Consider the following 288,358-nt stretch of genomic DNA (forward strand, 5'->3'; position numbering starts at 1 on the left):
GTATTCCTCCGCGTCGGCTCGCACACGTCTGTGTTATTGTATATACAAGACGTTTCCTTCGTGGTCCCTACCGGCTATGTATTGTATATAGGGAACCTTCACTCCAGTCACTGAGCGGACTACTTACATCGGTTTACTTACAGCCAGCTGGTAACACGTGGGAAATTTCCCAATTTCGTGGGAAAAATTGGCCAAAATTGGTCCATATGGGAAATTTCTTGGCGTTTGTGGGAAATTTTGAGAGGTCATCAAACAAAAGAATTTTTGTTGAAAAAAATATATAAATGCAAAACAATGCTTTTCTAGTGTAAAATAATTGACTACATGTTTCCACCGATAGATGGCAGCACAAATTTAGGAATGTGTGGGGAAAATTTAGTCAAAAGGGAAGTTTTGTTTGACGAGTTACCATCACTGCTTACAGTTCAGGGAACAGCTTCGGTCTAGGGGACAGGTTGGCGATTTTCGGCGACTTTTTTTTTCGGCGCCAAATATGTCCGACGACTCCATCAGAAGTCGCCAAGGCCGTTAGACACATTACGAGCGCCGAAAAAAAAAATCGCCAGCATAGAAAACAATATGAAAAATATCATGAAACACAAGAGAAATGGAAACGTAAATAACAGCTGAATTGAGCGAGCATAAAAATGCTATAACCAACAAGCATAATTATAATAAAAAAATAATTATAAATGAAAACCCGGACTCTCTTTCCGGGAATCCGGGTTCTTATAAATAAACAACGGTAAAATAAATAAATAAAATAATAATGATGCAGGGGCATCCTGCATGTGGAAAAGAATAAATATTGGAAAATATTAAAGGTGATAAAAGGATAAAAACCTGAGGGAAAATATATCCAAAATAATTCGGAATTCCAATAATTCCAATTAATCCGACACACACGTGTGTGTCGGATGTATGATGTAGTGTACGGAAGGAAGAGAAAATATGAAGAACTATCCCAACGGTTTTTCAAAACGCCGCGGCTTTTAATTGACGTCATTTGGAAGAAAAAAAAGAGAGAGAATAGAATGGAAAAAAGAGAAAACCAGTTTGAAAATGGCAGTAAAACCCGTTTGAAAGACGCGCTAGGAACACGGAAAAACAACCACCAGCGCCACTGCCTCGCAGAATTCTTCGAATATTCTGGAACAACGACAACCCAGCAGAACAACAAGAAACCAGAGCGCGCCAACGATGGCAACTTATCGCCGGAAAAAAGTCGCCAATTTGGCGTGTCCCCTATATCGAAGCTGTACCGAAATTTCTTGGTGTTTGTGGGAAATTTTGAGAGGTCATATCAAACAAAAGAATTTTGGTTGAAAAAAATATATAAATGCAAAACAGTGCTTTTCTAGTGTAAAATAATTGACTACATATCTCCACCAATAGATGGCAGCACACATTTCGGAATGTGTGGGAAAACTTTGTCAAAACGGAAATTTTCGAGGGAAATTTTGCTTGGCGAGGTTACCATCACCTAAAGTGACCATACGTCCCGTCTTCCCCGGGACAGTCCCGGTATTTTCTGTTTTTTTGGTCGTCCCGACTTTTTGGCAAAAGTGTCCCAGTTTTCCCCGTATTTTACACGAAGCCTACTTGAATTTTTATTCTTCATTGAAGTCAAAGATTGACATTATTTTTCAACTCACAAATTATTTTATGATAATTACAACTATAAAAGAGAATATTAATCTCCCACATTCGTCTTTGGTGAACGTTTTCTTCGTGGAATTCATTTTTATCCACTTCAATTTGCAGTAATGGTTCATATACCGCCATTGTGATTTTCCTTAATTTCAACAATATTTGGCAGCTTTGTTTGGTTTTGGCGTCGTTTTTAGCGATAGTTGGCGATGTCCCGTATTTATCTCGAGAAAATATGGTCAGCCTACCATCACTGGGTCTGTGTACGAGATCCATCTTCTATAAGGGAAAACGTTTATTATTATTATTATTTTTGGAATGAAAAGCTTGATTTTTGCATATTTCTCTAGTTGAGTTTTAATTGAAACGTAACGTGTGTCCATCAACTAAATCGTAAACGCAGTGCTGTAATTTGGAAAAAAAATCTAGATTTCGTTTGTGGGAGTGGGAGGGAAAGTAAACCCCAAGAGTTTACAAAACCCTCGCTAGATAGCGCTTTTGATCAACCCTTCAAAAGAGCGGAAGAGCCGTGAAAGAGCTGCGGCTCATTTTGGTGAGCGAGCGGCTCAGAGCACCCCCCCCCCCCTCTACTTGCAGTTGCAGCCGCGTCAACCAGCTTCGCTCTTTATGCAGCTTTGGTGAAGGCTGTGTCTAGACCAATGTTGAAAGCTGTGATTCTCATAGGGGGCCCTCAGAAAGGTACATTTCAATATTTTTCTCCCTTTCAACTGATTGTCGATAATCTCATCCCGTAAAATTGGTAATCGTAATAATGCAAACGTTGGGATGAGAATCGCTCGGAACATAGGCGGAATTGACTTGGAAGTCTGGGGGACATGGTCATTATTGCTGGGTGGGGGGGGGGGGCACGATGATGATGTCAATTCATATATACATTAGATCAGTCGACTCCAATTTTGACGGTGGGGGGGGGGGGCAATGCTCCCACTCCGCCGCCCTCGTATCTTCGCCCATGGCTCGAAAATTATTTGGAATTTATCCTAGTTAAATTTAAAGAGGTAGCTCAGGGGTTATCACTCTTTTTACCCGCATCCTCCCCTTTCACTAAGGCCGTCTTAAGAGTATCATGGGCCAATTGATTTTTCTGAGGCCCTACCAAACAAATTCTCAAATTTCAACCAGATCTCATTTTTGTGAGGCCCCCTGTTCGCTTGAGGGCCCTGCCTTTCACTAATCAACGCTTCTCCAGTAGCACACTATATCGTTAAGTGTCCGATCCGATATACAAACGATATATTGTGCTACTGGAGTTATCTACGGCTCCCAGGGCCGCAACTAGTGGGGAAGCAGGCGGGTTTTGTGCCCCGGGCGCTGGACCAGTGGGGGTGCAAATTTTATTCTCAAACCTCTCTTTCAACATTACAAGGGGGAGGGGGCGGCAAAATGTGCACTTGCGCCGGGTGACCAAACTAGTTGTGGCCCTTGCGGCTCCCTTTGAAGGGCGCAACATCGAAATATGTAGAGAGATGCCGCTGTACTCCAATTTACCTGGGTCCCGGGACCCATGTTATTTGGAAAATCTGGGTCTTTTTTTTGAGTGAAAGTGGGTCCCTCTCTCGAAAAAAGTATGGTTCCCCCATAATTCACTGCTTTCTCTGAATTTTTTGCATCATGCTCCAGGTCTTTGATCACCTGCTTTGCCACCTGGGTAGAAAGAAGAGGTACCTGTGAATTTCAAATAATTTATTTCTAAAAACATGTTCTATCCAAAGGTTCATCTACTTCCATTGCCTACCAGTAGGAAAAGCTTGCAAAGAAGTCCATTTATATTCTTGAAATTTGACATAGAATTTAGCACATGTAATAAATCTAAAATACTGTAAATATGGGTCATTCCCAAAAAAAGTGTACAAACTGTTTCCGAGACTTTGTAATTTTTTTACAAAATTTCAGAGCACTCTGGTGGTAATTTTAATTTTTTTTCTAGTTCTTCATTTAATTCTGTCATGCAGTGTTTCTTAATTTGTTTCAGATGGTACATAATTTAAAAAAAAAAATCATTGTTTGTAGCAAAACGTCAAAATCTGGCTGTCCCAGCTTCAAAAAAGTGTTAAAGAGACTTAGTACAAACCTGGAATTTTTTTTCAGAAAACTTGGAATCACATTTTATATATGTGCCATAGATTAATAAAACTGACAATAAAATTTTGAGAAAATTTTTTTTTTCTTATGAAAAACTATTTTTTTGTTTATGTCCTGAAGTTTTTCCCATTTTAAAATGTCCACTCTGTTAGTGTTATTTGGGAAATATATTTTTATACCAGATTAAATCTGATAACACTTTTGAGCTCATTGAAAGGTTTACTTTAAATGCGTGATCAACAATTTTGGATTTGACTTTTGCAAAATGACTTAATATTCACGTTATATCTTTAGTACCCGATTTTTCTCTGTCAGATGTCCACTCTGTTACGTCATTATCATAAATAATTAAGATTTTTTTTTTTCATCTATATCAGCATCTAGTGATAGCACATGGAGATATGCTACAAAATATAATAAAAGTTTTCACAAATCATTTAAATTTATAATGGAAAAAAATAGTTTAGGCCAATTTGTCCACTCTGTTATGTCTTCCAAAAACTCAACCAACGCAACAGAATGAAAACTATGATTTAAAGTAAAGTATTCTTAGTTGAGAGGTTTTGAAGTTTTAAGTTAAATTTAATAAGTTATCTATTCATTTTTTTAAACCCTTTACCACATTCTCCCCCATATTATTTTTTCAGTTAAATACGAAAATAAAATAGTACAGATTGTCAAAATCACTGCCAGGCACAGATCCAGGGAGATTTGGCGTAAGGGACATTTTAGTATGAATAAAGGTTAGGTTATATTATATGACAATACATTCTGTATTTTAAAGGGACAGAACAATTATTTCCCTATGAAATTATTTTTGTTACCTGGCTCTATCCCCCACCTCCCCCTCCAAAGTCTCACTGGATATACTCTATCACTAATGTGAGAGGCATGAATGCGAGATTTATACAAACATAAAATTACCATTCAATTTCAACAAAAAATTTTAAAGTAAAAGAAAGTTGGAAATAGGGAAACACACATGCTTATATGTTGGCAGCACAGTAATTTGAAATATAAATTGATTGTACTATATAAACTGAGATTAATCCAAACATAATCTTTCCTGAAACCATAGTTGATATTACGTGTAGCAGAGAGTCTAAATCCTGTACGTATGGCAAATGTTTGAATTGTCATGACGAGATGGTATCTATGAATGAAATTTCTAAATTGCTGGATGAGAATACCACTGTACAGTGTGAATGGAAGTGCAAACAAGGAAAAGTTTAAAAGAATGGCAAAATGATTTAAGTTACAAAAATAACAAAAGAGTAGAGATTGTGGAACCTAACAGACTTTAATGTTTTTAAAAAAGAAATTAAATTGTTCAAGAAACACATTTTTAACATCCATATGTTTCTTATGAAACTTAACTGGAGGCCAATTAATTTTTTCCCCTTCGATTTTTCAAGCCCTGACATAAACACGAATTATATTTTTGCAGATAATAGCATCGGTGCCTAGACTTCTGTTTCATGGCAAAATATATGTCCTGCATACAATGTTTCAAGTGATTTTGTGTTATAAAGTATTTATAACATTCATAATTATTATATTTGATCCTTTTCATTCAGGAACTCGATTCCGACCATTGTCTTTTGATATACCAAAGCCACTTTTTCCTGTTGCTGGTGTTCCAACAATACAACATTTAGTAGAATCATGTTGTTCAGTTCCAGGCTTAAGAGAAATATTATTGATTGGTTTCTATCAAGTTGATGAATCTATAACACAGTTTGCCTCATCAATGGGTAAAGCTCATTCTATCAACATAAGGTGAATTTTTTATATAAATTCAAGCAAAAATGTTACAGTATACAGAGATGCTGTTCCTCTCTAATTTACCTTGTCTTAGTCCCACTTTCACTCAAAAAGAACTATCGAAAAAAAATTGCCCCCCATCACATATAGGTACCCCGTAAATCAAGCAAATACTTGATTTTTAAAAAATGTAAACATCTAATTATTTACTAACAAAGAAAGTTTAATTTACTAGCATGACTAGATTTAGTTATATTCATTTCTAAGTATTCTACTGGTAGAGAAAGGTTGCAAAAAACTCATCAAGATTGAGGAATTAACATGTATAAGAAATTTAAAACAAATGTACAGCAGGGGTGGGAACTCTGCGGCGCACTGCGCCAAAACTAATATTTTGTGCCATCCTGCTCCAATAGCGTATTTTTGCATTTTTCTGCGCCAAATAGCGAATTTTGCTTCAGTATGCCCGGAATTTTGGAAAGGACGCCAAAAACATTTTGTTCAACTATCGGCCCCTGATCGGGCTTTCCATCGTGAAACCCCGATATTGTCCGTGATCGTGGAACTGAAGATGGCTTGCAATGCCTTTCAGCTTTAAAGTGCAAATTTGAGTGTTTCCGTTAAAAAAAAAAGTCGTCACTGGAAGCAGCAGAAATTACTGTAGTCGATTGTCATTGTGTTAAATCCCGATGTTTCGTGAAAAAAATGTACATTCCGGGAGTAAAAAGCGTATGTCCGCCGAATTACGAATGTTAGTTTAGAAACTTTGTCGAATAACAAGCGTTAAATCGTCAATCTCACCAAATAGCGAGTGTCAGATTGCCAATCTCGCCAGATAATGAGTGCTGAATCGCCAAACATTGAGTTGATTGTTCCGAAATTCCCTCCCATTTTGCAACAATTTCTTTCCAAGTATAAAAAAATTAAAAACTTATAAAATTTTTTTAGCTCACTTGAAGTGCTGCTGTTCAAGGCAGCAAATAGTGCCCACAGTAAGCAAAAATCATCTTAAATAGACGGGTGCAAAAAATTTTATGATAGCTGCTCTTTCAAACAAGGTGTCAAAAGCCTAAAACACAAAAATCAAGCTGATGAAAAGATGTTTGATAACAAAAGACAGTGCAGTTTTATTTTGAAAAGGGTTGAGGGTTAACGAAAATATTCTTGTTAATTTCACTGTTCCAATTTACAAATATCTGCTCCGAATCCCATATTTTGCTTCTCCAAATCCCGAATTTGCTGTTCCAAATCCTGAATTTGCTGCTCCAAAACTGCTCCGAAATGGACTTAGTCACTTCCCACCCCTGGTACAGTGAAACCCCTCATTACAATTAGGCTTTCTAAATTCCCAACATTTTGAAGTCATTGGGAATGGGAAATTGAATTTCCAGAGAATTCTTGAGATCACTTACTTACACTGGAACCCCATTTATAAGATTTCTTCTATTTATATTTTTTTTCAGCCTCGCTTACTCTATACATTTTAAACTTGAAAAATTTCATTTATGCACCACACAACGCCAATTCCACAATGTTTTCACGACACGAATCCCAAATTTTATAATTGATTAATAATATATTACATTATATTTATATTATTAAGGGCCTGGAAGTTCAGGCAAAATGCCATAAATGAAAACTACGACTGAGGTGAGTTAATGAACGGATGTCTTGTTTTTTGCTCTTCGTGATTGGATTCATTTTGTTTTGTGAATTTGTATTTTGGTTCTAACAATTATTAAGTTAAGTGATATAGATTGAAAGACAGGCCTATTGTGACTAACATTAGTGGTACCTGCGTTAGGTGAGTTCTCATCGAGCAACATCGGAAGGTGTTTCCCGAGGTCACAGTTTTCTAACATTATACCCGTATTGTATATTTAATTCCAAGTCTTCTTTATTTACCGACATGGCAGCATTAATTGAAACCACCATATCTCTGTTGATAATGGTGGCAAGTTTAATAGATACTCAAGAAAATAATTGTAATGCAAAGGTTATAAACAGGATCAGCTGTATATTTGTTTTAGATTTATTATATGTGCAGAATTCCATACATTAAATTCTTAGTGATAATGAGCCTTTTTGTGAGCTTTTCTTACTTGTAGACAATGAAATTAAAGCAACCTTTATATAGAACATGTTTTTAGAAATGAATTATACTTGATTTACAGATACTTTCTTCTCCAACCCAGAACATGACCCACCGCTTAGTCTCAATGAAGAAATATAAGCAGGTGATCAAAGACCTGGGGCATGCTGGAAGAAAATTCATAGAAATACCAGTGAATTATAGGGGCATAATTTTTTTTAAGATAAATTTTTTTTGAGAGGACCCACTTTCTCTCAAAGACCAGGAGGTCCTTTTCTCTCAAAGAACAGATTTTCAAATAACATGGGACCCAGGTAAATCAGAGTACAGCGGCATCTCTGAGTAGACAATGAAAGTAAATAAACCTTTGGATATAACATGTTTTTAGAAATGAATTATTTATTTGATTCACAGATACCTTCTAACCAGGACGTGGCTCACCACTCTGTCTCAAAGAAGAGGTATAGGCAGGTGATCAACGACCCAGGTCATGCTGAAAAAAATTCAAAGAGATACCAGTGAATTATGGGGGCATACATTTTTTTTCAAGAGGGACTCACTTTCACTCCAAAAGGACCCAAATTTTTTGAATAACCAGTATCCCGGGACCCATGTAAATTAGAGTACAGCGGCATCTCTGATACAATAAAAGAATGAAAAAGTTTATTGTTTCCTCATCCAAGCTCACTGGCTCCCTGAAATCCTTTGAAAGAATGAAAATAAAGAATGTCCGAGCTCACATCATTTCCAAACTTAAAAATATTTCAATAAGTGGAACCATGGCCCCAGAAGCATTTGCAGGAAGGAACACAGAGAGAGGGGGGGGGGCGTCTCAAGGTGATCAAAAAATACATAATGGAAAAAAATTCTGAATATTCAAGGGAATTTAATTAAAATATCATATTAGTATATACAGAAAATACCTATACAGGGTTCGCACATCCTTACAAACTCCTAACTTTTCATTTCCCTCTGGAAGGGCCCTTATAACTCCTTACTTTTTGCAGCCAAGCCTGAAAAAGTCCTTTTTTTTCTCTGAAGGGATGATCTTTCTTAGAATAGGCATTCCCCATGGTGATGAATAGCATTGCCTAGAAAAATAAGAGGAAGCTTCCCCCCGAATATAAAGAGGGAGAAAAGAGAAAAAAAAAAACGCTCTCTCCCTTTGTAATAGGAAATGTGAAAGCAGGGGATGGGATTGGAACCAAGGTTTCTAGAATATTGGATTGGAATTAAGGATTGGAACATCCAATGGTTGTGCATACCTGCCAACCGTTACGATTTTGTCGTATTTAGTAAATTAATACGATTATACGCTTTTGCTTCTAAAAATACGATTTTTTACCGAATCGCTAGTTTTGACGTGTTCTCCTGCCTATGTCGCAAACTGGTCAGCGTTAGAAATCGATGATCCGTAGAACGACATCACTCCGCTGAACCAGTAGCCGAAGATTTCCCCATGCCCAGTGGTGAGAAAGTTTTTACTTATGCGGCGAAACGATGTCTCGAACCTCCTATATTTGATCATTTTTTTTTATCATTTTTTGTCGCACCACGGTCATTTTCTGCACACGAGGGCCAATTAGACCGGGACCTACAATTTATTGCCGATTCCGAACGGCAGGCTTGTTTTTTATACTCATCGAGAGGTTGGTACCTCCTATATTACGCAGTATACTGAGTGCAGACCTCGCAGCTTTCCTGTTTTTCCTATTTTCTCCGCAATCGTCTTTTTTTTTTTTTACTGCAATTCTCTCCTACTATTCCTATTTCATCCCTCCTTCCCATTTGCTTACAGCCAATATCTCACTACGAAAATTCCGAGAAACCGCCAAATGTCACTGCTTTCCGCAGTTTTTTTGACGTGTTTTATTCACATTACAACTCCCTACTGAAAAAGAAGAAAGGAAAAAAAATTTCAGTTCCACTGGAGTAAGGGATGACGACAAGCGTATCTTTTCGCCGCCGCGCCTTAAAGTGCTAAAAACTGAAGTAGAGTGGGGAAAGCGAATCTGTTTCGCAGATTGGTTTCCGTAAATAAAAAGGCAAAAAAAAAGAGGAACAGGCTCTATCCACACACAAGAGATTCTATGAGAGACAATGGGTTTATCTCTCCTGGGATCCCGTAACGAGCGTTCATCCCTGAAGCCAGGTTTTCCTAGGAGTAGGCTTTTTGCGCTGCGTGAACCTAACTGGATCATTTCGTGTCGGCAGAAATGAGTTACATAATGACGTTACGCATTTGCGTTTTCCGAGCGTGGCGCATCGGCTCAGGACGGCTATATAGTATATGACCCTGGCGTTATATCCTCTATCGGCTGCATGCTCCGGTTTAAAGGGAAGATTGCTGAAACGCGCGGCACACGACGCTCAACTCCTCCAGAAGCAGTCTGCCAATCACGCCCGATGTAAAGCGCTGTCGTGAGCCGTATTGCGCTCTGTAGGAAAACAGTCGTACTGCTTTTCATATTGATGAATAGACGGCGTGTCGCGCTGGGTGACTCACATTGCGCGCGGCATAGAAAACCTGGCTTTTAAAAGTGACAGCCCGAGCCACGTCTGGTTTTACAGGAGGGGTGGGGGGAGGACGAGCCGATCAGCCGCTATAGCTGAACCCACTTTTTTTAACCTTCAGAAAATAACTTTCGGGTATCTTTGTGTTAGGGGGGTCATTCAAGTATTACGTCAGCATGGATGGGGGATTTTCGATTTGCTGACTTGATGACGTGGAGGGGGGGGGATGATTCTTACGTCATCAACCACCCTTTATAAAAAATATGAAATATTCTTAATGGCGTCTTACTCGGTACGCGAAAAACGAGTAAAACTTTTCACTAGTTTGTGGACACCTGAACTAACATTCTCCCTATTGAGTCCCCTACAGAGCCACTCTAGTGATCTTCAAATACTGAGCGGATCCAAATGCTCTGGAGCTGTGCCGTGCGTCATATAAGTGATCCGTGACTATGCCGCAGATCACTTAAGTAATCTGGGAATGTGCTGCGGATAACTTGAGTGATGTAGAACCGCACTGGTGGCGGGACTAGTGCTCTAAAACTTTGTCACATGTCACTCAAGGGATCGCTTAATGTGCCACAGATCGCTTAAATGGTCTGGAATTGTGCCACGAGTCACTTAAGCGATCTGTAAATGTGTCACTTGGTTCATTGTTACAAAAATAGTTTTAGGGACAGGCCACATCATAACGCCAGGGCCACATTTGGTCCGCACAGGCCGAATGTTTACCGCGTGTCAAGGGTTACCAAGGGCTTAGAGAGGTAGGGTCACAATGAATTTCTTGAGCAATTTTGGGTTCTTGGCCTTCAAATAGCATTGAAATTAACAAAAATTGATTATAATAACATATAAAGATATTTTGTTTCTAAATTGTAAAAAATATTTTTACAATTCTTTTAAAAAATATTTTGTGGATTAAAAAAATAGAGTTGCTGCAAATACAAGGGCGTAGCGAGGGGGGGACGGACTTGGGGGTCTGGTCCCCCCCCCCCCCCCGAAATGGGAGAAAATGACCTAAAAAAGGAAAAAAGATGGCCAAATCCATTGTTCTGTCACTTTGGCCCCCCTCCCAAAATGAAAGTGGTCCCCCCCCCCCCGAACGAAATTTCTGGCTACGCCCCTGTGCAAATATAAATAAGTTTGTAAGAAAAATCTTTGTCGTCTGGTGGTTTTTATTTTGAATAATTGGAGGAGGAATGAATATCACTTTTATAATTTTTATAATTTATGTGATGCTGTTACGAGTTATATTTTTGACTAATACTTGAAGGTTTTAGACCACTTTGGTGACGACAGAAAGCATGTCTGTGGATTGATTATTTTATGAATTCTTATGATGCTGGGTAACAAATCAAAACATGTAATTTTTGAACCACTTCTACGTCTATATTTTTGAGAAGAGGAAAAGTTTGTTTGCAAATTAAAAATAAATTTGCATATGTGCCCCGCCCCTTTTTTTTGCTGTAAAACTTGTAAATTATGAAGTTTGCCATGACTCCTTAAAAACTGCTTGAAACTCCTTAAAAAGTCCTTAAAAACTCCTTACTTTTCATTTTGAAAATTTTGTATGAACCCTGCTATATGATGTTTTAATTATAATTATTTCATTTCAAAATACTAATTTTACTAGTTTTCACTTTCTATTCACTTTCATCAGAGAAGAAGTGATCCAGTGATTTGGCTGTAGTTTTTATTATGTTCTTATTTGTTTGAAGCCTCAGCTCTTGTTTTATTCTGCAGAAGCATAAGAATAAATAGTTTTTGTTTATATTCACTATACAGGGGTGCAAGAGCTGAGCCGAAATGGTTATCTTGCTACATGGTGTGCCGAATCCCTGCACATTTGTGCCTTGTTTGTGGTTCCGGAGGTACAGCTAATGCACTGTCAAATACCCAGAATTTAGGAAAAAGCATGAAAATTTTGTTCACAGGACGTGTTCTTTCCGAGACAAGGAAAAAGATATGGAGAGGGAAACTTCCATTTTTTTTCACTACCCGCCATCTACCACAATCGCGTTATCTTGTCACCTTGGAAAGTAGTTCTACTACCTTGAAGTACAAAATCCTGTACTGATATTGGTATAATCCACGAGCAATCAAGGTCCCTGAATAAATATGCCCAATTTTCCGATTTCGGAGAGTATCTTTTCTCCTGCGGGTTATATACTCTCTGAAAATAACCAATTTCTCCGCTACCAACCTGCATTCAAATACAGCGTATTTACGGCGTAAATTCGCTTTATTTCCCACAAGATTGCACACACGTCTTTGCGAAGAATCTGAAAGGGGATTGAGGTTTACTCATTTAAGTTACCAAAACTTTTCAGAGAATGTTGGGGAAAAAATGAGATCTGTAAAAACTACAGCTAAAATATTCAGTTTTGTCGTCTAGATACTATGCGGTCGTGTGGTTATTGTCTGCAGTTGCTGATCGTGAGAAAATATTTTTTCAGCATTTTGTGTAGTTCATTCCAAATAGCGGAAGATTAAGAGTAGAAAAAGCATCAAAAATGTTTCTAATGAAGCAAATAAACAATTATTGAAGGTAAAATTATTCAGTATGATCTACGTAAGATGAAATCTATTCTAGAAATGTGTTTTATAAATTAAAATCTTTAATTGTATATTCTAAGAGAAAATATGGATTAATGACTAGTGTGTAAGTAATATATATATTTAAATACATACAGGGTGGGCAAAAAGTCAATAGAAACTTTTAAAATTCATAAACACCGGAAAAATAACCGAAATAAAAAACTATTTGCAGGGTTATCATCGCTAGGTCACAGGAATTTTTTTAAGACAGGAAAAAAGAAATAAATAAAAAAGCTGATAGGTAGTGCTGATGTACATGAGTCAAAGAAAAGCAAATAACGAACAGAATGCTTCCAAATTGTTTATTACAGCAGTATGTGTTCCACATGACCTCCACCACAGGGGATGCTACTCTGTCGTTGCTGGATTTGTGACTTGCGTGCCCTGTCATGGTGGTCATGTGGAACACATACTGCTTTAATAAAAGATTTGGAGGCATTCTGTTTGTTATTTGCGTATATTTCCTTTGACTTGTGTATGTCAGCGCCGCCTATCGGCTGTTTTTTTAGTTTTTTTCTGTCCTTTGACTTAGTAATACTAACCCTACAAATAATTTTTTTATTTCGGTTATTTTTCCAGTTTTTATATATTTTTAAAGATTTTACGCACTTTTTTGGCCACCCTGTATATATTTTGTTTAAAAAATCACTGAAATAAAAAAAATTGTGATTTTAAATCCAAAAAATCAACAAACCTTACTGTGATCATAAAAAGGTCAAAGTGGATGTAGCATTGCCAATGAAACCACAGACCCCAACATCGCTCAGACATTCCAACGACAGTCTCTCTCTAGAAAAAGTGTGATAATGATACATAGTTCTGCTCTCTCTAACATATACAAATTATATTATATTTAACTGGAATAAATTAAGTATGTGGAAGTAACCCATGCTCTTTTCAATTCATATATAATAAGTGCAACCTACCTACATCATCAACATGATATTGGCATTAAAATGAACTAGGTGGGTAGTAAGAGCTATTGATACAATATAGATTCTATGGATTACCTTTGAGGGAAGGAGAGGGGCGATAGAGATTTTTTCTAAGAGATGGGGGCAATATAAATAAGTTTGAGGGATTAGTCTACATCATAGTCTTCCAAACTTTTTGTTCTATTGCCCCCTTCAAAATTTTTTTTCTCTCATTGCCCCCCCCCCCCCCAACTCAAATAAACCCATAGGATCGTATGTTAAATCAGTTGGTTCTATCGCCCCCTTGGTCCATTCCATTGCCCACTTTGGGAAACACTGGTCTACATTAATAAAATGAGAAGGTGAATGCTGGATGGGCTTAGGGCTGAAGCTCCAAACTACTTTTCTTTCCTTTTTTAATTTAAGCTCTGAAGCTGATATTCCGAGAAAAAAAGTAATTTTTTTATGGAATACTCAAATTTATCGTTCAATGATATATGAATAATTTTTTTACTCATTCAATTTATTGAATAACATATCTTTATATATTGACGAAATATTTTGGTCATTTTAGATATCTACAAGAGTATACAGCAATGGGGACTGCTGGAGGAATATACCATTTCCGCGACCAAATTCGTAGTGGAAATCCGAAAGCTTTTTTTCTCATAAATGGTGATGTTTGTGGTGATTTTCCATTGATCAAAATGGTGGAATTTCATAAGACGTATGGAAAAATTGGCTTAATGACAGTTCTAGCTACTGAGGTTGGCATTACATTTTGTTTTTGCTTTATATGAAAATGATATTGTTTTGAACAGCCTAAAACTACTACAGTGAAACTTCCATGGATGTCCCCTTCTATTCTGCTACCAGTTTTTCCTCGAAGTGGACCATAGACATAATTCAAAAACCATCCCCAATCTGTGACCAATTTGTCTATGGCCGCTTCCTTATAAGTAAGAGTTGAAAAAAAAATTAAGCATCTTTTTTTAATGTATTAACATTTTAAGGTTGTCTTTGTCTAACCTTTTAATTTTTCTTCTTCAGTATAAACACCTTTTCAGATCAATTGGATTTTATTTTCATGTTTGACACTATCAAGTGGGAAACATGTAAATAGGACGACACAAGCCAATGTTATATGGTTGATTCTACTGATAAGATAATGTAAAAATTTGCCTTTTAGGGACAACACGAACAAGTCGAATAACCTAGCAAAATGAGAGAGAGGGAATTTTTTTTATAACAAATCAGTCAAATGATCAAGCAAGCTATTCTGGTGATAACAAATTTGAAGAATTCAGAAAATTTTCCAATGGAGAAGGAATGAAAACTATGGGAAAACTAAAAAAATCTGCTTTGAAAATCAGGGCGTGACTCTTTCTTCATGGATATGTTGGAAAACTTAGATTGAAAATTGAATATAAAGTTGTGAAAGAAAAATAAAAAAAAATCACACAATAAAAAATTCTTGAAATGGAAATTTGTATTTTTATATACAGTCAAACTTGATTAATTTGAAGCACAAGGAAACAAAAAAGAATTACCCAAAACTTGAATTATCCAATTCCTTAATTTAAACATTGCACAAAATCTTCAAGTTGGTTTGAAGAATAGAAGACATGATTTTTTGGCTTCAGCAGCCATTTTTTTTTTTAATACATGTCTGTAGCCTCTAAAAGTTTGGAAAAGAGATATCTTCTGCTTTCTTAGAGTTTGTTTTGTCCATTTCATCAGAATATTCAATGTTACTTTATTCTCTGCTTATTCACCAATATGGCATGCATCCGCAAGTAAACCACTTTTTTTTTTCTTGTTAGAGTTGAACAAGCATATAAATCTTTTTTGGGCAATGTGAAAAATGTTGATAGGCTATATTGATATTCCAAAATAAATTATCAGTAATGCTATAGAGACACAAATCTTTAATACATTTTAAGTGACTGGGATTTCAGTATTCCAGCTTTTAACACTAGACCGGCCCGAGCAGTCATAGTGACTATATGTAAATTGTACATGTTTTCTCTTTGCGGCGGAGGTTCTATTCTTTCACTTTTAGGTTTATTTTCTGTCATTTACTGATGGTACATACAACACAATACAAATTCATGAGAAACACAGATAAAAATAATGAAATAATATTTGTTGTAACATGCTAATCGTCTAGCTAAAAAAAATCTATTCACTGGGACAGCAAAAGCTCATGTAATTCACAATCAAAACACTATTTCTTATTTATCTAAAGTCTTTGATACAAAAAAGATAGTTGAACATTTTTCTTTCTCTGATGGTTTACCTGGCAAGGTCAGTTTTCATGACTTTGCTTCAGACTTTTCAAAACTCTTTATGCCACCATCTGCTTTGAAAGCATTCTAGGAAACAGGTCCATTGACAGTGTGTAGAAATGGCTCTTAGAAAATGAACACGTTTGTATCATAATGATACGCACTATATAAATAACTAGCTATTTCCTTCGACTTCGCTCACTTGGATTTGGTAATCTGAAAATTTCTCTGCGATGATTCCCCATAAACAGCGACGGTCTTAAGACTGCCAAAACAAGTTGAAAAGTTACATGAGTAAACAAAATAACCTTTTTTGGTATTTTGAAAAAATTACCCTACAAAATACTGTATACATGTAAAATGAACAAGAGATGGGAAAAAAGTTGAAAGTGTTAATATATGCAGTTGATTTTTTAGAAAAAGAATCTGAGCGGTACACCTATATACATACGGTACTTTAAAATGGTATAACTTTGTGCCACTTTTTGAGGTTTTTAAAGAGTATCTCCTTAATTGTGCACTTATTTGTCAATGTTTTAGTCATTTTACCTATATATCTCATATATTGAATAATGTGTCGGAAAATATCTTTCATAGGAGGGAAGGAGAATTTTTTTCATGTACCACAATCTCTTATACCCCTGTGGGTTACAACTTTAAACCACCCTTTTTTCTGTTTTTAAAATGCAATATAAACTCGATCTGGCACATTCTTGTCACTCCTTTTATTGTTTCTACATGTGCTTTAATAAAAACCCTCCTCAAAACATTATTTCCCTTATTTTTTTCTTACTTTTTATTTGTTACATTTTTTATAAATTGAAAAATAGAAAACAATGAAAACAAGTTTGATTAAAATTCTATTACTAAGGAACTGTTGGTAGGTTTGATATTCATCTACCTTTAAAAATTTCATAACACTTCATGATGAACACTCATGCCAACTCTCATGAACACTCAGAACACTCATGGCTTCATGCCAACTATGTACATGCTATTGCCCTCATGTTTTGGTGGATTTATTTTCCTTACAATTTGATTTTCTCAATACCAGACAATGTCAACAGGGTCTGGCCATGTCCAATACTTTCCTTTCTTCACCATAGCGGAAACTAGTACATCTCCGTCATCTGGATTGGAAACCTTCAGTCCTAGATAAAATTTACCACAATATTTCACAATAATGTAAATATTTTCATCCTTGTTGTGCATCACCTTACACTCTCCTGTACATCATCAAATAAGTGGACACTCTCAACTTCATCTCGGCTTTCAACCCAATTAGCGAAAAAAAAAAAATTTAATTTTAGCGAATATAAAAATATGAAAATTGGGAAAAAATTGGTGGCACAAAGTTCTGATTATTGATAACAAGTGATACTATGGGTAAAGAAAAAAAACATTTAGAAACACCCAATGCACCAATTTGTAGTAGATAGCATAGAAATAAATATATATATACTTACCAGATCTCTCAGGAAACCCTAAATAGTCTAACCAAAGGAGACTCTCTCGCTCTATTTTAAATTTTTCATGAACACCAAAAAACTAGAAAATCCCCAATAATTTTCTGATAAACACAAGGAATAACTGGGAAGGCTATTCTAACTCAACATTACCTCTACATACGTGTACTTTCTTATCAGTTTTTTCCTAACTTCTACTTTTGCAACCATTCATCACTAGAACGCTTTGATGTTTGGAAATCGTGTGTGAAACAATGTTATAACCTTAGGGGTTGAATTTTGAAAAACTCCTTAACGTGTCTTTACAGTGCAAAATAAAAATACTGATCAAATTTCATGTTTATACCATCAGTGGTTTTGGCACTGCATGATTTCTCTGAAAAACCTTTGAACCCCATTACAATCCCTTTAGGGGTCAAATTTCAAAAAACCCCTTCTTAGTAAGTCTATCATGAAATGAAACTACTGACCAAATTTCATATTTTTAGCGGTTTTTCATCTCGGCAATGATGAATCAGTCAGGATATGTTACTTTATGCAGGGTTTGTACGTCCTTTCAAATTCCTTATAAAAAGTCCTAACTTCTATTTCCCCTCTGGAAGGTCTTTACTTTTATAGCATTTTATCTATATTATCTCTCTACTATCATCATCTACTACATCAGCTATAACGAAGGACCATCTAAACAGTCTGCGTAACCCTAAATCCACTGATAAAGATTTGCAACCAACCATACGTAGAAATTTTAGTATCATTAGCTGCGTATAGCGAAAAGTTTGTATCTGCTGCTTTATGTACCTGTGTATCTCGTGGGAAAACCGAAATGCTAATGCCTGTGTCCACTAAAAAACCAGTACCGGATTTTCGATCATGAACAAAAAGGCGAACTAAACGTCGGCCATCACCTGCTGTCGCCAAAACAGATGGGCCAGTTAGTTTTCCGACCAATCACAGGGTTTAATGCATTTTGATGCTTTTTTACCGAATTTGAAATGATATTAACAATAAGGTTTACAGAGATATAGATGGCTTCTTTCTCAGCCGGAGATATCAAGGAAACAATTATGTTCCGGATATTATGCTGAGGTGAGCTCGGAAAGAAAAGTCATCACGTCTCCGCCAGGTACACGGTAATAAGGTTTACGTTTGGGTGTACCATCACCACTAGACCTCTCTCTAGACCGAGAATTTACTATGGTGTGAAGTACTATGGTGATGCTAGTGCTGGTGGATGTGTCTGGTTGTTATTTCGGAAACATACAGTCATGACTCCTTTCTTTTTTAGTTATTTAATAGAAGAGAGATTTTTACGACATGTTCGGTCGACAGTTGGAGCCAGACTGAACTCCAATACAAGAACACACTAGATAATGCCTAGCTAGTGAATGGCATAAAAAACATAATAAAAAAATAAAAATTGTACAAGACAAGTAGTGCCACACTTCTATATCTTACAACATCTGACAGAAAGAAAAAACATTTTTCATAGTTAGTTTTGTAGAACTTAAGAAATTCTGCCATTGTTTGTAACTGGGCATTTAAATCAAAGTATTTTAATCTGTAGTAGTTATAAGATCAATGGTGAAGGAAGATGTGTTCCCAAGTTTCCAGAGCATTTTCATTACAAAGCATACATAGCATTGATGGAAAAATAGCATCTGCCGATATAGATTCTGTTCAATCCCAGCCATAACTAAGCGTAAATTCTCTTAAATTTTAAATTTTTGTGGCATAATAAGTATTTATAAACTCCAAAAGCTTGTTTAAGTGTTTTATACGGAAGAAAGTCAGTTTGTGGTTCAAAATGTATAAATAATCGTATTGTATACTTTTGTCACAAGAGATCTGGAGTATTTGTGGGATGTATTTGCCCAGTATAGAGGTCCTGGATGCATTAATCAAAAACATTCCAGATTGATATTGCCCAATTATGTTTGTTATCGTTGGATATTTTTGCCTGTTTAAACAAATCTACTAGACATGTTATCAGTTGTCCGCCATATGGCATTTTCAAAATTTGTGTTAGGAAATGAAGTAAAAGTTTTTTAAATAGGACTGACATTCTTGGTAAACCAAGCTCTGATCTTAGAATGTACCCCGTTGTTTCCCTCGGGAGGTGTAATAGTTTTCTTGCAAAAATATTTAAAATTATATCACAGTCGTTTACATATTCAGTGACCCAGATAGGAGTGCCATATGAAAGAGCAGAAGTCACAAGAGATGAAAATAACTTGAGAGCTACATTAATTGTTGCACATTTAGTTTGAGTAAGAACTGGCCAAATCGCAGAAATAGCATTTTTAGCCTTTGAAATTTTTTGTTTGGCCAATGTAAATTTCCCAAAGGAAGAAAACTGTATTCCCAGATACGTATAGGATGACACTACTTGGATAGGTGTTCTCTGTAAGTTCCATTTTTTGGTTTCATTTAAGCTTCCCACCCCTTCGAAACACCATAACGTGTTCCATTAATATTTACTTCAGGGGTGCAAGAGCTGCGGCAAACTGTGCCAAAACGGTTCTCTTCTTGCTACATGGCGCGCCAAGATGCCGAATCTCTTCAAAATTTTGCCAGTTTTGGTGAAGCCTTTTTAATCTTTAGCACATGGTAACGCAGACAGTGAAAGAGAGTTCATTGTTAACAAATAAATAAAAGTCTGTTTGAACATTGAAAAATCTGTCCATCCAATGTTTTAATGGAATAAGACATGTAAAATCTTATGTTCAAGGGCATGAAAAATTTGAAAAAAATTGTCATTGAGATGCTGAACTTCTGAAAGCGACTTGTGATTCGTAATCTATTAACATGCTATTAGGTTGAGAAACTGTTTAAGTAAATAAGGTATTTTTTTTTTCTCGTTTTTTTTGCATTTTGCTTTTAAATTTAATAATTCCTTTAAATTCTGTGAGAAGCTAATTTTTTTTTTCACGGAAACCCTTATTATATTCTGCACGCCATTTTTTTTGATATATCAGGATGAATAAGATTTTGGTGTTCAAGCAGCAGAGATTCTTGCTGCCTAGGTTTTTAGTACGCATGTTGCTTAATTTGAAAAAAAGTCTAATAATTTTTATTTGTCATTTCAGTAATGCATGTTTTAGTAGTGACAGATAAAGATAATTCAGAGAACATTTCAATGGATTTTAATTTGTGAAGGAAATTTATTTAGAATTATTTGTTTCAACCATTTTTGGCAAAACTTTTAGCATTTCACAGAAAAATTACTCCTTATATTGCGGATATAGTTAGTTTTTAGTTCTGCTCCATTTTCAAAATTTCTGCTCCAAATATGAAATTTGCTGCTCCGAAATAGATGAGGAGCGCTTGCACCCCTGTTACTTCTAACCTATATTTTCAGCAAAATTGTTCAAGGATTTTAATTTTCTTTTGTAAGTCTTTCACACTTTTGGATGCAACGACAGTATCATCTGCATAGAAGAGACAGTGACCTGCTGTTTCTTGTCCGATCCATAGGGGTCAGGTATTCAAGGATTCAATTAAGTCATTCAAATATAGACTGAATAAGTTAGGAGAAAGAATTTCACCCTGTAGAATTCCACGTGTTACTGGCATTTTATGTGAGATTTTAATCATAAACGATAATTATTATTTATCATATACAGTTACAGACATCATTCCTGGACATCTTCCGTCCACCGTGTCGTCAATCCTTCTCCTCGTCCACGCCCTGCACACGTGCACCCACACACAGTCGTAAACTCGATCCCGGCATGTGGCGCCATCTTTCCCACAATCGACCATCCTGCAAATCTTCCTCCCCGGAAGATCTGTTTTTCCGGAACATCCACTTCATCATGCACTCAGCAGAGCTGACGATTCTCAATGGTACGTCATAATCACCGATCTTGTCGTATGTGTCTTTCATCTTGACTTTCACCAGTCTGTCGAGGTTTCGACACTCCGACTGCGTCTTCAAGTCCTCAACCTGATATGCCTTGATCATGATCAAAACAGCAGCACGACACTTATCTGCAGTCTTGAGTTGAATGTCTTCCTCTCTTCGTCTGTCACTTCATCCATCTGTTTCTTAGATGCCTTCCGATGTTCCTTTATTTCCGCATTCTGAGGTATCAAAGTCTCATTCAAGAGTGTTTCAACTCTCATTTGCATTTCACCCATGCACCATGAAACAGTTCTGTCAATGGCTTGATGTAACGAATCTTTTAATGCCTTCATCTCTTTCTCCCGTTGTAGGAGATTCTTCTGCGCCGTCAACAAAGCCTCTTTTTCTCGTTCGAATTCCGCTTTCAGTTCCATCTCTTTCATTCAGTCTCAATATCAGCTCCATTTGGTGTCTTTTCGTCATCTCAGATAGTTGTTGTTTCAGGTGTTCAATGACACACTTGTCTTCCAGCTCAATCTGCTTACTTCTCTTTTCTAACTTTTCCTTAACGTTCTTGTTTATGATATGTCCCACGTCAACTTCGTTTTCACTCACCACAGCTGTCAACGAAACACAATTTGTCGATGCTGATGATTCCGCTTTAGTCTTATCACCGTCTGTTAATCAAGCGTTTTTCTCTCACTCACTGCCGTTGGTTGGTCGTCTTGTAAACACGATTTGAGCATAGTTTACAGAAGTCTCAGGGTCATCACGTAAACCACCAACTTCGATGCCCCTCTCAGTGAAAGAGATGTTTATTTTACATATAACATGGGCACCCATGACCATCTGATTGCAGAGCTTCTTTATGACGTACACTTTCGTGGAAACAGCGTGCCTATCAATGAATATGTCAGTGTAAAAAAACCTAAGGGAGAAACATTTTCTCCGGCTATACCCATCAATGTTACATCATCAAAACAAATACTGGGTGATCCTAATTCACAGTGACAAGTTTCATTGATCATGGTTATGTCACTTCCGGAATCAAGTAATGCATCTACTTTATCCATGATCTCTATGATTTTTGGCAATTATTTCTTTTACATTTATCTGGGACACTGACTGTTTTATTCACATCTTTTTTGCGTGCAATCAGCTGATTTGTGGCCGGACTTATTACACCGGAAGCATTTAACGCCACGCGACTTATTTCTACAGTCTTTTGAGAGATTTCTTTCTCCACAGTTGTAACATCTGATGCTAGCTTTTTGAAACACATCTGGTCTTGACATCAGGTTGTAAGAAGGTCTTGACTTGTTTTCGCCCTCACGTTGACACTCGGTCGAAGGTGTTGGATAGCGATAGCCTCGACTATTGCTAGTTTTCATGTCATCATACACCACCAACTTCACCTTGAACTCTCTCACCGATGTCGCACCGTATCGCAAGATTTTGTGGTTGTTCTCTGGAATGACGTCTAGGACATACTTGATAATTGCAGCTTCCTCGATATTGCCTCTGTTAGCAATTTCCTTCATATGTAAGAAATATTCACGTGCTGTCTCGTTTTTTAGTTTCCTCTCAGATAACATCTTATGTATTTGAGCACTGCTGAATTTTGAACCAAACTCATCCAGGAGCGCATCTTTCAAGATCACCCATGAGCTGATACCTCTCTCACCTTGGATGAATAACTTTGGGAGACCTTTGAGTCGTTTCTTCGCGAACACAAACAAATGCAACTCCGGCCACCTGAAAATCGGAGCCATGTTTTCCAGCTCCTCGATGAATTTCTCGACTGGATAGGTGCTCGTGCCATCAAATGGCTGTATCGAGTCCTCGACATCTTTCAGATTCATGGCAAAGTTCATCGTGAAGCACTGGGAATCAGCAGAACCAGGTCTTGGAACTATCGATTTGTTGTCATTTACCGGAAGCGGAGTCTCTGACATCTGTTGTAACGCTGAGGTCGGTTCATGAGTCCGAGTTGTCATACATCGTTGGTCATCTAGCTTTTCTTCGTAATTGGAAATGGAAACACTACGATGGTCGTCGTCTTCATCGTCGGATTCTTCGTCGTCAGATGCCTGAAGTTTCTGATTCAAGCCATTCAAGTCCATAAGAGTTGATAAAATGTTTTTTGGCAGTTGATCCCGTCTTACATCACAGTCTAGGCACAGGAAATTTGCAACCAGCAACTGATCTGTATCACTCCATTGCTCAACAATTAGAGCCAGTCGATTTTCGTATTCCTCGGAGCCATGCTCGCACCGAAGACCATTGAAATTTCTGAGTGTCTTTCGATTTCCCCTATCACCCTCAGACCCGAATATGAGTTCATGTAACTTCTTAACAATCTTCGTGGACGCGCTCTTTATGTTAGCGTTAATTTGAGGGATTTCACCCAAACAAATCAACATTCTGTTCGGCGGAAACTGATTAAAACGCACTCACCGTGAATTAAAAATCGTTGTCGTTGATTAGTGTGTTTCGTTGAAATGCTTTTGCTGTCGTAGATCAGTGAGATTCGTCGTCGTCAAAAGGAATCTGCCGTTGCCATCGTAGATCAGTGAGAATCGTCATCATCGAATGGAAACCGTCTTCCTTCAAAAGGAGTTGAAATCGTCGTCTTGAAATAGCGTCATCACTAGAAAGAAACCGGCGTCGTCTTGGAATGGCATCATCACTGGAAAGAAACTGTCGTCTTGAAAATCTCAGGAACGATCGTCGTCGTCTTGAAAATCAATCCATCCATCATCCCGACAAGATCCCCCATATTTGTGAGATTTTAATCATAAACAATAATTATTATTTATCATATACAGTTACAGACATCATTCCTGGACATCTTCCGTCCACCGCGTCGTCAATCCTTCTCCTCATCCACTCCCTGCGCACGCGCGCCCACACACAGTCGCCAACTCGATCTCGGCATGTGGCGCCATCTTTCCCACATTTATTAGTTAGGAAAAAAATTGTCCTTGCTCTGTAGCTTTAGAATAAATATTCTTAGTAATCCTGATGAAGTGTTCACTGATGCTTATTCTTCTGAGAACATTCCAAAGAATTGTGTAGTCGATTGAGTCAAAGGGCATCCTGAAGTCAACGAAAAGTATGTATAAACGGCCCTTGTAGTTTTGGGTAATTTTCTCTGAATTAAATAATTGAGAGTAAAAATATGTTGGTCACAACTCACCCACTCGAAATCCTGCCTGTTCCTCAGGAATTGCAGTCCAGTCAATCAGCCAAGTATTTAATCTAGTATTTAGAATGCATGTAAAAAGTTTAAGAACTGTGGCAGTCAATGAGACAGGATGAAAAATTCTCTGGCCTTGTGGGATCACCCTTCTTGTATATAGGGCATACAAATACTTCCTTCCATTTTTTGGGAACATTGCCACAATGAAAAAATATAATTAAAGATTTTCAGCAAGACCTCCCTTGGTTTTCGTGTTAGCTGCTGCAAGAATTCATTCGATACCAGGTCATTTCCATGAGCTTCTATTTTTTGTTTTATCTATTGTATTTAGGTAGTTCAGTATAAGAGAGATCGTTATCTAGGATGTTAACGAATTTAAAATTTAATTGAGATTAAATGTCAAGGTTTAAATCCTCTTCAAACAGAAGCCGAAACCAAACACTAAAAAGTTATTGTTTGTGATTATTGTATGTCAAAATGGCCTTTAAAAAATTTGAAAAAAAACAATCTTACATAGCTAAAGTCTTAACTGGAAAAAAAGAATCATTAAAAGCCGTTTAAAACATTAAAAACTAGGTAAGCTTATGTGTGCCTGTAGAGTGAAGAGTTTAAAAATTATATTTAATTATAAAATTTATTTGTGAAATGAGTTATATTCTATTGCTCACCTACACTCGTATCTGCATTGGTCTGGGCAGTCAGCGGTCATGTCTGTCTGTCCTAGTGTTATATAAGACAGCCATAATTTTTTTTTAGTGTATTTATATAGTGTAGTGTATTATATTTTATTATAATTATTAGTTTTTTTTGTGATAATTTGTCTTTCTTGGGTTGCTGTATTTTAGTTATATTTGACATCCACATTTTTTACGCTTATCTTTTTCCAGTGACTTCATTAGTTCGCCTGCTTTGGCCTTTGTATTACTTCTTCACACCTGAGCTGACACTGACTATTGAAAATTTTTTTTCTATTGATTTGTGCTCATATTGTATGTCAAAATGCCCTTTAAAAATAATTTTTTTTAATCAATAAATTAATTTAGATCTATATCTTTGTTAGGACCATTTGAGTTAGGTACACACATGTGTACCCCATGTTTTGCAAAAAGAATAATTAAAAGCCATTTAAATTCATGAAAAATGAGGTACATATACTCTAGAGTGGAGAGGATAAGAAATTGATATCACATTTATTTATCTTAGAATGAAGGTGATTATTAGAATTGCTATCCTATAATCACCATTAGGTATAAGCAGGAGCCTTGTCCATAACTAGAGAGTGTTATTTTCTTGTAAAAAATGGTAATGAGTTCTGAATGTGTGAGGAGTGCAGAGAGATTCAATTCTCATTTAAATATAAATTTAGGGAGTTACAGAACCATGAAGTATCGTAATGTGACTGTATAATCATTTATATTATTCTCAGACCTGCCAACTCTCCAGAATTAGGCGGGAGACTCAGGATGAAAAATCCATTCTCCTGTTCTCCGGATTTGTTAAAATTTCTTCGGATTTTGGCAGAAAATTAGATTTTATGTGAGCTTTCATGTTGTCGTGACGTCAATAATTGCCGTTATCGTTAGGAAAATCACCCATAGAGGACAGCTGTGGTCATCTCCATCGAGCAACCATTTTTAACCACATTTAAGCAACTGGCAAAGACGTGACTTTGTTTACTTAGCATTTATCTGCAATCACTTATCAGGGGTAAGCCCTTGGTTACGAAAATTCCTGTATAATTGTTAGTGTATTCCATTGACAGCCCTGCGGTAAACACAAGCTTTTTAATCAGCAGCTTTGTATTTTGAAGTTTTTCAATTGTTTCCTCTTATTAAATGTCTTCAGTGCCGGGGGAGAGGGGGGTACCCCCATCGGGAGAATATCTGGATTTCTGGATTCCAAAAGTTGGCACGTCTGTATTCTGATACTAGTATTGTCATAATGATTATAATATGTGATATTAGCATTCATGATTTTTTTATAGTGTTGCAGTTGCAGAAACTTGTAGTTTTCATTGATGTTTTATTGAATTTTCTAGGCAACAAGGCAACAGTCACAGCAATACGGTTGCATTGTGGAAAATAAAGTGTCTCATGAGGTAATAAAATTGTTTCTTTTATACAAAGAATCTTCCATCAGTGGAGGAAAAATAAATAACACATTCTCATGCCCATTATCTGCTATAAATTGTCTGTAGTTCTACAAATCATCACGTGTAACTATGTATATACAGGAAAAGTATCTTTTATATGCTCCAGAAACTTTGTTTTTCTTTGATATAAACTTATAGTTGATATAAAATTTTTTGACATAATTCTGAAATTTGTCATTTTTTGGCATTTTTTTCCCATTTCGATTAAAATTTGCCAAAATTTCAATTTTGAAGTAAAGTGAAAATTATTTTGCGTGTTTTTACCATTTAATATATCAATCAATTTTAAAAATCGAATTGAATTCTCAGTTTTTGAAATATTGAGTTGGCTTAGTGATAAGCCCAGAAACTTATATATAAAATAATTTGCCGGACCTACTTTTGAGTTGGATATCTATGCAATAACATTGATTTCAACTTTTTATTTATATCTTCTCAAGCACGAAAATGAAAAGTAATGCCTCCGTATCGTCTTTTAATATCCAAGTGCATCAATCCATTTAGTTTAGGATATTTTGAAATTAATTATGGGTCCATAAATTACATTGAAGAAATTCCGCAGTTTGATTCAGGAACTTTTGTAGCAAAAACGGGCAGATCAATAATTTGAACTTCAAGAAAATTTTCGAAATATCTATCAACAGTATATACAGTATATATTTTGAAATATCCTGCCAACTCTCCGGATTTTTTGCCCTTTCTCCAGATTTGTGAAAAATTTCTATAGATTTTAGCAGAAAATTAGATTTGGAAGACAATTTTTTAAAATTTGTTTTAGATATTCCCTGAGCTTTCATGATGTCGTGACATCAGTGACTGTGGTTGCCGTAGGGGGAAAACATCTATTCAGGATAGCTGTAGTTTGCTGAACCTACCTATATTCAGTTGAAGTTGTCGCTTTTGTCGAGTAGCCATAAAAAAATACCTTGATGACCGCATTGAAGCAAAAACGGGCAATAATGTTACTTAGTTTGCTTGGCATTTATCGGGGGATGGTCTTGGTTACCGATATCCCTGAGTAATTATTATTGTAATCTATTAACAACCATGTGGCAAACACAATAACAGAGATAGTACATCACGCAAAATGTGATACCTCTGGAACTTTTTTCATTAGCAGCCTTATATTTTGAAGTGTATTTTTTGTTTTCTCTGATCAAATGTCTTCAAAAAAGAAATATACAACTGCTTTTGAGAGTTCTTATACCCAAGATAATCCATCACTGATAGCATCCACGATGATTTTATTCTGCTCAGGGGCTACCCAGGATTTGCCTAGGATGGGGGAAAGACACTTTTTCTCAATTGATGAAATTTTTTTCAAAATTTTTTTTTTTGAACATGTCATTGTTGGTACCCCCGTGCTTTCGTGAGAATGTCTGTGGTGTAAGTACTTATCATGGCATTAAAATGACAAGTATATGATGCATTAATATGTTTGCCGGAATTTCAAGTAAATTGCTGGATCTTTTTGAGAAAATTTACAAGATTTTTTTTTTACCTTTGAAAGGTTGGCAGGCGACCATCAAAAAGAAAAAAAAAAAAGAGTTATTTATAGATTTTTTCAATTTAGATTTATGTCTTTCATAAGTTGCGTAGAAAGTTGCCATATTGGTCACCTTGTCTACAGTTTGTATGTCCCTCAAGAAAGAAGGAAATATCACTTGATCCAAAAAGCCTCAATAGTTGCTTTCCTAAATGAACGCCATGTTCATAATTTCCAAATTTTTATTCCTCAGATTTTCTACCCCCTCTGGTTACATACCCGAAATTATGGTACTTTTGTGGCTATACTGTGTAAATTTGCCTTGTTACTACAAGATTTCAAATGGGCATTTTTAAAAAAAAAAATCATAGAGGATTTGGAATGCCTGTTAAAATTGTAAAACATATTCTGAGATCGTTCAAAAAAAAAAAAAAACAAATCTGTAAAAACTTTACCTTGAATAACCAGTTTTGCCATTTAGCTGCTAGTCACCATTTTGCATCATAATATCATGGCCATGCACGCAAAATCTTCTTTTGGAGGGGCACAGAGATTGAGTCACTAACACTCAGTTTAAATTAATATACAGTCGAATCCCATTATAACGAACTCCAAGAGACCGGAGAAATCACTTCGTTATAATGAAATTTCGTTACAAAGGAATTCCAGTTGTTCACATTTTTCCTATGTAAACTTATTTGGAGGATTAGAAGAAGTGTTCGTTATATAAAGCAAGATTTTCACTATAACGGTATTCGACTGTAGCATAAGAATGTAATTTTTCTTCAAAAATATTTTTCATTTTTTATCTTCTTTGTTAGGGCACAGACCCCGCATCCCCCTTCCATCCTAGATTTTGTCTTTGGTGAAAATCCGGGTTTAAAACCCCTCGATTGCGCAGTGGTAATCGTCTAAAAATATAATTTTCTAAGGTTTTCCAATTTTGAGTTGGCTATTTCTCTGAAGAAAAGATCTGATTGCCACAACGATCACAAAGACCTACAACACAAATATGTATAGATTAAATTTCAAATCCTTGCATTACCAATTTGGAGGATAGATGCAGTGCCGCAACCTGGGGCAGGTCTAGTGCCCTGATCTCTGGACTAGAGTGGGCACTTAATTCACCCTTTATAACTGCTTTTTCTATATTACACAGTGTGCCGAAATGTGTTTGTCCTGTTTGAGAAAGTATCTAGTTGCACCTTAGATAAATGGTACTATATATTTGCTGAACACAAAACACGCTAAATGCTGGGCACACACACATAAGCACATTGTTAAATTTTACCAGCACAAATCTGACATACATATCTCCCATATTCAGGTGTGAAAATATGTGGCAATTAAATGGTGATAGATTAGAGTGGTGGACTATCAGGAAGGGGGAAATAAAATCATTCTACCAGGAAATCCCTTCGCAAGGATTTAAATGAATAGGGAATCCAAAGATAAGTGTCTGAGAGAGAGGGGGGAGAATATATATCATTTGCCTTAAATTCAATCAAAAGATGTTGAGAGCAAAGATTTTTTTAACGTAATGGAAAATCAATCACAAGGGAATTTATAGATTTATTTATTAGTAAATATATAAATGTGTGCGTCTAACTGTTAATTACAGGGGATCCTGCTTATAATGTTTTCAAAAAAACTGTGAGCAGGAAAACACTTTAAATGGGAAATCTTGATGAGAATCAACTAGACTTGGGACCATATGAAAATTAGTCGTACTAAGTGCAAAAACATTATAAATGGGAACGTTATAAGCAAGATAGACTATATTTCTTTCATATTTATTACATGCTTAATTCCATGTGTTAAATTCTCTGAGTTAATGGGCTTCTTTGCAAGCTTTTTCTACTAATAAGCAATGAAAATAAATGAACCTTTGGATAGAAAATGTTTTTAGAAATGAATTATTTATTTGATTCACAGAGATACCTCCTTCTCCTACCCAGAACATGGCCCACCGCTCTGTCTCAAGGAAGAGATATAAGCAGGTGATCAAAGACCTGGAGCTCCTGAAAAAAATTCACAGAGATACCAGTCAATTATGGGGGGAACCATACCTTTTTTTGAGAGGGAAAAAATAGATTTCACAAGCTGGAATCGAACCCGTAATCTCCAGATTGTCAAGTTGACGTTCTACTGACTGCAAGTTAAGAATCTCATTATGTAGAATGCTATTGAGAAGATTTTCAGGGCTTCCACTCGTCCTCCTTTTTCTATTTTTCGTACTTTTTGGTAAAATGTCCTACTTTCTAGTTTTTGTCCTACTTTTCCTACTTTTTTTACCAAATCCTATCGACAAAATTTGTGTAATTGATTTTAATTGGGCAGAAAATCATTTATATATTGCCAAATATTACAAATGTTGAAGAATGCAATTAATGATTCTGCCAAAGCAGAAATTTTATCATTTTTAAGGTTATTTTGGGGGGGGGGGGTGTATGTGGACCAGTTGGTTGATTAATTTTTCATTTGCTTAGTTTGAGGGTTCAACAAGTATAGTAGTCATTAAAAACTTCTGTCTGGATGGGAAAAATAATTTTGTATTTATTACTTTGTGGTCTTGGACAGTAACTTTCATCATTCAAAATTATGGTGCAAATAGGTGAAACAACAGTTTGCATTTCAAAGCAGTTGGATACATAGGCCTATTCTAGGTTTGGTGATCCTGGTGCTACCCAATAGCATTCAGTTGTCTTCTGTATTTTTAAGGCATGAAGAGGCATAAACAATATTTACAATGCTCAGCAAAGAGCTAGAAATGGAAGTGCTTCATTTGTCTAAAATGATTACACTGGCATTGAACAGTAAAATGTGAACAAATCCCTTTAAAAAATGATGGACGACGCAGTAAAACAGGTTCACCTTGCCTTATTTACATCGGATCTTGCAATCTACACATTTTGCACTGTGCTTTTGAAAGTGGTCTCGAATGTGCGTCATTCTTAAAAAACGTAAGTCTTCAAAATTTGCTTGCCTTGTCGAAGAGAGTTGACAAGCTCTGCACTTTGGAAGACTCCAAAAAAAGAATGTAATATATATGAGGAAAGACAGCAAAGAATTATCTGTGGTTGCTAGTACACTGTTTTGGCCAAAAATTGGTTTTGTAACCAAGTCATTTATCATTGCTTTGGCTTGAGTCACTCTTATAGGAAACTGAAATAGTGCTATGAAAAAAAAAAGTTGATTCAAAATTAAAATGGTTTTTTTTTGGCAAAATTTTTTTTTTTTTTTTAGGGTTTTTTTCCCATTACGCTATGATTATGTTGTCTAAGGGGGTTACCCTCCCCATCTTACTTTTTATTCCTGCGTTTTCCTACTTTTTTTTCATTTTTTGAGTGGGAGCCCTGGATTTTCAAAATCAAATGTCTCAATAGATTTAATTTTATCTGTTTTGAGAAGTTCCAAAACTTTGACATTGTTGATGATACAACAGCAAATCCGGCATTATCATCAATAATGTCAAAGTTTCGGAACTTCTCACAACAGATAAAATTAAATCCATTGAGATATTCGATTTTGAAAATCTTTTCACTAGCATTCCACATAATGAGATTCTTAATATCTGTGAATTTTTCCACAACTAGTATGTATTAAAATGGAAAAACACAAATGGATTGAATATTGCAAAATTTTGTATTTTTGAGAAAATACAAAATTTAACAAATACCATCTATTTAATGGTATTTGTTGATATAAACAAACCACAGGGATTCCTATGGGGACTTGTTTTTCAAGTGCTTTGCAAATATTTTCTTGCATTACTTTGAAAACAAAAATTTAATTTCTCTTGTGATATTACTGGTTTCAGATACATTGATGATTTAATAATCTTCAACTACAACAACTTCCACGAAGTCAGCCAGCAAGTCTATCCTAGCACATTAAATCTTAAAAAAACTAATCACAACAATAATCAAGCTGATTTCCTTGATTTAAAAATAAACATTACTAACAATACGGTCTTAACTGGTATCCATAACAAAAGAAAAGGCTTTAATTCAAAGTGAATTTTCTAACTAATCACAATTCAAATATCAGCAAAAAGGTTTAAAAAAATATTGTTTTTTCTCAATTTTCTCTCATCAAACATATCTGTAATAATGCCAACGATTTTCAAAATGCATTAAATCTCAAAAAAATCTTAACATGAAACAGGTTTCCTACTTAAACGTTGGACTTACTTCCTCCTCAAACCAATAACTATAACTGTTCACTTCGAACACAATCTGCCATAACCAGGACTAGCATATGGTATGTACTTGTACCTTCTGCATCTATTGACTGCTTTTTTCCCTCAACTTGAAAAAAAAGGAATTTGCATTTTTGAATTCAATGGTACTACAGCAGAACATCTGGGGATTGAGCATCTATTCAGGATATGGAGGCCAAGAAATGCTTTCAGAAACATTCTGTGTTAAGCGAATGTTAGGGTGTCCTCCTGATGAGAGCCCTAAACATTGGCTATAACATTTTCATTTTTGAATTCCTTTTTGAATTTTTCATTCCTATTTGAATTTTCATATTTTTTCTATCTCTTTCCAGTTCATAATTAATTTGCAGTTTTTCATTTAAAATCGAACTTTAACAATGTTTTTTCACTACACTGCATGTCACAGCTGCCTATCCAGGATAACCATTTATTATACACTATCTACCAATAAGTATTTGGACACCTGTGATAGAAAAGAAAAACTAACTTTATTCAAAATCAATAGTTGGTAGAGCCTCCACGAGAGGCAATTACAGCGTGAACCCTCCGGGGCATACTTTCCACAAGTCCTTGTGTGACGGCTAGTGGTATTTTCTTCCACTCGGCTTGGAGAAGACATGTCAGTTTCTTCACCGATTTTGGACGGGTAGGGCACCCCTTAATTCGGCGATCCAACTCGTCCCAGAGGTTCTCGATAGGGTTCAGGTCTGGGCTCTGGGCAGGCCAGTCCATTCGATGAACCCCATTGGCACCATACCAAGTCTTGGTTAACCTCGCAGTATGACAGCTGGCATTGTCGTCCTGGAAGTAACAGGGTTCCACCCGTAAAACTGCCAAAACGTAGGAAGCACATTGTCATCCAATATAGTGCAGTAGGCATCGGCGTTGAGCTTGCCATGAATGGGGACCAAGGGTCCCAGTCCATACCAGGAGAAACACCCCCAGACCATAATTCCACCTCCGCCGAACTTGACTGTTGGCACAATGCATTCTGGCAGGAGACGTTCTCCAGGCAGACGCCAGACCCAGACCCTGCCATCCGAACGGTAGAGGGTGAACCTTGATTCGTTGCTCGAAAGAACCCGTTTCCACTGATCTACGGTCCAATTTCGATGTGCTTTGCACCACATTAACCGAGCAACGCGGTTGGACTTTGTGATCAAAGGCTTATGGGCAGCAGCACGACCATGAAAACCAATCAGATGTGCTTCCTTACGGATGGTATTCTTTAAAACAATACTCCCGGATGCCTGTTGAAACTCCTCGCGGATGAGGGCCATCGGTTGGGTGCGGTTCTTTTTTTTTTTTTTTTCTTTGCATCATCAATCGTCTCTGCCTAACTTCACCTCAGCATTCCCTTGTATAGGCCTAGGCCAACCAATATTGCATATATAATAATAAATAATTTGTTGTATGATTTTAACCAAGTAATAAATGTTAAGTTTGCATGAATTTTGAATAGGCCTTCTATTTTTTAAAGCAGTCCAGTTCATGTTTTAACTAACTCAGTTATAGTACCAGTTGTGCAAATAAAAAATACCTTCTGATTTTTACAAAAATTATATGGGAACAATATACCATCACAGATGATAAGTTGGATCTAGGCGGCCCATAGGCATAATTAAAAATGAAGTTAGTTATTTATTAAATATAAAAAACAAGATAGAGTACCAGACTACACATGTTGCATTAACGATTGAAGACAAGATAAGAAAAGCTGAAGAAAGGCACTGCACCACTTTGTGTAGTTTTCATGACAATATTGCTTGGAATAAAAGAATATTCTATTAGGAAATTGTGTTCCCATAAGTGTGGTCAATGCACCTGTTATGGTGGGCAAATATAATGGTGTGGCAGCTTATTGACTTATTAGCTGTTATAGGTTGCCCATGTCATCTCATTCATTTGCATGCTGAAAAGGGAGTTGAATGTCTCCCAGGAAACATAGAATATCTTATTGATATTTTTTATTTTCAAAGGAACCCCAAGAGAATAGGAGTTTCAAAATTTGTGTAACAAAGAAACTAGGAAAATACTTAAACACGTATCAACAAGATGGCTCTCCTTAAACAAATGTTTGGCAAGGTTGTTGTAGCAATAGGAAGAATTACTGTCATATTTCAAGGAAGAACTAAAACAGAATAAGGCAGATACCCCTAATTATTCTACCATCCCAAAAGTCAGTGGGAATATAACAGATTGCTGTAAGAAAAGAACAAATGAAAAACTATTGGAAATGTTGCTAAAAACTTAGTGTCTGAATGAAACCAAAAGAGTCCCAGAACAAAATGCCTTCTGTACTGACTGACATGGGAGGAAAGAATTTTCATGTTTTTGTCAAATGTTGTAAACAGAGCAATCTGTTCATTTCTGACATTTATTTCGCCATCTTTCGATAAAACAAATTTACTCTTGCAATTGAATAAGCCCATTATTCACAAGACCAGATCAATTCTCCTGCATCTCTTGTAAGATAAATTGTCAAAATTTGTTTTGCCATCTGTCGTGAAAAGTGTATCTTCAATTAAGAGTATATTAAATATGATTCAGTTGAAAACCAAAAATCTGATGCAGATTTAATGATTGGTAGGTCTTCAGAAAAAATTGTTTTGCTTTAAAAAGTTTCACAAAAAGTAAAGTTTTATTCTTATGTAAGATAATTTTACACTGCTACTTTTAATTAACATACTTGAAAGTTCCCTATTGATCATGAAGTTTTTGTTAATGCTGAAGTGGCTGACATCGATTTAGTAGAGAAATCTTCATTTTCTAAAGCATGCTTTTTTTATGAAAAATATTCATCAGTCATTTTAAGAGCAATTGAAATTTCATATGAAGATGAGGCCTACAATATTATCCAGTCTGAATTTTGCCATCTACAGTGTGAAAAAATTCCAGATGAAATTCTCAAAGAAGAACGAGCTGACATTCAAGGGAAATTGATAGGTGAACTCAAAAGTAATGATGGTACAAGCTTGATGCTGTGCTTCGTAACAATTCCTCACAGCAATGTCCAATGTGAGAGAACTTTTAGTTATGTAACAAAGACAAACACTCAGTTTAGGTCAACCATGGCAAAAGAAACATTGGAAAATCTATTGATAGTCAAATCTAACCTACAAGCACCATGTTTTGAACAAAAGGTTGACAACAATTTTTTTGAGGAGGGCTAGATCTTCCACAACAAATGCATTGCATAAAACTTAATCCCATTTGTAAATAGCTTGTATATAGTTTTGTTTTTGCATTAGTTATTAAAGTTTAGATTTTTAATGGTAATACTTTTCAAATATGATTGTGAGGCAGCATCAAAACTAACACGAAAGGTAAAACAATCCAATCATCATATTTAATGCAATAGAGTTCTAGAATAAATGTTTTATACCCATGAATATTTCAAACATGCAAAAAACAGTTTACTTCAATAAGTTGCACGTTGGCATTTTGTTACTTGGAGAACAAAAAATGTCCTGTAATTTACATGCGTAAATTTTTATTCCCCCTTAATGAAATCTTGATAAATTCCAGGAAAGTATTTGATTTTCAGATGAATTAATTGAACTAAATGTTACATCCATGCACAGTCTATTATCTTAAAAAATAAATAACCATATTTTACATTTGATTCTTCATTTTGACTTTTACTTCTCGGATTATGCATAGGAAGTTATCGTATGCTTGCAGGATTTTGCATGATTTTTGTGTGGAAAATAGCAGGACTTTTGCGTTTTTAAGGTTGCCAGGTCTGTTATTATGAAAAAAGTAGAGTCCAACATTAGTTTAGTGTAGGTAACCAAGTATTTGTTCGTTCCCATTTATAAGTCTAGTGCCCAGGAAAACGGTATGGGTAAACTTTAACCAAAACAAAATAGGCCCTTTTCTATACAAAAAAATAATAATTTCTGTAGTCTGAGATAGCAGAGATGTCTGAGGTGACAGGTGGAGTTTTTGAGGTTACGACGAAGAAAAAGAGTTTTTGGAGACACTTATGAAAGAGGTAATCAAACGGAGGTCGGGAGAAATAATTACACCCAGATATTTATAATTAGAAACTTCTGTGATCACAAGAGTTATTGATAATGTAAGAAGAAACAAGGGGGAAGTCTTTTGCGAGTAATTCTCATGAAAACTGTTTTTGAAGAGTTAAGGGGTAGTTGCCAGGACGAGCACCAATCAGAGACAATGTTGAGGTTATTTTGGAGAAATGCTTGGTCAGATTCTTTGTGTACTGTGTGGTAGATGACGCAATCATCTGCAAAGAGTCTAATATGACAATTGATGGAAATTGGGAGATTAATATAAATCAAGAACAATAAAGGTGCGTGTTAAATAAAACCATGAATCCACTGACAGATTTTCTGTCATCACGGTCAGATGACCAACTAGCATCTACATAAGCTGTAACATCAAAATTTTTAGCAAGAGACAAATTTATAGCATAGTCTTTCATATTAACAACATATTGAAAAACTTCATATAACAATTTTAAATGTTTTTCAGATGGAGAATTACAATACTTAGATAAAAGTGATACTGCAAACATTATATCGGGCCTAGTTCTTGTTGCTAAAAATAAAAGGCTCCCGATTAGTGATCTATATAATGCATTATCAATAATTTCATTTTTATCACATTTTTCAACAACAATACCAATTTTTATCGGGGTCATAATTTTAACATTGACTGGAATACCATTAAACACTTCACACAATTTCTCTATATGACCTTTGTGATGCATTAATACTTCATTATATATATTTCTCTTTTCAAACTCTACGCCTAGAAATTTTTCGATCGGACCCAAAACTTTAATATCAAACTTGGATCTTATTTATCCGATCGCTAAATTTATTAAATCACGATCAGGTGCAAAAATCGCAAGATCGCCTACATATACCAATACGATTACATTCCAGTTTAAATGGTACACGCAATTGCAGCTTGAGAGTTTTTCAAATTTTAGTTCTAAAAGAACTGTGTAAAAAAAAGCCTATGAAACCATTCACGACCCGCTTGATGCAGCCCGTATAAAGCTGTTTTCAATTTCATTACAAAATGTTCTTTACCCTGTTCCACAAAACCTTGTGGTTGCTCTACGTAAATGTTTTCAGATAGGTTTCCATAAAGATAAGCACATTTAATATTGGCATGCGCATGTCCCCAATTTTTCAATATCACTAAATATATGTAATATATATTATCACTAAATTGATGTAAAATAATCTCACTAAAGTAAAACACACATCTGGCGAAAATGTGTCAAAATAGTTTATACCTTCAATCTGCTTGAAACCTTTGGCGACAAGTCGTGCTTTGTATCTTTTTATTTTCCCTTGACAGTCAGTTTTTACGCTATAAACCCATTTACTGTCCAAGATTTTCTTCGCTTGATCTCTAGGAATTAGATCATACACATCACGGGATTTAAGGGTTTCTAGTTCTTCACTCATTGCTTCAAACCATTTCGCATTATCGGGTCCATTTTTCGCTTCGTCAAATGATAGTGGAATTTTCACATTTGCACAATGAGCTTCAGTTTCATCCCCATTTACTATTTTGGTTTCAGATTCTAGATCTCTAACCACATTCTCACTTCGATCGTCAGGCACTGCGGTCGGCAACGCCTATATAACACAACAAGTGTCTGGCATAGTTGTTAGATCGGTTACTTCTGCTACAATGGCAGGTTATCGAGATTTAAGTGAGTTTGAACGTGGTGTTATAGTCGGCGCACGAGAGATGGGACATAGCATCTCCGAGGTAGCGATGAAATTTGGATTTTCACGTATGACCATTTCACGAGTGTACCGTGAATATCGGGAATCCGGTAAAAATTAAATCTACGACATCGCTGTGGCCGGAAAAAGATCATGCAAGAATGGGACCAACGACGACTGGCGAGAATCATTAAACGTGACAGACATGCAACCCTTCCGCAAATTGCTGCAGATTTCAATGCTGGGCCATCAACAAGTGTCAGCGTGTGAACCATTCAACGAAACATCATCGATATGGGATTTCGGAGCAGAAGGCCCACTCGTGTACCCTTGATGACTGCACGACACAAAGCTTTACGCCTCGCCTGGGCCAGACAACACCGACATTGGACTGTTGAGGACTGGAAACACGTTGCCTGGGCTGACGAGTCTCGGTTCCAATTGCTTCGAGCTGATGGACATGTACGGGTATGGAGACAACCTCATGAATCCGTGGACCCTACATGTCAACAGGGGACTGTTCAAGCTGGTGGAGGCTCTGTGATGGTATGGGGCGTGTGCAGTTGGCGTGATATGGGACCCCTGATACGTCTAGATACGACTGACAGGTGACAAGTACGTAAGCATCCTGTCTGATCACCTGCACCCATTTATGTCCATTGTGCATTCCAACAGACTTGGACAATTTCAGCAGGACAATGCCACACCCCACACGTCCAGAATTGCTACAAAGTGGCTCCAGGAACACTCTTCTGACTTTAGACACTTCCGCTGGCCACCTAAATCCCCAGACATGAACATTATTGAACATATCTGGGATGCCTTGCAACGTGCTGTTCAGGAGATCTCCACCCCCTCTTACTCCTACAGATTTATGGACAGCCCTGCAGGATTCATGGTGTCGGTTGATGTATACTTTTGCTTTTAGGTTTATTCCCAATCATTTGCTGATGGTACACATTACACAACATATATTCAGGAGTAACATACTGATAAGAAAAAGGAAATAATATTATGCAATTTGTTTTGTGTTACTGAAACAAACTCTGTTCCCTGAGACATGCAGAAGTTCATGTATCCACAATCAAAACATTATTATTATTATAGTCTGTTATCAAAGTTGAGAAAACTTTTTTTCTGATCATTCACCTTGCAAGCTTAGTTTTTTTAGTCTGACATTTCATAACTTTTCATGCCACCATCTGCTTTGAAAGTTTCCTAGCAAACATAGGTTCATTCATAGTGTGTAGAAATGGCTCTTAGAAAAAGGATGTCTTAGAACAGGGACACAGGAAGTCAAAAATGATTGGTGTTGCTCAAAATATGAGAGTAATTTCTCAGTACAGGCCATAATATTTACATATATCCACTGACCATACGTCCTTTTCTGAAGTAGAATGTCCTGTTTTTTTTTAATTTATTTGATTTCAGCAATGATTAATTTTTCAACCTACTTCTGCAGTAGTGGTAAGATTTTTACCACAGTAAAATGTAACAAACCGATGCAGGAGGGGGTATTGGAGTCCAGTGTCTTCCCCAAGACCAGTGCCGTCTTAGACCAGTGCCGTCTTAACGCATGGGCCCACCCGGGCACCTCAAGAGAATGGGGGCTTCACAAAATTGAGAGCCAGTTAAAATTTTCGAGAATTTGCCTGGTGCGGTCTCAGAAAAATCACTTGGCCCAGGGGACCATGATGCTCTAAAGACGGTCCTGCCCAAGACAATCAAAAATTAAAATTACTTTTTTGAATAAATTAAAATAGTGAAAGAAAATACCTTTATGTGCTATGTTTTTCAATTTCGGTTAATTTAAAATGTTTTTTTTTTAAGGTAATGAATTCAATGTCTCTGAGACAAATGCCCTTTGCTCCCCATAATATTCACATAAAACTGTTAAATTATATTATAAACTGATAAAGTAGTGGAAAATGGGTTTAATCATCAATCAGTGATGGTTCTGATCATCAATTCTCTCTTTAAAACCATGCTAATGCATATTCTGAAATCAAATATATCTATTGTATGTATTGGATTGTTGATTTAGTTGGATTCGCATTTCAAGTTCTCCGGTAATATAAATTGATAACCATCACCACAGAGTGCAGTTGTGGGACATTTGAGTATAGTGCTTCAGGATATTGGGGAAGCTTACATTGAAAACAGAAAGTGATACAAATACAAAATGCAGGGGTTCTCAAACTGTGGGCCGCGGCACCCTGTAAAGGTTTTTCGAAGAGAGACTGTTAAACTGCACCTTTTTTTAACAGGGGTATAAATTAATGGAATACCTTATCTTCTAATGCTGTGACTTCCACGATAGACACCTTCCACTGGAAATATGCTAAGATAGGTAGGAGTAATCAAGAAGCTATATATCTATACTTAACCCTCTGACTGCTCAATTTGTGGACCAAAATTGCTTAAAAATTGTCTAATTTTTTTTCACTCAAAAAGTGAAGTTTGATTGGTAATACCACGTGCCTTCAAATGCCGCAATTTAGTGGACAACTAATGACATCTGTTGGCCAAAACATAAATGAAATGTCTAATACTGTATTATAATTTATTTCAGTGGTTAAACGGGGAAAAAACGGGATGCGCTCCTCAATAAAGGAAGAAAAACACATGCCCGCGGAAATCGCGGGATGAGCAGATTTTGCTACATTTGAGTTGCCCGGGGGGTTAAGGAATGACAAGTATTTTTCTATTGGCAGTTATTTTAGTTGTGTAGTTACTTTTTCTGTCATATTAATTTTGCATAGCTAGGCTATGACAACCACATTTTTATCGGCTTTTCTCGAATATTATTTTTTTTGTAGTCATTTTAGTGGGCAATTCGCCTGTTGTGGTTTCTGATTTTGTATTTTTATTTTTAAAAATGAGTCGTATAGTTAGTTACCTTATACATCTCATATTTATGCTTATTCTTGTTATTGCCCATAAAAAATTATAAATATTCAAAAGTATGTTCTCCAGATTTTTAAGGAAATTGTAGGATTTTCACAAGGAAGTTAAAAGACCATCTGAAGCTTGGTAGGTCTGGAGTTTTTGATGATGTGGACAAAGATACTGTAGTGAAAATAAATATAATATTGTGTTATTAATTTTCTCATTTTGATGCTTGAGCCTTGTGTTTTTCTCTGATTTTCAGATAATGCATTATGTAGAGAAGCCATCCACTTTTGTTAGCACAACCATAAACTGTGGTGTTTATATCTGTTCGTTGGATATCTTTTCACATTTGGCATCTGTGTTCAGGCAGAAGCAGGATGATTACTATTGTGGGTAATGAGTGATTAGTATTTTTATTCTAATTTTCTGAATTTCATCTGAGAAGTACTTTTAATTTGATGCGCAGTTGTGCTTTTTGTGAAAAAATCATGTCCAAAACCCCTAAAAAAGATTTTGGCTTTCATCCCCGATTTCTTCATTGATGATGCGTGAATAAACCCCTGGCTTCTCGATGCATGTTTTTTTCATTCATCACCTGGTAGTTTTTGTCCAGTAGGAGCTCCAATGTGGTGATTCGTGTAGCAGTATACTGCATATCCATCTAAACCTTTTATGAAATTTCTGAACAAGAATGGTTTTGTAAATCTCCAGAGAATTTTAAGCAGTTATTTATTTTCCTTCATGTTTGTTAGCAATTTAGAAATTCATTTTGAATTCATTAATTAATGAATTAATTAACCATTAATAATGGTTTTACACTTCGTACAGTCAAGGCTATTCCATTGTGCAACATCACGATCAAGGTTGTCTGAGTGTGCTACAAACAAAGTGATGTTAAGTAAGGCAAGGCAGGAAGTAACAATTTGTTACAAATAGTTTCTTACATTTGCCTGCAATGTATGCAAATATGGTTTCAGTTCTAAATAAGCTTTTTGTTCTTACTTTCTGCCACAGTGACAAATTTTCAGTTTGTTGCTTGACTTTTGAAAGCACAGTATAGACAAAACAAAAATGTATATACAGTCAAACCTGCTTATAACAAACATGGATATTACAAATTTTCACATGTAACAGTTTTTCCATGTCCCGTGAATTTTGTATAACTTAGGTCTGTGTTATTTTGATTGCTTATAACGAACACCGATTTTAGCACAGTATGCCTATAACAAATTTTCACGTGCTTTTGACACAGGAATAGTCAAGAATTTCTTTCTAATCTTATTTAAATCTTATCTAAAAATTCACCTTTTGTCAAAGTTCTGTAAATTAAATTTTTTTTTTTATTCTGGGAATTGCAGAAAAGACATTTTTACTTGAACACAAAATAAATTTTAAACAGTAAATCAAGAATAGCTGCATTATCACAAATGCCCTTGACACTAAAATTAATTCTGAAGAGGAAAAAAAATAATGTAAATAAATAATTTTTTTATTGATTCATTATTTATGTCATTAATCAGTGTGTGTGTGGAAGATGATTTTATCATATATTCTATGATGTCAGATTTGATCCAGATTACACCATGTGCGTATATGTTGTACACATAAATGCAGCATTGTCATCAACAAAACTCTCTGTCTGTTTTGTTCTTTCTGTGGAGGTTTTAGTTGAAGCAATGCTTTCAGCTTAGAAGGAAGCAACCATTTTGTTTGTAAAGAACCATATTGTGTAATTCAAGTTCCTTTGTTCACCATCCTTCGTGTCAAAAAATGACTGCATTTGTGGCTCGGGTAGAGATAGACAATTGACAAAATCCGAACGAACCTTGATTCATAACAATTTATAAACATTTCATGGTTTATAAATTGTTACATGCATGAATGTTATTATTGAATATTTCCTGAGGTATTTTTTTAAATGTATGTTTCAATTTCCTTACTCACATTAATATATATATATATATTTTTTCATATGATATTAATCTGAATGTGTACTTTAGTATTAGTTAAAGAATATTTTGTTAGTGTCAATTTTTCTTTCTGCATTCATCAAGTAATCTTCCAATCGGGCAAGGCTTTGGTTGCATATTATCTTGATTGCTTTGAATCAGTTGAAATTCTCTTGTAATATAGAAGGTTGATCCTTCCTCCAATCTACAAGCACAAAGGATGTTGACAGTGTTGTTTCATCTTAATTATTTTTCAATTGTATCTGGTTTTTTTAGGCGATTCGGTTGTAAAACATACCAATCAATTTGCAAAACAAACTAACTTGCATAATTGAAATAAAACTGACAAAAATTTTTCTAGTTTAGATCTTGATTTTAGTTGTTTTTTATACGAGTTTCAGAAATTCTACTAGTTTAATTTTTGTACTGTTAGCAATACTGGATGTCAGGTTTTGAATTGATGTAAATCTGACACAAAAAGTTAATGTACTGTTCTAAGGCTGTAACCTCCCACTAGGGTAGGGCTAACAGAACACCAGCATGGATATCAATATTATTTTTTTTTACACTATAAATGAAGTAAAGAACTTTCTGATTGTATAAAAGTTGGGTTATTAGGTGCAGGACCATCTTAATAGCATCATCAGCACGTCCTGCGCCAAGCGATTTTTTTTTTTTTTTTTTTTTTTTTTTTTTTGAGGCCCTAACTGGTGAATTTTAAAAAATTTCAACCAGATCTAATTTTCGTTGGAGCCTCTTCTCTCTTGAGGCCCCCAGGCCATGCCCATGCATTAAGACGGTGCTGATCAGATGTCCTCCTTTTTGATGTCATTCCAAGCATCCTCCTATGTTTTAGAAATTTTTTTGTCCTCTTTTTTCAGGTTTTCGGAATTATTTTTCTTTTTTTCACTCTTGAAATATACAGGGTGCACATAGGTAGCAGGGTGTGTGGTATTTTACTGCCAAACTGTTGATCCTAGAGTCATGCGTCCAATTAGAAAAAGCATCCAAATAACATGTAATGCTCAGATATGTCATACATGTTGCATAGTTATTAAATTGTAGTTGGGTTGTATAGTTATTAAATTGTAGTTGGGTTGTATAGTTATTAAATTGTAGTTGGGTGGTATAGTTAATAAAATAAAAATCTTACTTTTTATGCAGATACCCTTTCCTCAAGAGCCCAACACACATAGTTGATGCCCTGTCTCTCCTGATACCCAAAAAAATTCCATGTTTCCAAGTGCAATATTCACTAATATAATTGAATTCGAAAAACAGAGGAGTGTGTGTTAAAAAAAAGTGTTCAATGCGAGTAAAATGGTTTATCCGTATTTAAAATTGTTTTTCCCCCAACATTCTTCCATTTTTCGAATTTGAATATCTCGCAGAATATTGCACTTGGAAACATGGAATTTTTTTTGTTGGCATCAGGAGAGACGGCAACAACTTCGTGTGATTGGGTTCTCGAGCACAGGGTATATAAAAAGTTATTTTCATTTTAATAACTACAATAATAACTCCTTGCTTAACATATCTGAGTACTACCGTTATTTGGATATATTTCCCAATTGGAAGTACCCCACTACAATCAACGGTTTACCAGTAAAATACCATATGCCCTGTCAGGGCTGGTCCCAAAAATTTTGCCACCCGTAAGATAAGAAAATTTAAAAAGTTTTCTTTCTTCACCTCTCTTAGTTTGATACAGTGGTTCCCAAAGTGGTTAGGTTGGGGGGGGGGGTGATGTTGATGATTTAAGATGTCACTAGAGAATTTCTTAAATAAGAATGTTCTGATGAGAGTGAATGTATAAAATGAATATAATAACTCTTCTTTGAAGGGAGAGAGTGATCCCACAGTGGAGACACCTGTTTCCATTTTATCCTTATAGGATTTGGAAAAATGTCTGACCTTCTAAGAATTAACTGAGCCATTTAGTGTATATACACATATATCATATAACGCATTAAAATCCTACATAAAATTTACTTTGAATAAAATTTTTCTTCAAATTATTTTATCAAGTATCACAAATGTGCTTTTGCTCACTTTTATATGAGAGAACATTACAATTAATAAATTAATATTTATTCTGTATCTAAAGACATTTTATTTATTGAAAATCCAAAAATCGCTGTTCTCTCTCTCTCATTTCCTACTTTTTAAAATCATGATTCTCTGCATTATGTTGCCTATACATGTGTAGCATAAAGATGAGTTTTTCCTACCTTTTTATTTATACATTGCTGTGAAATTTTCTAGCAAAGTAACACTCCAGAGTTCACGTTTGTGACCAGAGGCATAGTACACAGGAGAGAACATAGAAGCCTGTGCCCTTCCCAAGACAATCAAAAATTATAAATGTTGTGAAAACTACAAAAACTACGAACTAAAAACTGTGGTCAATGCCGTCCGTCTTCTGTTTACCTTTTCTGCTTCCCAGGCCACGATGTTTATCCGCTCTGTATAACCACATTTAATCATATTATATAATAGTTTTTTTTGTCACATTAAAGTATGCTATTTTCCTACAATATACTGATCAATATTCCGTTTTCAGCTCCACCATTTCTTAAAAATACAATAAATATTTTCAAATATTTTAGTAAAAAATTAAAATATGAAAGGAAAATATATTTATCATCTATTTTCTATCCACTGCTGGATGTAGGTCTCCTCTAAATTTTTTAATTTTACTCTGTCTGATGCTTTTGCCATCCTAGTTGACTCCAGCCACTTTTTGGATCTTGTTGATCCATCTTACTTTTGGACACCTTTTTGGTAGTTTAATATTACAGGTTGCCAATTCAGAATACTTGTGGTCCATCTGTTGTCCAGTCTTCTGGCCAGCCCATTTTCATTTTAAACGTTTAATTCTTTCCATTTTATCATATACCTTTGTGTGTCTTCTTATCCAAGTGATTCGTTTTCAGTCTCTTGTGATGCCTAACATACATCTTTTTATGCTCCTTTGTGATACCTTTGTATCGTTTTGCTTGTGAGTGCCCATGTTTCAGTTCCATAAGTCAGTGCTGGGAGCACACACTGTTTAAACACTTTTTTTTCATTCATAATGGCATGTGACTCTTCAGAACTACAGTCAGGGATGCTGGAAGTCAAAAATGTTTGGTATAGCATGAGTAATAAACATAATTTTCACTTGGATATGTATGAAGACCATACATCTCACATTCAACAAAAATGTCCCTCGTTTGGTAAATCTCCCATCGCCAAAACTGAGTGGGAGAATGAGCTATATTTGAATGATTGATGTTGCTTTAGCAATATGAGCATATATGTTCCGGCATCCCTGTACACAGTTTTGCCAAAAGTGCTCCATTTAATACTAATCCTTTTTATTTCATTAATGATTCCCTTGTCCATGGTAGTTTTTTGTCCCAGGTATACATATCTTTCTACTCCTTCTATCTCTCTGTTGTTGAGCAAGATCGTCGTCTTCAATGCAAAAGAATTGAACATAACTTTAGTCTTTTGCATTTTCATTTTCAAACCCACCTGAGCACTTGCCTTCACCAGTTCTTGTATTATTTCTTCTAGTTCATCTGAAGTACTGCTGATAACAATAATGTCGTCTGCAAAACGACTTCGTAACCTTAGACTTTCTGTAATTGTAATCAAAAACAATGTGAAAGTCAGATTGTTACACTTTGCAAGTTTTACTAAAAAAATTTTATCACACGCAAACAACAACTGTTAAAATTTCAATTCAAACTTGATAATTCAACTAATACAGGGTGTTTCATAAAGAATCGCCCAATTTGAAATGCGTATATTGCAAAAAAATATTGAACATAGACACTTAAGATTAATTTTATATTACATGTGACTAAATATGCCCACCCTGAGATGCACGACATATGTCTATACGGTAGTCAAATCTGCACACATGCTCGCAAAAACTTTTGTGAGCATGTGTGCTTACACTGCGACAACCCAGCATAACTACCCAGGATTCTGGTCTGGTGCAATCGATACACAAAGGAGAGAGACAAATGATTTCAAAGAAATTTCTAGTTTTAACAAAAGTAAATTTATTAATTCTTTAACAATTAAATAGGTTAGGAATAACAGAATTATTTCTCAATTTTCATACCGTACACCAATGCAAGTCCGTTGTCTCATCAATCTAATCCGACTGCAGGAGTTAGGCGATCTTTATCGGATCACACGTGCTGTGACGTCATCGACCTTGGAGGAAGGTCACGATCCGAGATCCGAGATGAAACCTCACGTGGCGGGAAGAGCTGCAAACAACGGCAGAAATGAGATCGGAAGCGATGCGGAACCATAAGACGGACGGATGAACGATGACAGGAACCGGGAACGACAACGATTGACTAGAGATGTGGCATGATGGGTCCGGAACCAGCCGGCGCTGTAATAGCAACAGAAAGACTAACTATTTCATACTTCAGATGACTCACCCAAAGGCGACCACCTTCACCTAAAGTGATGTATCTCGAGTTGAAAGGCGAGAACGAATGCGGGTTAATGCGAAGTGGCGGCGGGAATTTATACCTATAAAAGGAAATACGGAACGATCCAACTCCTGGGACGGACCATCTCAGAAAAATACACAGAGCACAGCCAATAGGAAAATACAACATCTAATTTACATAAATAAATGACAATAGATTTTTTATAGGAACTTTTGCAAAAATAAGAATGGCAACAACAAATTAAAATGGCGATGTGATCAAGATCGCACATTTTACCGGACTATGAACAATGAAAATATCACAGACTAATTGAATCGACCGTACACGGTTATAAAAGGTAAGATAACATAAATTCTATTAAAGATTATACAATTACAACTATATAAACATGTTTCAAAAATAAGAGATAGAGGCAGATTTGGCAAATTCCCCAAAGGTTCCCAACTATTGTTACAACACGGCTACTGTTATGCATATCTTAAGTTCAGCTAACATGTAGCTAAAATGGAGGGCACATAAATGTGGTCTTATTAACCCCCACAAGAAGAAATCGCACACTGTGAGGCCCGACGATCTTGGAAGCCAGTGATGTTTAATTGAATCGTCAGGTCCCATACTGCCGATCCATCATTTAAGAATGTGATTGTTCAAAAATTCTTGAACGTCCAAGCTTCATTATGGTGGTGCCCCATCCTGCTGGAAAATGAAGTCACTTGAATTGGTTTTAACTGTGGGAAAAGCAGCCTTGACAAACACTGAAGTGGTGGCCGAAGAAAGAGCGTTAACGCTACCGGTCGGCAACTGTGTTAAACTCGAGATTTCCCTCTTTCTACCTATATATTATTTGATCAAAACGGATTAAAAGCTGAATAATTATGATTTTTTTTTTAAATCTGATTTTTTTTTGATGCACCCTGTATTATTGCTTATAAAATATTAACTAATAAATCATATTGCTTCTTTCATACGGCATATGAATAAAAATCTGGTCACTGATTTAAATCGAAACATTATAAATTTATTGGATAGGTGGCAAAAGGGATTCTAAATTCATTGATGTCTTTCAACATTTAAATACAATACTGTACTATATAAATATTTTCAATATTTTCTAGAAGGCGTATTTTTGCTTATGAAATTTTATTTTTGTCCATTTATTCGTTATTGACAAAAGTAAATTAGAAAGGCACCATTTCTTCATGGTCAAAAAGTTTACAAAATATGGACGTTTAGAGTCTGAGAATGCTTCCATGTACAGTTTTTTTGCTGTGCGGAAAAAATCTCTATATTGTATGAGGCAGCATGCTTTTTTGTCATTCCGCACAGATAGCAAAAATCTGTAAGCAAAGAAACAGGTATGTGCAGGTGAAATAAAGGGAAATGTGCTTGCTGCCTAAAAAAAAAGTTAAAGGTCATGTAAAAATACAAAATTATTCCTCTTTACCGCAAGCATCTTGGTGCTCATTATGCCCCTTCCCGAAGCTAGGCGAATTACCTCCTAGAGATACAAGGCCAGTCAATGGGTTGCCATACACAGCTGTGACATAGTGAATTTAGGTGGAAGTGATGTTGGTTCAGGGTCTCCACGAACACGTGAAAGACCTTTCTCTCTCTCTCTCTTTCACACACACACAGTTTAACAATTAATGAAATATGCTTTTTGGCATAGAGACCGTATTGGCTTGGCGATATTATTTTAAGTGGCAGCAAAATTTCTTTCCTCATGGCCATTGCACAAAAGTTGTTGCTCATGTTCTTTTAATAAAATTAGTAATAATTCATCCATTTTTGAAATTTTGAATGCAACAAAAAGTTTATTTCATCAAGTACCAACAGATAACCATTAAGTAAACCAATCCTTGGTTGAGTTTGTGACGTTAGTTTCTCATGAAAAATGATCAAGACTTCAGAATGAATATCGGCAAGTATTACTGTGATTCACAGTTGGAAAAACAAATGAACGTGAGTATTATGATCATTTATAAGTTAATAGTTTTATTTTTTCAGTTGCATAAGTTGGAAATATTTTATAAGGACCAATTCTTTTATGTGATTTTAGGTGTGAGTATATTTCACAGTTGGGATATCATAAAATGAGTTCACATAAAGAAATCAACTATGTTGTATGCATGAATGATTCCAGAATGCAGAGGCAATTATCTAGATGGCCTAAAAGCGTAAACTTTTGGCTTCCCAAGAAACAAGGAACTTTGTAAAAAATGGATTTCAGTGATACCCAGAGATTAGAGTAAGTTTAAATAAATGTCATTGCATTCTTATAAGCAGTTATAATCTTATATGGGTCATTCACAAAAAAAGTGTAAAAACCATTTCTTTCTCCGAGACTATCCTTTTTTTTTAACAAAAGTTCAGAGCATAGTAAGAGTAGTTTTAATTTTTTTCTAGTTTTTCATTTAATTCTATCATGATTTGTTTCAGATAGTATCGGTTGGTTTTAACCAAGTGGTTTTTTTAAAAAAATCAAATAAAAGTGGCCTAAATATCATTTTTTTCCTTGGAAAAATATCATATTGGTTCATTATTAGCCAAAATGTTTCATTTTGACCACATTTTATATCCTTGGGGTACATTCTGATGGTATATCTTTAAATGACATAAGATTTTATAAGTGTTTTTTTTCAAAAAGTCTCATAAAAGTGGCCAGTATATATATATATTTTTCATATGAAGTATCTTAGTTATTTAAAGTTATATACAAAAGCCAAAATTTCTCATTCTTGCAACATTTTCTAACTTTTGGCTACATTCTGATGATCTATATATCTTTAGCAAATTCATGAATAAGGATTGCATCACACATCTAAATGTAGTGGTGTATTATCTGACAAGGTTTCTTTTTCCCTTCACAAAGAAGCAGCAACAGTAGTGACACCATCATGCTAGGGGCAGGTGGTCCTATAATCCAATAGACACCAGCTGTCCTTAAAGGACAAAGACTAGTGTACTAATAGTTGCATTACCTCGCATACATTTTCATTTTTTTCCCCATAAGAAGTAGCACATCTCCTCTCCCAGTCTTAATATTCAATAGTAATTTTTTTTTTACTTTCACTGTTAAGCCCAGTTAATCAAGGTTCTACTGTATAGTAGTAACAGATTTATGAAAAATAATCAGCTATATACAGGGTGATTATAATTTAAGTTTTCATTCCAAAACTATACAATAAGTACTGATCAGAATGACTTGAAAATTTGCATAGATACTCCTGAAGCAATGGAAATTTCTTTCACAAAAGGGAAAAAGTGCAAGTAGTGAAAAATGTGCAAGTAGATGATGCTGTACTTGGCCAGCAGTATAATCTATTTTGTGCAACCACATCATTTCGGCACTTCCACAGCATCAGTGTGTGGATAGAACTTCTATCAAGATGCACATTGCAATACCAGTAAAGCAGCTGCTGAAGACCCATTTTGACAGGATGCACCTTAATCCTTGAAACTTCTGGCTGTGGGGTACCTCAAAATGTTATAAACAGTGGTCAGATTGCAAACTTTTGTGAATTGCAATCTCCAGCACATCCCCTATATGTTAAAAGTTCCTCAGGAATATTAATGTGGGGGCGCGTTAGTAGTATATACTTAAAAGGTATATTTTTAAAAGAGATAATAATGAACAAATGAAGGTCCAGATATGATAATGAAGCGAGAGCATAAATATGATCATTTTCATATCTGGAGCCCTCTATTACATGATCATATCTGGGCCCCGGGGCCCAGATTATGATCATGTATATACTACTCGCGTTTGATTTAATAAAGCTGAATTGCAAGCACATCCACATCATGACTATGGCATACTCCGATCTGTTGTTGAACGAGAATTTTTGTGCTTCCAACCTCATAGCCAGAACACAGTGGACAACATATTTAACATTTCTTAAGTAAGTTGTAGTTATTTTTCAATTACTTCTTTTTTTGTGATGTTTCCATGAATTATGAAATAGTTCTGTGAATTATGAAAGTTATCGTGCCATGACTGGCTATTGTTTCCATTCTGCGAACAAATTTCCCACATGTTGGATGATATCATTAATTTTACATTTTTAAGTATTTTTTCCCATTTATTAAATAAAATTGCATTTTTTCAGGAATATTCATGTCAATTTTCAAGTCATTCTGGCAATCGTTCTTTTTTTAGTGTTTTGAAATCAGAATCTTAGTTATAATCACCCTGTATATCGTAAATCATTGCTAATTAATCTGCATTATTTATGCCTCATTATATTCACCTAATTCTTATTACTTTTTGCGAAATATCTTCCTAATTAAGTATACTGAAAGTAACTGGAAAAAAACCTTTATATATTATATGGTTAATAACATTAAAAGAATTTTCAAATACACAGTAATCCATTGAGTTAAGCAAAAAATAATTAAATTGGAAAAGGTTGGTTTTTGGTAAAATGCAAGAAATATTTGTTGATTAATTAGTATGGGAATAGTGCTAATTACATTAACCGACTGACGGTCCTGCACGTATATGTACGTGTGAAGTTGATGCCTTCCAAACGGTCCAGGCCGTATTTTTACGTGTGAACTTTTCGACTTCCAAATGGTCCTGGCCGTAAATATACTGCCTTGCTTTCCCCCCATAAAGAATCACTAAGCTGGCTTAGCATACGCCCCTCTCCTTTCTCCACAAAATGACCATTGTACTCGCAACAGCTCTGGGCGTTGAAAACGACAAAATGGCTTCTGCCTCTTCGGCGGGAGGGGACAGTTTTCAATTAACTTAGCAGATAGACGTTTGACAAGCAGCTCTCGAATAGTCAGTTCAAAGAAGTCTTAATCCTTTTGTAAACGAAGAGGAGTTTTCAGAAAATATAAAAAAGGGTTGTTCTTCAGCAAGAAATGCCCTACCTAAAAGGCACGTCTTTATCTTATTATAGAAATTCCTATCGCTTGATTGTAGGATATGTACTGGCATTCACTTTTATTTTGGCATGAAAATTACATCGTATTAAAACTCATTGACTGCGAAACACTGAATGCAAGATAGAGATAAACAGGATTCCTCCCCCCCCCCCCCCCCGAATTGTGACATCCTGGTTTTCCAGTGATTTTAATTTTTTACAGTATAGGCAAAATTTTTTAATTTTATTTTTCATTCGTTTATCTTTACCTCTTTATCACTACTCAAGTACGATACGGCAGAACCTCAATTATCCGATGTGATTGGAAAGCCCTACATCAGAAAACCAAAAAAATACAGTATCATGTTTATTTACGCAGAGCATTATTTATACCAGTGTTTAACTCCTTTACCCTACCCCCATAACCCTCTTTGGACCATGTTTTCTTCTCACTTCTTGCTTTCTTGGTTTCCGCCTTTGCCTGGGCCCCTAACCTCACCCAACAGACTAAACCATTTCTAAGTATACAAACTATTTTCTTTTTGAAAAAATTTATAATGAAAGCGAAAATTTTATAAACAAAGACTGTCATAGTGTCTGTCAAGACTGTCATGTCTCTAGAGCCCAGCGAGCTTCCCTCTTCTGAAGGTTATACGCTGGGCAGTGATGCCAAGATCGCGCCAACCCACCCCCTCCCGTGTGCAAAGTGATATTCGGGAAGGGGGGGGGGGTTCAGTATTTCGATGGAAGTAACAGCTTACATATTTACATACTTTCGAAAATTATTGTGTGCCAGAATTTTATCATGTAGGCCCCATGAAGACATTATACCCCCCACCCCCGGACTATTCCTGGATCAGCCCATACTTGTGAACCAGAGTCGAGCGAACGTACACAGAGAAAGCATATGGGAACGTATGCGCATCACATTTGTGGTAAGGCGTACATAACATGTATGTAATTCTATTAGCTTTGCAAACTATGCCATGCTAATGTTCAGTGAAATCGAGAATGCGGCTCATTTGCAATACCTAAATCCACACATGTATTCAATCTCTGCAACATTTCATTGCTTAGTTGATCATTTTCAGCTAGTACCATTACTTATACAAATATATACATTTTTATATCATTGTTCATCGCTTCGTTGAGCAATGCTATAAAAAATAAATAAGGCAAGGGCACTCGTGTGTGGCTTTTTTTTTTTTTAATTCTATCGGTTATAGTAAGAATTTAAAAAAACCAGTTGGAAGTAGAAATAAATATAAGCATGCTATCACATTGTTGACCGGTCATGATTAAATTCGAGCTTTCAAGCAGAATAAACCTGTAACCCAGCGATTCACAACCGGTGCTCCGTGTACACTTTCCGAGGGGCTTTGCGGTGACTCGAGGAAAATAAAACAAATCAGTAACTTTGATAGATAAATAAAAAATAAGAGGCCTACAAGGTTCTACAATAAAAATTATATGCAAAAAGTGCTCCTCGAGTGAAACAGGGCTCCGCCATAGAAATTATATACTGAAAAGGGCTCTGCGAACCCAAAAAGGATGAGAACCGCTGCTGTAACCGTTCATTAAGTTGAAAAACCACAGAAAGTGAACTTCGGTAGACCACCACTCTGCCGCCAGTGAGGTACAAACCTGGATGCTCATGATGAGATCCCAGAAGGATGTTCACACTACCACACAGTAGCTCTAGAATATACTAAGTGGCCACGGGGGAGAATCCAGTAAAAAAGTATTGTGCTGTAAAAGCTGAGCCACAGCTTATGATTAAGCATTCCGTACAAAAAAAAAATGTGCAGCTCATCTATCAATTCCTCACACTTATGTGGAAGGACATGAATAAGCTTGTATGTGCTCATCAAGCACAATGCCTCAACATTGAATGAAAAAAAAGTACATTTAAATTTTAAAATAAAATTTTTTTATTATATCTTTTGGTCATTTATCACACTTCTTATAAAATGTATGCTCGTTGTACAAACGAAACTTCCAAATGGTTGACTGAATTCTTTTTTTTCCATCTAAGATAGTGATCTGGTGGCCCAGCCATTAGATACGTTGGAAGAGTTACGAAACCGTGGGTGCTTGACTTGAGCTTTACATGGAAACTATTGATCCCTGAATGAATTTTGGGGGGGCTCAGATCAGTGGTACAGAATACTGTAGGTACTCGAGCACTCACTGCACCCTCTGGCTCCACCCCCACTGCCAGTCATCCCCCTAAATGCCAGAATTTTACTTATATATTGTGGAATCTTGACTAAGTACTGCACTGTCAGTTCACTTTCCCCAACCCACAAGAAATTTCTGGCTACGGCTCTTCCAATAGCACCATTGTCCACATAATAGAAAGGTCTTACAGGTCTTGAGGTCAAACAACCTAACATAACATTTATTTGCACAATGTTTTTAGGAAGAAATTTAACGATCAAAAACAGTTCAGCTCCTGGATGTAAAACGGGCCACAGCAATTGAATTCGGTTAGTGAGAAAAACTAATTTCGTAGGGGCCGTTCAAGTATTACGTAAGCAAATTTTTAGCCATTTTTGACCCCCTCCCCGTCAGCAAAAGTCAGCAAAACGCTGACCCCCCCCCCCCTTGTCAGCAAAATTTCGTCATCAACTCTGCCCCTCTGAATCCTAACTCATATTTTCATAAAGGGTGGTTGATGACGTAAGCATTATCCAAAATCTCCCCCCTTGTCATCAAAAGTCAGGAAATCGGAAACCCCCTCCCCCCCACATTGATGATGACGTAATACTTGAATGGCCCCTTAGTAAAAGAATTACCGTACTCCCCCACATTAGCTGGCATGCTGAAAATATCCGTATTTTCCGGAATGCCGATAAATTCGATTCACGGATTCTGGAAAATTCTTGAATATCTTTATTTTTTATGAATTTTTTATCAGGAAAATAGATTATACATATCCATGGAGCCAACAAGGATGGCTCTTACTGGATGTTAGTGAAAACACAGTTGAATATTTAATATTAAAATGAATAACTGAATGGGAGGAAGAACGAAATGAAACACTTCAGAGAGAATCAGAAATATTGTTCAATGCTGGTACTGTAATTGAAAGAAGGTAAAATTTCATTAATCTTCTATACATGTGTATGAACAGGACCGCAACTAGATGTTTGGTCACCCGGAGCAAGCGCACATTTTTACGCCCCCCTGTAATGGTAAAGGAGAGGTTTCAGAATGAAATTGCACCCCCTCGGGTTCAGCGCCCGGGGTACGAGACCCGTCTGCTCCACCTAGTTGCGGCCCTGTGTATGAATGAAGGCTGACAGTCGAATTCATATCAGATAGCATAGAGTTATAAAATTCAGGAACTATGTAAGTAAAATACTTTCTTTTCAAAGTTTTATGAACACAAGATAATGCATAGATTCAATTTATTCCTGAGGAAGAACGAGACAAATTAATATTTAAAGAAAACTGATTTTTTTGAAAATGAGGAAGTGTGATTTAGAAAAATATATACATATATATCAACTTTATTCGGAAAAATCCACTGATTCAGCTGAATGCATGCTGTGATCCTATTATAACCTCACTTTTTTCCGGCATGCTGAAAGTGGCCAAGACCACAACATACAAAAAGCTGGTGCCCCTCATGTTTTACGGCATGCCGGCCAATGCGTGGGAATACGGTAAGTTTATTGAAATTTTTGAGTAAAATAATTTGATAGTTGTTCAAATCAGCGCTCGTGTAATCACTTCCATTTTGCCCAAATCTTTACTAGAAAAGTAAGAAATACGCTCACAGAGGAATGGGAAAAAAGACGAGCCCACAAAAAGCCAAGTATTGTACTTAGTTTGAATTCTTTTACGAGAGAACACACTTTTTCTTTTCCTCTCCTACAAAGAAGCATTCAACAGTGGGCAGAACAAAAATTTTAAACCACACAACACTAAATTCGATATCTCGCTGTTTGTACGGGGGGAAAGGAAAATTTGTTGGATTTTTTTCGAAGCAGTTTTGTGACAATTACCTGAACCTTCTTCAAGTAGATTTTCTCAACACCCTCAAACCGTCAGTCGGTTAATAAACATTTTATTTTAATTAATTATTAGAAGTTTGAATGATTTTTCAGAAATTTTGTTTTTAATGTTAATACTATTTAAAACAAAAAAACTGGTTTAAACCAAAAAAACCCTGGTTTAAACCAACAAAACCCGGTTTTTGGTTTTTTTACCAACCCTGGATAGTATCTAGTTTTTTAAAAAAATCATTGTTTGTAGCAAAACCTCAAAATCTTGCTGTTTCAGCTTAAAAAAGTGTTAAACAAAGTCAGAGGTGTAGATCTCAATTTTTATTTTTTTCAGAGAACTTGGAATCACGTTTTATATATGTGCCATAGATGATAATATTTATTTATTTATAATATTTATTTCTTACAGCGATACTTGTTTTCATAACAGTGTGGACAAAATCCATGACTTTGTCATAAAACCCAAAAAAAATTTTACAAAATGAAAGTAAAAACTATTTATGAAATATTGAACTTCCAGTCATTGGCTATAATCTGATCTTTGTTTATTTATGCCCTATTGTTAGCATATACAAGAGAATACGGTTGACTGAGACATAGATATTGAACAAAAAACTAGTGATAGTGGGAGAGTTTGTTCCATTCACCAATGGTATGAGGAAAAAAGCTGTATTTAAAGCAGTCAGTGGGAGCAAAAACATGTTTTATTTTGAGGGAATGGTTGAGTCTTCTGGAGATTTGGGATGGTTTGGCTAGAATACTAGAGGTATCAAAGTTAAGATGACCATGATAGATGTTATAAAACAGGGTTAGTCAAGAAATAAGACGAAGAGTAGCAAGGGGCAGGAGATTAAGTTCGTTTTTAAGTTCAGACACGGAAATAAAAGGTGACCAGCAGTCGTGGATGAAATGAATGAATTAATTTTGGATTTTTTTTTTATACAAAAAAATCATAAATTAAATATCATAATTAAATCAAATATCATAAATTAAAACCAGGCAAAGTTTCTCATTTTTGGGATAATTTTGGATTTATTTGAGTTTGTCTATATTAGTGTAGGTGTCCCAGATTTCAGCGGTGTAGGTGAGTACAGGAGAGATACAAGTTTGGTAGCAGAGCAGTCTGATATCCCGAGGGGAAATGTTAGAGGCTGTTGCAGAGGAAGAAAAGTTGGTTGAGACATTTCTTGAAGTTATTGATAGAATAAAAGTATTCAAGAGAAAGTAATTGGTGGGTAACTCTCATGAAAACTGGTTTTGAAATATTGATAGTCATGTGCCATAGTGAACATCAGTCAGAATCCAAATTATTTTGGAGTAGTTCTTGATCAGACTATTGGTGAATGACGCTGTAAACCATGCAGTCATCTGCAAAGAGTCTAGTGGTGCAGTTGGGGGAATTCAGAGAGGTCATTAATGTAAATTAATAATAACGGGGAGAGGACCGATCCCTGAGGGATACCAGACTTTACATAGGCTGATGGGAAGTTAAGATCTTTAAAATGGACGAACTGTTTACGATATTTTAGGAAAGCCAAGATTTAAGCAATTGTACGTTGAGGCCGAGATTAGAGAGTTTGTCTCACACAAGGAACTTTATAGTAAACTTAAGAGAAATCAAAGGAAAATAACATCAGTTTGAAGTTTTTAACGATGGTTCCGGAGAGGTCATGGATGAAGGCCAGTTCAGAGGTAGTAGAAAGGGCTTCCCTAAAGCCATTTTGATTGGAGGGAAAAAAGTAGAGGGATTCGAATCGGGTATGGATTTATTTTGCTACAATGCGTTCAAAAATTTTCCAACAGGTAGAGGTGATTGCTATTGGGCTAAAGTTAAAGGGAATTGGTAAGTGAACCCGATGTGTGTGATTTGTGGATTGGAATAATTTTATTGTTAAGAAGTCATCAATGAATAAGGCAAATACATGAAAAATACAAAATTCCTAATGCATTTTGACATACAAAGAGTGTCGTCTTCAGAGGAAAAAAAAATATTTAACCACTAATATCTGTAGTGTTCTGTAGCGCGTCTCTCAGTTGAGAACCTGGACGTAACAATATGGTATAAAGCTCGAGAGCACAAGAAGAAAAAAAGCCTCAGGAGATGGAAGATTGCAAAAACAAAATTGGACATTCAAAAATAAACAGAGAGGGAGAAGTGTGTGGGAAAGCGATCGAGTAGGATCGTCGTCGCATATTTACATTCTTTTTTTAATTTTTTTATTAATAAATTTCTGTTTATGCTTGTCATGATGAGTGCTCACTATTCAAAGAACACTACATTGGCGCAGTCGACAGGATAGTGAGCAATAGATCGGACAATATTTAACGGAGAAACTTTCGACGTGAAAAGTGGAGGACTTTTGTCGTGAGAAGGCGACGCGAAGAGAACTTTTGTCGTGAGGAGATGATACGAAGAGCACTTGAAGAGTGTTGGAAGAACGAAGGAAAAGTGCGGTGAGTGTTTTTTTCATAAGAAAATTCGCTGGTTTTCTTTTCTTTGAGAAAATCGTGGCTTTCTTAGCCAGAGGCAAAAAAGAGGACTTACAGCAAGTCGCTGCGGAAATGGGGCTTGAAAATGTTATGCAGATGAAAGTATTTCAACTCAAATCTGCAATAATGGAGGCAAAATGCTATGACAAAGAGTTTATCGAACAGTTTTTGAACACTGTAATTAAGGAGAGAAAACGGACAGAGATGGAAGCAAGCGAGGAGAGAAAACGGAAAGAGATGGAAGCAAGTGAGGAGAAAAAACGGATGGAAGCTAGTGAGGAGAGAAAACGGATGGAAGCTAGTGAGGAGAGACGAATGGAGTTCGAACTCAGAAAAATGCAACTAGAAAATGAAAGGATTCGCATCAGCGCAGCAGGTGAATCCCAGATTAACTCAATGGCAAGGCCAAGACTAGAGCTACAGAACATTTTGCAAAAGTTCGATCCGAAGAGCAACGAGATCAGCCTCTACCTGGTGCTGTTTGAAAGACAAGCAAAAAGAGCCGAAATAAAAAAAGAACTTTGGGTTTCATATCTGATTGGACTATTACCTTATGATGTGACGCAAGTCATTGCTAGAGAAAATGAAGAGACAACAGATGACTATGACCAAGTCAAATCCATTTTGCTTAAGAGATATAAGCTTACTCCCGAGAGGTTTCGGCAGATGTTCACAAATCACAGTAAACGATCGGAAGCAACATGGTGTGATTTTGCTTATGAACTCAGAAACTTCTTCACTGAATGGATCCGAGGCCTGGAGATTACCACGGTTGAAGAACTGTCTGATTTGATTATTACGGATCAGATAAAATGCAAAGTACCGTCAGAGATTCGAGATCATTTTATTGACGAGTGGTCTCAATTCAAGCGACCCGACATCCTTGCTAATAAGTTGGATGACTATGAGAATGCCAGGACAGACATCGGCGAGGATAAGAAAGCTTTCTACGGAGAAGAAAAGTCATTGTTACAGCAACAACACTTCAGTTATAGAGAGGGACGAGGAACATCGACAAGAATAGCATATCAACCACCAACTCGGAAATATCATAGCAATAAGGACTGGAACATGACTGAAAACACGATTATCAGAAAAACTCCAAAGGAGTGTTACATCTGTGGACTGAACCATTTCGCTCGAGATTGTGACTGAAGATATAAGGCTAACACAAAAGAGAAATCGGAAGATAATGTGTTGATCGCAGAAATTCGATCGGAATTATTTAATTCCAGTGAATCGAGTCTGGATTTGAACCCTTTACGTTATGCTGACATTTGCGTAGATGATAGAAAAATCAGAAGCTTAGTGGATTCTGGTTGTCAAATCCCAGTGATTCATTCTGACTGTATACAGGGACCAATAACTAAGAAAGGGAAAATCATCTTAGCGAGTGCATTTGGAGAAAGAATTGAAGTACCCCTTGTGAATATCAGTGCTTCGCTGGAAATAGGAAATAACGAAGATTTTTGTAAACCTGTTGAAATTCTCGCTGCAGTAACAGATAAAATTTGAGAACAATGCATTATTCCACCAAACGTACATGGACTACTTTGCGAGGCCGCAGACACCGAAGAAGGGCGATTGTCCTTCCCTACTAAAAGGGAATATCACAAGCCTCCTGCGACAGGGGGAAGGGTGTGAGTGTGAATATTGAAGAGGACAAGATGTCATCTCTACCCGAGGACAAATACAAAAGACAGATTGAGCTGGTGGATGACCTGACTGAGCATTTCGACACCACCAAAATCTGCGAAATCAAACGCGAGAAGGTTGGAGAAACTCACCATCTCAATACAACCAAGAGCCGAAGCAAATCTGAGTGCACCCTACAAATGGAATTGGATCCAAGAAGGATCATATGCGGAAGCTCGTGATTATGACGAAATGGCATACTTGTGGACATCTTGGAGAGACGTCACTGATAAACCCGTCAGGAAATATTTCTGGGAATTCGAGAAGCTCAGCAATGAAACCGCGAAGCTTAATGACTTTGAAGACACCATATCCATGTAGGGAGATAGCTACGAGTGTGACATACTCGAAGACGTCATATCTAAGCTGTGGAATCAGGTGAAACCGCCGTACAAGCAACTCCACGCTTATGTCCAGTGCATGCCCAGGAACTGTTATGGTAGCGACAAGATTCAAGAATGCGGACCCGTTCCGGCACATATTTTAGAGGACATGTGGGCCCATCAATGGGGTAGCATTATGGACCACATGAAGCTATTTACCGAGAAGCCATCGGTGGATGTCGCCGTGGCACTAAAAGTGAAGAATATGACGGTGCTGAAAGTGAAGACGGCTGAAGAGTTTTTCACTTCGTTGAGATTGAAGCCGATGATGAAGGTCTTCTGGAACATGTTTATATTCAACAGATCCAAAGGCAAAAAGATGGTTTGCCACGCGTTTGTCCACGAATTGTCCAATGGATTGGACTTCTGGATCAAAATGTTCGCAGACAGAACCGATGATGATTTCATCACTATTCATCATGAGATGGGACACATTCAGTTTTTGATGCAGTACGTGCATCGGCCACACGTTTTCCGGGGCGGAACGAATCCTGGTTTCCACGAGGCCACCGGGGACATCCTCGTCCTGCTGTGGATAAAGGGCTTCAACATGAAACACGAGGGTTTAATCACGTTGATGTCCGACGTGTTGTGGTCGTTTCTGAACATAGACGTGAACGTGCTGATTCATATCAATCGGTCCGACGAGTTGGCGTCCGACAAGTTCTGCGAGTCTACCGTAGGTTGCAGGGAAGCGGCAACCGGCAAGATGCTCGAGAAACTCCTCCAAACGGATTACTTCCGAATCTTTGTGATAGACGACGTGGAGATCATCGAGGTGATAATGATCAGGGCATCTAGAGAGTTGATGCTGGATCGTTGCTGAGATACTTCAAGCCGCGCTGTTGGAATTCGTCAAAGAACAGAACAAACAAGAGAGTTCAGTTTGTGTTTATAGGTAAACCCAATCTTGCGTGGGGGGTGTAGTGTTCTGTAGCACGTCTCTCAGTTGAGAACCTGGACGTAACAATATGGTATAAAGCTCGAGAGCGCAAGAAGAAGAAAAGCCTCAGGAGATGGAAGATTGCAAAAACAAAATTGGACATTCGAAAATAAACAGAGAGGGAGAAGTGTGTGGGAAAGCGATCTAGTAGGATCGTCGCCGCATATTTACGTTCTTTTTTTAATTTTTTTATTAATAAATTTCTGTTTATGTTTGTCATGATGAGTGCTCATTATTCAAAGAACACTACAATATCTCTCTCACATTGACTGAGTATCCCACTTGGGTTGAATATCAAATCTCAACTCTCAGTTGCTCAGCGGAAAAAGTATGTCTGTTTCTTTCAAGCGTGGTGGTAAGAATGAAACTGAGAGCCTGCGTGGGATAGTCATGCTGCATCCTGATTGGTCTATTCGAATTCTCTTAGAATTCCTGCTCGTAATGAATTTAAGCCATGGCGTTGCGATCAGTGGTGTAGATTTATTATAGTTTACTATTTACTAGATTATTTTTGATGGCCTTCAATATATGGGCCTTCATAGAAATCTAAATCAGCTGTAGACTTCAACTTTGTAGAAAACTCTCCCTTCCTAAAATTTAAATCTATGGCCCGCTTGTCAACAGTTAGTGGTGATGGTCGATTTATCACATTCATGATTCTCAACACAGTGAGCGTGATCATTTAATCTTGCTTTTATGGGTCTCCTTGTTTGTCCTATATAACCAAGAGAGCAATCACCACATGGAATGTAATAAATGCCCCATTGTTTATTCTGTGAGAAATTTCGAAGAAATTGAGAGTTTCCCACAAAGTCAAAAACAACCACAGTTGATTTAGATTTCAACAAAGACACATATATTCAGGCCTTCAAAAATATATTAGCAAATGATAATAAATCTACACCGACCACAAGATCAGGGCTTAAATTCATTACGAGCTGGAATTCTAGGAAAATTTGAATAGACCATTCATGTAGCTCCATTCTGCAAGCATCTAATCAGGATGCTGCATTTCTATCACACACAGGCTCTCACCTTCATTCTGACCACAACGTTTGAAGTGAAGAGACATACTTTTTTCCATTGAGCAACTGAGAGTTAAGATTTAGTATTCAACCCAAGTGGTATACTCGGTCAGCGTGATAAGTGATTTAATATTTTTTCCTCTGAAGTCGACACCCATTGTATGTGAAATGCATTAGGAATTTGGTATTTTTTGTGTATTTGCATTATTCGTTAATGGCTTCTTAATATTCTCGGGCAAAGTCGATCTACTCTTCCATAAGTGTATTGGTTTTCCAATCATTGGGGGGGGGGGTGGAGTGGAGTGGAGGAATAGCAGTATTTAGGGAAATAGTGAACAAAATTAATAGTCTGAGACTTCATCAGCACAAAATTTAAAAATGGAATTTGGGATGTCGTCTGGGCCTACAGAATAAGATATCTAAGATAAGATATCTTGGAATACCCTCTTTGGAGAAAAATATTGGGGATAAGTTGTGAATATAGTCAATATATGAGTATTGAGGAAGGGAGGTGTCTATTGAGAAAACCGAGTAGAACACTAAATTGAATTTGACAGCTATCTCTGAAGGAGAGGATATATCTTTATTTGAAATTTTGAGGGAAGTGGGGCCAACAGATTTCGGTTCAAGGTAGCTCCAAAACTTTGTTGGAGTTGTTTTTAAATAATGGGGTAGTAAATGAGAAAGGTAATTGGTCTTTTTTGGGCAGAAATTAAGTCTTGGGTGGAGGCTGAAATTATAGATTTTTAATTCTGTAACTGAAAGTGGGGATTATGGATAAGCCTTAATGATTCGAGAAAGTCTTTTTTTTTAAGCTGCGAGTGTTAATAGTTCCCATTTTACAGATTTTATTTTTTGATTTGGGAGTTCGGTGGACGGTGGGATTGGCCTAAAAGGGAGACTGTAGGGATTTGGGAAAAAGGGGAAGGCAAAGAAGAGTTAGTAACTAGCATGTGAGGGAGTGATAATTTCACTAATATTGGGGTCCCAAACATACTTATAAGTGCATAATTGTGAGGAAGCTTTACTTTAATACCTTAATCTTGAAATTTTTCACAAGCTCTCCAAATTTGTCCCCAAAGTTTCAGAGTTTCATATGTGAAATCCTCAGAGATTGATATATTGCTGTTTTTTAATTTTAAGGCATTTTTTAATTTAAGGTGTATCTCACTTTTAAGTTTAAAACTTAATGATTTTTACAATTGAAAGTCTACATCCATGGATTATTTTAGAGCTTATTCTATGACAGCACTCAATGTTAGAGGGTAAAATGTTAATATCTAGGTAGTCGGAGCAGCATTCGATAATTTTGGATTCAAGAATGTTGGTGTCATCAACAAAATCAACTTCCTCTTGGATATCATGAAAGATTATGTTGTTGCTGCGGGGATGGTGGTCTTCTAAATCAGTAATTTTAAAGGCAAGGGAGATTCCGAGATCATTTAACGCTGTAATCACCATTGGGGACCTTTTTCCCAATTTTCCCTGCATTATCTCAACACACAATAGAACGTTGAAGCTGATATTTTATGACTTTTCTTAGAATGCTTCAGGGAATATTGTGACGTTTATATTTCTATGTTAATTATTGAAATAAATAATCATAGAAATACCTAAAACAACCATTAGGAGTCATTTTAACCACCATAAGAAAAATGATAGATTTTAAAGAAAATATCTCTCTGTAAATTATTTGTGGAAAAAGTACTAGGGAACACCTGTGCTTTCAAAAAAAAACAATTAAAATCATGCAGTATTTTAGACTTGACGTCTGAAGTATCAGACTTCGACGCCTGACTACTAACAGATTTACTCTCGCTTCAGACATTCTGAACACAAACCTGTTGTTTGAGCTGGACCAAAAATAACCGTTGATGAGCAATTGTTTTTATGTAAATAATGGAGCACATTTATCCAATACATGGAAAATAAGGCAGACAAGTTTGGCATCAAGTTTTGGTTAGCAACTGTTGATATCCACAAATAGGTCTTGAATGGCTATCCGTATTTGGGGAAAGATAAATAGAAAACAATCGGTGCACAATCTAAAGTCTGGACGTAACCAGAGGTGCCAAAGTAAAGAAAACATTGGAGGGGCTGAAAGTTGCCAGTCATCCTGTATACACGGAACTCAAATGCATACGAACAATCAGTGCACAATCTAAAGTCTGGACGTAACCAGAGGTGCCAAAGTAAAGAAAACATTGGAGGGGCTGAAAGTTGCCAGTCATCCTGTATACACGGAACTCAAATGCATACGCAGGAGGGGGAAGGTGCATTGCATTGTTTTTTCAGAAATTAATTGGAGGGACTCTGCCCCTTTGCAAAATTTATTGGGGGCGACTGAAATATCCTCGGCCCCTAGGTTCCGGCACCTATGGATGCGCCATCACAACTGACAACTATTTTACTTCTGTGAAACATTTCAACTCCACAATATTGTCCTGTTGCACTGAGAAATATAAACAACACACCGCAAAGTATAGGAAGTTTCTGTGCATTGTTATTAATGATATATAGGTGCTAGAAAGGTGCAGAAAGAATGTCGTAATTCCTAGCACCTTGCACACGAATGTGTCTGTAGATGATAGTGCAAAATAAAAGCAGACCACTGCAACTTATTACAATAGCATTAAATGTGGCATAGATGTAGCAGACGAGATGCTGAGGAAATACATTACAATATGCAGAACTTGTAGGTGGTCTGTTCATGTACTTTTTTTTTACCATGTCCTTGGCATTGTCACATTCAATGCTTGCATACTTTTTGAGGAATCCTCAGGCTTCAGTTTCACGCAGAGGATTTCTTTTTGTGCTGTTGCTTTGCGCAAATGCCCTCCAATTCTCCTATACACCAAAAAAAAACAAAAGAAACACTCTTTTCAACTGTGCAAGAAGCAGAATAAGGCTTCTGACAGATGTGAAGAATGCTAGAAACCATTTTCTGCAAAATGTGTTGCTTTCATTGTCAAGTGTGCATATTGTTCAACTTGTGCTGATGTCTTACGAACTTCAGAGCATATTGTGGGTTTATTCATAGTTCATGACTATAATTTCGCTTTGAGACGTACTAATTTATAATATGTGTTAGACATATATCACTCTTTTTTGTTCTATTATAATTTGTACTCATGCAAAAGTGCATCGTGAAATAGGTTAAACCTTATACAAACTTTGGTATAACATCATCTCTACACACAAAATAAAAATGACTTCATTAGAGGAGTGATTTTAATAACAAGTAGAACTTTTTGCCAATTATGCCAGCAAAACTTTTAAAAAAGTGACGTTAAAAATGGTCAAGGTTATAATGAGGTCTTGCTGTCATTTCACCGCCATTCATCAATCAAACAACAGTTAGTTTTACTAGGGCTTGAATTTCTTATGGGGGTTAAGTTGACCCCTAACGGCAGTTTTAGGCTGGGCCTCATTTCAACTTTTTCCAGGGAGGGGAAAAAAACATTTACTCAATATATGTGTGTGTATATATATATATATATATATATATATTTGTGTATATATGTCATTTCTTGTGTATTTTCTAAAGCCGGGGGCAATGTCCCCCGACCCTCCTCCCAAATGACAGGCCTGGTTTTAGGTTAGACGAAAATCCGACTGTTCTAGTGTTAAATTAGAGGAAAGAACGGAGACCCTATCCTAGAGTTCTTTGACAAGAAAAAGCTCTCCTCAACTGCACTCAGACGTTCAAATAATCTATTTAATTGGAGGCTAAAGGCAGGGCCAACGCCAGGCATCAGTTGAGGAGTCTGCCACATAGGGCGGCATTTTTTGTGATAAATTTGTTATGACGATGTTTTCACTATCTGAAATTATTACGCATTGAAATAATTTTGTAGAAAAAGTGTGAGTGGATAAATAAGACCAGGTTGACAGTGTTGAAATGCTATTCAATGTTTTATTCATCTCGACGCACCTCCTTTTTTGCAATTCCAAAAAGTTTCACCTATCTCTAGTGAAGCTTGTTTGTGAAAAAAGTTAGGTTTCCTCTTTTTTGTTAGAGGTTTTTTCACTCTTTATGAACATTTTTCTGAATGACTTTCCTTTCGTTAATCTTCCCCCAGCACAGATTTAGATTCCTTGTTTATTTCCTGACAGATGCCCTTTTCAGCCAACACCATAATAGAAGAATCTCTAGTGTCATGCTGTTCGGCTTCGGAATGTTATGACTGCCTAATTCTGTATACCTATATCTGTTCTCTATATACCAGGGTAAAGTTTCTCATGGAACCCTTGATGATAATGAGGCTGTTCTATAGAACTCAAACAAATTTTTGTGTATTTAATTCTAAAAAATGTGCATCCCTACTGTTGCCCTAGCAAAATCATAGCCCCAGAGCAAAATGGAATAGGGCCTCGGCAGTGCCTCTTAATTTATGTATTTATTGTCATAAATCATTGGCCAGATCTTATCTTGGAAGTTTATTTCTGTGAAGGACTGAGGACTCTATAAATTCACTGTAGAGGAGGCCCCCTCCAAAGAGATCTGTCTTGGAGGCAGGAGGGGGGGGGGATATGATGAGCACCAAGATGCTCCCAGTAAAAAGAAAAAATGTTATTCTCTTGAAAAATGTGCCCTTCAATTTTTTTTCCCAGATAGGGGCACATGCCATTTTATTACACCTGCACAGACCTGCTTCTTTTCTCACAGAATTTTGATATCTGTGTGGAATGATATAATAACATGCTGCCTTATACAATATAGGGAATTTTTCTCTGTGCATCGAAAAATCTGTGTACACTGAAACACGCAGATTCTAAACGGCCATATTTTGTAAACTTATTCACCATGGAAAAAATGGTGCCTTTCTTAGGCACTTTTGTCCATAAGCAATAAACATGTAAAAGTAAAATTTCATCAGCAAAAGCATGCCTTAAAGGAAATATTTAACTCAATTATACAGTACACAGAGTTGCCAAATGCTATGGATTGTCTATAGCTTCTACGGATGGCAGCAATAAACTATGAAGCTACAGGATACACTCTCAGTACTACAGAAATATAGATTTAAAAAAATCGGGTCTGAGTTTCTTGTAATATTTTACTTATTTTGATTACTTTTTTTTTAAATTACATCTATTTTTACCATAACAATGAATTTGTATACTCATGTGAGAGAATTCTGGAAAAGACAAATTCGGAGCTGATCTGTTTTGTCTGTGTGTGGAAGGCAATCTGTAATGACGCTTCTAAACCTTCTCTACTCAATGCCCAAACGTGGCAAAACCTTTTTTCCGTGAAAGCCAACCCACGCTGTGGGCTAAAAACAGGTTTTTGAGTGGTTCAGTGGGGAGGGTCTAGACTTGGCTGCATTTGCAGTGCATGGTAGAGCTTGGGGAACTTGTGTCAGAAAGAATGTTTCGAAGAAGAATTGTCCTCTGATACGAAGAAAACGGGGAAGGGGATCTAGGGTAGCTATATATGTATATAGTTGTATGTATATATATACAGCCCTCAAGAAGTATGCAGGTTGAAATTGCATTGAATATTCATGAATTAAGGGACTCTGCGGCCTCAGAAAGTTGCTTCGGGATGGGGGAGGACTCAGGTTCCAGTGCCACTGAGGTACTGTATTTAATGAACTTTCAAGTAAAATTTTTGAGAGTTTTTTTTTTATTGTACTATAATTATGTGTACTATAATTATGTGGTCCTTAACCCCCCCCCCCCCCCCCCCGTGGCAAAGCTGAACATTCATCAGTAGTACTGACAAGGTTTAAGCTAATGTTGGAATGTCTGCTGTACAGTATTATATTTACATGTGAGAAACGCATTAATGAACTAAAACCACTTACGCCACTTATCAAATAAAACTTTTACAATTCTTCGATTGAAATTAGTAACTAGATTTTGATTAATGTGCCTCGTGAAAAAAGCAATGTGTCATATTAGTTTATATTTTTTTTGATAATAATATTAGTTAAGTTATCAAGTTTGCCTCGAAATTTTAAGTTATTTGTTAGCGGCAAAACAACGTTAATAAAATTTGCAAACTGTAGCCATTCTTAGCTTTCAAATTTATGATTGTAATCACAGAGAGCCTACAATAGCTACACTTTGCAAGTTTTATTAACATTGTTTTATCACAAATAACAATTTTAAATTTCAAGATAAACTTGATAATTTAACTAATATTATTGCTTATAAAGTATTAAGTAATATCATCATATATTGCTTTTTTTATATGGCACAATCAAAATCCGGTTAATTTTGATTGAAGAATTGCAATAGTTTTATTTAATAGGTGGCGTAAGTGGCTTTAGTTCACTGATGTCTTTCTCACATGTAGAATACAGGATGATTCGAAATTCATGGGACAAACTTTAAGAGGTGATATAAAACCTAATCCAACATTTTTGATCATAGAATGTACTGTTGCATTGCAATAGCAAAGGCGGCAGAGTGTTTTTGGAGAAAGATTTGAATATTTTTTTCCATCTGATTTGCTGCATGGCAGTCCAGTGGTTAGGGAGCTAGCTTCTGACTGTGCAGGTCTGTGGTCGAATCCCGATTCGGGCATGAATGCCTACTAACACACTAACAAATTCCCTGGACAGATTGTAAAGATCTCTTGAGAATATGTGGTGATCACATTATTATATATGCTATCATTCATTCGAGGGTACATATGCACATTCGGATTGGAGCTTGTTTTTTTATAAATGCAAGGACCATCAAAGTTATGCTACGCTGAACAATGATCAAGCGGTACAATGACTTGTGGTAAAAATAGCTTTACCAAGTTGCACCATGAGAAGACCTACCACATTACAATACCCTGTGCTCTGGTCACGAGCACATTGCCGTACGCAAGATCGACCTTTCGGGAGGGGGGGGGGGGCACATTGGGTTCGGGGGAGCACAAGGAATCTCTCCCAGAGAAATTTTGAGCTACTAACCTTCAAAAAGCATCTTAAATTAACAAATTGATATAGATAAAACATACGGTATAAAAATATTTTCTTTCAACATTTTAATTTTTTACTGAAATACACTGCTGGCCACCGTAAATGCAACACCCTGAAGGAAGCATGCAAATAATATGAAATTTACAACATGCATTAGCGGAGGTGAAATATGCAAATGATTAGAATTTCAGCGCAGACGCACATCACGCGCGCCTGTGGTGCCACTTCAAAGCGCTATTTAAGGCTTGGAGATTTCGACGATTTGAAGTACGGCAATTGTGTTTTTCTTGTGGTTTTTTCAAAAAAACGATCAATTATGCCTCGTAGAAAACAGCGATCATCTTTTGATCAAGTATCCGAGTTCGACAGAGGAAGGATAGTGGCCTACCGAGATTGTGGATTATCTTTCAGGGAAATCGGTAGTCGTGTTGGACGAAACCAAACAACTGTAATGCGGATATGTGATCGTTGGACGCAGGAGGGTACGACGGACCGACGCGTTCGATCGCATCCACCTCAGTGCACCACTTCACGTGATGACAGGCGTATTATGCGTATGGCAGTGATGGATCGCTCAGCCACATCACGAACCACAGCACAGCACATTCAGTCTGTACCGCATCATCCAGTGTCTGCGCGTACCATTCGACGCCGTTTACAGCAGAGTGGTCTGTCCGCAAGACGTCCATTGCTTCGTCTACCCTTGACGCAGAACCACAGACGTCTCCGCCGCCAATGGTGCGATGAAAGAAGGATGTGGACGGCACAATGGAATGAAATTGTCTTTACTGACGAGTCACGCTTCTGCCTGCAACACCACGATGGTCGGATTCGAGTCTGAAGACACCGTGGAGAGAGGATGCTGAACAGCTGCGTTATGCACCGCCACACTGGTCCTGCACCGGGTATTATGGTATGGGGTGGTATTGGATATCACTCTCGCACTCCTCTAGTACGCATTGCCGGTACTTTAAAAAGCCAGTGCTACATCTCCGAGGTGTTGGAGCCAGTTGTCCTTCCTTACCTTCAGGGCTTGCCCATAGCCATATTTCAACAGGATAATGCGCGACCACACGTGACACGCATTGTCCAAATGTTCTTCGTCAATCGCCAGATTGAATTGCTTCCCTGGCCAGCTCGCTCTCCGGATCTTTCGCCGATAGAAAACATGTGGTCCATGGTTGCTCAACGATTGACCCAGATTACATCCCCGGCTGCCACACCAGATCAACTTTGGCAACGCGTGGAAGCTGCTTGGTCTGCTGTACCCCAAGAACACATCCAAAGTCTCTTTGAATCAATGCCGAGGCGTGTGGCAGCGGTGATCTCCAACAATGGCGGCTACTCTGGCTACTGATTTTGGCAGGAACCACACTTCACAGAAGTCTATAAATTTAATCATTTGATGCTTGGTCAACATGTTATCTACAAAATAAATATTGTTGCGATATCTCTTGTCTTTCTTGGTGTTGCAATTTGGGTGGCCAGCAGTGTATTTAAAATTTGTCATTTTTGATCATCATGTGGAGGGCACGAGCCCAGTGTGTTCTCTCCTCTGGTCCCAAACATATGAACTCAGAGCTTTTACTTCACTTGGATATTTTGCTGCAACATATAAATAAAAAGGTAGGAAAAACTTATATTTTTGCTACGCAACCTAACAACATTTAAGCAACATACCGCATAGAATCATGATTTTAAAGTAGGAAATTAGAAAAGCAATTATTGGGTTTTTTCAATAAATGAATTTTGTCTTTGAATTCAGAATAAATATATTAATTTATCAATTTTCATTTCCCCCAGAAATGTGCAAAAACACATTTGTGATGCTTCATTGAATAAAAATTATTTTTAGTAAATTTTACATAGAATTTTAATACGTTATATGATATATGTGCTAAACGCACAGATGTTGGCTATAATATATTCACCAACAATGACATGGTTAATTTTCATTGCTCTCTGATGAAAATATCTGTAACGCAATGAAGGTTTTTTTTTCTTCATATGGATAGGAATGAATTGAAAGGATGACAAAATCATTATATTTTTTTTTTTTTTTTGCGAAATTGGGGATCCGGAAATTTCGCCTCCGACATTTCGTCCCTGACTTTTCGCCCCTGGCATTTTGCCCCGGTGAGCAGAAAAGATGTTACTATTATATAATACAATGAAACATTATTGTAAGATAGGTCTCTCATTTCATAATCATTCTTCTCAGAGAAGTTCCACTTTGTAAATACATTTCATAAAATGTTTTCATTCAACCAAGACATGATCAAATAGATTTATTAATGTATATTATGATTTCATTTTTAGGTAATTAAGATACATTTTCCACACAAACTGATATAAGAAAATCAGTGGAGTTTTTTTGTGAGAAGACAGCAAAAAGACTGTGGTTCCATTGGAAAAGCCCAGATTGAGAGATGGAGCTGTGCCCTCTATTTTCCAGGGTCGTCCAAAACATCTCACCGGAAATAACTTTACACGAGAAGAACCAGAATTTTAAAAAAAAGGCTAGTGTCCACAACTGGAATACACAATTGAAGAAAGCATTGATAATTATTTGAAATATATAAAATTGAAGCTTATGATGAGCTTCTTCAAAAACTGCATTTGATAAATCTACCTGAAGGATTTGCATCATTAATTTGTCATGATAATTATTTATTTATATATGTAAATAATTTTTCCCTTTATAAGTGACGAGAATTATTGATCACAATATTGAGTTTAATGTCTACAAAGACCATATGATATTGAGCGAAATTGGTATCATTCATTTCCCTGTACATATTGGAAGTGTGAATGAAATTTTGCAGAGTACAGTTAAAATATATTGTGAATGCCCTTTGGAGGAAAAACAAATTTCAATGAATAACATTGTTAAATAACTGGAAAAGTTGGAAAGTGTTTTGTCATACAATAAGAAATCTTGTATCAGTTTTATTCGGGAACAAATAATTCTAATTTATATGTTATTGGAAAAGTATGAAATCTGTCATTCTCTCTATAAAATTTGTTTCAGGTTAAGTATGGAATACCAGTTTTATTCTATACTTAGCCATTATGAAATTCTTCATCTATTAAACAAGCATTGACAAAATTTTCATTAGATAAGCCGCAGGATGCCGAATGCACTAAATAAAATGATAGATTTTTGTTAAATTATATATACACTGCTCAAAACAATTAGAGTGGTTTTAACAAAATTACGCAAAGATGTATACCGATAAGTAACATAAAATGAATCATCCATAATTTAAAGCCTAGCAGGAAACGGAAGAAGAAAACTTCATATGCAAATCAAAGTTCATGACGTCAAAAACCAGAAAAAGGAGATAAGGGCAGAAATCGGGATGTTGCAGAAACGTCTGTTTTACTGCAGTAACTGTGAAATTCGATTGCGCAGTATTTTTTTTTGAGACAAGGTGACTTGAGGATGTCTCAACAACGTGATTTACCGGAATCCATGGCATGGCGTGTTATAGGCAGACTGGAATCCGGGCAAACACAACGTAGTGTCGCGGACGCTGTTGGAGTCGCCAGAAATGTTGTTGCAAGGCTGTGGAATCGATTCCAAGAAACAGGAAATGTTAGACGTCGACCAGGGCAAGGTTGGCCACGCGCCACTACAGCAACTGATGACCGGTATATATGGTTAACAGCCCGTCGAAACAGAACAGAGAATGCTACGCAGCTGCAAAGACGGTTGCTCTTGGCAACAGGAGGAAGGGTGTCCAGCCAAACAGTACGTAATTGGCTTCATGAGGGAGGGCTCTATGCACGTAGGCCAATGGTCTGCATTCCGTTGACCCCACGCCACCGTGCGGCCTGAAGAAGATGGGCTGCTGAACATCGAGATTGGGAGCAACATGATTGGAGCCAAGTGCTGTTTACAGACGAGTCCCGATTCAGTCTGGAGTGTGACACCCGACGTGTTCTGGTATGGAGGGACAGGGGCACTCGAAATAACCCCGCATTCGTTCGTGAAAGGTCACAATACAGACGAGCTGGTTGGATGGTATGGGGTGGAATCAGCATAGGTGGACGTACAGACCTGCATATCATTCGGAATGGCACTTTGACGGCCCGAAGGTATGCAGACGAGATACTGCGACCTCATGTCATCTCTTACGCTGGAGCCATTGGAGATTCCTTTGTTTTCCAGGATGATAATGCCGACCGCATAGAGCTTGTCTGGTGAAGAACATGCTTGAAGCTGAAAGAATACAGCGTATGGAATGGCCAGCGTGCTCTCCTGACCTGAATCAGGACGACGCATTGCTGCGCAACCAAGGCCGCCTGTTACTGTCCGAGACTTGCAGATTGCACTTCTTGAGGAGTGGAACAGTATTCCCCAAAGTCTGATCGATGACCTCATCGCATCCATGGCAAACAGGTGTGCAGCAGTTTTAGCTGTTTGAGGAGACCACACGCCCTATTAAAACTCATGCATCCTGTCTAAACAGTACTTTTTTTTATCGTTTACATGTAACCAAATTGTTGCCCTAAATCATCTTTTCATGTTTTTTCCATATTTTCAAAGAATTAAAGCTTAATTCCAAATTTTTTTACGTCTTTTTTCTGTATTGCGCATTGATACGCGTGTACTATCCATTGTATGCCAATACGTGACTATCTCGCATGGTTTTCTTCACTTTTTTGCTTGCTCCCCTAATTGTTTTGAGCAGTGTATATAGAAATTTAAATAGATTTTTGATGAATGATACATTTTTTTCTCTCTAGAAAAGTTTCCTTTTTGCTCTTGTGAGTCTGGATTTGTTAGGGAGCGAAATAAAATATCAGATTTTCTTGTGAAATTCTTATTTCACACAGTTATCCTCAATTTCTCCTGGAAACTTTTTCCTTTTGCTCTTGCGAGAAGGGATTTGTTGAGGGGCGATATGAAATATCAGATTTGCATCAAATTGAAATTAATTCAAAAAAATTTAATCACAACAATTTAAGCTGGCAATTTCCTTTTTGAACTTCAAATTTGAAATAAACCACAGAATTTCATAACTTTTTGGTGTTTTTTGTAGAATGCCTTGTTATAGTAAATAAAACAGCTATTACCATAATCTCTGAATTTATATTGGTTATTATGTATAATCACTGATCAAAATGGATGAAATTATTGTGCGTAACAACCGACAATTATGCATAATCACCAGATTCGTCACAATTACTGTATTTTATATATAGCACCAACATTTAGGTGTTGTCAAAGTTAGTGACTTGTCCTTGACTTGTCCTTTGTGATGAAGTTTTCTTTTGAAAAAAAAAGTGCAACGTATAAGATTTCGTTCTTTTTTGTTTTTTTCCCTCTAAGAGCAAGTGGTAACTTTCCAAATGAAATTTCTGTCTACAAGCCTGATGCGACACATAACTTATATTATTTCAACACTGAGGGAAACACCAAAGCTTCAGAAAATGATTTTATTGCTGTCCAACGAATTCACATAGTTTTGGTAGATTGTAAAAACACATTGCTAGGTTTTATTGCACATTTAGGCTGACAAAATTTATTCGAGAAAAATACAAAAAATTGGGATTTCAAATACGGCATTGCTTACATTTGGTGTAATTTATGTCAAAGTTGCCAACTTTTGCAGAAATCACTAAAATGGTACTCTGCCTCGTCCAACAGCACCCCCGGCTCCAATGCCACTGCATATATTTCTTTATTGATATAAGTGTTTGTGTGTACGTTGGTTCTTTTTTTCACATTTTCACATGCTTTGACCAATCAGTGTCAAAATTCTTCAAGAATACAGGAACTAAAGTTGCCTCCAAGCAGGGCAGATGCTTTTCTAACCATGGGCCAGCTTGTCACAGGATAATATGAGAACGATAGTCCAAAAAAAAAAATATATAAAGCTCTGGAAGAAGAAAACCGCAACATCCGTTTTGGGAATACTATTTGGTGCCATGTACTGAAAGGAGGGGAGGTGTGTGTTACCTCTTTTATTCAGTAACAGAAAACAGGAGTCAAATTTTACAGCCATTCATAACAAGTTATGGTGAACCGGGAATTCTCTGTTTGGACAGGCGCCACAAGTGGAGTTCCTGAAGGAAGTGTCCTTGGCCCCATACTTTTTTCACTTTTTGTCAATGAACTCGATCAGGTTATCAATGGGATTGCTAGCAAATTTGCAGATGATGTGAAGCTAATGGGGGTAATCAGGAATCAAAGCGATAGGGTGTTGATGCAGACCAACTTAAACAGGATTGAAGCATGGACAAATGAATGGAGCATGACGTTTAGTGTTGACAAGTGCATGGTCGCTCATTTTGGATCAAACAACTTACGGTTCTCTTACCAGTTGAGTGGTGTCACTATCCCGGATGCAACTAGGGTCACTGATTTGGCAATTCCTATTGACGAGCGGCTTAGGGTTTCTGAACATTGTTCAGCGGTGGTCAAAAAAGGGAATAGAATGCTTGGTTTCGTTTTTAAAAAGGTCTCTTAGCGTTCTCATAAAGTCATTCTTCCACTTTTCCGGGGCTTAGTTCGTCCTGGACTGGAGTATGCTGTAAAGTTTTGGAGACCATACATACAGAGGGACATAGACTTGGTTGAAGGGGTGCAGACAAGAGCTACAATTGTCCTTATTGGTACATGGGCTTGAGTCATGAAGAGAGACTTCATTTTTTGAATATGTTTACATTGGATGAATGCAGGTGTCGTGGAGATATGATCGAAATGTTCAAAATTTTCAACGGGATGGATAGAATGGACTATGAATTATTAGTAAACTGTGAATTGACTGCTTTTATACAAGGGGACACCAGTATCGATTGGTGAGGGACAATTCTAGGTTATGGTGTCGCAGGGAATTTTTCTCTAATAGGGTCGTTAATAAATGGAATAGCTTACCCCCGGAGGTAGTAAATTCTAACACAATTGACACGTTTAAAAAAAAATACGATAAACGTGTTGGGGTAAATCGAGAAGCTATCCATTCTTAGAATAAGACAACCATAATATTCTTTATGGGCATTGTATAATATTTTATCACGTGTATATATATATTGTTCATAATTTTTGTGATTGTATTTTTATTGGGTTGCTGTATTTTTGAAATATGGGACATCCATATTTGTTATGGGCATCTTTTTCTCAGCCGTGTCATTGGGCATTTTGCCTGTTGCGGCATTGTATTTATATTTATGTCCCCTCTTCTGTGCTCGAAGAAAATCTGCCTAAAAACACTGGATTATTGTATATCTCTATATAAAGTAGTATGTATGCATTGGCGTATGCACACACACACACAAAAGGGGGGGGGGGGTTTGGGATCTAACCCCCCAGCCAAGATTATAGTTATTTTGCACTAAAAGCGTAACACCCCCTATTCAGAAGAAAAAAAATTTCAAGTTCCCCCCTCACCCGCCCCCCCTCAAAAAAATTCTGCTCCTATGGTAGTATGGGTTACTTTATTTCAAGACAAAGAATATGGGTTTCCAATGCAAAAATTTTCATAAATCAGGTGTACAAAGCTGGAAATTTTTTATGAATTTTCTTGATTTTATAGTCTTGTTTGAAAATGATAAAGTCTGTATCCTGTGCTGTACTGAAACCTTCACCATGGACCCTATATGTGAGAGGAAATTTGAGCAGTCACATGCATTTTTCACAAGTGCAGTGTGACCCGTTACAAATAAGGGTGGTGTCTTCAAATATTCAAGGATCGTCTCTACTAAAGGAGGTTTCTGGTATCGAGGTAGCTCTAAATTGATTTCACGAGTTGATCCAGATCCTTATTTTATTCATATTTTTTACCTAATTGTCGTAGCGAGAAAGGTTTAATACTTTCAGCGGGATAAAAAAAATTACATTAATATAGAAAGTATCTACCTTCTTGGACATGAAAAGCTGGAAAAAGATATTCATTGAATACATACAGATGTATTTTTATTTGTGTACATTATTTTGTCCGGTTAACTATGAGCCTTAATTTTTATCAAGGAGAAGGAAGTAGGATTCTAGGAACATTTTTAAAATAATAATTCTTCGTATGCTTTTGATATTCTGCTCTCTTTTGATTTGCAGAATTTTCAATTATTTATATAATTGCACTTTTGATATGGTTAACATTAATTTTTTTAACTGGTAATATGCATCAGAATTCGTTACAATGCTTTTAAATATAACAGATAATTCAGTCTGCCCCTCAAAATTTTTTTTACAAGGGTAGCCGGAACAAATGCCCAAATTTATTGTCAAAACAGCTAATTCATCAATTATAACATTGTTGTTGCGTAGCAATTTTTTTAATAAGTATGTTGCTTATTGAAAAAATGATTTTTATTTAAATAAATTGTAATTTTTTTTAATTTTTAACTACTTTCAATTTTAAATTAATTTTAATTTTAAATTAATTTTAATTTTAAATTAATTCTAATTTTAAATTAATTCTAATTTTAAATTAATTTTAATTTTTAACTATTTTAATTTTTAACTATTTTAATTTTTAACTATTTTAATTTTTAATCATTTAAATTTTTAATTATTTAAATTTTTAATTAATTTAAATGTTTAATTAATTTTTATATTAAGTATGTTTGCCATCTGCCGACACTAGGTTGGGCCTCACTGATCAAAATTTTCTCTGAAAAAAATTGCCCCCCCTAACACAGCACCCTGGATCTGCGCCTGGCAGGAACATTGAGATCACTCATATTTACCGAGTGAAATCTGGTCAGAGAGAGAGAGATAAGAATGCACCTGCAGTGGCCAATTGTATTCTACATCAAATGTCACATCATCTGCCTAATCATAAAACAAGCACAAATAGTCTACCAAAAGACACTCATTAGATACTTGGATGTGGCGAAACGCTGTTCACCTCTCTGTATTTCAAACGTGTTATTTTATTGTTAATTACATCTAGAGATATAAAATTCTCAAGAATAATCTTTTGGAAAATATGCTCATTGAGGAGAATATTCTCTGGTAGGACTACCATTATAAATAACTTGAGAATATTCTTATCAATTCTCCTGTAATATTCTCCTGTTTATAATGTAGTTACATATAATATCCTTGAGAATATTTTCTGGAAGGACTACTTGTAATTAATAAATTACTGGGGAATATTCTTATAGAAAATAATAAAAAATATTCTGAAGTTAATAATAGTCCTTCCAGAGAATATTCTTGAATATTCTGAATTCAAGAATATTCTCAATGAGAATATTCTTGAAACTGAAGAATAACTGAGAATAACTGATAGAAAAGAGAGTAACTGAAGAATATTCTCATTGAGAATATTCTTCAGTTACCGAAATCTTTCCAGAGAGTATTATCAAGAATATATGTAATAACATGTATTATAATAAATAATCTCAATAAATAACTTGAGAATAATTATTATTTTTGATAAGAATATTCTCTTGTAGTTTATAATAGTAGTTTTTTGAGAGAATATTCTCAAGAATATTCTTTGTAGACCACAATATTAAAGTTTGAAAGCAAGAAAAATGAACAGGACACAACTTTTAAATTCTGTATATCACACATTTCTTTAAGTGTATGTGCATTGAAGAAAACAACAGTTCTGTATCTTGAAGGTGATTATATAAGAATAGCTTCCTTTATCAATCAACTTTGATTTAATTTCTTTTGTTGTGAACATATTTCTGAAAATTTATCTAATTTTAAAGTAATTTTTTAAGGTTTTAATCTCAAGGTTTCTAAAATCTCCATAACCAAACTTTTAAAACCTCTCATCATGGCCTGGAGAATATTCTGAGAATATTTTTGAACTAAAAGTTGTCATTGGGGGAGGGGGGGGGGTGATTATACCAAAAATTGTTTTATTGTAAATGTTTCAGGCAATGAAAACTGACTTATATTTCACAATATAAACAAAATTAGTGCACCAACCCCCTATAAGTATAAAAAACAAGCCTGCTGTTCAAAATCAGCGATAAATCTTAGGTCCCGGTCTAATTGCAGAAACTGGTGTGCAGAAAATGATCATATAAACAAAATTAATAAAAAATGTAAATTATTTAAAAGAAAAATATTCTCGATTATTCTCCAATTTTTACATCCAGGAGAATATTCTCAGAATATTCTCTTTTTCCTCACATCTTTAATGATATCTAATCAAACTGTTTCACAAATGTTTATCCACACACATCTGGACTTGGTTGGTCCTTTTCCTCTATCAAATCAGTTCACCTGTGGCCTGTTTCACAAGATGGCACGAGGCAAGTCCCATGGAAGACATCTCAGTCAAAACCATTGCTATATTTGCTGCATCGATTATAACCACCAACCAGTGCTGTGTTAACTCATGGGCCCACCTGGGCACCTCAAGGGAAGAGGGCCTCACAAAAATGAGATCTAGTTGAAATTTTATAGAATTTACCACGTAGGATCTCGGAAAAACCACTTGGCCGTGATGGTGTTGATGCTATGAGCCATGATGCTCTTAAGACAGCCCTGCCACCAACCAATGATGAAAGTTCCAGTCCTCACTCTCTTCTTGGGTGTTCAGCAAATTGACACGATGCCATATGAGACTGTCAAGTCATACACACCCATTGACATGAAATAAAAGACATTAATAAAGACATTAGACTGAATTTTTCAAAATTTGTGAATGTATTTAGTTCAAATTATAAAATTGGGATTTTCATTGCTTTGACCCTAGCAGGTGGCGCTCCACAGATAAGGGACCCAGTTTCAGGAGGAGGGGGGACCAGCATGAAATAAAATAATTCCTTTCATGTAATTATTTGAAATTCCATCGAAGTATTGGATGAAATTCCCATGTATTCCCATGAAAAGTATTGGAGCGAGATCCACCAAAAATTTTATAATAGAAGCCCGACTCCAGGATGTGGGGGGGGGGGGGCAGCCATGACATTTTTTTTTTTGTAATTCTAAATTCTCTCCAACTGTTTATTTGTTAAACATTTCTTACGTTGAAGGATAATATTAAAAAATGATTCAAATATTATCAATTAACATAATAAAGCCCTACTCCTATGTATAGCACTGAGTTTATGAAAATTGGAATTATGAAATTAATGTTTGCAATAATATTACAGAATATTCATCAATGCATTTCATGTAGTAGTAAAAAATGAACTCGCCTGATTTTATATACAGCTGTACAGATATAGGCCTATACTTTCTTCACCCAAAACAAAGCTCCCTGGCGGCTGGATTAAGCTGTTTTTTTTTTCAACTATTCTTTAAAAGGACTTGGGCAACAATATTGTTTATTTCCTTGCCAAGAAATGAATAAGATAAACATTTAAACTAGAAGCTTATCATTAAAAATCTGCACACGTGCGTGCTAATGGCTGTCAATATGGCGATTATTAGGGACAAGCAGCTGCTGTCAGGGAAGAAACAGGTCGGAACATGATGACATCATGGCATTGAAAATATTGCGAGCGAAGGCTTTCTGCTCTAGAAGGTGTTGGCTTTTTTATTAGTATAATGGCGCCATCTGTTGTGGAAATTGGGAAAATATGTTTCCGAGGGTGCACATGCAGCAGGCATCCTCCTTTCTCTGTTTCCAAATCTGGTATCCCTATGTAAAAAATACTTGCTGAGACAGCTACATGTTATCGACCTCCATTTTACTGGTGAAAAATTTATGATTCATACCACTATTTAACCATACATGCACCTCGTACAGGTTTCTCTACGGAATTTCTAATGAATTGGCTCATGCCGGAATGTGTGTTTTGAGTGTATGTGTGGCCCTAAGCAGGGCCCTCTTATCATTAAATAACTGCACGCATGTGCAGTCATGGGCCCCGGGCCAAGTGATTTTTCTGAGGCCCTACCTGGTCAATTCTTGAAAAATTCACCTACTTCTCGTATTTCTGAGGCCCCTCTTCTCTTGAGTGCCTCGGGTGAGCCCATGTGTTAAGATGACACTGGCCCTAAGGTATTCATGTTGTTGAAGTTACGCTTGTTTCATGTTCATGCTGCCATCTGCCTTCCATTTTCTGAACCTAAAGATGGAAATGCTTGAATTTATTTTATTTACTTTATTTTCATGTTGTGTCAATATCGTGTTGTAGGTCTGCCTGCTCTCTGCGGAGAGCCTTTTTATGATTCATACTTATTTTTATTTGCTGATTGAAAATTGTCATAAGAAAAAAAAATCGCATTAACCCTTTACCTGGCATAGCAGAAATCACTTCAAAATTTATTTTTTTTTATGAAGTAAAATTTCAAATTTTAACAGGTGCAAAATTAAAGGGAATGAGAAAATGTGTTCCATTGAGAAAAATCAGCTTTAACAAAATCTGGGCTTGTCATGGCTTAAATAAGACTTTTAAGAAAGATACCGTGAGAGAGCATTAATGTGTATTTGCTAATTACTTTTCATTTCAATCTCTTCCCTTCAGTTTTTTTACCACGTGATTTATGTTTTCATATCAAAATTATAACATTCCCTAAATGATTTAAACAGTGCTTTTTAATAATTTGATGAGTAACAGGTTTATGGAATTAGGTTTCACACAGACTTTTTTTGTTGTTGTATATTCACTTCTTTACCGTTTAATATGACTTGATTCGAATGAAATTTTACGTTAACTTTCATTACAGAAGTGGAAACAGCTGTGATTGCATTCGTCTCGAGCAAGATATTCTAATGCCATTAGCTGGTACTGGCAAGACGTTTGTTTTCAACAGTTCAACTTGGTGGAGTCAGATCAAAACGGCTGGGTTAGAAATGACACTTTTTATTGATATTATGAACAGAAACATAATTATAGGTTTCTTATAAGGATCCAAAATATGTACAGTAGATTTTCGATAATCCGGCCATGCACCAATCTAGCATGTCCAGTAATCCACGGTTTTCTTCGAACATAGAAAAGGAAAACATGTCACTGCATATCTGTCAGAAGTTTATGTCGCTGAATGTGAACATATTGGAACTCGGGGTTTCTGAATTAACTGTATCTGAATATCCTATATATCCTTCAATTGATAGCTATACCGGAAAGAAATGCAAATACAATGACCATACCACCAGTTTAATCCAACAGGATGTTTGAAAACAGGATGATTCTGTTATTTTTCACATAACGGGTTTCAGAATGTTTGTTTTTTCTTTTTCCACATTGTCCTAAAACATATTTTTGCTTTAAAATAAAATCCTGCTTCCTCAGCCACTATACTGTACGGTACGTTCCACAGATCCTCTGAGAAAGTCCTTCAGCCAAGGAACTGTTAGTCTAGTCTACCAAAAGTAACTGACCGAGAACTCAAGGAAGGGGCTTTGGTTTTTGCATTACATGTGTCTTCACTATAGGTGGGCCATTGCTAAAATAATTTCATGGGTTATAGCCGCTACTATTGCCATGAGCCCCACATGCTAGTGCCGGTCCCCTCACCCCCCCAAAATTTTGGGTTTATCCTGAGCTGAGATTATGGTTTATTTTTGCAGTAAAAAAAAACGAAACCTCTTTCGGGAAGGGAAAAAAATGCTGAGTGAATGTTCCCCTCCCCCATGGGTAGAGATACAGGGACATCCACCCCACCTGCGTCAAAGGTGGAGTCGACTGATCTAATGTATATATGAATTGACATCATCGTGCCCCCCGAACTTCCAAGTCTATTTCCACCCCTATGCCCCCCCCCCCGATGAGAAAATCCTACGTACGCTATAGAGTTTGTATATACAGTAAAACCTCGCTACAATGGCACTCAATAATAAAAATGCCTCTACAATGATATTTTTTAAATCTTGTTTGGAATTGCCTAGTATGTTCAACTATCGATACAGCGATATCCTCCACTACAATAAATATATTCTCTATAACGATATTGTTTTATAGGATTTGAAACCAATATATATAAGGTATTTTTTTTATATTTCGCTTGAAATTTCCCTGCTATATATTTTTAAATTCTTCAACAGTTTTTGTTCTTTCGAGCATGTTTGATAAACATTGGTATTTTGCGCTATCTACCTTTCGAAAGTGTTTATGATGTTCCTGCGAAGCTACTTTCTTTTTGGTACACAAAAGGGCTGTGCAGTAAATACATAAAGCTTATATTACTGGAGGGAGCATCGCGCCGCCGCTACGGCATCTACGTCTAATGCAAGGAAACCATGTGACTCTGTGAAAACAAAGTTTGTTTGCCCGTAGAAATGTACAGTTCGGTTTCTAAATATTGCATTTTAAAGATTAAAAAAAGGATAAAGAACTCATCTAAAGATGGAAAAAGATTAAATTATTTCATTGATACTGGAATCATTTCTTTCATTAATGTGGAATAATTTCTTTCGTTAATGCTGAAAAATTTCTTTCGTTAATGCTGAAAAATTTCTTTCATCAATTCTTGAATTTTCCTCCATTAATTCTGGAATTTCCATTTATTCTGGAGTTATTTCCTTTATTAATTATTATTTCTTTCATTAATGCTGAAATTATTTCTTTCATTAATGCTGAAATTATTTCTTTCTTTAATGCTGGAATTATTTCTTTCATTAATGCTGAAAATATTTTTCATTGATTCTGAAATTGTATCTCATTAATTCTGGAATTCTCTCAATTATTTTGGAATTATCACTTCATTAATGCTGAAATTACCTCTTTTATTGATTTTGGGATTATCTCTTCCATTAATTCTATAATGTTTTTTATGGGAGCTAGATATTTCAAAATTTTTTTAACTTCAAGTTATTGATCTGCCAGTTTTTCTTAAAAAATGCTTGATTAAAGCGGCAGAGCTTCTTCAATGTAATTTATATAAGGCCCATAATTAATTTCGAAACATCCTTAACTATATGGATTGATGCAATTCGATAATATAATACAATACGGCGGCATTAATTCTCATTTTCGTGCTTAAGAACGTATAAATAAAAAGCTGAAATTAATGTTATTGCATGGATATCCACCTCAAAAGTGGGTCTGGCTCATATTTTATATTTAATTTTCTGGGCTTCCTATCTCTAAGCGAGCTCAATATTTCGAAAACTAAAGATTAAATTCAATTTTTAAAATTATTGATGTGGCCGAAAACCCCACTGAATTTCTGCATTTCTATGCTGAAATCTGCAATTTTAACATTGATCTCTATGGGGGATCATGTTTGTTTGCACCGAGTCACGTGATCTTCCGATGGAGACGTTGGGGGGGGGACACCGTTCGCAGCACTGCCAAGGCGGTGACAGCTGACGTCATACTCCCTCCAGTAACATAAGCTTGATGAGTAAACCATTTTGTAGTATGGAAGTTTCCGGTCGTCCGTGGTCACAGGGCCGTAAGTGGGATGAGGGGAATAAGTGGGTCTCTTGCCCCGGACTAAGAAGGGGGGGGGGGGGGGCAAATTTCACCTTTTAACATCTCGTTGAACATTAAATGGGGGTGATAAAATGTGTGCTTGCCCAACACCTTCTAGAGCAGAATGTGCTCTAGAACAGTGGTTCTCAACCGAGGGCCCCAGAATATTCCAGGAGGCCATGGAGGAATATATCGCAAAAGAGGAGCCATGACTGCTGATAATAGGGCCACGAAGAAATTCATTAAAAGAGTGACCAATAAATTTAATTTCAAACAAAATGCATAGAATATTTTTTTCACAATTTTTCCCTTATTTAAGTAGCATTAACAAAGATTTGATTTTTCAACACCGCAGGATGTTTCAACACCGAGCATAAGGATCTGAGTAGTTGAAAGATGAAATTTAGTACTTGAAGTATGAAATATTTTAAGAGTCACGAAAACATACACAATGACATCTTTGTGTGTGTTCATCCAATTTCTTATAAGTAGGGCTCTGATTTTTATGACCTAAAGATGAAACGTCGTTGCTGATAAGTCATTAGCAACTACGTTTCTTCTTTAGGTCATAAAAATCAGAGTCGTAGTCATAAGCTTGTGTTATCAGTAATTATAAGGTTTCGAGATGAATGTATTTATATATACAGGGTCACTTTAATGACAGTGATTGACAGTAACATTTATTTGAAGACAACCAACCAAAAAACTGCATTAAATGCGGATAAAACGGTTTTGTTGGCATCAGGGGAGACGGCTACACTTTGTAATTGGGTGTTTGAGCACACAGTGTCCGTATAAAAAGTTAACATTTTTATTTTAATAACTATACAATCCTTTGCAACATCAATGACATCTGAGTACTACATGTTCTTTGGATAATTTTTCTTATTGAAAGTATTCCTGTAGGGTGAACGGTCTGCCAGTAAAATAACATAAGTCTTATTACCTATATACCCTGTACATTACATATAGTAGTGTCTGCTATGTGAAATATTTTGTTGTGTGTAAGCCAACTAACACGTTGCTTCGTTTGCCTGCAAGGGAGAGCCCACATTATGAACCAAAAAAGCCACGTGGAGATAGCTTGTCGTTCAACGAGACATCAGATTTTCGCAATGAATGTAAATCTCACCGTATCAAAATTATAATCAATAAACCCATAATTTTTAAACTTGAAATCTGATTATTTATAATTTCTGATTAGTTTGAAATTCTGATTTATCCAAATTCAAATTTATTCAAGAAAAACTAATTTGTAAATAATTCAATCTTCATCCTGTACAGTAACTTGATGACACTATGACGTCTTCGAGCAAAAAGGGGTCGTTAAAGTATTATCTCGGCAAATTTTTAGCAATTTTTTACCCCGTTGTCAGCAAAATTTCGTCAGCAGCTTAGAATATTTCAAATCTTCAAACAAAAAAGGTGGTTGATGACGTAAGCAACCTTCAAACCCCTCCCCCCTGTCATTAAAAGTCAGTAAATCAGAACCCCCTGATGCTGACGAATACTTGAATGACCCAAAGTTTACATTGATTGGAAATAATTCATAATATTTTTTTACTGTGTTGTATTATGTTTATTTTGCTTTTCGCTATTTTTATAAATTAAAATGGGGGGGGGGGTGTAGGAAATTAATCATGGTCGCAAGGGGGGACCACAGGAATGAGAGATGGTTGAAAGGGGGCCATGGGCAAAAATAGGTTGAGAACCATTGCTCTAGAAGGTGTTGGTTTGCCTCAGCTGATGAAGCATCTAGTTGCGGCCCTTGTGGTAGATATTTAACGTCAGTCAATTTAACAATAACAGCTGTACTATGGTATTTTTCTTTGTCCACAGAATATCGTTATATCAAGATTTCATTTAGTTTTATTTTGGTTAGTTTTAGTTTTATTTACTTAGTGTCAAATTTATCCTTGGTTTCTCTCATAACATTTCCACTGCATCTCATCAGTTTCTTTCCTCATCAAGCAAGTATACTCATACTATTCTGCAATATTGTTGGAAATAATGTAATTTCATAAAAAAAATTGTTCAGGAAAATTTACTTAACTACAGAAAAATCAATTTTTTTCCTTTCAGAGTAATTTCAATATTTATAGAACAACCCTTCAAACAATTTGAGCTAGATACAGTGATCTCTCACCCATACACCCTCTCGCTTATACGTTACTCTCAGTTATAAGAGGATTTTCTGCACTCCCGGTCAAAGATATGCTATTCCCATGGCCCCCACATCCTGATGCGGGGCCCCTAGAATGGGCCTTTGGCAGACCCCCAGACCAGACTTTTCACGGTCCAATTTATAGCATAGCTGCCAAGTCTCCCGAATTTTAGCTTCATCACTCGACCTCCCGAAAAGTTCTTAAATCTCCCGAATTTTTAAGAAAATCACAAAAAATCCCTAATTGTCCGTAAAAATTCCCTACCTCATTAAAAAAAATCTCCGCTTATGAAAACAATCCTTAAGGAATTTCTTGTGAGGCATGAATGAGGCCTCTTTTTTTCCCCCCCCCCTTTCGAAATGATGTCACACGTCGGAAAAAGGGAAACTCCCGTTTTAAGAAAGTTTTACAAAACCCTCTGATGTGTGGTAACAAGAAAGTTGTTTGTCTTATCGAGCAGGAAAATGGCTTAGCAGCCAATAGTCCTGGATAATAATTGAAGATTATAGTGATGCGCATATGGTCAAAATTTCTTTTGTTGAAGTTACGTACGTGCGATATAACAAAGCATGAATACTGATAAGCGAAAACATATTTAATCAATTTTAAAGATACTTAATCGATGAATTTCCTTTCATCAAACGTTCCAGAAGAGGGCAGACTTTTACTTTTTGTACAAGTTTTGTTACGGACATAAACATCGGTCATGGAAAGACTGCCATCATCACTCATGTGAAATGAAAAAAAAGAAAAAAAATCAAGCAAATGTCACAAAAAGTCAGTGCTCTTCAAAAATTGACGCTTTTTTGCTTCATCTTCCAATAATTTTGGGGTCATTCGCGCAGAATGTTTGTTCACAGCGTTTCTGATTGAACACAATATTTATTTTTACATCATTGAAATTTTGGCCTGCAATTTCACTTGTTTTTCGCATTCGTCCCGGGCCCCAGGGCTGGAGCCATGTCAGCCTCCCCCTTGTGGGGGCCATGGCTATTCCATTATACGCTTCTCTCACTTATGTGTCTTTTTTTTTTGTTCACTTTTGCCGACAATTAAGTGAGAGATCAGATCACTGCACATTTTAATATTTCAAAATTAAAAAACAAAAAAAACATTTTATTCACTTAGTTTTGAAACAGATTTGCTGTTGCAAAAAGAAAAAGGTTTCACATCCTGAACTTACGGTCACCAACTAGTTAATGAATGAATTCAAATGAAGGTGAAATAAAGACCTAATTCAAGTTACTTATTTATTCCAGATTCTTACTGCCCGTCAAATTAATGGAAATTTTTCAACATTTCAAAATGTCTGGGCTTGTCAATGCTAAAATAAGGGGAAAGAGATTCAGCCGCAGAAAGAGTTAAATACACTGTGCCGGTATGCAAGAGGGCCTGGGTTTGAATCCCGGTGGAGACAAGATGACTTTTCTTTTTGAGTTCACCTCAGCATAATATCCAGAAAATATGTTTCCTTGATAACTTGGGCCGAGAAAAGCTGTCTATCTCTTTTTACCGTCCCACCTGAGGGAGCAGGGGCATTTGCTGAAGTTAAGAGAGGCTGCTGATATTTCTACTTTAGTGCCTCATGCCACAGTGCGTGAAATAAAGAAGGCAGGGTCGTGTCTTCAGTGGTGTAGATGGTAGAATACTTTACCTGTATGCAAGAGGCCCTGGGTTTGCGTCCTGGTGGAGACAAGATGAATTTTTTTTTCAGAGTTCATCTCATCATATTATCCAGAAAATGTTTCCCTGACACTGTGTGCAATTTAGTAATTTATCTAATAAGATCAATTTTATTCAAAATTTAATGAGTGCAGCTTCTAAAATGCATGCTTCTGGTGATAAAAATTACTTAGATATGTCTAGTTCAGTATAGAAATGTAATATAGTTCAACCATATTCTTTTTTCAGGGATCCAGTAAATGAGTTCAGATTCCCGGGAATTTTCCGGTTGCATTTTATTTGTGGAATAACAGGAGAGAAACCCTCTAACACAGCGGTTCTCAACCGGTGCTCCTTGTGCACTCTCTAGGGGTTCCGTGGCCACTCAAGGAAAATTAAAAAACCAGTAAAATTTAAAAAAATAAGTATTAATATTTTTAAATAGTAAAAATGAATCAGTAACTTTGATGAATAATTAAAAAATTATCCTACGGGGCTCCGCCATAGAATGTTTTTACTTGAAAGGGCTCCGCGAGTCAAAAAGGTTGAGAACTGCTGCTCTAACACATGTATGAAACTGCAGAGTCTCTACATAATGAACCACTTTAAACCGTCTTTTACACAAAAAAAAATTTCCATCCAAACTTTCAATTTTCCTATAATTTAGAAAAAAAAATCAAAGATTATTCCTCTTACATACATGTATTTTCTATACGACATTTTTTTGGATAAAACAAAGCGATTCCGTTATGCCAGGCGATTCATTATACGTACAAAAAAAAAAAAAAAAAATGAATCTATTGAATTAAAGAGTAAATGGCAGGGCCGTAAATAGGCTGGGGTATAGTCACTATATAAGGGCCCTTATACAGTCGCCTTAGGCTGGGGCACTGGACCCAGACCCGAATAAAAATAATTCATATGCTTACATTTGAAATTTACATGCAAACAATTATGTAAACTTCGTTTTTGTCGCTTGGTTTTGTATTATTAAAAATACAATTTTTCCAACATATTTTTAGACCAGAGGCACAGCAGTTACAAAACAACTTTTATTTTAAATTTTTCCTAAATATATGAAGTAAAATACTGGAGAAAAAAAATAATGTTTTTTTGACCGTTAATATATATATTCTGGCTCGCAACACAAAATTTATCGAAATAACACTGGATCGCTCCGATTTCAAATCAACTAGATACTGAAATGCAACCCATCATGCCAGATTCCAATTATTATTTTTTGTTTATTACTTCTACCATCTTTGTTGACCATGCAAAATTTCATGTACATATCTCAAACTTTTTGAGATAAAAAATGTTTTCTAGTTTCACAAATGACACGTCTCTTAGGCTAACTCCATTCAAGCAATATTATTAGTGAAAATATATCATAACTTTACAGATTTTCAATACATGCAAATGAAATTTCCATTAAAAAATGCTCAAAAAAAATGTAGATAATGACTAGAAAAGAAAATTTAAACTTTTGCATTAAAAAAATCATTGAAATTTAATTTTTGATTCTTTTTATAATAAAAACACATTGGCTCACCATTGCTTTGTCATTTACCAAAGCTCTCCTGCTTTTTGCACAGCATATTCATTGACATTGAACTCTTCACAGATTTTTTCCTTATTCCATGAAGCAGAGGCCAGAGTTGAAATTTGAAAGTTTTTGTTTGTTGTGATAGTTAAATAGAGTCCTTTCTCGAATTAACTCTATCAAAATAATATCATTTGCTTTCTGTTTAATATCTTCATTAAGTGTGCTTTGAGATTCATTTTCTGGTAATTCTTCAAAAACTTTACAAACCTTTGAAGTGTTATAGGCATTCAACTTTTCTTTTGGCATAGTTTGACCTGTACTGTGGAGCTACCCTATGAAGTTTAAAATTGGTGACTCTTCTACGTTCAGTACAGATGAATTCATTTCTTCAAGTGTTTTTTGTTTAGAAATTGATATTTCCGAGTTACTTATCTCTACATTACTATCACTGTTCATCTCTTCACAATATTCAGTTTCTTCACCTAATTTATTGATGTGTTTGTCCCTACAAGCATGGCATATTTTTTGCCTTAGAATTGATTTTGTAAAACCATCTATTTCATTTATTTTCTGTGAAAAATACGCAAGTTTAATATCTTCAAACCTTTTATTTTTTTCTCATGACATTTAAAAGGATTAAAGCGTGCTTTCGGGTATATTTCATTATTCTTTGAGAAAAAAGATGTATGATGCTTACACACAGTAAATTAATGTTCAGAACTTGCTCCATTCCTCAAGATCAAAAGATTGTTGTCCGATGGGTCCAATGATGTAATGGGTAACAGATTTTTCACTTTTGCATAACACTTTTTATGACAGTGAGATCCAGTTTCTTTTCCCACACTATAAATTTCAAGTGTCTTTTCTGACATTTTACTTTGAATTCCAAAACGATGATATAAAATATTTAGCTCAAATGGAAATTGTGTTATAAGAAAATTTTGCTAACCCTGGAGTAGGCTACTTTATGGAGCACATTCTCTGTCTTCAGCAAGATCATAATTGAGACTTGCATCATTTGATGGGGGGGGGGGCAGTTTAGTTCTAACACTTTTGTTTTAGTTTTCTCAATAAAGCAGCAGCAGTGACTTTATCATCACCTGCTGGGATGATAGTCTTATAATTAAACAAGACACCACCTGCCCTTACAAGGACAAAGACCAGTGTGCCATAGTTTATATCTTTACAGAAGCTATTATTATTTTTTTACAATCATCACAACAAGAAACATCACATCTCTAATATATCACCATCAGACATTATATACATTAGGTTTTAATTCTACTCTCTTCCATCTGCCTCAGCTACAACAATCAAGTTGTATCTGATAATTATTTCATTCTTTGTGATTTGATGCCTCATATTCTGGCTTTTTATCTGTAATTTTAAATTATTTCTTGGGGAAAATCTATAGGCTTGCATTAAGTATTATAATGTAAAACTTTTTGCCACACAAGTATTATCATTTCATATTTATCATATATATTAAACATATGTTTATTAAAATATATGCTGTAAAAATCAAATTTAAAAAAAATTTAACACTGTTTTATTAAAATAACCTTATAATTAAGCCTATTAACCAGTCAAGTGGTTACGACGGCATTTGCCGACGCGCAGACTTTTTTCGGTCTTTTTCACCAGTCAAGTGGTTAAGACGGCATTTGCCGTCGCTGATATACGTAATGGTGTTGCCTACGACGGCATTTGCCGACACACAGACTTTTCTGTCTTTTTCACATAGATATGACGAAATAATTTGTCGTACATGTGCTGCCACCTCTGTACAGCCATCCTTCTACTTTATTATCTCATCACTAGATGGAGTTGACAATTATATTTCAAGGTCTGAGATTATTATTACTATTATCTTTGTCATGCTTTGCAAAGCTGCATCCCCATCGTTTTTGTTTCAATTTCCAATTGCCTTGCGAAGATGCATCTTTTTTATTACTCATATGTTTTAGCAAAGGTTCAACTACTATGGTTCCACATAAATCCATCAACAGCATTTCTTTTAGTCACAGGACATTATAACTGCCCCTCCCCACTTTTAGGGTGTCATTATGTCTCGACACATTCGAGCTATAAAAAAACATGCTATAAAAAAATATTTTAATATTTCAAACTTCCAAGAAAAGGAAAAAAAAGGGGAAAAGCGTGCACATTTTCAAAAAAAAGTTGGCACTGCGGGTAACGCTCGGAGAAATTAATTGGACAGTTGACTGGTTAAAAAAAACTTCAAAATAGATCTATATATGATTAATAATATCTGGATTTATCAAATACAAAATAATTCTTTATGCAAAAATATATCAGATTGTTAGTATGAATTTAAACCAAAACCTTTTTTTTCATTAACCCTGATTTGACACATTACATTAACATTTCTAATTATTTCATGAATTCATTTAATCCTAGAATTTTAAAATTTATTGTTTTGAATTATTTGCGTTAACTACTCATGAAACTTAATTTAGTAAATACTGTAATGAACATATAAGCATACATGAAAAATAAAATGTAAATTTCTTTTTATTAAGTATGAATCATAATATTAAGTCAATGTACAAATTAATTAGTCATATAAGTACGATTTTGTTTTGTTACTCAACTGTCAAAATAATGTTTACTCTTCTAAAGTCTTCTTTCTTAATATATTAATAGGACTAAATTTAAAAAAAATGGAAAATTCATGCTGTGCATCCAAAAAAAGTTTAAAAAATTGTATAAATTTAAATGACTTTTTTCCTCTAAGGTTTACATTTTCTTTTCTATTCATAATCTGCATTTTTTTGTGAGCATTTTAGTGAAAATTTCTTGAAAGTTATGATATATATTTTCATAAATAATATTGCTTGAATGGAGTTAGCCTAAGAGACGTGTCATTTGTGAAACTAGAAAACATTTTTTATCTCAAAAAGTTTGAGATATGTGCATGAAATTTTGCATGGTCAACAAGGATGGTAGAAGTAATAAACAAAAAATAATAATTGGAATCTGGGATGATGGGTTGCATTTCAGTATCTAGTTGATTTGAAATCGGAGTGATCCAGTGTTATTTTGATAAATTTTGTGTTGCGATCCAGAATATATATATATCAACGGTCGAAAATGTTGTAAATAAGAAATCTATACTTAATCTTAACCATGAACCGTATCATATATATTTTTCCTTGTTTTTACTTTTACTGTGAGTGGCAACTCTCGCGGGTATATGTTATCATCGGCCGTATAAGCGGTTATATCTAAACTTTACTTATGAAATAAATGTTCTCTTAAACTTCAAGATCTTTATTAAGTTTCTGTTTAGACAGCAAATATAAGTGGTTATGTGCCCAGTGACTATTCTACTGCGCGGATGTGTAATATTTGATTGATATGACCATAACGTAACCGGCAGTACTAAGCCTAACGAGGCAATTTGCACGTGTCTATCTTCTTCCCTGTTCTTTGAGAGATTTCGATGATCCGGTATGGATAAATTTGGTTCCATAGAGAAATCGGAGGGAGAGAGCAACTGGGTGAGCTGGAAGTTTGACATTGAACTCCAGCTTATGGTGCAAAAGGTCATGCCTATTGTGTTAGGCAGGTTGATTAAGCCGGAACTGCCTGCCGCTGCCACGACAGAAGAAGAAATGAAAGCTTACTCGACGGCCCTAAAGGTATATGAGGATGCGGAAGCGATAGCCCGATATATCATAGGCTCGAGTGTTCGGGCTGAGCCTAAACAACACATCCTTACATGCAAAACAGCAAGAGCAATGTGGAATGCCCTTCACAGTGTGTATGAGCAGAAAAATGAAAGACGACGTGATCTGTTGTACAGTCAGTTATTCTCATACTCAAAAGATGCCACTGACAGCATTGCCACGCATGTGTCGAAACTACAGAGGATTTGGCAGGACCTGCTGGAGGAACTAAAAGGTGAGGGTGTTCAACTTCCAAAATCTATGCTGTTGAACAGAATTTTGAACACCTTGCCTAATGAATATCTGGAGTTCAAAAATGCATGGGAGTCCATTCCTCACACTGAAAGAACTGTTTCTGGCCTCACAGAAAGGCTACGTTTGCATGAACAACGGTTGGAAGAGGCAAAGCCTGCTGAAAACAGGAATGTTGCATTTGTTGCAAAGCCTGGCAAATATGAAAAAACTGCTGCTGCTGGTTGTGCTCAGAAAGAGACTAAAAACAAGAAATTCAAGTGTTATGCCTGCGGTCGTTCTGGGCATTTGAAAAAGAACTGTTTCACCTTAAAGGCGGGAAATGCTGAGAACGATGAAGCTTGCAAGTCAGGACAAGCATTTTTGTCTGTTGCTGGTATGTAGAGCGAAGACTATTGGCTTGTCGATTCTGGTGCCTCACACCACATTTCATCCAAGCTGCATTGGTTCTACTCATATGAACAGTTTGATACTCCAAGGCCATTGAGACTGGGTGATGGGCGATCCATGTTTGCCAGAGGAATTGGTGAAATAAGAATTGAAATGCTTGTCAATGGGACTTGGGAGGCAGGCAGAGTCTCACCTAGGTTTGGTACGTTCCAGATTGTAACCAAAATCTTTTCTCTTCTGGTGCTGCATTAGATAATGGCCTACATGAGTATGCTAACAGTAAAGCACGTGAATTCAAGAAACCTGAGGGTGAAACTGTGGCTGTTAATGAGAGTTTTGAGTCCAGACTCAGCTTGTGTGAGTGTGGACGATGATAGTTTACAGCTATGGCATGAACGTTTGGGACACCAAAATAAGCGCTATATGCAGAAGTTTTTGAGGCAACGTGGCATTGAAGTGAAGTTGGATGATGAATACTGTGATGCCTGTGTATATGGAAAAATGCATAGGCTTAGTTTTGGCTCTCGTCAAGATCGTCCTACTTCACCTGGTCAACTTGTTCACGATGTATGTGGACCTATGCCAGAGAAATCACTTGGTGGAAACAGGCATTTTGTAGCATTTAAAGATGATTACTCTAAGTGTAGAAGTGTATATTTGATAAAAGAAAAGTCTCAAGTGAAAGATATGTTGTCTAGGTTCTTGGCTGAGGTCAAGACAGCTGGTTATACCCTGAAAGAACTACTAACTGATGGAGGTGGGGAATTTAATAACACATATGTCCATGAAATTGTGCAGAAAGAGGGTCTTGCTCATCGGAAATCGATGCCTTACGCTCCTGAACAGAATGCGGCCATCGAAAGGGAAAACAGAATTCTGGTCGAAGCTGCAAGGTCGATGTTACATGCTAAAGAACTCCCAGAGAAATTATGGGGTGAGGCAGTAAATACTGCTGCATATGTTTTGAATCATACAGGACCTACTCCTGAAGAAGGCAAGTCCCCCTTCGAATTGTGGTTCAAGAAAGCGCCGGTAATTGACCATTTGAGAGTCTTTCGTTCTGAATGCTTTGTACATATTCCGAAGCAAAAGCGAAGAAAGTTTGACAAGAAGGCTGGGAAGGGTTACCTAGTAGGATACTGTGGTAACAAAGATGGTTATTGGGTGTGGTTACCAGATAAAAATGAAGTCATCTTGACTAGGGACATTGTTTTTAAGTGTGAATTGTCAAAAAGGATATATATGAACCAGTCGCCAAAATTTTCTTCAGAAAATGCTTGTGAAGAAACTGAAGAAACCAGTAATGATACAGGGGAAGCTATTCCAAGTCAGAAGAGCACTGGGGCTGAGGAAAGTCGGGTTAATTTGAGAGATCGGTCTCAGTTGCATAAACCATCAAGATTTGAAGGTTTTGTTATGCTTACGTAGGATGATGAACCAACCAAACTCAAAGAAGCACTGAATTCGAATGATGTTGATAATTGGAAAATTGCAATGCAAGAAGAACTGGATTCACTTGCTGAAAGTGATACCTGGAAGTTGGTAAAATTGCCAGAAGGTAGAAAAGCGATAGAGAATCGCTGGGTCTACAAAATTAAGAGAAACACAGAGAGTACAATAGAGTGTTTCAAAGCAAGGTTGGTAGTGAAAGATTTCTCCCAACAACCAGGAATAGACTTTCATGAAACATTTAGTCCCGTAGTTCGTTGGGACACAATCAGAACTGTTTTAAGTATAGCAGCCAGCGAACAGATAAAACTAGCTCAATTCGATGTAAGAATTGCTTTTCTTTATGGGGAGCTAAACGAAGAAATTTATATGAAGCAGCCCCAAGGATTTAAGGATGGATCCGGACGAGTTTGCAAGTTGCAGAAAAGTATATACGGACTGAAACAGGCCCCTAGATGTTGGAATTATAGATTTAATGATTTCCTTCGGGGTTGTGACCTGGAACAGATGGATAGCGATCCATGTTTATTTGTCAATGAGAATAAGTCATTATTTTTTGTACTATATGTTGATGATGGAATCATTGCTGCAAAGGAGAAAAAACAACTGGAAATGTTTCTGATGAAACTAAAAGAAGAATTTAGTGTGAGGGTTGAACCCGCAAAATACTTCCTGGGAATGCAGATCCAGTGTTTGGGTGATGGTTCTATTTTTATTCACCACGAAAATTACTGCAATGAAGTTTTGAACTGCTTCAATATGTTAACTGCTAATCCTGTATGTATCCCTATAGATAAGAGTGTATCTTTGCAGGAACATTCTGATGCATTAGATGAAGACGTGCCATATAGAAAAGCAGTAGGAAGCCTGAAGTACCTGTGTATAGTGACTCGTCCCGATATTGCCTATGTAATAAGTGTGTTGTCTCAAGTCTTAGACAAGTCATCGAAAGTGCATTGGGGTCTGATCAAGAGAGTGTTAAGGTGCTTGAAAGGAACATCAAAATTGGGTATTTTATACAAATCAAGTGTTCGAAATAAATGGGAAGCCTTCAGTGATGCTGATTATGCTGGCGATACAATTACCAGAAAATCTACTTCTGGCATGTTCTTCAAATACAGTGGAGGAGCCATCACCTGGGCAAGTAAGCGCCAGAATTGTGTTTCGCTCTTTACCACAGAAGCTGAATTTGTCGCTGCAAGTCAGGCAGCTAAAGAAGCCGTTTGGCTGCACAGACTTTTTTCAGACCTGTGTAAGACAATTACTGTGGCAGTCTTACAAGTTGACAATGAAAGTGCCATAAGATTGATTAAGAATCCAGAATTTCACAATAGAACAAAGCATATAGATGTGCGAGTATAGATTTAGGGGAAGTGTTGTAAATGTGAAATCTATACTTAATCTTTCTTAACCGTAAACCGTATCATATATATTTTTCCTTGTTTTTACTTTTACTGTGATTGGCAACTCTCGCGGGTATATGTTGTTATCATTGGCCATGTAAGCGGTTATATCTAAACTTATGAAATAAATGTTCTCTTAAACTTCAAGATCTTTATCAAGTTTCTGTTTAGGCAGTAAATATAAATAAAAAACCATTATTTTTTTTTCTCCAGTATTTTACTTCATATATTTAGGAGAAATTTAAAATAAAAGTTGTTTTGGTAACTGCTGTGCCTCTGGTCTAAAAATACGTTAGAAAAATTGTATTTTTTATAACGAAAAATTCCACAGAAACTAAGTTTACATAATTTTTTTGCATGTAAATTTCAAATGTAAGCATATGAATTATTTTTATTCATATTCTGTATGTTTTTGTGAACACTTTAGTGAAAATTGAAAAAGTTATGATTAATTTTCTCAAACAATGCCACTTGAAAATTGAACCTTGGAAAAGTCATCTGCATCATTTTTTGATAAATTTCAACATTTTTTTTCTCAAAAAGTTTGAGATATGCAAATAATATTTCACACGGTTAATAAGGATGGTAAAAGCAACAAAAAATTGAAAAAAAACTATTGAAATCTGATACTATGGGTGTCATGGCCAGGTGATTTGACATGGAATGTCCCGACCCCCAATGAAAAGTCGCTGGGGACCGTATCACCACATTTCAAGAGCCACTGTCTAGAACTGCCGCAACATCGGAACCAAGAAGGGAATCTGGCTGAGCAGGTGACGTAAGTCAGTTGGTGAAACAATCATCAGATGTCAGCCCAGAGAGTGCCAAAGGGCTAGGATTGCAGGAGGTTGGGAATCAGGCTGCAATGAGGCAGACGTTGAGAACAGCCACAGTCAACCCATCCATTGTACATGGTTGGCGATACCAACTAGACCAGGACCAGAAACTCTAGGTGTAGAGACCTTTCCTTCGTCACCTAGCTAGCGTTAGAAGAGCTAAGTCACCGCTCATATGTGAAGTTACTATTAAAAAGAAATTCAGACCTGCCGAGACACAAATGCAAATTTAGAAAAACATCACATGATACGTTTCCAAGCCTAAGGTTAGATGAAGTTTCGTTACATTTAATCTGATTAGTCCGAGCAACCCCCCTCCCCCTAACTGATTCAGAATTCAAAATTTCCTCTATAAGAACAAAACATGAATCCACAAGTTCAAAATTCTCCAGACGTCCCTGGTGTTAAGGATACAGCCTTGGTTGGGATTCAGATGCTGCTAATTTGCATCAATTCACTATAGAGGGGCCCATGAAAAGTCTAGTCTACGGCCCGTCTAAGATCCCAGCTTAGGTGCCCTGCTTGAAGGTGGTGGTTCCAAAAAATGTGTAATTGGAATTTGATGAAAAACCCAAAAAGGGGACGTTTTTGTTGAAAGCGGGATGCATTGTCATGCCATATATCAAAACTATGTTAGGTGGACGCAGCGAGCAATACCAATCATTTTTGACTTCTGGCGTCCCTGATCATTTTCATTTTGTTTGATATACACCCATTTGCTTTTCATTAATTTCACACCTACTGGTCTATCAATGATATCCCAGACATCATGCTTATGCAAGGATTCTGGTTCAGATTCCATCGCTTGATTCCGTTCCTTCGACTTATCACTTGTAATAGCATCATTGACATTTTTCAACAATATTCATTTTCTTTTGGATATTCTGGCTCCCATCTCAATATCTGCAATGCATTGTTTGCTCATCAATTTTAGCGTTTTTCATCCCAATCTGTCTACCGGGCTTGAGTTGTTCAAGTGCTGGTTTGTCAAGCATCAGTTCTGACAGGTAAATCACAGCCCATTTTACCTGGATCATTCACTTCGTTTGTCAAATCAGTTAGATTCCAAGAAACCTTACTGGATATAAAATTTTTATTCAAAAACTTTGATCCTTTCATTAAATTTCACAGCTGTTTCTTAGATAATTTTATTGCTTTTCATGACACAGATATGATAGGCTATGCAATCTCTGGAGTAACCAATCATTATTCAAATTTGTCCTCTAGCTGCATTTATGTCATTATGGTCTCAGAACATAATATGCAACACAGCCAAAAACTTTAAGGTAGTCAATATTTGGTTTGCGACCAAAAATCAGTTCATTGGGAATTCAGACCTGTCAATTCTCCGGATTTAGGCGGGAGACTCCAGATTTTTCATCTTCTTTCCCGCTCTCCGGATTTGCTAAAATTTCTCTGGATTGTGGCAGAAAATTAGATTTTATGCGAGGTTTCACGTAGTTGTGATGTTAATGACTGGCATCGTCGTTAGGGAAAACACCCGGAGAGGACAGCCATAAAAAAAGTCTTGGTGACCGCATTTTAAGCAACTGGCAAAGATGTGACTTTGTTTACGTAGCGTTTATCGGCAATCATTTATCAGGGGGCATAACCTTGGTTGCCGAAATTGCTGTATAATCGTTATTGTATTCCATTAACAGCTGTGCGGTAAACACTAGTTTTTTCATCAGCAGCTTTGTATTTTGAAGTTTTTAATTGTTTCCTCCAATTAAAGCCCGTAGCCAGAAATTTTGTTCTGAGGGAACCACTTTGATTTCGAGAGGGGGACGAAAGTTATAGAGCAATAGATTTGGCCATCTTTTTTCCTTTTTCTGTCATTTTTTTATATTTTGGGGGGACCCTCTGCTACGGCCTCGACCACTACTGGCCAGTCTTGAGTTTAGGGTTCGGCCACTCACTGAGGTTTTTTTATGGCATATCTTCCCGTCAGTGCAAGGGATATAGCAAAAATGACCTTGCACGATCCCGTTCTTTCGAGGGTTCTAAATTTTGTTGTAAATGGATGCTTAGCTCAGTACCTTCTACAGCAACACATTGCGCCATCCTCAGTTACAGGCCTAAGTCCAGACGAACTCTTAATGGGGAGAAGGCTAAGAAGCTGTCTGGACAGGCTGCATCTGGACTTTGTTAGACATCAACAGGAGAAACAGGAATTTCTGGTCGAACTAGGATCTGTTCGAAAATTCGACAATAAGGTATACGCTAGGAAATATCCCAGTGGTCCGAAGTGGGCTCCAGCAACAATTGCCAAAGAAACGAGTCTGGTGCCCTCCCAGGCTACTACTGAATCGAGAGAAGTGATTAGACGTCACGTGGATCAACTAATCAAGCATGACCCACCACAGAACCTACCAACAGTGCAACTTGATGAGGACCTTGTGCCGGCTCAACCAGAGTCATTGCCATCCCGTGAATCATCGGAGCAGTCCAAGTTTGTCGATATGCCATCCTATCTTCAGGAGAAATCGCAGATTTCTGAACCAGTGCTATGACCAATGAACTATCAGAAAACCATCCATGTTCATGGACGTACTGCTGTAGCTGGAGGAGAGGGGTGTTGTGCAGGGCCATCTTAAAAGTATCATGGGTTCCCGGGCCAAGTGGTTTTTTGGAGGCCCTACCTGGTAAATCCTAGAAAATTTCAACCGGATCTCATTTTTGTGAAGCCCCTCTTCTCATGAGGTGCCCGGGTGAGCCCATGCGTTAAGATGGCACTGGTGTTGTGATAAAATATGTAAATCAGATGCTGGTGATATCAATCTGCCATGACATCAATCATGAGCGATCTGCCTATATAGGGGAAGATCTCCATACACACTCTTAGTTCTACCTTCAGTTTGATATCATGGTGCTGTGAGCTCATGAGTGATGTTTTAATCTTAACTGTTTTATGTTTCATTATGTTAATTCTTGAATAAATGAATCTTAAAACCAACAAATTTCCCTTTCTTAGAAGCGATTAAACTGGAGCTTTTATCAGTATTTAAGAGAACTTTTCTAGCTATGAAATTTCTGATTGAACTAGAGTTTTTAGGATTTGGATGCTCTGGCCCATAACCTTGTTAAGAAAAAATTAAATTCAAATAAGACACAATTTTTTTCATGTTTGAGTAACACAGATGCTTTATTCCAAATTCTTAAATTCTAAGGAAAAAAATAACATTTTCAATAGTAACTGAAACTTAGGAAAAAATACCTTATCAATCGGCATATCCATCTCCATCGGATCTGACACCACATAATCCTTTTTTATAGTCTCTTTGTGTCACTGGACATAATACTCACATTTACATATCTGCTGAATATGAGATTTGATCGAGCAAAAACATGAAAACCAACATTTTTTTTTTCAAAATCAATAAAAATTTTGATTTCACTTGCACAAGGCAGGAAGTGCAGCACCAGGTTGATCCTCTTTCAAATATGATGATAAACCCTTGATATTCAATGCCATTTTTAGTTTTAGAGCCTAAATATGATAGTTACTTCCATGCAAGGTAGGAATTGGTGAAGTCCTATTTAAATTTATTTCTGACGACTGACAAAATTTTCAAATTCATCAAATTCAATTCTGCTACCCGCACAAAGTCTCATTTTAATTAAATAAACCACATTCTTGTAGGAAACAATTGTAGGAAATTGAGACTCAAAAGCAGCAAAAATGTAATCATAAAATGAATGATATTTATTCAATAAGTTCACCTCAAAAAAGATTACACAACAATCATCACAATCACAAGATAAAGCACATGGCACATCTATATATGCACTCGTACACTTGTAGCAAAAAGGAAAAGAAAAAAGCATACACTCCACAAAGATTGCAATGTACGATAATTTCAATGCATTATGTGTGTGGAGTGCAAAAGAACCTCTAAGAAGTAAGCTTGTTTTGATTGACATCTAGTCAGTCATAAACAGCAATGTAGTTCTAGAAAAGAAGAAAATACTTTCTTTTCGTCACAAATAGATGCATAACAAATGAAGATACTTATTTTAGCTCATCGATAATCTTTTTACTCTTTAGAGGCTTTTTGGCAGAAAAGTATAAAATTTCTGCAGTTCTAATAACTGAGAAGGATGTTACAAAATAAGTCAAATAAAGAAAAAGGAAATAGTATTATTTTTAGTATTTTTAGCTGGGAGTGTAGAAAATTACCTCATAACTGAAAAAAATGTATAAATGAGAGGGTGTATACAGGGCCGTAACTAGAGGGGGGGGGGCCAACTGCCCTGTGTGGCAATTTTAGGTGGGAACAAAGAACACTGTTGTAAAATTAAGGAATTTTAATGTTGGAGGGGGCGGCAAAAATCTCCTAGTTACAGCCCTGCAGGGGCGTAGCCAGAAATTTTGTTCGGTGGGACCAAAGTGATAGAACAAAGATTTGGCCATCTTTTTCCATTTTTTTTGGCCATTTTCTCACATTTCGGGGGGGGGGGGAGCAGACCCTCAAGTCCCCGCCCCCCCAGCTATGCCCTTGCAGCCCTGGGTATACAAGTAAAAAATTAGGTTTGTCTGTTACGTTAGAAGCAGTGTTATTATTACGAGTTTGAAAAATAGATGACAGCACTAAAAATTCATGCACAACACGACACCTACTCGGACTGTTAGGTACACATGTACACTTGCGGCACAACTCATTAGGTAGTAAATGGCCTGGAGCTGTGCTTAGTTTGAAAGAAAGTAAATCTTATTAACAAAATTTCATTTCAATTCCATAGTTTCTTTTTTTTGAGAAAATATTGATTATTCATTCTGAATTGTCACATTAAAAAAAAAACATGGGAGTATTTGTGAGAGATTTTTTCTATTTTCTCAACCTGACTAACCTTTAATTTTCTTAATTTTACCAGATCTGCTATATATGCTAATCGGCATTACCTGGAACTATACTGCACCACACATTCTGAAAGACTAGCAAAAAATTCTGAAGGATTTCCTATAATAATTGGTGATGTTTTTATTCATCCAACTGCAAAGGTCCATTCATCTGCTGTTGTGAGTATCTAATATCAATTCAATTACTTTAGTTTTTATCACTTAAACTAGAGGTTGTTCTCTGCTATAGTATAATATTTATGTATGTTGTACGCAAGTATACCTGAGTTGTGCGGACATTTCACCTTAACATGCTTGCCATCGATAGCCCCAAGGTAATTTGGGAAATTACAATTCTTCTAGTATTCTCTGCTGATTCGCTCAAACATGCTTTCTGTCAGAATTTTCATCTACTGTGGTTGCAAGTGTTTCCCCAAATTGCTTCCGGGTGTAATGTGATAGGCCTCCTTGTGGTGCACTCTGGGTAACGCCAAATCTAGCACACGTCATTGTCATCTCATTTTTGTACTCATATCATTCACTTTCAATAGCCCAGATTACATTTTTATTTCTACACATTCACAGTACTTGTCTTGCGTCTAGTTTTGTCCTGTTCTTATCTTTTATGTGCAACCCCTCGTTGTGGGCCCAGGCGGGGAGGGGTCCTCCCAGATGGGGCATTGCTTCTAGTGTATGCCCTATCTGGGACGCTGTCTACCTGCATGTTTGCCATGCGTGGAGACTCGTAAGGCTGGAGATGGGGATCCTGGTTAGCCTGATGCGCTAGCTTTGGCCTCGGATTCAGCCAAAACGGGAGGATTAGCCCCGTTCAGGTCAATCGGCTTTGGTCGCCTCGGTGGCTGAAGGGGTTGCACTACTGGGCAGGTAGAGGGGCCGGGCCTGTCAGACTTCCTTGAGGTTTGTTGGTGTTGCTTCACGAAGATCTTGGATCTTGAAACGCGTCTGCTCGCCTGCTTTGGTGGTGTATAGCTCTCACCTAACCTGGCGTTGCTGCTAACCTTCATCGGTTATGTGTGCGCGTCCCCTCGTAGGGCTCCATGGTGGGTGAGAGTGGAACAATACCCATTTAAAATGGGGAAAAAAATCAAAATGCACCAAAACGTCAAAGAACTGCTTCAAACCAAACACACGTCACTGTAACTGCTACAAATTCATCAACTGTCTCATTTTACTTTCTGCACTCTTTGGAAACCGAGAAACAGCTGGCCAAAGTATCACCATTTTTAATAGTTAAAGCTCTCTATGGCACAGTAGGTACCTTAAAATCAGTGAAGGCCCTTTGTTCAGGAGACCTTCTCATCGAAACTAATACATCCAAACAAACCGAACTCATTCAAAAGCTCACATCCCTCGGAGACATTCCAATAACAGTCAAAATTCATCCCATGTTGAATTATTCACGTGGCGTCATTCCAGATAGTGACTTAATTAACATGGATGAAGAAGAACCAACACAAGAGCTGGCGTCTCAAGGCGTAACATCTGCCAAACATATTATGAGCCGCAAAGATGACAATCCAGCTCCAACACTTAATATAATTCTCACATTCTTATCACCAACGTTGCCGAAAGATATCAAAATAGGTTATTATAACCTCAAAATCCGACCATACATTCCTAACCCTGTTCAATGCTTCAACTGCCAAAAATACGGTCACTCACGAACGGCGTGCCGTAGTGAACCCACCTGCGCAAAGTGCGGTCAGAAGGACCACATTTCGGACAACTGCACTAATTCACCATTCAAGTGTGTCAATTGCGGTGGTGACCACACCCCGCATTTGACAGGAAATGTCTGAAATGGAATGAAGAAAAAGAGATTCAGAAGATCAAGGTGCTTAATAACATCTCATATATCGAAGCACGCCGTCGTATAACCTCTAACCAAACTACAATAGGTACTAGATCATACTCTAATATGGTAACAAATCCATCGTCAGCTAATAAGACTAACACTGTCACCAAAGCATCTGTAACAACTCAGACTGAACCAATAGCTGACACATCAACTCAAACATCATCTAACCAACCGTGCAATAGTTGTGGCTGCTGTTGCTCTGCTGGATTCCGGAGGGTGTCCACTACCTCCGAAGAAGAGGCAGGAAAGGTGACAGCACACACATTCAAAAAATCTACTGGTACTAAACCCAAGATCAATTCTGGAAACAAATCTAAAAAGAAACAAAGACTGGATATTCAAAAAAAGCGATACAGAGAGCAATAAAATGTGTCACTAATTGATGACAAGTCAATTGGTGACATGGATCTCAATAATCCGTCAGAATCTGGTGGTACTCGCCAGAAACTAGACCGGAATAAATTTAAAGACCGTGAACCGTCTACTGCTACTTAATTTATAGCCAACATAATTCAATGGAACATTCGTGTTCTTAGATCCAATTACGAAGATCTCAAGGATTTGATCAATCGATATCATCCTGTTTGCGTGGCACTCCAGGAAACTTTTATGAAGTCCTCAGAGACATGGAACATCAGGCGACATTCCCTGTTCTGTATTGATTACAATGATGGGAGTAGGGCTTGCCGCGGTGTTGCTCTGCTGGTTCCACATCATGTGTCGTCGCGCGTTCTAAAGGTTGCGCACGAACCTGCAAGCCATCGCTGTAGAAATCCCTACAGGCCTAAGAATTACCATCTGTTCTATTTATTTGCCACCAAATGACACCATCTTACAGAGAGATCTAGAAGATCTGATCGATCAATTACCACCACCATTTTTTCTTCTTGGAGATTTTAATGCTCATAATATGATATGGGGTTCTAACAGCAACACCCCTCATGGGGAAATGGTTGAACGACTGTTAGATGACATGGACCTCGCCATCATGAATGATGGCAGTTTCACTGATTTCCATGCCCCAAACAATAGTTTCACTGCAATAGATTTATCGTTTTGTTCATCTACACTCTTGGCCAACTGGTCCTGGTCGGTTGATCCGGACCTCCACGGGAGCAATCATTTCCCTCTAGTGGTTAAATGCCTTGATCAACGCCATAGCATACCTGAGGGTCCTCCTTGGTGGAAGCTTGTGGCTGCCCGATGGGCAGACTTCACGATCAAGGCAGAAATCACGGAGGATATGGTCTCGCAACCCGACGTCGACCACTGCGTCGACCTTGTGACCAGTTGCATGATCTCTGCAGCAAATGAAACAATTCCGAAAATCTCCTCGAAACTTCCGAAATTTCATAAAACTTGGTTGAACCACGAATGTAGTCTTACAATTAAAGCGCAAAAGAAAGCATGGAGTAGGTTCCAGCGGTACCCTAACCATGATAATAAGTTGGCATTTTTAAAAGCGAAGGGGATAGCCAGGCTTAACGCGAGTCCTGGCAAAAGTTTACCACGGGAATCAATTCATCAACTTCATCCAAAATTATTTGGGACCGGATCCGAAAAATTAATGGTCATTATCAGTCTCATCCTCTCACCATTTTAAATACCAATGGCACTATCATTAGCGATGTGAGGGATATTGCGGACACCATCACCGCCCATTTCGCCATTGTTTCCAGTGATGCGAACTATCCCCCCATCATTTCATTCCATTAAATCATCAGCCGAACGTACATTGTACACCTTTCGACCTTTTACAGCGGAGGGGTACAATTCATTGTTCACCCTTCATGAACTGACAACGGCCTTGCAGCGAAGTCCTGACTCAGCTGTAGGGCCCGATGCTATTCATTATTCCATGATTCGGCATCTCTCACCGGAATCACGGTCACATTTACTCATATTATTTAATCGGATCTGGGTCAGTCATTCATTTCCTGACACCTGGCGAGCAGCCATTGTTCTTGCATTCCCGAAGCCTGGCAAAAATCCTCAGCAACCTAATAGTTACCGACCTATTGCTTTGACCAGTTGTCTATGTAAGCTCATGGAACGCATGGTCAACTATTGCCTTATGCACTACCTTGAGGTTAACAATATTTTATCTAAACATCAAAGCGGCTGTAGATGGTTCAGGTCCACAACATGCAATATGTTATGCCTTGAGACATCAATAAGACAAGCATTCGTAAAGAGGGAGCATATGATAGCCATATTTTTTGACATAGAAAAGGCCTACGACCGTACTTGGAGGCACGGAATTCTTTCCGACCTCTATAATTGTGGCTTGCGGGGCAACTTTCCCATTTTCATTAAGAACTTTCTTGCTCGCCACCATCTTCCAGGTATGGATCGGAAGCACATTATCAGCTCCCCAAATTCAAGAACAAGGTGTACCTCAAGGTAGCATTTCAAGTGTAACACTTTTCATTTTAAGACTCAACAGGGTGTTGAACGAACTCCCATTGTCTGTCACTGGCGCACTCTACGTGGATGATCTGTTGATATCGTATTAATCAGTGAATATGAGGTCAGCCGAGAGACAATTACAAACCACACTCAACAAGATCAGCAGGTGGGCTCATGATAATGGCTTCTCTTTCTCCGCCGACAAGACTGTCGCTGTGCACTTTTGTCGGCATGATGTCCCACAATTGTTCCTAAACAATAATCAAATACCAATAGTAAAAAATACTAAATTCCTCGCCATCACATTTGACAATAAACTCACTTTCAAACCTCAAATTGCGCAATCAAGAGCTCGTTGCATGAAGACGTTGAAGCTCTTGAAGGTCATCTCTTCTACATCGTGGGGAGCTGACCATAAGTCGCTCCTTCACTTATATAAAGCTTTAATAAGATCGAAGCTAGACTACGGCTCCATTGTATACGGGTCGGTACCTCGGAGCTATCTGAGTGTGCTCGACCCAGTCCACCATCTCGCCCTGCGGATTTGTTCTGGAGCTTTCCGGACGTCTCCAATAGAGAGCCTGTATGCCGAATGCAACGAGCCATCACTGACATCAAGGCGCTAGCAACTTTCCTTAAAATATTATATAGAGATGAAGTCTCTTCCAGATCATCCACTTCATTGTGTCATTTTTAATCCCTCATTTCATAGACTTTTTGCTGCTCGCCCTTCATGTGTTCCATCTTACGGTCTTCGTATCAGGGCACTTGTGGAAGAACTACAATTAGACATCAGTCGTGTGGCCCAGTTGCTTTTCAACTGGCACCATGGGAGCAGTCTCTGCCTGATGTGTCTCTTTCATTATCATTATAGCGTAGAGCCACCACAGCAGATGTCATATATCGAGAGATATTCTCTAGGCACAGGGGTAGGTAAAATAGGTACTTCCCCATATATACCGATGGCTCTAAGAGCCCTGGGCATGTCGGTTGTGCCTACATCTGCTGTGAGGAGACATCTTTCAAACTTCACGACACATTCTCTATTTATTTGTCAGAACTGTATTCAGTCCTTCAGGCTCTACGTCATATACGACACAAACGCCACCGACGATGCATCATTTATTGTGACTCTCTCAGCGCATTACAAGCACTGTGTTCTTTTACTTTTCACACTCATCCATTTATTCATGCCATTTTCCATGAACTGCATCACCTCATTCATCACGCTACCACAGTGAAATTTTACTGGGTACCAGGTCATGTTGGAATACCGGGCAACGAAAAAGCAGACACCGTAGCTCGAACAACAACCAACATTGATAATAGGCTTTTGGTACCTTCCAGTGACCACTTCTCAATCCTCAGAGAAGTGATGCATCACCGCTGGCAGGATCATCGGAACAATCAAATTAATAACAAACTACATACTATCAAGCCCACTATCGGCCATTGGCGTTCGAGCTGCAGGACTAACCGAAAGGAGGAAGTTCTGCTTGCCCGGTTACGCATAGGACACAGTCGCCTCACACAATGATATTTGTTATTACGAGAGATGCAACCAGAGTGCCCTCATTGTCAAAGTCCATTGACCATTGCTCATGCTTTTACTTGTTCACATCATCGTCATCATTTTACGACTGCTTTTGGTCAAAGTCATCTTTCACTTCATGACATTTTAAATGACAATAGCGATGCATCTCACATTTTTAAATTCTTCAAAGCCATTGGTTTGTATGGCAAATTATAGTGTTACAATTCATGTCATTGTTTTACGTTTCATGTTGATTTTTATCGTGCGCTTTTTTAATTTTTTGATATGACAAAAGGACAATCTTCTTTTTTATAATCATTTGTTTTGGCGTAGTTTGACCAAATTGGTCCTTGTGCCATTAAACTTAAAATCCAATCCAACCCAAATTACTTCAACTATTTCTCTTACAATTTGCGACACAGTCGTCACACCCATCCTAAAAGTGAAGCTGAGACTTTTGAAAGATGCTCCTGTTGCTAAGTACCTAATAATGATGGGGTAAAAATATGTTATCCAATAGAGTCAAACCTACGCAAAGCATTATACGTGATAGAAATGTAATTTATGCCTTACTTGATTTTGTTAGGGGGTCATTCAAATATAAAGTAAGCACCAGTGGAAGCAGGGTTGTAAAAAACCTGGGTTTTTTGGGGGGAAATTGAAATGGGGAAAATTGAATTTCCTTTTTCCACAACCTCATAATATCTAATTTAAACATGTATGTACATTCTTTATGTGTACATCTTACATTATGCCTAAATATATATTTTTAATGCATGTTAAACTATGTATTTGATCAATAAAATTGACCATACAATAAGGGAATAATTGTTCACTTACAGCCAGTGCGGGGTTTTTTTTTGGCAAAATGGGAGGAAAATTGAATTTCCTTTTTCCACAACCTCAAAATATGTAACTTAAACATGTATGTACATTAGGGTGGGTCGAAAAAAATGAAGTTTTTATTTTCAAATTGCTATATTGTGGAAAGTTGCCTCCTTTAATAAGAAGAAAAACGACGTAAGAAAAATTTAAAATCGGTTGACATCTTCCGGGTGCAAATAGTACTTGAAGTTCATGGAAACTGATGGAATTGAACATTTTTATTAATTTTTCTAATATTACTTAAATTGGACAAACGACACGCAAAAGTTTGTTATGCTTATTTTATGGTTCAATAAAGTAAAATAAATTGAAACATCATTAATATTTCAATGTTTATCAGCCGCGCAATGTGTTCAAAAAACTGGAATTGACCAAATTTTTGGTCAAGTATCATTGTGCAGCTCTTCACATGCTTTGTCAGAACAAAATGACCCAAAATTTACCATGTTGAGGTGACTGAACATTGAGTTTCACCTACACCCTATCCAATTAAACATCCAAAGTAGGAGAGTGTGTGTAATTGACATTACATTTAAAAACTATTTACCAGAATTGACTTGTTCATAGTCTGATGATTAGGAGAAATCAGGCGTAACTGATCTTGATAATAGTGTATATCTGATGTAGCCATCTCTAGCTTCATGTCTACATTCTGTAGTTTAGTTGAGGCATCTCTAACAAGTTCGACATCTCGACTGAATCTCTGCACTGTCTGAGTGTGGCAGGGAAACTTTTTGATGGCTCTGGTATTAATGTCGGAATTGATGAATATATTATCATTACATACTTCCCTTAGCATTGGGGAAGATACAATGGGCCAGTATTCCAGTAAATAATCTGAAGGTAATCGGTAGTTTTAAAGTTAATCTTATGTAGCATAAAGTGTCTGAACTGAACCGAAAAAACTGACCACAACCAGGCTCTGTCACATTAACCATGTAAGCTCAGTGGCCAGAAGGGCACGGTCGTGCAGTCAGTAGTCCGGCTGGTTAATCAAGGGATCAGGAGAAAAGAAAAGAAAATTAAAAATGTAACAGAAAATGATTGTTTATCTAGGCTAATGCAGTTAAGCTTAGCATGAAGTGTTCAATAGTTTTTAATTCAGAGGCGGATTATCTTGCTCTTCTATACCCAATATCTTAAATGTTTTTTTTGCCATCAATTATCATAGCCAATAGTAAATTTTCAGGGTGTGAAAAAACTCATTGTGTTCAATTACTGGATTAACAACTTCAAGTGAGTCATCAAATAAATACAGCAATGTTTGAACTGCAAGAAAAACATGATTAGCGTGTCACTAAAATACTTTTTATTTTTTATGTGGAACCGTGAGAGAGGACCAGAATCTCGAATTGGCAAATCCTCTGGACAATGTCTCGACTTCATTGCTTTGGATATGTCTAATAAATACAGTACTGCTGGTCTTTGCTCAGCATCTTTCTGGCTACTTCTAGAATCATTCATTCATTCAAACTGAGCACAACTCAGGTCTATCGCCATCTATGGGTGATTTACTACCTAGTCAGTTGTTGCCGGAAGTGTAACTGTGTGTGTACCTAACAGAGTGAGTGCATATGTAGTGTTGTGTTTTGATTTTTCAGTGCTGCCATCTATATTTCAGAAGTGAAGTGAGTTATGTGCTATGATTGAATTACATTTGTACTGTTTGTAGGTCTGTTGCTCTCGGTGGCGAGACTTTTTAAAGGGGAGATTGTCTCGCATTTGCGCCTTAGAGTTGGGAACCACAGAAAACCAACTTCAGCCAACCACCACTATGCTGACTGTGGGGTTCGAACCTGGGTCCTCGCGATGCGAGTCTGTCATTATAACCACTAGCACCCACCATAGCGGCTACTTCTAGAATCAAATAATCTCAATCATACTTCACCACAGTGAGCTTGTCAAACCCAGTAAGCTGTTATCCAATGGGCCCAGAAAAAGATTTTGGCCCTGTGGGTGCACCATCCATATGCTGAAAAATTGACAGAAAGGAAGTTCGGTGAAATGGAGTAGACTCACGATCCACTGTAGTGGTCTTCCCACGTGCAAATCACATGTGCTCCAGTCTCACTCAAGCAGTCAAGAGATGTGCCTGGCTTGTTACCGAATCCTCAATTAAAGTATCTGGAGATGCAGCTATAGAGATCAGGGTTATAAAAAACCCAGCCCGTGTGGATTTTTCTAAAAAACCTGTGTTTTTTGGCAAAAAAAACCGGGTTGTTTTGGGGCAAAATGGGGAAAATTGAATTTTCTATTTCCATAACCTCAAAATATCTAATTTAAACATGTATGTACATCCTTTATGTGTGCATCTTACATTATGTCTAAATATACATTTTTGGTGCACAACCAATTTGATTAATAAAATTTACCATAAAACAAGGGAATGATTACGAAGTACGAAAGCCTGGCCAGGCTTTCATAATGGGGGCTAACGTGGTAAGAGCTATTAGCTGAGCTAAGAGACTGTCCATGCACAGTCCTGTTGAGCATTCATACATATGGTCTAAGTAAGAAAAATGCCTGTCCTCCGTAGTTCAATGGTTAGAACACTTGCTCAGACAGTGAAAGATTGGTGGTTCGATTTCCCACAGAGGAATGTGAATTTTCTTCCAACACACCTACTGCTGCATAATTGTATCTGGACCTCGAGTTGTATGCAGAACTGCATAAAGAAAATTGTTTGTGATAAAATAAATGAATTTGGATAATGAAAATTCTGAGAAATCAAGATGGTGCCTGAATTTTTTTTCTTCAAATTTGTCAAACCCTGCAGAAAATATATTCAAAAGTGTTCTGATCCATCAAAAATAAAACCTTTAGCTGTGTAACCAGAACCATAGTTTTTTTTAATCGAACCCAAACTTTCAGGATCTAGTCACATGCTTCTTTCTTCCTTGAATTCTTCACTGTTGAAGAATATCCCTGCTTCATTAAATTAAACTCTGAAATATTTTTAAAAGAACAGTAATAATTAAAAAATGATCTGGCTAAGAGGAGGAGATAAGTCATTCTGAGGATTCATTACTCTGCAGGTGCTTTCCACTTGTCCAAATTTTGGGAACTTACCACTACAGAATAACTTGAATTATCATTACATACAAATGTCAATAACATTATTGTATATTAATATCACTTTATACAAGAAAACCTGTCGTGTATAGCAACAGACCTGCAGAATGCCTTCATCTGGCTGACAATTTTAAAAGGCCAATTTTCGTGGTCGAGCTTATATTATGAGCATCTTGAAAAATCAAGTTAAGGCTTATTTTCTGGTTAGGTCTTATTTTAATAACTATAGGTCTTATAGAAAAACTATACTTTTTGTTCTGTTTCACTGGAAGATGTTCGTTACTAGCGTTCAATTCAAGAATCCCCCAAAGTTATTTTCTTTTCATTATGAGATAATGTTATTTTTGTCTCTTGATATTTCAGTTATGAAAGTCTGATGTACCTGTATAAAACTTATAAAAGTAATGCAAACATGTAAATATTTTTTAATGAAAATTCAGTTTACATACATTGGTTTACTTCACAGAGGTTTCAATTTATTTATACTAGGATGTGTGTGTGAAAAATTATTGTATTATAAATAAGCAATAATTTCTGTGGATATGTTTATCACATATTAGGTATAATACATATATTACATATTTAAGTTCATGGTTACATTTTGTTTGCACTTTCTTGTAAGATTTTAATATGTGAATCTCGTACCTAAATGCTTACATAAAAAAAGTTGGAAGAATTGTAAAAAAGTGTTTGTTATTCCAAGAAATTATTTATCACATTTTTGTTCCCAAAAACCTTTTTAACAATAATTTAAAATACACATATTCTAAACACTGCCCTATGCAGCAATTTTTGGAATACATAAACTAACCTTAAAATAAAATTTTAACCTGAAAGCAACACATTTTCATTGAAAACAAACAATTTTCCCCCAAAAAAAACCATTTTCCCCATAAAACCTAGCCCGGGGGGGGGGGGGGGGGAGAATTGGTATCTACCCGGGGAGCAAATTTGACAACCCTGATAGAGATTGCTACACCATATCTACGCTGTTATCAAAATTAGTCATGTCTGATTTCTCCTAAAAGTTAAACTTTAAATGTGAACACTTGGAAAAGAAACAATAGAAGAAACTGTAAACTACTAAATCCTAGTCAATTCTGGTAAGTATAATGTAAATTGCACACACTCTGTTACTTTGGATGTTTAATTGGATAGGGTGTAGGTGAAACTCAATGTTCAGTCACCTCAACATGGTAAATTTTGGGTCATTTTGTTCTGACAAAGCATGTGAAGAGCTGCACAATGATACTTGACCAAAAATTTGGTCAATTCCAGTTTTTTGAACACATTGCGCGGCTGATAAACATTGAAATATTAATGATGTTTCAATTTATTTTACTTTATTGAACCATAAAATAAGCATAACAAACTTTTGCGTGTCGTTTGTCCAATTTAAGTAATATTAGAAAAATTAATAAAAATGTTCAATTCCATCAGTTTCCATGAACTTCAAGTACTATTTGCACCCGGAAGATGTCAACCGATTTTAAATTTTTCTTACGTCGTTTTTCTTCTTATTAAAGGAGGCAACTTTCCACAATATAGCAATTTGAAAATAAAAACTTCATTTTTTTTGACCCACAATAATGTACATACATGTTTAAGTTACATATTTTGAGGTTGTGGAAACGTCAAGTGTTCAATTTTAAGTAATATTTAAAAAATTACGAAAAATGTTACATTTTTTTTCAATTTTCATAAACTGGAAGTACGATGCATGACCGGAAGATGTCAACCAATTTAAAATTTTTTTGTCATTTTTCTTTTTATTAAAAGAGGCAACTTTTCTTCAATATAACGATTTGAGAATACGATTTTTTTTTCGATCCACCCTAATGTACATCCTTTATGTGTACATCTTATATTATGTCTAAATATACATTTTTGGTGCATGTTAAACTATTAATTTGATCAGTAAAATTGACCATGCTATAAGGGAATAACAACAAAGGGTTCACACACAAACACACCCACTTCTGTGTAATTGTATCTGAACCTTGAATTGTATACAGAATTGTAGCAAGAAGATTGTTTGTGGTAAAATAAATGAATTTGGATAATGAAAATTCTGAGATATCAGAATGGTGCCTGGTTTTTTTTTTCCAAATTTTTCAAACCCTGCAGGAAATGTATCCAAAAGTGTTCTGATCCATGAAAAATAAAACCTTCAGCTATGTAACCAGAACCATAATGGTTTTTTTCAATCGAACCCAAACTTATAGGAGCCAAAGTCATGTGCTTCTCTTTTTCTTGAATTCCTCAATGGTTAAAGAATATACCTCCTTCATTAAATTAAATGCTGAAATATTTTTAAAGGAGCAGTAATAATTGAAAAATGATCTGGTTAAGAAGAGATAGCAGTCATTCTGAGGATTCATTACTCAGGAGGTATTTTCCACTTGTCTAAATTAGCCATTTTTAGGAACTACAGAATAACTTGAATTATCATTAAACACAAATGTCAATAACATTATTGCATATTAATATCACTTTATACAAGAAAACCTGCCATGTATAGCAACAGACCTACAGAATGCCTTTATCTGGCTGACGATTTTAACAGGCCAGTTTTCGTTATCGGGCTTATATTATGAGCATCTTGAAAAATCAAGCTAAGGCTTATTTTCTGGTTAGGTCTTGTTTTTGGAGAGAAACTATACTTTGTGTTATGTTTCACTTGAAGATGTTCATTACCAGCGTTCAATTCAAGAATCCCACAAAGGTATTTTCTTGTCAGTATCTTTCATTATGAGATAATTTTATTTTTGTCTCTTGATATTTCAGTTATGAAAGTCTGATGTACCTGTATAAAACTTTAAAAAAATATTTACATGTTTGCATTACTTTTTTTATATGAAAATTCAGTTTACATAAATTGGTTTACTTCACAAAGGCTTCAATTTATTTATATAAGGATGTGTGTGTGAAAATTATTGTATTATAAATAAGCAATAATTTGTTGATATGCTTATATTTGTTAAATAAATTGTCCATGTTTACATTTTCTGTTTGCAGTTTCTTGTAACATTTTGATATATGAATCTCGTATCAAAATGCGAATCTCGTATCAAAATGCGAATCTCGTATCAAAATGTGAATCTCGTATCAAAATGTGAATCTCGTATCAAAATGCTTACTTAAAAAAAAGGTAGAAGAATTATAAAAAAGTGTGAGATTCCAAGAAATTATTTATCAAATTTTTTTCTTTAAAAAATCATTTAAAAATATTTCAAAATATACATATTCTAAACACTGCGCTATGCAGCAATTTTTGGAATACATAAACTAACCTCACCCCAAACTAAAATTTTAACCTGAAAACAACACGTTTTCTTCGAAAATAAACAATATTCCGCAAAATAAACAATTTTCCCAAAATAACCCACCCCGGGGGAAAAATGGGTATCTACCCGGGGAGCAAATTTGACAACCCTGAGTGTAAGGGATTTTCGCATATCATTGCTTTTGACGATAAGGCTGGTATAGGGGTTAGAAGGAATATTTTGTGCATACAGGGGAGTGAAAATATGGAAATGGGAAATTATTTTATTTCACTCAGAATTTTGAAAAATTCTAACACCAGTCGACATTTATTTTCATTTTTTTCAAGAAGCTTTAATACCTCATAGCAGGGCCACAACTATGGGGGGAACAGGCGGCCCAGGCGCGGGACTAAATAGGGTGCCAAATTCACTCATAATAACTGCTTTTTCCCCATTACACGGGGTGTTGATATGTGTACTTGCCCTGGGTGAAAAGTATATAATTGTTGAGAACTGAGTCATCAGCTGCTTCTGCTTGTTTCAGTAGCATTAGGAGGATTCATTCACTCACCGTTTAACTGAGCAATGACGAGATTTAAAAACCTCAGCTAAGGCAGTGGTATATTTATCAAGTTGCAATGTGAGAATGTAGTTAATAACTTGCACCTACATGCACAGAGATGGTTGCCTCAGCATTGTAGAGAGGCGGACTTGCCAGGCCTATCATCCTCAAGTGCTTGTAATTAGCGGGCAAATAAATTGTTTTGGGCACATTGCTGAATTGAAAAATTGGGGAGCACAGGATAAATCTCCCAGAGAAGTGGCGAGTAACAGGTTATTGAAGAAACATTTGAAAGTTATAGAAATTCATTAGAACAGCGTCTTTTTTTTTCCCCCATATAACAATTTTTTTCCACAAACATTTTTGAATTACTCTTTTGTCTACAACAGCGAGTAACTCCTGCTATAAGGAGTATTTTTCGATATTTTTCTTTGTTTCTGATACTGATGAAGGAACTTCCTATAGTTCCAAAACACATATAGCCGTGGTTCTTTTGAAATTTTGGGTTCAAATAACGTTGGTTGTTCAATTGTCGTAGTATTTATTTTGTCAACAGTGCTTACTTTAAAACTAGCAATTGAATTAGGATTGAATTTACAGTAGAAGTATGAGTTATTGCTTACTTGTTTATGTGACTGTTAGTGGGAATCAAAGCAAAAATGGGAAGATGATCACTGATATGGTAATCAATCACACCATATTTATCTATATTTATAATAGTAAAGCACAAATAAAAACATAGTGAACAAGTTGTTGCACTATGTTCAGTTACATGCATGGGTTGTAAAATAAAATTTTTGAAACCCTAAGAAATTATAGTATCGAGAAGGGATTCGTGTGGCGGCATTTAGACCAGAGTTGGCAAGTTTTTTCTATAGTGGGAAAAAAAATATTTTTTTGCCAGTGGCAAAAATGAAAAGTATTTAAAATCTTACTTTTACTTTCATGAAGCAATTTCTGAGAATCTCCTAACTTATGCTTCGCAAAGGTGAAATATTTAAAACTACAGTAAGACCTCTGTATTCACGGTTTCAATATTCACTGTTTTTTTTCCTTTATTGGAATTTTTTTTGGCAACACTCAGCAATCGTCATTCACGTGTTTTGTTTACAAAATTAGAGTTTTGCATGTTTAGGAGGCTCATTTTTGGAGTGCTGCTGATAATGATTCGGGAAGGCAAAAAAATGAAAACTTTACTAGAAAAATTGGATATTGACTATGCTTGGTGAAAGTAAGTCAATTGCTGTCGTGGCCTGCCATTATGGAATCAACAAATCTACGGTGAGATATATCAAGAAAAAGGAATCCGATATTCAATCGGCTGTAGCTGCACCTATGGCAGCAAAAACTTTGCATCACCTATGAGGTCCATGTGTTTCTCATACAGAAAATTCTGGTTTTTTTGTTTATTTTTGTGTGTGGGTAGAAGACTGCTACAAAAAAGAAAGGAGAAAAATTCTACTCTTCCATAAAGGGCTATTTCATCAGAATTTTCTGCAAGTATAGGTTGGTTTCATAGATTTAAGGAACGATTCAGATTACTCAATGTAAAAATTGCTGACGATCAAGCCTTTGCTAATCATGAGGCAGCTAGAAAATTATGAGAAGGGTTATGCACCTCAGCAGGTGTTTAACACTGACGAAACTGCACTATTTTGGAAGAAAATGCTGCAAAGAACATTTATCACCCAAGAAGAAAAGCTATTCCCTCGTTTTAAGGCAAATAAAGATACTATGTTTTATGCAAATGCATATGGGTTTGGATAAAGCTTAGTCATTTTCAAATCTACGAATCCACAAACATGGAAGGGAAAGGATAAGTCTGAGTTCCCACAGTATTTTGGATGAACAATTAAAAGGCTTGGACAACGAAAACACTTTTCTTCGATTGATTTAAACGGTGTTTCGTTCCAGAATTCAAAAGGTACCTTGAGAGTGAAGACATGCCATTCGAAGTTTTTTATGGATACTGTATAATGCTCCTGGATACCCAGATGTCAATGAGTTCAAAGCTGATAGTGTAGAAGTCCTTTATATGCCTCCTAATACAAAATCTATCATTCATCCCCTTAGTAATGCGAGCATTCAAGGCTCACTATACACATCATTCAATGTAGATGATTGTGCACACAATAGAAGAAGATGCAAATGTTGAAAATTTCTTGAAGGTATGGAAGAACTACACTATCGCTAATTCCGTTACTGTCATCACTAGAGCTGTGGCTGCTCTTAAGAGAGAAAAATGGTCAACTTTGGATTAATCTTTGGCCATAATGTGCACTCCAAAACACAATTATTTCTACAGAGCCAACTGAAGAGATTATAAAAGACATTGTCATGTTGACAAAACAGGTGGATGAAGAAGAGTTGGATGATATGAATATAGAAGAAATCAAACAGCTAATTAATAGCAATTCAGAGGTATTGACTGAGGAGGAATTTATGTAACTGACTGCTCCTGAAACTGCAGTAGTACCAGGTGAAGAATTTCAAGATAAAGAAGTGGAAGACAAGTTCACCATGAGTAACATAGCGGAAGGACTTCGCAAGTTCACATCAGCAATAGATTATTTTCATGACATAGATCCCTGTATGGTATGTTCTTCACATGTAGAACAATTGGTAGAGGAGGTCTTGTCAACTTAATCCAACATACTTTGTGATTTCTATTTGCTGTTTCTTCTTCATATCATAATGTTCTTTCAGAAAACATTGCCAACAATCACTTCGCATTTTCTTTTATATTAAATTCTACCTCTTCGCTCTCTTCTCACGATGTTCAATGAACAAGATCTACAAAAAACTATGGTTTCGGTTATTCATGAATTTCCCATATTCGCTGTCACCCCCAGAACATAAATCAGGGAATACGGGGGCAGACTGTATTTTTTACCTCTAGAATCATCTATGTTTTCCTTTTAATCAGACAAAAGGGTTGAAGATAAATAAAACCATTTTTGCCAAGCAAATTGCTTGTAAAGCAGTTCTTAATAAAGCAAGTCTTTTCTTAATGAAACCCAACAACATGAATTGATATGAGCTGTATCACAGAAGTGAGTGTGTAGAAAATTCCTTCCGATTTCATTAGTTTTGATAAGGGTCAGTGAAGTTGGTGCCACAAAGTTACATTCCAAAGTATTAAATAGGTGATATGTGAATAGATCACCATTATTGACTGAGCTTGCAGTATTTCAACCTTCATGTCATTTTTTTCATTTTTTTTGTTTGGCATCTCTTAAATTAAAAGAAAACATTACAGTAGCTTACTATTTTAACATTAGGTGATATAAAGACTATTGCCAAGAATTATAAAAAGAGGTGGCAAAATATGAGAAATTCGCAATGTGAAATTTGGCCATATACAAGGCAACTAAAGCTATTACAGCTCGGATGAAAGCGTGTGAAAGAGTAACATAATTATAGACCTTGTATTCTGGTTTTTTTTTTGTAGTAGTATAATCGTTTCTGTACCACTCAAGTTGATAATCACAACCACCAAAATTTGAATTTGCCACTTCATATAAGAACTGTTCAACACAAACTTTAAATATTTTTACCCACTAAAGGACAACTGAGAATGAAAAGCAAAGGGATATGGATTGTTAGGAAAAATTAGGGCCTTAGAAAAATTCTTGGGAATTTTTCTTTCTGGTGGCAGGGGGAATGTAATGTGCCGATGGTCCCCCGGCGTAAAAGTCTGTAGTCACCGTTACGTAAATCTGTTGTTTACACTAATATTGTTACTATTCATCGGCAGCGGTGATCATATGGCGACGATCAAGACCAATCGTGATGTCCGCCTACGATTGCATGCAAATGAGGTGACCTTGAAGCCGATTGGCTTGATTAGACACGTGCGGTCGGAAGTTTTTCCTTTAAATACCGGCCGTACGTTGTAACAGGTCTGATTCCGCGTTCATCTTTTGTTTGTTCTATTCAACTGAAGCCCTCAAGTAGGACGGTTCACCGTCTTGCTACCGTATCCATTGGCCTTAAGCTGAAAATTAGTTAAAATGCAATAATTTATAGTGTTTGAATCCGTTTTCCGGCAGGTCCGGAATTGAAAACATTAACTAATCTTCACAGTCAAAGTTCTTCATTGTTGATCAAGGTGGTCCGGCCCTCAACCGAGAGGCCCCCTGGAGCTGAACAAGGTGGTCCGGCCCTAACCGAGAGGCCCCCTGGAGCTGATCAAGGTGTTCCGGCTCTCAACCGAGAAACCTTCTCTGATACTTGCGGGGAAAAGCTACGTCGAAGTGACTAACAACATTGGATATCCGATCAGCATAAAAGTTTGACTGTTGATGATCATCAATTGGTGAGCCAGTATCTTTCTGTTAACGTCAAATAGAGGGCTCCACGTTATACTAATCTATTGTTAAAATTGACTAACTTTATAATTAAATTGAATAAATAATATTTCATGCGAAAGTTTATTTGCAATCATTTTCGACTTGTCGTTTGCCACTTTATTACTGGATATTTCGAACCGGGCAGGCAACTCCCATAAGGGACATTGCATCATGAAGTCTTTTGGAAACAGTCACCCTTGATACACGGGTTCCTGTGGCTGCATACAAGTCACGAGAGAGCTGAGAAGCTGTAGCACTCCTGTTACGCCTCGCTATAATTGACAAATGGCAATCTTCTCTGGCCGTCGTGGCTCTTGGACGACCTTGTCCAGGCTTTCTCTGGATGGATCCGGTATCCTGGAACTGTTTCCATAAGTTACACACGATACTGGGCGTTAAATTGAACTCTATACAAATCTGGACTTGAGATTGGCCTGCTTCTAGCCTCCCCACAATTCGCCACCTCATTCCATCGTCTAAACGTTGGTGGTTACTCATTTCTACTGTTACAATTTGAAATTAACCGATTTGCTGCAAAATAACACCAAGAAATTCGCTGAGGTGTGCTAGCGAACTAAATGCGTCTTAACTTATGCGTGCTTATAAAGCCTGTTTCTCTACTGGCTCCGCCTACACACATGTGTACGCTTACGTATTTGACGTACAAGATTTGCATTTTTGTCTAGAAGCAGTGGTTTTACATTCAATTCAGTTCTTTTCATGAAATTCGATAAAATATGCAAATTCTCTTAATTTATTTCACCAGTGTATAAGTGACCTTGTTCGTAGTTTCAGCCTTTAAACAGCTAAGGGAAATCAGTTTGTTAAATACCATGCTTAAATAGTTTTGCTCGAAATACACACCACCTTACATGAAAAGCTCCCACAGGTCATGCTATTAATATTATCGATTGACAATATTAATAGAAATATGGAAGAAAATATAGTGGAAAACTGTATTCATCAAAAATGTAGTTATAATGATTGATAATTACATAACATCCATAATGTAATATTGTTTTCAGTTTTTTTCATTTTTGCTGTTTTTCTATTTTTACCAGTTTTTGCTGTTTTTCTATTTGTACCAGTTTTTGCTGTTTTTTCAATTTTGATTAATTTTTACTTTTTTTTTTCAATTTTTGCCTTGTTTTTACCACTTTTTGCCAGTAGACAAAACCAAACCCTGGTACAGTCGACACATCAACATTGAAATCACCTGTTATAATTTTTATTTTATCACTATTATTATGATTTGAAATGTATTCAAGGGACTCCAAAAATTAATTTGCATTTCTAGAGGGAAGGGAATGCCAGACAGCTAAGGTTAATTCAGTATTTTTAGTTATGAGAATACAGATATCTGGAGTTTTCACATATCAGAAATTATGGTGAAGTCAGAAATTGAATATAAATATAAATTGCAATGCCAGTGTGTGCGATTATAATTTATTATACAGTAATAACCATTTATGTTACATTGAGTGTGACCTTAATCCCACGTCTCAGTGATGCAAAAAAGATCAATATGATATTTTGTATTAAGTACAAAACAATCAACAATTTCATGCTTACTCTAAGTACTTCTGGCATTGACATGAATTAAATAATAAGAATTTTTTTCGGAAAACAGATGTGAAATGAAATAATTAATTTATGTACTAACAGTTGGTATTTGTACTATTCATGGTGTAGTTGCAAGTAGATTGACTGGCCATCTCCATGTTACAATGACTGAAATATAAAAATTTTATATGTGTATATGTATATAAAATCAGTAGCTTTCAGAAGGCAATGTTCAAGAAATCATCAGGTGACTGAATTCTCAGAGCCAAAGAGTTTTCACATTTTTTAAGTTTACCATTCCAAGTTTACACCTGACAATATCCCGTTTCCATGGCCATATGCTGTAACAAGGTGATTTTATTGATGTAAGATTATCTGATCACTCCCACCAGATCGAATGTCCCAATTCAAAATTATTTTTTTTCTTAAAAACAGTTTGTCCCACACTGTCCTAGATTTGGACTGAACAATAAGTTTTCCAGTTTTCCCCTAAATGATCCCTCACTTCTACTCCAGGTTAGTTTACATACAATACCAACCAATGTCATTCACCTCCATACACACTCATTGCCATAAAAATTTGCGCACGAAGAAGTCGTCAAAATGAAACGAAATTTTACACATGTAAGTACTACGTTGATATAAGTAAGTGATTAGAAAATCCAAGAAAAAGGATCATTTATTGCAGAAAAAAGTACAGATGAACAGAAGTTTTAGTACTCTGTTGGACCCCCTCTAGCGCGAATGCACGATGCGATACGAGCGGGCATTGAGGCATACAAGTTCCGTATGATGTCCTGAAACATCTCGTTCCACAGTTGCTGTAAATGCGCCTCTAGTTCAACCAACCTCGTAGGGTGTCCAACTTGCCGTCCCAAATGATCCCAGATATGCTCGATTGGTGACAAATCTGGGGATAGAGCAGGCCAGGGAAGGGTGGTAATGTGGCGGAGGCAGTCTTATGACATCCTTGCTGTGTGTGGCCTAGCATTGTCTTGTTGAAAAATGGCTGCTGGGAGCCCTGCCATGGGTGGCAACACATGTGGCTGAAGGATGTTATGGACGTACCGCTGGGCTGTCATTGCGCCATGGATCAATATTAGGGGTGACCGTGTATCGTAAGCAATGGCACCCCATACCATGACACCAGCTGTGGGAGCGGTGTGTCGCTGTAAAGCGAAGGCAGGATTGAAGCGTTCACCACGGGGCCTCCACACACGAACACGATTGTCATCACTGCTCAAGTTGAATCTCGATTCGTTGCTGAAGACGACCTGGGTCTATTCCGTTGCAGTCCAATCCCGTCGTGCTCGACACCACTCCAAACGGAGGCGTTGGTGGATGGGTGTCATTGGCAGCACACGTAATGGGCGCCGCGATACCAGATGTCCTTCAGCCAGGCACCTTGCGATGGTTCGGAAAGACACAGGGGCCCGTAGTGAAGCTGCTGCCTGTGTCTGGATAGCGGCCAATGAGGCAGTTGGCTCTACGCGTGTGTTTCGGATGATGTGGATGACTGGTCTATTGAGGGCATCCTGAACCTGGTCGCCGTGTAAATGACGTCTCTTCTGTCCACTGGTCCCAACACCACCTCACAGTAAAATCAGAACGGCCTAGTTGACGAGCTACTCGCCAAGCTGACCACCCAGCTTCCATCGTCCCGATGATTCTTCCCCTATCAAACTCTGACAACTGCTCATATGGTCTTCGACGGCGGCGTAACGGCATGTCTACCTCAGCATTTCCTTTGCAAACGATTAAATACACTCCAGCAAGCTCTGCTTACCAGTTTTATACTCCAAGGAGAACGAAGTTCAACGCCCTCTAGTGGCATTACACAATGCGCAATCATGCTGCATTTCTAATCATTTGCATATCTGTCCGACATGTACCTTCAGGCCAACTTTCGTTTCGATCCCACAATTATTTCTTGGTGCACAAATTTTTATGGCAATGAGTGTACTTACAAATATCACAAAACAGGTTTTTAAGTTTAAGTTCTGGTAATTTAGCTAAATTTGAGTCAACCCCATGTATTTAAAGATTTGTTTCTGTTATATTGTTGCAGATCCTTTAGCTCACTTGAGATATCGACTATTTCACATTTTCTATCATTCTCTATTGATTCCAACTTCGACAGTTGATCTCTCAGATCTTTGTTTTTGAACTGCAAATTTTCCACTAACTTTAATAAGGCATCATACTTTGATGACATGAGTCATTTCGCTTTTTAATCTGGCTGAAAATGTCAATTTTTTTTATTCATTTGAATTTTACAAATTCAGAAATCGTTTTATGAAATACATGCAATAATTAATTTTACTATATTTGTTTTCTTCATTGTTGAGGCCAGATTTTTTTGTTGTAGTTAATGTCATCTTTCACTATTTTTTTCAAGACTTAACTCACAAGGTCAGCAAAATAATTCTCCAATGCAGCCGTTTTACCTATCGAACTGTCATTAGCTATGGGGGAGATCAGTGTTTTCTGGATTTAATGAAATCTATCTCATTTGCAAGGTATTCTCTCCATTGAATGTTTGATTTTGTGTTAGTTTCTCAGGGTTCTTCATTGTGGCCCCAGTTTTCTTTGTCCAATCAACTAGAACTATTTCCATTTTAGAATATTTTTCAATATTTTTTGCATGCTAAATTACACTTCTCAATCAATTTTGAACACTTGATCAAAGAATAAAAAATACAAAAATATTTTGTAGCTCTATATGTATCTCCAATTTAACCTATCAAATTGTGTTAGAGTTTCTAAACTGAAGAGCCAAAAAAACTGCTACAGGCATGGGTATGCAAATAAAGAGATATGGAACCAATCAGAGTACGGCGCTGCGGTCGGCAACGCCTATATAACACAAGTGTCTGGCATAGTTGTCAGATCGGTTACTGCTGCTGTTACAATGGCCGGTTATCGAGATTTAAGTGAGTTTGAACGTGGTGTTATAGTCGGCGCACGAGAGATGGGACATAGCATCTCCGAGGTAGCGATGAAATTTGAATTTTCATGTACGACCATTTCATGAGTGTACCGTGAATATCGGGAATCCGGTAAAAAATTAAATCTACGACATCGCTGCGGCCGAAAAAAGATCATGCAAGAACGGGACCAACGACGACTGACGAGAATCATTAAACGTGACAGACGTGCAACCTTTCCGCAAATTGCTGCAGATTTCAATGCTGGGCCATCAACAAGTGTCAGCATGTGAACCATTCAACGAAACATAATCGATATGGGCTTTCGGAGCCGAAGGTCCACTCGTGTACCCTTGATGACTGCACGACACAAAGCTTTACGCCTCGCCTGGGCCAGACAACACCGACATTGGACTGTTGAGGACTGGAAACACGTTGCCTGGGCTGACGAGTCTCGGTTCCAATTGCTTCGAGCTGATGGACGTGTACGGGTACGGAGACAACCTCATGAATCCATGGACCCTACATGTCAACAGGGGACTGTTCAAGCTGGTGGAGGCTCTGTGATGGTATGGGGCGTGTGCAGTTGGTGTGATATGGGACCCCTGATACGTCTAGATACGACTCTGACAGGTGACAGGTACGTAAGCATCCTGTCTAATCACCTGCACCCATTCATGTCCATTGTGCATTCCGACAGACTTGGACAATTTCAGCAGGACGATGCGACACCCCACACGTCCAGAATTGCTACAAAGTGGCTCCAGGAACACTCTTCTGACTTTAGGCACTTCCGCTGGCGACCTAAATCCCCAGACATGAACATTATTGAACATATCTAGGATGCCTTGCAATGTGCTGTTCAGAAGAGATCTCCACCCCCTCTTACTCCTATGGATTTATGGACAGCCCTGCAGGGATTCGTGGTGTCAATTACCTCCAGCACTACTTCAGACATTAGTCGAGTCCATGCCACGTTGTGTTGCGGCACTTCTGCGGGCTCGTGGGGGCCCTACACGATATTAGGCAGGTGTACCAGTTTTTTTGGCTCTTCAGTGTAATTTAGAAGCTATAGTAAAGCTATGAGAATGAATGTGAAAAATCAAGATTGCGATAGATCGAGCTTCACATTTTTTTCCCCTATCTGAATGAAGTTAATAAAACAGATAGGACCATAAGATACAGAAAAACAAATAAGGTTCAAGCTGCCTACTTCCATCAATTCTTAGAGTCCAGATATTTTCAGAATTGCTCAGAATCTGTAACTCTTATTTCCTATAATGCTGGCAATCTGGTAATAAAAAAATTTTTATCTCAAAATTAAACATTCAGTGCTTTGGATAAAAGATAACATTTGCTGTCCTATTCAAATGTAATTCTTGGTATGATGCTTTTTTTTTAATAGGTATTATTGTTTAACTTTTGGTTGGGAGGGATAATATATTGTATCAATTCAATGTTTTAAAACTATTAGATAATTTGGTGGTGAGGGAAATTTTTCAGTCAAGAGTTGTAAGAACCCTGCATTTCTTTTTCTTGAGAAACTGACATTCCTCCCATAAGCAGAGATAGACTTGGAAGGCTAGGAGGGGCATCATGGGCGGAGATGCGGGGAGATGCCCGAGTGCCATAGGCAAAGCTGACTTATCTAATACATGTGCTGAGGGGGGCATCATCATGCCCACCCAGTAATCATCATTGTGCCCCCCTGACATTCAAGTCTATCTCTGCCTATGAAGGGCATGATGATGATGTCAGTTCATGTGCATGGTGCATAGGTAACAGAACACACAGCATTTTACAGGTGAACCATTGATCCCCCATTGTATAATTCCTATGTTTGATCTGTTTTGGAATACTGTAGCATAATTTGGAATCCACATTGTTTATTTAATATAGTTAAAATTGAACGTGATCAAAACAGGTTTTTATGCTATGTGAATTTTAAGAAACATCAGTCATAGAATCATTACTTACCAAACGAAATACTTTGCTGATCGTTCAGTTATGATTCACTTGAAACTCAGTCTCCAGGCCCTTACTAGATTTTTGTAAAAATTCTTTACTTTGATATTGATGCACCTGATATTGTAAATCTTATTACTTTTTATTGCCCATGAATCAATCTTAGATGCCATAATTTTTTTATGTTCCTCCATATCGTTCTAATGTTTTGAAAAGTTCTCCATTGTACCAATTTGTAAGATGCAGTAATACTGATGTATATTTTTTAATTTTTATTTGTGTATACATATGTTTTTATCTTTATCATGTATTCATATATGTAAACTGTAACTGGGCTTTTGCCTGTAGTTAGCATTTTTAAATAAGTAATTCCAATCAGAAAAAATATCCAAAAAACATTTAGAAGTCTGATATGTCATTCATGTTGTAAGGGGTTGTTTTTCCAGTTTTTCCTTATGCCATCAATAAAATAAAGTGTAATATTCACTAAAATACAAATACAACAAATATACAAATACAAATACAACGCCACAACAGGCAAATTGCCCAACGAGGTGGCTGACTTAGAACATCATGGATCCCAGAGCCATTTTTTGGTGGCCCTACCTACTACTGCTACACCACACATGCACCCCGCTCACACCCCCCGGAACCCCCAACGAATCGTTAATGTGCTTGTACATGTAGTGAAACCTGACGTGAAGTTTTTTGTTTCTCTGTAATGCTTGTTATGTGTAGTGCTGCCATCTGCCACCAGTTTCTCTAACTATGAGTGAAGTGTTATGATTGAATGATTTATCGTTGTAGGACTGTTGTTCTCTGTGGCGAGACTTTTTAACGGGGAGATCGGCTTGCATTTGCGCCTTGAAGTTGGGAACCACAGAAAACCAACTTCAGCCGACCACCACTGTGGGGTTCGAACCCGGATCCTCGCATCGCGAGTCCGGCACTATAACCACTCGACCACCACAGCGGCTAGGATATTTGAAAAACAGAGGAAAGTTGTGAAAAAAACACATTAAATGCGGGTAAATCGGTTTACTTGCATTTTTAATGTTTTTTGAATTCAAATATCTTAGTGATGATTTCATTTAGAAATATGGATTTTTTTTTGTTGGCATCAGGACAGACAGTGCAACAACTTTCTCATTTGGTTTTTGGGCACACAGTGACTATGTAGAAAAGTTTGTATTTCAATACCTATATAACCCTTTGTCACGTGACTGAATTATCTGAGTTAATACATGCTATTCAGATACTTTTTGTAACTGGAAGTATGCCTCTCAGATGAACAGTTTGCCAGGAAGATGGTATATGTGGTGTTACCTATGCAAACTGTATATGCATTTACATTAAATCAGTCGGCTGTCTCATTGATGCTGGGGGGAAGAAGCAATGCCCTCCTATAGCTCTGCCCATGGTATCTCCTGATCTAGTAATTTTGTGAGAGAGCTTCTTTTATGCTTCTCTAGGATGAATGAATTATATGTCTGATTTGATCATACCAAAAATTAGAAGCCAATGCCATGTTATGAAACACTATGAAATACAACTGAGCATAGTCGCTACAAGCTTTACTCCCCAATTTTATTGGAATCATATGCACATCATTAAACTTTGTGTAATGATCTATTCCAGCTTGGACCCAATGTCAGCATAGGACCAAATGCGGTCATTGGAGAAGGAGTGCGCATAAGAGATTCAATTGTACTTGGCAATGCTACAATTCAGGTAAGTACTATCCTCCCATCAAAAACATTTCAGGTAAAAAATTAAGCCAAGTCTTGATTCTTTCCCCATAAAAAGTGGTGATATCTGATGTAGAGCCAAGTCTAATGCTGTTATCAACTGTGACACTTTGTGCCGCACGGTGGCGTGGGGTCAACGGAATGCAGACCATTGGCCTACGTGCATAGAGCCCTCCCTCATGAAGCCAATTACGTACTGTTTGGCTGGACACCCTTCGTCCTGTTGCCAAGAGCAACCGTCTTTGCAGTTGCGTAGCATTCTCTGTTCTGTTTCGACGGGCTGTTAACCGTATATACCGGTCATCAGTTGCTGTAGTGGCGCGTGGCCGAACTTGCCCTGGTCGACGTCTAACATTTCCTGTTTCTTGGAATCGATTCCACAGCCTTGCAACAACACTTCTGGCGACTCCAACAGCGTCCGCGACACTACGTTGTGTTTGCCCGGATTCCAGTCTGCCTATTACACGCCATGCCATGGATTCCGGTAAATCACGTTGTTGAGACATCCTCAAGTCACCTTGTCTCAAAAAAAAATACTGCGCAATCGAATTTCACAGTTACGGCAGTAAAACAGACGTTTCTGCAACATCCCGATTTCTGCCCTTATCTCCTTTTTCTGGTTTTTGACGTCATGAACTTTGATTTGCATATGAAGTTTTCTTCTTCCGTTTCCTGCTAGGCTTTAAATTATGGATGATTCATTTTATGTTACTTATCGGTATACATCTTTGCGTAATTTTGTTAAAACCATGTGCTCCCCTAATTGTTTTGAGCAGTGTATATAAGGGATATTCAAGTAATTTTTCTATCCTGACCCTATTTTTAAAAATATGTCCAGGTTTTTCATCATAGCTCAGTTTAATTTGTGATATTTACCAAAATCAGGGACAAGGATAATATGTATAACTTATAAATTATATTATAGTAACTTTTTGACAAAAAATTATGAATGTTCAATATTTTTGTTGTGCGTAACAAATATGTACATTTTTACTTTTTACAGATCAGACCGTGATTTATGACAAGTAGATGTGCAGTAAAGTAGCCCTGGATTATTTTTTACACATTTTTTTGAATGAAAACATGGTTCTCACTTATTCCCAAGAGATCCGTATGATCTGTCCAGAGAATATTTTAGTAGTAGTAAACATCCATGCCCGAACCAGGATTTGAACCCAGACCTACATGGTCAGTGACAAGCTCCCTAACAGGGCTGGATTAAGATGTTTGATGTCCCTAAGCATGTGAATGGTTTTGGTGCCCCCTCCTTACAAGTATATAGGTATATTTTACTTGATATTGAGAATACTTGAATCTATAAATGAAAGAAAAAACATTTAAATGAAATTTTATATTTCAGAAGTCAGAAAGTAAAAATAATCTTTCTCTTTCTAAGGCAGTATTATAGTTTAGATAATTTTGTGCACTGACATTGAAGTTAAGTTGGGTTAGTGAATGATAATCACAACATTACTGACGGGGAATTACCCACCTCTGACTTGGATGGCTTCGCGATTGACACTAAATCACCGGGCAAATTAAAATGTGTGTTAATTAATGCCAGGAGCTTGGGTAATAAGAAAGATATTTTAGAAACTATGATAGTTGTGGAGGGCCTGGATCTTATACCAATTACAGAATCTTGGCCAAAAGATGGGGATAAATCTTTCTTACACTTCTCAGGATACTGTTACGATCCGATATGTAAATCGGATGCTGCCGATATCAATCCGCCATGACGTCATCGATCATGTGCGATCCTCATATATAAAGGAAGATTTCCTCTGTGCACACACACACTTAATCCTGCCTTAGTTCGGTATCGCGACGCTGTGCGCTCGTGAGAGATGTTTTAATTTTAACTGTTTTATGTTAGTTATGTTGAGTTTCATTGAATAATTTACTTTTAACCCACTGCATTTCCGCCTCTTAAAAGATACAATACTTTTTTGACGAATAGATCTCATAGGAAAAGGGGTGGAGTGTTTATGTACGTAAAATCATTTTTGAAGGCTAGAGAGCATAACGTGCAGAGAAGTGATATTGAAACTGTATGGGTTGAGCTTGAAAACAAAAGACTTCATAAACTTATTGTTAGGTTTGTTACAATCCACCGAATAGGGTTCCAAACTACATCACCAAACTTCATGATGAAATTTCCATGTGTAAGTGTAAGAGGGTTGTAATACTTGGGAATTCTCAATTACCCAGGTATAGATTGGGAGAACCTTCAAGCTGGAGATAGTTGGAACAGTTGGGCCCCTGTCGATAGGAGGGTCTAGGTCAGAGAGCAATTTAGGCATGTGTAGTGCTTTTGGTGACTTTTTCTCGTCAGTTTTTAATGGAGATAATGATAATAAACATATGGGTGTTGCATGGGGTAATAAAATCCTCAACGATATGCAAGTGGAAGACGTGGAGGTCCTAAATCTCCTAAAAAATGTATGTGCAAGCAAAGCACCAGAACCAGATGATATCTATCCCAGGGTCCTCAGGGAATGTGCTAATCGCACAGATATATAGGAGTAGTGTTGCTGAGGGTATCGTCCCAAGGGATTGGGAACTTGCTAATGTTGTTCCGATATTTAAGAAGGGTAGTAGAGAAGCTATATCCGATTATCGTCCAGTGAGTTTGACGAGCTCCCTTTCAAAAATTTTGGAAATTATTATCAAAAAGCAGTTTGTGAAGTGGATAGACGAGAATAATGTATTGTCGGATAATCATCATGGGTTCAGGAAGGGGAAGTCCTGTGACTAACCTCCTTTGCTTCTATGATCACGTGACAAAGGCTTTGTGTAAGGGCAAAAATGTAGATGTTTACCTTGATTTCCAGAAGGCATTCGATCGGGTCCAACATGGTAAACTCTTGAAGCGTTTACACGAGATTGGGATTGGGTGCAACTTGCTGAATTTGATAGCATCGTGGTTAAGAGATAGGTCACAACGACAACGAATTATGGTGAACGGGAAATTCTCTGGTTGGATAGGCGTCACAAGTGGAGTTCAAGGAAGTGTCCTTGGCCCCATACTTTTTTTCACTTCTTATCGGTAAACTCGATCAGGGTATCGATGGGATTACTAGCAAATTCGCAGATGACGTGAAGCTAATGGCAGGGGTGCAAAAACTGCGCCAATTGTGCCAAAACGGTTCTCTTTCTACATGGTGCACCAAGGCGCCGAAACGGTTCTCTTTCTACATGGTGCGCCAAGGCGCTGAATCCCTGCACATTTGCGCCAATTCTTGTTTGTTGTTCGTGGACGTACCGCTAATGCACTGTAGTGCATCGAATGCCCAGAATTTAGGAAAAAGAAGCATGAAAATTTTGTTCACCGGACGCGTTCCTACTACCTTGAAGTATAAAGTCTGATACTGGGGGGGGGGGGGTTATTGGTATAACCGACGGGCTATCGAAGTCCTTGAATGAATATGCCAAATTTCCCAAATTCGGAGACCGTTTTTTTCTCCTGCGGGTTATATACTGAAAATAATGGTAATTTCATGGCTGCCAACCTGTATTCAAAGACAGCATACATCGAAAAGGGGATTGGTTTACTCGTTTAAATTAACGACATTTTTCGGAAATCTTTGGGAAAAAACCGTATCTGTAAAAGCTCCAGCTAAAATATTCATAGTTTTGTCATGTAGCCAGTATGCGGTCGTGTGGTTATCGTCGGCGGTTGCCGATTGTGACAATTTCACATCATGAAAATCCAGATTTGGCTCGACAAAAAAAAATCCACCCATGCAGAACCTATTTTTGGCGCTACTGACCATGTTTTTTTTGTCAACAAAGCCTTTTTCACCCTTTCAACTTCATTTGCAGGGTTCGTACAGGTCAGGGAAAATTTTTTTTACTAAAAAAATTTATTCCATTTGTGTTTTAAAACCTGGAAATTTCAGACAACGACCTGGAATATAGTCACGATTGTCATCTGATCAGGAAAAAAAGATCGATAAAAAAATAATAATGATTAAAAAAAAATTCCGTCAGGATAAAAAAGGGAATTCCGATAACATCGTAAATATTGATAATCCGTAAAATATTGCAATAAATGTTAGATACTGCCAAGGGGGAATGAGGATTTCGTAAGTCCACTTGGAAAAGTGTATTGCTACGACTTTATCATAACTCTTTCTAGTGTTTCCCAGAAACATCAAAACTACCCATTGTAGAAAGACATGGGTATAAAGCTGAGTTGCGGTAATTTTGTAAATTGACTTCAGTTAGGAACGGCGGATGACGCACGTGTGTATTTTGTACAGCTTCGGTATAAGGGACAGGTTAGCGATTTTCGGCACCAAACATGTCCGACGACCTCATCAAAAGCCGTCAAGGCCGTTAGACACATTATGGGCGGTGAAAAAAAACATCACTAGCATAGAAAACATGAAAAATATCATGGAACACAAGAGAAATGAAAACATAAATAAGAGCTGTATTGAGCGAGCATAAAAATGCTAAAACCAACAAGCATAATTATAATAAAAATAATTGTAAATTTAAACCCGGACTGTCTTTCCGGGAATCTAGGCTCTTATAAAAAAACAACAGTACTGCATGTTGTATAAATAAATATATTCTATGTATTATAAATTAAAATCCGGACTCACTTTCCGGGTATCCAGATTCTTTTAAATAAAATAAGAAAAAAAAAATAAAAAGGATACGGGGCATCCTGTATGCAGAAAAGAAGAAATTCAGAGAATATCAAAGCTACAACCTGAGTGAGATCCAATAATTAATTAGTCCGACCTACACACTACATTATATATATGGAAGGAAGAGAAAATGATCCCAATGGTTTTTCAAATCATTCAAAATGCCGCGGCTATAAGGTGACGTCATTTGAAAGAAAAAAAGAGAATGGAAAGGGAGAAGACCCGTTTGTGTGTGTGAAAATAGCAGTTGGGAGTTTCAAAAAGATGCGCTAGAAGCAATGGAAAACAACCACCAGCGCTATATTTTTTTTAAACAAAGAACATTCTAGAACAACGACAACCCAGCAGGCAACGGCAACGCAAAACACCACACTGCACCGGCGCTGGCGACTTATCGTCGGAAAAAAGTTGCTAAGTTGGGGTGTCCCTTATACTGAAGCTGTTCCGGAAATTTCTGAATTGTGTAAAATTTTTCTTCTCCATCAGGCTATTTGAAAAGCATAAATGCATGTAAAAAAAAAACTACGATTATGATGTCATTATGATATTGTAATTAAAAATTATTAATTTTATAATTAAAAATTATTAATTTTATAACTAATATTGATAATTTTATAATATAATTAATTTTTTTGTAAATTTTTATTAATTTATATGAATTTTTTGATTTAAAAAAACATGAAATTTTTTGAAAATTTGACTGGAAAAGTCAAAGAAATTTTTTTACGAAAATGAGTATGAACCCTGATTTGGCACCCCTCCTAGAGCGGTGCCCAATATGGCCGTTGGGAAAAAAGAGGATCTGTAAAAACTCCAGCTAAAATATTCATAGTTTTGTCATCTAGCCACCATGCGGTAGTGTGGTTATCGTCAGCGGTTGCCAATCGTGACAATTTCACATCACGAAAATTCTAATTTGGCTAGAGAAAAAAAAACCTCTACCTATGCAGAACCTATTTTTGGCGCTACTGACCACGTTTTTTTTTGGTCAACAAAGCTTTTTTTACCCTTTCAACTATTTAGCACCCCTCCTAGAGTGGCACCCAATATGGCCGCACGGTCTGCCACTGCATTGGTGGGGGAGGGGCATGCTCTTAACAATGTCAAAGTAATGTCAATATAAACTTCTTATGTCAAAGGAAGGAGTTTGTACTAGGAGCATGCTCATTTTACATAACTTCTGTGAGATACCTATTATATATTAATGTTCTACCTTTCCAAAACATGTTGTTGGAGAGAATGAAAGGTTTGCACCCTTTCTTGTTTTTCGCACTCCCTCACGTATTGTTGGGATGTTGCTTAACATTGTATCTCCAACAGAACTATTAATTATGTGTGATGAATGGGTTGCACTACAATGCAAAGAATTACAAGAAGTAAAATCAGTTCAGAGAATATAGATATTGGGCAGACATATTCAAATTTTGTAACCTTGAAAGCAGCCTAAAGTTCAAAATTTTGCCAGTTTTGCTGAAGGCTTTTTTATCTTTAGCACATGGTAACACAGACAGTGAAAGAGAGTTCATTGTTAACAAATAAATAAAAGTCTGTTCGAACATGCAAAAAAAACCTGCCCATCCAATGCTTTAATGGAATAAGACATACAAAATCTTATGTTCAAGGGCATGAAAAATTTGAAAAAAATTGTCATTGAGATGCTGAACTTCTGAAAGCGACTCGTGATTCGTAATCTATCAACATGCTATTAGGTTGAGAAATTGTTTAAGTAAATAAGGTATTTTTATATTTTTATTGTTTTTTGCATTTTGCTTTTAAATTTAATAATTCCTTAAAAATTCTGTGAGAAGCTAATTTTTTTTTTCACGGAAACCCTTATTATATTCTGCATGTATTTTTTTTGCTATATCAGGATGAATAAGATTTTGGTGTTCAAGCAGCAGAAATTCTTGCTGCCTAGGTTTTTAGTATGCATGTTGCTTAATTTGAAAAGAGCCTAATAATTTTTATTTGTCATTTCAGTAATGCATGTTTTAGTAGTGACAGATAAAGATAATTCAGAGAACATTTCAATGGATTTTAATTTGTGAAGGAAATTTATTTAGAATTATTTGTTCCAACCATTTTTGGAAAAACTTTTGGCATTTCACAGAAAAATTACTCCTTATATTGCAGATATAGTTAGTTTTTAGTTCTGCTCCATTTTTGAAATTTCTTCTCCGAAATGGATGAGGGGTGCTTGCACCCCCTGGTATTATGGTCAGAGGTTCTGTCTATTTTCTGAACATTTCCATTGTCGAGGTATCACTCAAAAGCGTGATGTCATTTTACTGTGTAAAATTTTAGGGGTAGTGTATGCGGCCACCCCTTACAACCTGCCGCCTGTTTGCACTGCACCCCTTGTACCCTCGCTTAAGCTGCCTCTGGCCTAACGGCCGGAGATTGAGCACCCCCATTATATGGCAATCATTATATCAGAGTAGGATACGAATACAGGACAGAAAAGTAAAATTTAGGCGCAACTATATACAGTAACACTTTTTTTCAAGACGACAGCACTGCCTGTGTCTATCATCAAAAAGCCAGCACCCTTACTGAAAGTTTGTCTTATGAATGCATGAAATCAGGATTATTTCAACCCTTGAATGCAATTTGTACAAGGTGTTCAATTGTAATGTTTATCAAGTGCTCGCTAGCATAAAATCGGACACGAGTATTGAGCACTCTGGATGCTTCAGAGAGCACTGTGGTGCTCGTGAGCAACGGGTTGAAGATGCCTGGTTTATAATTTATCAGTAATGGCATGGGGGGGGGGGTGGAGGGAAGGTAAAAAAAGTTCGACTGAAATGGGAAGGGGCGGCAAAAACTTAAATACTGCCCCGTCCAGTTATACAGTTTTCGCATTTATACGACACTTCGTTTAAACGAGGTTTCATTATTTGAGCCTGAGCACCCCCAACATTTTCAATAAGTTTACGCCTATGATGACTGGCTATCATTTTTGTGTGTTTTGTTTCTTTACTGACTAAATTGGTGTTCGATAACTTTGTAGTTAATTTTTTTATCATACCTCCTGCTATTTTCAATATAATAACTCTAACTTCAGATTTTACCACCATTATGGGGCGTTGCGAGTCATTTCACTTTGCCTAGACAACACATTCATAGCCGTAGTTGACTTCATTCAAAAACCAATATATTTTGTCCGCAGCACTATTGTGATTGTCAGATTTAACAACACATTTATTAGCGGTTCAAAAACCACGACGCATGTCACAGTCCATTTTAATAGCTTCTTTCATGACCACAGCACCGTTGCCGTTGCCAGGAATTAATTTCGGGGGCACACATTTTTAAAGCACACATTTCTGTAAATCTCCTCTCTCCGTATCTCCATGGCGATATCCATTTTACCATAGATGTACGTTTGGGGGAGGGGAGAGAATGGGGCCTGTGCCCCTCAAGCCAATAAATAATTTAAATAAAATTCAATATCTTGGTAAAAAATAAAATATTGAAAGAAAATATGTACGTATTACATGCTATTTTAACCCTCTAAGTGGCATTGAGTCAGTGCAGTCTTAAGGCATAGGCCCACTTGGGCACACCCCGGGGCCTGAAGATAAGAGGTGCCTCACAAAAATGAGATCTGGCTGAAATTTTCAAGAATTTGTCTTGTAGGTCCTCAAAAAAATCACTTGGCCCGGGAGCCCATGATGCTCTTAAGACGGCCCTAATTGATGTGATATCTCGCCTTCTTAAAAGCCTCTTATTTTAGCATTGACAAGTCCAGATATTTTGTAAAGTTCATTTCTCATTGGAACACTTTCCCCTATACCCCGTTAGTTAGCACCTGCTGAAAATCAGCAGAAAACTTATTTCATTAAAAAAGATGGCGTTTTGAATGGGGTTTAATGATTTCTGCTGTGCTGCTTAAAGGATTAAAGAATTTCTGTAATTTAAATGCTTGTTGAAGGGTTTGTTGGAAACTCGTTTTTATTTCTTGCTCCCAACACAAGATTGAGTTCATGTCAACTTTCGTTTTTTCTTTTTTGTATATTATTATTGTCTTTCTCTTCGGAGAAATGTGTAAGAATGTATGTTGACAACTCTCTCAATGTGGGAGGTTCTTACGTAATTCCCCTGGATTTTATTGGCGCATTATTGAATCACCCTTTTTACAGAATTAAATGTTTAGTTTAAAAACGCAGGTGTGTGTTTGAATTCATGGTATTGACCATGGGCATAGTCTGTCGGCGCATGAGCATCAGTGAACCTATAGATTGATAGTTGATTAGTGAATCAGCTCAACTTTGGATACTTTGGATACTCAACTTTTCTACACAAGAAACTGTAAGTAGAATTTCACCAAATTCATATTTCGATTCGCACGATGGCGAATTTAACTGTGTTGAGTCGACGTAAGGGCAACGTCAAGGCCCAAATCACCAGACTTGATAAATTCTTGTCAGATAATGAAAGTGCTAGTGAGGCAGTAATTAAATGCAGAAAGGAAACATTAAACACGACAAAAAACAGTTTTGAAGAGTTGAAATTGAAATATTATGAAGTGTTAAAAGATGATGAGTTCGAAGTTCTAAATGTAGAGCTCTGTGAAATTGAAGAAAAATTAGAGGACACTGAAATCTGTTTGAGTTTTGAGTTTCGTTCCAAGTAAAATCAAAACTGATGCTTCTAAGCAAAACGTAAAACTATTATAAATTCCCCAGTCACCAGTAGTGTATTTACAGAGGGGCTAAGCGGGCTGTAGCCCAGGGTGGCAAATTTGGAAAGGCGGCGAATTTTGGAGTATAGAAATAGGGGAGAGAAAAAACATTTTTTTTTAATTCACGTTTCGTAAACATATGGGAGTGCCATGTGTCATTTCTATCGTAAATAATACATAATTATTAAAATATTGTTTATTTTTTGTTTTATTTCCACACCGACTGCTGTTGAAGTAAAAAATTATGATTGTCTAACCTTCCTATTTACAGTGTGCCGCCTTCCCCAATAGTATTGTCATAAGTAGAGGTGAGCGCGGTAGCCCAGGTCGATAAGATGCTCGCCCTAAATACCAAAGAATGTTTAGAGGTGTCACGAGTTCGATACCCGGTTCGTCCTTGTCAGATAACTTTCCTGACACGGGTACAACAGAAACTGCGACATGACCGCAGAAAAAATTACTACCGCAGGGAGTCCCCAGTCTAGGGGTTAGTGCACCAATCTCTCGATGTGTATGAAAAAAACAAGCCTACCGTTCTGAATAGACAATAAATTATTGGTCCCGGTCTAATTAGCCCTCCTGTGCAGAAAATGACCGTGGTGCGCCAAAAAGGATCAAAGGTTCAAGTAGAGGTAGGAGGATGAGTAGGCATCCAGCACTCATTTCAGATTACTGAAGGTGTTGGAAAAAAGGCAACAGTTCATCCGACGTCGCCTAAAGAAGGGCAGGTAGTTATTTTCTTTGGAGGGCTATCTATGGAGGGTGTTGGTAGAGAAAAAAATGAAAGGGGGTTCTTTTCGTGATTGAAGGCTGCTGCACCCTTCCCAGCTGACCACAAAGAACATTTCAATAGCTCAATTTCCGCTTTCTTTGACAATTAAAAAGACATTAAATAACATTCCACACTGATTTTAACGACGCCAGCCATATGAAAAGAATCTTCTGCAACAAAGATGCTTTTATTGGCGCTGGTCAGGGCTTTGGTGAAAGTGTTTGGGATATAGTTGACCATTTCGGGAGGGGTAAATAAAGTGTTAAGTGTTGTGGCTATAAATCGAATGGATGAATTCGATTACAATATAATTTTTTTTAACTTGTTTGGGAACCGAAATGGGAAGAAGCTGGTCAATCCAGAACAACATCCGTCTCCAGTCACTAATTGGAATATAAAGAAATCATGATACAGAATGGTCGACGGGGTCACGTGATTCAATTTACTGGTCCTATAAGGACAGCTCTTCTCATGTGACGTTTTCCTGAAAAAAAAGGGGGACAAATGTGGAGCTTGGCAGAACCCATATTTTTATTAATTGTATGCAGTATTATAAAACTGCATTTGGTTATAAACGCAAGATTACCAAAAAAAAAAAAAAAAAAAAACGGAAAAAAGCTCCCCTTCATTTTACACTTCCTTGATGAAAACAAAATAAGTAAATATCAAATATAGCTACTCATTCCTGGTAAGTTCATACATTTTGAATTTTGTGAGAGTTTTCTTTAATGATGATTTATGAACAATCGCCACAATTCAATCGTAGGTAATTTGGAATCCTCTGTAATACTTACATTCAATAAAGTATAAGACTCATATTTTTTTATACGATACATCGATAAATTGAAAAAAGTTTGAGCTAGTGCTCGTTTAAGAAATTAAAGTAAGAAAGGAATATTTATTGTATTTTAGTTTTCATTTTGGTTGCAAAACCACATGAAGTGAACTCACATCTTCGTCTTAATACTAGGACAACAATTAAATCATGTTTTCTCTGCAGTCTTCATATTGTCCCGTCTTACTTGCTTTTCTGATGAGTAACAAACATGACAGGTGAACAGTTTACATTTACAGTTGGGCGCAGTAGCCCAGGTTGATGAGAAATTCGCCTAGAGTACCAAAGAATGTTTAGAGGTGTCGTGAGTTTGGTACCGGTTTGTCCTCGTCGGAAAACTTTCCTGACACAGGGATACATTAGAAACGGTGACATGACCGCAAAAGAAATTGCTACTGCAGGGAGTCCCCCCATCGAGGGGTTAACGCACCAATCTCTCGATGTTTATGAAAAACAAGACTACCGTTCAGAATCGGCAATAAATTGTAGGTCCCAGTCTAATTAACCCTCATGTGCAGAAAATGACCGTGGTGCGACAAAAGTGATCGAATGGTCAAACATTTGTAGTTTGAACTATTTCTGTATATCGGAGATAATTAACACCATGTGCCAAAAGGAAAATTTTAGAAGAGAGCCGTTTAAAGTGTTTTTAAAGCGAATATCTTTGTTTTTTATTGAAATAGGACCTTCTCTACATCTATGTGTATAGTGTAACAAAAATACAGCAAATTAATAGCGTTATCTCAATGTTGACGAAAATGGACATAGTGCCTTTTATATATACACAGTATTTTAATTATGTTAATCCCCTTATTTCATGGAACGAGCATCGTGTTGTCTAGGTTTTGAAAAACGTGATTTTAGAGACTGGAGGTGACTGCAAGAAATGTGACGTGCATATGTTCATTTTCGTTTCAAAAAACACAATTTCCAAGAGATTGGCTTATGAATCACATGAAATTCAACTGTCAGTTAACCGAGTAGCAGTGTGCAGTGTCGCTTAATAAGAACCCAATTTAATTGAAAACTTCATTTTATTCCATATCAGCTTAGCATGAAAATAAGTGACGAGACATAACGAACACATATTGAACTATAACCGAAAAATGAACACTGATCGAAAACAAACATCATCCTTTATAGACGGAAATTCTTTCCCTTCATGGAAGTCGAACGGTTGTCGACAAGCGTAATCCGTCATTTGCATAAGGCATGAAGAATTTTTTCCTCCAACAATCAACCCCCTCATGCCGTATGCTTTCATACAAAAGTTCATTTAATAATTTCATATTACTGAGAACAATAGGTTCCATAAAATAATCTGCAAGATTACATTTGCTATTGATATATTTCAATTTAAAAAGTTCCTTTTCCACAAGATTTCTTAAGAAATGATACTTTACATCAATATGTTTTGAGCAGTTGTTCTCAATGGGTGAGAATGAAAAATCAATGGCGGCCTGGTTGTCACAATATACAATAAAATTATCAAAATCAATTTTTAATTGTTTGCATTCAAATAAAATATTTTGCAACCATATAAGTTAATTATATATATTCGGCCTCCATAGTTGATAAACTAACACATTTATAATATTGTCTGAGGCTTTCATGGCCGGCGTTAAATGACTTGCAAACGGTTTCCGGGTTATTAGGCCATGGTCTGAGAGATTTTCTTCCTGACGTTTCGCCCACATCTGTGGCAGGCATCATCTGCCTGCATATAGAGAAATGCATATAGAGAACAAGTCGATGACAGTAGATGTACGAAGCCTTTCTCGCTTGCCGCGGAGACTTACGTCCAATTAACCTCAGATGATGCCTGCCACAGATGTGGGCGAAACGTCAGGAAGAAAATCTCCCAGACCATGGCCTAATAACCCGGAAACCGTTTGCAAGTCATAACACATTTATGTTTAAATGTTCGCCATGATATGGGATCATTATCCAATATCATGATCATTCCTCCCATGGAAATCCTATCATCCCTATTACAGGCAAAGTCAGAATCAGAACAATGTAATTTCAAATTTTTGACATTTGATAAATTAGACATAAAATGTTTAAAATCGTTCACATATCCCAATAATTTTAACAAAATATTCTAGTGTTTCAGACCTGGATTTTACTGAAATTGTGACAATATATTGACAGCATAATAAATATCTGGACGTGTACGATTTGCAATGAATGCCAAGCAACCTAATACATATCTGTAAGGAAAATTGCTGATTTCATTTACTGGATCAGCAGTAGCTGGACAGTCAAGTTTTGTTAGTACACAACGTTTAGCAATAGCTAAAGAACAATGAGGATATTTGTATTTGGAATACATATTACAAATTTTATCTATATATTGGTGTTGATGAATAAATAACTTGCCATCCTCTTCGACGAAATTTACTGTTCAAAAGAGATTTAGCATGGTTTAAATCATTTTCTGATTGTCTAAAAATAATATCGGCATAAAATAACACACTTGTTCCAAATATATATACACAATTACACCATTTCAACTTCTTAAATTGTAAAGATTTAAGAATAGAATCAAATTCTAAAAACCATTCACGTCCACTCTGACGTAGACCATAAATTGCTTTGTTCAAGCGACAGACATAATTAGGTTTGATAGTCAATGAAACCAAATGGTTTCATGTACACCTCATGATTCAATTTCGCATAAAGATATGCGCATTTGACATCTAATTGACAATGAAGCCATCCAAGACAACTAACAAAGTGAAAAATAATCTCACAAGTGTAAAGTTGACCACAGGGCTAAATACTTCTTCATAAGAGTCACCTTTGATTTGATTGTAACCTTTAGCTACAAGTCTAGCTTTATAGTGTTCAATGTTCCCTTTTTTCATTTCTTTTCACTGTAAACCCATCTATTTTCCAAGATTTTCATATTCTCGGGTTGAGGAACCAAAGTCCACACTTTACGTTCATTCATAACATCCATTTCCGCATCCATGGCCTTTTTCCATTCAGATGAATCAGGGGATTTCATGGCTTCATTAAAGTTTCGCTGAATTTTTACATCAACATGATTAGCTTCGAGTTTGGTGAATTTCACTTTCCCTGAAAATTCGTTTTTACCACTGAAATCAAAAACATTCTTATTATATGTAATCTTATTTTTTTCACAATATTTTTTGCTATCTTGATGTGAACTGAATTTTATATTTGTTCCGGATATTCCGTAATAAATATCAACACGTGATCCGTTGGGTCGAGGAACAGCTTTACGTATCCAATTTCACTACAAGGGATAATGTCAGATGCGGCTGAAACTTGAATTTGCGATCCACTCGCCGGTTTTGAAATTCGAATTTGCGATTTGTTATCCGATCTAGAAATTCGAATTTGCGATTTGTCATCCGATCTTGAAATTAGAGTTTGCGGTTCATCTGTTGATTTTGAACTTTTGGATCTCTTCGGTTGATGATTGAACTTCGGAATTTTCGTCCGCGGAACTAGAATAACATTGATCATCAACAGTATTCATTTTGAAGTGATAATAATTTTCTCTTTTTTTACGATCGGGATCCATTTTTTTTTTTGGACTATGAACAATGAAAATATTAGAGTAATTTAATCAACCATGCACGGTTATAAAAGGTAAGAAAACATAACAAATTCTATTATAAAATTATACAATTACAACTATATAAACATATTTCAAAATATGAGAGAGGCAGGTTTGGCAAATTCCCCAAGGGTTCCCGACTATTGTTACACTCTCGCGATCACGCAGCCGAGCCCAATGCAAACAAGCTGCAACTTATGCTTCTACCACACCAATTTCGGAGCTCAGACATAGAAATGTCAACAGCCCTGTTCCTTCAAAACCCCAGCGGGAAACTAACAAGGCAGTCTTTCACCGGCCAAGGCCACCTTAGCCAGTTGACTGCCAATTCGTTGACAGAGTCATACTGGCCGATCCTTCTACCAACTGGACTTTTTTGATCGACACTGGCGCTGATGTGTCAGTCGTCCCGCGAACTGTCGTCAATACCCGCAAGAAACCGAGAAAAGTTGACTCTTACAGCTGCCAATGGTTCCTCTATCAACTTACGGTACCAAACTTCTAATATTGAATTTGAACTTGCGAAGGACATTTGCTTGGCCATTTATTATAGCCGACGCAATCCGACCAATTATTGGTGTAGATTTTCTATCGCATCTCAACCTGTTAGCGATAGCAAACATCGCCTCATCGACCCTGCTATCCGCCACTTGTTCCATTGCCAGAAATATCGCAGCTCCATCTTTTCGTTTGAGCAGTATCGACTAATTATCATCGCCATATCAGGATGTAGTGCAAGTTTCCTGATACTCTCCGTCCACATATCCAAAATAAGAAAATTAAAGAGCACAATATCAAGTACTTCATTGAGACTACAGGTCCACCAGTTTTTGCCTGAACTCTATGACTTTCCACAAAGAAGTTGAAAGTCGCTCAAAAAGGGTTCGAGTTTATGATGCAACAAGGACTTTCTCAGCCTTCGAAGAGCAGTTGGTCTAGTCCATTCCATCTAGTACCAAAGAAATCTGATGACTGGAGACTGTGTGGAGACTATAGAGCAGTGGTTCTCAACCGGGGGCCATATGGCCCCAGGTGGGCCCTAGGATATTCCAGGGGGACCATGGATGAAAATCTCGCAAAAGCGGAGCCACGGCTACTGATATGGGGCCACGAAGAGAGAGAGAAGTTTGTGAAATTAATTTTTTTAGTCACTCTGACTAAAAAAAAATAATTTCAAACAAAATGTGTGCATAGAATATCTTTTTTGCAATTTTTCCCCCATTCAAGGGATATTAACATGAGGAAGGAAATAAAGTGTAATCTCGATGATTTTATGACATGGGGGTGACAGTAGGCCCTGACACAAACTATAGAAGAGGTTTAAGCAAAATGGAGTAACTGTAAAGTCAGAAAATTGTGTGTGTTCGAAGACTTTTCATTCAAAGAGGGCTGCCATAAAGTAAGCAGGCAAAAATTTGTTGACCATTCATTGACATTCTTTTGAGTGCTGGTAGTAAATGTAATCCAAGAAGTAGATGGGTGAAAAATGAAAGCTTGTAAAAAAAACACCCATAGTTTTCATGCAATTACAGACGGATAGCCATCTAGTGTAGCACAAAGCTATCTTCAGCAGGCACTGAGTGGGAATATAGTTATAAAAATCGAATAAAGAACGATTGCTCTGTGGTTTTTCTTTAATGAATTTTGATGGGAGGGGGGGGGTATCAATTCATTGCCTCTGATGAAAAGAAATTAAGTCGAATCCAGTTATAACGAACTCCAAGAGACCAAATCATACATGAGAAAAAAACATGCGAAATTAAATTATTAAAACTACATTGCCGTGTAACTTAAGAAACTGTAATTGCATAAAATTACTGTTGTTTCAAATGCAAGTGTTCATATGCCATTCCTTTCAATTTAACAGGAAAATTTAATTTTAAACATATTTAAGACGGTCTTAACGACATTTAGTTTGCTGATTGGTTTTTATAAGCAATCCAAGCAGATAATGTATTGAGACTTCCTCTAAGATTGACACCACATCTTTAAATTTTTTTAATCGATACTGTAATGCTTCCTATTAACTTGCTCCCTACTACTTAAGCCTGCTGCTGGCCTGCAACATCCCAAATAATTTTAATGCAATTTTCCTATCTTGCAAGAACAATATTGTGGACATTAGAAAAAATTTTCTAAAAGGGCGTATTACCACACATATAAAGCAATTTAAATCCGTTTATTTGAGACTCACTGTGTCTGCTGATTTCTCAGAAAAGTGCAATAAATTCTCACTTAAGTCAACCTAACTTAAGTGACTTTCTGTCAACCTAAAATGTATGGTTTTTAGTGTTGATAATACGCATGTAAAACCAATTCAGCGACGTGTTTTTACAATCTACAAAAACATGATTCCATGCAGCCAGCTAGCAAGCAGGATACCAGAACCAAAGGGAATTCTACTGGAGTTGTTTCTCACCACCAGACCAGTTGTAAATGCTTCAGAAATAATACTGGGAAATGAAGTACTAACACGCAATGGAAAAAACTCGGAAGGAACATGTATTATGCAAAGAAGTATGGTCTGTACATCTAGTATGGTTACCTTTCGACAAATTTAAATTATTTTGTTTATGGCTCGCCGCGTTTCCGTAGTTCTCAAAAACGTACAATAAACAAACCATTTTAGAGCCCAGTTTTAAACTGGGGTCATCAGCTTGCTGAATATTTATGAATCCGTTTACAATCATACTAAAATTATGGTTTTTTTTTCTGGCGATAATTATTCGTAAAAATATTCATTTCAGTGACGCTTTTTTGCTACCTACAAAAAAAAAAAAATTGAAATCCTATTGACAAAAATGAAATTTTTTCTGAGTCTCTGGGTTCCAGTTGAAATGAAAACGCTGTGTAATTAAATATTTGCTTCTGATAAATTAAATATTTCAACATTAACATGTATATGGGAATAAACTGCGACCCCCGAAGCCAAACATTTATAATGAATGACTAAATGAGTAAAAGTTGTATTAACGAGTGTTCCACTGTATTGTGATTTTATGTGTGTTTCTGTGTATACTGAACCCCACTATGTGAGTATACATTACTTGAAGTGTGATTTCGTCACTATTGAATCTCAAATGTTTGTATAAATTAGAAAGGTGGTGAGAATGACTTGGCGTCTGTCTTTGGGATATGTGTTGATAATAGTACCTCTTTGTGAAGCTAGCCAGCCACTGGTCATTCTCAAGCGGGGCCATACAGTAACAATAAACCAAAAAAAAATACCAATCCAGATCTAGGGTATCATATGCCTTTTTAACAGGAGTTGTGCTACGTAAGGTGAGATTTGAGGTAATTATAACCGGGAATTTAATGTTGAGAATTTATTATTCACAAATGCAGACTTGTGTAAAATTACTTTTTGTTGCGATTTTTTTAAAATTGAATATTTGTTTTTCATCTCTTACGTTCCTTTTTGGATTGTTTTCTTGTTATAATTGAAAAAAGATAGAAATCAACATCTACATTTTGACATTGGAAGGTAGAATTTTTTTCTTGTTTTTTTTTTTCATTCTAAAGTTTGAGTGTTTGCATGTATTTCTTTGGTGCCTATTCAAGCTCGAACAGTGGTGACAATTTAGTTATTTTCCAACTAGATCAGGCCATTCTTGGCCATTTGGATGGAAAAAAAAACCATCTCTAGTTGCTTGTCATTTTCAAAAGAATTTTCTGTATACTAATAAGTCTATTATTAAATCACGTGGAAATACAGGAATGTTACGGGAAATGTGAGACCTATGGTCATCCAAATAATGATTAAAATTAATTCTGGTTGTTTAAGTTTGGTTTCTAGTTGTTTTTGATGAAGAGATGAATTTTTTTTGAAAAACGTTATACTTTTTCTGCATCTGCTATACAATGTCATCTTGCTTGCTTTTGTACCTGCAATAATTTTCTACCTCGCATATGTTTTTTATATTGTTTTCAATCAATGCCAGCACCACGCAATCATCTCTGATCATGCCCCCACTCTTTGTTTTTGCCTATTTAGTGCATTTTTTGCGTACCTTCATGTACCTATTTTTGCAAATGTTATATATACACTCCTGTTCTGCATGTGCTATACAATTTCACCTTGCATCCTTTTGTGCATGCAATAATTTCCTACCTCGCATATGTTTTTTATATTGCTTTGAATCAATGCCAACACAATGTTTCATTATCCCCATTGTGCATAATTTTTGCTTGCAGCTCACTCTGTAAACTTCTGATAGATTTCTTGCTATGTTTTTTTTCAAGTTTATACATCTCTGCTCTCCTTGTTTTGCATATGTGATGCATTAACAGAGAGAGAGAGTTATAATTAATATTAATGGGTTTACTAATTAATAATTTCATTGGTTACTGCTTTTAATAATTGATATTTTTATTGATTAATATTTTTATAAAAATTTGAAATTTTTGGCATGCTATGTCATTTGTACGGAACACACTGGAGCTTACTCTTCTTCGAGTATCCTTTTTTTTCTAGTGCCCCACCAGTTTAAATTTCTTATAAAATGGCCTGGTTTGTGTAGTAGATTTTTGTGGCCCATTCTATGTAAAATTCAAGGATCAGAGAAAGGGTCAATTGCATAAAATCTATGTTGCTTTATTCTGTTTCGTGACTAAAGCAATCCACCTAGAATTTGTATCAGATTTGACAGCGGACGTATTTATTGCATGTCTGAAGAGGTTTTTCGCTAGACATGGGAAATGCTCATCAATATTCAGTGACGATAGCACTAATTTCGTCTGTGCCAACACAGTTGAAACGTCTTCATCAGATGGTTATGAAACCTGATGAATCTGTTGCAAATTTTTTCTCCTCCGAGGAAATCATATGGAATTTCCTACCTCCGAGAGCTCCAAATTTTGGAAGCTTGTGGGAAACTGGTGCGAAGTCCTTCAAGCACCATTAAGCTAACTCGTGCTAATCGAATTCTACGTTTGTACGTTTCGATGGAATCTCCTTGTGAAAATGTAATAATTCTAGCAACGTATGTCGTCAAGTTTTACGCCCCAATTTCGTTTGCTATTGAAACTCACCCTTCCTGTAAAGATGGAACACAGCATCTGTTCAAGCTCATCGCTGCAACTAGGTATTTCCCACAGAACTGAAATGCAAAATATATGCCGTAATTCAAAGAAAAACTTACTTGAAAATTCATTGATCGCAATGCTGACAGACTCTGAGCCGCACATCCGTGAATTAGCAGCCCGCCGCATGTAGATAAATAGAATCTGACTGTTTCAATTTCCTATTGTAAAATTTGATGTATCATCTTACATCGATCTCATTGACTGGCAGAAGGAGAATATATCTGATCCACCAATATTGAAATCCATACCTGACGAAAACATCCAACTGTTTGTCATCCAAAAATCAGGAGAACTGCCTTTACTACGTCTGCCATGTCAATCACAAACTGTTCAAAAGCCGGTCAACACTATTACAGAAACTTCAACCACATTTTGCAAAAAATCTGAAAGAGAAAGCTTCATAAAAATCTCTAAACGCTGTACCGAAATTCAATAGTAAGAAGGATTTTCATGCTATTTGAAATATGATATTATAAATGCCATTTCTGTAAACTTTTTTTTTGTAATAAATAAATGTTACTCATGCAATTTGTATTTGTTTTATAGACACACATTAAAATTTTTTTTTAAATCTTGCTGTGACAAGTCATCAAAAAAGTTTTTTTTCAAAATATGTATTCTTGAAAGTCAATCTGGAGGCGAAAGGTGATAACCCATTCTTAAAAAAATTTATAAATCAGCTGGAGGCATATCATTTGGCACCCTTTTCGGGCTGTGCTGGATAGAAATTTAAAAAAAAATGTCTATATAAGCGAAATGTAACTTCAGTGTGTTGTTTCTTTTATTCCCTTGCTAATTAATATGTGTAGTCTAGTACTATCATGTGTTTTATATTTAATAAATGACTTTGTTTTTAAAAGAAGTATTTTATGTCTACGACATCGGCAGTTCTTTCTAGATGAAAATGGATAATAATATAAGCAGTTTGAGGTATGCTGCACTCTGCTAACCTCAAGGTTAAACAATTTTTTATTATGGAAATGACTTTTTTTTTCTCCCTCCTTGACGAGCACAAAATTTTAATGATAAAAAAAGAAATAGCTGGGCAATTAAGATATGCAGTGCACTAGAGAGAGAGAGTGGCGTGCGTGTTTTTCCGTAAGGGTGGACATACGCAAATGTTCGAATTCATAATCAAAGATGGCTACATAGTTGATACTATTGTTAGAAAGCAACTGGTGGTGCCCACGAGCATGGTGTTGAAGTCCACTACTATAACCGTGAGTTTAATTTGAAACTTACATCCACCGAACTATTTACTCTATAAATAGTTTATATTCTGCAGATCCAACACTTGTCGTTCGAAGAAAGCTATCGGCATTGATAATGGCCTGTTTTGCTAAAGCGGTATCTTGAAATGGTATTCTGCAGGAAGGGGGAAGAGAGTTTCTTCTTTGAATAGGGTGCAGGCTTTGTGATACATGCTAAAATACATTGCCTCTGTCCCTTGGGTAGGGACCAAATGAATTTCAGTGAGCCTGCTGTTCAGTGTTTGAAAATACGCTTTTTGGTTTGATTCCTTTTGTCGCGATTTGATAAGTCGCTGTCGCCACAATTGTACTTATTAAAAACAGATCTTCTGTCCCGGAAGATCTGTTTTTCCGAAACATCCACTTCATCATGCACTCAGCACAGCTGACGATTCTCGGTGGTACGTCATAATCACTGATCTCATTGTATGCGTCTTTCACCTTGTCATTCATCAGTCTGTCGAGGTTTCCAAATTCTGGCTGCATCTTCACGTCTTCAAACCGAGATCCCTTGATCGCGATCAAAACAGCTGCACGACATTTTTCTGTGGTCTTCCGTCTTGAGTTGAACGTCTTTCTCTTTTCGTCTGTCGCTTCATCTGTTTCTGAGATGCCCTCCGATATTCCTTTATTCCCACATCCTGCGGTATCAAAGCCTAACTCAAGAGAGTTTCAACTCTCATTTGTGCATTTCATCCATGCACCTCGATCCAGTTCTGCCAATGGCTTGATGTAACGAATCTTTCAATGCCTTCATCTCTTCCTTCCTTTGTAAGAAATTCTTCTGCTCCGTCAGCAGAGCCTCTTTCTCTCATTCGAATTCAGCTTTCAGTTCCATCTCTTTTCCATTCAGTCTCAACATCAGCTCCATTTGGTCTCTTTTCATCATCCCGTATAGCTTTTACTTCAGGTGTTCAATGACACTCTTGTCCTTCAACTCAATCTATTTCTTTCTCCTCTCCCCTTTCTTTAACGTACTTGTTGCCACTATGTCCCACGTCGACTTCGTTTTCACTCACCGCAGCTGTCAGTAGAACCAAATTTGTTGATGCTGACGGTTCCGCTTCTTTTTTTCGGCAATTATTTCTTTTACATTTACCTGGGACACTGACTGTTTTATTCACATCTTTTTTGCGTGCAATCAGCTGATTTGTGGCTGAACTTATTACACCGGAAGCATTTAACGCCACGCGACTTATTTCTACAGTCTTTTGAGAGATGATTTCTTTCTCCACAGTTGTAACACCTGATGCTAGCTTTTTGAACCACATTTGGTCTTGGCATCGAGTTATAAGAAAGTTTTGGCTTGTTTCCGCCCTCACGTTGACACTTTGTCGAAGGTGTTGGATAGCGGTCTCACCGTATAGTAAGATTTTGTGTTTGTCCTCTGGAATGCCATCCAGGACATACTCGATAATTACAGCGTCCTCGATATTGCATCTTCTAGCAATTTCTTTCATATGCAAGAAATATTCACAAGCTGTCTCGTTTTTCAGTTTCCTTTCAGACATCTTGTGTATTTGAGCACTACTCAATTTTGAACCAAACTTAGCCAGGAGCACATCTTTCAAAATCGCCCACGAGCTGATACCTCGCTCACTTTGGATGAACAACTTTGCGAGACCTTTGAGTCATTTCTTCGCGAACACAAACAAATGCAACTCTGGCGACCTAAAAATTTGAGCCATTTTTTCAAGTTCTTCGACAAATTTCTCAACTGGATCGGTACCTGTCTCATCAAACGGCTCTATCGAGTCCTCAACATCTTTCAGATTCCCGTCTTACATTACACAACTGCAACCGGCAGTTACATCACAGTCAAAGCACAGGAAATTAGCAACCAGCAATTGATCTGTATCACTCCATTGCTCAACAATTAGAGCCAGTTGGTTTTTGTATTCCTCTGAGCCATGCTCGCACCGAAAACCATTGAAACTCCTGAGTCTCTTTCAATTTCCCATTTCGCCCTCAGACCCGAATATGAGTTCATGTAATTTCTTAACAATCTTCGCGGACGCGTTCTTTGTGTTAGCGTTAATTTCAAGGATTTCACCCAAACAAATCAGCATTTTGCTCGTCGAAAACTGATCAAAACTCACTCACCGTGAACACTTCAAAATCGTCGTCGTTGATTAGCGTGTTTTGTCATCAACGTGCTGTTGTCATTGTAGAACAGCGAGATTTGTAGTCGTCGAAAGGAAACTGCCGTTGCCGAATGGAAACCGTCTTTGTTAAAAGGAATTGAAATAGTCGTCTTGAAATAGCGTCATCACTAAAAGGAAACCGTCGTCGTCTCAGGAATCGTCGTCATCTTGGAAATCTCGGGGATGGTCATCTTGGAAATCTCGGACGAGCCCCCAAATTTGTGAGATTTAATCATAACTATAATATTATTTACAGATAGTTAGACATTATCCTTATATACCGTCTTTCGTCTACCGCGTTGTCATCCATTCTCCTTGTCTACTCTGCACATGCGCGCCCACAATAATAATGACTGCATCATTGCCAGAAACCGATTAGTTGATAGTCCCTAAAACCCTAAATATACTATTTTATTTCTCAGCATGTTGATAAAGGTTGGCTTAATGAAAAGCAAAATTTAAAGCTGAATAATTCTGAAACTACAGAACTTGGAAGCATGGAATTTTTTTGTTGGACTCAGTATACGGAGGGCAACAACACTTTCTAATTATGGTTTTTTAGGACAGGGTGACCAAATATGAAGTTAATTGTTTTATTTTAATAGCTATACACAAGCCCTTGCAATATAAATGACACATCTGAAATCAACACATCAACACATTATTCAGATACTTTTTCAGGATCAATTGTTTGTCAGTAATTTGTGGCAAAGGGACTTTAGCGTTCACCCTCCAAATAGGCTTACCTAGTAAGTCATCAAAATTTTTTCATTTTGATGTCACGCGAGACTTAAAAATACTTGCTACTCAATGCGAATGGAACAAAAAATAAAAATTTTCAACCACATCAGCTTAACTTGAAAACTATGAACTGTTCATCAAGTGGTATTCACAAAAGTCTTGTTTGTTTTTCCAAAATTGTTTTAAAAATTATATGAAAATGTAAGCTCTGTGGTGGATTTGCCAAGAAATATGGTGATACAGTTGAATAATTATTTAATTGATTATAACTAGTTAAAAATTGAAAGTTGTTTCCTACTGGTGAATAATTGAGAATATCACTGAAATACATATGCATCATCTTTCCAGGACCATTCGCTATTATTGCACAGTATAATAGGATGGAATAGTGTTGTAGGCTCTTGGACAAGAGTGGAAGGTACTCCATGTGATCCCAATCCAAATAAACCTTTTGCTAAGATGGAAAATGTTCCTTTATTCAATGATGGTAAACTTAATCCATCTATCACAGTACTCGGTAAGATTTTTTATTTTTAAACTTTCATTCACATTACCAAATTGTTCAAGTTTAAGCTTAGGTTCTACCTATGTGTTCTTGGGTATTGCTTAAAGACACTCTTTTTAGTGTTGTGTGAAACAAACCTTTTTCAAACTAAATTTAAATTTTTATATTTCAAATTATAAAATTTAAAAAGTTACAAAATTGATAATTGGTGCTTTAGAGACCTCAGATAGATTGGAGAATTCTTTACTGTACCAAAAGGTACTTTACTGATTAAAAGAATTCATCTTGAGTTCAATACCTGCTCAATTGTTGCCAGAATCTTTCCTGACACAGAAGTACAACAGAAACATTGGCAAAATGACCACACAGCAATATTTATTTATAATGTTCCTGTGAAGCCCAACGGTTCTTACTCACTGGAACAACATCAAAGTATAAAGAAAACTCAGAGCACAGGCAAAAAAAACATGTGCAATTAAGATAGAAAAACTAATGATGGTGGCTTATGAAATGGTACATTTGTGTATGTTGCAACGAAACATGAAAATTTTTTATGTGGGAAATTCTTTGAACTCTGCTTTAATAAATCATTTATTTTGTTCTCATTTGTCATTTTGCCCTAATCACATATTCTGTGCCTTTAACTCAATGCTGTGTCACAATACTGCCCCGTATAATTTTTCTCTTTTTATTTTTGAGCATTATATATCAATAAAAAAAGGATAAATTGAATTTGGCCTTCACAGAAAAGAAACACAAATTTTTCTTGTCGCAAAAAATAATCATCTAATCAGAAATATTGCACTTTTCAGTTACCCAAATAAGGTTCAGGCAACACGGGTAAGGGGGTTAATGGTAAATTTTAAAATAACACACGGTAAAGAAAGGTCATATCATTGTAGAAAAATGAAAGATTAAATGAAAGACTCAAAAGAACTGATTTGAAAATTCAGACTTGATTGAACTGTTAACCCTCTCAGTGGTAATTACGAGATATCTTGCCAACTTGATGCTTTGTATCTCAGCTATCACAAGATATCTTGCATAACCTGATGCTTTGTATCTGGGCAATAATGAGATATATTGCCTTCTCTCTTAAAATCCTCTTATTTTGACAATGACGAGCCCAGTTATACTATAAGTTATATTCTCTTAAGAACATGTTCCCCCTAACCTGTCAAATCAACTGCCAATGGACAAAGTCAGCTTTTGTTCAAATTTTGATAACGGAAGGAGAGAGACTGTGTTCGAAATATACCTTTTTTTTCTTCCCTTTGTGGTAGTATAGGAATATGCGTATGGTCTAAATAATAGAAAAAGAAAATTTTTCTCTCTTCCTCGGTTTATTGTCCTCAGAATTGGGGGGAGGGGGAGCACAAACTCTGAAAAGTTTTCCTTGAAAAAAAGATGTTGAATTTTATTGAAGGTTTGCTATTTCCACTGTGCCAGTTATGTGGATCATTGAAATTTATTAAAACTGCTGAAAGGGTTGAAAAAATTCATGTTTTGTGTATATCTCTATTGTAGTATTGTAAGAGGAAATCCCTGTTTTTTGAAGCGTTTTCTTATGAAATTATGCCCAAATTTTGGTTAAATCATGTAATTCGAAATTTTTTAAGACCAAACTTTAAGATTAGTACAATGGAACTAGTTGATTCAAGTTTTTGGATAATTCAAACTTTAACAAAGTGGCACAATGCCGTACTGTTTGTGAACATGCTTTTATAACAAGCTCCAGAAATAAACCTTAAATATCGTAAAATTTGGAATTACTGAACACAGAAGTGAGAGATATTGATAAAATAATATTAGTATGAGTTCAGAATGTTAAATTAAGAATGTTAGATGTAATTAAAAATCTGGAAAAAAAGTAAATTAAAAGAAATCTGTCAAAGTAGGGAAAGAAAAGGGTGGTGATGATAGAGCTGCCATCTGTGATACAAAATGCATACTAAAAGATTAAATTTTATAGTGTCTTAGAAAAAGTTATTATACTAAACTGGCATCTAGTAACAAGCTAAAATTTAATATAAATGAATGTAAAACTTGCAAGGATCCATTATATATGATAAGAGTGAGTTCTTCTGTTGCATGCAGTGTAAACAGTTTCTTCATTTAAAGTGTGTTGGAATGACAGAATATAACTTTATAGAATGCAAAGAAAAAAAATGAATATAAGTGCAAGGACTGTAAAAATGAGCTGTAAAGTAATTCTGGAGATGAAGATGATATATGGGCGAACCATTACAAATAATGCAAAGGACCATGGAACAGGAACAAGCAGTAAATAAAATCACCCAAAAGCAAGAACAACTTACTATAGAGGTCGCGAAAGCAATAGCATTCCAATCTAAATCAATGGAGGATATTGGAAAAAAAAAGGAAAATATTCGAAGGTCAATAGAACAGATTAATATGGATGTTAAACAAACAAAAATAGAAAATGAAAAGTTAACAATGGAAGTAAGAGATTTGAGACAAAGAATGAATGATATGGAAACAAAAAGTAGGAGAAATAATATAAACGGAATCCCAGAAACAATACAGGAAAATATGAATGAAATAATGAATACAGTCCCTGAATGAAAGAAACAACAGAGATAAAAAAAAATGCCCACATAGTACCAACAAGAAGCAGCAGCAAGTCTTTCTTCCTAGATGAGAACTCTAAATTTTTAAGAACATATTCAGGAAATCAACCACATCTCATACAATGAGAATTGAAGAAATAGACATGATTGAAGGTCATTGGCCCCAGGAGGAAATTCAAGAAGTGACAAAAAGGTAATAAGACGTCATAACACAAGATATAGATCACTTACATTTCAATTAATCATCATACAGAGCCTTAGAATGAACTTTGACGATCTTTTGATTTTTCTAAGAACAATAAATGAAAAAATTGACAATTTGTTTAAGTGAAATGTGGATTGAGGAAAATTACGAATTTAATTACTACATATCAATTTATGAACATATGAATGATTATTATTGTTATATAAACAGTATAAGTTACACAATAGATCAGGGGGGAGTATATCTTTTATATCAATGTGAAAGTATGTATGTTCTTTTCCTTCATGTAACTGAAAGAAACCTGGGCAGTCCCGGGTATTATGGCTAGTGTGTATATAAAGAAATTGAATCAACACAAAAAAAACCAAAAAAAATGTTAATATATTGCTCTTGTATGTGTTTGCACTCATACACCATTAGTTTAATGAAGAACTAGAAGCCAATATGAAAAAAATTAGAAAGTAACGTATTGGTGATATCAAAATTTATCTATATAGTAAAGCTAAGGAACATTATACAATATTTAGAAATAATTGCCATAAATGGATTTAATCCACTACATATATATAAAAAAAATAACACTAGAAATAAAGGAAAGTCACGTATGCATAGATCACGTCTTTTATAGAACAAAACCGAATACTTCACAATATTTCACACTGATATCACTGACCACATTACTCAATGTTAGGAAGTATAACTTTCTTCAATAAACAAGAAGGGAATTTGAAATAACAAAAACAGATTATAAATAGCTTGAAAAATCTTGTGGTCGCACCTCTCTCTGCTGCGTGATTTAGCAGGACTGCATGGACGAATCACACATGCTGTCTATACTGTGGATCGTGTCATGTTGGGGAGAGTATAGCAAGAACTGAATTATCTGTAAATAAACTTCAACTGTTTCTGTATTCAGTGCAAGGCTCCCCTCTACTGCACTTGTCATAGTTTCTCCACTATAGCATTCCGAAACCCCTGAGGGAATTATGAATCATCCTGTATATACAGTCGAACCCTGTTATAACGCCACTATCTTTCCCAAAGAATTTTGGCGGTATAATGAGTTATATTGGATCAGGGTCGGAATAGCGTTTTGGAGAGGCTTCATTACGTAAATTCACACGTTTATTATCAACTACTGTATCTTGTCTTATTAGTGTTACTCCATGAATAAAATAACCTATTTTATATGCATTTAATTTTAAGATGAGAAAATTTGTAAAATTTTAAAAACTGTACAATTATTTAAATACTTTTTGATGTAAAACTTAAGATACATATACACTTTCCTCTGAAATTATTTTAGTTCTACATTAGTTTAGCGATGCATTTTATAAGTACACAAAAACAAAATATAAACAAAGGAAAACAATGGTTTCATTGCTTTTTTATTCCGTATTGGTTTGATAGTCACAAATTTCCCATTTCTCAGATATTGAAAGAACAGCACTTTTCGATATAATTTGCATGGAGTAAATCAAGGGGGATGATAGCACTCGAAATGTAATGGCCAGCGAGTAAAAATATGCACTGTTGAAAAACTTATCTTGGCAACCTTGAAAAAACTTGTGCAGTACGCTCATTTTTTTTGTACACTTTCCCCCATCAATAAATTTGTTTAGTTGAATACATTGGTTGTTTTGGTTCCTACATGCATTCAGGTATTCAATGTGCCTTTTAAGATTCCTGACCACACCATTCTTTATTCTTCGAGTCATTTGCTGTAAACTATTGTTATGTTGACTGATAATAAAACTGGAATGAAAAACTATAAATTCTCAACTCCTTTCAGAAAAAAAACAAAGTAATGGGAGAAGAAATATATATTGTTGTGGAAATTTTCTTTGGTAAATGACAGATAGACTTTGTATACATCCAAACAACAGTTGGCGTTATAACGGATTGGCACTATAACAGGTTTTTTACATTATAATCCCTATATGGAAGATTTGTTCACGGAAAATTTGAGGTGGGGTTGGTGCTACAACGGGGTTCGACTGTATATTTTGAAATCCATATGTTGTAGATTATGTAAATGTATATATTGATTATTATTTTATTTTATAGGTTGCAATGTTCAGGTTCCACCGGAAGTGATGGTTCTGAATTGTATTGTACTCCCACACAAAGATCTTTCTCTGAGCTACAAAAATGAAATAATTTTATAACTAAAAACAGTCTGTTAAATCACATATATTATTATATGTTGTTGATGAATAAACGGCAGTGATTGAATTCTTTTTTCAAGTTAGAAGCTGAGTTTGATTAGATTTAAACGTACCTTCAATTAATGCAAAATTCATAGTTTTCGGGTTTCTAGGCCAACGGGATCGGAAGTTTTTATACCTCGACGTTTCGTTCGCACGATTGGCGAAAATTTTCAAGAATATCTAATAGTCCACACTGTATACAATGTTGCTGAAAAAGTTCTGAACTGTTGCGAAACATAGTGCTACAACATTCTGTGACATTGCTACACGTCCAGACTACAGTGTTCGAATGCTTCTCATACATATTCTCGATACACATGGAAGTCAACTTTAAGAAGAAATCAGTATACAGCGCGTCCATAATTAACCGTCTTTTCGGTAGGAGCACTTTTAGACGCTCAAATGTTCCATGTCATTTCTGGGCAGGAGCGTTTTAAGACGTCGAAATTTTCCATGTCAATTCTGGGCGAGAGTGCCTTTAGACGCTCGTGAAAGCTAGTTCCTTCCCCCAAAACCCTTTGTGTCGTGATTGACAAGCTGTAACTCCCGTTCTCATTCAGGTGTTCCTTTGGGGCTACTTCACAAGAGCAGAAAATTATACTCGAGGAAAGAGTGCGTATTTTATTGTGTCCTTTCAACAAGACCACCGTGCTTATGTTCAAGTACCGCAGACGACAGGCTATAGACATTCCCAAGCCATAAATACAATAAAATGGCTTCGGTAAAAAGAATATAATGGCTTCGATAGAATGCTGCATACTTCGGCATCGTTCACGAGATGCCCAGTTTTGTTAATTGACAACTACAATTGTAAGTTGTTTATTCATTCTAAAAATGGCGGGAAAAGGGTTTTGTACTTGTTTGTTTAGAGTTCATTTTTTCCACACGCATAGGAACTAGCTATTTCCAAGAAATACAAGGGTGAAACACAAATTACGCACACACAATTCCCTTCAAGGGGAAGTAATTATTTAGAGTAGCTGAAGCCTCCCACATGCCGGGTTTCATTTTTTTCTAGTTTTTCTTTTTCTCACTCAGATATTGACGAAATCGTTTTTTATTGTGATGATCCTACGACAATAATATATGTTAAAGACAACTAAATTATGGAGGGGGGGGGGGCAGAAATATAAATTCGGCCAATAATACGATCATTGACCTATTGAGTTTGCGAGCATGTGAGTGAACATCAGAGTAACCTTAGTGAGCAAACAGATCAGTGAGTGACCATCAGAGTAACCTTAGTGAGCAAACAGATCAGTGAGTGACCATCAGAGTGACCTTAGTGAGCAAACTGATCAGTGAGTAACCAAAAAAGAAAGACCTATAGAGTTTGTGAGCATGTGAGTAACCAAAGGGGGAGTGATCTAGAGCAGCGGTTCTCAACATTTTTTGACTCGTGGAGCCCTTTCAACTAAAACATTCTATGGCGGAGCCGCGTAGGCAAATTTTTTGATTATTCATCAAAGTTACTGATTTATTTTTACTATTTAAAAATATTTATAATTATTTTTTTAATTTTACTTGTTTTTTATTTTTTATTTTCCTCGAGCGGCCGCGGAGCCCCTGGAGAGTGCACAAGGAGCCCAAGGGCTCCGCGGAGCACCGGTTGAGAACAGCTGATCTAGAGTATGAAGAAGAAGGTTGGTGTGTGGCCAAAAGAGCGAATAATGAAGTGTGCAGGCAGTGAGTAACAAATAAAGAAAAACCTAGAGCAGCAGTTCTCAACCTTTTTTAATCGTGGAGCCAAACAGGCATCTTAAGCTTTATCAAAAAATTTTCTGATTTATTTTGATTTTCTCAATTGGCCGCGGAGTCCCCGTGAAGAAGTGCACACGGAGTCCCGGTTGAGAACCGCTTACCTAGAGAGTGTCTGAGCATAGGAGTGATTGAAAAAGCAAGGGAGCTGGTCAGTGAGTTACCAAAAGGGGGACCTAAAGAGTGAGGAGCGATGTTGCGGAGCAACCGAAAGAACAATTTAGAGCAGTGGTTTTCAACCTTTAGAATCTCGCCCGTTTGATTCTTTTTTTGAATGGAAGGCCCTTTAATAAACACGACTAATGGAAAATTTATGGATAAAAATAAAATGGTAAATGGTTTGATGGCCCGGTTTGACTGATGACAGTGGCCGGTACCGGATCACTGTCTGTTGGTTGAAAAGCACTGATTTAGGGTATACGAGCGACCAAAACAGGGTGCAAGCAAGTGAATGATAAAAAGAGTGCCCTTGAGAGCAAAGAGCCAAGGCAGTAAGTGACCAAATAAATGACCAAGAAAGTCTGCAAACATTTGAGTGACCATAAGAGTGATTTAGAGACAGAGACATATTTACTAGGAGCTGGGGGAATGGATTAGTGGGCTGCAGCCTAATGTGGCGAATTTGAAAAATGTGAAATCAAGAAAATTAGACAAGAAAGGGCGGCAAAATTTATGCCACAGGTTACCAAACCATAAATCCAACACTGATAGCACAAGCGTTCAATCAGCGGCGTAGCTTTCAATTCATGGCCAGTCTGTAACTGGAGGGCTTGCCATTGCTTCTAACAATTGGCACCGCCTATACTTCATAATGGCTTCCTAGTTGAAAACAAATTGAGACAAAAAATTAGTTTTGCTTTTCTTCCCCCATATACAATGTCGACTTGACGAAGGATGAAGGAAATTCTACTATTTTCATGTAGTTTCTTGTGTCAGTACTACAGTGATTCTTATCAGTTTTCAGAATCGATAAAAGCTTCCTCACGAGCATAATATATATATATGTCGCTATCTCATTCTCTCACTTCAGAAAGAAATACCCGGCACGCACCTGTTCTGATGGGTGCAGCTCTGTCTAGGTCCTACTGAACAAATTGAGGCGTAGGATCTCTATTGTGGAATGGCCACTGAGCAAAGGGGGAAAAAATACTTCTGATGTTCCGTCAGTCTTTGTTGTTGAAATGAAGTGAAGAATGTCAACAGTTTATAAACGGCTTCCTTGGATATTTTACCGCTCACACTTTCCCCTTACTCTGTTAATGGAACAAAACAATTGAAATTCTTTCAATAAACTGGCCAGTTTTGGCCAATCCTTGTGTAAAGCAATGTTTCTCACTGGGGGGGGGGGGCCCTGGTGGCACTGGAATACTTCAGGGGGGGCCTCGGAAGAAAATTTAGAAGGGGGCCTTAGAGGGTTGCAGAGAGCTGAGAAGAAAAATTAAGGTGTGAAGAAATAAAGCTTTTATATTTAGTGACTATATACACTTACAGTATCCACAAAACTTCACCCACAAAACCAGGGCTGTCTTAGGGCAGGGACCCATCCGGCCCACACCACCTACATTTTGCAGTAGGTTCCCTAGGAGGGTCCCCACACTTGTGAAGGGTCATGCTCGGGAGTCTCATGTCCATAAGTGATCCCCCCCCCCCCCTATGATATTTTGTATAGTATAATCAATTTTGTAAATAAGTAGGAAATATGTAGACTGTTTATTTCCGGCTAAGTATAGGACTACCATAGCATCACTTTGCCTAGGGAGCCCATGATGTTCAGACAGTCCTGAATAGAAGTCGGATTAGCAGGGAGCTCAATAAATTCTAGGCCAGTGGACTGGAGGCCAATTTTATTTGCAAAATTTTCGTTCAGTATAAATTCACTGAAAAAATCAATTCAATACGTATAAAGAACCTTGCTTCTAGGTGAGGGTCGAAGACTCTGGATAAAACAGGGGAGCCACAAGAAAAAAAATATGCTTCAAAGGGGGCCACAGGAAAAAAAGGTTAAAAAGCGCTGGTGTAAAAAGGTGAATGCGTGCAAAATGATCAAATGACACCATCAAAGAACGGGAAGATAGGAAATAATTGTTTCTCGTATTCAGTGACACTTATAAGCCAAAATAGATAGATGGAACTAATGAAAGAAACTACCTCTTTCTCTTTTTACGGGAAGTCGAAATGACCGATTGAACCGAGGAAAAAAGGTGAACCATAGTTTGATTTTGCCATGCTACTCAGGAAAAAAGAGAGACACAAGACCATAAAATATAATGCTCAAGACAGATGCGGACCCAGGACGATGTGACGGGAGAGGCGAATTGTGTAAGTTTGTTTCACCGTCCCATATTGATATGTTATGGGACAGACAAATATTCACATTTTATTTGGCTCTTGGTAGGGGGTGGTTGTTTCCATCTCCTCCTCGATCCCCGCCTGAGTGAAGACAGGCATCTTCAGCGGCTAATAAAGTCGAGGCAGATATCTTCAGCTTCGAATAGAATGGAGTCGGATGTCTTCAGCAGCGAATGAAGCCGATGCAGGTACAGTACAACATCTCGATAATGGTCACCCATGGGACCAAAATTTATGTCCGCTAATGGGAAGCAGAGCCGCAGCAGGGACAAGCAAGCATTTTGGCTCCCCCTTTTAATGTTGAAAGAGAGGTAAAAGTGTGAAATTTACGCCCCTTCTGGTCCAGTGCCTGGGGCAGCAGACCCACCTGCTCCCCCCTAGTTGTGGCCCTGACGGGAAGTGTCGATTTATGGGAGGTACGATAAAAACAGTGGAATCTCATTTATACAACTTTCACATTTATTCGACGTTTGACTTCGGTCGCAATTGGTTTCTATACTAAATTTTAATGTTAAAATGCCCTATATATATTATAAATTAATTTCCAACTGTTTTATACAGTAAAAGTGAACACCTGTTCAGTGGTTCTGACATATTTTACAATAAAAATTTAATCAAGTTAACATAAGTGTGAAGGCGATAAAAACATCTATAAAACCTTTATCAGTCTTGTAGTGTTGGCTTTTTTCACGCCTATCAACATGTGCAAACAAAACCAACATTGCTATTCGGAATCATCATCCTGGAACAGAGTTATATTCAGTTAATCAAATAATTAATTGAAAGATTATCATATTTTCCAATATGAACTTGGATTCATACATAATCATTGTGAGTATTATAAATTGAGGCATCTTTTACACCGATGTACGCGTTATTTTGCAAACGACTATCAAGCTTTGACATTTCGAGTTTCTTGATCAAATATCCATTTCAATTTAATGCTCCCCATGTACGTACAGTTTGTCATTATTTGGTCCTTTTCTTTTCATTTTATCATGTTCTTTTCGTTTTTTCCTGCTTTTCCCCCCGCAATGTAAATGCAACTAGCCTTTTGTGTGGATGTAAATGAATAAATAAATCTCCAACTGCGAATAGATATCGGTCCAGTACGTATCCGGCTTTTTTGTGTAGGTGCATCGGCTAATCCCGTATTTTACGGGACAGACAAATTTTCCCAATATTATTTGTCTCCCCTTCTGGACCCACGCTTGCCCTGGGAAGGGATTGCAGAGCTCACAGTTTACGTAATAATTGAGTGACCACTTTGTTTATGAGAGAAATGACATTTTTATTTCCCCTCACTTTTATCAAAATTTAAGAAAGGAAAATGTTTATTTTACCCGACTGTTTTTTACAGAACATGTTACAGATGTACGAGCAGTAGCGTGAGCAAGATTATTTCGGGGGGGGGGGGGACTTTTTTCCCCTGAAAGCGAGGGTTCGTTTTTACTGCAAAAAAAAAGAAATATAAACTGGAGTGTGTCCGAAACTCCAAGAATTTTTATCATGAAATTTTTATCAGAAAGAAATGAAAAGTCAATAAATGAACAGAGTTCTGAGTGAAGTTCTTTTCAGCCAGTTTTTGGAGTCAATGAGGAGACTTTCGTTTTTACCGCCTTTGAATGTGCCGTATTGCAAATACCATAGGGGAAAGAAAATGTTTCGTACCGAAGAGGAAAAAAGTGTTACTGACTGGGCGGTACCGAAATGTCAATCTTTATTATCACCACACTGTCCGGGGTATTATATACCGTTGTTCGCAAGGGGGGTAGGCATCATGTTTTACTAGAGAAGCCTGCCCATTTTGGAACGATTTTGTGTTTTTGACGTGCCATTTTCAGAACGATTCGACAAAAAACCCATGCCCGGTGGATGGTTAAATTTGTATATACTCAATAGTTTCCATAAACTTTTGGGACGCATAATTTCAACAAATTAACGATTAGAAATACAATTTTTTATTATTTTATAATATTGAAAAAATGTTTTTTCTTTTCTGTGAAAAAATTGCACTTCATTATACGTACTACAAATGTTACACAGAAAAAGCAAGAGTCTATAAATTTTTGGGACATAGTGTATATATGTATGTTTAAAACATTGAGCACTATATAACACGGCTATCATCCATACACGAAATTAATTCAGTGAGTTCATGTAAAAGGTATTTTTTCGTAGTTGTAATGATTTTATTGGAACAAGATTATTCAGAAGACACAATACGAGTTGGGTTGTTGCATAGGCGTGAACTTGTAACCAGCATATTGGCTAGAGCCCCCCTCCCCCCCAAAATATTTGCCACCAGGGCAGTAACTAAGATTTTTGCCGCCCCGGGTAAACACATGATGAGTTTTCCGCTACCCCTAAAATAATTTTATAACGGTGTTATTTTTGTTCTCACCTAAATCTGCCGCTCCCTAAATTTTGCCGCCCAGGGCAGTTGTCCGCATGCCTCCTCCAGTTGCGGCTCCGCTTGTCACCATCTAACCATCTAAATATTGCGTTTCAGCGCCCTCCTCCCGCAATTTTTTTGAGCCCCACAATAATCCCAATAACTTTGCGCCTATGGGTTGTAGAATTTGCAGATTTACATCATATGGCAAAAGATAACCTTGATTTCAGCTATTCGAAAAATGGCTACAAGATACAGAACCTGATAACAATTTAAAGGTTTTCCGAGAACAGATTTCTCTCAAAGCAAAGTGGGGGGGGGGCAGGGTGTGATTTTAGTGTAACTGGGTTGAACAATGGGAACATACCAGGACACACAAACGGTGTGCCGCAGAATCTTATGATGTGACATGAGATTTTTTTTAATTACGGAAAACAACACACAAACACAGAATATCAGGAAAAAAAGTACTAAAGAGAAAGACTACAACGACACACAGTAAAACATGAACTATAGAACGGATCGAATAGGTCCTGAAAGTTGCAGAGTTTAATGAACATTTCCGTGTACAATTTACAACATCTAAATCAGATTTCTTTTAAAAAATTAATAAAAATTATGCCCTGGCTACCTATTTATACTTTCAATGAATGTTTCAAAATTTGATATGGAATTTGCAAATAGAAAAATTAAGCTGTGTGTTAAAAATCAATGTTAAAGCTCAATGTAAAAAATTTAGCGTTTTAAATGTACATACATACACCATGTCAAAAAATTTATAGACTATGGAATATTTATTTATTATTACTTCGGATAATTTTTTCCCCGATTTTCTTACAAATGGTTGGTTCCTTCGAAATGCATATATATATTTTTTGAATGAGGCGTTTATTTGTTTTTTGCAATTGAATAAAACAAACTGTATCTACTGTATTTGATGTTCTATCTTTGTTATTTATGAGAAATAAATTATGATTTTTTTTGCCATGAAAATTACCACATAGATTTGCATTATGTAAAATATTAAAATTTCTGATTTAAGTGGGTTTGCATTATTTAATGTTAATATTTTACATTTTATACGATTTTAGGTGTAAATTAACTTAATTTAGGTGTTAATTATTCTTGGTGTTATCGTGGTAGGCTAGCACTTCCTAAAGATAGAAGGCCTCGGCGCGCTGCTTGTGACGTCAGTAAGTAGTCCATTTTCCATCAGAAATATTCAGGGAAAAAATTCTCTGCTAGTGCTAGTATCATCGTTGTGCGAAAAGAAATTATCGCACTCAGAATTGGCGATTTCCATGCCCCATCACCATGCAGTATTTGTGAGCCAATCAGGAAGATTCTATGCTAAACTATTAAGAAACGAAATAGGATGCTGTGTTTCAAAATGTGGCAAACTTGCTAGGTAGTCTGAATGACGTTTATGGCAACCCGTGCGGAGGCCGTCTATCTCTAGGAGGAGCTGAGTAGGCACCACCGCAAACTGCTACAGTGTAAATTGCTCTTGATTGGATCCATGCATGGGAAAACTGTTTTAAGGAGCTCCGGACTTCAAAAAAATGTTTCTCAATATTTTATATATATAATGTGCTACAGTTTTTTTTTTAAATTTTATTACAAATATTGATAGAATGACTATTCCATATTTTTGGGATAAAAATTATATAATATTTATAACACACACAAAAGAAGGGCTGTGACTCCTAACCAGTGTAACATGATAAGTTTGGGTAGCACTGAAAATATCGTGTCTGAAGATTGATGAAGGGTGCTAGAAAATATGGTTTCAGAACTTTCTAATATTTTCAATGGTCTGATTAACGCAAACTCTTTCTTCGGTTAAATATATCAACTTATTTGGTTATTGTTACTTTATTTTGTATCCAGATAATAGAAAATAAATCGTAATTTTAATAACCGCGGCAACAGTAATTAAGGAGATTCATCAGAAATAAAAAAAAAACAAGAATACGGAAGAAAACAATACAGAGTCATATATGCTTCAACAATTAGTGTAAATATTTTATTCCGTTATTATAGTTGAGATGTTATAGTCTATGAAAACGCAGTGAAATATTGATGATATTTAGAGTATTACAGAAACATCGGATTTAAAAAACTTTAAATTTAAAGAATGCCATTCGCCGCTAATCGTTAGTCCGTTAAATCGAGGGTGTACCATGCCCTGAGATACTTCTGAAACTTTGGATGCTGTAAATCACTTATCTTGCTACACCCTCCTTTAACTTATCCTCCCTTTCATGCTCCCTGTGACTTCGGTCAGGAATACTACGGTTTTTATTTCGGTCGGGAATAAGACGGAACCTCTGGTTTATCCTCCTCATAGTCCCCACATCCTGCAGTCGGTCCCCTAAACCTTTGACGGGGGCCCCCCTCTATAGTGAATTTATGGTGTGAGAAAACAAAAAATGATAGGAATCTTCCCGGACCCAGGTCGAGAACCCTGTCAGCCTTGCCCTTGTGGGGGGGGGGGGGGCATGATTCTGCTCCTGAGTACGTACCGATATATTATCTCTTTATCCACCGCGCTCTCATGCGATTCCCCTACCGCTCACCTCTTCGACTCGTTCATGCGCAGAAAACGAATGAAGCGTGATCAAAAAGTTAAGATAATTTCTAAAGATTGATATGGTGTCCTCTCTAATTTAAAGCTAAGCTTCAGTAAGAAAAAAAACAACTATCAGTTTTATGTTTTTTTTGTTTTTTTTTGCTGCACCTGCAATATTCCCAAACATTCACCTGCTTTGCTCTCACTATTGTTATCAGTGAATTGCGAATGATATGTTGAAAATGATTTAAAAAGGATAAGTACAATCAAACAAGTTCCGTCATGAACATTTTCACGATGGGTAAGTACATCGTCGTATACTATCACATCCTTTGACAAAAAAAAAAAAAAAAGCCTACAAAACGAATTTGTGAACATTTCTTGCGTGATATCGTATGTCCTTAGTATGAAAAAAATCATCGAAATTCAAAGGGGCACAGGTAGATAAGCATATAAAAGTGAATGAGAATTCATTTCTTAAAAACGTTTTTATTTAAAACGAATAGTTACTAAACATACTCGTAATGTATTGAATTACCCCTAAGATGCAGATATGCCAAAACTATTCGTGCATTTACCAAAGTGTATTGTGTAACAGACATACGCCGTAGAATTTATAAACGAGTAGAAGAGAAAGCGAAAAATTATAAAAAGAGAAATGAATTTTAATATTTCCTTCTACAGTCCATCGCAAAAGTGTACATAAAAAATTCAAAAATACATTTTTTTTAAAAACTAAAAGGATTTGAGAACCTAATTATTTTTTGCTCCATATATACAATTATGTTCCTGATAGAAATAGAAAACAAAAATGTATGAGAATCTCACACGATAGAAATAAAACGTCTAGGTTGCTAAAATTAACAACCAGCTACTAAACTAGAACGAAACGATGAACCTCTCCTCTAATTATACGAAGTACAGATGACTAAGGCACCCCCCCCCCCCCATGCTTATAAAAAAATATTCGAGAGACACTGACGCGCTAGCGCTCGCGATTTCTATAGGTGTCCATTCTGAGAGCACATGCGCATTAGAGACAAATTAGATGTTCCAGAATTGATATATTTTATATATTTGAGATGGCGTATCGACCAGTCGGCCCACGCACGTTTTACTATTTTTCGCATAGAAAAAGGAAAGTATATTTGAGGATTTGTGATTGTATTGTAATTATTTTTCTCGAAAAAATAAGAAATGAATTTTTCACAAACGCAACGCTATCGACAGTAAAATACCGTAATCCGAATATCACAGTCAGTGGTTTCCTCCACTTCTTGAATAAGCATCGTTTCCCTCCGTGTATTCGGAGGAAAACCCAAAGAATCATCCTAAGGGAGGGGGAAATACAGTTTCGGGTGGGATTCGATCCATGAATCTTTAGGCTGTTTGAGCAGCCTAAGAAGTACTGAGGCTGTTTGAGCACCCCAATATACACTGCTGGCCACCGTAAATGCAACACCCTGAAGGAAGCATGCAAATAATATGAAATTTACAACATGCATTAGCGGAGGGGAGATATGCAAATGATTAGAATTTCAGCACAGACGCACATCACGCGCGCCTGTGGCGCCACTTCAAAGCGCTATTTAAGGCTTGGAGACTTCGACGATTTGAAATACGGCAATTGTGTTTTTCTTGTGGTTTTTTCAAAAAAACGATCAATTATGCCTCGTAGAAAACCGCGATCATCTTTTGATCAAGTATCCGAGTTCGACAGAGGAAGGATAGTGGCCTACCGAGATTGTGGATTATCTTTCAGGGAAATCGGTAGTCGTGTTGGACGAAACCAAACAACTGTAATGCGGATATGTGATCGTTGGATGCAGGAGGGTACGACGGACCGACGTGTTCGATCGCATCCACCTCAATGCACCACTTCACGTGATGACAGGCGTATTGTGCGTATGGCAGTGACGGATCGCTCAGCCACATCACGAACCATAGCACAGCACATTCAGTCTGTACCGCATCATCCAGTGTCTGCGCGTACCATTCGACGCCGTTTACAGCAGAGTGGTCTGTCCGCAAGACGTCCATTGCTTCATCTACCCTTGACGCAGAACCACAGACGTCTCCGCCGCCAATGGTGCGATGAAAGAAGGATGTGGACGGCACAATGGAATGAAATTGTCTTTACTGACGAGTCACGCTTCTGTCTGCAACACCACGATGGTCGGATTCGAGTCTGGAGACACCGTGGAGAGAGGATGCTGAACAGCTGCGTTATGCACCGCCACACTGGTCCTGCACCGGGTATTATGGTATGGGGCGGTATTGGATATCACTCTCGTACTCCTCTAGTACGCATTGCCGGTACTTTAAAAAGCCAGCGCTACATCTCCGAGTTGTTGGAGCCGATTAGGGGTTAAAAGCGGACGAGACATATGCGGACATGTCGGAAATCGGGACATATGCGGACATTTTATGTTTACCAATAATCAAACGTTACTGGCGAGTAATTCTGGCGATTTTTAAGGTACGTTCTCTGGTCGCGATCGGGCCAAAATCGGACATTTTATGTTAACCGATAATTTAACACTTATTGGCGAATGATTCTGGCGATTTTTCGAGCTACATTTTCTAAATGTGTTGAATGAGGGGGGGGGGAGGGAGAGGGAGTAATAAGTTCCTGGAAAGTTTGAAGAAGAATCAATATATGTCGGCTGCCGACCCCATGGGAGATTGTACTATGAAGAAGAATGAATTGACTGAGAGCTGGGAGGATTAGAGTCAATTGTCGCCTTGTTTTCTTCTGAGAAACGTCGTTTTCTAACATTGCCGTCCGTACCTCCAAATACGACTCTTATCCAGCCCATGGATAAAAAAGTAATTTTAAAACTTTAAGAGAGAGAGAGAGAGAGAGAAGGTTTAAATCAAAGGACTTTTAAGAAGATGTTTTGCAATAATCTCTGCCTCAGAATTAACAATCGCTGACTTCTGCAAACGTAATTTAATACACTAATACACTACATTCCCTTAATTTTTATTCATGAAGCTTTGCAAAAAGTGGCTTACACAGGGACGCCGTTATCAGTCACAGGGCCATCTCAAAAATTTCGAGACGTCAAAAATGTTTAGGACACCCTTAGCCCCGGTTTTATATATTTTGTAGGGGGGGGGGGGAGATCATCAGCTATTATTTCAGAATATGCAGGAATGCTGAGAAATATCCTAACAAAAAATTTTAAATACGCAATAAAATGTAAATAAAAAAAATTAATGATAATTCAGTACTTAAAGCTGGTGTCAAAGTAATGAGAGGAAACAATATTGCAGAAACTAATGAAAATTTCAGAATTCAGGAATTAAAAATAACTAAAAATGGATCCAACACCAATGAAAATTCAGAATTAATTAGAAAAATAATAGAATTGATATTTTTTAGAATGAACGGAAGAAAAAATTCTAGAATTGATGAAAATTCGGAATTAATGCAAGAAATAATTTAAGAATTGATGGAAGCCTCCAATAAGTTACCGTGAGTGCGGGGCCCGGTGCAACCGCACCTGCCGCACACCTCTAAGGGCGGCTCTAGACTTACAGAACCATAAATTCTGTTTGGGACGCATTATAGCCAGATTGCTTTCAGGCAGAAATTTCGAGTGCTTTGACACGTAGACTGCTCAACACTAATTTTATTGAAAAAAAATTTTTAGTGATTTCAGGGTAATTTTGAGTGCTGATTCTGTGTGTGAATCTGGCATTATTTTTCTTCAAACGCTCTAATTTTTAACATAAAGTGAAAACTAAAGTACTATATAAGCAGCACACAAATCGTATTTAAATCTGCGAGCAGTTTACATCACTAGAAAGCTTGAATCAATGGAATAAATCAATTTAATTATGAAAAGTAATCAATTTAATCATGAAAAGTAATCAATTTAATCATGAAAATCAACACATAAATCGGAAGATAAGTCAATACTGATGATACTAAGGGCCGGACTTGGGCAAGTGTGAAGGTTGGCCGCAACCGGGGCGTTAAATGTTAGGGGCCGCAAAAACGTGATGAAAGAAAATACTTTGATTGCATTTTAATTTAAAAACTTCGTTTTCAACAAAGCGAATGCATTTAAACCTCGCTACAACGATACTCAATATAACGATAAATTACTCTATAACGATATTTTTTCAAGCCTTGTTTGAAAATGCCTATACTCTAATGTTAAATTGTTACCTCTCGACATAACGATATATAATCCCTACATAATCTACAACGACATTTTTTCTTGGTCTGCAGAGTCGTCGTATCGAGGTTTCGCTGTAGCTTAAAATTTTGTCTAAAACCTTTAAAATTCAGACATCGAACCCTATTCCTCTTGCCTAGGGTTTTCACAGAACCCCTTCCTCCAAGTCAAGTAAAGGATGGAGGTGGATCTAGAGTGCTCCGGACGATGGGTTGCTAAATTCTTCTTTTAAAATTTAAAAAATTACACAAGGCATACATAATGCATACTTGCCCGGCTGAAAGAGTATGAAGTTGAGGTCCTGGGTAGGTAATCGATTCAATGGCCCCGACAGCTCTCCAACCTTTAAATGTCTGGGAGCAGCGTGCAATATCGTTAAAATTTATTTTCGAATGATTTTTTTTATATGACCATGAAATAGTAGTTTGATGTTCATTCTGCCTATGCAAAAACGCCGTTCATGGTTACTCAGGGATTAGGAAACTCCGTTTTCGAGGGCCACAAAATGCTAAAGCCCGTCCTTGATAATAAAATAATGCGTATTTGTAAATCAATAAATGCACATCTTTAAAAACACTCCACTCAATTATCAGATTTCAATATGCAGGCAATGCACGTCACACGAAATTTGTGGTACATTTATGTTCAGAATAAAAGTAAAACAATATATGTATGTATAATATACATTATACATATCGTGTATACATTTATATATCGTATAATATATGGAATGAAAATAAGGGAATATATTTAGGATATCAGAATAGATCAATGCAGTAATGATATACTCTATAATGTTGCATTTTGTCCACTAAAATGAACACAAAATGATATTAAATTAATTCAAGGAGAAACACTTGCATGATTTTCTGTTATGGGTTTTGAATGTCTTTCATTGGAGGCTTCGGTAGAGTAATCAGCCATCATACGCGAGGCTCGAGCATGTCTTGATACTTCTGTTCCATTACTTTCATATCTTGATGAAACCGCCTCTCTCGTCATTAAAATGACTCAGATTGTCTGTAAAATTGGACCAAGTAACTAAGAAGAAAATGCGCCTTTGTGCTCATATTAACAGTCTATTTTTCAAACGTTTGAAAATTTTTAAATTCAAATTACAAATTAATCGTATTTTACTGCAATTCTTCATCGTTCTCTGCTTTGTCAAAAAATTCTCAACAACCGATACGAAACATGATCAAACTGAAGATCGACCGGATTGGACGGATACTGATTAATATCAGTCAAAAATGCTGAAAATTTCGAATCTTTAAGAAATTTATGAATTTGAGAACCATCAAAAATCCCTGCTCACAGCTTATCATTGTTCAGTCCAGGAAACGTTTTACAAATTAATTGGAAGCACACGCCACTTTATTTATCGAGTACCTTTATCGAATTGCTTCACTAAGCCGAGTTTTATATGAAGTGTTGGGAGATGTATTTTGTCTATGAACCGCTGGCTCTCTAAAAATATTTTCTTTGTTGTCCCAGTAAGAGGTTCATCAGCTCAAGATCATGACAAATAACGAATGTCTGATGATGTGATACACGTAAATTTTGCGCATAAAATTTCGAAATTTCGCAAAAATAAAATTTTCTAAATCGGAGGTTTTGCATTTATTCGCAAAAAAGAACAAAACTAACGATGCATTTTTCCTTCAGGTTTCATTTTGAAGCGAAGTAATAAAGTACTTAATTAAAAGCTAATATTTCAGTAGTCTCTCCATATCTCCTTCAATAGTACTTCCCTCTGTGAGTAGTCACGGCGTTGTAGTTACATAATACAGTCGACTCTCGGTTTACGAAGTTAATTCGTTCCTGAGGTAGGTTGGCAAACCGAAACACATTTGCCCATAGGAATTAATGTAAAAATAGATTCATTCGTTTCTAAGACCCGAAGATTCCTACAGTGTCAATTTTTACACTTTTTCACGCTCAAGTGAATAACTCGAAACCTATTGAAATAATCATACTGACACTAAAAACACTTTTTTCCAGAGAAAATCCAGACTTTACGAGAAAACGGGCATATATGCTATACATGGGCAGAGCTGTACCCATGTCTAGTCTGATTAATTTCATCTATTAATCTCAGTGTCAAAGCTCTCGAAATTTCTGCCTGCAAAGCAATCTGGCTACCTTGCGTTCCAAACCGAACTCATTTTATAAGTCACTTGCTGCCAAACTTCATCAATAAGTTCTATGAGCAATGTGGGACATTAAAATGATGTTTCTAGAAATCAGATAGTAGTAATTATATATGTATCAGAGGTTATTGCAAAACGTGTTTCAAAAATTTCTTTGATGAAAACCGTCCCAAAATTTGAAATGACATGCTGATCTATGAGCTGGATAAAAGGAGTCGAATTCGGAGGAATGTATTTGAAAAAATCGAAATGCTGCCGTAGACACTTGTTCGTTACACACACGCGTGTTCGTAAACCGAATCAATTTTCGTTGTTGGTAATCCGAATTTACGCAAACCGAGACGTTCGTAAACCGAAGGTTGACTGTGTCAGCATTCTTGCTATTAGCGGGACTACGAAGACTTTGAATAACTGCCTTTGCAAAGTAGGTAGTAGAATTTCATGTGCATGGCCATCAACAGAAGTCTTTTAGATGACTACTGAAAGTAGTATGATTCTATTTATCAATGACTTCATACCATGCCATAACGTTGCAAAAAATATTATCTTGGAGAAGCTTTCCAAAGTACAAAATTTGGGTGCAAAGTTGATGTAAGTGTTGTCACGACGTCAGATAGGCCCAGCATAAAACCACTGTATATGCTGCAGAGTTTAATTTGTCGCGTCAAATATCGTGTAAAATAAATGTATTTAAACTCTTCTGCTGCTGTCAAACTTTTTTCTGTCTTTTCGAAAAAAATGGCTCTGACTTTTGCGTTCATGAGAAAATTAACTTGATGCGCAAAACGTGCGCGAATGGATATATAGTTTGGTCCTTCTATAAATAGTCAATAACATCCATAATTTTCGGACAGAACTCAGAAACGGAAGGAAACTGGACTCTTAATTCACGAGTTAGAATTCAAAAGCATTTTGCTCAGCAAAATCACAACCTATTTTCGCTTAAAATTGTAAATCTTCGAAATTTTGAGGAAAAGTTATAAAAATCAAAATTTTCGTATTTATTCATCTACATCGGCTAATTTCACTTTCATCGCATTTATTCCGTAAATATGAAAATTACGCTTCCTTAATGATATGAATGCAATAATATTGAGAATAAGTTAGGAAAATAAATAAAAAAACACAAAAGTAAAAATCTGCCGCAAAGAATAGTGATTACAGACTGCATTGGAATGTTGAGAATATGTACTATCTCAAAACTAGTCATTTCGTCAAAACCAACACCAGTTTTGGAATCACCAGCCCACTAAAACCTAAAACCTTTACCCTAAAACCGTTGAAGTTTCTTTGGTAAACCGATTTTTTTTTTGTTTCGAGCAGTGTTATAGAGGATATTTTAACACTTCTAACGAAATTAGACATTCCCTGTGTCTGCCCCAGTCTGGCTGTCTCTCTCTGAGGGAATTCGCGCGTTTTTAGTTTATTCAAAGTTCTTTATGACTTTTTTTCAAAAACGCTATAAGCGGGATCCGAATTGGACAAAAACCGAGACTGTCATGTAAAACCAACAGATCTATCCACCCTATTTTGTAGGTTAACTATCATTCTCCTTCGACGAAGAAAAAGTTTACCCCCCCCCCCCCGCACTCATGGGAAAATCTTCCGTACACTACTGAATGGAATTCACTGCACACACAATGTACTTACAGTTCCCGTTTGAACTAGACTGGGACAGAAGGAGTCTTCTCCTGAACTGGGGTCTTCGGTGTACCTATACTGATTAGCTAAAATTTTTCACAAGCATCTTTATAGTTAATTTACTGTGCAATCAAACAAAAACTATAGCATTCATATATCTGCAAACCATGTCAGTCTCCCTTATAAAGATTTCATGGGTCTTCGCCGTCCTAATCTGTAACGAATTAAGTTATTGAATTAATAACAAAGCAGGGAAGATTGTCTCTGAATAGGCAGGTCCAAAGAAGAGAAACTAGAAAAATTATTGTTTTAATGTAATTATTATACAGTATGTCATCAAATAGAAGTAAGTTCCTTATGGCCGTTAACTGTTCATGTTTCAAATGCCGCTACACAAGTAGAACGCGGATGGGGCTCCAGATTTGTGACCCAGGCTAAACGTAGTATTTTCTTAACATTTTTTATTATATTTACCTTTAAATCAATATAGCCCCCCCCCCCCGAGAGTCGTTTTCTATCGTTTTTCGGTGATCCGAGTCAGTGCTGTGGGTTCTGAGCACCCATGGTAATTTTTGGCATGCATCCGACACCTGCAGAATCGATCAGAAAGCAAATTTATTTGTTTAAAACAAAGATGAGTACCTACTGGTCGAAACACTTCCGAAACTCCTGATCTTAGTCCTTGGTAATTTGAGGTAGTCTCGGTGCCATTCACCCCAGATTTTCGACCAGTGACCCCAGTAATTTTTCTCGAACGATTGAATATAAGCAAAGGATGTCCGGCCTCCTCCTCCGGTCCATACTCCTCTGGAGCATTTGAAATAAATTTCTTAGTAAATGTAGTTATTTGTGCTCTTTACCCATTTTCGGACAAGTGTAACTAATGATGGTTCATCAATAAGAGCTGCAATGTGAATCGAGTTAACAAGCATAATCAAGAACAATAAAAAAATCCTGGACCACAAAACGGGTAAGTTTATTTAAACGTGGGACGTATAGTATAACTAAAATTCAATGTCAATCATTTGAATTTACAAATAATTTTATTTTCAATTAAAAATGCCAATTTTATTTATGATTGTGTTGAATTTTAAGAAAATACATATTCGGCCGCCGAGTATTCGGTTATTCGCTCAAATCACTATTCGTCCCATCCTTAATAACGCAGTAATATAATTTCAATTCTGAATGAATTAAGCATGAAGATCGCATGTATCTAATTGATATCTATCATTTCGATTCATTATGCTCAACTCAAAGATTTTTTAATAGACCACCTATTATATGCAAATGCATAAATATTATATAATACAGTGGATCCCGCTTATAACGTTTTCCAAAAAACTGTCATGGAAAACGTTGTAAGCGAGAACCGCTTTAAATGGGAAATCTTAATGAGAATTACAGTCGATCCTGCTTATATAGTTTTCCCGCTTAGTACGACTTATTCTGGAGTTTCCAACTCACTAATTCGCTCTAAGATTTCCCATTTAAAGCATTTCCCCGCTTACAATGTTTTTGTGACAGGTTTTTTGAAAAAATGTTATAAGCGGGATCCACTGTACTTAGAGTTGAAACCACAGAAATAAGTCGTACTAAGCGGGAACGTTAAAAACGGGTTTGACTGTAATCGGAATAAGTGTGTGTGTGTGCATAGTTTTAGATCACTTCATTAGAATAAAATCTTTTTTTAATGTTTCTGTCGAACTAGTTCACATGTTTTCTATATTATCATATTTCTATCCACGTGTGGCATCTGTGAGTTGCCGTGATTTTTATTGATTAAATTTAGTTCAGTTGATGTAGTTATTTTTCTTTTCCCCGATATATCTTGCATGTACGATCAATCGATATCGTTTATGTATATGATCGTATAAGTGCTCATTAATTTATGTATGATTTTACTAATTTTCCCTCTTATGAAACAATCAACTCCGTTTCGTTTGACAATGCCGTAGTCCACGCACTGTGCTGATAATACTCAGGCGACATTAGTTGTAGAGACCCTTCCTAGAATAGAAATCCCTCGGGATAAGGACTTATGATCACCTCCGCGCCGAGCCCGATAATAATAATAATAATAGTTCTACTGAAGCTATATATTTATTATTATAGTGTTGGTTATGTCGGCGTTTTTTTTTTTTACGTGTAGCAATCCATCACTTGTCAGTGGTTCAAAGAGGACGGGTTTTTTTTTACTTGTTCTGGCGACTGGTAGACGACTCACGTCTTTCATTGTTCAAATTTCATCAAAAGTTTCTCTGCATGTCTTTATAATGTCCATCAAAGAGAAAATCGCCACTTAGCAGCTTGGTGGAAAAATTAGGAATAAACCGCCAACATCGCCGGCTCGGCAAAATTTGTCCGATTTTGACCCGGCTTATGTTGCATCCATTTTGTCGCCATTTAACAGGTTGGAGAAACAAATGGGAGATACAGCGCCAACATCGAGGGCGCGGCAAAATTTTCCGATTTTGACCCTATTTCCATGTTGTCCGCATATGTCCCGTCCGATTTTGACTCGCTACCTTGGAGCCAGTTGTCCTTCCTTACCTTCAGGGCTTGCCCACAGCCATATTTCAACAGGATAATGCGCGACCACACGTGGCACGCATTGTCCAAAGGTTCTTCGTCAATCGCCAGATTGAATTGCTTCCCTGGCCAACTCGCTCTCCGGATCTTTCGCCGATAGAAAACATGTGGTCCATGGTTGCTCAACGATTGACCCAGATTACATCCCCAGCTGCCACACCAGATCAACTTTGGCAACGCGTGGAAGCTGCTTGGTCTGCTGTACCCCAAGAACGCATCCAAAGTCTCTTTGAATCAATGCCGAGGCGTGTGGCAGCGGTGGTCTCTAACAATGGCGGCTACTCTGGCTACTGATTTTGGCAGGAACCACACTTCACAGAAGTCTATAAATTTAATCATTTGATGCTTGGTCAACATGTTATCTACAAAATAAATATTGTTGCGATATCTCTTGTCTTTCTTGGTGTTGCAATTTGGGTGGCCAGCAGTGTATTTTACGAGGTTGCTGAGCCACCAATAATTAATATATAATGCAACGCGATCCACTCCCTCTCCTGCATAAGGGCATGAGCCCGTATATACGGGACAAATGGCAACTTTTAGCCCCTCAATGTTTTCTTCATTTCAGTGCCTCTACCTCATTAAAAAATTCAATTTGTTACAAATCAATCTTAATATTCAATTTTATAAATTAATTTCGCATAGTGTGTAAAAATACGAAGTTTTCATTCATTGTGGGCAATGGAATTTTTTTGTGTTGACATGGACGCAGCACTATTTTATTAGCACTATTTTAATAACTTAATCAGTGTAAAATATGTTTTACGATCGAACTTTGTATTTAATCTCAGCTAGAAAGAAGGTAATGATATAAAATAAAAATGTATATATTGTAACTCACCATAAAAAAGTCCACTGAAGAGCAGAAAATTGTTCGGTTTAGGCGAAACACTTTTTTCGGTATATTCACGATAGATGCTTATGTTAAATTGCGTAACTTGATAAATTTCAAAACTTTGATCGCGATTTTTCTACTCTAAAACTTAAATTTTTCTCTATTTTTTAACAAAAATTTAGATTTGTGAACCTATCCACACTGGAAAAGAAATCAAAACGAAAACTCTCGCAACGTAATTCACTGCGTTTTTGCAAAGAAAACAGTATTCGAGTTATCAACAGTAGTTATGTGCACTTTGATGACCGATTCAAAACACACTATTTTCTGTGTGCAGCAGGTGTTTCACTGATTAGTCGCTGACATTTGCCACGCATATGTAAAATACTTCGTTTGTTTCTGAGAACACAAACTAAATCGTTATAATGACTGCTAGAGGTTTTTACCACTGGCCATAAATAACGAGTCCAATGGTCGAAGGTGGTTTTCTATTGTCCGGAAATTCCTAATCACTCACAATTATTCCCCTTTGAAGTTATGCGGCTTGGTCAATGGCGATTATCACATATGTTTTTCCAGTCTCCAAGAAACGTGGGATACTGAGTTTTCTCATGGCATTATTGTTTGTCTTCAGGACATTTTCTGTGGAGCCGACAATGGCAAACCGTGAACACGCAAACAACAGGGTCATCTGGTTGTCAACAGAGAGCCCTGAAACAGTAGGGTATTTTCGAAAAAAAGGCACAGAGAGTATGGAAAAACGCTCCCGACCCCTGCTGTATTGTTTGGGTCTCATGAAGTCAGGATACTCAAAAATACGAAAAAAAAAAAAAAAAAAAAATACAATTAAAAATACTAGTTTCGAGGGGAGGACCAGAGACATGTTTCCCTTTCTTTGGGTCTAGCAACAAAACGAAGGATTTTCAATGCGATAAGGGGAAGAGGGATCCTATAATTGCGGCTGGAAGCCTTTGTTCTGGTACTTTAGGAGGGTTTTTCATCTTTCCCCTCGTATGATTTTTTAGACTGAAAAATTAAAATAATATGTACCATAATAGTGAAATAAACCAATTAGTTATTCGTGGAAATGCTTTAAAAATGAAAGGGTAATGAATATTCTCGCGGCCCGGTACGATTGATGTCATGGCCCTGCAGTTGAGAAACACTGAATTAGATCATGTCCTAAGGCCGGTATTACACTATAAAAGTTTGGAAAAAGTTCTTTTATAAAACTTGAAAAATGCAGCCAATAGGGACACCGGTTGCATTTTCTAGAATGTAACCAATAACCTTATTGGTTAGATTTTTCAAGTTTTATAAAAGGGATTTTATTAAAATTTTATAGTGTAATACCAGCCTAAGAAATATAAAAACCCCAAATCTTGTTTTAATAGGAGACGCGAATATTGATATTTTATTCACAGAAACAGTGCTATAAACAAGTGATACCTCTACTATGATATTTTTCTTCCTCTGCAGAATATCGTTATATCAAGATTTCACTGTAGTTTCATTATTAATATATACACAGTGTCAAATTTATTCTTAATTTCTCTAATATAAGATATCCACCTCATCTCTCTAGTTTCGTTGCTCATCAAGCAAGTATACTCATACTAAGCATTGAAGTTTCCCAGGTTTTTCTCAATCTCAGGAAAACGGGGATTAGAATACTCAAATCCTGGGATCCCTGGAATTTCTCGGGATTCGGTTGCCGTGAACATGAGTAACTGAAGTAAATTTAGAGGTATTTAGTAACAGATAAATTATTAATATAAAAATGTTATTAATATATAAAGTTTATTAACCAGTATCAGTAATATAATTATGCGTGCTTAATTATTTATTGTTAGTTCAAAAAAATTGAATAATTAATGCATTGATTAGTAGAAATAATTTGTTCTCTTCTCACCAAAGGTTCGCTTCAACAAGTGAAATTTCACTGAAACAAGTGAATGTGTCTCGCGGATTGCCAACAATGATTTTAGCCTAAAATACATTTAGTAATAGGTGCGATTAATAAATTGTTATAATTAAACTATTACACTATAACTTTCTCATTAATTAGAAGAACTATCACCGCGTAAGTTATTCTTGAATATTGTTGGAAATGATGTAATTTCATAAAAAATTTCATTAAGTAAAAATTTACTTAACCACAGAAAAATAGAGTTTTTTTTATTCTCTCGGAGTAATTTGAATATTTATAGAACAATCCTTCAAACATTTTGAGCTAAGTACAGTGATCTCTCACTTATACGTTTCTCTCGGATATAAGAGAATTTTCTGCACTCTCGATCAAAGATATAATACAGTCGAATCCCGTTTTAATGAAAACTTTTCTAATCCCCCAGATAAGTTTACATAGGAACAATACAAAAAAAAACTGAAATTCCTTTATAACAAATTGCGTTATAACGAAGTGATTTCTCCGGTCTCTTCAAGTTCATTATAATGGGATTGGACTGTATAATGCCATTCACTTATACGCTTCTCTCGCTTAAGCGTCTTTTTTTTGTTCCCTTGCATCGACGTTTAAGTGAGAGATCATTGTATATTTTATGTTTAAAAAAAAATTTCATTCATTTAAGTTTTGAAAATAAGAGATTTACTTTTGCAAAAAGATTTCCCGTCTTGACCTTACAGCAACCTATCAGTGGTGGACTACTAGTTGATAAATGAATTCAAATTAATGAAAAATAAAGACCGAATTTTCAAGTTATTTATTTATTCCGATTCCCATTGTACGTCAAATTACTGGAAATTTTTTCAACATTACAGAACATCTGGGATTTTCAATGCTAAAATAATGGGCAAGAGATAGATTGACTACATATATCTCGTCAATGACGCAAAAAGGGTTAAATACACTGTGCGTAATTTATTAATTTAGTAATTCATCTATATTAATACAATTAATTTACAAGGGCGTAAAGTTATTGAAAATGTTGGGGGGGGCTCAAGCCCCATACAATGGAACCTCGTTTATTCGTCGCGCCGTATAAACGAGGTTTTTAAGCACGTCGCCGAACAGTCGGGTCAAAACGTCGTATAAATGAAAAATCGTATAACTGAAACGTTATCTCTACCTTACTCTTCCGCAAAAATTTCTCTAAGAAAACTATAAATTATTGTAATTCAAAACCATATTTCATGAAATTGAAATCAAGAAAAAATTATATTACAAAAAAAAATTACTCGAAATACAGCACTAAGATTGACATAACATTGTTGTTTCATAAACCTCAAGCACTCTTATGATGTTCCTTTCAAGATTTGAAATACAAAAATGCGTTATTTATAAACTTAAACAAAAAATTCGTCTGTGTTGTTCGATTTCTATATTCAAGAAAAAAGTCAATAAAGCATAGAGTTCAGCTCTTTTGAAAAAAAATTAGTTCTGCTTTAAAGAACTGTTTTTGCGTGCATCTACGGTCAACAATCAACCTCCGTTAGCAGTCAGTTCATTTCGGAACTTGCAACAGATATTGTTGAAGCCACCTCCATTCCGTGGTCACATCCGCAGGCGATCAACGACCAGCCTGGCCCCAAGAACTTTTTCAGTACATATGTTATATCGATATGTTATACCCGGTTCCTACAGGAAAGTCTGTTCAAAGGTCCTGGTGCACCATGCGGCATGCGCTGGACCAGAGAGGGTGCCAATTTCACCATTTAACCTCTCCTTCAACATTATAAAGGGACGTCAAAATGCGTGCTCACCCTGGCCGACCAAGCATCTACTTGCGGTCCTGTTTGCAACTGGCATTCATTAATTTAATAGTTTGAAATAATTTCAGAGCAATATCTCAAGTGTAGTATTTTTCTGTCAGATTTAAGTGCAACGCCTTTTAAAGCTCAGAAATACCTCAGATATGCGTGACCATGTATTCTGTTTTGAACATTGTCCCGTAACTCAAAGGTTCTGACTTTTGTCAGCAGCGGCTTTTTGCCCAATTCATGGTTCATCCGCGACTCCACGGGATAGCTTGGTAGATATTTTTACTTATAAAAGAACCACTTTTCAAAGAATAAATACAAATCAATATTCCAGCTTGTCGCGCCGCCCCTGACAAAGGTTAGCTACACCGCTAGAAGCCACTACGCACACTTTGAGAAACACTGACGTAACTCATATGATCGTTGTTGTTCAGTTCGTTTCCATCTCAGCAGAAAGTAGTTTAGCGGGGATTGCGGGAGAGGGGGGGGGGGTAAGACAAAAATTGATGGAAGAAATTCATGAAAAAAAATTCAAACACCTTGAAAATGATTATAACTTTTTCAAGGACTTTTAAAGACTTGAAAATGAACTTTTTCCCTAAGGATTTTCAAGGAGGATACGAACCCTGTCCCTATATATCAGGGCTTGACAAATCTCGGGCTCCAGGTCACCATGGCGACTAGAAAATCGGTATTGGCACCAAACATTCTCTGCATGTGATTGCTAGAGTGGAATCATAGGATGACGAAAACAGTGTGGCTTTCGACATGGGAGGGGGGAGGGGGTCTCCGTAAGTCCTGAAAAAATCTAAAAAACTTCTTCAGCAAAAACCATGCTTGGCTCCTCAGGAATATGGCTGTGTCCTACATAGTTTTTGATTTGTTAAGATCGGCTATATTCAAATGACATCAAAACAGGAATCATTCAATCGTCTAATCCGTCGTTGGGAACGGACGTGCTATTATCGCGCTCCGCTCACCGACCAATAGAAGAAGTTTTATCCGAAACCGTTGCCGGGGGATTACCGAAGAATTATCCGTCACGCCAGTGCGCCATTTTGTGTCTTTCTTTGTGTTTTTCTTCGTTCTCGTGAGTTTTACTTAGCGTGTTGTTTATTTTTGGGTCATATTCTGCGGTGATTTTCTTTTTTTTTTAGCGCACGTTGGATTGTGAGATAAGTGGTTTTTTTTATTATATTGCTCTCATTTTTTTTTAAATTTTCGTTGTGTATTTTCGATCGACTTATATTTATTTTTCTCGTTCGCATTTCATTTTCGTTGTTTTTTCGCCAGGTTCGCTCGCTTCTTTGATATAAGTTCGTAGGTTTTTGGACGTTAGTGTTAGCAAACAGTGTATACTTTTTCCCGGGTACTCTCAATAACTTTGTTTTCCTTCCATTTGGGCCTATTGTTGTAGTGTTAGTGTTTTGAGATAGTTAGCTAATTCTAATAAGTATAAATTGTACTTCGTAGCTTAATACTTTTTTTAGAGGGTGTTGTATTCTTTATATACATATTTATTTTATTCTTCGTGATTTAGTGCTGAGCATTCTACTTTACGTAATTTTTTCGTATAATCTCTTACGTATATTTTGCATAGTAATGTATTTTACATTATTTTAATTTCCAGTTAACGTTTCTCATTTTCGTATTGTTAAGTATTATTATTATTATCTAGCTTTAGCAATAGTGTTAGTATGCCTCGACCTCGACTAGTGTTGTGTAGAGCTTGCGACGGGAGGTTTCCCTGGTCTAGGGGTATAGTAGCTGATAGTTTCATTTGTAAAGGGTGCTTGGATAGAAAAAGGCTGGAACTCGAGGTCGAAGCTTTACGGGAAAAAGTTAGGGTGCTAGAGGGCCCGGTTATAACGGACCCTCTGGTAGTCGAGCCACCTGTTGATGAAGAAGCAATCTCCACGAACAACGACATTTTAGAGGGCGAATGGGTTGTCGTGGATGAGGTAGAGGGGGATAGTGATAGGGGTTTAATCATCGGCGATTCTATGGTTAGGGAACTTGGGAACCGAGTGTGTAGGGATTTTCGGGGTTTCGAGCGCTGTTGTCTTCCTGGGGGGAAGATTGGCAACGTTCGAGACGTTTTTCATCGCCGAAAGTTGCCCTTGCGGGTGATTCTGTGGGTGGGAACAAATCAGGTAGGAGCGAATATTAGTGAGTCTCTGTCAGAATACCGGGATTTACTATTATCCGCTAGGGAGGGGGGTTCAGATGTGGCAGTGATTCCAGTGCTGCCAAGGGGTAGTAGGGGATATAGGAGTAGGATCCACCAATTCAATATAGGCCTGAAGGACATTTGCTCCTCACTTGGGGTCACGTTCTTGGAGCTTCCCGCATTTACCGATAGGTGGCTTCGTTCGGATGGGATCCATCTAAATAAGAGAGGGGTCTGGGAGGTTTACGATAGTCTTAGGTCAGGTTTTTTACTCCCAGACCACGTAGTCGGGAATGCGGGTTAGTTAATGATAATCACAACAGTATTGACGGGGAATTACCCACCTCTGACTTGGATGGCTTCTCGATTGACAACAAACCACCGGGCAAATTAAAATGTGTGTTAATAAATGCCAGGAGCTTGGGTAATAAGAAAGATTTTTTAGAAACTATGATAGTTGTGGAGGGCTTGGATCTTATAGCCATTACAGAATCTTGGGCAAACGATGGGGATGAATCTTTCTTACACATCTCAGGATACGATACTTTTTTGAGAAATAGATCTGATAGGAAAGGGGGTGGAGTGTTGATATACGTGAAATCCTGTAAGAAGGCTAGAGAGTGTAACGTGCAGAGAAGTGATATTGAAACCATATGGGTTGAACTTGAGAACAAAAGACGTCATAAGCTTATTGTTGGGGTTTGTTACAATCCACCGAATAGGGATCAAAACTACATTGCCAAAATGCATGATGAAATTTCCTACATGTGTAAGCGAAAGAGGGTTCTCATACTAGGGGATTTCAATTACCCGGGTATTGATTGGGAGAACCTTTCATCTGGAAATCAGTATGAAAGAGACTTTCTTAAGTTGGTGCTCGAAAATTTTTTGTATCAGCATGTATCAGAAGCCACTAGGGGTACTGCTATTTTGGATTTAGTTCTTACTAGTTCTGAGGATCTAGTTGAACATGTTTCGGTGGGGGAAGAGTTTTCTTCCAGTGATCATCGTATCGTCAGATTTCACTGTAACTTTTCCTCGGGTAAGGTTGATAACAAAAGACTGGTTCCTTGTTTTCGGAGAACTAACTTTGATGTTTTGCGAAGAAGGTTAGCGGAAGTTTTCAAAGACCGGTTGGAATCAGTAGGGGTGGTAAGTCAATGGGAAGAATTTAGTACGAAGCTGTCCTCTGTTTTGCACGACGTCATACCCTTTGTTCGAAAAAAGCGTGTTTGTACATCACACCCTCTATGGTTCACGGATAGCGTGCGGAACCTTTATCTTGAAAAGAAAAGAGCATTCAGAGAGTATAAAAGTGGACGAGGTGACCTATCATTGTTTACTGATAAAAGAAGACTGTTGAAGAAAGCGATAAGGGATAGTAAAAAGCAAGTTGAATCTAGGTTGGCAGATAACATTGGCTCTGACCCAAAATCATTTTTTCGATACGTCAATAATGGATGTAAGGGGACAGTTGGCCCCCTCTCGATAGGAGGCTCAAAAGTAGAGAGCAATGTAGGCATGTGTAGTGCTTTCAATGACTTTTTCGCGTCGGTTTTTAATGGAGATAATGATATTCGATATACGGGTGTTGCATGGGGTAATAAAACGCTCAACGATATTCAAGTGGAAGACGTGGAGGTCCTAAATCTTCTAAGAAATGTATGTGCAAGCAAAGCACCAGGACCAGATGATATCTATCCCAGGGTTCTCAGGGAAGGTGCTAATGAATTGTTGGGGCCAGTCGCACAGATATACAGGAGTAGTGTTGCTGAGGGTATCGTCCCGAGAGATTGGAAACTGGCTAACGTTGTTCCGATATTTAAGAAGGGTAGTAGAGAATTGGTGTCTAATTATCGTCCAGTGAGTTTGACGAGCTCCCTCTCGAAAATTTTGGAAATTATCATCAAAAGGCAGTTTGTGAAGTGGATAGACGAGAATAATGTATTGTCGGATAATCAGCATTGGTTCAGGAAGGGGAAGTCATGTGTAACTAACCTCCTTTGCTTCTATGATTACGTGACTAAGGCTTTGGGTAAGAGCAAAAATGTCGACGTTGTTTACCTTGATTTCCAGAAGGCATTCGATCGGGTCCAACATGGCAAACTCTTGAAGCGTTTACACGAGATTGGAATAGGGGGCAACTTGCTGAATTGGATGGAATCGTGGTTAAGAGATAGGTCGCAACGAGTTATGGTGAACGGGGAATTCTCTGGTTGGACAGACGTCACAAGTGGAGTTCCTCAGGGAAGTGTCGTTGGCCCCATACTTTTTTCACTTTTTATCGACAAACTCGATCAGGGTATCGATGGAATTACTAGCAAATTCGCAGATGATGTGAAGCTAATGGGGGTAATCGGAAATGAAAGCGATAGGGAGTTGCTCCAGACCAACTTAAACAAGATTGCAGCATGGGCAAATGAATGGAGCATGACGTTTAGCGTAGATAAGTGCATGGTCGCTCATTTTGGTTCGAACAACCCACGGTTCTCTTACGAGTTGAATGGTGTCACTATCCCGGATGCAACTAGAGTCACCGATTTGGGAATTCTCATTGACGAGCGACTTAAGTTTTCTGAACATTGTTCAGCGGTTGTCAAAAAAGCGAATAGAATGCTTGGTCTCATTTTCAAAAAGGTCTCTTCGCGTTCTCCTAAAGTCATTCTTCCGCTTTTTCGAGGCTTAGTTCGCCCTGGACTGGAGTATGCTGTAAGGTTTTGGAGACCATACCTACAGAGGGACATAGACTTGGTTGAAGGGGTGCAGAGAAGAGCTACGCGTGTCGTTATTGGCACACAGGGCTTGAGTTATGAAGAAAGACTTCATTTTTTGAATATGTTTACATTGGATGAACGCAGGTGTCGAGGAGATATGATCGAAGTGTTCAAAATTTTCAATGGGATGGATAGGATGGACCATGAACTTTTAGTACACCGCCAATCGACTGCTTTTACAAGGGGACACCAGTATCGATTCGTGAGGGACAATGCAAGGTTATGGTGTCGCAGGGAATTTTTCTCCAATAGGGTTGTTAATAAATGGAATAGCTTACCCCCGGAGGTAGTAAATTGTAACACAATTGACACGTTTAAAAAGAAATACGATAAACATGTTGGGGTAAATCGAGAAGCTATCCATTCTTAGAATAAGACAACCATAAGTATTCTTTATGGGCATTGTATAATATTTTATCATGTGTGTATATATTGTTTGTAATTTGTGTCAATTGCATTTTTAATTGGGTTGCTGTATTTTTGAAACATATGACATCCATATTTTTATGGGCATCTTTTTATCAGCCACCTCGTTGGGCATTTTGCCTGTTGTGGCGTTGTATTTGTATTTGTATTGTTGTTTCATAAACCTCAAGCACTCTTATGATGTTCCTTTCAAGATTTGAAATACAAAAATGCGTTATTTATAAACTTAAACAAAAAATTCGTCTGTGTTGTTCGATTTCTATATTCAAGAAAAAAGTCAATAAAGCATAGAGTTCAGCTCTTTTGAAAAAAAATTAGTTCTGCTTTAAAGAACTGTTTTTGCGTGCATCTACGGTCAACAATCAACCTCCGTTAGCAGTCAGTTCATTTCGGAACTTGCAACAGATATTGTTGAAGCCACCTCCATTCCGTGGTCACATCCGCAGGCGATCAACGACCAGCCTGGCCCCAAGAACTTTTTCAGTACATATGTTATATCGATATGTTACACCCGGTTCCTACAGGAAAGTCTGTTCAAAGGTCCTGGTGCACCATGCGGCATGCGCTGGACCAGAGAGGGTGCCAATTTCACCATTTAACCTCTCCTTCAACATTATAAAGGGACGTCAAAATGCGTGCTCACCCTGGCCGACCAAGCATCTACTTGCGGTCCTGTTTGCAACTGGCATTCATTAATTTAATAGTTTGAAATAATTTCAGAGCAATATCTCAAGTGTAGTATTTTTCTGTCAGATTTAAGTGCAACGCCTTTTAAAGCTCAGAAATACCTCAGATATGCGTGACCATGTATTCTGTTTTGAACATTGTCCCGTAACTCAAAGGTTCTGACTTTTGTCAGCAGCGGCTTTTTGCCCAATTCATGGTTCATCCGCGACTCCACGGGATAGCTTGGTAGATATTTTTACTTATAAAAGAACCACTTTTCAAAGAATAAATACAAATCAATATTCCAGCTTGTCGCGCCGCCCCTGACAAAGGTTAGCTACACCGCTAGAAGCCACTACGCACACTTTGAGAAACACTGACGTAACTCATATGATCGTTGTTGTTCAGTTCGTTTCCATCTCAGCAGAAAGTAGTTTAGCGGGGATTGCGGAGGAGGGGGGGGGGGGGGTAAGACAAAAATTGATGGAAGAAATTCATGAAAAAAAATTCAAACACCTTGAAAATGATTATAACTTTTTCAAGGACTTTTAAAGACTTGAAAATGAACTTTTTCCCTAAGGATTTTCAAGGAGGATACGAACCCTGTCCCTATATATCAGGGCTTGACAAATCTCGGGCTCCAGGTCACCATGGCGACTAGAAAATCGGTATTGGCACCAAACATTCTCTGCATGTGATTGCTAGAGTGGAATCATAGGATGACGAAAACAGTGTGGCTTTCGACATGGGAGGGGGGAGGGGGTCTCCGTAAGTCCTGAAAAAATCTAAAAAACTTCTTCAGCAAAAACCATGCTTGGCTCCTCAGGAATATGGCTGTGTCCTACATAGTTTTTGATTTGTTAAGATCGGCTATATTCAAATGACATCAAAACAGGAATCATTCAATGTTTTAAAACAGTATTGAAATTTATACTCGATGAAAAATTCAAAAAGCATGGTCATATAGGCTTATGCACCCAGAGCCGCTATCCTATAAAATGTTTGACAAATGATTTTACTTCATGGTCATTTCTTTTTCTCTTTAGAGGGGGGGGGGAAGAGGACAAAATCACTGAAAATATTACGATTTGATATTTTGGTTTTTTGTTGGTCGGCATTTCTTCGAGCAGAAATACTTAATTTCGTTTCATTTGTGTTCAATAATGTGCATTTCAATATAGTACAGGAGTACCGTATTTGATTTGCAAAAAATTCAATATAAACAAACAAAACAAAAATATTAAAATGTCTGAGTGAGTACAGTGTTTAAAGAGAGGAAAAATGCAACACCATACTGAGCTCTTTCGCGTATTAATAATGAGAAAATTATTATTGCGTAATTAATGACAAAATTTCGGTGTAGATAATATCTGATATGGTGATAATCTCATTATGAAATCAATGATGCAATAATTTTATTGCATCAATTAAAAAAATGTGAAGGAAGAGCAACTTTTTTGCGCATTAACCCTATATAGTCCCGTTGATTTTTGAATAGACATGGTAAATGGTCAAAAAACTACAAACAGGTTTTTTGGTATTTCAGAAAGTACATCCTTTAGTGTCATTTCAGTACAAGGTACAGCTATATAAGTACAATAATTTTTATCTATCTAGAAAAAGCTGATTCCTTGTTGGTGTCATATTTGAGAGCTGTCCCAATTTTACGTGCTCAGAGATTTATATTATAGCACCAAATTGAGGGAAATGGAAATGAAATTCAAGGACGAAACTATTCAACTTTGCTGAGCAAAATTCTATCTGTTTATAGATAACATTAAAATTAAGGCAGACTATATTTTACCCTTGATTAATTATTTTAGCTAGTTAAATCCAGTATAATTAATTAAATTGCTGTGATGATGTATTGTTTCAGTTAAAAATATGCTAACAACACCAATTTACATCGGTTTCTGGAAAAAAAATAATTTTCAATACGTTTTATGGAGGAGAACCATAAGAGGGTATAAAAACATTGGTTTCGATTTTATTTGGCCAACATAGGTGATCAGTTGCTATTAATATTAAGGTGCGCCGCAGATAGCAAACGTTTAAAAACCCATTGGCATAGCAGCTCGCTTATTTTTCTTAACAAACACACACTTCAGTATTAGTATAATACTGAAGTCATACTGATATCAGTAAAAGTATAAATAATTTTTTTTTAATTCATAAATCAGAAGGGGGAAAATCTTTGTTTACATATAATATACGTCTGAGCGAGTGCTTATTAACCGAAATTTTAGTATTTGTATTACACTTATATTCAACGTATAGTGTTTTTTTGCTCATATACTACTGATGTATGTAAAAAATTTCAACGTTGAAGGACCTGCAGGACCAGTAATTATTTTTGGTCAAGCATTATCTTATTTGCAATCATTTTCAATAAATCAATTGCTATCAGTTTTGACCATAAACACCTACGTGATAGATATGCCATTCATATTTTATCCTAAAAATTAATTTTAACAAAAATAACTTAATAATCTAACGATATAAAAATTTTCAATCATGTAATGCTGACCACGGCCTATCGAAAACCACGGTTTAAATCACCAGGAATAACCAAACATAGCAGCAATAGCAAACAGTTCGAATGAAACGCATATTTATACATTTCGTTGATTTAAAATAAATATTTATTGTATCCTCATGTTGTTCATGTCAAATACTCACATTTAAATTTACGCAAAAAATACACACAAGAACCTAGTTATACAATTATATAGTTTCTGAACCGGTCCTAATTTCTGCATGAAGTGGCCCATTTAATTTAAACAGCACAGTATTTACTCTATTCGCTAATAACTAAACATCTTTGACCCTATTTATGCAGGGTTATAATTGTCCACTTTTTTCTAGGGGCACTTCAAGTCGAAGGTCCTGACTTGCAGAAAAACCAAAAAATTTGGGTGTCATAAGATGTTTTTTTTACACAAATTATTTTCGACTTATTTTGTTCCTTGTTATTAGAGACTACTGTTTAAGCAAAACAAATTTGAATAATCCAACTCGCAGTTTTCCAAACTTTTTGTTTCATCGTCCTCCTCTTCAGAATTTGTTTTTTTCTCAATCCCCCCCCCCCCGGACCTTTCCATGCCCCCAAGGGGCGATATTGCCCATTATAGGATACTCTGATCTAACTGATCATAACTTTAATAACAATCTCTGTTCCCATTCTTCTAATCACTATCACCGAATATTATTACCAAAATCTCTTGTGTTGTCTGATCAATAATTTCATGGTCGGTTTTCTTTCACCTTTCGTAGTTTTGTAATTTCTGAACTCCGGAAAATCCACCCTCGGATAATCGAGGTTCTACTGTACTTTAGATTTCTTTAACAATCTTGTTCCAAACAAAGTTTGTCGTAAAAGCTTTTGGCCTCAAGAATATCTGTATAAACATTTTATGCAACCGCAAAATTCCCAAAAAATTAGAGAAACTGCTAATGAGGTTGTACTTACCAAGATTATTGTTGCTCTGCTACAAATTGGGCTTTGATGATGATTCCTTCATCATGAAGGATGAGTAAGGATGCAACGATCGATCAGCGTTGACTTGAAAATTTGTAACATGAACACTCAACGATGACACTTGGATTCAAAAACAACTGGATGTTTCTTCCTCTTCTTATATGCTATAGTTAATATGACAATCCTGTTTTCGGTATTGTCAACCATTTGTTGGCAATTACCTTTTGTAACTACTATAGTTCGGCTGGTCAAATGGTGATTTGACCAGACGAATTCATCTTTTGTGAACATTTCGGATGTCTTATTCTTCGTTTTTTTCTCATGGTTAGTACATCTGGAGTTCTGGACAACATAAAAATGTAACACTGTGCTAGCTTCCTGAAGGAGGGACACAGAGATGTGTGTTATTTAAACACCTATAAACACATGATTCAGTTAGATGGCGGTATCCATGACTGAAAATTTCGGGTTCTCACGCTTCCTCAGGGAAAAATTTCCAATACATCTGGTTGCCCAGTCGTGTGCGTCTTTGTTCGGAATTCACCTATATATATGTGTGTGTTTGTGTATGCTCCGCCTCGCTTCAGGGCAGTTGTATTCTAGAAAGGCTACTAAATTTCTACAGTGGAACAAAAATAGTCAAAGTGCCGCTGACAGGAAAACTACAACATCTATCTCATTATTGCTATCATATAATACATTGCTACCTCCAGAGGGGTGTACAAACAATGAGGAAGGAGATCGTACAGGAAGCGATATAGACCCGTCAACCAGTTACCAAGTTAACAAGTGGGGGGGGGGGGTGGTTGGGGTGTATTCTGTTGAACAGTTTTCTCCTTTTTTTTTCTTTTTTTTTAAACTCATAATGGGTTCGTCACAGGCGTCATCCGTCACAGGCATAGTACAGAAGTGCATTGAAGAGGATTCACTGATGGCATTTTCTACTTCTGTCGCCAGCCGATCTACACAGACAGTAAACAATCGTCAGCTAAGAAAAAATAAATTAATGATTGCTCTTTTCTGATGCCCGTGTCAGAAGTACGTGCTTTGTTGTCCTCAATGGTTAATCCTGCCTATTGCGACCCAACGCTTTTCTTTGATCTTGTCCCAAAGCGATTTGCCTTGTCCTATCTACCCGCGAAAGCTGGTTGTCTGGAATAACTACTATATGGTCATACAGGCCCCCTAACTAGGCTGGGGCAACCGGGGAATTGCACCAGGGCCACATGCCTAATTGGGCGCCACAAAATAATGTACATTTATTTTGCATAATAATAATCCTTTCCAAGGGCCCCCAGAAAAAGTGTGCCCTGGGGGCCCCGAAAAGGCACGCTATGGTCCTGTGTTCATAGAAAAAGAATTTTCTCGCTAAACATGGAAAGGAAACCTATCAATGTACAATTTTTTCTTTGTTGAATTAATTTTCAATTTGAAATCTTATAAACGGATGACCGAGAGAGAGGCTTGAAAAGATCTCTCGTCCAAAGATCTCGTTGTAAAGTCATAACTATTAACATCATCAGACATACATTGCACTATAAACATGCCCCCCCCCCCCGCCGCTCAACGGTGGGACTAACCAACACCTTCTAGAGCAAGCTGCTTTAGAAGGTATCGGACTAACAGGGCTCCAGTGCAGGGGGACGATTCCCCCCCCCTTCTATCATTTTTTGTTTTTCACACGAAAAATTCACTATATCCACCAAAGGCCCCAGCCTGAGGCCCTGATGCAGGATAGGGGATGCCTATAACATCTCTTTTATAGTCCCTGGCAACAAAATTAGGGAAATGGGATTACTCGTTATCAAGTTATCGCAGCTTCCGGTCATTTTTATTTGGTCCCCGAGTGACGTTATACCGAGGACTGACTATTTATGATTTATTGAATTTTAAATAGATACATTTTGCGGCACTTACATACCGATATTGTGCATGCATTTCACTATTTATAAAGGGGTGGCCAACCTGCTTCCTTAGGTAATTGAAGATTAATTTTTACTTTTTAAATTGAAGACATTCTTTTCAATTTGTGAGCGATATTTTTTTTATGAATGAATGAGTCTTGCAGCCAACTTGTAGGCTATCTCCCTTCCCCCCCCCCCACCGATAATGTGCAGTAGGCCATCTTTGCAATGACCTAATTGATAACTTTTTATTGAATTAGTTTTAGTTTCGTTTCTCATCTTCGAAATTCCCAACCAGATGGGGAGAAAACGTTGAGGGGGCGGGGATATCACATATCTCATTGGCGTTGCTGTCACTGCCTTTTCAGTCACCTCATCAATAAAAATTATGCAGTTTGTACAATTTTTATTGATACACATGCACAATTTAGATTAGGATGTTCAGTTTTCCTACTCAAAAATTCAAAAAAAAATTCTAATTTTCTTTCCTAAATGAGCATTCTTACGAAAACGAAGAGCCAGTCAAATTATATTAGTGGAGGGTGCAAATCTGTTCCACAAAACAAGAGTTATGGTGTTGACTACACTCTTTAGGAAGACGTTGGCTGAGGTGTTGGGCATCATTTAAAATTTCCATGAGTGCTGCGAACGTAAATAGTTCAGGAATCCCTTAGTTATAAAGATAATATTTTTTATTCATTGTTAAAATGTAGTGGTGACTTAACGAATGGGCCAATAAAGCCCGGTCGAGGGGTTGGTCTTGGACCTTTGAAAAATTATCATTTATTTTTCATTTCCTTTTTTAAAATCAATATTATAATTCACTTGTTGTTTATTTGATTCTATGTTCTACCCCCCCCCCCCCAGTCAAATTTTGTTGTAAAGGGGCTTGAAAAATGTTTCGGCATCGGTCCTCAAGATCTGTTATGAATGGGCATTTAGAATGTGCTTTTTTCCCCAATATTTTTCAAAAAAACATTGGGGGGGGGGGCCTAAAAGTTATTGGTCCTCCCGCATATACGGGACTCAAGCGTGTACGAAGGAGAGGGAGAATGCATTGCACAATGGTTTTTTTCAGTAATTACTGGGGAGGCTCAGTCCCCTTACAAAATTTATTGCGGCGGGGGGGGGGGGGCTCAAATGGCCTCAGCCTCTAGGTTCTGGCACCTATTCTTTATAGAGTATTTTTATTTCGGTTTCAATATCATTGCTTCCCAATTTTCAACCTCCCCCCCACCATGCATCTTTGGGCTTATTTTCATGTCGGCGCCATGGCCGTCCTCCGGTCGCAGTGAACAAAAGAAGAGACACTCAGTTTTTGCCACAGGCAAAGAAGAAAGAGCCCCCTCAACACCTCAAAGAATCTTCTTATCAGCTGTGCCTTCTGGCAGTAAGGGTTGGAACCGATGGAGGGTGCAATTGGGGATTGAACGGCAGGGAAGAAATGAGATAAACGTATTGTCATGGAACAAGAAAGCCAAAGACCATCCAGATTTTTTAAAAGAACTAAAATTTTGAGCAGATTGTTTCCATTAACTAATTCATAATTAGGACAACTTTTGGTTAAAAAAAAATTTTTCATCATTGCAAAATGAATAAGCCATATTCATACGAATTTTTGGGGGGGGGCTGAGCCGCGTCTTCAAAAATGTTGGGGGGGCTCGGGCCCATGGGTCGTATAGAAGTTTACGCCTATGTTAATTTATTAAAAATTTAATTATTTCAGCTTCTAAAATGCATACTTCTAGTGATAAACATTACTTAGGTATGTCTGGTTCAGTACAGAAATGTGATCTGATTCAACCGCATTCTTCCTCCGGGATCCCGGGAAAGGAGTTCAGATTCCCGGGAGATTCACGGTTGCATTTTAGGTGTGGGATCCCGGGAGAGGAAACCCAACTCATACCACAACGTGTAAAACTACTGTAGAATAGCTACATAACGAACCACTTTGAAACGTGTTTTACACACAACAAAATTCCTATCCAAACGTTAAATTTTCCTTTAATTTAGAAAAAACATCAAAGGTTATTCCTGTTACGTGAATTTTCTATACAATGCTCTTTTGGATAAAACGAAGCGATTCTGTTATGCCAGGTGATTAACTATAGGCGTCCAAAAAAGAATAACTGAATTTATTGAATTAAACAGTAAATGGAAGTAATAATACTGAATAACTATTTTCATTACCTTGGCCAAAGCATCAGCCTGCAAAACGGAACTGAAATAATAAAAATATTTATGTTCACTTCACCTATTCAACTAAGCACTAGCTTGACAATTCTGTTGATTTGTAGATATGCCCTATTAAAAATGAGCGTTTTACACTTTATGAAACACACTTGCCGCAACTAGATGCTAGGTCAACGGGGCAAGCCAACACCATCTAGAGCAGAAAGCCTCACCCGAGATTCGTGACGTCATCGAGATCCCTCCTCGAATCCTGTCTTCCCTGTAAGATTGTTTTCCAACAGCACCACACGCTGTAACGCCGATATGTTATATATTTGACCCACGTTGCTATTACATATTTTTCTTAATGTTATAGAAAAAGAGGTTGAATTAGCAAAGAATTGAGCACCCGAATAGACGAATTTATCCTTCTAATTCAACATTATTTTCAAGTATCAATTAGGGCCAGAGTTTTTAATGAAAACTTGACAACATTTGAAAAAATTACCCCCATTGGCTTCAAAATTTCCCCAAAAGAATTAATTTTTCGGAATTTCATTTCTGTTGATTTTAACCAAAAAATATCCATTGAATACCAAAAGAAATTTTTTTTAGACCAATTCAACTACACTGCTGGCCACCCAAATTGCAACACCAAGAAAGACAAGAGATATCGCAACAATATTTATTTTGTAGATAACATGTTGACCAAGCATCAAATGATTAAATTTATAGACTTCTGTGAAGTGTGGTTCCTGCCAAAATCAGTAGCCAGAGTAGCCGCCATTGTTAGAGACCACCGCTGCCACACGCCTCGGCATTGATTCAAAGAGACTTTGGATGCGTTCTTGGGGTACAGCAGACCAAGCAGCTTCCACGCGTTGCCAAAGTTGATCTGGTGTGGCAGCTGGGGATGTAATCTGGGTCAATCGTTGAGCAACCATGGACCACATGTTTTCTATCGGCGAAAGATCCGGAGAGCGAGTTGGCCAGGGAAGCAATTCAATCTGGCGATTGACGAAGAACCTTTGGACAATGCGTGCCACGTGTGGTCGCGCATTATCCTGTTGAAATATGGCTGTGGGCAAGCCCTGAAGGTAAGGAAGGACAACTGGCTCCTACACCTCGGAGATGTAGCGTTGGCTTTTTAAAGTACCGGCAATGCGTACTAGAGAAGTGCCTCAGTGATATCCAATACCGCCCCATACCATAATACCCGGTGCAGGACGAGTGTGGCGGTGCATAACGCAGCTGTTCAGCATCCTCTCTCCACGGTGTCTCCAGACTCGAATCCGACCATCGTGGTGTTGTAGACAGAAGCGTGACTCGTCAGTAAAGACAATTTCATTCCATTGTGCCGTCCACATCCTTCTTTCATCGCACCATTGGCGGCGGAGACGTCTGTGGTTCTGCGTCAAGGGTAGACGAAGGAAAGGACGTCTTGCGGACAGACCACCCTGCTGTAAACGGCGTCGAATGGTACGCGCAGACACTGGATGATGCGGTACAGCCTGAATGTGCTGTGCTATGGCTCGTGATGTGGCTGAGCGATCCGTCACTGCCATACGCACAATACGCCTGTCATCACGTGAAGTGGTGCACTGAGGTGGATGCGATCGAACACGTCGGTCCGTCGTACCCTCCTGCATCCAACGATCACATATCCGCATTACAGTTGTTTGGTTTCGTCCAACACGACTACCGATTTCCCTGAAAGATAATCCACAATCTCGGTAGGCCACTATCCTTCCTCTGTCGAACTCGGATACTTGATCAAAAGATGATCGCTGTTTTCTACGAGACATAATTGATCGTTTTTTTGAAAAAACCACAAGAAAAACACAATTGCCGTACTTCAAATCGTCGAAATCTCCAAGCCTTAAATAGCGCTTTGAAGTGGCGCCACAGGCGCGCGTGACGTGCGTCTGCGCTGAAATTCTAATCATTTGCATATCTCACCTCCGCGAATGCATGTTGTAAATTTCATATTATTTGCATGCTTCCTTCAGGGTGTTGCATTTACGGTGGCCAGCAGTGTATATAATATCCTTTATTTTTCATTAAGATTGAAAATATATAGTGAATATTGCATGTCTGTCATTTAAAAAAAAAGTTCAGAACGAAGTATCTGAAAAAAAAGTTCAAAGTATCAGAAACTTGTCATGTAATGTGTATTTTGAAGGGAAGAAAAAAAGAACAAATGAATAAACACACACACATATATACAGTGGAACTTCAGTTAACGAACGGTTCGGTTAACGAGCTAAAATTTTGAACAAATTTTGGTTCGGTTAACGAGTGATGGTTCGCATTACGAGCAAAATTTTGGGTAACATTCTCCCCTACGGTCTCTGGTAAGTGTCTCTCAGTCAAAAATTTAACACGTGCGAATGTGACTATTTACGATACGAAACTTGATGTAACATAGCAGCGATACGTATATGTGCACTTGAAGTTTCTTATTTTTAATTCTGCTTGGATAAAAAGTGGGTTGATTGCATTATTGAACGTGATTTTAATGGGGCTAGCTCATGAACAAGGCCACTACTTGTGGAAGAGATTTTGTGCTTTGGGAAGACCATGGACTGGAAGTGCATGAGGATGGCATTCAAGAACTAGTGGTGAAAAATGTCTAGAAGTTGACGGTAGATCAAGTTATGGATCTCTTTCGCACCCACCAGCAAGAGTTCATGTACGGTATCTTGTCTGAAGAAGAGAGAAGGAAGGAGGAGTCCCTCACATAAAATGAGATTAGAGAGATGTGTAGAATGTAGGAATCTGTGCAAAACTCTGTAGAAAAGAACCGCCCAAATAAAACTGTGTAGCAATGTTCAATCTCTCCAACAAACACGGCAATTAACCATCTCCCAGAAATCCTAGAAAAGAGTTAAAAGCAAGTGTCATTGAATAAGGTTCTTTTTGAAAGTCACTTAAGCAAAAAGAATAAGTGTGCAAACAACAGTGAGTCTGTAAATCGTCCTTGTTGTGATTTCTGTTAAATGGTGAGGTTAAATAAAAATGGATTTGTCACCAGAGTGAAGAATACCTGAAAAGGGGAAAGAGGTGAAAATGGCAAGAGAAAAAAATACCAAGAAAAACTTCAATCCGGAAACTCGGTGGGGTTAACAAGACTTATAAAAATCACATTTATTAATTCATTGCATAAGGGAGATTCTCACAAGGTAAAATGCTTGCAACTGACAAAAAAATCAAATTATTTTGCTCACATTAGAATTTACCAATTGCGAAATTAATAGTTTGACAAAAGGAGTTTGGCTCTGCAAAGATTAAAAAAAAAAAGTTTTGTGCACAAATATAAATAAAAATATAATGAGGTACCTCATATATAAATTATTCGTGAATGTCCTTCTCACTGCAGTATGGTAAAGGGGGGGGGGGGTCCTGGTCGTTAGTTGAGACGTCGGACAGCACTGTACATGAATGATTCGATGACCACTATCACAATTGAATATGTCGTGATTATTCGGGTTTGTTGGGAGGCCTCACAAGGAGCAGCTCACGCTAGGTGCCCGGTTTCTCTCAACATTTTCACACCTTGGCGATGACGAGCTCGCCAAGTGTACAAGAGTGAGCTCACCGCTGGTGTACGTGACTGTCCTTTTGTACAGTAGCGGTCACTGTAACCGGTGCTTTCTGGTTCTTACCGTGCCTGTACAAAGGACCTGGCGTTGAATTAGCGATGATAGTGCGCCCTGAGTTGGTAGAAGGTTGGCAACCCCTATTTGCTGCGGAGACATGCAGTCTGGTTGATTGTTGCAAGTTTGAGAGCGATGTATACAGTTGAATGACGTTTTGTGCCGACAAAAGGTACCGCTCGTTCTCTGTAACGACCACACACATATTCTTGGGGGAGGTGTACGAATCAATTTTGCGATCGGGGTCGAGTACGAAAATAAAAATAAAAATGCAAATTCATGCCTCTGATGGCATGACAGTCCTAAACAATAGTGCTCCTCTTTCGTCGTTTAGAATAAGTTAATTTGTAAACATTATCGTATTGTACGTTTATTTATGGTATCGTTTATATTGCGTATAATTTATTACATTATGTATAATTATTAATGTGTTTTATTATTGATTGAATGCCGTTTTTGTTAGTCATTTTTATGCGAATGACCAACTGTGGAACGAATTATCCGAGTTTCCATTATTTCCTATGGGGAAGTTTGATTCCCATAACGAGCACGTTGGCGGAACGAATTAAGCTCGTTAACCGAAGTTCCACTGTACTTTGCTTTGCTCCTTCCAGTGTTCCATCCAGAAAATTTTAATGTCAACTATGGATTGGGTATAGATGATTGCATGATTCTCATTCGTACACACATGCATAACATTCTATGCTAAGATGTGATTCAAGTAATAAAAATCTATTTCAAAAATAGTGATTTTTTTGATTTCATCAGTTTCTTCTTTGCATAAAATTGTTTTATTATTTATAACTTTTCTTCTTAAAAATGAATTTTTATTCGAAGATTCTTCAGAAATAAACCAGAAAAAATCAACAGATTTTTTTCCCCCCACATTCTAAAACTTACCTCAAAGAAATATTGTTAGTACTTGTCTATATTTCCCAAACCTTTCTATTAAATTAGTATATATATAGTTTTTGTAATTTCATTTTTAATTGAGTTCCTGTATTTTAGAAATATATGACATCCATATTTGTTATGGGCATCTTTCTTTCAGCCACCTCGTTGGGCATTTTGCTTGTAGTGGCGTTGTATATATTTGCCAGTCAAAACATGCAAAACCCAATTCGTCAACACAGAAATAACTATTTTGCAATTTCTAAAGAACCCAAAATTGCCCATCATAACACATCGTGGGTCTGTTTCGAAAATGCACCTGCTGTACACATCATTGGCATAGATAGATTAATTTTGAGAATTATGTTATAAAGCAAAGTGTGATCTATGTTCAAGACAATAAAATATGAATCTGATGATATTTATAGGCTGGAGGGGGGGGGGGGAGACAAAATTCTATTCAATGTTTTTCACTACACGCATTGAATTACACAAGAAATGAAACTTGCCAGCTGAATCGAAAAAAAAAATCTTTAATTGAACATTTGCATTAAACATAAATTCAACATCATTTTTCAGTTTCTCAGTACCAATGTAATTATATAGAACATAATTAACAACTACAGGAGTTGGACACGACAAACCCCTTTAACCAAATTTCGTATGATTATGAAACTTTCATCGTTTAAACACATTTCTTTTTCAATAGTTAGATACTCTTCTTCTCTCATTATTAAAGCATGTGAGCAATATATATATATATTCAGAACTTGATGCCAATTTTCTGTGTAGGACTGAAATTATAACCACCATCATTTATGTATAACTTTTTACAAAAAAATGAAGGGAGATGTAAATGCACCAGTAATGAGACACTTATTTCGAAGATTTAAAAAAAACAGCTTTAAGGGGGATTTGTGTGTGAAATTTTGATGATAATGATGGATAACAGTTTGACTAATATTGAAAAGTAACTGAGTAAATACTATTTCAAGTTTGGACGCTAACTAACTAAATGTTAAGTGGCCCATTACTTATACACTTACCAAACTTGACCAAAACACTCAAGTTTCCTCTTTGCACATTTTTCATTCCTAATTTCCCTTTTTTTCTTTGTCACCAAATCATTTTTATTCATAAACAGATTTTTAAGTAAAATATTAGATGAAATCCATAAAATTTTTTGAGCAATATCAGCTTCCCCGTGACCATTACAACATTCATATACATTTCCTGAAATTTCAAACTCTTCCAAGGTGGTAAAAGTTGTGTTTACAAGAACTTCTCTATGCTTTGCTCTCAACATAAATTCAACATCATTTTTCAGTTTCTCAGTAACAATGTAATTATATAGAACGTAATTAACAACTACAGGAGTTGGACACGTCAAATCACCTTTATCCAAATTTCGTATGAGTATGAAACTTTCATCGTTTAATCGTTGCATGCTTGGCGTCAATATAGAACTATACCTAGTCAAACCAATAAAAAACAATACAAGGCCATGGCTAGGAACTATGCAAATTATGTACAAGAGAAAGAGAGTTTACATCTCTTCAACCTCTGTAAAAATCAAGATCGGAACTTTTTCCACCAAGATGCCCGCCGCAGACTTCCTGTATCCCGGGACATACCAACGCTATCTGTGAATGGTACCACGATAACGGAAGATTATGAGAAAGCAAACGTTTTTGCGGACATATTTTCTTCGTATAGCCTCAGTTGTTCCAGTTACGACCATCATTATCATGGCCTTATGGATGATCATCCCTTCTTTCATGATATGTTCAACACTCAGACGATAAAAGCCATTATTGTTTCTCTTCCTAGTTGATCATCTCCGGGTCCTGACGGAATACCCAGTTGTTTCTACAAACGTCTTTCAGACCCAATATCTTCTCTTCTTAGCTCCATCTTCACATCCTTATATGACTACGGATCTATTCCATGCTCTAGGAAAACTGTAGTTATTAGGCCAATTTATAAGAACAAAGGCTCCAGGGCAGATCCGAATAATTATCGCCCGGTATAGATAACCGATATATCCTGCAAAATTTTCGAGAGATGCATCGTCAATCGGTTACTTCCATTTGCCGTCGAGATGGATTTAATCCCCTCAATTCAGTTTGGCTTAATTCCTGGCCGCTCCTTATCAGTGCAGCAGTTGATTTGTCATGATAAATGGGCGAGTGCTATAGATGCGGGAGAAGAGATTGATGTAATTTACGTCGATTTCTAAAAGGTATTTGATAAAGTAGACATATTGCTACTACTGAGGAAGCTATCTGCCATGGGTGTGCCTGATAAAATTGTGAGGATAATCCAAGTACTGCTATCAGACAGAGTTCATCAGGTTTGTGTAGCCAGCGTCATGTCCAGAGAATGTCAGGTGAAAAGTGGAGTCGCCCAGGGGTCGGTGTTAGGCCCGATCTTATTTAGTTTGTACACTTACGATATTACTCAGGCTGTGTCACCCATCTCTCTATTGCAATTCGCCGATGACGTGAAGTTATTCTCTCCAGTAGAAAACACTAGGCCTAAGAATTGCATACCAACAACTTTTCCAGTGGTGACAACTTTTCCAGTTGTCAGTATAAACTCCCTATTTCATCATCAAAGAGCGGATCAATGCATTTAGGTAGACGCACCGATCCTGAATATTATCTACTAGGTAATGAAACGTTACAGCAATTGGACACATGCGTGGATTTAGGTATTGCAATGAGCCGCATTCTGGATTTCACTGATCATTATCATGCCATAGTCTGCAAAGCTTACAGAATCTTATACATGTTATATACGGCATACCGCGAGTGTGATGCGCATACGTTGTCATATGCTTTGTGTGTGTACGTTAGCCCGACTCTGGAGTTCTGTTCGCAGGTATGGAGCCCTTACAAAATCAAGGACATAAAGCGCCTCGAAAAGCCACAGAGGTCGTTTACTAAACGAATGGCAGGCATGAGCGGTTGGTCTTATTGACAGAGACTTCAATTTCTGGGTTTGCACTCGCTGGAATGGCATAGAATCGCTTCAGATCTGAAGATGTGCTACAAACTAGTCCACCAAATTGTTTATCTACCGTCGAGAGAACCTTTCTTCGAGATCATAGACAGGCGCGTTAACCTACGGAGGCATCGCTTCCAAATAAGAATACCAATGGCCAGAAGAGATCACTTTTTCCACGGATACAGATGGCGTGTGGCGAGAATATGGAACAGTCTACCATTAGAACTTGTATGCGCCTACTACGCAAGATTTGCTATTGAGGATTTCTACCTGGTTCCGTATGCGAAGTGTTATCCTTTCTGACTATCTTTATTATTTATTCATTATTATTATTATTATTATTCCAGTGTAAGTGCATTTCATGCCTTCTGGGTTATTGTAAAATAAATAAATTAAACACGTTTCTTTTTTAACAGTTAGATACTCTTTACATTCGGAGTATTTAGGTTTTTTCATTAAAGCATGTGAGCAATATCCAGCTACGTATATGAACACTTTTAAATATTTAGTGCCTGCCTTTATATCATCATCAACTATGCAAACATTTTCACCTTCACATTCACTCAAATTAACTGGAACATCCTCATGTTCGAGTGTGAATGTTCCACCTATAAGCGGAATGTCAGCCGATGCCAAGCTTTGCACTCTCAGTTTCTTTTCGCACTCAAAGACTTGCCTGAGAGTGACATTGTATTGAGCACCGGCTAATTGTCTGTATTTGCCAAACCTAGCCTCCAAATCATCCGTTTGGATTTTTCCAAGCAAAATATATATAAATCCCAATTCTTCAATACAGTATTTTGTTAATTCCAAAATAGCTGTTGCTGTCTGTTCGAAAGCCTTATGAGTTCCCTTTGACAGCCCTCCCGTTAGACAATTCATCGCTTCCCAAATATTCAACCGCACAAGGAAATCTTCTAGAAAATCAACTTTTTCATCGTGATCTCCTTGCATGGGGGTCATAAACGGGTCCTTTTGATTTCTGAATTTAAAAGCACTTTTTATATTCATTATCTCCCACCACTTTATGATTACTCTGATAAATTCAGCAGATCAGTTAAATGAGGGATATTTTTGTCTGGACCCAATATATTGAAAGCATCGCAAACAAACTTATTGAACATTTTCTGCACAAGTTTGACGTTTTGTCTCTCTAAATTAGAAGGTCTTATAGATTTCCATGTTAGCCCTCTTGCATATGAGAAAACATTTGCAAAGTCTATGTCATACAGTTGTCTTAATGACGCAAAAGATGTACAAAAATTGGCAACTAAAATATCAAAGTTCGGGTCAAAATGGCACTTGCCATCATTTCTTTGATTCAACCAGTTATTTCTGATATTTTTTAACAAATGCACACTACCTATAACAAAATATAGTGGTCTCGATGGACACTGAGGATGGGGATATACATATAAATTCTTAGGTGGCTTTGTGAACAAGCTCATTGCTTTTCTATCGATAGAAGTTTTCTATTGATCAGTGATGACACCAATAACTGTGAAACCAATATTTTCTAAACCTAAAATAACTTTTAGGATAACATTATGCAACAATACATGATTTATCTTGGACACTGGTAAAATATTAACAACTTCTTTAAAAGGAGACATTAAGCTTGAAACCATAAACACAAAAGCATTCTTCGCAGCTTCTTCTGTGTTGAAGGCCACGTGTAGACGAACGACGAACGCGCCGTTATATACGGAGAACGCAAAGGTTTCAGTTATAATAAAAAACGTTTATTAATGAGATGAAACAAAGGTACGACTGACTCAAGCCGATACAAAAAAAACATCTGCCTCGAAAGGCGGGAAAAATAACATAGATAATAATTGTGTAAGCGGTGCCACCTAGTAGCGATACAGAGAAAAAGAATAATAAGAAATACTACAGCTACATACACAAACATACTCCCACCCTATCAAGAATATATATGCAAGGTGTCATATTATTCTTGATACATGGGTAGAACACATATCTTAGCATCTGATTAACAAATTAACAATTTCTTTTGAAAATTCCCCTAGCAGAATTGAACGGTGACTACTCGAACATAACATCTCTACTTAGATGAATTTCACGGAGTGTTATCACTGTAAATATATTTTAGCACCTCCACGTGAACAAAATCATTGAATAGCTGCATTAAATGCACCAACTTTCAGGGAAAAATATGCAAAAACAGCGATGTATCCCTTTGTCGGAAGAGATCCGAGACCTCTGTGTTGTTGTATGTTGGCAGGTCCTGCAAAGTCAACTCCACAAGCTGAAAGAGAACGATTCAAAGAAGAATGTCGCAAACGTCCTCCCACCCGTAAGATACCATCACCACAACTTTCAACGGATGCATTTTCAGAAGATACATCCCAAGAAAAAATATGTTCGATCGGTTCCAACGAATTAGAACGCCACTTTCTCAAACGAAAACCATGCTCTCTGAAAACACCGATAAGCTGCGGCTGTGAACAAATGTTTATAGCGCTTGTCAAATCATCGCAACCGGATAATATATCGTCAACATACCTGCCGTTCTTAATGACGTCAGCAACAGCTGATAAGTTCTCCTCACAGTTCAAGGCCATTTGATGCAATGATTCTAGTGGGGAAGGGGACCGATGATGTTCCGTAAGTTAATGTGCACATTGATAATTGTACTGAAAATGCCTCATAAAATTCTTCTTCAGGGGAGAGACAGTTTTCATGGGACACTGTAGGAATCTCATCGGAACCATGAAGTGTTTCATCGATATACAATTCAGAATGAAGACATATCAAATTAGTATTAGACTGACAGTCATTATTAGCTTCATTAAATTTTGCAGGGATCTTTCCTGACAGCACTCAACCAAACAATGTATTTTGGGCGATGAGTGCACTATCGTTATCCTCATCATAAACATCAGCTACTATAACCGAATCGGCATAAGAATTCAGTTCATCCGAACGGACAAACTCAGTAGGCAATGGAGCTGTTAACTTTCTCAAGATATACGAATCAAGGTCTGGACACACATATCCGCACCGTGCCCGACACGTGCGTCGGCCGAGTGTAGGTCATCACACGGTCAAAGAATAATTCTTTGCTAAGCAATGCAGCCGTTCACACATATCCGCACCGTAGCCAAGCACCGCACCGCGTCCGCACCGTCACCAACTAGTTTATTTTATATTTTTACGGTGACGGTGCGGTCTCGGAAGAGAGAGAGAGAGCGCAGATTTTTTTTATAAAAGAGGAGAGAGCTCATTTATTTTATGTCGCTTCTCAATTTTCATCAATTGCTGAATTATTAATTCCATTTATTTCTTGATTTTAATCAATTTCTGCATTTTACTTTTATTAATTATGAATTTTCAATAGTTCTGGAATTATTTCTTCCGTTAATTCTAAATTTTAATCTATTCCGAAATTATTTCTGTTATTAATTCTGAATTTTCATTGGTACTGAAATAATTTCTTTCAATTATTTTTAATCCATCGATTTTAAAGTTATCCTTAATTTCGGAAACGGTTTCTCACATTAGTTTAAAATTACCTCCATTAATTTTTGTGTTAATTCACATTTCTGTAGTTATTATTTTTTTTTGTATGGGGGTATTTCTTAGCGTTCGTGTATATTCAGAGTATGCCGATTCCCTCTTCCCACAAAATATATGGAATCTTGTTAAAGGGAGGGGGTGTCCTAAACATTTTTCGTGCCCCGAAATTGTTTAGACGCACCTGGCCTCGTTTCTGTGGTACTAGCGTAATATGTAGAAAACATATGGATAAACATTTTCACAACTTTGATGGGAAAACAAAGTTTAAAATTATGTTTCACATAGCATATAACGAAATTTTGCCGGGGAGATTTTTGTTAAAATAATAATGTAAACTTGGAAAACTAACTGGGTTTAATTTCCGATGCTCTATAAATGAATCATTGTTTTGGTTTTAACATAAATTATATATATAAATAGAAAACGGTTCGAAAATTTTTGGGGTTTTTCTTATGGGAAAATATAGGAGACATTTTAAATTTGGTACTCACATCAGATGCAACATGTTAAGCCATAAATGCTTAACCCATGTCCTGTGCTCCAAATGCGGCCCTCGGAAGCATTTGATGTGGCCCGTGACAACAGAAAACAAAACAAGGCTCTCGAGTGGTCTCAAGCACATTTCAAAATAACTTGAGCGACTAACGGCACACCTCCAGTTCACTTAAGTGGATCGTGATACATTTGCAGATTATCCTATTTGAGTGGTTAGTGGCACATTTCCAGATCTCTCGAGTGGCCCGCGGCACGCTTGCAGATCACTTAAGCGGCACGTGCCACTTCTTTTTAGATAATTTTGGAGGATCGAGACTCATTCATTTCTGGATAACTTAAGAAGCCCGCGAAATATTTCAAAACAATGAAGTGGCCCACACCTTCCAAAAAGTCGAGCACCTTTGTGCTAAATATCTGACAAAGGTGTTTCAGCGACTGGGACTTTGGCAATGAGTGCTTTAAATTACTATCGAATACTGGTGAGGCTTTATCATTGAATCAAGCCCCGGCAAACTAAACACCCCAATTGTTATTGATTTTAATATCCATTTGCCATCTGCAGAGGAGCCAATTTTCAGTTTAGAAGATTCCGCGAACACACACACACACGGAGTAAAAGATATGCTCGCTCTTTCGTACAATATGCTCCTACTGAGCTGAGATACACTTCTCCGAGGTGTTATCGGAATTTGACACCACCTGCCCCTACAGATGATTATATTTATGATGGCCGTTGACTCTGAATAAAAAAAAAACGAGTGTGTAGGTGAGGAAGAGAGTAGCGCTCTCTCCCACAGATTGTTTTAATTTCTATATGACTTTTTTTTTTTTCTCTCTCTCCACTTTTATCACTCCGTAAATAATCTCCTCTCTCCAAACTATAAACAAGAATGCATATAGTCAAACTAAGCAAATGGCCGTCTTTTTATTTCCAGCTGCATTTAAAGATCCTTTTTTGCGGGTTTGTCACATACAAAAAATCTATCGGAGATCAATCCAAAATAAAAACAAAATTAAAATTTCTATAAAAAACACATGCACACACACATATACAGACAGATAAGAAATGTATATACATGTATAGATGTATTTACAGAAATGTTTAGAACAATTAATTATTGTTAATTTACGCTAGGGTTATTATATCCAAATCACTCTTGTTAATTAATTTACTGAACATTTTGATTACACCGAACCGGCTGCGTTAAAGACTTGAAGCAATCGACACAGCTTCGTATTCAGCATACGGCAGCGACACGGGCAACACACGGAAAGGTGTGGTCTGACGAGGAATGAGCCGAGCCACGGCCAACTGACGCCCGAGCTACGGTCCTGGCACGGTGCGGATATGTGTGTCCAGACCTTCATATGACGATTACCCGACGTATCCAAGACGCACACCTGAGCCGCAGGCAATAGAGCACAGAAAGAAACATTAACGAAAGAAATATTTGATTGAAACACTGTGGAATCATGCACCTTAGACTCGGTAGATACAGGCATAAACGATAACGCAGCAGTAATACTAGTGGACACAACTTCGTGTGAAGTTGAATGATGCCGCTGATCACATCGCGAACACCTGAACGACGACGAACATTCAAAAATCTTGTGAGAGCTGGAGAAACAGTTGAAACATAACTGTTTCTTGCGAACGAAGTTTTTTCTCTCGGCCACTGACCAGGACTTGAAAATGTTACACTTATGTAGCCCGTGAGGTCCATTGCATGATGGACAGCTCTTGATGATACCGCTAGGTGACGCATGCTGTACTTAAGATTTCAGGAGGAGCTGATACAGATTACCGATCAAAACCAGCTACAGCAGCATGCTACAAGACTAATGGAAGTAATAAACATTAACTGCTAGACTATCTTAGATTGTAAAACAACCCACTCACACCCTAAGGGTATCAAATGGTGGACGGAGGAGCTCAAACGACAAAAAAAGGCGAGTACGGGCCATCGAGAGAAAACCAAACCGTATGAAGAGGACTGGACAAGATATCCGTGACACTATGGCCTCCTTTCGAAGGGCTCGAGCACTTTTCAAACGGGCAGTAATGCAAACCAAATTCAACTCCTGAAATAAGCTCTGCACGCAAGCTACTACGGCGTATGTATAACCTATAAGGCAGCATTTCGGCCCAGGTGAACGCAGATGCAACTTCCAGTGCAGTCCAGCTCCACACCAAAAGATATAGCAGAACAACTTCTAGCAAGCCCTTTTCCAGAAGTGTGTACATCAATACCAATCCAAAACGACCATCTGGACAGCCCTCTTGCATAGCCACTATTTGAGGAACATGAGATCTTACGAATAATACAGGGTGATTCAGAAAAGATGGGAAAAGCTTTAAGAGGTTCACAAAGAGTTATAGGCAAAAAAAAATATTTTACTCTCAGTTCTCATGGAACGCACTTTTTTCAGTCGCAATTCGGCAGCCTATGATTTAAGTATTTCGTCCCATTACGCTGACTTCCAATTTGGGAAAGGTGCTCGAAAAACTTCTTATACAAAGATTCTCGTACTATGTTGAGCGGGACGGCCTCCTTCATCCTCTTCAATTTGGTTTTCGTATGGGTCGCTCAACGGATGATGCTCTTCATCATCATCTAATGGAACAGATTGAGAGGAGGAGGAAGAAATATTTACTCACAGCCGTTATCTCCCTCGGCATTAAGAGAGTTTCAATTGTGTGCGTCATGAGGTAATAGCTGATAACCTCCAAAGGATGTCTATTCCTCTTCAGCTAAGAAAAATAATTTTGTAGGACATTTTCGCGGTGCGCACCTTAACTCTTAACACAAGTACAGCACCAGTATCCAAGACGTAGGTTTAAGGTTACCCCCAGGGCTCATGTAGTGGACCCGCTTTTTGTAATACTGCATTCGAGTCATTACTTCGACTCCAGTGCGCTCCAGGGGTCACAGCCTAAGCCTTTGCCGATGACTACCTTCTCTTGGTGTCTGCTAAGGAACCCACTGAAATTACAGCCTCTGCCAACGCTGCGTTGACACAGATCTCCGAATGGTTACAACAAAATGATTTGCAAGTGGAACCATCCAAATCATCATTTCTCAGGCAAAACAAGAGGAAAAAAGAGTCCCACTATTAAAGTTAATCGGGAACGAATTAAGTTTGCCCAGAAAGGTCTAAAAATTTTAGGAATATGCTTCGCCAAAAAGCTAATTTTTTTAGCACGCGCACATTACGTACTAAAAAAACGACCAATACGCTGGATCATTTCAGACGATTATTGGGTGCAAAGTGGGGATATACCATCTGGATTTCTTCTGCCCTCTGCTCGGTTCCTGGCAAATGTCAGAGATGGACGTGATTCATAGACAAGCTCTAATTTATATCACGCGAACATATCGAACCATGGCCACCACGGTTTTACAAACTGCTACTGTCAACCCCCCCCCCCGAGCCTGTCTATAAAATCTTTCCAAATTTATAAAAATTCGAAATTTTACTAATTTTCACGAATTTGAATGACTAATTAGTTAATTATGATTTCAGCATCGGGATCGTAAAGATTAATAAATGACACGTTTTCATATTTATGGGCGTGGTAGCCCAGGTCGATAAGATACTCGCCTAAAGTACCAAAGGATGTTTAGAGATGTCGCGAGTTCGATACCCGGTTCATTCTTGTCAGAAAATTTTCCTGACACAGGGGTACAACAAAAACGGTGACATGACCGCAGAAAAAATTGCTACCGCAAAGAGTCCCCCATCGGGGGGTTAGCGCACCAACCTCTCGATGAGTATAAAAAACAAGACTGCCGTTCGGAATGGGCAATAAATTGTAGGTTCCGGTCTAATTAGCCCTCGTTTGCAGAAAATGACCGTGGTGCGACAAAAATGATTCAAATTTATGAAAATTATAGAAATTGCATTTTTACTAATTTTCACGAATTTGAATGACTAATTAGTTAATTAATTATGATCTTAATTAGCATCAAGATCGTTGTGATTAATACATGACAAGCTTTCAAATTTATAAAAATTATAAAATTCGCATTTTTACTAATTTTCATGAGAGTTACTAAATGTCAGCTTTTACCAAAGTGCTTGGTAAAAGCTGACCTTTTACCGCTTTTTCAAGCGTATTTCGGGCTTTTACCAACTCGCTTCTTCGCGTTCTAATCGCTGTGGAAAATAGTTCAGGGGTGCCCTTCATATCCGTGTTTGCGAGATTTCAGAAATAAAGGCCTTTATAGGTCGTATTGTGTCATTATCAGACTATATACGTGTATACATAATTAATGCGAAATCCATAATAAGAATGTTATATAATCTAATGAGATTAAGTGTAAGGTATATTCATGTAAAATCCGTCACCATTGTATCAACTACTTGTGTGGTCTAAATTTAATTTTTAAGTTTCACTTCTATCTTACCAGATTTTCAAGCTTTTTTTTTTATTATTTCAGCATCATCAAAGTATGCCCTGATGACTTTAGTTGCAACAGTAGCAATACTAGCTACTTCGGCTGATGATGCTTGTCCTTCTCAAGCCGAACTGGCTCCATGTACATGTGATGGTGAAGGTGTGAACTGCATGGGCTCTGTAAATTTGGAACAAGTTCGGCGAGCTTTCAGAGCACGCTTCAAGTACGGTGGAGTCAGATCAATGTGGATACAGGCCACCCGTATTACTTATATACCAGCTGATATCTTCAACAATATCAAAGTACAAGAGGCTTACATCGAGGTCAACAATCTCACCAGCTTAGATTTGTTGGCTTTAGACGGATCCAGCCAAACACTGAGTGTTCTAAGTCTGTACGGAAATGGTCTCAAGAATTTCGACTTTTCAGGCCTCAAAAGATTTTCCACTCTGTCTACCCTCAATCTAGGAAATAATAAGATATCAACGATTGATAATATACAGTCTCAATATTTACGCACTTTGATTCTTGCTCAGAATGAGGTGTCAGATATAGCAGAAAACGCATTCGTCAATGCTCCAAACTTGAATAAACTAGAATTAAGCCAGAACAGACTGAAGACTTTGGGACCCCGATCGATCACCCTGAAATCTCAGCTGCCACTCGTAAGTGATTTATATGCATTTTATTTCCTGAAAATTGATCGTTGTTGGAATTAGTATTAAACACATTAATTTTCATACTTAATGAAGCCACGGTGCGTTAAAAATATCTGATTATGATATCGATGATTTTTTTTATTTCTTGCAACCTCAGCCTAGCTAGGGCTAGAAGAATTCAGTGTTCGATTTTTAGCAATCACCCAGTGCTTGTTCTTGCTGTTGGTTTTCGGTTGTTTCTTAAATTCAAAGTAAAATTGAAACTACGTTTTCCCCGTTTAAAGAGATTCTTTACAGTGACAGCAGGCCTGCAACATTCCCACATACTCATTAAACATTATCTCCGTCGACTGCTCGTTTGAAAGATAGGCGTTAGGCCTAGGTCGGGATTACACTATAAAAGTTTGATAAAAGATCATTTACAAAACTTTAAAAAACAACAAGCGTATTGGTTGCATTTTTCAAGTTTTATAAAACATGAAAAATTCAACCAATTAGCTTATCGGTTGCATTTGCTCGAATGTAACCTATGAGCTTTATTAGTTGGATTTTCTAAGTTTTATAAGAGGGATTTTATCAAACTGTTATAGAGTAATACCGGCCTAATATTTGAAACAACAAAAGCTTTCCAACGCGACTCGTTCGTCTGGATAAACGTCGTACGAAAAAGAATCCGATTTCATATTTCTGATTCATATATTTTTAATTTTTTGATTAATTTGAAAAATAGAAGAAAAATGGTATTTTATATACACTGCTCAAAAGAAATAGGGGAGCAAGCAAAAAAGTGAAGAAAACCGTGCGAGACAGCCACGTATTGGCATACAATGGATAGTACACGCGTATCAATGCGAAATACAGAAAAAAGACGTAAAAAAATTTGGAATTAAGCTTTAATTGTTTGAAAATATGGAAAAAACATGAAAAGATGATTTAGGGCAACAATTTGGTTACATGTAAACGATAAAAAAAAGTACTGTTTAGACATGATGCATGAGTTTTAATAGGGCGTGTGGTCTCCTCGAACACCTAAGACTGCTGCACACCTGTTTGCCATGGATGCGATGAGGTTATCGATCAGACTTTGGGGAATACTGTTCCACTCCTCAAGAAGTGCAATCTGCAAGTCTCGGACAGTAACAGGCCGCCTTGGTCGCGCAGCAATGCGTCGTCCACGCATTCAGGTCAGGAGAGCACGCTGGCCATTCCATACGCTGTATTGTTTCAGCTTCAAGCATGTTCTCCACCAGACGAGCTCTATGCGGTCGGGCATTATCATCCTGGAAAACAAAGGAATCTCCAATGGCTCCAGCGTAAGGGATGACATGAGGTCGCAGTGTCTCGTCTGCATACCTTCGGGCCGTCAAAGTGCCATTCCGAATGATATGCAGGTCCGTACGTCCGCCTATGCTGATTCCACCCCATACCATCCAACCAGCTCGTCTGTATTGTGACCTTTCACGAACGAATGCGGGGTTATTTCGAGTGCCCCTGTCCCTCCATACCAGAACGCGTAGGGTGTCACACTCCAGACTGAATCGGGACTCGTCTGTAAACAGCACTTGGCTCCAATCATGTTGCTCCCAATCAGCGATGTTCATAACTTCTTCGGGCCGCACGGTGGCGTGGGGTCAACGGAATGCAGACCATTTGCCTACGTGCATAGAGCCCTCCCTCATGAAGCCGATTACGTACTGTTTGGCTGGACACCCTTCGTCCTGTTGCCAAGAGCAACCGTCTTTGCAGCTGCGTAGCATTCTCTGTTCTGTTTCGACGGGTTGTTAACCGTATATACCGGTCATCAGTTGCTGTAGTGGCGCGTGGCCGACCTTGCCCTGGTCGACGTCTAACATTTCCTGTTTCTTGGAATCGATTCCACAGCCTTGCAACAACACTTCTGGCGACTCCAACAGCGTCCGCGACACTACGTTGTGTTTGCCCGGATTCCAGTCTGCCTATAACACGCCATGCCATGGGTTCCGGTAAATCACGTTGTTGAGACATCCTCAAGTCACCTTGTCTCAAAAAAAAATACTGCGCAATCGAATTTCACAGTTACGGCAGTAAAACAGACATTTCTGCAACATCCCGATTTCTGCCCTTATCTCCTTTTTCTGGTTTTTGACGTCATGAACTTTGATTTGCATATGAAGTTTTCTTCTTCCGTTTCCTGCTAGGCTTTAAATTATGGATGATTCATTTTATGTTACTTATCGGTATACATCTTTGCGTAATTTTGTTAAAACCATGTGCTCCCCTAATTGTTTTGAGCAGTGTATTTCGATTAAGTTCTTAACCAATAAAAAAACACTTGAGGTGAAAATATATTTTTTCCTAACTGCTAACTGATGTTGAACGACTTTTTCAATATTTTCTAATTTACAAAATTACCAATTTAAATTTATTAATAAATTATTTTTTAATAAATTTGATCCTGATTTATCGCTCAAAATCTTGGTTCAAATACTAGTTTGGCACACGCGGAATCTGTAACCGAAAGAATTTTTCTTTCCGGTGAATATTCTGCTTATCACAGCCGTTTCGCGCAAAGCGGTGACATGCTATGCAAATGAGCAAAGCGTTTCTCTATTCCGATTGATCCGATCGCCACTGATTGCCGAAATCGGAAAACCCCACGAAATTTTCCCATTAATCGTCAAAACCTGAAAAGTAGAAAAGTTGAAACTCAGATTTTTAAACAATCAGAGACGACGCGGGTTTTCAGAATCGGAAATACGCTTACACTATGTTCATACCTCTAACGCAGGGTCGAAAATTGTTTCCTAACATATTAAAGGACGTTGTACGGGTGCGGTGGTTCCGGGCGTTTTGTGAATTTTGGCCTGCTCCATCGCCGGATCTATCATGCCTTGATAAATTCTTTCGGTGTACCCAGACTGGAGACATATCAAATTATTGGTGTATGACAGCACCGAGGAACTTGTTGACTGCATTGCAGGGAAGTCCTAAACATGCCCGGAAATGTTCGAAATTAAATGGGATGTGAGACCTGCATTACAGCTCATGGATGACACTTTGAACATCTTTGACCTCCGTTACTTTTTTTGATGCAAATTTAATATTAAAACGCGTGTTCACTTACGTGGTCCCCTCACTTTTGGTGTTTTCTGTGTACCCTAATGCTAAGTATTCCCAACCATACATTGCTATGTGTTTCTGAATCATCTAGCCGTACCCTACCCCTCCTAGAAGTTTGTAAACCTTGTGCTGAGACACCATGTAAAATAAAATAAAAAATACTTGTATAAAATAATTATTCCACGATATGATTTTATCATATCTGCATTTAAAGAATCTGGGCTTATACGAAACTGCTGAGGACGAACATCCACAACGCCGCGGCTTCTTTGACACTACTGAGGACGAGTACCTTAAGGTCCTACACTACTGCTGAGAACGATCACCCTGATCGCCCGGATCCCACGCTACTGCTTCTGATGAGCATCAACTCAGTCCAGGATTATTTGCCACTGCTGACGAACATTCACAGTGCCCCGCTTTCTTTGCTTCTGCTTTGAAGCCGAGAGATTCTTAAGTCCAACCCTTCCACCCCTAGTTACTGCTGAGAACGAGGATTCACAGACCCCGAGCACATACAAAACCATGGGGACGATCCTTCACAGCGTTCCGGCTCTTACGCTAAAGTTTAGAGTGAGCATCTACAGCTTATGGCCCCTACGCCTTTGCTTAGAACGAGTACCCACAGCCAACTGCTGAGAAATAACTTTTTTCTTATCCTACTGCACATGCTTCTCAAATCACCGCTGGATTTCCAAATCCATAATAATAGAACATTACATTCAAATGTGTAATAGCTACATGCTTCTGTAATCACAGAGGCTCAACGAGACTTGGGGGAAGCGAAATCCAGTGCATACACTTTTCAAGGGTGTGCTGGGGGGGGGGGAGAAGTGCATTGCATGAATTTAGGTCCCTCTTGGGGTTGTTTAGCTCCCCTCCCCCTCACAAATTTTATTGGAAGGAGGATTCAAGTAGCCTCAGCTTCCCAGTTTCGGCTCCCAGGACTGTAATCACCACGTCAACGGTATTTTTTTTTTTGTCATACACAAAATGCTTGACGCTGACACACACTTGACGCTCTCTATACAGACGTTTGACATTCAAACTTTCGAACATTTTGGAACCAGGATCGGCTGAATATCGCAGCCTAGGGGCCCCTGTTCCGGGATGTAGGCATAGGGGGACGTATCTGGCCCATGGGCCCGAGCCTTCCCCCCACCCCAATATTTTTGCAGAACCAGCTCGGCCACCAAAAAAAAAAAAAAATTCGGGTGGATTTGTTTCTCTACACTAGGCGCAGAAAAAACTTTCTGACAAAAAATTTCTCTAAATAGTAGAAATCAGCTGCTCGAAATTTTATTTTTTTTAATTTTCTTTGGAATCTCAATCCACTTGTTCTGTGACAATAGTAGTCTTATCTCGCATTCATCCATCCAAAATTGCATCCTCCCTTGCTGCCTGAAGGCACCTCTACAGATATCTTGGGGAGGGGATGCTTTCTCTTGCTTGTACTGTCGATTAAATCAAGAGCAACTCAAATATCCTCCGCTCCTAGCATAGGCGTAAAGTTAGGGGGGGGGGGAGGCTCAGGTCCTATACAACAAAACCTCATTTATACGACGCGCCGTATAAACGAGGTTTCAATCATGCCGCCGGAACAGCGGGTTAAAGCATCATATAAATGCAAAAATCGTATAACTGAAACCAATATTGAAAATGAAACCCCTCCCCTTCCGTAAAAATATTCCTACAGAAATCTCGAAATCAAAAATTAAAAACTATATAAAACTTATAATTTAAAATCATATTTCATAAAATTAAAATCAAGAAAAATTTTATTACAAAAAAATTACTCATAACACCGTGCTAAGATTGACATGCATTACTGTTTCAAACACTCTTATGATGTTTTTGATCAGTTTTGAATAAAGATTTGAAAATAGGCAGTTCGTTTGAAATTACCCAGTTTTGATAAAGATTTAAAATTAAAAAAATGTGTTATTTAAAAGCTTAAACAAAAGTTGTGTTTTGTTGTTCGGTTTCTATATAAAAGCAAAAAGTCAACAAAGCATTGAGCTCAGCTCTTTTGAAAAAAATCAGTTTTTTCAGAAAGAACGTTAATTGCGGGTAAAATATTTTTTCCGCATTTAACGCTGTTCTTCCCAAAGTTTCCTCGGGACAGGGGATAGTACAAAAATTCAGATTTTTTATTTTGTGACACACTGTATTTTAACTCTCAAAACTGGTACAGAGTAATTTTTGAACGCCTTTCGAGCATTTTTCGAATTAGAATCGTTCCTCTACGATGGGTGGTTGACGAGATAAAGGCCGTATTAGCACTTACAGGACACCCTGTATATAGATAATACTGAATTCTGATGTTACTTACAATAACTATAAATTCTTTCGAAAATACTACAGTAAATAGAAATGAAACACCTTTTAAGTGAGACAATATACTAGGGAAACAACGTAACTATACCCAAAATGAGAAGCGAACAACAGCTAGACGCGTTTCGGAACTGTATGAAGTTCCTTCTTTCAGTAGCAAAGAAAAATTAAAAGATAAACACTCCTTATAGCCAGAGTTACACGCTGTTCAAGACAGAGTCGAAAAATGATGTTTATCTTAAATATTTGTATTTTTCTTTGCTACTGAAGGAACTTTATACAGTTCCAAAACGCGTCTAGCTGTTGTTCGCTTCTCATTTTAGGTATAGTTACGTTGCTTCCCTAGTATATTACTACGATAAAATAAATTTTCGACAATTATTTACAATGATACTTAATTCTAATGTTTCTTATACAATCCCCCAAAGCAGAATATGCCGAAATCTGCGACGTACGCGCAGAAGAATTAGTGCTACTGCAGAACAATCTAGAAGAGTTTTAAGAACACTGTAGAAAATTTTACCAGGGCCGCAACTAGTGGAGAGCAGTGGGGTCTAGTACCGCTAGTGCTGGACTAGAGGGTGCGCCAATTTCACCCTTTAACTTCTCCTTCAACATTAAAAAGGGGGCGTAAAAGTGCCTGTGCTTGTCCCGGCCGACAATGCATCTAATTGCGGCCCTGCATGAAACTGCCATTCATAATTGAAATAATTTCGCAGCAAAATCTTAAGTGCAGTGTTTTTCTGTCAGATTTTAGCAACACCTTTCAAAGTTGAGAAATACCTCAGGTATGCGTGATCATATATTCTGTTTTCAGGGGCGCGTTAGCCCAGGTCGATAAGGTACTCGTGCTTCAGGCGAACTAGAGGTGTCGCGAGTTCGATACCCGATTCGTCCTTGTCAGAAAACTTTCCTGACACAGGGATACAACAAAAATGGTGACATGACAGCAGCAAAAATTGCTACCACAGGGAGTCCCCCATCGAGGGGTTAGCGCACCAACCTCTCGATAAGTATAAAAAACAAGCCTGCCGTTCGAAATCGGCAATAAATTGTAGGCTCCGGTCTAATTAGCCCTCGTGTGCAGAAAATGGCCGTGGGGCGACAAAAATGATCAAATGATATGCTGTTTTGAACATTGTCCCATAACTCAGTGGTTCTCCGCATTTTGTTACCAGCGGCCTAGTCTTGCCGAATTCATGGTTCATTTGCGGCTCCCAAGAATATATATAGTTTGGTAGAAACTTTTACTTATAAAAGAACCACTTCAAAAAATAAAAAAATAAGCATACAAATCAATATCTCCAGCTTGTCGCGACGCCCCTGACCAAGGACGGAACTGGAGGGAGGGGGGAACAGAGGGGACAACTGCCCCGGGCGGCAAAATTTAAGGGGTAGAAACAAAGAACACTATTTAAACATTATCGAATTTTAAAATGGTGGGGATGGCAAAAATCCTAGTTACAGCCTTGCCCCTGACCATGGCCACCACAAGGGGTGGGCTGACAAGGCTCCAGTCCTGGGGCCCGGGACGATTTTTACCTTTTTTGTTTTTTCATGCTGTAAATTCATCATAAAGGGGGCCCGTGAAAATCTGATCCGGGGCCCGCATAAAATCCTGGCCTGGGGGCCCGGCTCCAGGATGTGGGGGCCATGCCCCTGACAAAATAGCTACGCCCCAGGAGCCACGGCACACACTTTGAGGAAACACTGCCGTAATTCATAGTTATTGTTCCACTCATTTTCATCTCAGCAGAATATAGTTTAGGGGGAGGGTAAGACAAAAATTGATGGAAGAAATTCACGTAAAAAAAAATTCAAGCACTCTTAAAAACACTTGAAAATGATTATAATGTTTTCAAGGACTGCTACGATTTTTTAAGGACTTTTAAAGACTTGAAAAAACAACTTTTTCCCAAGGATTTTCTACGGGGATACGAACTCTGTCCCTATACGCCAAAGCTTGACAAATCCCAGACTCCAGGCCATCATGGCGACTAGAAAATCGATATTGGCACCAAACATTCTCTGCATGTGATTGCTAGATTGGAAAATCACAGGATGACAAAAAGAATTTCCTATTTCACTGCAGTGTGCCTTTCGACATGAGAAGGAGGTGGGTAACACTCCAGTTTCCCAAACTTTTTGTTCCATCCCCATCTTCTGAAAAAAAATTTCTCTCATCTCAAGGGGTGATATTGCCCACTTTGGGAAACATTGATCTAACTGATCATAATAATATATTCATAATAATAACTTCAATAATAATATTCTGTTCCCATTCTTCTAATCACCATCACCGAATAAATATTACCCCAACTACTTGAGTTGTCTGAGCAATAATTTCATGCTCGGCTCTCTTTTCATAGTTCCATAGTTTCACCTTCCGTAGTTTTGTAATTTTCGAACTCCGGATAATCCACCCTCTGATAATCGAGGTCCTACTGTACTTTGGATTTCAATAACAATTCTTGTTCCAAACAATGTTTGTCATAAAAGCTTTTGGCCTCAAAAATATCTGTATACGCCTTTAACGTACTCGCGAAATGCCCCCAAAATTAGAGAAACTGTTAATGAGCTATAGTACTTACGTAGAGGTTTATTTTAAGTTAGAGGACATGGGGACCGTATAAAAATTTAGATTTTTTATTTTTTGGCACATTGTATTTTTTAACTCTCAAAACTGGTACAGGGTAATTTTTGAACGCCTTTCAAGCATTTTTCAAATTATAATCGTTTCTCTACGATGGACGGTTGATGAGATAAAGGCCGTATTAGCACTTACAGGACACCCTGTATACAGGTGATACTGAATTCTGATGGTACTTACAATAACTATGAATTCTTTCGAAAATACTACAGTAAATAGAAATGAAACACCTTTTAAGTGAGACAATATACTAGGGAAACAACGTAACTATACCCAAAATGAGAAGCGAACAACACATAGGTGGAATAGACTTGGAAGTCTGGGGGGGCACGGCCATTATTTCTAGGGGGGGGGGCACGATGATGATGTTAATTCATATATGCATGTATGCATTAGATCAGTTAACTTCACTTTTGACGCTGGGGGGGGGCAATGCCCCCCACGCCCCCCCCCCCCCCTCCCGGTATCTCCGCCCATGGAACAACAGCTAGACGCGTTTCGGAATTGTATGAAGTTCCTTCTTTCAGTAGCAAAGAAAAATGAAAAGATAAATACTCCTTATAGTGGGAGTTACACGCTGTTCAAGACAGAGTTGAGACTAGAAAAATGTTTTGGTATCGGCCGTTCGGTTCTCTGTTGTGAATGGACATTTAGAATGTGCTGTTTTCCCCCCAATATTTTTCAAGAAAACATTGGGAGGATGGGGGGGGGGCTGAAAGTTGTTGGTTTTCCCGTATATATACGGGACTCAAGCGCGTACGAAGGAGAAGGAAGGTGCATTGCATTACTTTTTCAGAAATTATTCTTGGGCGCACTCTGTCCCCTTAGAAAATCTTGGTTTCAATATTATTTACCTTCTGATTCTCACCACCACCACATATAGGCGCTAGAACCTATGGGATGAGGACATTTGACCCCCCCCCCCCACAATAAATTTTGTAAGGGGGGGCTGAGCCCCCCCAATAATTTCTGAAAAAACAATGCAATGCGCCTTCTCTCTCCTGCGTACTCGTCCAGTCCTGTATATACGGGACAACCAGCATCTTTCAGCCCCCAATATTCTTTGTGTCGGTGCCTTTTCCACCAAACATCTTTGGGCTTCCTTTCATGTTGGCATCATGCGCCTCCCCCCCTTCCGAGACAAACAAGAAAAGACCCCTCCCCACTCAAAGAAAGTTCTTTGAGTCAGTCGTGCCTTTGGCAGTAAAAGTACGGCCGACTAGACATTTATTGTTTAGTGGGCTATGGTAAAAGGGGGAGTGAAACTGGGGGGACTGAGCGGCAAGAAAGAAATGAGAGAGAATTATTTTGGCATGAACAAGAAAGCCAAAGACCATCGGGAGTATTTAAAAGAAATAAAATTTTGAGCAGATTGTTACCATTATCTAATTCATAATTAGGACAATTTTTGGTTAAAATTTTTTTTTGGTCATAGCAAAATGAGGAAACCATTCACGCGAATTTTTTTGGGGGGGGGGGGGGGAGCCGAGCCGGCTCTTCAAAAATATTGGGGGGGGGGAGCTCGGGCCCATGGGCCGGATACAAGTTTACGCCTATGGCTCCTAGGTTCCGGCGCCTATGATAAGGAATAAAATAAATAATAGTGAAATAAAATTAACAGTAAAAAAAAAAAAAAGGCAATGAATGGAAAATTTCAAAGCCCCTGGGAGGGTTACCATTGCATTCTAATAATAGGAATATGAAATTTCCTCTTTACAAATCAGGGATTCCCAAACTATTTACGTTCGCAGCACTCTTAGAAATTTTAAATATTTCAAGTTATATTGAAGGGAGGTTAAAGGGCGAAATTTGCTCCCTCTGGTCTGGCACCCTGGACACTTGACCCCCTCCCCCACAGTTGCAGCCTAGTTTCCAGTTCCCTGGCTAGGGAAGAAGGCAGTTTTCACACGTGGAAATCTTGGGGGCTGCTAATTGGAGGGGGGGGGGGACGAAAAAATACCGTTTCGATCGATTTTTTCAGGGTTCCTCCTTTCACTGTCACTTCTTTTTTACGGACGGATTTCTTTTTGTCCCGACGGTGACCGCAAAGAGGGTTTTTACATGTTTCTAGAAATCAGAGTGTGGTAATTACGATTCAGAGATTATTGCAAAACATGTTTCAAAAATTTCTTTGATGAAAACCGTCTCAAAGATTGATATGACAAGCTGGTCCATGAGCTGGATAAAAGGAGTTGAATTCGGAGGAAAGCAACAAAAAAATCGAAATGCGGCCGTAGACAGCTCAATTTCTCCACTGTCACTTCGAATTTAGTCAAATATTTTCCGGCTTGCGTGTTCGTAAACCGAATGGATTTTTGTTGGTGGTAAACCGAATTGTGCGCAAACCAAGACGTTCGTAAACCGAGGGTTGACTGTGTCAGCATCCTCGCTATTAGCGGGAATACGAAGACTTTGAATAACAGCCTTTGCAAAGTTCAAGTAGGTAGTAGAATTCCATTGCATTTAAAATGTGTATGACCATCAACAGAAATCTTTTAGATGTTGTATGATTCTATCTATCAATGATTTCATACCATGGCACATCGTTGCAAAACATATTATTTTGGAGAAGCTTTCCAAAGTACAAAATTTGGGTGCAAAGTTGATGTGTTGACACGTCGTCAGATAGACCCCAGCTTAAAACCACTGTATACGCTGCAGGGGTTAATTTGTTGCGTCGAATGTCGTGTGAAATAAATGTATTTAAACTCTTCTGCTGCTGTTAAATTTTTTTCTGGCTTTTCGCAGAAAATGGCTCTGACTTTTGCTTTCATGATAAAATAAACTTACTGCTCAAAACGTACGCGAATGGATATATAGTTTGGTCCTTCTAAATAGTCGATAAGGTTCATAATTTTCGGACAGAACTCAGAAACGGAAGGAAACTGAACTCTTATTCACGAGTTAGAATTCAAAAAAAAATTTGCTTAGCAAAATCACAACTTATTTGCGCTTAAAATTGTAAATCTTCGAAATTTTGGGGGAAAGTTGTGAAAATAAAAATAAAAATTTCCGTATTTATTCATCTACATTGGCTAATTTCACTTTTATTGCTTTTATTGCGTAAATATGAAAATTACGCTTCTTCAATGATATGAATGTAATAATATTGGGAATAAGTTAGGAAAATAAATAAAAAAATATAAAAGAGTAAAAACCTGCCGCAAAAAAATAGTGACTACAGACTGCACTGAAATGTTGAGAATATGTATTATCTCAAAACTAGAGTCATTTCGTCAAAACCAACACCAGTTTTGGAATCGGCAGCCTACTATACCCTAAAACCATTAAAAGTGTCTTTGGTAAATCGATTTTTTTTAGCAGTGTTATAGATGATATTTTAACACTTCTAACGAAATTAGACATTCCTTGTCTCTGCTCCAGTCTGTCTCTCTCCAATATGGGAAATCGTTTTCAGTTCATTCAAAGTTCTTTATGTGACTTTTTTCAAAAACGTTATAAGCGGTATCCGAATTGGACAAAAACCGAGGCTGTCATGTAAAACCAACAGATCTATCCACCCTATTTTGTAGGCTTACCACCATTCTACCATTCTCGTGAAGAACGAACTCTTTCCCTTCGGTAAAAAAAAAGTTTAACGCACCCACCCCCCGCACTCATGAGAAAATCCTCCGTACACTACTGAATGGAATTCACTGCACACACAATGTACTTACAGTTCCCGTTTGAACTGGGACAGAAGGAGTCTTCTCCTGAACTGGGGTCTTCCTTGCACCTATAATGATTAGCTTAAATTTTTCACAAGCATCTTTATAGTTAATTTACTGTGCAATCGAACAAAAAACTATAGCATTCACAGATCTGGAACCCACATGTCAGTCTCCCGTATAAAGATGTCATGGGTCTTAGTAGTCCTAATCTGTAACGAATTAAGTTATTCAATTAATAACAAAGCAGGGGAGATTAGGTCTGAATAGGCAGGTCCAAAGAAAAGAAACTAGAACAATAATTGTTTTAATGTAATTATTATACAGTATGTCATCAAATGGAGATAAGTTCCTTTTGGCCGTTAACTTCATTTAGACTGCTCATGTTTCAAATACCGCTACACAAGTAGGACGCGGATGGGGTTCCAGCTTGGTGACCCAGGATGAACCTAGTATTTTCTTAACATTTTTTATTATATTTACCATTAAATCAATATAGCCCCCCCCCCACCCCGAGAGTCGTTTTCTATCGTTTTTCGAATAATCCGATCAGTGGCGTCGGAGCTGTGGATGCTGAGCACCCATAGTAATTTTTGGCATGCATCCGACACCTGCAGAATCAATTCAGAAAGCAAATTTGTTTGTTTAAAACAAAGATGAGTACCCACGGGTTCGGAACGCTTCTGAAGCTCCTGATCTTATTCCTTGGTAATTTGAGGTAGTTTCGGTGCCATTCACCCCGAATTTTCGACTCTGCTGCAGAGGTGTCCAATATAAAAGCTCTCATGGAACCCTTGCTGGTTATGAGGCTGTTCCGCAAAGCACTATGTGGCCAGGGGTGGCGTGAAACCGATTTATTACCTATGCGGGACATTCTTTGACACAGACACCTTTAACATATAAGCCGCATAATTGAAGTAACCTAGAAAACTCGAAGATACGCAATGCGTTCGCATTAAAAATTATGATTTTCTATGGAAATTACTCCATCAAATATATTGATAGTTGGAATTTTACTGATGAAATATTTTTCTTCAAAATTTGTCTGCAATTACTTTTTTTCTTGGATTTTCCTCATTTAGCGACTCCTTTATAGCGGTGCCTCTTGAGGCCGCAATAGTCTCATAGCCCTAGAGTTATTCCTGTATGAAGCACTTCAACAAAATCCAACAGACTTGAATATTTTGATTATATACAGGATGTCCTGAAAAGTTCAATCACGATCTTAGGCTGAAGTTTCCTTACTCCTTTCGAATAAAACTTTTGAAAAAAAAACGCCGCAGAAGAAAGACATGACTAATTGATTGGTCATCATGGCGTCTGAATCCCAACTTCATCGAAAACTTGAGATGCAATGCTCCACAGTGAATGGCTCAAAGGTGGTAAAGGTTCGTGGTTCGTTCATTAGTTCCGGCTCTGCTACAGAAGCTGGTTCTGCCAACGGAGGCCAGTTTGTACAATGTGATACGGAACTATGTCAAGTCCAAACGGTTTTCAGACATACTGTATTTGTATTTGCACAAACAAATTTAACATGAATTGCTTATTTTTTCCCCTTTTGGGGGGGGGGACCACAATTTTTTTTTTCATTTCTGATAACAAAACTGCGTAACTCGCATAATTATTTTGTTTGATGTTGAATATACCGTGAAACCTCGCTACAATGACGCTTTTCGAAGTGTTGCTTGGAAATGCCTATAGTCTAATATTAACCCTCAAACAAGGCAGCTTAAGCGACGGTGCAAGTGGTGTGGTACTCATCATTTTGAACATTTTCTGTACACGAGGGCTAATTAGACAGAGACCTACAATTTATTGCCGATTCCGAATGGCAGGCTTGTTTTTTATAGTCATCCAGAGGTTGGTGCGCTAACCCCTCGATGGGGGACTCCCTGCTGTAGCAATTTTTTGCTGCGGTCAAGTCGCCGTTTGTGTTGTACTCCTTTGTGAGGAAAGTTTTCTGACGAGGACGAACCGGGTATCGAACTCGCGACACCTCTAAACATCCTTTGGTACTTAAGGCGAGTATCTTATCGACCTGGGCTACCGCGCCCCAGTGGTGTGGTACACCCGGGTGGCAAGTGATAAGGGGCGGCATCTTGGGCCAAAGTTAGACACCAAATTTTTCAAAATTTTTCAAAAGTAAAATTCCAACACACAAGACATTACGCTTTTGAACCGTGTCTTAACGACGAAGATGAGGAACGGACAGGCTGGGTCTGGGACCATAATACCAGAAACAAGAATATACTGTGTGACAAGAGGCAAGTGTGCATTATGGTGCCCCAGTAATTTTTCTCGAACGATTGAATATAAGCAAATGAGAAATTCGGCTTCTCACTTGTTCGGTCTCCTCCTTCAGCCCATACTCCTCTGCAGCATAACGCCTTTGAAATAAATTTCTTAATAAATGTAATTATTCTTGCTTTTTACCCATTTCCGAACAAGTGTAACTAATTATGGTTCATCAATAAGAGCTGCAATGTGGATCAAGTTATCAGGCATAATCAAGACCGATAAAAAATAATCCTGGACCCCCCAAAGCGGGTAAGTTTACTTAAACGTGGGACGTATGGTCACGCTTATTTTGTTCTGCAATAAGGTGGAAACGAGCATGAAATACGCAAGTTCCACTAACTGAAGGATGTACCTAGACCAGATACGTATTGAGCTCCTGAAAGAGGCAAAGAACATCTAGAGAGGAAAAATAAGAAAATAAGTCGTAAATTTTATGATGCATTACTATATACTGTAGTTGGCAGTAAATAATGGCTGAGACATTTTCTTTGAGAAGTAGTTTTTCCCTAATAGGCTACAGGACAGCTCAATGATTCTGGAAATGTGTGGAAAAATTGATAATTATTTCGCTACACGTCTTCCCCGCTTACCAGGACCCGTGATGTTCCGTTAACAACAATAGCCAAAATTGATCTTTTAATTAAAAAACTCAAACCCCGTAAATCCCCTGGAATAGATAAAATCTGTAATCACTTCCCTAGTTGCTGGAAAATTGCTATCATAAAAACTATACGTAAACCCAATACTGACCCCCCCCCCCACTTTTTCCCCAGAATTACCGCCCAATTTCGCTCCTTAGTAATATTTCTAAACTCAATTTCTAAATTCAATTATCAGACCGGAACAGCACGGAGTTTCTAATGGACTCTGTTAACAATAGGGAATATGTTTGCCCTTTGACGCTGGATTTTTTTCGTTCCTTCGACCGCACTAATCACTATTGGCAAAACTTATAGATCTGAATTTTCCCGCGGTGATAATATATTTTGTTAGGAGTTACCTAGAGGGAAGAAGTTTCCGAGAGTAGATTGGGGAAAGCTCTTCGACGCCTAGACAGGTCAGGGCCTCGGTCCCTCAGGGGAGCGTTTTGGGGCCACAGCTTTTCTCCCTGTATGCCAACGATTTTCCTGGTCCTCAGAGAGGAATTATATCACAGTATGCAGACGATGTTTTACTGTTAACAAATTGTAGAGATCCCCAGAAATCCTTTGACAACCTGCAGGAAACCGTGGAAGAGGTCGAGGGCTATTGTATAGGGGCGGATATTGCCTTGAATTATGAAAAATGTCACTTCATGTGGCTACATAAGCGTCAAAACCCCCCTACGTGTCCCAATTATTATCTTGAACTGGAAACATTAAACTCAAACCCAAACCTCAAATGAAATATCTTGGGGTTATATTTGACCGTAAACTTAATTTTAAAGCACATACAGAACATGTCAAACAAAACGCCATTAAGAATCTTGGAACGTTGAACCGCCTTTATTTCCCCAAAAGTAAATTATCACTTAGAAATAAACTAATTTTGTACAACTAATTTTGTTAGACCTACAATTACATATGCGCACCGGTGTGGGCTTTCGCCAGAAAGGGCAATTTGAGTGGCCTATAAAGTTTTGAAAATAAAACATCGTCAGCTCACCGGGGCACGGTGGTACATGAGAAATTTGGACATCTGAAGAGATATTGGACAAAAATTCGTTGTTCGAACAGGTTAAAAAATTGGCTAAATCTCAGTATGAAACTATCCGTGAATCGGAATTTGGACACACCTCAGAGATTGTAAATTATGATCCGGCTGCAATTGTCAGGTACGGAAGGTCACAGAATGTGCTCTTCCGTCCTTGGCAGTTGTAGGAAGTTGAAAATTTTTTGTTTGTTTTAAATATAAAGTAAATGGGATTTTTTAACATGCAGTTTTTTTTTTGACCGACGCTATTTCTCTTAAGATTCTGTACCACCTTTTGGTTGGTAATTAGTCAAAATTTGTGAGCCTCGTGTCAGTAGAATAGTTATACGCCCGAGTGGCGTGGTGGTAAGATGCTCGTCTATTACCGTGAAGGCTGCTGTCACAGTCGTGGGTTCGAATCCGAGGGAGGATATAGATAAGATATTTTCCCTAACGCACTTGAGGCGACCGCCGGTAGACAGAGCCTTCATTTCCAACCTATCTCATTAATGGCAGTAAATTGCAATATAGCGATATGGTCAGGTGTGGTGAAGTAATAGTATGGTTGGCTGTGAGACGTGCCTTGGGTGAAGGGCACATCGGAGGGGCGTCCTGATTGCCCGTGAAGGGGTCTGGCTGCGGTCTTGGTTTTTATTGCTGTCCCAATTGGTTAGTTTTAATTTGAGTTGCCTTACCGTTTGTTTTTAAAATTTTTATGGTTTTTAATGTGTTTTTTATTGGCCCTCGGAAGGAGCAGGTGATTAGAGGATTAAAGAAACCATGGTGCTCGAATGATTGAGTGTGCTCATTTATTTAATAAAATATGTCAATATTTGCTTTCCTGGACGTGTCAAAATTTTCTTTGCACTTACATCTGCCACATACATTTCACATAGTCATTTACACATACATTTTAGGCCCCCCTCAGGGGTGCCCATCGATAAGACCAGAAGAGCGGCAAGTAAATATGTGCCGTGGAGCCGGCGTCGCAGTCTCAATTCAGGTCAGGTTATTCTAGTGGCTATACCGCAGGCTGCAAACGCACATACGTGTAGAACATTTGTTGTTTTTTTCCACATTCTTTAACGTTAAAAATGGAAGGTGTTAGTGAGGCTGTTGGCCAGATATTTTCCCCCCTTTTTTTAATGGAGAGGATGGAAAACAGAGTAATTTTTATAATTAAATATATTTTCAGCGTGTAAATATTATTCACGAGGATATTTCAGCATTCTAATTGATTTATCGATTTTGGATTTTCTTTAAGCCGTACTTCAGTTTATAAGGAACTACGAAAATCACATCGGAATGAAAATGTATTGTTGCCCTTCATTGCCTATTTTGATGGACGTGGATGATTATTACTTTGCTTCATTTATTTATGTATAATTTTAGGGTAATATAATTACATCATCGAGAAATATAGTGAAATCTCGATATAATACTCTGCGGACCAAGAAACCAATATTGTTTTAGAGAGATTATCGTTATATCGAGAGGCAGCAGTTAGCGTATAAGCATTTTCAAACAAGACTTAAAAATATAGTTGTAGAGGGAATTATCGTTATATCGAGTATCGTTGTAGTCAAAAATAGTGTTTTTTTAATGTCACCAGCTTCTTTGCATAAAATTTCTGAACTATAACTTTTCTTTAAAAGGGCATTTTTATTCATAGCTTCTTTAGAAATACGTCAGAAAAAAATCCACAATTTTTTCCCCCTCACATTCTAAAACTTACCTCAAAGAAATATTGTTAGTACCTGTCTATATTTCCCAAACCTGGCTTTTGAATAAGTATTTGTATATATTTTCCAGTTAAAACATGCAAAACCCAATTCATCAACACAGTATTTTGTAATTTCTAAAGAACCCGAAGTCGTTTATCATAACGCATTGCGAGTCTATTTCGAAAATGCACCTTCTGTACCCATCATTGACAAACGTGGATTAATTTTGAGAATTATATTATGAAACATGTGGTCTATGTTCAAGACGGCAACATATGAGCATGACGAAATTTTCTACAGGCGGGGGACAAAACTCTATTTGGGGAAAACACCATTTTTTGATACAGCCAGTTTTCCTGATATTTTTAATCAGATGCACTATCACGGAAAAAAAACGGCCTGGCCTTATTGAAGGGCTAGGATGGACATGGAAATTTATATGAGGGACTAGTAGACAAACCCACTATTTTGCTATTAATACAATTAATTATCAGTTGCGATGGCTATGTAACAACAAAGCCAATAACATCCAAACCTGCATCAATTTTGAGAATTACATTATGAAGCAACGAGCCATATATGTTCAAGACACGCAAAATATGTATCTGACAAAATTTACTGACATTTGGCAAAATTCTATTTAATACTCTGATTATACACTACTCCCACGTTGATATCAATAATATAATAATCACTTGAATATTCCAAGTTGTTTTATGTGAAGAATTTATGTATACTTGAAATCTTGCCCTTTGAAGTGTTTTCAATACACTAATAAAGTCAGGAATTTGTTCATTATATGGAAAAATAAATTGACATTTTTTAACACTAACAGTCGAGCTCCGTTGTAACGGCACCATCCGTCCCAAAGAATTTTGGCGTTATATCGGATCATGGTTGGAATAGCGTTTCTGAGAGGCTTCATTACATAAATTCACACGTTTACAATGAACTACTGTATCTCTTAGGTTAGGTTATTTTATTTATGGATTAACACTATTTTACACGCATTCAATTTTAAGAAAATTCATAAAATTTCAAAAACTACAATATTACTTGAATATTTCTTGATAAAACTTAGAGATACATATTTTACACTTACCTCTGAAACTATTTTAGTTCTACATAAATTTAGCGATGCATTTTATAAGTACATAAACAAAGGAAAACTATGGCGGGGCGTTGCTTTTTTCCCCGCACACAAATTTCCCGTTTCTCAGATGTTAAAGAACACCTTTCAACTCTTTTCACAGAAAAAAAAGGATGGGAGAAGAGATGATGTGCAAAAAAAAAAATTTCTTGGAAAATGGACAGAGACTTCGTATAATACATACTTGATACATCCAAACACCAGTTGGCGATATAACGGATTGTTCACATTATGGATCACCCTATATGGATGATCTCTTCACTGAAAATTTCCGGCGGTAAGCAGGGTTATCACTACAATGGGGGCGCTATAACGGGGTTCAACTGTACTCTCGAAATATGCAGGAACCAGTGGCGGAGCGATGGGGGCGATCGCCCCCCAAGAGCCTTCAAAAAATAGGCGATGGGGCGATCCCCCTCCCAAGAGCTTTCAATCAAACATAATTCCGTTACCTCATTTTTTTTTCTTTATTAATCCTTAATTTTTTTTTATTCTTCTAATTTTTAGCAATTTTAACGCAAATTTCCTTTCGTTGAAATTTGTGCACCCTAGGAAGTGTGACCTTGAGCTTTCTTCTGGTGGTAAGCCGTGGGTTGGATCATGCTGGGCAGGAACCCATACATACCCCTATGCCTATGGGCACATGTGTAATTATTGCGGGGGAAAGAAGCAAACGTACACCCTTTCATAGGCGTAAAGTTATTAAAAGTGTTCGGTAGAGGGGGGCTCAGGTCTCATACAACAAAACCTTATTTATAAGACGCGTCGTGTAAACGAGGTTTCAATCACACCGCTGAAACAGCGGGTCAAAGCGTCATATATATATAAAATAATCGTATAACATGAAAATGAACCCTCTCCTCTTCCGTAAAAATTTCCCTAGGGAAATCGAAATCAAAAATTAAAAATTATTGTAATTTAAAATCATATTTCATAAAATCAAAATCAAGAAAAAAATTTATTACAAAAAAATTACTCAAAACAGTGCTAAGATTGACATAACATTACTGATTCTTAAATCTGAAACACTCTCGTTTTTGATCAGTTTTGAACATGTTTTGATAAAGATTTAAAATAAAAGAATGCGTTATTTTTAAAAGCTTCGGTTTCTATATCCAAGCAAAAAGTCAATAAAGTATTCAGCTCAGCTCTTTTGATAAAAATCAGTTTTTTCAGAAAGAACCACGTTAAATGCGGGTAAAATGGTTTTTCCGTATTTCACGTTGTTCTTTCCAAAGTTTCCTCCGTTTTTCAAATTCGAATATCTCTGGGAATATTGCACTTAAAAAACATGGAATATTTCGGCACCAGGAGAGACAGGGCAACAACTTTCTAATTGGAAGTTAGAGGACATGGGGACCGTATAAAAATTTAGATTTTTTATTTTTTGGCACATTGTATTTTTTAACTCTCAAAACTGGTACAGGGTAATTTTTGAACGCCTTTCAAGCATTTTTCAAACTATAATCGTTTCTCTACGATGGACGGTTGATGAGATAAAGGCCGTATTAGCACTTACAGGACACCCTGTATACAGGTGATACTGAATTCTGATGGTACTTACAATAACTATGAATTCTTTCGAAAATACTACAGTAAATAGAAATGAAACACCTTTTAAGTGAGACAATATACTAGGGAAACAACGTAACTATACCCAAAATGAGAAGCGAACAACACATAGGTGGAATAGACTTGGAAGTCTGGGGGGGCACGGCCATTATTTCTAGGGGGGGGGCACGATGATGATGTTAATTCATATATGCATGTATGCATTAGATCAGTCAACTTCACTTTTGACGCTGGGGGGCAATGCCCCACACGCTCCCCCCCCCCCTCCCGGTATCTCCGCCCATGGAACAACAGCTAGACGCGTTTCGGAATTGTATGAAGTTCCTTCTTTCAGTGGCAAAGAAAAATGAAAAGATAAATACTCCTTATAGCGGGAGTTACACGCTGTTCAAGACAGAGTTGAAATGATGTTTATCGTAAATATTTATCTTTTAATTTTTCTTTGCTAATGAAGAAGGAATTTTATGCAGTTCCGAAACGCATCTAGTTGTTGGTCGCTTCTCATTTTGGGTATAGTTACGTTGTTTCCCTAGTATTTACTACAATAAAATAAATTTTCGACAATTATTTACAATGATACTTGATTCTAATGTTTGTTACAATCCCCAAAGCAGAATATACCGAAATCTGCGACGTACGCGCAGAACAATTAGTGCTATTGCAGAACAATCTGGAAGATTTTTAAGAAAAATGTAGAAAATTTTAGCAGGGGCGCAACTAGTGGAGAGCAGTGGAGTCTGGTACTGCTGGCGCTGGACTAGAGGGTGCACCAATTTTACCCTTTAACCTCTCCTTCAGCATTACAAAAGGGGCGTCAAAATGCCTACTTACCCAGGCTGACAAAGCATCTAGTCGCGGTACCGTATGCAACTGCGATTCATAAATTGAAGTTTGAAATAATTTCGCAGCAAAAGCTTAAGTGCAGTGTTTTTCTGTCAGATTTTAGGCAACACCTTTCAAAGTTGAGAAATACCTCAGGTATGCGTGATCATATATTCTGTTTTGAACATTGTCCTGTAACTCAGTGGTTCTCAGCATTTTGTTACCAGCGGCCCAGTCTTGCCCAATTCATGGTTCATTTGCGGCTCCCAAGAATAGTTTGGTAGACGTTTTTACATATAAAAGAACCACTTCAAAGAATAAATAAGCATACAAATCAATATCTCCAGCTTGTCGCGACGCCCCTGATCAGGCCCGGAACTAGAGGGGCAATTTCCCCGGGCAGCAAAATTTAAGGGGCGGCAAATTTCAGGTGGAAATAAAGAACACCATTTAAACATTATCGATTTTTAAAATGGTGGGGGCGGCAAAAATCCTAGTTACAGCCTTGCCCCTGACAAAATAGTTACGCCCCAGGAGCCACATCGCACGCTTTGAGAAACACTGCCGTAACTCATAATTGTTGTTCCACTCGTTTTGATTAAAAAAAATTTCAAGCACTTAAAAAGCACTTGAAAATGATTATAATGTTTTTCAAGGACTGCAACGATTTTTTAAGGACTTTTAAAGACTTGAAAATGAACTTTTTCCCAAGGATTTTCAAGGAGCATACGAACCCTGTCCCTATATGCCAGAGAATGACAAATCCCAGGCTCCAGGCCATCATGGCGACTAGAAAGTCGGTATTAACAAAAATAATTTCCCATTTCACTGCAGTGTGCCTTTCGACATGAGGAGGTGGTGGGTAAGGCCCCTTTCACACGGAGCGGATGCGGATGCGGGTCCGGAAGAAGTTTTAACAATTGGAATATACTGCGCTTTTCAGACGAGCCGAAAAATCCCTGCACCTAGGAAATGTTCATGCGGGTCCGGACGTCGTCCGCATGTGTCAAAACCTAAGTGCGGGCTCCGCATCCGCACATAGAAGTTTTGACAATAGGTTTATTCGGGGCTATTCACACGATGCGGATGCGGAGCGAATTCATCCGCATCTATGGCTACTTTTTGAAGGTGATTTTTCATGGAATGTTTTTAATTATTTTCCATAAATACCCTTAAAAACACCATACGATGGTCCCTGCTCATTAATATAATGTACCTACATACGTCTATCCCTCCGTTTCCTTCTGAGATGGAGATATAGCAACTTCAACTGCCTTTTGTCCATATTTCACAATTTTATACAATAAAACCTGCCAACAACGGCCACTGACGGGACCAAAATTATAAGCCGTTCTGTTCATTACGAATATTTAATTGACTACATACTTTAATAACTTTTAAATTTAATTTAAAAATTTTAATTTTTTTTCTTTTTAAATTTTTAAAATTATTTAAAAATATAAATATCTGAAATATTATTTTAAATATTTGTTATTTTTTAAAATTTTTTAACTGTTAATTTTTTTAAACTTTAAAAAAAATACTTTTATTAAACAATGTTATCCACGTACGGTGTTCACTCAGGGCCGGATTAAGTCGTTTGAAGCACTTGAATATTTTTGGTGGTTCCCCGATACCTACAAGTTTATTTTACTCGATATTCAGTCTATAAACTTAAAAAAATGAAATTTTATGTTTCAGAAGTGAGACTAATCTAAGGATTTCACTCTAAAAGGTTTATGAAAGTTATTTTATAAAACTTGAAAAATGTAACCAATAAACACATCTGTTACATTCGAGAGAACTTAACTGATCCGCCTATTGGTTGCATTTTTCAAGTTTTATAAACGAACTTTTATAGTGTAATCCCGGCCTAAGACAGAATTGTGATGTGAATATTTCTAAGCACAGGCATTTTGAAAGTCTCCACCCCTCCCCTTTTTCACTATTTGCAAATTCTTTGATATCTCCTGAATTTTTTTTTCTTTTTTTTGGAACATCGAATGTTTTGGATGTTTTTGGATTTGATTTTTCGAACATTGGATGTTTTTGGAATTTTTCTTCCATATTTTTCCGAAAAGACGGATTTTTTTTTTCAAAATATTTTGAAAATATTTGAAGACATTTTCTCCCATCGACTACTTGTGAGGATCGGAATGCAGACATCTTTATTCCCATATTCTATGTGGCTCTAGATTAAACCACCAAAGAATGCCTCTAGGCTGCCTATGGCCACTGAATCAGGGGTGAAGGAGAAAAATAATTACAAAAATTGCGAAAAAACAGTTTATATGCACGAATTTCGAACTAAAGATGCGGGCGATTCGTCCGCATCTTCAGCACTCGTTTGAAAGGGTATGCGGACCCGCATCCGCATCCGCTCCGTGTGAAAGGGCCCTAACACAGCAGTTTCCCAAACTTTCTGTTCCATCCCCATCTTCTGAAAATTTTTTCTCTCATCGCCCCCTGGACTTTTCCATCGCCCCCAAGGGGCCATATTGCCCACTTTGGGAAACAGTGATCTCTGATCATAATAATATATTCATAATAATAACTTCAATAATAATACTCTGTTCCCATTCTTCTAATCACCATCACCGAATAATATTACCCCAACTCCTTGAGTTGTCTTAGCAACAATTTCATGCTCGGCTCTCTTTCACACCTTCCGTAGTTTTGTAATTTTCGAACTCCAGATAATCCACCCTCGGATAATCGAGGTCCTACTGTATTTTGGATTTCGATAACAATTCTTGTTCCAAACAATGTTTGTCGTAAAAGCTTTTAGCCTCAAGAATATCTGTATAAGCCTTTGATGTACTCGCGAAATGCCCCCAAAATTAGAGAAACTAATAATGAGCTATAGTACTTACCAAGAAATACTAATGATCTGCTACAAGTTGAGCGTTGATGAAAGATACAACAACGATCGGCCTTAGGATTTGAGAACAGATGGCGGCAGGCCCGTTTCCAGAAATTTCGTTTGGAGGAGGACCGAAGTGGTAGAACAATAGATTTGGTCATATTTTCCCCTTTATTTCAGACATTTTCTCCCATTTCGGGGGACCCCCCCCCCACCCCCCGCTACGTCATTTGATGGCGGTATCTATGACTGAAAATTTTAAGAAAGTTCTCGCGCCTCCTCAGGGAAACATTTCCAATACATCTGGGGCTGTACTATCTACTTATGCTTATCAGGAATCCGATCCGTATCCGCATCGATTATGACAATATAAGCATAAAAGGGAAATTTTCGTACTATCGACGTTCCCCCTCCGAAAACAAGCATTGTATTTCTCCGAATATTCGGAGGAAGATACGGATAGGGGACACCCACTCCTTAAGCATCGGATGATCATATTTTCTAATCGCGATGGCGACTGTTTAGTGAAAAATTTATTTCTTTGACTTGGAAATTTATTACGATGTGACTTTAGTAGTGTTTTTTCCTGAAAGAAAACTGTGCAATTTCGTCGGCCTTTTACAATTGATTCGATTTAATTAGAAATCTACTATAATATATATATATATATATATATTATAGTAGATTTCTAATTAAATCGAATCAATTGTATTATAATATATATATATATAATCTCTCTAAAACTATATATTTTTTTCCTTGGTCTGCAGAGTATCATATCGAGATTTTTTTTTCACGGTATATTTCTCGATGATATAATTATATTATCCTAAAATTACATATATAAAATAAATGAAGCAAAGTAATAATCACCCACGTCCATCAAAATTTGATTTTGGTAGTTCCTTATGAAGTACGGCTTAAAAAGAACTTCAATCAATTAATTAGAATGCTGAAATATCCTTCTGAATAAAATTTACACGCTGAAAAACTCTTCATAACTCTTCATGTACTTCTTTTATTTTCCATCCTGCCCATAAAAAAAAATATCTAGCCGATTGCCCACTATATCATCTTCCATTTTTAACGTTAAAGAATGTGAAAAAAAAAACAAATGTTCTGCACGCGCATTAAAAATGAATTGCGTTGACACCGTCGTTGAACAAAAAATTCAGTAAATGTATAGTATTAGTTGTATACCCCAAGCTTAATTTTGATTGGTCAGCGGTCGATCGGCCAAAGGGAAAAATCGCTTTTCCCTGTGTGGAAAGCGATTTCTTTTGATTTCCCTCTTTCGCGTCACGTGACGTTAAGGAGTGAGCCTACGAATAATTCCTTGGTATCGTTTTTCGGATTATTCTTAAGGTCATGCTTATGAACCGATGCTTATAATTCGGATCGGATGAGAATAAGCATGAGCCGATAGTACAGCCCATTCGTGTGCGTGTTTGTGTTCTTCACACAAATTGGCATAATAGGCAATAGTATACTGGTCGACACAGTTAGAGGAGTAGAAAGGTTAGAAAGAAGTTAAGGGGATTCGACGCCCCCTCTAGTTCTGCACCCTGTACAATGGACCCGCTCTCCCTAGTTGCGGCTTTGTGTGTGTATGTAAATCAAAAACTGCTTGAAAAGAACGGTAGGTGTGAAAATTGTCTTAGTGCAACTCTTCGATATTACCCACATACAACGTTTTGTCTATAGACGTTTTTTTCTTTTATTGCAAAAACAACAGTTAGACAGCTACATTCATATACGATACAAAAATAAATACCAAAAAGATAGAATAATGAAATCAAAACACACACAATGCAGCTCTTAGGGACATATTTCCTCCCCGGTTCATACTTATGCTTTTAATAAATGTTCCAAAAGTTTGCTATGGAATTTGCAAATATAAAAATTTATTGCTTCAGATGTCTAATTATTTTTACTTCTGATGATTTTTTATGAATTTATTAGAAATGGTTGGGCCTCCTGGCAATTTGTACATTTTTTGGATGAGGTACTAATTGGTTTCTTGCTAAAACGTTATAATCGGGATCCAATGAATTTTATTCAAGTATTTTAAAATATATACCTCGGTTTTAGGCCTAATCACGCTACTTGTAATTATAACTGAGTTTTAATGTATGCTCATGTAGGGAAGCATAAAAAAAAATGCATTGTGTTTAGAAAAATTTAATTTTTTCTTCATCGGTTTTTTATATTGTTATCAGTGCAAGAGCGCCAAACAAAGAATTAGTTTCTCTCGAATGGAACTTCACCATTCAGTTCCTCGAATTTGACTTTTCCCTTCATTTTTATGGCCGGGACCTGACTGCGGCGCGGTTGCAGGCGGTTGAGGTTGTGGGGGGGGGGAAAGGCATTATCTATAGTTTTATTCTGTCAACGCACAGATGCAACCGTTGACGGCGGTTTTTTCAACCGAGGAAATCCACATTTTTTGGACGGTTGGGGTAACCGTGAAGCTGCCATCATCTATTGGAAAGGTTTGAGCACCCTGATGACGGTTCGGCTGGACTCGCGGTTGCTGTCTTCCATTGTCTATTAAGTGGTTTGACTAAGAGGGTGATGAGGACTTGGTTGAAGGGGTGCAGAGAAGAGCTACGCTTGTCCTTAAGCCCCAATCCCACGATTACTTGGTACGCGACGCAGGGAAAGATAATTAAAGTAAAAGATAATAAAAGGTCTTTGTTGGACATAAACCGCAAAAACCACAGCCGGCGTTGGAATCTTAAGGTCCCTACACACGCTCAGTTATACCTGCGCAGTTATGCCTGTACAGTCCAACTGTGCAGGCATAACTGAGCGTGTGTAGGGGCCGTCAGTTGACCTGCGCAGGCGACCTGAAGGGAATGGTTTTTCGATTCGGTATAACTGTACAGTTATGCCTGCGCAGGTATAACTGAGCGTGTGTATGGGCCATCAGGTATAACTGTGCAGTTATTTTTTCCCGATTTCTTATATTCGCCCTACTTTCTTCCCTCTTCTTTTTTTCACTGATAATGTAATAGAACAATAAAACTGAATAACATGTTTTGGAGAGGGATTCCATTTAATTAGAAGAAAATCTTCTAATGGCCTAATTTTCACGATATTTTCTTACAATTTCATATCGAATAAAAAAATCGAAATAAAATTTTGAAATATTTCGACCATTGTTAAAATTCGCAATTTTGTTTCTGAAATCACTCTTTTCAATAAATTTTCCCGAAATTATGCACCGAAACACACAAACTCTGTATTCAAATAATGTGCTATGACTATTAATTGTTTATTGATTATTTAGAGAAGAGGTTTTTAACCAGGGTTCTTGGAGATTTTAGAGGACCCGTATATAACGTCAGATTATTTTAGTATTCTTTCACATGTAGTTCCTTTAGAAATCAAGATTCCTAGAAATCAAGCAGGTGTTTATACGAGTCAGTTAATGTTTGCAATTGTTTGCAATTTCAAACGCCGGATTCCCACTCCTTTCTTGACCGAAAACCAGCAAAGCATCAACGGGACAAAAATCACTCACGGGAAAATAATAAATTTATTATTTTCTTTTACATGTAATTCTTAATGAATCTCATTGAATTTGTTTTTTGAGCACATCTCGTCAGATTGCAACGAATTTCAACTTTCAGCTCAAACATTGAAAGAAAAAATTCAGATGAAATTACGCTAGTTTTAAACGTAAGAAAACAATCGCAAAATTCTGAGAGAGAGAGATATACGATTGATAATATAATTATATCATATATTGAGTAATACTATTAATATACATACCATAAGTCAATTTCGAATTGACTTGAATTAATCTTAAGAGGTCGCGCGAAAAATGCATTGTTTTCTTTCAAAGAAAAACACTACGTGAGTTACCATAAAAATTTTCCAAGTCAAATTTTTTTTTTTTTTTAAATCGACGCTATCGCGGGAAAAAAATGCTATCAAACGATGCTGGAGGAGCATGTATCCCTTATCCGTATATTCAGAGGAGAAACGATGCTTGTTTTCGTAGACAGTTGACGCTCGTTACAACAACCTCACATTATAGCGATCATTCACCAATCTTTGCACCACGTTACCCGTTTTTTTCTTTTTTTTGAGTCAATAACTTTCAGTGCCATAACCAATCCAACTACATCCAAAGCATCATCTGTGGAAATCATACTAGAAAATTCCGAACTTTGTAGACTATGTGAAAAAATCCGAACTGATCAAAAGACCTCGAAGACAGATATCGAAGAACGAAAATATCCCCACAGATTGCCTAGAACCGGTTCCAGAAGCTTCGCCTGCACAGGTATAACTGAATGGTGTGGATGCATCGAACCGTTCAGTTATGCCTGCACAGGTATAACTGCTTTTCCAAGGTATAACTGTGCAGGTGACCTGAAGGGAATGGTTTTTCGATTCGGTATAACTGTGCAGTTATGCCTGCGCAGGTATAACTGAGCGTGTGTATGGGCCATCAGGTATAACTGCGCAGTTATTTTTTCACGCTTTCTTATAGAGAAGAAATAGGGTAGAGAGAGGGAAACCCCCTTTTTTTTCTCCGCAAACATTGTGTCACGTGACTGCCGTCCTTCCCTGTGCTGGTAAATTTCATTCTACGGCCATTTTCTATGGTAAGTAGGACGAGGTGTATGAATTAGTTCTTAAATCTTCGTGAAAAATGGCAACTGCGTGTTGTGCTTACGGCTGTTCCGAAAACCAAGTCAAAGGAGGACTCTTCACTTTTCACAGATGTGTATTATTAAATATTTGAATGTTTCTGAATAATTATAAGGTATTAAAGTTCGCGCGTGTGAAGGAAGTTCATCAAAGCGCGTGTTTTCTAGCGTGATAAGTCTTAAGATCTTGCATATTTTTCAACAATATTTGTCTTAACTTATGAGGCAGGCTATTGATAATTAATTGAATAACTACTCATTTTTGAAGTTATATCTGAAATTAGTTGCAATTTGATCCTTTTATTTGAATGCTGTCCGAGTATGCTTACATGTTTCTCTTGGCGACCGCATTTTTACGCCAAATGAGATTCGTGTTTTTATGACTGAAACAGCCAAATTTTTGTATGAAATTAACATCATTGGAAATTAAAAGGTTTAATGAGTGCCACAGTATTTTTAATTTACATTTGTTTACAAAGAAATCTAGTTTTTCATGACTTTTTAGAAATTAAATTTTTGGAAATTTATCCTAATCTGGAATTTTTTTTCCATGAACAGAGATATTTTTTTTAAAAAACAAAAAAATGGTTTTATTTTTGTAAATTTCTTTTGCCACCTGAAACATGAGGTTCACAAAAATCATCATTACTAATTATTTTAATTAAATGAAGTTAATTTATACTGATTAAAAAAATATAATTTGAAATTTACACTAACCACAAAGAAAAAAATGCTAAATTAATATCCAACTTTTTTCAAAATTCTCAAATATACTACCAGTTATCATATTTAAAAATGAATATATATAAAATAAATTAGGGGACTGATTTAATTGACTGATCCAATGTATATGCATATATATGAAATCATTGCCCTCCCCCCAGACTTTCAAGACTATATCCGCCTGTGATAAAGAGTTGATATAACTTTTGTAGAAGTTTAAACAATTTATAAAAATATTTCAAGAAATATTAATTTTTTTTTGCAAGCATTTCTTTTTTTCAAAGTTAATCGCCTGATGAACAAAAACCAGAATGTAATAAAAAACACAAGAAATTTGAATTTCTAAGATAGAAAGAAGGAATAAAGCTTATATTTTATTTGACATTCACTGAATTTCTTAAAAGCCTCAACTTCAAACTCGTTGAATTCAAATTGTGATTTTAAAAAATTATCAATTTCTCGAGGGTTTACCGCGGAACTCCTCTGAGAAAACTTTATTAACCATCGAACTGAAAAGAGTTGAAGGAAAATAACACGCGTCGCCAAATTAAAGATACTAGCCAACCACTGCAATTCCACCAACGGCAGTCACTTGGTGTTATGTTGGCGGGCGCTGCATGAAAGAAATGAATAGATACTTGCTTTCTCTATATTATTTCTTCTCTAAGGTCCGGACTTGTCCCGACAAGTACGGGATTTCCTTCACGCCGGCTGTGATTTTTGCGGTTTATGTCCAACAAAGACATTTTATCATCTTTTACTTTAATTATCTTACCCTGCCTAGCGTACCAAGTAGTCGTGGGATTGGGGATTTATTGGCACACGGGGCTTGAGTCATGAAGAGAGACTTCATTTTTTGAATATGTTTACATTGGATGTCGTGGAGATATGATCGAAATTTTCAAAATTTTCAACGGGATGGATAAGATGGACTATGAGTTATTAGTAAACTGTCAATCGACTGCTTTTCCAAGGGGACACCAGTATCGATTGGTAAGGGACAATTCTAGGTTATGGTGTCGCAGGGAATTTTTCTCTAATAGGGTCGTTAATAAATGGAATAGCTTACCCCCGGAGGTAGTAAATTCTAACACAATTGACACGTTTAAAAAAAAATACGATAAACATGTTGGGGTAAATCGAGAAGCTATCCATACTTAGAATAAGACAACCATAAGTATTCTTTATGGACATTGTATAATATTTTATCATGTATATATATATATTGTTTATAATTTTTGTGATCGCGTATTTTTAAGTGGGTTGCTGTATTTTTGAAATATGACATCCATATTTGTTATGGGCATCTTTTTCTCAGCCACATCGTTGGGCATTTTCCCTGCTGTAGCGTTGTATTTGTATTTATGTTTCCCTTTTCTGTGATCGAAGAAAATCGGCCTAAAACAACCGGATTATTGTATATCTATACGTAGTAGTATGTACATATGTATATTGGTTTGCGCAAAGGGGGGGGGTTTCGGGCTCTAACCCCCAACCTAAGATTATAATGTTATTTTGCGCTAGAAAACGTAACACCCCCCCTTCAGAAGAAGAAAAAATTTGAGCCCCCCCCCCCCGAGAAAATTCTGCTGCTATGGTAGTATGGGATACTTTATGTGAAGACAAAGAATATGGGTTTCCAAAGCAAAAATTTTCATGTTAAATTATTTTCATTTAAATTATTTGTACGAATTAATGAATTTTCTTGATTTTATAGTCTTGTTTGAAAATTATAAACGGTAAATCAAGAAGTTAAAAGGTACTATTTGTGAATACAGACATGTCATCAATGGGCAAAAGCTTAGTGTTTCTTTCCATTTTAAGAGAGGATACAAGTTTGGTGTGTTATAAAATTTTCTTTGAATTTCTAAAATCGTTCACGTTCTAGACAAATTAATTGTCTAGAAGTGTTGTAGTGAGTTGAAAAGTCTAGAAGTGTTGAAAAGTTGCTGAAGTGAGCGGAGCTCAATACTTGCTGACGTCACGAGCAGCGTGCGGAGGCCTTCTATCCCTAGGAGGTATCGGCTCACCTGGGGGTCCCTCCCTGATGTAAACGAAGCTCATTTGGCCGGTCCCAGCGGCGGCATGCAGTCTGAATAGATAAAAAAACTATCTTGTGCTATACTGAAACTGTCTCACCATGGACCCTATATGTGAGAGGGAAAGGCTGCGCCGCGTAGGCTCAGCTTTTTTTTCTGATAGCATGTAGCCATTTAAAGTTTGAGCGGTCACATGCATTTTTCGCAAACGCAGTGTGACCCGTTACAGATAAGGGTGCTGTCTTCAATTATTCAAGGATCGTCTGTGGGGAATCGGTCAAAGCCGTCCGGATATTATATATATTTTTCCTTGTGATTGGTAGAGAAGTCAAAGCCGTCAGGAGATGACGCTCGGTGTTTGGTTGATGTGTCACATGTTGTTGCGCGTGTGTATGTCCGTTCCATGCGTTTTTAGTGATTTTTGTGGTTTGTTTTTGTTAATTAAATAAATTGAATAGATTCTATCATCGTCAATCACTACACGTCTCTAAACGAGGTTTCTGGTATCGAGGTAGCTAAGAATTTATTTCCCCTGGTTGATGGAGATCCTTATTTTATTCATATTATTCTACCTAATTGCTATCTAAACGTCGCAAAGAGAGACGTTTAATACTTTCACAGGGATCAAAAAATTACATTAATATAGAAAGTATCTACATTCTTTGACATGGAAAAAGAGCTGGAAAAAGATATTCATCGAGTACATATAGATGTGTTTTTATTTGTGTACATTATTTTGTCCGGTTAACTATGAGCCTTGATTTTTATCAAGCAAAAGGAGAAGGAAGTAGGATTCTAGGAGTATTTTGCATTTTAAAATAATAATTCTTCATATGCTTTTGATATTCTGCTCTCTTTTCATCTGCAGAGTTTTCAATTATTTATACAATTGCACTTTTGATACAGTTAGCATTAATTTTTTTAGCTGGTAATGTGCATCAGAATTCGTTACAATGTTTATAAATATAACAGATTATTCAGTCTGCCCCTCAAACTTTTTTTGCGAGGGTTACCGGAACAAATGTCCAAATTTATTGTCAAAACAGCTAATTCATCAATTGTAACATTGTTGTTGCATAGCAATTTTTTAATAAGTGTGTTGCTTATTAAAAAAATATGATTTTTATTAAAATAAATTGTAATTTTTTTTAAAATTTTAACTATCTTTAATTTTTTATTAATTTTAATTTCAAATTAATTTCAAATTTTTAATTATATCAATCAAAATTACAATTTTGAAGTTCTAAAAATTTTTATTTTTATTAATTCAAATTTTTATTTTTATTAATTCAAATTTTTATTTTTATTAATTCAAATTTTTATTTTTATTAATTCAAATTTTTATTTTTATTAATTCAAAATCTTAATTTTTAATTAATTTTTTTTAAATATTATTTTTTATATTTTAAGTATGTTTGCCGTCTGCGAACACTAGGTTGGGCCTCACTGATCGAAACCTGCACTGTAAAAAATCGCCCCCAACACATCACCCTGGATCCACGCCTGGCAGGAACATTGAGATCACTCACATTTACTGAGTGAAATCTGGTGAGAGAGAGAGAGAGAGAGATAAGAATGCACCTATAGTGGCCGATTGTATTCTACACCAAATGTCGCATCATCTGCCTACGCGTAAAACAAGCACAAATAGTCTCTACCCCAAAAAACTCTCACCAGATACTTTGATGCGGCGAAATGCTGTTCACCTCTCTGTGTTTCGAACGTGCTACTTTATTGTGAATTGTATCTAGAGATGTAAAATTCTCGAGAATAATCTTTCGGAGAATATTCTCATCGAGGAGAATATTCGATAATATTCTCTGTTAGGACTACTGTTATAAATTACTTGAGAATATTCTTATAAGTTCTTGATGAGAATATTCTCTTTTTACGTGTATAATATAGTTACATGTAATATCCTTGAGAATATTCTCTGGAAGGACTACTTTCATAAATTCTGGGGAATATTTTTATATAGAAAATAATTGTCATTGGGGTGATTATACTAAAAATTGTTTTGTTGTAAATGTTTCAGGCAATGAAAACTGATTTATATTTCACAATACGAGTAGTGCACCAACTCCTCGATGAGTATAAAAAACAAGCCTGCCGTTCGGAATCGGCAATAAAATAAAACTTTGAATGAATGTTCGCAGCTGCAAATTCAAGGCCCCATCCCCACCAGTACCATTCTATAGTCTCCCAACAAAACACACCTATGTGACGCCACTATGGCGTCATTCACAGAGAAAGTGTTAAAAAACATTCTTTGACTGGAAGCTTTAAAATCGATGCCGAGTGTGGCCATCGATTATTGTTTATATTATAATTATATAAAAGATTATAATTGAAATTCACTATAAGCGATTGATGTTTTCACGAAAATAACTGCGGCAGTGTCCTCACTGCCTAACCTTTTTTCTAACAATTGCTACTATTATTAAGATCACACTCGTGTACAAAATTAAGAGAACAGCACATTATGTCGAGTTTCTAAAAAACGAGTGGACAGATTTTTAAGGATATTTGGTACGAATACACAGTTATAACAGAGAAAAAGATGTATCATACAAAAGTCATAGTACGCATGCATGATTGTCAGTAACGCTCATCATTGCAGGAATGTCCAAAATCCACGTTGCGAGATCGAACCAAAAATGAGTCTAATATGGGGTATGGTCCCCTCTCACAGTCAGACAGGTCGCACAGCACGACGGCATACCGGACACGAGGCAGTTGAGTCCCTGTGGCAATCGGTCCAACTCCTGCAGCAACGCAGTTTTCAGTTCCGGGATGGTTCTTGGAGGGATGGCGAGATGCAATTGCCCTCCCAAGAGCGTCCCAGACATGTTCTATAGGGTTTAGGTCAGGAGATCTGGCTGGCCAATCCATACGTCGAATATCCCCACTTTCCAGATAATCTTTGACCAGGTGAGCTCGATGTGGATAAGCGTTGTCGTCCATGAACAGGAACAGAGGGCCAACTGCGATCCTGAAAAGTCCAACATAGGGCTCTAAGATCTCCTCTCTATACCTCCTAGCAGTCACGGACGCTCTGCCAAACACATGGAGGGGGTGTCGGCCGTCCAACATGATGCCTGCCCAGACCATGACACCTCCACCACCATAGTGGTTCATTTCCCTGATATGGGAGGGATGGTGTTGGGTACCAGGCTCTCTCCAGATGAGTGTACGTCGAGAATCAGTATGCAGGCTGAATCTTGACTCGTCTGTGAAGAGCACGGTGCTCCACTGAAGTCTGGTCCAAGGCTGATGTTGTCTGCACCATGCTAAACGCGCTCTCTTGTGTGCTGCAGTTAGCGGGACGCAAACAGCGGGTCTTTTGGCATCAAGCCCTCTCTCATGAAACCTTCGGGCAACAGTAAACCGTGAAACTCGAGTTCCATGCAACATGCAGCTCACGTGAGAGCTCTGATGCTGTAGCAGTCCTGTGGCGCCACGCTGAAAGTGCCAAATAACGAGCCTCATTGGTCGTCGTGGCTCTTCGACGACTTTGTTCAGGTCTTCTCGATATGGATCCAGTGTCCTGAAACTGTTTCGACAAATTACAGACGACACTGGGCGTAACATCGAGCTCTGTAGCCACTTGCACTTGTGATTGCCCTTCCTCCATCTACCGACGATTCTCCATCTCATTCCGTCATCCATACGTTTGTGGCTACTCATTTTACCTGATAGCTTATAAAATTTACCAAACTCCTGCAAGAAACACAGCGAATGTCGCCGAGGAGTACGAGCACACGAATCGTGGAAAACGCCTCGTGTCCTTATCCCCTGCGGGGTCACAGCTCCGCCCACACGCACGTATAGGATTAGGTATGCGACACTGAATATTTGCATACTTCTTTGGTGGCATTATTAGTACCTTTGGTTCAGTACTTTTTGTGGAAATAGACACACACAATGTACAAATTCTTTTAATTTTGCACACGAGTGTAATAATGATAACTAATATGATAGGATGAGGATTTATTCGGGAAATCTCTGCATGATAAACTGTGATTAAAAAATAATTCAAATAACAAATTTATGAATTCAAAGCTAGCTCAATTGATAATATTTTCAGAAGTTTTTCAATAACTACTTTGATTTATCACAGATTGGTTTGGTTTCCAATGAAATATCATCTGTCCACTCTTCAGCTTTTGAAGGAACTACTCCTCAGTTGGTGAGGTTGTCAGCAAATAAATTGACATCATTGAGGTATGACGCTTTCAAAAATCTTGCAGCAAGAATGGCTCCGCATGGTGGAGTAATAGAAGTATTCTGTAAGTTCAAAGTCTTTGAACGTTTTTCTTTCTTCGGCTTGTATTAGGCCGGGATTACACTATAACAGTTTTCTAAAAGTTCTTTTATAAAATTTGAAAAATTCAACCAGTAACATTAACGGTTGCATTTGCTTGAATGTAATCTATGGGTTTATTGGTTGAATTTTTCAAGTCTTATAAATGAAATTTTATGAAAATTTTACAGTGTAATACCAGCCTTAGGCCGGGATTACACTATAAGAGTTAAATAAATAATGAATTTAATAAATAAAAAATTTTGATAAAAGTCCTTTTATAAAACTTGAAAAATGCTACCAATAAGCTCATCTCTGTTGCATTTTCTAGAATGCAACTAATAATCTCATTGGTGGCATTTTTATAGTTTTATAATGTACCTTTATCAAACTTTTATAGCGTAATCCCGGCCTCACACTATAACATTTTATAAAAGATAAACGAAAAAACCATTAGGCCTCTTGGTTACATTTGTTCGAACGGAAACGGTACGCTTATTGGTTGCATTTTTCTAGTTTTATCAAAGAGCTATTGGCTGAGGCTTTCATGGCCGGCGTTAAATGACTTGCAAACGGTTTCCGGGTTATTAGGCCATGGTCTGGTCTAGGAGATTTTCTTCCTGACGTTTCGCCCACATCTGTGGCAGGCATCATCTGAGGTTATTTGGACGTAAGTCTCCGCGGCAAGCGAGAAAGGCTTCTTACATCTATCGGAAAATAAGGGATTTCTGGCAGTATCTATCGTATTCGACATTAGCTGCCCTTAGAATAGGCTCGCGGGGAGCCAGTATGAAGGGGAAGACAAGGGAGTAATTGTACGTGTTTTGTGAAGGTGCATGTATGTTCGTCAGAGTCCAGTAACAGTCATAATCGGGAACCCACCGTTAATTAATTCACTAATTAAAATTTACAGGTTTTAAAAACTCAACATGTCCTGAAATTGTTAGTAATATTACTTATTAATATTTTCGGCAGGAAAAGTGAACTGCTTGTCGACGTCATCATCTGCGCCGTGGTCTCACCTCATTGGTCGGTTGAGTGCCTGAAATACGATTGGCTGAAAAGATTCAAAATATATGAAATACAATTTATTAATTCAAAGTATTAATTAGGAGTGGAAGAAAAAAGGGGAATAGTGTTAGTATTATTATAAAGTTCAGAAATAAAGGGGGAAAATATTTTTATTTTATTTTTCAAAGTCACTTCTGATATTTCTATCAGAAATGCCTCTTGTTGTTTGTTTTTTATATGATTTTTTGAGAAAATATTTTTGAAAAGATGGTGAAGGGAAACGAAGGAAAAAGATAGAAAATACCGAAAATTTAAATTTCGGCCAAATAAGAGCTCTTAAATGCTCTGTTAGGATTTCTCGCTGCTACTACGCGAGTAATTTTCCAGTTTCTACTGTGCGAGAATATAACCAGCTTCTTTCTGAAATTTCTGGAGTAGTGCTCGCTTCCCTTTTCTCGAGCTTTGCTGGATTATTTTCTTCATGTATGATTTTGCAATTTCATACAGTTCGCTTGCTGTGCTTAAGCTTGCGGTCGAGTCATCCGAGTCCGAAGTCACTTCTTCACGTGCCTTTATTTCGGTGTCTGCGATTTGAGCTGTCGTCTTTCCGGCACCACTTGCGGAGCATCCCGGGTTCGGCCCTCGCTCGAGCAGGGCAGCTTACTTGCCTCGTCCCGTTTATTTTCCAAGTTTTTCCGCAACTCGGTAGTGTCCGTAGAGTTGGACTTGTAGTTTTCAGCTGATTCTCGCTGCTCGTCGGGCACCGTAGCGGGCACTGAGTACGGATCCTGTTTGGTTATGACTTTAAGCTGTACTAATCCAGCATAGTTAATTGTTAGCTTGCAATTTCAGGAGCTTATTCAGAGCATGTTGTGTCTCTCACGGCTAGCTCGAGAGTACATCTACTGTCATTGACTTGTTCTCTATATGCACTTCTGAGACTTGATCGGCCGCAGAAGAACCGCATTGGTTGGCTTGTGTGGATGTATTGTGCACAGCGTTTTTACGAAACCTACTCATACAGACCGGTACCTCCACAAAAACTCCAACCACCATCCGAGACAGAAGAGAGGCGTGCTAAAGACACTGGTAAACCGTACTAACCGTATCTGTGAGCCGCAACATCTCGACACAAAACTGGTCCATCTACGGAAGGCCTTCACAGCTAACGGTTATACGATAAAAGAATTTCAAAGAGCCATACGACCTCGCCTGAAAAACAACAACAATAGTAACGAAGGAAATCGGGAACCCCGAGCCAAAACCTATTTACTATACATCCGGAAGGTCACCGATCGAAACGGTAAAGTTTTGGAAAAGTTCAACATCAAGCCAATTTTCAAACCGACCAGAAATTTAGCACAATCGCTACGCTCAGCAAAGATCCGAGAAACCCGCTGTGCATGGCAGGTGTCTACAGGATTCCATGCCCGTGTGGAAAAGTATACATAGGAACAACAAAAAGAAGTACTGCTACAAGAATAAAGGAATACTAAAGAAGCTGCCGCCTGGGTAAAACCGAAAGTTCAGCGGTTGCAGAACATATGTGGGAAACCGGCCACAAAATTAAATTTGAAAAGACCGAGGTAATATCGCCCGAGGTGCACTACCATGCTCGTCTTCATAGAGAAGACAGCCTGGTCTGGTCTCAGAAGTGCATATAGAGAACAAGAATGATTATATTCTTGACAGAAATCTGGGACCCCGACTCACAAGTCACTTCAATGTCAATGATTATATTATAATTCAGAATTTAGACATTTCGCAGTGACGCCCCCCTCAACAGACGCTTGCTCCCGGAATGAACACATGCTGAAAGAGTGCTCCGTAACTGGGCTATGGTTCACAAATGTTGTATATATGGAATGCTGAACACGAAATAGTAGAACAGCCGGTGAATGAAGATAGATGATGCGGCCGAGCTGAGAGTTAGATCTACGAATGCTGTGGCTGCTATGGTTTACCTTGATCGCATATTATCGTATTGTTTCCTGCTAGGCGTACTCCACGTGGTTGCTGTACGAGGACGGTGGTGGCGTCTTCGGCTGTATTAGACGTCGAGGGACCTGCCGCGAGCACTCATGATAGGGGTAAGTTCCTTTTGCATTAGCCGCTGTTTTTCTGGAGCAATTTAAACAATGAGCAGTGATGTAATGCTTAGTTTTAAGGTTAATACTAGTTCTAGTGGGGACTCTAGTGATGAATCCGTTAGTGAGGAGGAAAATAGCGATGTTAGTGATAAAGAAATTGTTTTGGAGGGGGCCGGTAAGGCAAATGATAATACCAGGGGAGCGAGACATGATGTGGAGAGTGAGGATAAATTGATAATTGAGTTAATGGGTGATACGAGTGAGGATGATAATATTAGCAGGGATGTAATGAGTAGGTGCCTGCAAGGGACGCCCCGGGCTATTTTGCATTAACTATCTCAAAAAAGTGTGTGGTGTCTCACGCAGACGACCCCCCAAGAGTCGGGTCAACAACCTCGAGTGTGTCACGTGATCCCGGGTACTGGAGACGACCGTCTGGAAAACAGCAGAGCAGAGAGTCACTGCACACGAAAGCGTGAGGTTCGAAAATTTCTATGCCTGTCTTACTTTTTCATTAACCCAAATAATCATTATGTGTCGTCGTAATAAATGTTTATTCCGAAGCTGTGGCTCTGTGTGGTGACCAGCGACGTTTAAGAACATTAACCATCAAAAAAAGTCCATCTTCATTGAAGATTTAATCTCATGCATTTTCGGAAATTTTCTTCTTTCCGAGCCTCCATTATGTCTGTGGTTACGACGACTCGATTCTTCCCTCAAACAGGCCCCTGAAGAACAGACCCCTCTCGCCCACGCATCATCGTCTGCTCTTCTTCTCTCCTGGTGTGTGACCTCCTCCTCCTCCTCTCTCGTCTTCTCTTTTTTTTTTTTCCTCTCTCTCTCCCGTTGGAGCTGAGCGATGACGGAAGATAATGCTCAAGTTTCGAGGATTGGACTTCGATTACCTCCGTTTTGGAAATCCAATGTCCAACTATGAATTCAACAGTGCAACAGTGCTTTTCAACTCAGTGGAATCACTAACGATGACACGAAGTATGCAGCCTTGGTCTCTTCCTTGGACGGAGAATGCTTGTCTTTCGTCTCGGATCTGATATTAAATCCTCCGGCAATCAACCACTATCAAGCCTTGTCGGCTCGCCTCATAAAGGAGTTCGCTGCGACGGAACATCAAAAAGTCAAGGAACTTTTGTACGAGCTACAGCTGGGTGATCAAAAGCCAAGTCAACTGCTGCGAAAGATGAAAGAACTCTCCGGCAACAAAGTCACTGACGAATTCTTGCGCACCTTGTGGATGCAACGCTTACCGCAAAATATTCAAGCAGTGCTGTCGGTTTCCAGTGAACCATTAGATCAACTTGCTATCCTAGCCGACAAAGTGGCTGAAGTCACACTCCAAAATTATGTGTGTCGAATCCAGCCATGATCATCATCGCAAATGCAGTCATCTCAAGATCGAACCGATTCGACATGAGCCATCGAAACGCTCACCAAACAAGTGGCAGAGCTAACGGCTACGGTGAATCGACTCTCCAGATGGAGATATCGTAATAGCTCCCAACAGCGACGAGCTAGGCGTTCAACATCTCGTTCAAGTCGAGCACGGGATATCTGCTTCTATCACAACAAGTTCGGTTCTACTGCCGTCAGCCATGTAAATTCCAGAAAAAAAACGACGACCTTCCATCATCGCTGGTATGATGAAATCGGGCAGCAAATCCAGCAGGCTCTTCGTGATTGGCAGAGTTACGGGTGATCGTTTCCTTGTTGACTCTGGCAGTGAAGTTTCTGTTATCCCGCCTAAAAAAAATTCGTCAGCACTACATCCAAGTTTCCATTTGTTCGCCGCTAACAACAGTAAGATTCTTGCCTATGGTTCCACGGTCAAGAAACTGGATTTAGGCCTCCGGAAACCTTTTTCCTGGACATTTCTCGTAACTGACGTCACTTCACCAATACTTGGAGCTGATTTTCTCAGCAACTTCAACCTAATCGTTGATGTGCGAAACCGACGATACATCGATTCGCAAACATCATTACGGGTACTCGGATCGATCAAGCCCACAACATAACCTTCCGTCACTACCATTGGAGATTCTGAATACAGTGCTATATTTCAAGAATTCCCGGATGTCTTCAACCCTTCACAGATTGGTAAAACAGTGAAACATGTGACGCGACACCATATCATCACTCGAGGACCACCGGTGGCTTCCAAGCCTCGACGTCTCAATCCAAAAATTCAACAACAGGTGAAAACCGAGTTTGAATTCCTTTTGGAACAAGGGATTATCCGGCCCTCCAAAAGCCCTTGGAGCTCACCGTTACATATTGTGCCCAAGGCGGCGGATGGTACTGTACGTCCTGTCGGTGATTATCGTCGTCTAAATAGTGTTACGGAATTTGATTCTTACCCGATGCTACATATTCAAGACTTTTCTCAAGAATTGCATGGTAAGTCTATTTTTTCTAGACTAGACATCTTCAAGGCATACCATCAGATTGGCATTGCCGAAGAAGATATACCAAAAACCGCAATCACAACCCCTTGGGGTTTATTCGAGTATACAAGATTGAACTTCGGTCTCGTAAATGCCACTCAAACTTTTATGCGGTTCATGCATGAAGTATTACGAGGTTTACCATTCTGCTATGTATATGTTGATGACATTCTATGCTTTTCTGAAAATGCAAAATTCATTTAAAACAAATATTCCAACGTCTTCAACAGTATGGCTTAGTTTTAAATGTGTTAAAATGCATATTTGGTGTTTCTGAGCTTGAATTTCTGGGACATGTGATCAAACCATCAGGTATCACACCTCGTCCAGACAAAGTGCGAGCTGTACTCGATTTCAAGCAACCGGAAGCAATAGAGCAATTGCGTAAATTTTTAGGTCTCATAAATTTTTATCGCCGTTTCCTACCGCATGCAGCTGAGACACAAGTGCGATTGTATGATCTATTGAAAGGTTCTACGAAAAAAAGAAAAGACAAAATAAAAGTTGTGTGGTCTACATCAACTTTGAAAGCATTTGAAGATTGCAAAAAACTACTAGCTAATGCCGCATTGTTGGCACATCCATCCCCGTCTGCCCAATTAGCTCTATACGTAGATGCTTCCGACTATGCTATAGGTGGTGCACTGCACCAGGTGACGGACAATGGTCTTCAACCGCTAGGTTTTTTCTCATAAACTTTCACCCACCGAAACACGATATAGCGCATACGATCGAGAACTTCTTGCCGCATATTCTTCCATAAAATTTTTCAGATACATGCTTGAAGCTCGTGAGTTTATACTTTTCAGTGATCATAAACCACTGTGATATGCGTTTCGACAAAAAAGTGAAAAATGCTCACCTAGACAGCTAAGGCATTTAGATTATATATCGCAGTTCACAACGAACATTTGCCATATTCCTGGATCGCAAAATATTTCCGCTGATATCTTATCACGCGTAACAGCAATTTCAGTTCATGGACCTCTTGATTTTACTGCCATCGCTGAGCAACAAGAGGGGGATAAAGAACTAGAGGAACTTCTAAAGAGCAAATCAGCTTTGCAACTGAAGAAAGTATTTCTTCCAGACGCAGCTAAAGCGCTCTACTGCGATTTATCAACAGGTGCTGTTCGACCTTATATTCCAGAAAAATTTCGATATGATGTGTTTTGGAATATGCACAAACTCTCACACCCAGGAATTAGACGCACTATTGATTTGGTCAGAAAGCGATTCATTTGGCCAATGTCTAGCTAAAGACTGTGCTAAATGGACAAAAGTGTGCATACCATGCCAAAGATCCCAAGTGCACAAGCACACGAGATCCACACTACAATCGTTTGTGGAACCTTCCCAACGATTTCAACATATTCATCTGGATATCATTGGCCCACTGCCCATTTTCGATGGATATTCTTATTGCCTAACAATGATAGACCGGTTTTCACGATGGCCAGAAGCGGTACCTCTCCGCGACATTACAGCAACCACGGTAGCTACAGCTTTTCTTTCCACCTGGATTTCTCGATACGGCACACCTTTAACAGTAACAACTGATCAAGGTCGCCAATTCGAATCGCAGCTATTCCGGGAGCTTTCCAAATTCATCGGAGCAAAACGGGTCAGGACAACTGGATACCATCCACAAGCAAACGATATGTTGGAAGAGTGGCATCGCCCTCTCAAAGCCGCGTTGAAATGCCATGAAACCCATAAATGGACTGAAGCATTACCTACAGTTCTACTCGGTCTTCGGTGCTCTCTGAAACAAGATTTGGGGTGCACACCTGCAGAACAACTATACGGAGAAACTTTACGATTACCTGGTGAGTTTTTCCAAGCACAAGCTAATTCCAACTCAACTGACGCTTCCGAGTTCCTACAAATGCTGAGAACTCACGTCCAAGCTTTCCATCCACAACCAATTAAACGGCATGGAGGACATCCTTCATTTGTTCACCATGATTTGAAAACTACTTCTCACGTTTTCGTAAGAACTCATAGGGTGAAACGTCCTCTGGAACAGTCATTTGAAGGACCATACAGAGTGATCAGCCGGACCGACAAAGTGTTCAACGTGGACATTAGAGGAAAAACAGTGTCAGTGTCAGTCGATCGGCTTAAACTGGCATTTCTCGTGAATCCGACGGTGGAGCCGGTGCCTCCAAACGCACCAACTGCAGTTCCGTCTGACAGACTCACAACTGATTCTGCTGTGAAACCACTTCGAACCACTCGTTCTGGACGTACTGTCCATTTTCCAGATCGTCTACAGTGCTCGTGATCACTGATGCTATACTATACTACTACTACTACTACTATACTATACTACTCCATAGTACGCGATCACCTCTTATTACTCGTGATCACTGGGGAGGGAGTGTGTGGTGTCTCACGCAGACGACCCCCCAAGAGTCGGGTCAACGACCTCGAGTGTGTCACGTGATCCCGGGTACTGGAGACGACCGTCTGGAAAACAGCAGAGCAGAGAGTCACTGCACACGAAAGCGTGAGGTTCGAAAATTTCTATGCCTGTCTTACTTTTTCATTAACCCAGATAATCATTATGTGTCGTCAAAATAAATGTTTATTCCGAAGCTGTGGCCCTGTGTGGTGACTCCGCAAGTGTGAAGCAATGGAGACTACTTCACCAAACACCAACTCTGGCCATATCGCTATATTGCAATTTACTGCCATTAGTGAGATGGGTTGGAAGTGAAGGCGCTGTCTATCGGTGGTCGCCTCGAGTTCGTTAGGGAAAATACCTTATCGATATCCTCCGTTGGGTTCGAACCCGGGATCCTGACAACAACCTTCACGATGGTAGACGAACATCTTACCACCATGCCACTCGGGCACGAGCAATGGGGACTGACATTTTTAATGAAATTTATGAAGGTATTGATTTAAGTGAGTATGTGAAAAGGACACAGAAGCTATAAAAGGTTTGCACCTGGGACCAGAGGGGCCTGGATGTGTGGTGAAATCTGCAGGAGTATAAAGTGGAGGGTGATGCAGTTCAGAGATTGCGTTTTAGAAACTCACTTCATGTCAGCTGAAAAAGTTTTTTCAGACGAGTTTTTCCAGATGGAAGTGCTGCCTCAGAGGGGATGGGGATTCGAGTGAGGCAGAAAAAAATTTGAAAGATGAATTGAGACTTGAAGATAAAAATGAAACAGAGGTAAATATTGGGAAGGTGGGGACCACTGAGGTGGAGGGCCCCAATGACAATGTAAGTCAGAGTGAAGAACAGGGTCCTGAAATTGATGCCAGTAAGGGGGCTCCGATGGTGGAGGCAGCCAGTAATGTCCCTGTAAAAGGGGGCTGGGTTCCCCCATTGATGATAACGGATTACGGCGCTTGGAGCGTTTTATCGAGGAAGCTGAATGATATTTGTGGGGGGAAAATTCAGGGCGAGAGCTGTGGCGCAAGGAGTAAATGTTTTATGCCAAAATATGAGTGATTTTGTGGTGGTCAAGGATTTTTTAGTTAAAGAGGGCTATAAATTTAGTACATATCCCGCTAAAGATGAGAGAAACTTAAAAGTTGTCATTAAGAAATTGGAAAGGAATATAAGAAAGGAGGATTTGGAAGAGACCCTGGGTGACCTCGGTTACGAGGTGATAAAGCTGTCTCAGTTATACTCAGTGACGATAAATGGATTGAGTAAGGCAAGGACCCCCCTGCCCATATGGTTGGTTGAACTCCCGCGAACATCCAAAAGTAGGGAGATTTTTGAAATTAAATGGATGAACTTCGTTAGTGTAAGGGTTGAAGCCTTATAGGGGTAGAGGAAAAGTCCCCCAATGCTTTCGGTGCCAGTCTTGGTTCCACACGGCAAATTTTTATTTTCGGAACCCCCGTTGCGTCAAGTGTGCGGGTCCCCACCGCTCGTCTGAGTGTAGTACCCGTAAGGGAATAGATCCAGCAAAATGTGAGAATTGCGGTGGACCACATACTGCTAATTTTGGGGGGTGCCCGAGGGCCCCTGTGTCAATGAGAACCAGGAGCTCCCCAAAAACGAAGATTCATGAGAGAAGCAAGAATTTAATGAAAATCCCTCGTACGGGCCCCTTTGGGCAAGGATTAGGATTTTGAGGAGGAGTTGAATTGAGATAATGGGTTAGACCATTTGGTTTTTGAAAACAGTAAATTTAAGAAAATAAAGAAAATACCGAAGAGTGTTAATTATGCGGAAGCGGTTGGTGGTGTAAATAGGACCGAGGTCGAGAGAGATTTGGGGAGTTCAGAAATGACGAGGGAAGAACCCCGAGAAAAAAATGAAATGCATGAACTTAGCAGGGAAGTTTCAGTGGGATTGGCTAAGGTAAATGATGATATACTGGTCCCGATAAGGGAGGTTTTTTAGTTGATGGTGATCACCCTTATGGATATGCAGAGGGCTAGGACGAAAGCCGAGAGGGAAAAATTTTTCGTTGAGTCCTTTTTGACGACGGCCCAAGAAATCTTTTATAGAGTTTTAAAGGCTGAGTAGTTTCTTATTGTAATAGGTCAAATATTTTTGCCTTTTAAATTTTTCTACTTTTAAAATTTTAGTTGTATTTTAAGGCTGTTGCCGTTTGTATTTTATTGACTCTGGGGGTACTTTAGGAAAGGAGCGAGTGGAGTTGGTGGTTTTAAAATTGAGCTTTTTTATATTGAATTTTAGTATTTAAGTAGTTGTATTTTTAACATACTGCTCATTGTGTGCTCTGGTACCGGCGGTTGATGCGGCTGGGACGAGATTTTTGATGATGAAAGCACCCACCAAGGTGCTAGAAATGGTCATAAAGGCCTATGCGGATTACCTGAGTGTTCGCGATACCTCCCATAAATTACGTGTCGCATCCAGCATGTACTGGGTTTTTCCTGGAAATGTCAAAATTTTTCTTTTTCATTTTACGGACACACACTACACGACTAAACTTACATGCACAGTCTTGTCTTTATTTTTCTTCATATGCCCAGAAGGGCAGCTCTTAAGCTGGCGGTTTGCTCCGACGGGGCAAGGAACCAGCGGAAACATCCAATTCTGGTCTGGTATAATAATTCATCATGGCGACCACCTTGAGAAGGTTCACCGCATGTTACTTGCATGGCACAGCAAAGAAAGATCCAAATTGGAAAACAGTCTGCCAAATTCTCAGGCAGAACGAACTCAGCACCCAGGACCAAATAGACATGGTACGGGACTATTTCGACATGATCTCGAATGAGCTGAGAATCCTTATCCGCTGTCACCCACGCAACGCAGGACGAGTTCTAAGTAACATACGATGTGACGATGACGTCACTTTTGAAAACACCTTCCAGAGCTGGTCAACATCACAGACGCAGAAAAAACTGAAGACCAAATAAGAACGGAAAACGCATGCCTGGACACCATACGGAAGCTTGCAACTAACCCGCAAGCATGCTGTTTCAGCACCAGCAAAAACCACTCAGCTGCTAAAGTGTGTAAATCGTCACTCAACGAGGCGATTTATCAACAAGTAAAACGGATGAAAAACATTTCATCAGAATTGCGGGACGGTTGGTCAAGACACAATACTCTAGCCAAAAAGTACGCTGCAAAAAATTCAGAGGGGAAAATACTGCAATCGTCTCCAGAAAAAACCCCTCAGACCAAAAAATCCCGGAAAAGAACATGCAGGAAAAACAGGATCTCATCTGCACAGTTGCCCCAGTCAACACAGAAAACGCACACTACTTAACGATAGACGAACTAGTCATCAAAGACTCTGACGACGAAATAACAAGACTACTGAAAGAAATACAGGAAAAAATGACGGACGAAAACCCGGGAAACTCCAGAAATCCGGAAAAGATGCCAGACACCGAAAAAAGCTTAATACTCACGGCGAACGTCGGCACCGAACAGAGCAAAAACAGTTAGCCCGCCCACGGAAGCGGCAGCATCACCAAGGGCCAATCGTTACGCGCCCCAGAAAAACAGACGCCGCCCATAGCAATGAGTGACAGCTCTGCATGCTCACCGAGTGCCCCGATAAATTTCGCCGTTGAAATCGCCGCTTTCGGCGGTTGATTCGAGTTAGCTGACTCCATCCAGAATCTGTGTATGGAAAAGTTTGAAGCGAAGCTTCTTAACGACAAATACTCAATTTCGTTTGAAAATGCCATCGATCATAAAAATGTGATAACGTTATTGAAAAGTGAACACGTCGAAATTCTCAAAATCATGCCACAAACCGAGTCCACAACGACGATATTATTGAGAGGACCGGACGCGGGAACGCCGACAGCTGCTATACGTGGTGAACTAGAAAAATTAGGATACCAAATACTAAATATTTCTCAAATGACAACGAAGAGACGGAATATAAGACGCAAAAAACTGCCCCTGTGGAAAATGTCTCCCAAAAAATGACTTTTCAAACAGCATCTTACATCTGACGCGACTAAAATTTTTGTCAACTAAATTCGAAATTTCTCAATGACACGTCAACAGCAAAATTCTCCTTAGATGCCTACGGTGTCAAAGATGGTCACATGACACAAATGAGTGCAACTATGAAGAACGGTGCATCAAATGTCTAAATTAACATATGGGACCATGCACGAAAGGAAAGCATACGGGACAGCCGTCCCGGAATACGTCAATTGCGGAGAAAAAGGCCATCCCGCTAATTGTAGGAAATGCAAAGTGTATGTAGCGGAGTACAAAAAATAAAGAACATCAGACCCGCAAAAATAATACAAACCGCCCAAGAAATCATACAGCAGTGAAATCAGCAGTAATCACGAGATCCAGAAAAATTACGGGAAACACGATTTTTCTGCCAAGTGTGTGGGCGAAATTCAAAGAAAATGCTGAGAAATCTGGATCTCCACGGGAAAAACAACAAGTCTGAACCATACGGACTTTAACAAAAAATCGTCTACGGACCGCAGTAAAAACTTCGAAAACTCGCAAGCAACGAGTAAGAAAAATACAAGTCCACAGACTACCGACCCCTGAAGCGTCGTAAGCCTACGGACCTCAAGGAAAACTTTGAAAAATCTCCAGCTAATAGTGAGAAAAACACAAGTCCCAACTCTACGGACTTCATTCGCCCAACGTCTACCGACTTGACGGAAAAGTCCACACTCTACGGACTTGGTGGAAGTCAAGTCTACCGACTTCGCAAAACCTCTCGGAAGAGCACGACACCAGAGTCAGTGGAACTGAACCGGGAAAAGACTCCAAACCCAGCGGAAGGCTCCTCGAAGGCGAAACGAAGTGCGAAGAAGAATAATAAATCGAGCCCTGCTTTACTTCAGTTCGAGGCATCCGACTTGGAACGGACATTCGAGACACTGAAGGGCCCATAGAGCAGTGACGCCCGAAATATCATGTTCTGACTGACGTCATGAACATGAACTCAAAAAAAAGATGAAAAAGCAATTCTAGAAAAATTTTTACTAGAAGCTGAAAACATCCTAGTTAAATAATTCTGGCGAAACATCACAAAAATTGCTTGGAATTTAAACCAAATGGTAAAAAGAAATTCTATCCTTTTTTCTTCTTTCCACTCCCCATCTTTTACTTTGAAAAATTCTTAAAAAATCATATAAAAGACAAAAAATGAAATTATTTCAGGCATTTACCTAGAAATAATTAAAAAATCAAATAAAAATATTCTCATTCTATATTTCCCGGCTTTTAAAATTACTAATATCTCCTTTCTCTATTTTTTCACCTTCAATTAATATTGTATGAATACGTGTAATAACATCTTGCTTCCCTTTCAACCAATGCCGTTAGACTTCACTCATCAGCCAATACGGTGAAACCATGGCGAATCTCTGACGTCACAAGCAGACTTCACTTTTCCTGCCCAAATTTATTAACAAATTAATAATACTAATCGGTTCAGAAGGACATGTTGAGTTTTTAAAGCCTATAATAGTTAATTATTAAATTAACAGTGGGATACTGATTTTGACCAATTACCCGACTCTGACGACATTCATGCACTTTCACTAAATACATACACATACTCTCTTGTCTTTTTTCTTCACAAGGGACCCGTTTTGAGGGCAACTAGTGTACGAATCCTTTCTCGCTTGCCGCAGAGACTTACGTCTAAATAACCTCAGATGATGCCTGCCACAGATGTGGGCGAAACGTCAGGAAGAAAATCTCCTAGACCATGGCCTAATAACCCGGAAACCGTCTGCAAGTCATTTATCAAAGAGATTTTACAAAACTTTTATTGTGTAATCGCGGCCTTCGGTCGGTTTACACTATAAAAGTTTCATAAAAGTTCATTTGTAAAACTGAAAAAATTCAACCAATAAGGTTTTCGATTACATTCGAGCAAATGTACCCGATTACCTTATTGGTTGAATTTTTCCAGTTTTATAAATGAACTTCATGAAATTTTTATAGTGTAATCCTGGCCTTCATAAGACTATATTTATACAGGCTCTCCCAAATTGTTTGCACAGAGGATATCTCTGTAACCGTTGACTCTCTTTCGAAACATACTTCCAATTTATTGCAAAAAGTTTTCAAATGGCATGTTATTTAAAACCTCAACATCTGTTTGAGAGATCGTATACATGAAAAAATAAAGAAATTAACTTTTTATACAGTCCAGTGGGCAAAAAAACAGAATTAGAAAGTTGTTGCCGAGTCTCTTTTGATACCAACAAAAAAGTGCAATATTTACTGAGATATTAGAATTCGAAAAGCGGAGGAAATTTAGGAAAAAAAAAGCTCTAAATGCGGAAAGACAGTTGTACACGCATTTTACGTTGTTTTTTTCCCAAATTTCCTCCGTTTCTCGAATTCGATTATCTCAGTCAATAGGGCAACAACTTCCTAGTTCTGTTTTTGAGCACACGGGGACTGTATAAAAAGTTAATTTCTTTATTTTTTCATGTATACGACTCCTGAAACAAATTTTGAAGTTTTGAGTCATTTGAAAAGCACGTCATTTGAAAACTTTTTGTAATTAAGTACGTTTCGAAAATTAACGGTTAGAGATATCCGATGTGCAAAAAATTTGCGACAGCCTGTATTGGGTTAATAATACAGGCTGTCGCAAATATATTTCTGCGACAGATACACGTAGATTTTCATTAACCCGTCCAGCGTTACTGACGTAATATTACGTCGGAAGTTCTATGGAAAAAATACAAACACAATTTTTTTTGCTTGCCAAGTATTTGCACCGATTTCAGATAAGAATGTAACCTTGAGAATTCCCCCAATTCTTTTCCCCCTTTTTTTCCATGCTTTTCTTTGCTTGAATGGTCGTACATAAGAAAACTTTTGCAGAGAGAGGATTTTACCGATAAAATTTGTTTAACTGGATAAAATTAAAATATTTACTGCATTAACAATAGATTACTGGATCAAAATTTTTACTGGATTTTGTAAAAACTGGATTAATATTAAATGTTTAACTGGATAAAACTTCCGTCCGTCATCAGATTAGAAATGATATGTACAATATGCAAATACGTGAAGTTATTGAAAATATTGGGAGGGCTCAAAATATTGTGGGGTTGGGGGGCTAAACCCAATATTTTTATAGGTATTATCGAGATTGGTATTAACTTTAGAAGGCTATAAATGATGTTTATATAGTTAACAACATAGACAATTTAAATAATTATGTAAATATACACTAGTATATATTCATTTTTTCATAAATTACTTTGTAAATTTACATGTTTATAATTCCTAATGAATTGATTCATTTCTTGTGGAAAAACTCTGTTAAAACTGTTACCAACCACTATAATACAGGAAGAATAAAAATACAAACTATACAGGTAATAACAATAAAAATGTGTAAAAATGGTAGTCAGATTTCAAGGTGGGGAGAGGCGGGCGTCGGAAGTGCTTTAGACCTGTAGGTGCTCATTTTCCATTTTGGTGTGAAAATACTATTTATAAATCCCTTCTGGATATGCTTGGCATAATATGCTGCAAATTACTATGGTTACTCATAAATTCATAGCACCCCCGACCGACTCCTATGTCACAGTTATACCTACAAAGGTGTATATATATATATATCCCTATATTACTATATTACTACACTGCTCAAAACAATTAGTTGTACATACAACATACGCTGTATTGTTTCAGCTTCAAGCATGTCCTCCACCAGACGAGCTCTATGCGGTCGGGCATCATCATCCTGGAAAACAAAAGGAATCTCTAATGGCTCCAGCGTAAGGGATGACATGAGGTCGCAGTATCTCGTCTGCATACCTTCGGGCCGTCAAAGTGCCATTCCGAATGATATGCAGGTCCGTACGTCCGCCTATGCTGATTCCACCCCATACCATCCAACCAGCTCGTCTGTATAGTGACCTTTCACGAACGAATGCGGGGTTATTTCGCCTGTCCCTCCATACCAGAACACGTAGGGTGTCACACTCCAGACTGAATCGGGACTCGTCTGTAAACAGCACTTGGCTCCAATCACGTTGCTCCCAATCTCGATGTTCAGCAGCCCATCTTCTTCGGGCCGCACGGTGGCGTGGGGTCAACGGAATGCAGACCATTGACCTACGTGCATAGAGCCCTCCCTCATGAAGCCGATTACGTACTGTTTGGCTGGATACCCTTCGTCCTGTTGCCAAGAGCAACCGTCTTTGCAGCTGCGTAGCATTCTCTGTTCTGTTTCGACGGGCTGTTAACCGTATATACCGGTCATCAGTTGCTGTAGTGGCGCGTGGCCGACCTTGCCCTGGTCGACGTCTAACATTTCCTGTTTCTTGGAATCGATTCCACAGCCTTGCAACAACACTTCTGGCGACTCCAACAGCGTCCGCGACACTACGTTGTGTTTGCCCGGATTCCAGTCTGCCTATTACACGCCATGCCATGGATTCCGGTAAATCACGTTGTTGAGACATCCTCAAGTCACCTTGTCTCAAAAAAAAAAATACTGTGCAATCGAATTTCACAGTTACGGCAGTAAAACAGACGTTTCTGCAACATCCCGATTTCTGCCCTTATCTCATTTTTCTGGTTTTTGACGTCATGAACTTTGATTTGCATATGAAGTTTTCTTCTTCCGTTTCCTGCTAGGCTTTAAATTATGAATGATTCGTTTTATGTTACTTATCGGTATACATCTTTGCGTAATTCTGTTAAAACAATGTGCTCCCCTAATTGTTTTGAGCAGTGTATATTCCTATAAGGGGAATCATGATGCACATTTAATTATACGGATATTTGTTTTTAATTTTAATACCTTTGTTTAAAAGGGAGAAAAGCCACGACGCTTGTTTTAGAACATAGTTTCCCAAATTTTTGTTCCATCGCCCCCTTCATCGGAAATTTTTTTCTCTCACCCCTCACTCAAGTGAACCCATAGGATTCTATGTTAAATCTGTAGCTTCTGTCGCTAACCTGGGGCGATATTGCCCAGTTTGGGGAACTCTGTTTTAGAACGAGGAACGAATGAGAACAAAAACTCGTTCTACGGCAGAAAATGGCTACCTACTGTAATGACGAATATCCACTCATATATATCCCCATCTCCATTTAGCAAACCGTCTCGAAAACCTGTTCTGAAACCAAATATATATATATATTGAAAAAAAATCTATATATAACTAGAATAATCTCTTTTCCTCTTTCCTCGAGATGATCGCGAATCTTCCACTTTTGGTGAATTTTTTCTAGGGAAACAAAAAATGCGTTCCACTCAAAGAAGGAGAAAATAAACATCTACAGGTTAATGTTATGTTGATTTGGATTGAAATTTACTCATTACGGATTACTCTTTAAATATTTGATTCAGGAATTTAGACTAGGGGTTGATCGTGAAGAGAGGGGGAAGAGCAAACACATTCAGGTTCCTTACGATGCAAATTGTCCATTCTTTAAAAATTGAAACACGTCAACATATGAGGAATTAAACACTTGACACAAAAAGGCATTCAAGTCAAAATGTATACTAACATATGGAAATTTTTAATGCATGAAAATAGGTATGAAATCATGGGGGGGGGGGGACAAAGACAAAAAGTCATTATTCTTATATAATGGCCTAAATTAGAATGGCCTATGACTAATGACTATTCTTATAGTCATTAGTCATAGAAAATAGAAACATCACAGGAATTTAGAATTTTAAACAAGGTGAAAACACATCACTTGGACGAATAGGATTTAGAAGAAATAACGAGATGGAATATATCATCAGGGAAAATATTACGAAATGGGCTCCGGAGGGGGGGGGGAGAGAAAATGTTAGTCAAATCACTTACGACTTGTCGGATTAGTGTGAAATTTTGTGGAGGACTTCATGAAGTGATGGGAATTTGTGTTTCAGGGGAAAAAAAAATTAGTTACGCATGTCGCCACCAGTAAACGTTTCACTTTGAATACCTGTGGTAAACATGCACATTTATGTGATGTCACGTAGCAGCTGTTATAAAACCTAGAAACATTCGCGGTAATCTTGTTTCTCAATGTGTTTGCTGCTCACAATGACGATAAGTTTACGCGATCACGCTTTCTTGGTCAAATTTTTTTATCAAAACAGCAATTCCACAGTAACTGCTCTACGAAAATATCGGACTTAAAAAAACATTCGAAAAGGTCCAATAATTGTTAAAAACCTTCGAAGTATGATAACAAAATTTGAAACCACAGGATCTTTGGCTGTTCTTCCTGGAAGAGGAAGAAAACCCGTTTCTATAGACGCAGTACAGAAGGTTTCGCTTCGGGTGGAAGAGGACAAAGTTTCAAATTCTCGTGGTAGCACTAGTGTCAGGTGTGTAGCGCAGGTGTTGGATAGGCAACGTTCAACTGTTCAGAAAAGCCAGACATATCCCCACGTTAATATTCACAACGAACCTCTAACGTATAGGGGACGTGTTGGAAGTATGCATGACAGCCCCTGGAGAGCCACGACCCCGAACCAGCCCGGGCCGCACCGCTGCATTTATTACAAAAAGAAAAGTACAGAACCCTTCATCACAGAAGGGATTGATTAAACTGTCTTAAAATTTTACAACTGTTACAATTACGTTCAACTGTCCATAAGATAATGCTGAATATCCTCCGATATTATCCGTAGAAACTTTCACTTGTGCAGCGCCCGCTTCCACATGATTATGACCAGCGCCATCTTAACGCATGGGCCCACCCGGGCACCTCAAGAGAAAAGGGGGCTTCACAAAAATGAGACCCGGTAAAAATTTCTAGAATTTACCAGTTAGGGCCTAAGAAAACCACTTGACCCGGGTGCCCACGATGCTCTTAAGACGGCTCTGATTATGACGCTCGACTCTAGTTCTCACTGCACTTTCTAGCTAGCGTTGAGGTCGATTCAGAATGGCCTTGGAATATCCTCTGGATAGACTAAGTGCATTTTCACTTCGATGATGCAGTCAATACTCACAACTGCCGAATTTGGGAACCAGAAAATCTGTACATCTCACAGGTTTCGTTGCATTCACTAAAAGTGACGGTATGGTATGGATTTACTGCATCATTTACTCTCGGTCCCTACTTTTACGAGGAGTTACGTTCTACAGATCCAGTGACATGTTCGATCATCGAAAGTAGTAGTGTTTTGTTCGTTTCTGGAGTGGTCCTGTTGTTTTTTGGTGCGTTTATGGATTGGTGCAGCCATAACGTGAGCTCCGTCCCTCTCGAATTAGTTTTTAAATCGCTTTTCACATAACATAATTGCTTCTTTGTTTAGTTCCCGGCCCGTGAGGATATAAAGTTAACTCTCCTCATAATGGTTGATAGAAAAATACGATTTTATTTGATAGAAAAATACGATTTTATTTGATAGAAAAATACGATTTTATTTGATAGAAAAATACGATTTTATTTGATAGAAAAATACGATTTTATTTGATCGTGATATCTTTTCTGTTCGTTTTATTTCTCACCATCTGTGTTGTGTTTACTAGTGTTGACGTTTCTTTTGCTAGTTTCCCATCTGCACACATACCAAACACTTCTTGTTATAGGTCCAGACACTTGGGTAGACGCACATTCGTATTTTGTTTTTTAGATTCGATTCGATCTCCCAATTTTCTGCGAGCAAAATGATTTGATAAAGATTGTGTCGGGGTGTAATGTGATAGGCCTCCCCGTGGTGCACTCTGGGTAACGCTAAATCTATCATACGTCATTGTCTTCGCTTATTTGTGCTCATATCCTTCACCTTCAATAGCCCAGATTACATGTTTATTTCTACACATTTACAGTACTTGTCTTGCGTCTCGTTTTGTCCTGTTCCCGTCTTTTATGTATAACCCTTCATTGTGGGCCCCGCTTAGGTGGGGAGGGGTCCTCCCAGACGGGGCATTGCTTTTAGCGTATGCCCTATCTGGGACGCTACCTGCGTGTTTGCCGTGCGTGGAGACCCGTAAGGCTGGAGATGGGGAGTGTTCAGACCATTAAAAATGGATTTATGTACGTCTACTGCATGTTTGAAAAAGAAACATTGCTTTTTGAGAGTTGAAATAGATGATTTTAGTGAGGTGTTAATCCTCTCTCTCTAAGCATTACTTTGGGGATGACCAGATAATGTATGGCCAACTCTGATGCCCAGTGCTCTCATGAGTGTTTCAAATGTTTCGCTAGTAAGTTGTGTGCCTAGATCACTCATTACATAGGAGGGGTGCCCGTGGGTGGCAATGTATGAAATGAAACGATTTGAGACAGTTTGGAAAGTGATGGACGTGAGTGAATGCAATTCGATATGTTTACTAAAGTGATCAATAATAGTTAGCACATAAGCATTGTTGCTTAAAGCGTCAGTGGAGATAAACTCTCCATGTCTGGTGAGAATCAGTAGTGTATTTACAGGGGGGGGGGGCTATAGCTCAGAGCGGCAAATTTTGAGAATTTCTTTTTTTTTTAATCTACGTTTCGTAAACGTATGGAAGCGCCATGTGTCATTTCTATCGTAAATAATATAGAATTATTAAAGCATATTTTTGAGAAATTGAATTTTCTGGATGTTATGCCGAAACTGATATTTGGAAAGAAAGGTGATTTGTCTCCTTCGGGGATCCAACCCGGGTCCCGTTGCATACCGGGAGAGTGCGCTAACCAATTACACCAGAAAAACACTTTTAAATTCCTTATAACACGCATTAGTAGCGTGAAGCGCTGAGTGGAGTCATAGCAGCCTCCCTTAACTACAGCAATTTTCGCCCCAGTTGGCGTTTTTGTATGAAGAGATGGTATTTTTTAGGCCTGAAATATACTTGAGAAATTGAATTTCTGGATGTTATTTTCTGGGGCGATAATTGCTGTAGTTAAGGGAGGCTGCTGACTCCCCTCAGCGCTTCACGCTACTAATGCGTGCTATAAGGAATTGAGAATTATGTCTCGGTTGTATTGGTTAGCGCACTTGCCCGGAATGCAAGGGGCTCGGGTTCGATTCCCGGAGGAGACAAATCACTTTTCTTTCCAAATATCAGTTTCGGCATAACATCCAGAAAATTCAATTTCTTAGTATATTTCAGGCCGAAAAAACACCATCTCTTCATACAAATACAACGCCACAACAGGGCCCAACAAAGCATATTTTGTTTATTTTTATTTGTTTGTGTTTTCTACACACAGACTGCTGTTGAAGTAAAAAAGTATATGATTATCTAACCTTCGTATTTACAGTGTTATTCGCTGCCTTCCCAAATAGTATTGACATAAGTAGCGGTGGAGTGTTAGTAGGCGTCCAGCGAAGTAAACAGCACTCATTTCAGATTAGCCTACTGAAGGTGTTGGGAAAAAAAGCATAGTTCAGTCGACATCCCCTAAGAAGGGAGGGGGAGAGAAGGTATCTTCTTTGGAGGGTTATCTTGGAGGGTGTTGGTACAGTGGTCTGGAAGGAAAAAGAAACGGGGGGTCTTTCAACACCCCTAGGTTTTCTGAATACGAGGGGGAAAAATATCCTCTTCTTTAATCTGAAAAAATATCCTGTAGAATGAGTAGACAGGAGAATAAGAATCTTCTGCAACAAAGATTCTTTTATTGGTGTCGGTCGGTGCTTTGGTGAAAGTCTTTGGGATATATTAACCATCTGGGAAAACAGGCTAGGCGTAAACACCAATAAAACAGTGGTTTAAGTGGCTATAAATCGAATGGATGAATTCGATTACAATACGATTTTTTTTTAACTTGTTTGGGAACCGAAATGGGAAGAAGCTGGTCAATCCAGAACAACATCCGTTTGCAGTCCCTAATTGGAATATAAAGAAATCATGGCACGGAATGGTAGGTGGGGTCACGTGATTCCGTTTACTTGTCCTATGAGGATAAGGGGCAGCTCTGCTCATGTGACGTTTTCCTGAAAATAAAAAAGGGTGGAAAAATGTGGAACTTGGCAGATACAACATTTTTATGAATTTTATACAGTATTACAAAACCACACCCTACATTCGGTTATAAACGCAGGATTATCAATAAGAAAAACGGAAAAAAGCTCCTCATTATTATACACTTTCCTGACAAACACAAAGTAAGCAAATGTCAAATATAGCTACTCATTTCTGCTAAGGGGCCGTTCAAGTATTACGTCATCATCGATGGGGGGGGGGTTCCGATTTGCTTACTTTTGATGACAAGGGGGGAAGGGGGGATTTGGATAATGCTTACGTCATCAACCACCCCTTCTGAGAATACGAGTTAGGATTCAGAGGGGCAGAGCTGATGACGAAATTTTGCTGACAAGGTGGGGGGGAGGGGTCAGCGTTTTGCTGACAGGGGGGAGGGAGTCAAAAAAGGCTAAAAATTTGCTTACGTAATACTTGAACGGGCCCTAAGTTCGTGGTTCATGTATTTTGTGAAAGTTTCCTTTAATGATAATTTACGAACAATCCACACAATTCAATCTTAAGTAATTTGGATTTCTCTGTAATACTTGACTCAATAAGGCGTAAGACGCACGTGTTTTTATAAGATACATCGACAAAATGAAAAAGTTTGAGATAGTAATCTTTTAAGAAATCAAAATAAAAGAGGAATATTTCTTGTATTTTAGTTTCATTTTGGGTGCAAAGCCACATGAAATTGATTCACATCCCGGTCTTAATACAGTTAAATCGTGTTTTCTCTGCAATCTTTATATTGCTCTAGTACTTGATTTTCAGATGTGTAACAAACACGACAGATCAACAGTTTTCACTTTACATTCGCAATTTGAAATATTTCTGTATATCGGATATAAAACCATGTGCCAAAAGAGAAATTTTCTGAGAGCCGCCGTTTGAAGTGTTTTTAAAGTGGATATCACTGTTATTTGTTGCAACAGGATTTCATGTTTTATGCCTATGTATACGTACAGGGTGTTCTCTTAATGGACCAACAAACTCAAAGGGTTGTTAGTAGACATCAAGAGGAACAAAAATTGCAATGGAACATGGTGTCGTAAACCACATTGAGAGGGTGAAAATCGCGAAAAACGCATGCAGGCTCCGAGTCCAGCTGCAACCACTCGTGTACTTGTCGAGGGGAATCGCAAACCGTTGCAGCACGGTTTCTTCTATTTCAGGAGGGCGTACGTTGAGCGGTCTCCCTTCATCATGCGTGCTGGGCTGAAGGTCTCCGTATCCCGTAGTAGTCGATCGATCGTGACGAAGGAGTATGGGTGCGGACAACGCCTCATCGGATATTGCTGTTGGGTAGATCCACTGTGCTAAGTGCCCATTGCCTTAACCGTAAATCAGATGCATATCAGCGTATTCCTCGTTCGGGTAGTCAGCCATGACGATACTCATTGAAACAGACAACTAACTGCTAAACGTGATTACTACCGCGATAGCGTTAATTTACGTCGTCCGCAGCGTGTGCCCTACCCCAGCGCATGCGTTTCGCGACGCTGCTTACGTCAGATATGGTGAGCGAACGCATTCAGCGATCAACCGATATCCACCTTTCGTCTCCTCTGGACTCAGAGCCTGCATGCGTTTTTCGTGATTTTCACCCTCTGAACTTGGTTCGTGACACCATGCTCCATTGCAATTATTGTTTCTCTTGATGTCTACTAACAACCCTCTGAGTTTGTCGGTCCATTCACAGAACATCCTGTATAGTGTAATGAAAATACAGAAAATTAATAGCGTTATCTCAATATACACGAAAATTGACATGTAGTGCATTTTACATATACACAGTATTTTAATTGCAATGTTATATTATTCCCCTTATTTCATGGTATGAGCATCGCGTTGCTTGCGTTTTGAAAACTGTGATTTTAGAGACTGGTTTTGGTACGTACGCTCATTTTCGTTTCAAAAACACAATTTCTAAGATATTGGCGTACTGCATTTCGTGATATTCCATTGTCAATTAACCGAGTAGCATTTTTAAAATCATTTAACAATCATTGCTGAGCATTTAGCAAGCATTGCCGAAATCAAAAATGAACATTAAATAAATTTTATATCAGAAATGTATGCCGGTTGCGGGCCTTATCTTAAGTTCATAAACAAAATGTCATATTTTGATAGTTTTTTTTCCCGATATAGCGACACATACGTTCATGCGGTGCTTATTCCAAGAAATACGGCCCTCTGTATTAAACTACACGTACCGCAATAAAAAAATATACTCAGTGAAATATAGAAACAAAAGACCACAATAAAATATATGTTACTTATTACTCATTTCGTTTTAATTCTAATATAAAAAATTAATTACGACTCAGTAAATCCCATATTAATTCGTATTTAGAATCAATAATAAATTTGATTATTAGTAGAATTGAAATTATGGAAAATTATCTGGGAACTGGATGAGCATATCAAGTTTTGGAAACCATGAAGTTTCGTGAAGAATTTAATTTTTGTCACTGATTTTAAACGTGACTCATTTTTGACTATCATGTAAAGATTTTAGAAACGGGGAAATTTCTTTGTTGACATCAGAAGAGATAGGGCAACAATTTTCTAATTCGGTTTTTGGGCACGGGGGTGTCCATATAAAAATTATTTTTTTAATTTTAATAACTTTACAATCCCTTGAACCATTAATGAAATTCCTGACTTCGCACATTTACATTCCACAAGAATGACTTTAATATCTGTCACCGTTTACTTGCTATTCCCATTTTGAAAACCGTCAGGCAATTATGGGACACTATATTCAGGTAATGCAAGCGTTTAAATGACGCGAGTGCACTAACCACTGGCTGACCAGGTGGAGAATTGTAAACGGTCCACGAAACAATTTTGAAAAAAGTATTTCATTTTTTCAAAATACCTTTTAGGACGTGCGGTTAAAAATAATATATATAAAGAGAAATCTACGTAATGCATTATTGATTTTGTTGCTAGACTATAACCAAGTATGCAGAAAGTATGGTGCACACATTTGAATTAAATCTGTAGAGCCTCAATGTATATTCTTATATGTATTATTATTATTACTTTACTTTGTACATTGGCTCTCTCTTAACAAGCACGCTCTGGTCACGTGAAAGAATCTCAGTACATTCTGTACTGAAACACGAGATGATCACGTGACCGGATGCCCCTGGCCATGTGTGTGAGAAGATCAGTTCAGCTCCAGCTCTCATACGAGATGCACCAACGTCGTCTTTCTCTCTCTTAATATATGTACCATGCAAATAATATCGTCTATATAGCATCATAATTAAAGATAATGTATCTACAACTACGTCTCATTCATACGGAGTCAATTGCGCTACCGTCACCACTTAGCAAATTTAGCAAATCTATCGGTGTTTTTCATCGATGTGTCGCCTGCCGCTGGCGGCTCGAGCTCACCTGCCGCCTGGGTTCAAAGCTTCATATGGCGACCCTGGTAGGGGGCTAACAGGGCTTCTGTGAAGGGGAACTCGAGATAAACCTGATTTATTTTCGTTTTTTTTGTTTCAGAATTATTTTACCATTCCTAATAATGCCAGATAACTTAATCCTGGACACAGCTCTTATTTTTGTGAGCGATCATCACTTATCCTGTAAAGATGCTATACACATAACTAGCTTATTTTTATTAAGAAATTGTTTTCAAAGGTGTTTCTGGTACTCCAGGTACCGGACAAATGAGAAGCGGAATTTTTCCTTGGCTCTCATTTGACTTGTGGAAAAAATTCTGGGTGAGGGCATGCCCCCTCCTCCCTTTCTAGAGCAGGGTACAGGGGCGGCGCTTGGTCATGCAACCCATTGCGGCCGCACGAGACGCCTCTCAAGAGGGATGCTAAATCCGAGGTGAATGGGTAAAAAAGTTCCATTGGCCGAAAAAAATCGAAGAAAACGTTTTCTGTCTGCTCTGGGGGAACAAATTCCAGATGAAAGGGCGAATTTTTTTTTTTGTTTGGAATTGTTTGGATAAGTTGGTAGGGAGGAGCTTGACCTCAAGGGTAAGGCACGCAGGGCTCCAGTTTAGAAGCTCGGGACTGAATCCTTATAATTTTTTTTACACTATAAATTAACTGTAGAAAGGCTAGCTTGGGTCCCGCGAAAGATTCCAGCTTAGGAGCCTTGACGCAGGATGTAGGGGCTATGGGGAGGTGGAGGAAACAGGCAAGAGGCGCAAAAAATAAGTTCCGCACGGATACGGATTTTGCCTCAAGCCGCTCGATAGCTTACATTCTTGTTTCTGGTATTACGGTCAGAGGTCCTACCTATTTTCTGAACATTTCCGTTGTCGAGGTATGACTCAAAAGCGTGATGTCATGTGAATTTTTACTGTGTTAAATTTTGGGGGGAAGTCTACATACGCTGCCGCCCCTTACAACCTGCCGCTTGGGTGCGCCGCACCCCTTGCAGCCTCGCTTGAGCCGCCCCTGGCCTGAGGGCTGCAGGTTGAGCACCCCCCGTTATATGGAAATCATTATATCGGAGAAGGATACGAATACAGGACAGTAAAGTAAAATTTAGGCGCAACTATATACAGTACCACTTTTTTTATTTTTTTTTTGTGACAGAGGTCTTGAACTTTTTTTTCAAGACGAGAGCACTGCCTGTGTCTATCATCAAAAGGCGAGCAGCCTTACGGAAAGTTTGTCATACTAATGCATGAAATCAGGATTATTTCAACCCTTGAATGCAATTTGTACAAGGAGTTGAATTGTAACGTTGACCAAGTGCTCGCGAGCACGATATTGGATACGAGCATCGAGCACTCTGGATTCTTCAGAGAGCACTGTGGTGCTCGTGAGCAACGAGTTGAAGATGCCTGGTTTATGATTTATCAGTAATGGCATGGGAGGGGTGGAGGGAGGGTCAAAAAAGTTAGACTGAAATGGGAGGGGACGGCAAAATTTGTATAGCCCACAGGCGGAAAAAACAAATACGGCCCTGGTGAGAATCAGAGATTGTTAAACGGTGTTGGTTTGTCTCTAGAGTGCTTGTGCCGAACACATAGGTCACACGAATTTTGTGTATCAGAAAACATGCTTTTCAAAAAGTAACGCTGTCGTAGTAATTGGGATGTTTTCTTGATTCCAAAATGTGTGATGTGTGTTATGTTGAGTACTTTGTATGTTAATGTGTCGGGTACAACGATAGTACAATAAAAGTCATTTGTGTCATGTTTTGTGTGTGTAATGTGCATTAAAAGGTCAGTGTCAATGTAGAAGTTAGAGTGGTCCTGAGAAGAGAAAAAAGGAAGTTGGTTTATATGGCATCTCTTTGAGAACAGGGTCCTTAAGTTGTTCGTTTTACATTATATTAGTGGAAATTTTAAGTAAGGGGTCCTCGTGGATGAGCTAGTGGATGGGACAGGAGGATACAATTGAACAACCGACGTAGTTGACCCCAAAAATTGCAAAAGAACCACGGCTATACGCGTTTCGGATTTATATGAATATCCTTTTTCAGTAGCAGAAACAAAGAAAAATATCGAAAAATACTCCTTATAGCTGGAGTTACTCGCTGTTGTAGACAAAAGAGTCGAATTCAAAAAGAACCGGCAGCAAAAGAGCAGAGGAGGACAGAAAAAAAAAAATGGCGGAGCCAATCGCAAACGAGAACGTGATAGTGATGCTGATGGAGAAGAATAATTATTGATAGGAGGATGCGAATGAGCGTTTATAGGGTCTACAGAAGTTATGTTGTTAGTTATGTGTTGTTCAGCGTTGTAGGAGCATGTGATGGTTGAGAGATTGTGTGACGTGACACCCAAGCTGGAAGAGAGGTTTGTACTGTGTCACGAAATGAGTCAAGAAATATTAGTATGGGAGAAGTGTAAGAGTTGTTGTGAATGGCTGATGTGTGGTTTTCTGGTTCAGGGTATCTAGAAAGAAATCAGCGAGTGCATTGTTTTTTCCAGGGATGTGTTTGAATGTGAAGGTGTATTCGCTGAGTTCTAAGAGCCATCTAGTAGTGAGATCAGCTGGTGAATTGGATTTTTTTTTGTGGAATTGAAGAGGTTTTGAGAAGCCGGATGAGATTGTGAAGTGCCTTCCATATGGGTACTCTTTGAAGGAAGTAACACCTTTAAATATGGCCCACAATTCTTGCTTAATGGCTGGGTACCTTTGCTCGGCAGGAGAAAGTGACTTGCTGAAGTATGAAATGAGGTGCATAGTGCCTTCGTGTTCTTGTAAAAGTATAGCAGCAATGGCTTTGCCGCTAGCATCAGTATTAATCACAAATCGTTTAGACCAGTCTGGGAGTTGGACAAAAGGTTGAGAAAAGAACACATTTTGTAAGGTCTCGAAGGCTTGTTTCTGGGTTTGTTGCCACACAAAAGGGGTATCTTTTTTGTGAGATCAACCAACGTTTTAGTGAGAGCAGCATAATTTGGTATTAGGTGTCGATATTAGCCACACAAGCCTAAAAATTGTGTGATTTGCTTGACATTCGTTGGTGGGACAAAATTGTTTGTTAGCAATGTTAGTTTGAATGAGGGAAATGCGTTTGTTTCCAATATGGAAACCAAGATAATCTATTTCATGCTTTGCAAAAATGCATTTGTTGGGAGATAGTGTGATGTTGTTAGTACTAAGAATATCAAGCACACAGCAGAAATTTTCTGAACCATAAGCATATCATCTTGATATGCAAAAATTCCACGTGTTTGTAATTCGGATATGATAGAATCAATGAGAGCTTGAAATGTGGACGCATCAGTTTTGAGTCCGAATACTAATCTTTTGTTTTTGTATGTGCCCCATGAAGTGGTAAATGATAGTATGTCACACATGTCTTCAGGTAGTTGTATTTGCCAATAGGCATTCTTTAAATCACACACCGAGAAAAGTTTATAAGTTATATGGTTTAAAAGTTAAAAGTTTATTATTATAATCATTACTGATTATGGCAATCTTGGGAAGGGGGGTAGGAGGAGGGTTGGTATTGAGCAATCTCAAATCAATGGCTAGTCTATATTTAATGTTAGAAGGGTCTTTCCCTGGTTCAGATTTCTTTTTGACTAGTAACATGGGACAGGCCTATTCAGCAATGTTTCTCTCAATGAAACCAATGTCTTCGAGGTCCTTAAGCTCGTCTTTCACTTGTTGTAAAGCTTGAGGAACAGGAAAAGGGATGGTCTTAACGGGTTTATCATGAAGTAGGTTTAGCTGAGGCCTAACTCGGTCAGTACAACCCAGTGAGAAAACTGATTTTGAAAGCACTTGAAAATTTTCCATGAGAATGGGAAGCAAAGTTTGTGTGTTTACGATCCTCTGATAGGTGTTCGAGATCCAAGTCAGTAGGACTCAAATCCTCTTTTCTCTTTTGAATAGTCTCAGGAGAAGCTTGAATGAGATTTATCTCATGAGATTCAACTTGTGGTGATTGCACGTCTTCGAATTCACAATACGGAGAAACTGGTCCCATAATTTGCGACTTATTCAAATGTATGGATGTGGATGATAAATTTCTGATCATTATTCGATATTGCCCATCATCAGGGAAGTGAATAGAGGGGGGGGGGGGGTGTGAATCTCAACTAGAGGGTTTTTCAATGATGGTTCGAAAAGAAGATTGCCACAAAAATAATCAATAGTCAATTTTTACAAAGGGCGTTACCATTTCATTTGGTTGAATTAAAATTTTTTTACAAGTCTGACATTCTGGAAAAGTGTTAATCACATTATCAGAGTCAAAAGGTACATGCAAATCCCCAATAAAAACATAGTTATCTTTGACATGCAATAGTAGTTTGTGTAATTTTATGAAGTCAAAACCAAGAATACCATCGAAATTAGAATTGTTAACATTGGATGAACGTAGGTGTCGAGGAGATATGATCGAAGTGTTCAAAATTGTCAACGGGATGGATAAGATGGACCATGAACTTTTAGTACACCGCCAATCGACTGCTTTTACAAGGGGACACCAGTATCGATTGGTAAGGGACAATGCGAGGTTATGGTGTCGCAGGGGATTTCTCTCTAATAGGGTTGTTAATAAATGGAATAGCTTACCCCCGGAGGTAGTTAATTGTAACACAATTGACACGTTTAAAAAGAAATACGATAAACATGTTGGGGTAAATCGAGAAGCTATCCATACTTGTGTGTGAATAAGACAACCATAAATACATTATGGGCATTGTGTGGTGTTTTGTCATGTGTATGTATTGTTTAGTTTTTGTGATTGTGTTTTTGATTGGATTGCTGTATTTTTGAAATATATGACATCCATATTTCTGTGGTGTTTGGTCAGAACATAAGTCCAAAATCACAGTTTTGAGATATAAGCATTTTTAATTTCATTGTCATTTTAAAAATCATAAATCAAGTATACATACAAATACAAATGAAAATATCATACATTATCATGTTGTTTAGCCATATGCTCGTATCTATGCGTTTATCTCACTTCTAATTAGTAGTAATTAGCAAGAAATGGAGATATCATGTTTTGACCAAATGCTGTGATGTGGTCAGAACATGATAACTCCAAGAATTGCTATTTTCAATCTTTGTTCCAAGTCACAATATATATCTTAACAAATAAACTTATTATATTACTAAATAACACAATAAATTAACAACTAACAAATAAACATTAAATATCAAAGCAAAGTAAGACCAGTCATTAACACACACACACATTTCAAATTTAAATTATGTTTATCCCTCTAAGAAAGGGTTATTATGCCAAAACCTTTTAAATTTCTCACTTTCCTCCTAAATAACAAGTATTTTGCTTTATCATGTAGATTCTTTTTTGCTGTCACTAACGTAAGCAAAGGCATCTCAGACGAATGAAGTTTTCGGTAGAATGTATGGTATAGAGCAGAGGCTCTCAACCGGTGCTCTGCGGAGCCCTAAGGGCTCAGCGCCGACTCGAGGAAAATAATATAAATCAGTAAATTTGATAGATAAATAAATAAAAGAGGCCTACACAAGGTTCTGCCATAAAAATTATGTACAAAAAAGGGTTCTTTGAGTCACACAGGGCTCCGCCATAGAAATTATATTCTGGATAGGGCTCCGCGAGTGAAAAAGGGTTGAAAACCGCTGGTATAGAGGATCAACAAATTCCAACAAAGAAAGAATGTCGTCGTACTTCTTCTTTTGAATTTTTACTGGCTCCTCATAAGCAATAGGCAAACATAAATTATTTGCAGACGGTCGTCCTCTTCTCTTAATACCGCAAGTTCTGAAAATTTTCTCCATCCTTCAGTGAGCATTTAAATTGGAATTCCCCAAAATTCTTGGTGACATGCAACCAGAAAATATTGTGCCAAATAATTGGTAGTTTCTCTATGTCCACCGTTCTTCTCATGAAAAGGTCTTTCATAAGACTCGAAAATGAAAAGAAATCATTGTTTCATTTGGACGACTGCAAAATGCTTTGCTGACATTCTGAAAGGCGTCATCCAATCTTGAGGAACACGTAGTGTACCATCACAGCGTTTCCTGGCCCTTTCGATGTTTGCATGATCCGAATCGCATTCTAGGTGCGTATGACCTGGAATTAAGTATTTGTGATGGATTTCTTAACTTCTCTTTCCTCTGTAGAACCACGTCATACATCACAGGAACAAACATATTTCTGTTCTGACCTGAGCACATGTCAGAATAGATGGTGACACATTGAACTAAATCTGAGAGATCCGTCAGAAATTTCATCAAACATGAAGGAATCTCATTTACCCCACGTTGCGAGACGCCCTCATGCCACATGTAACAGTAGGCTTTTTCTGCAGTACAGTTCCGGACTGTGAAATTGTATGTCCACACCTTTCTCTTATAAAATAAAATACTTGATGTTATAGGTTTGGAGTTGGCAGACATTGTTGAAGATCACATATGGCTACTACTACTTTTCCTTCAGATTTTATTGCACTTTCTTTGTCAAGACGTTTATATTCATAATGGAAGTTTGCCTTTTCTTGATGACCAATAAGTTCCTTTTCATATTTTTGTTTATTTTCTTCAGGGGATGCTTTGATTTGTATGTGAAGGCTATCACACTTTCTGCATGTGTCAATATGAGGTTTTTAAATTTGAGGTTACATTCCAAAAGTACCTTTCTATAAACCAATTTGCTAACTAGAGGTGATTTGCCTTCAGTTTCCAATTTGTTCTTGTACAAATCATACATTTTCTCCAAATTGAGATCATTGCCAAGGTAGAGTTTAGATGAGTGTCGTCGAGAATAAAGGGGTCTCATAAGACGGGAAACTCAAGATATGCTGACGCACGTAAGTGATATCTGCTTCAGAACGTTTAATAGCAGGGGGAAGGTTCCCATGCTGATCATTAAGTATGATTCCACTGAAAGATGCCTTCTTCTGTTTCACTTATTCATTCAGAAAACCTTGTTTCTCTAAATATCGCAAGAAAACATTTCTTATACACATACTCCTATTCTGGACCCATTTCCTTCTATATTATACTGAACTGTGATTTCCCTTTTGGATGTGTTACTTGTCTTTGCTCTTGATTTCATCTTTATTTCTAGAAGGCCTCCAATATAGCTTCTTTGCTCATATCGAGAAAGGAGTTTCCTGTATTCTGTATAAATTCCTTCTCTCTTATGTTTAAATTAATTTTATCCCTGCATCCTTCTAATTTTCTCAATTCTCTCATAGGCCTTGCTGGATGGACCTTTCCAGCAGATGTAGTAAATATTTCTCCTGTAACCAATCTTCTTCTGCGCTCTTGTCTCAACTTTCTTCGCATTGGTCCAAACCATAGACTAAAGATATAAATAGACCGCGCATGCTATTCATAAAACTTGTCGAACGTGAAGAAAAGATGAGCAGTATTGTCGGGGGAAGAACAGGTTCTGCGCTATTACATTTGACTCGTTTTCGCAGAACATAGTGATTTCGTGTTAATGCTAGGATGTTGCTGTAACGAAATTTGACTCGATCGAGTTGATGAAAACATTCCTTCATTTGTTCAATGAATTTCATTCATTCTTTTGTAAAATATTTAAGGAATGAGGGATTCGAAAAAAAAAAATCAATTCTATATAATATAAACAAATATTGAAAAACGAATATTTTTTATTTTCCAAAAGGGATAATTCCTAATAACTTTTGAGTTTTTAAATCTTATTATATAACCTATCTCTTATATATACAGTCTATGTCATTTATATTTTCAAATATTCTCTTCTCATTCACTTTGTCACTTTTAATTTCGAAAATTTATTTTAACTAGGGGTTATTAAAACATAAAAATTATCTTCCAAGAACATTAAAATTACTCTAATCATACATTTATCTTGAGTATATAATTATAATGCATCATATTATGTTATGTAATGTAACACATTCACACTCGTACCATATTCAGTCATGAAATATTTAAATAATAAGTAAAAGTTTCATTTCCAACATTCTTGAAAAACTTTTTATAACCTTATCACACAAAAATGTAATATTATATTATAATAATATTTCAAGAATAAAATGAATTTTTCAAGAAAATTGCAAAACCACATCGTCAGTACTTTTCTAAATTATAAGAAATGAAATTTCGTGTAGCGTATATATGTGATAATTTAGAGTACGTAAATGTATGTTACATGTGACATATGTGTAACCTCTTCGCTCCAGAAGTATACATGTGAATCTTCATTTTTTTAGGCATTAAGTCGTTTTTAGAATGATTCTTTCTTCAAGTTAACATCTGAGGTACACATAGTGACTTCCGATCTCAATTCAGACGGTCCTAATAGATATTGACTGAATATTAATTAATCAATTAATTAATTGATTTTTCTTGTTTGAGGGCAATTTCACACATACAACAAACACAAATTAATCAATAAAATAATTTCTTTTCTGTAATAGTTTTATCTCAAGCGTGAAGAGAGGTAAAAATACTATTTTTAGAGGTAGTTATACATTTTTATGCAGAACTGCCATTGTTAGAGGGTGAGTTTTCATTACATTCTATTTAAATAAAATATTTACCATAAATTCCTCATTCTGAAAAGCATATTTTCTTCAAGTTGAGCGAAACTCGAATAAACTCACTAGCTCGCCAAATCTTGCGGAGACGTATATTTCAGTTAAAAGTTAATAAAACTCATTACTTCAATCATTTATTACCAAAAATTCTATTAAAACATTTAATAATGTTCATTTAATAAGGCTCATGACATTTGAATTTCACCAAAACTTGGAACTTTAATTGAATTAAATCCAAAATGGAATCGTTAAAAACTGATACTACGTCAGAAATCTATTGAATCGTCAATTTAATATTGCAATTTTTCATTTATAAGAAGGGGAATAAGCAAAAAAGTATTCCCCCTTGTGAAAGGATACTGGTCCCCCTTTCCTAAACCGTTCATAACATCCAAAAGCTGCGCAAGTGTTGACCATTCTAATCAAAAATAAGACAGCACGTGTAGATCGTCATACGAATAGCCATAAGGAAGGCATTGCCAGCGAGATTCCCTGACCAGCCTTTTGACCGGAGTCACGTGACTCCGGATCTTTGCTTCACATTGTAACCCCTCGCGCGCGCTCTATGTTATTCTTACTCTGTGGTCCAAACCCTTTCTTTCGTTTCTTAGAGGCAGTTAATGTTCAAGCACTCCGTCCCTCTCTATTTCTGTCATGGTCTCTTGAGTTGTGATAGAAAAAACTCTATTCTCAGTATCATAAGCCTGCGACAATACATTACTGGCTTTTTGCGTCTTCTTGCAATTTTTAATTATTTCAAAATCGTTTTCAGTGTTATCATCAGCACTTGGTTGAAATGTTGTCATTATCGTCACTTACTTCACCATCTGAATCCAAGAACAATGGCGGAAGGATTTTTGTATTACTTGTGTTTGAACAAAAGGGAACAGCTCTATTTACTTCTCCTTGTTTTTCATTTTGCAGGAACTGTTTTTGTCTGGACTCCTAGAAAATAAAAAGTACATAAATAATAGAGAATTCTCCTCTGTTTCTAATGTTATAGGCCTATTAGAATAATAAAGTACTGGTCTAAAATTATTATTACATAATTATAAATATTATTACTATTAGTAGTAATTAATTTGGTTTTTAACATTATTTCTTATTAACTGAGAACAGAATATTAACCTATTTATCCAATTAGAAATGTGTAATCTTTAAAGGAATGTGATTCTGTTTTGTTGTTTTTATATTAGTAATGAAAGAAAACGGAAACTTACCGATTGTTGCTTTGTGTTTTCTTTCAATGCAGCTACTACCATTCTTTTACCACGAGAAAGGAAACACATTGTTAATGTTGAACCAACTAGAACATTTACCACTAAAAAACCACTGTTATAGCCCCGTTCACATGTGCAAGATTAGGGGTCGCTTTGGTGATAATTACCGGCATACTTTTTTCCCCTCGTAGGGAAGAAAAAGGTGGGAGAGAAGGTGATCAAAGAAAGCCCATCTTTCTTGGGGTGGATTTGAGGTCGACACCGACCTTCTCTCCCATAATCTTTTGCGCCGCGAAAACTACTTTAAGCTCCTTCGTCAGCCATTTTGAATCAATCACTTCCGTTCAACCCACGTAACCAGTGATGACTTCCGGAAAGAAGGGGGGGGGGATTATCGGCATAAACTAAACGTCATGTGAATGGTTTGTTGCGAAAATCCCCGTTACCGGGAACTTCCCGGGGTGTTTTATTGCACATGTGAACGGGACTTATGATCGGCAAACCTGCCGCTATTTAATGAGAACGCACGGTTTCAAAATAATACAAAACAGTTTATTTAAACATGAGTATAATGTTAATAATAAGTATAATTGTGCGCGGAGCACAACAAGAAAAAGACGGACATAAGCAACACCAATTCTGGCGACATTGGCATTAAACTTTATAAATTTAATGCAAGTGAGTGTGTGTCAATGTTGCCACGAATTATTTTCATTTGAATTTTGGTAGCACTGCATCAATGTATCAAACAAAGGTTTTCAACTTATATTTTATATGGTTCAAACACGATAACTCCCTATTATTGTCTTCACTCGGATAATACTATATAGAAAATGGTTTGGTCAGTACATGACAAGTGCACATGTCACGTTCTGACCAAATCTAATACAAAAAGTTGGCAGATAGCAAGTTCAGATCACTGCTATAGAGAAGGCTGTGATACTGTTGGAGATATCATGAATATACCAAACGAAAGAGAAATTCTTTTTTTTTCATATAGTTGTACCTTTAGCTCAAAAAGTCATTTTTTGGAGTTATCATGTTCTGACCAAACACCACAGATTTGTTATGGGCATCTTTTTCTCAGCCGCCTCGTTGGGCATTTTGCCTGTTGTGGCGTTGTATTTGTATTTGGAAATATAGAAATCATGCTTGAAGTGTTTGCCATTCCCATAGTGAAGGATATCTCAGCACAGGAAGAAAAGTATACCTCGAGAGTTAAGTTTTAATTTTAACGAGGCGAGAGATTCCTATATGTTACATGCTGTTTGATTTCAGAAAATTTTGTATGTGAGATTACTGAAAATGAGGAGCCAGAGTCCAAAAGCGTGGAAAGGTGATAGTTACTGAATTTGGCAGTGATAGATGGCAATGAAAATACATTGTTAAAACAATTGTTTACATACACAATGTCAGAATTGCCATTTTGTGATGAAATTAGGCACGTGCATTCTTAGCATGAATAAGTTCGACATAATCATCATTGATTTGTGAAATATTCGACACAACTGGTGTGGGATTGTCAATGGAAGGTGAGAGGTCACCAGCAACAACTTCCTTCCTTTCTAGTTTAAATGATTTGGGCGAGTGAAACGTGGGGGACGTTGTGTTTGGGCAGGTGGATTGGTGCTCCACTGACCATTGTGTGTATATGGTTACAGTTTTTTTCCTGCAGCAAATTTTCTGCAATTTGCCGAAACATGGCCTATGTAGGAGCAAAATTTACATATTAAGCTTGTGTGGCAAGGCCTGTATTGTGCTCGCTGCTGCCTAACTTGTGTGTGCTGTGGGAGGAATTGTAAGTACTTGGTGGAAATTGTGTGTTCATTGGCGTACGCAAAGGGGGGTTTTGGAGTTCTAACCCCCCCCCCCTCAAGCCGAGATTATAGTGTTATTTTGTAGGAAAAAACGTAAACTCCCCCTTGAAGAAAAAAAAAATCGAAACGCCCCAATTCTGCGTACGCCTAATGTGTGTGTTGTGGGGAAATTGTAAATGTTGTGGAACCGATGGTATGAATGTGTTTTGTTATTGAAATTGACTTTCAACTAGTTGCTTCGATTCGGTGTGATGTAGCTGGGAACACGTCCTACAGAATGTGTGTTGGCATTGCATAATTGGTACACTATGTCAGGTTTTGGATGTGTGTGTGCCAGTGATAATCTAGAAACCTCATCCTTAAATGCGTTGAGTTCCAGTGTGAATGTGGATTCCCAAGTAGCACAAAGATATAGAACTATATCGTAAAATTTCCAATATTGATCTATATCGGGCCACGATATTGTTCTGGCTAAAAAAAAAAACCACAGTCAGACACAAATAGATCTATATCGCGAATGTGATATATGTAAATACTACAAATTTTGGACGACAGATTGCGCCCTTTCAGAAGAAATAAAAAAATAGTCTCTTGCTTTCCTGTGGGTGGGTTTGAACCCATGTACCTTGAACTCTTCCCATCTCTGACTTCGTATCTTACCAACCCACCACAACAGCTCTGGCTGCTACTATAACATTAAATTTCAAGTAATGGTTTTTACTTGTATTTTCAATCATTTTCATGTGTGCACAAAAATTACAAAAGAAAAAAATGTTAGTCATATTTATCATCTAGAGGTAGATAATTGAAAAAATCAAATTATAATTAAGGAAATTATATATAATACAAAAAAAACGCAAGAAAGACAAATTAATCTATTGTGTAATATATAAATGATTAATTTAAAATTATTAATTTATACTAATACAATAAAAAAATATGCAACACAAAAAAGGTGAAATTCTCAAAGCATGGTAAAAAATAAAGACATCAAAGAAAAAAAAAAAATAAATTTAAGAGGAACACACACATATACAACAAAAACAAGAGCAAATTTTCCTAAATTAAAAAGTATGTGCAATTATAAAGTGGCAATTAAAGTTACGGTGGATAAGTTCTTGTTCCTCCTAAAATACTAACATTTACAATGTAAAACATACACAGTAAGGATTCAATTATAATAGATGAAATGATTTTGATATATCAGCATAATTTATATATATCTTTGTCAGGTTCACGATATAGATCTATGTATTTCAAACTATATTAAAATAATTTACTGTCCCAAGTTATCTTTTAAAGCAAAGATTATTCACATGGAATCAAATACATATTCGACTGAAAAATTAAAGACTTGATCAATTAATATCATAAATAATTTGCACCATATAAGACGAGATCGTTCTATATCATAGTTATGACATCTGATATTCCTCTGACATTTCGATATATAACGATATGGTCCAGATATTGTACTATATCGTTGTGCTACTGGGGGGAAGGGGAGGTGTGCGGATGTTGTGCTGTACGAATCCAGGAGTTGTATTGATTACTATGTGTCATGGAGTCGGTGCGCGTATTTGACGGCTTCATCATATAAGTTATTGATGAGGCCGTCATAATGAGGCTAAATCATGATTCATGACTTGTGTTCTGAGATCAGTTGGCAATGCAGACATGCACCGCAAGAATTCAATCTGCCCGAGGGCTTGTGGTTCTGTATTATTTGTGTAAGTTTTGGCTGCTGCCGAGAGAGAGAGAGTCAATGCGATATGCCAGATTTTTAATGGACTCTTCTGGCTGGAGTTTTATTGCTTGGATGTTACTTGGTTGTGTGTGAGAAATAGCTCGGCAGGGACGCCGGAAGATATTTGCTTGTGATATTTGCTCGGCAATACCATTCACTTGAATGGTATTGCCGAGCAACACCATTCAAATTCAGCCAATAGATAATTTCTAATTTAAAGTGCCCTTTCAAATATGACTAAAAAATTTTAAAATTCTAAATATGGATTCTAATTTATTTGGCATTAGTTTTGCCCCTGAAAAACATACTAACAAATGTAAAAAACCCGCTACTTTTGGCTGGCATAACTGGCCCGCACAAAGACAAGAGTTGCAGATCTTGCTCATCATTCCTATTCAAAAACGGTCAGTGTCTACTTATCTCCCTCTTTATCGCCAGCGGGTTTTTTTGAGCAGGGATGACACCCCAATTTGCATTGTATCTTCTTTCCATTTCCTGGAACAGGGCTAAGTACCGTTTCGTCATTTTCCGATTCATCCTTAGGTCAAAATAGTCCTGTTTCCATTCGATCTTTTTTTTCCCTCCCACTTCCCTAGATTACTGTCAATCCAGATAAAACACCCCGTAATTTTACACTGAGAAGAAAGACGAGTGATTGACGTACCAGCAAAATGTGTGAAACAATTCATATTTGACCATATTACACAGGAATGTCCCGTATATTTAGTGATATTCTCGTGTTTTCGGGTTCTCACTTTTTTTACACACTTTCCAGTTTTTTTAACGAAGCATATTTGAACTGACAATCTCTACTGAAATTATAAATGAAGATAATTTTCATCACTTGTAAATTATATTATAATTACGTATACATATTCATCTAAACATATTTGTTGTGTTCTAAGTGTTTTTCCCCCCACGGACTTTGCGATTTCCAGTAAATTCTTCATTACTCTCTAATTAATAATTTATGAGCAATAACTGGTAATTTCGCCGTCTTTCGACCAAGTTTTTGGTGAAAATTGCCGATATTCCGTATTCTACTATATTTAAGCTCCAAATTT

The 288,358-nt window shown here is 37.5% G+C and overlaps 3 protein-coding genes across 8 annotated transcripts in view; all 3 read left to right on the forward strand.

Annotated features, from left to right (window-relative positions):
* Positions 1-2,215: 2,215 nt before the first annotated feature.
* Gmppa (GDP-mannose pyrophosphorylase A) lies at positions 2,216-158,662 on the forward strand. Of its 5 annotated transcripts, XR_016193564.1 has the most exons (11): positions 2,216-2,349; positions 5,331-5,532; positions 14,210-14,402; positions 26,474-26,533; positions 41,164-41,297; positions 82,261-82,380; positions 103,224-103,368; positions 129,241-129,333; positions 130,354-130,632; positions 153,463-153,631; positions 158,483-158,662. XR_016193564.1 is itself a non-coding variant. In XM_089239489.1 (10 exons), the coding sequence occupies exons 1-10, from the start codon at positions 2,310-2,312 to the stop codon at positions 158,581-158,583; spliced, it is 1,257 nt and encodes a 418-aa protein (XP_089095615.1). In that variant the 5' UTR covers positions 2,216-2,309; the 3' UTR covers positions 158,584-158,662. The 5 variants fall into 5 exon arrangements, 4 of the variants coding, with proteins under 4 accessions (XP_089095615.1, XP_089095616.1, XP_089095617.1 ...); XM_089239489.1 differs by lacking the exon at positions 130,354-130,632; XM_089239490.1 differs by lacking the exons at positions 129,241-129,333; positions 130,354-130,632.
* LOC149080360 (uncharacterized) lies at positions 58,631-59,946 on the forward strand. The gene has a single exon (XM_089239493.1). The coding sequence runs from the start codon at positions 58,766-58,768 to the stop codon at positions 59,846-59,848; it is 1,083 nt and encodes a 360-aa protein (XP_089095619.1). The 5' UTR covers positions 58,631-58,765; the 3' UTR covers positions 59,849-59,946.
* A 9,051-nt stretch (positions 158,663-167,713) lies between the features above and the next one.
* Positions 167,714-288,358, forward strand: part of LOC149080361 (oplophorus-luciferin 2-monooxygenase non-catalytic subunit-like) — a 127,537-nt gene continuing 6,892 nt past the window's right edge. Inside the window, exons 1-3 of one of the 2 annotated variants that reach the window (XM_089239495.1) lie at positions 167,714-168,000; positions 212,451-213,073; positions 248,465-248,633. In XM_089239495.1, coding sequence (XP_089095621.1) covers positions 167,982-168,000; positions 212,451-213,073; positions 248,465-248,633 — 811 coding nt within the window. In that variant the 5' untranslated portion in view covers positions 167,714-167,981. Of the gene's footprint in view, positions 168,140-212,450; positions 213,074-248,464; positions 248,634-288,358 lie in introns of both variants that reach the window. The other variant, XM_089239494.1, reaches the window with a different exon arrangement.

Source organism: Pholcus phalangioides, unplaced genomic scaffold, assembly GCF_987345545.1.
Source record: "Pholcus phalangioides strain wild (caught in Gottingen) unplaced genomic scaffold, Ppha-v1.0 ptg000011l_1, whole genome shotgun sequence".
Taxonomy (NCBI): domain Eukaryota; kingdom Metazoa; phylum Arthropoda; class Arachnida; order Araneae; family Pholcidae; genus Pholcus; species Pholcus phalangioides.

Coding starts and splice junctions, on each gene's coding strand:
- Gmppa (XM_089239489.1), top strand. CDS start 2,310: ATGTTGAAAGCTGTGATTCTCATAGGGGGCCCTCAGAAAG. Junction 5,533..14,209: donor GCTCATTCTATCAACATAAG/GTGAATTTTTTA, acceptor TGGTCATTTTAG/ATATCTACAAGAGTATACAG. Junction 26,534..41,163: donor AAAATAAAGTGTCTCATGAG/GTAATAAAATTG, acceptor TCTGATTTTCAG/ATAATGCATTATGTAGAGAA.
- LOC149080360 (XM_089239493.1), top strand. CDS start 58,766: ATGGGGCTTGAAAATGTTATGCAGATGAAAGTATTTCAACTCAAATCT.